The sequence below is a fragment of the Leucopleurus acutus genome (assembly GCF_964270905.1).
Source record: "Leucopleurus acutus genome assembly, chromosome: 1".
Classification (NCBI taxonomy): Eukaryota; Metazoa; Chordata; class Mammalia; order Artiodactyla; family Delphinidae; genus Leucopleurus; species Leucopleurus acutus.
The window spans coordinates 15,073,508-15,361,865 of NC_139142.1; the positions used below are offsets into that span (position 1 = coordinate 15,073,508).

The 288,358-nt window shown below is 43.4% G+C and overlaps 2 protein-coding genes across 2 annotated transcripts; one reads left to right on the plus strand and one right to left on the minus strand.

Annotated features, from left to right (window-relative positions):
• The first annotated feature begins 2,060 nt into the window (after positions 1–2,060).
• KCNK10 (potassium two pore domain channel subfamily K member 10) lies at positions 2,061–143,571 on the plus strand. The gene is made up of 7 exons (XM_082853740.1): positions 2,061–2,513; positions 69,456–69,790; positions 93,045–93,162; positions 105,600–105,760; positions 135,220–135,406; positions 139,815–139,957; positions 141,807–143,571. Exons 1-7 carry the CDS (start codon positions 2,471–2,473, stop codon positions 142,425–142,427), a joined length of 1,608 nt encoding a protein of 535 aa, XP_082709866.1. The 5' UTR covers positions 2,061–2,470; the 3' UTR covers positions 142,428–143,571.
• Positions 143,572–270,899: 127,328 nt separating this feature from the next.
• Positions 270,900–271,659, minus strand: LOC309957795 (trafficking protein particle complex subunit 2-like). Its single transcript, XM_082833268.1, is given in 2 exon segments — positions 270,900–271,448; positions 271,451–271,659. Coding segments are annotated over 2 exon segments (420 nt in total). The 5' UTR covers positions 271,599–271,659; the 3' UTR covers positions 270,900–271,176.
• Between the last annotated feature and the right edge of the window lie 16,699 nt (positions 271,660–288,358).

The window sequence follows — 288,358 nt, forward strand, 5'->3', positions numbered from 1 at the left end:
CTAAAGGATTTTCAACGCTTTGCCAAACTTAAAGGTTCTGGGAATAAGACTCGCCCATAAATAAACAGGTTATTTGAAAGCATGCATGCCTTCCACATGCCTTGAATTTTGATTCACATTAAAACCTTCCTAGAATGACATGAAAATTATTCACTATGGTGTGTAACCTTGCTGTGTTCTTGTTTTTGAATTCAGTAAAACACCATATGTGCCTGTCAACTTTGTGTGGATGTGTGAAAACACTCATTCATCCCTGAAACATGGCCTACTGGGGATGAGAAACAAATAGAACTTCTTTGACTAAGGCTAGGGCTGAGTCTAGGGGAGAAACTTGAGTGAGCGGGGATATTGCTGCCTTCTATTCCATGGATATTGGCAGAGACACTGAGTTCAACTAGAAGTTGTTGAGTTATTTTAACGACCTGCTGTGGTCAGGAAATTGTTTGCTTTTCCTTGACCCAGCTTATCTTTAACTACATCATGACATTAAACATTACCAGAAAGCAAATGACTTTAGACTCTTAAAAAAAAAAAATCAATGTCATTAAAAAAAAAAAAGATGGACGGACTTTTCTAGAATAAAATGCACTAAGTAGAAATAACATCCAAATGAAATCTTTGATTGGGTTCCCACTGGACACCGAGACTATGGTTTTTATCAAACAACTATAACTTTTATGTGTGTTTGAACATTTTCAAAATAAAAATTTGAGGGGAAAACCAAAAAAAAGTCCGGCTCCATCTCTTTAAAGAAATTACCTGGGATTATGCTTTGGCGTTAATTCAGAGAGAGGGAATCACCTTAAAACTTGTTTTATAATAAGCAGGATTCTAGCTCTGCACATTTTTGGTAAAATGTTTGGCACAATGCCTTATAGGAGCTTAAATAATATATTCTTAAAATTTAAAATAGTCCTGGGTATGTAATATACATCATGGTGACTATAGTTAACAATACTGTATTGTATATTTAAAAGTTGCTAAGAGAGATGATCTTAAAAATTCTCATCACAAGAAAAAAATTTTGTAACTATGTGTGGTGGTGGGTGTTAACTAGACTTCTTGTGGTAACCTTTTCACAATACATACCAATCAATATAGAATCATTATGTTGTGCACCTGACTAATATAATGTTATATATCAATTATATCTCAATAAAAAAAGATTTCCAAGTAGAGAAACTTACAAGGGAAGCAGAGGTAGTTCCTGGTTATGAAGTGTGTTCATCAGCCTGGTGCTTTAATTACAACTTCTCTGGAGTTCATACTATGTTGTCTTCATTAATCCGCAATCAGAGGTTTGAGTCAAATAAATCAGCAGGATTTACCCATACAGAGTTTATTATTGAGCGATATGATACATGACACCCCATTCCTTGCCCTTTAGTTGCTGATGTGTCTCCAGCTTTTCCAAGGCAAAAGCAGAGCCTAAGATTAGAGCAACATATTCTTAATGGTGTGTTTTTGCAGATGTTGGTTGGGACGTGAAGACAAATGTAGGCATGATTAAATGCTGAGAACAAAGTGGAAACTTCGCTGAGGAAAGACAACATTTCTGGTAGGAGAAGTTTAACTTTAATGCATAATCCTAGCAGTTTTACCACTGAGTCTACACAGGGTGTGTGTGTGTGTGTGCGGGAATATTTTCACAAAAATGACCTGGACATTTCTCTGCAGTTCTTTTGAGAAGAGGACTCGCAGGTGTCTTGGGACTGAGAAAGACCATACAAGATTGGGTTTTCTTCCGGACCTCAAGGCGGAATGGTGAAACCAAAGGGAAACAATCCAAGGCAGATTAACGAATTCGAAGTAGATTCTAATCAGATCTGTCCTCCTCCCGCTTCTGTTTGCCAAACCAACACGAAGCAGGATTTCCCAAGCTGCTCCATCGCTCCCTGCGATTCGCTGTCCCGGACTTTCTCCTGCCTCACCCCGATCCTGTGTTCACCTCTCCCCTGGCAGAGCTGTTCTTTGCCAGTCATTCGGAGAGGCTGACTCCCCACGTGCCAGGCAGCATCCGTCCGCCCTCACACCCACCCCGGGCTGCGGCGTGGGGAGGGGGTAAAGGAGCCACCAACTCGCGGGAAACTTTCTCTCGCGGGAAATGACTGGGGGTTTCCGGTTTCCTCAGCCCTTCCACGCCCGGCTCGACGGCACTCAATAAAGTGGTGCCACAACTATTGCAGGTTCTGAGCTGCAGATACCCGGGCGGCCCGCAGAAACGCATCCCCGGCAAGGAACGCGGCGCCCTTTACCACCGAATGCGCCCAGGACGCGGTGGCCGACAGCCCGGGGCCACTGGCGGGGCTCGGCGGGTGCAGGGAGACTTAGCGCCAGGATGCTTTGTTTTCCTGCCGCAGGAGCCCGAGGCGGTCTCTTTCCACCAGACTTAACCCTCCCGCAGCAACAGCCATGAAAGTTGCGGAGGCACAGAAGGAGAGGGAACCGCTCCGCGCGGCATCTGTTTTGGATGTTTTTTCTCTACACAGACCACTTCTTTCCTCCTTCTTGGGGTAAGTGTAATCAAGTCTGTAAGAACCAAGAGGTAGAACTGAAGGCGATGGAAGGGAATTGCGGAGCACAAAGGGTTAATGTGCTAAGACGTTTGTCTTGGGAGGGGGCTCCCCTCCCTGCCCCCTCCCTTTCCGAACATCCTCCCCCGAGCCACCCTCCCTTTCACCCATCCTCCGGCCCGAAGTCCATTCCAAATACGCAATTTAGGAGTTGGGCTTGATTTCAGGCACGTTAGGGGAGGGGGTGCTGGGATTAAGTAATTAATTAATTTTGGTAGATTTTTTTCCCCCCACAAACTCGTTTTTGTCCACATTCTGAGAAGGGAGAAAAAGTGGAGGTGAGGGAAGCCCCAGAGGTTGGGGATGGGAAAGGGGGGAGTGATTTAGCAGAGAGATGATCCTAAGAGCTGATGACTAGTGCAAGTCATCAGGAACTCCAGACCCCTGATTCTGCTCCAAATCGCCTGGCTCCCCAATAATCATCCTGCTGATGCATTTCTGGGCAAGGTTCTCCAGGGGCCAAATAACTTCTGACAAAAACCTGCAAACTGTCTTGCACACAAGGGATGCTCAATAAATGTTTCTTGATTGGCTGAATGATGTACCCTGAGCTGCATTTCATGCCATGGGAATTTGCCTTGGACAGTGAACTAATTCCCCGATGTAGACCCCAGGGCACTAAGTTAGTCCAATTCATTTTGCAAAGGAGGAGGATCTGAAGTATTAGAAAATATTGTACTCAGATCTTCATTACCCAAAAGTACCCCTGTGACTGCTTCAAGGTCAGATTCATGGGTCCAGGGACCAGATGAGCTCACTTGGGTTTGAATCTCTGTGTTGTGACCCTGGGCGTGTTCCTTTACCTCTCTGAGCCCCGCTCTTCTCATCTGCAAGATGAGGCCAGTTGGAGCTTCCTCTATGTCATATAGGGAAGATGAATGGAGAGAAGTATGAGAAGGTGAAAGGGCAGTTGATAGATGTCAGTCTTGCCTCCGCATCCTCAGAGGATTCAGGAGAGAGGGTACCTTTCTCTGTGGAGACCTCTCTCTGACTCTGATGCAGGTAATAACGTTGCGTTGCAGTGACTGGGCTGGCACCTTTCTGCCTGTGAGCAGTGGAGGAGGAGTGAGGCTCAGAAGGCTTTCGTAGGAGCTTGGAAGCAGCTTCCTTTGGGTTTTGGAGCAGAATTTACATATATACTGGTGTCTCTGGGGGCATGGCTGGAGAAGCGGTCATTCTTTGTTTTCTTTCCAGGTCTCATCCATCCTCTCAGCCTTCTAGTAGAGAGGAGCAAAGTGTGGAAACAGAGTTCCAGAGAAGGTAGCTTTGAAGCACCTAGGAAACCCGCACCTGCCTAAAGGTCCGAGTCAGAATAGTGCCATCAGATTAGTACCAGTTTTGCCTGACGGGATTTGCAGAGAACTCCCCAGCAGCCTGTAGGGTCAGTTACAAAGCACTTACCAACCCTTCTCACAGATGACAGTGGACCTCAGTGGATCTTGCCGTGTAACTCTGAAGCCTGGATGTGACAGTGGGAGATGGATGATGAGAAAGATGCTGCTGACACAGGGCTCCCCCGAAGCCTCAAGGTGCCATAGAGCGGCATGCATTCTGAGAGCAAATGCTCGCGTAGGCAGTTAGGGCCATAGAAGGCAGGCTTGGGAATAGGCTGAACAGTCACTTTCCCTTTCTTAAGTAAAGGCAACGATGATCTAACCCGACCTCATGGCACTAGACAGTAAGCCCTGTGGAGGCAAGGTCCATGTCAGTCTGGCTCTTTGCCATATCGCCAGCACCTAGCACAGGGATGGCACATAGAAGGGGTTCAAGATATACGTAAAATGGACAGTGACTGGACAGTAACTTAAACTACTTCCTGTCCAACACTGCTTCATGCAGTTCATGCGTTCATTTAGCAAGCATTTCTTGAGCATCTACTCTGTGCAGGTCTCTGTCGTTAGGTATCCGAAGTAATTTGTAAACATTATTTTTATTGGTACTTCGAGTAGCCCATTCAAGAGCATCTCACCACAACCAGGTTCTTCTGGACACTGAGGTCCCACCGCAAGCCCCTGTGCGGCTTCAGGAGCGGGCAGTGTGAGTGGGGGAAGGGGGAATGCGCCAGGTTTAGCTTCTTTCCGGGAACATGTCTGGGGTTCCTTTGCACCTGCCCCTGCCGGGCCCTCGGGCTCCCCGGGCCGCCAAGTCTTGGCAACTCCGCTGTCCTCAGGGGTGGCGGCGCCTCTCTCCAGCCTCCACCCCGGCCTCCGAGCAGAGGCCCCGGCCGGTCGGCAGGTGGTTGGGGAAGGGACCGGGCTGCGCCTGGGGAGCGAGCTTCCCGGGGCGGGGAGAGCGCGGCCGACGCGGAGCGGTCCCAGAACAAAAGGCTCATGGCTGGCACTGGCCTCCTCGGAGCGCGCTGGGGACGTGGGTTCGGGTGCTGGCGGGAGGACCAGGCGCGGGAGAGGACTGGAGTGAAAACATGAGGTGAGAAAAGCAGGTGGGGGTGCGCCCAGGGTGGAAGCGGTGACAGGAGGTCTCCCTCGAGGCAGAGGTATGCGGAGGGGCCGCCGCGGCCCTTCCTCCGCCTCCTGCAGCGCCTTCCAAGCAGCCAAGCGTGTCTCCGGCTGCAACTCCGCGGAGCGCGCCGCGGCCGCTTCCAAGCCCGCCCGCCCGCCGGCTGTTCTAGCCAGTAAGTAGCGGCGCGCTTGCCGCCGGCTCCCCGCCCCATCGCGGCTTCCGGGCCGCCGCGCCCGCCGCCTCCCGCCACCTCCAGCAGACGCGCCGGCAAGTCCACAGCCGGGCGCTAGTGGCCGAGTGCGCCTCCTTGGCGTGGCCCCTCTACCCGCTCCGCGCCCTCCCGCGTGGCGCGGCTTTTGAGGTTCGCCGCGGGGAGGGTAGTCTTCGCCGCGCGCTCCCCGGGTGCCGCGCCACCCCTACGTCCAATGGCTTTCGCTGGGTGGGGAGTTGGGGGCGTCGCTCGGGGGCGAGGAGCCGCGGCCGGGGAGGGGCTTGTGCGCTCTGCGCGGCCGAGCGAGGCTGACGTGCCCGCCCGAGCGCGCGCCCGGGCGAGTGTGTGAGAGTGTGTGTGTGTGTGTGTGTGTGCGCGCGGGAGTGTGTGAGCACACGCCTTCAGGGGCTGGAGTGACACTGCGGTGGGCTTCTCCCTCGCGCCGGCCCTCCGGCTCCTCGGCCCCCAACCTGCCGGCGCCGCATTTGGGAAGCAGCTTGGCTCTTTCATCTTCCCGAGCCTCGCTCTCCATCCACCGCTCGCTGGTCTTACTTTTCCTTTTACCCGAGGGGCTGCTGCCGGCCACCCCTCAACCGGTGCAAACACCCAAGCAGTCTCCAGTTCTCTCCTAAGCCAAATCTTTTCCACTTGTCTTTCTCTGGGGTTCCTCCACGACCCAGTCCAAGGCTCCCCCATCCTTGGAAATTGTTTTGTTGGACTGCTGTACCGAGGCGTATAAAGCTTGAGGACTTTATTATTATTTCGATCCTTTTCATTTCCTCCCCTTCTGGGCAACGGAGCAATGAAATTTCCAATCGAGACTCCAAGAAAACAGGTGAACTGGGATCCTAAAGGTTGGTATTTCTTACTTTTGACCGCCCGGGCCCTGCCTCTGTCTCCGGCGTGTGCGCGCTTCCTTGACTGGAAGCACACTTGCTCCTGGCGGCCTGTGTCCTGAGGCTGGAAAATTCGCCTGGGAACTGCAGCGCGGGTGGGAGGAGGGCGGAGGCAGCGTGGGTGCCAAGCCCAGATAGCGCCTGTCATTATCACATAATCAGTGTCCCTCCTGGATTGTTTTAAAATCTGTTTAAAGATACACCAAGCTGGGTGTTTGACTTGAAATCTCACCAAGTGTCGATATTTCCTTCTGACTTTGTGTGTGTGTATGTCCTTTGTTTCTGGTGATCTTTGTCTCTGGCAGATGGGTGGGGTGCCTCCCCCTGGACCTGGAGCTGCACCGCCTGGCAGGGTGTCCTCAGTGGGAAAGGTTTCCTGGCAGCAAGTGGGGCTTGGAGCCGCAGCAACAGCCCCTGGAGGTGGCCCTTCTCTAGGGCAAGCGGAATAATGAAGCCCACGGGGCCTTCCAAATCTTCGCTCAATCTTATTACCAAACCACGCAGCTAGGTTGGCTCAGATGGGAGTAGAAGGGGGAGGAGGGAGTGGTTTTCAAAAAGGGTGGGGCAGGTAAGGGCTCGGGGAGGGGAGCACGCCCGAGTAGTAGTGTCATTTACAAGCTTTTACGAATGTTGCACAGTGGCCCCTGGGCGCAAAAGGGAGTGATTTAGACAGATTTGTGTGTGCCTAGGGTTGTCCAGGGTGTCTGTAATTAGCATATAGATGTTAAGGCTTCTCGTGAGTGATCACTATGGGAACAGAACAAGTTGAAACCTCGTGTCCAGTTTTGACAAGAATGCTCTTGCTTTTGTCATGCTTTGACAAGCGTTTCTCTTAGCTCATCTGAAGGCTGAGTTGGGCGAGGCAACGCCTCTGTGTGAATTGGGGTTGAAATTTGTTTATTTGATGTGTATGTATCTGTGTGTGTGTGTGTGTGTGTTTAGTGTTTTTTTTATGAGTGCATTTCTTCTTTTCCCCAGACTGGAAAAGAGGAAACCCAGTCATTGTTGAATAAATGTCTTAGGAATTGACTGGGTACTGAAGACAGAGTGAAGAGACATTTCCTATTCTAACACCAGTGCTGTTAATACAACCAGGGCTGTTAAGTGCAACCCAGACCTTCTATTTTGTCTCTAGATCTCTGGAAATATGGAAGTGTGCCTGTTGTTTGTCTGTTTGTTTTCTTTTTTTGGGGGGAGAGGAATCCTTGCAAAACATATTTATTGAGTATCTACTACAAACCAAATGCTGTCCCAGGCACAGGAAATACAGTCAGAATACTACAGACAAAAGCTCTGCCTTCTTGGAATTTATAGTGAGGGATACAGACCTAAATCAGTCATTGCACAGAAGTGCATAATTACAAGTTTATACATGTTCCATGAAGAAGAGCATCAAGGCTTTAAGAAAGTGTCTGATGGAAGAGACTGACAAGAACCACGGGAGGCGGATAGTCAGGGAAGATAGTCAGATATTTGAACTGAGACCTGGAGGATATGTAGGGATTAATTGGCTAATGAAGATGGGAACTTGAAGAAGAAGGAACAGCAAGTGCAAAGGCCCTGAGGCAGAGGGAGCATGTATATTTGAGGACCTGAAAGGAAGCTTCCATGGCTGGAGCAGAGAGCAAGAGAGCATGTGTTTTGAGGTGTGGCTGGTGAATCCATAGGGTCTGATCCCAAAGCCTCGTGTTGTTGCAGGTAGGGACGGAATTGTGGATTGGGAGGTTGGAGTTGTTTCAAGCTGAGGAGCGACATGATCTCAACTGAGAGTCAAAACAAGTGCCTTGTGGCTCTTGTGGATGTGAGGGACCAGATACAATAGTAGTGTGGACCATGGTGGTGGCTGTGGAGATGGAAAAATGGATGGAGTAGGGAGCGAGGGAGGGTACAAAAATCTACAGGCTTTGTGTGAATCAAGTGTGGATGTGGAGTAGTTGGAGTGATTGGGAAGGCAGCCAGGGCAGGACTCGTCTTGAGGGAAAACTCAGGAGCTCAGCCCAGGACTTGTTGAGTGGGAGACGTCTCTGAGTCATCCAGGAGATGGGTCAAGTGGGCTGTTGTCTAAAGTATCAGATCAGTTATTTTCAAGGAGCTCTGATAGGGAGGGCTGTGGGGCCGATTTTGTGAAACTTGCCTTGGCTTTTAAAATACATTTCTATATAATCATCATTCTATCTATTTATGTCACAGTGATAAACACAGATGAATCCCACATTTTACAGCCTAAAACAGTGAAGAAGCATGCAAGTAGTGTCTATAGTCACAACTGATGATGCTAAAAATGGAAAGACCCCGATAAAAGTCACAGCATTCAGTGAGCAATCATTGCATGCCAGGTGTTTGATGTACGTAATTTCATACAGTTATTGTCATAGTACTTATCTGATGGCACAGTGTTATTGTCCCCGTTTGACCCTTGATTGCCATCAGGACACCACTGAGCTGCCTGTTAGTAGTGTGCTCAGACTTGAGGCACAATTGTTCCTGGAGGTGTGGGTGATAGTAGTCTTTCCTAGCCAGGGGGTGGAGGCAGGAAGAGAGTGGGGAGTGAGGGTACCATATCTCACACCAGCATAGAACTAGGTGCACATATATTAATGAATTAATTAAATTATTTATTAACTTATGTATTATTAATTATTCTTTAACCAGAAGATTAATTTAATGTTCTTTATTTAATCATAGACAGAAGAGATGATCCTAATTTTAGAGGTGAGGGAATCGAGGAACAGAGAGGTTGAGTAACTTATCCGAGGCCACACAGCTAGTGGGTGGTGGGGTCAGACTAAAATATGGGCCCTTAAACACTCTTCCCGTCTGTTCCTTATGTTATTGCACCTCTGGCTCCTGCCTGGTGAGGTTCCCAGAGCTCAGGGACTGGAGAAGCTTCTTTCAAGGAGGAAGAGCATAAGAGAGAGTAGGAGGAGGAGGTGGGGGAAGAGGAAGAGAAGGGTGAGGCTGTAAATCAGTCTTTCTCACTCATTCCTTTCTCCATTAACCTGTCTAACCAAATATTATCTCTGCATCTACCTCTGGGGGGCGGGTAGTCACTGGCTACTGGACAGACATTGGGTCTGTTCTTTGGAAGTTTGGGTTTACATAGACCAAATGTGTTTAGCAAGGGAAAGATGAAGGAGACCCTAGCATTATAATAGAAAAGAGGAGGGACAGTTCCTTAGAATTCTGGAATGAACAGACAGACTTGCGCCTTCAGGTGGCTGTGCTCACCGATTTTGGAAGGAAGTTGTAATTATGATGTTTTGCTTATAGCCCTATTACCTGACAATTTAATAGCACAAAATGAAGGTGGTTTGAGAACAGAGTGGTTTTGATTGCACTTGGGTGAATTAAGCAAAGCACTGTTAAGAGGTTTAGGTGCAAAAATAAGACCTAAGTGTAAAATGATTATTCTCTGGTGAGCTATGGCCTGCCTCCATATTTGTAAAGCTAAGCCTTTAACACACAGTGACTGTTTGTGGAGGACCTACACAAAAGTAGGTTGGCACTAAGTATTGGCTTTCATAGCAGGATTTATATGCGTTTTAAATCACTGGGATCACTTGTTGATGATCTTCTGCTGAAAACTGGGATTGGCTATCTGCTTTGATGTATGTTAAAAGCTTTTAAAAACCAGTAAGATCAGCAAACAATATCCCTACAGCTTGAGGCAAGCAGATCATTATAGTGTAAAAAACTCAATTTGGGGGCAAAAGAATTAGTTTCTAAAACAAGCGGTAGCAATAATTAGCTGTGTGACTTTGGGCTGCTCACTTAGCCTCTCTGGGCTTAACCTTCCTCCCATGTGCAAGGAGGCCATTGACATGGCCTCTTTGATCCTATCTCTTCAACATCCCCCTTGAGCTGACCTCTGGACCATTTGGCTTCCTTTTGTTCCTCAAATAGATCAGACGTGTTCCTGTCTCAGGGCCTTTGCACTTGCACTTTCCATTGCTTATAAATGTATGTTAGCGTGGCTGGCTCTTTTCCATCCTTTAAATCTCAGTTCAAATATCACCTTGTTAGCAAGGGCTTCCCTGTCCCATCTGAAGGCCTCACCTCTCGTTCCCCAGCCCTATCGCTTTCTCTTACATCTCCTGTTCAGTTGTCTTCCTGGTACTTGTCATGATCTGAAACCATCTTACTTGCTCATGTGTCACCTCTGATGCCAGCCTCACTTGCTAGCGCATGAGTCCAACAAGCAAGAATGTTCCCTGTCCTGTTCACTGTCTTAATCCCAGGCCCTGGCAAGTGCCTGGCACGTAGTGGATGCTCAATAACCTTTTGCTGAATGTATGTAGGATGGATCAGAGAGGATCTCTAAGGCTTCGAGCATGATGGAAATTCCAGCACTCTTTTAAGCTACAAATGGCAAAGGACAAATAAGACTGGGATAATATATCCCTAATTAATGGGGTGTTGGACAGGACACTGATATTCCCACTTCCTTGCAAGCTCCCAGCTCTCTACAGCCTCCAGCAGACTGTTTTCCTTCTGTTTGCCTTCTCACCAGGAGTGGAGGTGAGGTGGGGGCAGGTGGGTGGGCAGATGTAGCCTGACAAAGATACAGTTGGTGTCCAGTTAATAATTTGGTGCATGTTGGTCACTGGTGTGCAGCTCATTTTAGGTAGTTAAATCCACTTAAGAAAGAAGCAAAGCCTTAGAGCTGGAGCTGGATTTTTTTTTAAAGCTGCATTTTTAGTGCATAGTTGAGTGCAAAGTTCCAGAGAGGCCTATATCTTATGTGTGTATCACCTTTCAGTTTATAGAACGCTTTTTACAAATTATCTCATTTGTTCTTTATTTTTTTTTTGCGGTACGCGGACCTCTCACTGTTGTGGCCTCTCCCGTTGCGGAGCACAGGCTCCGGACGCGCAGGCTTAGCGGCCATGACTCACGGGCCCAGCCGCTCCGTGGCATGTGGGATCCTCCCGGACGGGGGCACAAACCCGCGTCCCCTGCATCGGCAGGCGGACTCTCAACCACTGCGCCACCAGGGAAGCCCTCATTTGTTCTTTAAATAACCCTATTTTTGTCAGTATTGAACTCTTAGATTTACTGATGGGAATAGAACAAGTAAATGATTTATATGAGGGCCCAAGGCTGCCAACAGGCAGTGCTGGGGCCAACCCAGGCCTTCTGATGCTTACGTCCAGGAAATTTTCCTCAAGCTTTCCTCCCTCCCAGGATTTTTGTCCATTCCACACTCTCCCATTCTTTCCTATCCAAAAATGTATTTCAGAGATTTCTCTGAGAGATTTAGAGGAAGAAGGCTTTCGGTTGATCAGTGAGCCCTTAGCTGATGTGGTTTTCTTCAAGTTGTACTTTCACTGGCCGGCGCTTTATCCCATGAGTTCATTGAAGACCCTTGGATCCCGCTTCTGCTGTCTTGGTTAAAAAGAGATTTTGCTCTCTTGTGTATATGACTCATGCTCAACCTGTAAGCTTAGTTGAGTGCTATTTTTATTAATGTGTTTCCAAACACACATTTGTATAGCTTAGATTTTCTGGAAAGAAAATAATCTTTTGATTTAATATCCAACTTTCAGGAGATCAGCTTTCCAAATGGGATTAATAATGTGCCAAAATCACCACAATTATCCTAGAAAGTAAAGAGGAAAGATGTTCCAAAGACTGTCTGGGCCAAGATTTGGCTCCGGTTCTTTTTCAGTGTCCAAGGGAGTTTCATCACCCTTTTGCCAATCCCAGCAATCACTGGGTGGAATTGAAACTGGGTAGGTCGACTTTACTATTCCACTCCATTTCTGAAACATCTGTACTTTGGCTCTCTGTGAGTCTACCCAGGCTGTCATAACAAAATATCACAGACAGAGTGGCTGAAACAACAGAAATTTATTTTCGCACAGTTTTGAAGACTAGAAGTCCAAGACCATGGTATTAGCAAGGTTGGTGTCTGGTGAGAGCTCTCTTCTTGGGTTGCAAATGGCCATCTTCTTGCCTCACATGATGGAGAGAGTGTACTCTGATGTTTCTTCCTCTTCTTAAAGGGCACCAGCCCTACTGAATGGGAACCCTACCATTATGACCTCATTTAATGTTAATTACCTCCTAAAGGCCCTATCCCTACTTCACTTATGTTTGGGGTTTAGGTTTCAACATATGAATTTTTGGGGGTGGGTATGTGGGACACAATTCAGTCCATAGCAGGCTCTATATGAGCATCATCTTAAATCAGAGGCATTAAAAAAACACAATCCAGGGCTTCCCTGGTGGCGCAGTGGTTGGGAGTCCGCCTGCCGATGCAGGGGATGCGGGTTCGTGCCCCGGTCCGGGAAGATCCCACATGCGGCAGAGCGGCTGGGCCCGTGAGCCATGGCCGCTGAGCCTGCGCGTCCGGCGCCTGTGCTCCGCAACGGGAGAGGCCACAACAGTGAGAGGCCCGCGTACTGCAAAGAAAAACAAACAAACAAACAAGAGCACAATCCACATCTTGCCCCAAATTGGGACATTTCACCACAACTGAAATACGGTGTTTAATGTAGGCACAGTGCTAGGGGCCCACTGTTGGTAAGAAAAAGTAAAATGTACCTTTTTTGAGGAAGTGGATTCATTTTACTTTTAGCCTGTGGGGGGTTAGAGAGTTTAGTGAAGAAATAGAAGGAAGCCATTTTACTGAAAGCCAATTAGGACGTTTCAGTTTGGACAGCTCCCTTGGCTGAAGCCGCAGAGTGAGTAAAAGTGACCATCTTTTGCTGTACTCAGGCTCTGTTATGAAGGGCACTTACTGGACGAGCCAGCAAGGGTTAGAGGTGGTTAGGGGCTCAGCTCTGCACGACTTGGTTATGTAATCTACCTCAACGTGGCCCCAGCACCATGTTGGTTACACCCACCTGGCAGGTTTCTCACAGGAGTCAAAGGGCTTTTGACCACTTGTGGGCTCTGGTGTTAGTGGTCCTCTCAGCAGAGACTTTACTGTATCAGGGCTCATTAATTACTGTTATCCCGGGTAATGAGAGAAAATGGAGAAACAGAAACCTCACATTGACTTCCTAGAACATTGATTTGTGGTTTGCAGACACAGTGTGAGATTTTTTTTCTCCCTTTTAAGTGTCTGGGACTGAGTACTATGAATTGAAAATGAAAGCTGACATTCTTATCTTCCTTGTAGGGTTGGACTGGGGGTTGAGGGCCAGAACCATTGGCATGGGAGGGGGTGGTCACAGGGGAGCTGTGTTCTCTTTTTCCTCTATTCCCAGAGCCAGGGAGGCAGATAGGGGTGGGCAGAAGAGGTTGTGTGGAGGGTTAGGTAGCAGGATTTCAGGGGATTCCAGTTTCTGTACTACCAATTACTTCACTTTCTTTTTCCCTAGAGGGAACTTTGAAACAAAGCGGAACGGTGGCAAAGTATAGGATTTGTAGAGTCAACCACTGCCATACACAAATCATGTGATCACAGGGAACTCACTTATTCCTCCCTCCCTTCTGTTTTTCCTTCCTTCCTTTATTCTCCCCCTTCCACCCTCCCTCCGCCCCCGATGATTTCTACAGAGTTCTGATTTCAAATGCTATCTCTTATGCAGAGGATTCTGATTTTTTTAATTCAACTACCCAATGTAGGGGCAAAGGTAGTGTTTACAGTTTAAAAAGAGATGCTTGAAGAGTCACTGCAGGTTTGCTCAAGAGATAGAGAGCCTGAAAGTCATGGTGGCCTTTGCAGAATGGGCTAAAATGCTGATATTTGTAATTCTGACATACAAACTAGCAACAATTTTACTACCAAGAAATGAGTTTCTAATGTGTAAACAGCCCTGTGGGTCCCCCAAATAACACATTAAATATTTTAGGATAAAGATAAATAGTGTAACTTACCAAATTTAATGTGATATGAGCCTGATAGGTTAAGTAGAGATGCTCAGTATCATGTGATACTGGTCAATTGAACATTCATTCCACCAGTTGAGAATATTGCTTTAGGCCAAAGGCATTCATTTCTCATGGTGGAATTTGAGGCTATATGGGAAGCAGTTTAGTAGAGTGGGTTCAGCATATACCTCCTTAAAAGAACTTGACAGGTATAAATGCATGTTATATTCATTGAACCCAGCCTCTGGGCTAGATGCCAACCTCTACATTACATTACAGGAGCTTAGGGTGGGAGGATCTAGGTGCTAGTTCCAGCTCTTCCATTCTTATGGAAAAGGAGAGAGTTGGGACATTGCTTGATAAGGCCCCTTCACGCCCTGATAGTCTTAGATCGCCTGGGTCCCAATTTGAGCTCCATCACTGATTAGTGGCTGATTTGGGCAAGTTGCTTCATTTCTCTGTGACTTGGTCTCCTCCTCTGTAAGGTGGAGATGATGACAGCCTGTACTTCCTTGATTTGTTATGTAGATCAAATGAAGTGCTATATATTATACAAAGCTCTCAGAAGAGTGCTAGATTGTCATAGGAGCCCCCTGAGTGGTACCTGCATTATGTTATTATCACGGTTGAAGGGGCCCCTGTTCTGTAGAAGTCAGGGAAGCCTCTGGCTCCCAAATGCTTCAGAAGCATCTGGTTCACTCTCCAGATCATTTGGGAGGGTGGCCTATTCCACAGAGCACCCCCCTTCCTGGCACTCTTTTAGACTCGCCATATTCTTATTCCAGGTTTAAAAAACCTAGACTGTTTTAATCAAACCAGAGGAAAAAAACAGAGAAAAAAACATGGTTTAGAATCATAATACTCAACGTGAGTTACTGTTCTACCAATTCTATTAGCTGTGTGAACCCGGGCAAGTCACTTAAGCTTTTGGAGGCTTAGTTTTCTCCTGGGTAAAATAAAGAGCACAGTAACACCTGCTTCACATTTGCTAAGATGATCAAATGAGAATAAATGTGAACAAGCTTTATAAACTGTTAGGTTATCGACCAGCATTTCCCAAGGTGTGTTCCATGAGATACAAGCTAGTCTTACCAGATGCTGTGTGAAAGAAAATGTTTTCATGGCCATGTCAGATGGCAGAATGATGCATGCTCATTCCCTCCTGGAGAGTTGATATTGCTGTGTAACAAGTGACCCCAACATTTAGTGGCTTAAACCAATGATCAGTGTTGATTATCTCACAGTTTCTGTGGATCAGGAAATCAGGAATGGCTTAGGTGTGTCATCTGTCTGGGAGTCATCCAGTGGTTATGGTCAGATGTTGGCTGGGGCTGCTGTCATCTGAGAGCTTAACTGGGGCTGCGGGATCTGCTCCTGAGATGGCTTCCTCATGTGACTTGCAAATTGCAGCTGGTTGTTGGGGAGAGACCTCATTTCCTGCCAATGTGAATCTCTCCACGGGCTGCTTGAGTGTCCTCACAACATGGCTGGCTTCCTCCAGAGTAAGCGCTTCAAGAGAGAACGAGGTGGAATTGAATGCCTTTTATAACGTAACCTCAGAAATCATACATTGTTACTGCCACCACATGCTTTGTATTTTCATCCAGGTTTACTGAGGTATAATTGACATAAAACATGGTATTAGTTTTCAGTGTACAACATAATGATTTGATATCTTTATCCATTATGAAATGATTACCACAGTAAGTTTAGTCAACATCCATCACTTCACATAGTTACAATTCTTTTATGATGAGAACCTTTAAGATCTACTCTTTTAGCAACTTTCAAATATGTAATAGAGGATTGTTAACTATAGTCACCATGCTGTACATGACATCCCTGGGACTTATTTATCTTATAGCTGGAAGTTTGTACCTTTTGATCCCCTTCACTAATTTTGCCCACTCCCCACGCTTTGCCTTTGGTAATCACCAGTCTCTTCTCTTTTTTTATGAGTTGGGTTTTTTTAGTTTCCATATATAAGTGAGATCACCCTGTATTTGTCTTTCTCTGTTTGACTTATTTCTCTTAGCATAATGTCCTCAAGGTCCATCTGTGTTGTCACAAATGGATTTGCTATCTCATTCTTTTCATTAGATGCGAGTCACTAAATTTAGTCCGCATTTGGGGAGGAGGGGTGATTAAGCTCACTTTGGAAGGAGGGAGTGTCAAAGAATTTGAGGAAATATTTAAAAATCACCATAAGCATTTCCCCTTATTTCTTATTGAATACGTACTAAGCGCCAGGCACTGTGCAAAGTACTTTAGAGTCATAATCTCATGTAGTCCTCTTTATAGTCCAAAGAAACAGGTGAAATGATTATCCCTGCTTTCTGAATGATGAGGCTGAGGCCTGCAGAGCTTAAGCAACTTGCCCAAAGTTACCTTGTAGCTCTATGACTTGATGCCGGAGGTGTGTTAACGCTGGAGCTCTCACCTGTACCTTCTACACCTCCCCTGAGAATCCTGCAGTGCAGAAACCAGGCTGATTTTGTTTAACCCTGCATTTCCCACTTACCCACAGAACCATAAGTTACTGAATTCCATTTACTGCTCTTATCACGCATTGCTCCGAACGGTATTTAGAAAGACAGCGAGTATGATGATGATTTATATAAAATATGAATATATGGTCTTATAGTAGATCACAATATACCAACCAGTCCAAGCAGATTTTTCAAATACAAAAAGCATCTATTCAGCCTCTTTTGGGTGGGCACCATTCTACATGTGGATCTGCAAAATATTCACCAAAAAATGACTGCATGATATACCCAATTTCTTTTCACTGTGATACCAGAGGTTGAGTGAGACAACTCAGGGACCCACCTCGTTTGCAGATTGCCCTTCTTTGACAGCCCTCTTCCTTTACACGTTCAGGGACTGAAAACCCAACCTCCTTGGATAAAGCCAGAAGAACAGGACATCCCTCAGGCTGGGCAGTAGAAATGTCAGGGGATGGGCGTCTGGTGTGTTTCTGCAGCAGACCTTATGTCTGTATGTGTGAGGGAGCACAATAAAATATTCACCAAAAAATGGCCACATGATATACCCAGTTTCTTTTCACTGTGAAACCAGAACGTAGCCAAGACGGCAGGGATGGTGTGCCTGGGGTGATGGGCCCAGCACATGGGGAGAAGCCACTCTCTGTTATATTTGGAGTAAACATACTTTTTTTTTTTTTAACCACCTTGTTGCTTTTTCTGCACATTCTTGAAGAGAAAATGATTTCCAGGAAGCCGAATGCATTTGATGTCTTTGAGGTTCCCACGTTTCCAAACATTGCACACCTGGATTATTCCGGAGGCGACTTTATAGTCTAAGGAAAGTTCTGAAGCTTCTGTGTCCTGGGTGGAGGAGAGTGAACACAGTGTCTTTTGAGTGCCACCATGGGCTTTGTTGAATATGTTACTTCTCCCACAAAATGGCAAAGAGAGGCCCTAGGACAGGGTGAGGGTGGGTTGAATGAGGCTGCCTGAGAGCCCTGTCACATTCCGGAGCCAACTCTCAAGGCGTCTGTAACCATAGTAACCAGGGGCTGAAAAAATTCTCAGGATGCAGCTATGCCATTGTATCCACCTTCTGGTTCCCTTGCTTTCCTCTCTATTCCTTCATCCAGGAACTACCCTCACCCTCACCCCTGAACAGTGACTGATGTTCAGGGTGATTCTACACTGGTGATTTTAACTTCTGACTGATTCTTCATTTCCTGAGCCCCCATTTGCAATTCCTGGACCTACAGCTGATTCATTGTGACCCAGACTAAGCCACACGCACATCATTTCCTCAGCGTTTCCATTTTTACTATGAAAAATTAGGCATAGTTATGTAGCGAACGTACTCTAGATTTAATTGCAGTCATGCATAATGTTGGTGGCTCATGACACATTGTTTTGAATAACACTTCTGCACTTACTGCATGGTTTAGATCTTAGATTTTGGGGGATATGTTATAAAAGAACAGAGAAAGCCAGTGAGGCACAGTAAATAGACCACTGGTCTCTGGCCAGAAAATCTGGATTCTGGTCCTGTTTAGAGTGTGAGGTGTGTCCTGGTGGCATGAGGATGGGGAGGTGGGTGGCTGCCAGATTATGCAGGGGATAGTAGGTCATATGAAGGAGCTTTTTTATTTTTTTTTCTGAGAATAATGGGAAGGTACTGAATAGTTTAAAGTAGTAGGGATGACACAATCAGATTTGTGTTTTTTTTTTTTTTTTTTTTTTTTTTTTTGTGGTATGCGGGCCTCTCACTGTTGTGGCCTCTCCGGTTGTGGAGCACAGGCTCCGGACGCGCAGGCTCAGTGGCCATGGCTCACGGGCCCAGCCGCTCCGTGGCATGTGGGATCTTCCCAGACCGGGGCATGAACCTGTGTCCCCTTTATCGGCAGGTGGACTCTCAACCACTGCGCCACCAGGGTAGCCCCAGATTTGTATTTTTAAAGATTATTTAAACCACTTATAAATGATTATAAATTGTAATCGAATGATTGATTCAGCAAATGTTTATGGAGCATACCTACTATGTGCCAGGCATGGTGCTGGATGTAGGACTTACCTGGGGGATTCCTTGTCTTGTAGGAATCGTAGGAATTTCTGAGAAACATTTGGGGAGGTTTCCTTGGCCTCTTTGCTTTATGACAACCAATTCTAAACTTCTGGTTGCGAATGGGAAGTGTATCTTTTTCTTTTATTTTTGCAGGGGGAGGTGTATCTTAAAGCAATGGCTGCCACATTTTCAATCTCTGTTAATTAATATAATCTTTTCCTTGGCTTTGTTACATGGCTTTTGATTCTGTGATAATTTCTATATTTGGAGTCAGTGAATCAGTAAACCAAAAACTATGGCGCATTCAATATTTTGTACTTCAAACACCTTTCGGAAGCATTCAGCTATCAGTTTAGCATAATGGACCTAATTAAAATTGCCAGCATCTCCTCCATACCCACTGTCACTTTGTTCCTGGAGTGTTTGGAGGCATTGTGGCATTGGGGTATTTCTCCTTTGACTATAATGGGACCTCCTGCCTGTCAAGTCCTTGTGGCCTCAGCTCTGAAGGCTTCCCTGAAGCCTGAATTAATGAGAAGCTATGAAGTGCTGGTCCCTTTCTCTGGCAGGGTGAGAACACAGCTTCTATAGGAGCATGAATGCCTGCTTATTAGGCAATAATCTTCGTATTCAGACTCAGTTCTAAAGAGAAGTGGAGCCAGCGGCACAGGGGGTGGGATTAGAGGAGCCTTCTAAGCCCCTGTCTACAAGCTGACCCACAGCACTCCTTCCCGTGACCATCGGACTGCCTAAAACCTATCAGTTACTCTGTTCGTCGGCAACCTTTCATTCATCCTTGGGGTTATTCCCTAAACATTTTGTGAGTCAGTGACAGCAGAAATGCGGCTAGACACAGAAAGATGAAAAAGATCTGAGGCTTTATACCCAGGAAAGTTACAGTCTAGCCACTGAGACAGGTGCAAGTCAATATGGATTAAAACATCATCTCCAGAACACGTCTTTTTTTTTTAACTTTTTATTTTATGTTGGAGTATAATCGATTAACAACGTTGTGATATTTTAGGTGCACAGCAAAGTGACTCAGCCATACCTGTACATGTAACCATTTACCGTCAGACTCCCCAGAACACATCTTTTTAAAATGCAAATATATCTTCTCCAGATAATTTACAGACTCTCAATTACCCACTGGTACAGCCAAGTTAATCAAGTTTCTATGAGAGACGTGAGCTGAGAGGGAATGGAACACAGAACAAAACGTATTGATGGGTTGGCGTAAAGTGGGGAAGGGAAAAGTCAGGAGCGTTGAACACAGACTTTGGGAGGAGTCGTGCAGGGAGCAGACTGGACATGGATAGAGTTGTGTGATGGGGGCAGGTGGGATGGAGGTGCCGCAGGTCCAAGCAGGGGACAGAATGTGTGGTGACGAGAGGGGAAGTCACTGAAGGCCAACCGTGACTGTGTAAAAGCCCAGTTCACATTAAACTCACTTCAGAAATCGGGAAGGGCTTTTGAGACATCGAAACTCTCTGCGGCTTCTCAAAGGAAAATGCTGAAGTCTAGAGAAGTCAAGTGACTTGCCCAGACAGCGAAGAGGGAACAAAGCACGTGTTTGCATCCTTATCTAACCTCCATGAGCAATACTGCCTCTCACAGTAATGCCAACAGGGGAGGGGCCTTTGTCTCTCTTCTCCCTTTGGAAAGAAGAATTGATGAAGATCTATGGCTCTACTGATCCTGGAACATATTGGTTCTGAGATTCCAAACTAAATCTTCCATAAGTCTATAACAAGTATGGACATGGGTGTATATTCAGCCTCTTGGAGAAGATGTTCATTCATTTATTCAGTGAATATTTACCGAGTGCCTTCCTTGTGCCCACCACTATTCCAGGCCTGGAGGTAAGAGATGAACAACACAGAGTCCCTGCCCTCCTGAAACTTACCACCCGGCCAGTGCTCTCAGCCTTTCTTACAGACACTCAGATCGATTTCCTGCGCATTTCAGAAATCTCTCTTAGGCACACATTTGACAAATAAAGGGGCTTAAAAAATTTTATAATAAGGATGAAAACGAGGCCATTCTGATGTTACATTGCTCTTTGAAAAAATGTCTAGTTTGTTAATTTTGTAGAGAATGAGTGTTGATCTTGCAGAAGGCAGCAACATTCTGTTAGAAAATGCAGTGATTTCAAAGAAGGCCTAGTTTATATTGAAATTTTATTAAGAACCTTTGTTAATTAGGACTCTGTGGCTTGTGTGTCTACCACTGGGATGGGAGGTTGAGTCTCCCTCATGATGATGACATGTAAATTAATCTCAGAGGAATTGCAAGAGGCTGAGATGTTCGGTACTTAAATACTCTCACTCTGTCTGGCAGATGGGAACTTTTTGCTACACATGATTTCCAAAGTATCTAAATTTACACGTCTTCTGAATAGGGGGAAATTGGGGCTCCAGTTGGTTTGTTATGAGTCTGGAAGTCTCTTTGCTACATCTGGGATGCTGGGGCAGACTGAGGCCAGCAGGGTCAAGGATGCCAGCCTGGGTCACGAGGCCTTAAGGAGACAGCATCTGGTTGGACTGCCTGGGGTGTCCACTATAAATCCAGCGGGCTGTGGGAGCCTTACGTGGAGTTTCAGGCAGGGATGGGGTGAAGCGGCACCACCACTGCCAGGATTCTCAGCCGAGTGGCTGGGAGAGACCTGTAGGAGCCATCCTGCTGGCAGCTAACAGGGGTTTCTGCTCTATTTTAAACCAATTCTAGTGATCGAGAGAGCCCTGCCTGTGATGCCTGGTGATGGTAGTGATGGCCACGTGCTGCTGGAGGGGAGGGGTGTGTGATGAGAAAGTGTGCAAGAGCTCAGATTTGACCCCCAGCTCCGGCACTCCCACGCTGCTGGTCTTACCTCTCTCTGCCTGTTTTTCCACTGTAGAACCAGAAGTGATCACAGCACCCATCCCTTCGATGTTGTGAAACTTAAATGAGACAATGGGCACAAAGGACAGAGCATAGTGCCAGGCACAAGGAGGCACCTAATAAATGATGGTGATGATGTGACTGGTAGCACCCATTTACTGAGGGTCTGCATCAGGTTCAGTGCTCAGGGCGTAACACACGAGACATAACATTCTTCACAGCAACCTGAGTCACTTTGCTTGTTCTTCTAGTCAAAATCCTAATGTTCAGCCACATGACCTAGATGCTCAGGTCTTCCAAAGAACCTGCACAGAGTGAGGGCTCCAGATCTGTTTTTTTTTTTTTAAACAGCTTTATTAAGATATAATTTACATAACTTAAAAATTACCCATCTAAAATGTACAATTCAGTGGTTTTTACTCTATTCATGGAGTTGTGCGACTATTACCACTGTATGATGTTAGAAGATTTTCTAAATCACTCCAAAAAGAAACCTCATCCCCATTAGCTGCCAACCCCTAATTTCCCTCATTCTCTCCCAGTCCCGGGCAACCACTAATCTCCTTTCTGTCTCCACGTACATGTCTGTCCTGGACATTTCATATGAATGGAATTGTATAACATGTGGCTTTTTGTGACTGCCTTCTTTCACTTAGTGTAATTTTTTCCTTCATGTCATAGCATCCATATCTATTTTTGAATGAATGTCAGTCATCTGAGACATGTAGTATTAGGTCCATTTTGAAGATGAAGAAACCAAAGTTGCTAATGGCCACCCAAGTTGAAAGTGCTTGAGCTGGGGTTTGCACCCAGGTCTGTGTTGGATCCAAGGCCATTCTCTTGTCATTCACTTTCTGGCCTCTGACTGGGCCTCTGCATCATGCTGTGCACTATCTCCAGGGGGAAGAGCATGGATGCCCCAGGCCTGGCCCCTCCTCATTGCTGTGGTTGTGGGAGTCCCTCCTCCCAGGACTCTGATATTCTCCATCCACCTGATTGACGGAGGAGGATATGGTTTCGTGGCTGGATACCCACAGGGTGACTTCCAGGACTTGTGTTGGCCAATCTAGTTCTTTTGTCCATTTTTCAAGGGTAATGACGTGTACTGGAAAAGTTATAGACATGAAAATGAAGGGACAGATATATTTTCTGGATTCAAAGCCCAGCAATCCAGTCACCTGCTGTAATGGAGGAAATGTTATCTTTCTTGCCTTGTCTTTAACAGCAGATTGTAATTAAACACTACGCAGTGTATGATGGCCCTCCTCTCCCGGCCCCAGGACTTTTCCTGAGGCATGTGAGATGGAGTATACATTTCTCAGCTGCTGTGGCAGCATTGGGGTGGTGGGCATAGGTGTTTGTGGAAGGAAAAGGCCTACTACCAGCTGGCTCTTGGGCAGGGATGTGTGTCTTTGTCGTATGTTCCGTGGGGACCTACCTAGTCTATGATGACGAGACAGCACATCCTATGAAGTACTAGATTCCCATGTTTTCCCAAAACTCCTTCTGTCTTACTGTTCTCTCATATCCTATTCTAGGGAAAAATGCTCCATTTGGTCATTAAAAATGCAGGTGAGTTTTCCATCTTGCTTCTACCAAAGAAGAAGGAATGTAACCTTATGTATTACCTCTAGGTTCCTTTGGAAACACCATGAAACCTTATGTTGACTTAAAACTAGTGGCACTTGATCTTTGAATTAGCAAGTTGCTGAAAGTACATTAAGACCCCAGGACTTGGTTATGCGCTTGTTTGGTAGATTTCTCGTGGAAGTGGCCCCACACCTGGTCTCAGTTCACGTGAGACGTTGAGCCTTGTGTGATGTGGCAGACGCGCCAGTGCCCATCCTTACCCCTTCAGTGCAAACTGGCTAACTTTGATGGTCAGTTCTTGCGTTTTGGGCCTTTCTCCTTAGCTGAGCCTGCTTTGGTGGTCCCATGGAAGGCAGAAAGTGCAGGGGAATTAGAACACCCCAAGAGCAGCCCTCAACCAATGACTGATGGGAGATGGTAGGTAAATACCCCGTTCCCTCAGGCCTGGGTACGATAAATCAGGAATATGTTTTGCAGTGGGAAAAATTCCGTTCTTCCATAGTGACAGCTAGCTTGATGCTGCACTTTTCTTGGTGGCCTTCTGACCCGTGTCTCTCTTTTCCATTTCCCTATTGGTGCTTTCTTCACCTCCCAAACAACTACTGTGCTCCAGTCCTTTATCTTAGGATCAGCTTCTGGGGGAACCCAAATTAAGACATATGGTAATGTTTTACCCTTCCCTTGCTTCTCTACCTCATTCCCCAGCCAGCTGGCTTTGAGTGAGCGAATAGGGTAAGGGCCCCAAGATGCTTCTCAGGCAGGCTAATGGCTCTCAGGGGATATTATCTATAGCTAATCAGCAGCTTTCTCTTTAACACAAATCCTGGTGCTGGTGAGTAATCCAAAAAGCATGAAAAGAGAGCTAAGGCTTGATGAGTCTCATCTCAGCCTCATCAAACCATTTTGTTTCCATAATTCCCTTTCTCAAGAGACGGCAAAATGAGATACAGTTGATTCTTGTTGTTTGCAGTAGTTACCTTCCATAAAGTCTCCGCGAGTACTGAATTGGTGAACACTGGACCATTGCTTCTAGGGGAAATCTAGAGGTAGGTTCCTGCAAGCCTCTGGTCACCACATTTCCATCAACTGATCTATACATAACCTTGTTCACGTGTGTTTCTGTTTAGAGATATCTTACTTAACATATATCGTTGACTCATTAACATTGAACTCTCGGCCAATGGCACTGTTACTCATGCCTGATGGAAGCTTACCTGGCACACATGTTTTCTCCGTAAGGGCAATCCCAGCCTTGCACTTAGGAACACGAGACAGCACTTAGCACTATGCTTGAGTGCAATCTTAAGCAGTGAAATGACCAACAGAAAGCACAAAAATGTGAAAAACGTGGCACTAAATAGACCACAGAAAGGACACTTGCTTACAGTATGAGAACTGACACAAAGAAGGCAGAGCATTTCCTTGTTTGACCTCAGTTGGGAACGTGTGTGTTGCAAGACTCAATTTTTTTGTTGCTCTGCACCTGTCCAGGAATGACTGTGAAAGTACCATGAGCATCGATTTGGGGGTTATAAATAAATTTTAGCAAGTAGGAGAATTTGCATATGTGGAATCTGTCAACTTTCTTTTTCATCCCAGTGCCTTAAGGCTCTACTTCAATTCAGTATATTTATTACATATGTGTGCCAGCCTCTGTGATAGATTCTGAGGTGTTAGGAGATGCTCCCCGCCCTCCGGGAGTCTCCATCCTGCTGGCACAGGGGATTAGAACTACGACACAAGACAGGGCACATACTCCAGAAGAGAGGCAAACAGTTTCATGGGAGTGTGAAGGGGGGGCGGGATTTGAGAGTACAAGTCAGGATGGACTTCACAGTAGCGGGAGAGTCTTAGATAGGTCTGAAGAGACATTTCGCATTTTGAGCATTTCCTACGTCACTGAAAAAAAAGGGAGCAACTGGGCAGAAAACATCATTTCCCCCACGCCCCCCAAGTCGGCCAGACTCCTTGCATCTGCACCTGCCATCTTGTCTTTATCCCTCTATGGATGCAGTGTGTCTGCTGTCCAAGGCCAGCCTCTCCACTTGTGCCGGGGGCCCCCATCTACGCTCTCTTGCTTCTCCTCTCTGCCCTGAGCTGCCCTCTCTCCCTCTCCACTGAAACATTCCCACTCACGTGTACACGTGCTTCAGTATCTCCCCCCATCCCCTTGACCCCCCGCATCCCCTCCAGCCGCCACCTAATTCCTATACACACTTCACAGCAAAATTGCTGGAAGGAGTTGTCTGGAGTCACGGTCTCCATCCCCTCTTCTTTCTATCCATCACCACTTCACGGGGGCTGCTCTTACCGAGGTCACCAGTGGCTGCTGCATCCTCTTTCTGTTCTTTTATCTGAAGTGTCAGTGAGGATGCTTTCAGCTGAACGTGGCAGAATGTCCCATTTAAAGAGGCTCAAACAATATGGACATTTACTGTTAAGAGAGTTATCATCTCACTGAACAAGGGGGCCCCAGGCTGGCTCAGCTGCTCTGTAATGCTACCAAGAACCCAGGCTTGTCCAGCTTCTTGCCCCGCCTCCCTTTATCACTGGGCAAAAGTTCCCTAATGGTGGTAAGAGGGCTGCAGATGCTCCAGCAGGCATTATGTTGTCTAAACACAGCATGGGAAGTGGAGTGGTCTTTTTCCTTATATTTCTTTTTTGATCATGGAGGATTTCTCCTCCTAGGAACTCCACAGCCTACTTCTCCTTACATCAACCCCTAAACCAATCACTGTCAAAGGGGAATGGTATTATCATTATTGGCTTGGACCAGTTAAGATTTATCCCCTGAGTCTGTGACTGGGGCCCACCTTTTTTGAATGTGTTGCCATTTAACCCACATTTAAGTAAAATTGGGTCTGTTAGTGAGGAAGGGGGAGGGGCTCATGTGAAAGCACATGTAGCACCTGCCACATCTTCCTTGACACCTCAAGGCCATTTTGACAATCGACCACTCCCTCCTTCTGGAAGCATTTTACTTCTGTCACTTGCTTTGGGACATTGTCTCCTCTGAGTTTACTTTTACCCTTGTGGCCACTCCTCAGCTTCCTGTTGTCCCCTTCTCCGGTACTCTCCCTCTCAATGACTGAATGCCCAGGCACTTGGACATGAGGGCCTTCTCGTCTCTGTCTGGTTCTCCCCAGGTGATGTCAGCAGTCCTTAATGCCTCCCAAGTGTGCCTCTCCAGATTTGCACAGCCACCTGCATCCTTGGTGTTTCCACTCACATGTCTTCAAAGACTGAAACAGGACTGTGGGCTTCCTATCCCAAACCTGTGCCTCTGTGATGTGTCCTCATCCCAATAAATGGCACCACCACCATACAGTTGCTGGAACAAAAATCTAGGCATGATGAGTGAGTCCTTTCTTTCCTGCCCTCTGGCATTTCACACCCCATTTATCAGCAAGTCATGTCAACTGTGACCTCTACAATATATCCAGAATCTGTTTGTTTCTGTCTAGCTCTCACCTCTCTAGTTCTAGCATCCTCAGCTGGATGGCTGACAATAGTCTTCTTATTGGCTTCCCTACTTCTATTCCTGTTCGCTATACTCCATTCCCCACAGAGCAGCCAAAATGATGCTTAAAAATGTAAATCAGATCCTATCATACCCAGAGCTTAAAATTCTTGAATAGTGTCTCTTTCCACGTTAATTCTGAGCTTCTGATGCTGGCCTGCAAAGCCCCGTGTGATGATTGTTGCTTACTTCCTCTCCAAACCTCAGCTACAGCCTAGCCCTCTTTAGACTTATTTCCATTCCTTGAATACACCGTGCGCCTCCTTATCCGAGGGCTTTTGTAGGACCCTCCTGGAATTCTCTTCCACTGGATCTTCATGTGATGGGCTCCTCTTCACTTCCGAAATCTCAGCCCAAATGCCACCTCCTCAGAGATGCTTTTCTAAACAGTCACTTGTGCAGTTCATTCTCTGTCATAGCACACTGTTATAATTCTCTGCCTTATGCCTATCACTCACTAAATGTTTTTCTTTCTATTTATTAATTTAATAAGTAAAGACTAAAAAATTAATAAACTAAGATGACTAAAATGATATCTCCATGAAGACAAGAGAGAGTTTTAAGAAAGGAAACATAATGAGCAGTGTTAAATGCTCTACAAAGACTGAAGATAATGTTAATGATGATAATAATGATAATGATAGTAACAGCTACCATTTATTGTTACTATGAACCTGGCAGAGTGCTGGGCATTTTGCATACATTATCTTATTTAATCCTGACAATGTCTCTATTTCAGGGACTGTCATCATTCCCATTTTACAGAGGAGAACATCAAGGCTTATGGAGGTCAGGCACAGTGCCTGGCACATGGTAGCTTTCAATTAATGTTTGCTGTGTTAGTGAATGAATTTTCCCGAGGTCTTGGAGTTCCAAATGGTGAAGATGAGAGTCTAACCTAGGTCTGAGTGAAACCAGAGTCCATAACCACTGGACTATATTTCCTCAGATGGCGATTGAAATACTGAAATACCCCTTAACAGATTGAGAAAGAAAAGTATAGTACAGGATAGATGATTATTTATTTATTTAAAAAGCATTATAAATGAAATTAATTTTTGGACCAAAAACCTTCTGAATTTTGGACTTCATAAAATTCTTTTGAAGGGATAATAGAGTTTTGAAAAAATTTTAGGGATGAATCCAGATTGAGTGATTTCCTTATTTTTTTTAATTGAAGTATAGTTGATGTACAATGTTATATATGTCACAGGTGTACAATATAGTGATTCACCATTTTTAAAGGTTAGACTCCATTTGTATTTATAAAATATTGACTCTATTCCCTGGGTTGTACAATATATCCTTGTAGCTTATTTTATACATAATAGCTTGTACCTCTTAATCCCCTACCCCTATCTTGCCCCTCCCCCTCCCTCTTCCCACTGGTAACCACTGGTTTGTTGTCTATATCTGTGAGTCTGCTTCTTTTTTGTTATATTCACTAGTTTGCTGTATTTTAGATTCCACATATAAGTGATGTCATACAGTATTTGTCTTTCTCTCTCTGACATTTCACTTAGCATAATACCTTCCAAGTCCATCCATTTTGTTGCAAATGTCAAAATTTCATTCTTTTTTACAGCTATTATTCCAGTGTATGTATATACCACAGCTTCTTTATTCATTCAAAGTGTTGATGGACACTTTGGTTGCTTCCATATTTGGCGGTTGTAAATAATGCTGATATGAACATTGGGGTGCATGTATCTTTTAGAATGAATGTTTTTTGGGTTTTTTTTTGGATATATACCCAGGAGTGGAATTGCTGGGTCATGTGGTAGTTCTATTTTTAGTCTTTTGAGGAACCTCCATACTGTTTTCCATGGTGCCTGCATCAATTTACATTCCCAGCAACAATGTACAAAAGTTCACTTTTCCCCACAGGGTGATTTCCTTATTTTTTTTTAGCACTTATTTATATTTATTTATTTATTTATTTTTGGCTGTGTTGGGTCTTCATTGCTGCACGCAGGCTTTTTCTAGTTGCGGTGAGCGGGGGCTACTCTTCCTTGCGCGTGTGGGCTTCTCATTGCGGTGGCTTCTCTTTGTTGCGGCATGCGGGCTCTAGGCGCATGGGCTTCAGTAGTTGTGGCTCTAGAGTGCGGGCTCAATAGTTGTGGTGCACGGGCTTAGTTGCTCCGTGGCATGTGGGATCTTCCTGGACCAGGGCTCGAACCTGTGTCCCCTGCATTGGCAGGCGGATTCTTAACCACTGCACAACCTGGGAAATCCTGATTTCCTTACTGAAATACCCCAAGGATACATTCTAACATTACACCCAGATTCATTGTGCAGGGAATTGTTAAAACTCGGTCTTTGGGATGAGTGCAGTAAGAATCCCAATTGTAGACGCTGAGCACATTCTAAACCAAGTTCATGTCTGACAAGCTAGTAGAGCACTCAGTGCTATATGTTTTCTGGATGTGTCGGCTTTTGGTTTATTACAAGACATACACTTAGTGCCTGTGGTTTGTTCAGCACTCTTGTAGGTTGACCGAGACTTCACACAACATTAAGGACATAGTCTTGGCCCTGGCTGAGTTCACAGTCTAATCAGTGTGATGAAACATACTTGTGGATGAATGCAAAGTCACACGTGAAAACCTTACTCTAATGGATGAAGAATGTGAGGTACAAGATGGATTGGAATAAGAGATGGAAGAAGCAGATGGTTCTGAACTTCCATTACACAGGGGGAAGGGATGCACGTGGACTGGTGGAGAGAAAAGGTGGGGGAGAACGTTCTAAGCACAGGCAAGATGGTGTACATTTGCAAGATTTGCCCAAGTGTAAGATTTGCCCAAGGGACAGAATGGGCGGAATCTCCCTGCAGAGGGATCAGAGGTGGGTTTGGAAGAAAGGATTAGAGAAATGAGAGCTGTCAATAGAGGAGGTGGGATGTAGCTGGTCGTGGGGAGCTACTCAGGGGTTCCTGAGACCTGATGTGACATGAAGGAATATTTGTAAGGGATTTATCTTGCAGTGGGTGTGGGACATTTGGGAGCAAACAAGATTCAAACTGGAAATACTAGTTAGGGGGCAAGATTTCTTAATTTCAGTCTTTCCTGTGCCACTTCTGATTTTTAATTTTTCTGCCATATTTAAATATCATCTGTACCACTATTTACTTAATATTTTTCTGTAAGTAGATTTCACTTTTAAAAGCTTAAATAAATTTAGCTTTGCCTTAAGCAGTAATATCTACCACTGTTTAGTTAATAGTTTTCTTTGAGACGCTCATTTAAAAATTAAATAAGTTTAGCCCTACCCCAAGCAATAGTACCTTTAAAATCATAGGTATTCTGTACTAGTTATATTTTTCCTAGTGCACATTATAGTAAACCCATGGCCATTATAAAGTTTTCTTCTGTATGTCACTTGAAGTCATCTTGTTTACCACCAATGGTTCATGTGCTGCGCTTTTGGGAACACTCAGGGCATTACAGCTCTCTACTGTGACATGATGGAATTGAATAAATGGAGTTTAGCTTACATTTTTAAATACTTACCTTGTACAAACTACTGGCTGAGGGAGATGAAAATATGAATTACATACAGTCTTTGCTCTTAATGGATTTGGAGGGAAGCAGGGAGCGAATGGCATACCAATAAGAAGGTGAGATGTAGGCTTGATGAACCCAATCCCAGCCATGTGGAGCAGCTTTTAATTATGCCATCTGATATCAACTCTGTCAACTGGGCAACACTATGGAACTAGACTGGGTGAGTGCTCCTCAAATCCATTTCACTCCAGCAAGTATTTTCCAGACGCTTCCTGATGCTTTTATGACTATGAAGGAGAGTATAGTGTTTTAGGGAGGGATAAACCAGCAACCAAAGGATGAAGTGGGAGGCAGAGTGGGCTAAGGACCATAAGAGAGATGCACTGACTGTATGCTCAGGGCTTACGAGAGGAAGGGTTCCGAGCCAGCTCTGGGGACTAGGAAAGACCTTCTAGAAGATGTGCCATTTCAGATGGACTTTAAAGCAGCGGTCCCCAACCTTTTTGGCACCAGGGACCAGTTTCGTGGAAGACAGTTTTTCCACTGGGGTGGGGGGATGGTTTTGGGACGATTCAACCGCATTGCATTTATTGTGCACTTTATTTCTAGTGTTATTACATTGCAATACATAATGAAATAATTATACAACCCACCATAATGCTGACAGGAGGCGGAGCTCAGGTGGTAATGCGAGCAGTGGGGAGTGGCTGTAAATACAGATGAAGCTTCCCTCACTTGCCCAAAGCTCACCTCCTGCTGTGCGGCCCCGTTCCTAACAGACCACAGACAGGTACCGGTCCGTGGCCCGGGGGTTGGGGACCCCTGCTTTAAAGGATGAAATGATGTAGAAGGCAGTGATGGAGGGGTTCTTGCAGAAGGAAAGGCATCAACAAGGCACCAAAGAGGAAAACTGAGGCATTTGTTTGGGAGAAGGGCAAGTCTCCGGTTGTTTTGTGGGAACTTGGGGAGATGAAGGTGGAGAAGCAGGCTGGGGTCTTGTGGGCCCCTTAGATGCTGGGCCGAGCATGGATGTATTTCTGTAGGTGATCAGGAGCCATTGAAGGCTATGACGTGTGATAAGTTGCACCTTATGAAAAATCTAAATGGATCTCAATCGGAGGGCGGAATAACAGCAAGCTGGAGACTATTAGGAAGAAACTGCAGTAATCTGGGTGAGAAACGATGAGGTCCTGAATGGTCATCATGGCAGAGGTCTGGGGTAGAGGGACCAACGGGGAAGTGAAGAAGAAAGGTCTAAATAGAGGGTCAGTACAGAGGTCTGGGGATCACCTGGCCATTGGCGTAGTGGAGTCAATCATTTCTCTTAAATTACAAGGAGAGCAGTTCATCCACTAGGTATGAGATTTTTTTTTTTTAATTTTCAGATGATGAGAGTAATATTTACTAAATACAAAACTGAGAGGACTAGACTAAAAAAGGTACTCTGTGGCCCATCTGGGCTCTGCTTCCCTGGTGACAGGTAAGATGACCTCTCTTCCTTCCAGCACAGGCTGCCCATGGGCAAAGGACTTGAATAAACATTTCTACAGAGAAAAGGCCAACAGGTATAGGAAAAGATGCTCAACATCACTAGTCATCAGAGAAATGTATGGGGAAAGAAGACAATGGTTGCAATTCTAGTACATGTGGAGGAGGGGGAGGGTGTGTCCTACAGGAAATACTTTGCTGTGAAAAGACAGAAGCAGTCCAGGCTCTGTTAATTCCTTTTATTTTGTCTTTAAGTATACACAGGAGAAAGAGCTGTGTAATTGGATTCTAGAAGCATTTAGGTCAACACTGGAAAAGGACATTATTATTATTTATTTTTTATTTTTATTTTTTGCGGTATGCGGGCCTCTCACCGCTGTGGCCTCTCCCGTTGCAGAGCACAGGCTCCGGACGCGCAGGCTCAGCGGCCATGGCTCACGGACCCAGCCGCTCCGCCGCATGTGGGATCTTCCCGGACCGGGGCACGAACCGGCAGGCGGACTCTCAACCACTGTGCCACCAGGGAAGCCCTGGAAAAGGACATTATTGCTCTTGGCCTTTATGTGGGTAGCATATCCTGGGGAACTGGCGGATCATATTCTGTGATAGGTCATTTGAGTGGCTTGCTTTTATCCGTATAGTAGTCATTTCCCCCTGCAATGTGTCTATATTTGGGGAAACTTAGGTGACAGGACTCTTCTCTTCCAACTTATTGTTTTCCACCTGAAAAGGATCTGATGTCCAGTGGCTGTGGATGCAATTCTGCCTCTACACGAAGAGGAGTCTAATATGAATACGGTTAAGCAAACAGCAGATGAAGGCTTAACAAGAGCAGGGTTTGGAATTTGACATTCTGATGCAGAGCAAGAGAAGAGTGACTCGCTGATGCTGGTGGCAACTGTCACTGGAAAATTTCCCAGAGAACCTTTTAAATTTATGAATCTCCAAAATCCATCTATTTTCATTTAGTCTTTGCCTCTATATTTCCTGTCCTTTTATCTCTTTCGTGTAATGCCTATCTATCTCTGTAGTACCCAGAATAAAACGCACCAATTTTAATTGTAATGAATAGGGTGTAGTGACTCTTGGGGGCTGCTCTGGACAGGCAGTGAAGGCTGAATCCTTCTAATGGGAACTGCATAGGGAACCTGACTCACTTGCCCTCACCCCACCACGGCGCAGGGATTGGTCGAGCTCCAGGGACTCTATAGCCAATTTAGCCGTACAAAGGAAAGGAAAAGTCACTGTTAAGTGGATCTGTATTCCCAGTTATCAAAGATGCCAATGCTATCTCCTGGCTAATAGGAGCCCAAAGTGTGCCCTGAGGATGGTGCCAGATGTTTCTGAATAGGCCTTATGTTTTATGGTCCCAGATACTGCATACTTAAAAATAGTGTCTACCTTAAAATTAGCTATTAGCTAGACACTAAACTTTTAGAATCTATTACTGTATCTAGGTCTTCATTTCCCTGAAGAGGCAACAAACTGTTTAGACTGAAGCTTGTTTATTTTTCCAATGAATTTAAGTGGAAGGTTTGGTGAAATGATGTATTTAATTTTTAGCATGAATTTCCTATTGCATCAAATTTTCCTTTTAAATGATGGAACCTCATTATAATACAGCTATTAGGAAATGCATTCATTTATTATAATGTGGCTGTTAGGAAATGCATTCATTCATGCATATATTTATTCATTCAACAAACATATATTTACTGTCTGCCAGGCTCTGTGCAGGACTCTTAAAAATATGGACAAGAACCATGTTTTGTACTTTTTAACATTTCTCCAAGAGAAGTGCTCTGTTGTACAACATTAATCCCAGGATGCATTATTTTCATTATATGTCTGAAATCAGAATGTGTCTTACTACCAAAGGTATGTAATCCTTTATTGACGATGTTAATTTTTTAGAGGTACATAAAATAATGATGCATTTGTAATTGATGGTGTATTAGATTTGATAGGAGATATTTACACAATATTATTACTGATACCATGCTTTGACCACTATTATGGGGCCATTTGGAGTTCCGTACTAATGTTAAGCCTCTAGTTTTAGGCATTGAAGTTGGTTCAGGGATGCTAGATCTCAGATGCCCAGATATCCACATCTAAGAGAGTAGAGTCAGAAGGTTTATGGAGAGCCAGGTGGCAGAGGCAGTGCAGAGGCAGTAACAGCAGGATGGAGAGAAATTCTCCAATGCCTCGTGTCTCTGCATCTTCTCCCCTTTTCTGGTCTGCTACATAAATCCAGTGCAGCATGACTCTGCCAGACAGACAGAGCAGGAGGAATGAGAAATGGCACTTAAGGCTGTAGCGTGGGAGGTGGGAACTGGCACCCAGAGAGGCTAGGGTCAGTGTGTGTACCTGATGAGGGTAAAGTGAACGAGGAAGTTACAAGGACAGCAGCAACATTTATTGAGACACTCCATTTATCAAATGCCTTATTATTGCCCATTTAAAATATGCTATTTTTTCGGTTTTACTGAGATATAGTTGACAAATCAAATCATAATATATTTAAAGTGTACAATGTGATTATTTGATATATGTATATATTGTGGAAGGATTCCCACTATTGAGTTAATTAAGACATCCCTCCTCTCACATATTTACCTTTTTTGTGTGTGGGAACACTTAAGTACTACTTTCTTAGCAAATTTCAATTATACAATAAAATATCCTCAAATATAGTCACCATGCTATACATTAGATCAAACCTTATTTATCTTATCTGCTTGTGCCCTTTTGATAGCCTCTCAGTATTTCCCCCACCCCCTGGAAACCACCATTCTTCTCTGTTCAGAGTTTTATTTTTTAAAAATTTTATTTCATCTATAAGTGATACCATGCAGTACCTTTCTATGTCTGGCTTATTTCACTTAGCGTAATGTCTTCTAGGTTCATACATCTTGTTGCAAATGGCAGGCTATCCTTCTTTTTAAAGGCTAAATGGTATATCTGTATATCACATTTTCTTTATCCATTAATCCACCGATGGACACTTAAGCTGTTTCCATACCTTGGCTACGGTGAACAAAGCTGCTGGAGCATTAAAGTCTACTCCACTTCAACATGCTGCGCGGCATCCAAAGTCTCAGAACATGAAGTTAATTTATGTCCAGTCAAGAGAAGTCCCAGAAGCCAACCAGGGTCAGAGCAGTGCATGGACAATGACATATAGTAGCATCAGAATCCAAGATTAGGGCCACTGAGCAGAATTCTAGTGATGTCTTGAGTAACTTCCCTGTGTGCTGTAGCCCAGGTGCATGGACTGGCCCAGATTGGGAGGGGACAGATGCCCCGCAGGTCCAGGGAAGTACCTGGTAGCTTGATGAGCTAAGTGCTGAGGTTTGAGAATTTTGTTACTTTACTCTAATCAAACCTCCAGAGAGCAAAAGTGCTATTGTAGCTAAGGTTCCAGAACTCTGTGATGGGTATTTTAATAAAGCCCCTGATCCCAAGAGAAGTTTGCTGTAGGGATGAGCTTACAGTCCATAGCTGAGGGCTGATTAATAAATTTAATTATGTTTCTAGTATTTGTGGAGATATTCTGCCATCATTAGATTTCTTTTAGATTTTCATTCCATGTAGATCTCGAGGAAATTTAAAATGTTTTGGTTCATTATTTAAAATCACTGTTATTTTGCTGAGAGCTATTGAATAGCCAAAAGAATTTTACATGTGATCAGAAAGAGTCCAATCTTCCAAACGCCAAGGGTAGCTGTTCAAATCTGGGAACTAGGAAGAATTTGAAGTTGTTCACCTAAGTGTATTTCTAATTTATTTTCATAGGTGTGACAGAAGAAAGTAGCTGTTTATTAATATAGAGGAAATAGCTCCACTGAATGGTCAGAGCAGTTGTCTTTCTAATGTCGCATGCAACACAAATGATACCACTCTTGTCACCACTGTCTTTGTCATCGTAAACATTTAAGTACATAAATACTCCTTGCCTTGTGCGAGGTGTCCCACAAAGAGGCTTGTTCCCTGTCTTTTAGACTTTCCAATATAAGAACAGAACAATGAGGAAACACACATAAAAATACGTTGAAAAGATTGAGAGTATTCTGAATGAGAATATTAATGAATGCATAGTGAGAAATTTATAACCTCTACAGGGTCACAGGTGACTGTATTTAAATGTTTTCTAAGGGTAGAGAACAACATTATTAATACACGAAGAGGGGAAAGTTGGGACAGTATTCTTTAAGTTGCTTATTAAGTTTAGGTGGAGAAAAAAAAGGCCAGTAATTTTTCAGGTCAGGATTTGATGCTAACCTGGCAGTGGTGATGCTGGAATTGGTGCTCTGGAGACCAATCAGAACCTCTTGTGGGATTTGCCCATGTAGCGGGTATGAGGCCATTTAGATGTCAAGATTGACTAAGACCTGAGCTTCATGGGCATAAACACAGCTGCTGGATAAGCCGATGTATCTGTTAGGATAATTTCTGTTGCAGATGACAGAGAACCTGGCCCCATGGGATCCAGCTCAAAAGGGGATTATTGAGTCTCAGAACTGAACAGTCCAGGTAGAGTTCAATCTAGGGCTCAGGACTAAATGCATCCAGCACTGAGTGTTTTTTCATTTCTTGTTTTGTCTTTTTTGCATTGCTGTGTTCTTGGGCAGGTTCCTTCTTGGTGGTTCTAAGATGGTTGCCACTGGCTCCTGGGCTTCATCCTTCCAGATTCATATCCTTCAGGAAAAAGAAAGCTAAATTCTCTAAGGCTCAAATGAAAAGCTTGCATCTGAATTTTCTTGGTCCTGACTGGCCTGTGTAGGGTCAGACTCGGAGTGGAGCCCAGAAAAGCCCAGCACAAAGACTGAGAGTTGGGCTGGAGTGGTTGCCTTAAAAAATATCAGGGTGGGGAATTGCTTGGTGGTCCAGCGGTTAGGACTCTGTGCTTTCAGTGCCAAGGGCCCAGTTTCGATCCCTGGTTGGGGAACTAAGATCCTGCAAAATGCTCTGTGTGGCCAAAAAAAAAAAAAAAAAAAAAAAAATCAGGCTGATTTTGCTACTACGTGGCCGCTCATGGATGCTGAGAGAAGGGATGAGGTGAGGAGAGAGGGCAGATGAGAATGGAAGCTGGGATACTGGTGGGGAGGTTATTGAAGTCCAGGTAAGGAATCATGGTGGCTTGGATAAAGAGAGTGGCAGTTGACATGGAGAAGGGTGGACAGGTTTGATTTATACCCTGGAGATGGAATCCACAAGATTTGCTGATGGAAGCTGTGTCGAGGGTTATAAGAAAAAGAATTAAACGTGACTCCCAGGTTTGTGGACAGAGCAGCTTGGGAGAACAGTGGTACCATTTTTTGAGATAGGAAGACTTGAGGGGTTTTGTTTTATTTTGTTATTATTAATTTTAGTCAACTGTGTTATTTTGACTCTGTGGGATTTGAAAAGCCTGTCAGATATCTGAGTGGAAATTTTAACTAGAAAGTTGGAGATAGGAGACTGGAATTTAGAGGATAGGGCTGGAAATATAAATTAATGGACATATGAATCTGTAAAACGAAGGGGGTGGCTATAGCACTTTTAATTTTTTTTAAAGCTGTGTAGTCAGTTTATGAAATGGGTTGGACTTGTCGGGAGTACAGAGAGAAAATGGCTTTATTCATCTTCAACTGCTACCTTCACTCTGTTCTGTTAGACCTACCCTGGATGATATCTCAGAAATATCCCACAGCTTTTCCAGGCACTTAAAATAAAATAAGTAAAGCAAAATAAAATAAAATAAAATACAGTAAATTATTTTCAGGCCTTCCAAAGTCCAGTTGAATATAAACTCAAACATCAGTCTCTCCATCAATTCAAAGCTCTCCTTTTCCTGCAGGTCAGGCCTGCCTGAGATAACACAAACCAGCAGTGGACAAGAATGGCCTTGTTTGCTTTCTTTTTTTCCTCGTCCAAACTCCTTCCCTGCTTGCTTTGCTGCTCTGGCTACTCCAGAGTCAGGTGGCAGGGAGAGGGGTGATGAGGAAGCAAAATGTTTTATTGATACCTGGCTGATCTGTAGCCATGGGATACATACCCTCTTTGCCCTCCAGATTGAGTGGGGTTATAATGCCCAAACCAACTGCTGGGTTGACCAGTGTGAGCTCCTCCAGAACAGGTTAGACACTGTTCAGACAAGGAGAGGAAGGAGAAGGTTATGAGGGTCTACCCAGAGTCTGCGCTGGGATGATGACATGAAACCAGAAAGTGCTCTCCCCCGCCTCCCACTCTGAGCTGTGAGGCCACCACATGTGCAGGTCCCTGGATTTTTTCCTGCTGGTGGGCAGGCTGTGTGGGGTGGCATGTGGAGTTTTACCCATCTTGTTTTCCTCCCAGGACAACTCTGTCTCCACCTGTTGGACTGCACCCTTGAGCTAAGGAGACATAACATCATTTTAGACATGTTCACAGATTGGCTAATAGAAAAAAAAAAAGGCTTGTTAAATTATGGCAGATAATTTTTCACAGAACTAGAACAAAAAATTTCACAGTTTATATGGAGACACAGAAGGTCCTGAATAGGCAAAGCAATCTTGAGAAAGAAAAACGGAGCTGGAGGGATCAGGCTCCCTGAAATCAGACCATACTACAAAGCTACAGTAATCAAGACAGTATGGTACTGGCACAGAAACAGAAATATAGATCAATGGAACAGTATAGAATGCCCAGAGATAAACCCACGCACCTATGGTCACCTTATCTTTGACAAAGGAGGCAAGAATATACAATGGAGAAAAGACAGCCTCTTCAATAAGTGGAGCTGGGAAAACTGGACAGCTACACGTAAAAGAATGATATTAGAACACTTCTAACACCATACACAAAAATAAACTCAAGATGGATTAAAGACCTAAATGTAAGGCCAGACACTATAAAACTCTCAGAGGAAAACATAGGCAGAACACTCTTTGACATACATCACAGCAAGATCTTTTTTGACCCACCTCCTAGAGAAATGGAAATAAAATAAAAAAATGGGACCTAATGAAACTTAAAAGCTTTTGCACAGCAAAGGAAGCCAGAAACAAGATGAAAAGACAGTCCTCAGAATGGGAGAAAATATTTGCAAATGAAGGAACTGACAAAGGATTAGTCTCCAAAATATACAAGCAGCTCATGCAGCTCAATATCAAAAAAACAAACAACCCAATCCAAAAATGGGCAGAAGACCTAAAAAGACATTTCTCCAAAGAAGACATACAGATTGCCAACAAACACATGAAAAGATGCTCAACATGACTAATCATTAGAGAAATGCAAATCAAAACTACAATGAGGTATCACCTCACCCCGGTCAGAATGGCCATCATCACAAAATCTGCAAACAATAAATGCTGGAGAGGGTGTGGAGAAAAGGGAACCCCCTTGCACTGTTGGTGGGAATGTAAATTGATACAGTCACTGTGGAGAACAGTATGGAGTTTCCGTAAAAAACTAAAAGGAGAACTACCATATGACCCAGCAATCACACTACTGGGCATATACCCTGAGAAAACCATAACTCAAAAAGAGACATGTACCACAATGTTCACTGCAACACTATTTACAATAGCCAGGACATGGAAGCAAGCTAAATGACCATCGACAGACAAATGGATAAAGATGTGGTACATATATACAATGGAGTATTAGCCATAAAAAGGAATGAAATTGAGTTATTTGTAATGAGGTGGATGGACCTAGAGTCTGTCATACAGAGCGAAGTAATTCAGAAAGAGAAAAACAAATACCATATGCTAACGCATACATATGGAATCTAAAAAAACATACTGATGGACCTAGTGCAGGGCAGGAATAACAACGTGGACATAGAGAGCGGACTTGAGGACACGGTGGGGAAGGGGAAGCTGGGACGAAGTAAGAGAGTAGGATTGACATATATACACTACCAAATGTAACATGGATGGCTAGTGGGAAGCTGCTTCATAGCACAGGGAGATCAGCTCAATGCTTGTGACGACCTGGAAGGGTGGGATAGGGAGGATGGGAGGGAGGCTCAAGAGGGAGGGGATATGGGGATATATGTATGCTTATAGCTGATTCACTTCGTTGTACAACAGAAGCTAACACAGTATTGTAAAGCAATTATACTCCAATAAATGTATTAAAAAATTATGGCAGATAGAGTTAGGGCGTCCATGCATTCTGACTTTTTAAGACTGTCTCCATTTTGAGTAATTATTTTTTGAGTAATGATGACTGATTAAATGCATACTGTGTGGGACTTAAATTTTGGATATTTGTAAGGCTTTTTATGTATAAAATCACAGATCAGAAAAATTCAGTGGCATATCGTGGTTGTCTTTCCTCCTTCCCTCCCTCCCTCTCTTCTACTCTCTCTCACTCTTCCTCCCTATCCCCTTCTCTCTTTCTTTCTTTCACTACCTACTGTGGGAAAGACATTGGGTTCAAAATTTGGGATACAAGGATGAATAATTACTATTCCCTGACTACCAAGGATTTGTAGTCCAGTAAAGGGATTCATTCATTTTTTCCAACAGACATTTATTGAACATCTGTGATGTAGCAGGCAATAATCTAGGTGCTGGGATGCAATGATGAACAAAACAGATCAGATCTAATACCCTAGATGGGGAGTTTATGCTTCAGTGGAGGAGATACACGATAACCAAGCAAATAAGTACAGAATACAATTTCACCTGTGAAGAAAATAAGGTCAGGCAGTGGGCTAGAGAGTGAGTGGCCCTGAGAGTGGAGAGTAGCCTTTCTGCATTGGGATGGTAGCATTGAGCAGGGCCGGAGCATTGAGAAGGAGCTGCCCTGCAAGGATCGGGGCAAGCATGTTCCATCCAGAGGGCTCAGCGACGGGGAAATCCCAGAGGTGGGAGCTAACTTGGAAAAAACTGGAGGGTGAGTGAGGCTGGAGGGTGTTGAGGAAAGAGGTGAGGTTAGAGAGAGAGGCAGGGAGGGAGGTGGTTGCTCGTTGAAGGGTAACAGGAATCCTCAGGAGGGTTCTAAGGAAGGGAGTGTTGGGGTTGAATTTGCATTTTTATTTATTTATTTAATTTAGAAATATGTACTTTTTAAAACACATTCAGTAATATCAATAAATACGTGGATGCACAGGCCAGCTGCCCATGGATGTATTGTTTGGCCTGTACACTGTTTTACAAAATTAGCTGCCAACATTAAAAATACATATAATAATTCACATTTTCACAGATTTCTCATCAATGTTCTAGTTTTCTCAACTCCTCCCTCATCATTTTTCTTCCTAGTGAAGACCAAACATACCAAGCACTTTTCTACTGTGTTGCTTGGTATTTTTTTTTTCACACACACACACACACACACACACACACACACACACACACACACTGTATTTTATTTTTACAAGAGATAAATAGGGGCTTCCCTGGTGGCGCAGTGGTTGAGAGTCCACCTGCCGATGCAGGGGACACGGGTTCGTGACCTGGTCCGGGAAGATCCCACATGCCGCGGTGCGGCTGGGCCCATGAGCCATGGCCACTGAGCCTGCGTGTCCGGAGCCTGTGCTCCGCAACGGGAGAGGCCACAACAGTGAGAGGCCCAAGTACCGCAAAAAAAAAAAAAAAAAAAAAGGTAAATAAACTGACACCAAGTATTGTAAATGGATGACCACAACAAAAGCAACAATGATTGCAATTACCAAACACGAAACACACTCATACTATGTCATAATATTGACATTCAGTCCAGGAATCCTCCACGGTAACAGCTCCTTCACTTTGCAGTGAAAATTGATTTGTATATTTTTTGCCTCTGAGTCCTTGTGGGATTTTTTTCTTTATTATTCAAACAGAAAGTCACAAAAATTATAATCGTCCTCATCAGTTCACTCAGTCCCATGTAATTAATTTTTTTTCATCTTGATCTTTTGTTAGCACTTTTATGAGTTCATCAGTTTTCCATTAGAGTTCTGAAAATGCTTATTCATTCAGTTCAGCAGTATAGTCAGTTACCAGAAACCTGTACTTGTCAGAGTCTTTTCCATGAATTCCTTGAAGATGAAACCCTTTTATAGGAACGTATTTGTAAAAGCATCAGAGTACACCCAGAACTGTCTGTAAATGACAAAAGACTTAAAAATGACCACGGTTAAAGATTTGATGAAAGTTCATAATAATGCAATTGACAAGGAAATTTAGTTATTTCTGAGATATACATATTAAAGTAATAACTAGAGTTATGACTTATAACATTATACCAGAACATATAAGATTTTTAGAAATTTCATGTAATGTCTGAAACATTTATATTAACATATTTCCATACAAATAACCTAAAGAAAGTTTAGTATTAGTTTTTTTGTTGTTGTTTGTTTGTTTATACAGCAGGTTCTTATTAGTCATCAATTTTATACACATCAGCGTATACATGTCAATCCCAATTGCCCAATTCAGCACACCACCATGAGTTTGCATCTTAGAAAGAAGTCTCCTGGGCTGTGGGCTGCGGCGTGGTGAGTGGGCAGAAGCAGGATCAGCAGAGGAAGAGGCTGGCTGGTTAGGGTGCTGTTGTGCAGCTTGGACTGGGCGGTGGGGTTGGGCTGGGGAGAAGGGGGAAATCAGGATCTTCTTGGAAGGAAGAGTTGGCTGGATTGAATAGACAGTTCAATCCACAAGTTCTGGATAAACGTCAGGGCTGGGGATGAAGATGTAGAAATCATCAGTCAGATGAACAAGGAGTGAGACAAAATGTGAGAGGTACCCATTTGACTTAAGAAGAGCATCATTTTTGCTTTAGAAAATGTGGCACCTAAATTATGTCAGTGGTGGGGAAAGGAGTAGTATTCATTGTGTTGACTATGTACCAAGCACTGTGCTAGTTGCTTCACATATAGTATTTTTCATGGCATAAGGCTTGAGAAGCATCCCTAAGTGCACTGCAGTCTGGTACCCACTCTGGAATCAGATTGCTAGATTCAAATCCCAGCCCTGGGAATTCCCTGGCGGTCCAGTGGTTAGGACTGCAAGCTTTTACTGTAGTAGGCCTGGGTTCTATCCCTGGTTGGGGAACTAAGATCCTGCAAGCTGTGTGGCCAAAACAAAACTAAACAAAACAAATCCCAGCCCTGCTTCTTATTAGTCCTTCTGTGCTTTGTTTGCTCATCTGTAAAATGGGGTAATACTAGTACTTACTTCATAGAGTAATTTTAAATGAGTTAATACATGTAAAGTATCTGGAGTGGTCCTTGGTACATAATAAGCACTCAATAAATGGTGATGATTTGAATGTTGCTATTTGCTCTGTATATGGTGCGTTCAACAGATGGAAGAGTAAATTGTGTTATATATAATAAGAGCATTATTTTAGAATCTTGTTTCAACTTGTTTATTGGCCAATGTGTAAGATGCTTGGGTTCTGTTCCTGGTTTTTGCCATGGTTCAATTTTATGAGCAATTCCTCTTCTATAGTATGAATTAAAACCACTTTCTGTTGCTATGGCTGTAGAACAAACCACCCCAACTTACTGGCATGAAACTAGCATTTTATTTTGCTCATAGACTCTGTGGTTTGGAAAATCAGGCAGGACTTCATAGGGATGGCTTGTCTCTACTCCATGATGTCTGGGGCCTCACCTGGGGAGACTCGAAGGCTATGGGTGTTAATGGTGGGGGGGGGCTGGTATCAACTGGAAGCATCTTTGCTCACGTGACTGGTAGTTGATACTGCCCCTCAGCTGGGATCTTAGCTTGGCTGTGGGCTGGAACACCTACACAGGACCACTCCGAGTGGTCTCTCCACATAGCTTGGTTTGGGCTTCCTCACAGCAGGGCAGCTGAGTTCCAACAGTGAGTGTCCCATGAGAACTGGGAAGAAGTGCTGTGATCTTTTATGACAGCTTTGGAGGTCCCATAGTGTCCCTTCTGCCTTAGTCACAAGCCTGTCCAGATTCCAGGAAAGGGGGCATAGGTTCCACCTTCACAAGGGAGGAATATCAAAGTCACATAGTGAGAAGAGTTTGTGGGATGGGAGATATTGTGGCTGGTCCTGGAGAATTACAGTCCGCCTTGAGGCTTAACCGGGAGGCCAATTATGAGGGACTGATTGGCTTAAAGGATCCAATACATTTCTACATTTGGGACATGCTCTGAAGTCAGGGTCTCCTTTATCTGTTAACGGACTTGACCTCTCTTGACCCAAGTTGTGTTGGAATTCAAAGGTTGACTTGTTAGGACTGGTAAGCTCTCTCTCATTTAAGAAACCCTGATGGAATGTTGACTTTGTGCCCTGTGTTAATTGCCATGGAGAGCAACTCAAGATACCGCAGGAAGCTAAAAGGTGAAGATGGATACTGTTGGCTTTCAATTAAGTAGTCTCTGGAGAGGGAGAAATGACAATCCCTAATGACAGTTACAGTAAAACTAGTCAAGGGCTTCCCTGGTGGCGTGGTGGTTAAGAATCCGCCTGCCAACGCAGGGGACAAGGGTTCGAGCCCTGGTCCAGGAAGATCCCACATGCCGCAGAGCAACGAAGCCCGTGCGCCACAACTACTGAGCCTGCGCTCTAGAGCCCGTGAGCCACAACTACTGAAGCCCTCCTGCCACAGCTACTGAAACCCGCGTGCCTAGAGCCCATGCTCCGAACAAAGAGAAGCCACCGCAATGAGAAGTCCACGCGCCACAATGAAGAGTAGCCACCGTTCTCAGCAATTAGAGAAAGCCCGTGCGCAGCAACAAAGACCCAATGCAGCCAAAAAAAAAAGAAAAAAAAAACCTAGTCAAAACAACACACGAAATGAGTTTAATGCAAACATATTCAGTTAGCATTACATTCAATGTTCAGGAACACATTTCTCATTCTGTAGACCTTATCTATTAATTAATTATTATTATAACCAGCAATTATTAAATACTTACTGCAGCCATTCGATATACTAAGCACCCTATGAGTATGATATCATTTATTTGCAGTGTAATCCAATGAGGCAGGTTACTTTACTGTACCCCTTTTATAGGTAAGGGAGAGAGTAGTAGAGAGGTTAAGTGACACAGGCTGGCATTTGTACCCAGGTCTTCTGCTCCCACAGTAGATGCTGAAGGTGGCCTGGTTGGTGCAAAGCTGGGACTAGAACCCAAGTTCTGGATATTCTCTTTGGTGCTCTTCCTCCAGATTCTTTCCTCCAGATTTGTGGTTTCCAATTGTGTTCCATGAATCTTCTGGGTCACAAGGAGGTCTGGGGACCCAGTGCAGGGATTGAGAGGGAGGTAAAGCTGGTATGACTCTCGTGCCCTAAATTCCAACTATTTGGTCTTCTTTGAGACACTATATTATGTTATATTATATTATGCACAATGTGATATATAATGATATAATTTAATATATCTAATATTTAATATATTCTATTAGTAATATATAATACAATATGTAATATCCAAGACCAGTGTGGAACAGATCAGAGGCGTTGAGATTTTTAGAACAAAATTCTCCCTCCGAATGGAATTCTACATCCATATCTATGTAATTTCCACCTAAAATTTGAATTTTATTAAACTCCACTGAATTTCCACTCAAAATTCAAACTTTAAGAACAAAACTCTTCCACTTGAAGGAGAGTTCAGTTTGATTTGTATCTTATGTCTCTTAGGTTTCTCTGACGCCTTCCTTCAAATGGAATTTTGTATCTATATCTATAATCTCCACTTAAAGTTTAAATTTCATTCAATTCAATTGAATTTGCACTCAAAATTCAAACTTTTAGAACAAAACCCTTTGATGGAAGAGTTTTGTTCTAAAAGTTTGAACACCTCTGATCTATTCCACATCGTCCTTGGATATTTTTAGTTTAAAGATTTGGTCTGTAAGCGGTATCACTGTCTTTAACTCCAGGCTTAAGAGCTCAGTCACTAGTTAAAACCTCTTCTGCCGGTAAAGTCTGCATTATCGTCTGCTGTAGAAAATAACCTTTAAAGTGCCCGTGCAAGCACTAATCCATAAAATCAAAAGTCATAGAAAAGGGAGAAAGTGTTTATTCTATTTTTTGAAAGTTCAGTTAGATTTAGATCATCTGTCTGTTAGATTATTCTGACTGATGTAGTATGTAAATATGTCCCAGAAAGAGTGATCATACTGTGATCTTTGTTTTCAGTGTACTTTTTCACATTGGGTTTTCTTGATGGAAAGTGATTTTAAAAATAGCCTTAAAATGTGATGATCACCCTCTTCCTTTAACAGACCGCAGAGTTTGATAGATGCATCCAGCAATCGTTCACTTGTGATAAAAGGAGATGTGAAATTTTAGGCACAAGAACATTTCTAGCTCATGTCCAGATTGTAGGGAGATCACAAACTTGACAGAGCTGAAGCTGCCTTGAGAGGCAGGGTTGCCATGCACAGCTGTGCAAGTTGTGTACTGCACTTAGTGGGCACACATCAAATGCTGGTTTGAGAGAAACTGCATTATGTGCGGTGGGGAAACGTAGCTGACGATGACATTTGAATGGAAAGAAGCTACCCCTGTACTTGTGATGCTACTTAGAGAACGCCATGAATGGGCCTCACATGGAGGTTCTCAATGAATTAAGTGGTTGTGGCACTCTTGGCTGTGCTTGAGGAAACGAGTACCTCATGACATAACCTACTTTAGCACTGTGGCTGTGGAGCATATGGCTTTGCTGAGGTCGGCACCTCGCAATTAGAGCAGCTTAAATGCATCTGGCTTGCGAGGGGCCATTAAAAATCTTTAAATAGCAGGGAACTCTTGGAAATGCCCACAAATTCCAAGACAGCTGGGCTGAGCCATTCACTATTTTAATTGGTCAGACGAATTTCTATGCCTTCCTTTCTCCTTCTAGGAGGTGGAGGAGACATAACCACAAGACTATATTTCAAATGACCTCTTCAGAGGCAATTTCAAAGCAATTAAGTACAGGCTGAACCCAAAGTGTATGTCGAATTAAATATCAGCTAGGATTTTCTATGAAGATTCTATTCCTTGGTTAAGACTGGAGAACCCAAAGGTTAGATTTAACTCTCTATGAAAATGTTTTTTTTTCCTTGTGGTTTTCCCCAAGCTTTGCCATTTGCGAGGATCTTGCATCCACAGTAAACATTCCTTTACAGGGCAAGCTGAATGCAGTACTTCCATTCTCAACTAATTTATCGAGCCCTACTGCGTGCCAGTACTCAATATCTAATTTGTGTTTGGCTCTAGGATTTTGAATAATGTCCCATGGTTCTTATAACTGGGCAGTTCCTTGAAAGGAAATGTTTTTATAGTGGCTGCTTAATTGTGACTGATTCATCACATGGCGAGTTTGCCTGGGTAACAGATTTGGGTCTGAGGGTCTGTGAGAAGGTGGTAGTGTGGAAGAGGGGCTTAACCCTTCAAAAGGATGTCAGAGCAAACTCCGTACACCCTTGCTTTATGACCTGCTTCGTGGGGAGCAGCTTATGGACCAGCATGGCAGCTTGGTAGATTGCCCTGTGATCCATACAAAGATCTGCCTGCTCTCTGAGATTTTGGACACCTTCTCTAGATCCTTGAGTGCTGGGCCTTTTCTGAATGACATGGGAGTGGAAGAGAACACCCCCCGCCCCCATTCATCCATCCTTTTACCTTGGTTAACTCCTAGGCAGCAGGGTTCTGCTCCATCACCTGTGCCCTCTGGTGCCTGAGCACAAAAGGTTTTGACAAACAGCTGTTAAATCCATTCTGTGAACATGAATTGAGCTCTTATTGTATACTGTGCATTGGGATTGGGACTGTGGACCATTCAGAGATGGAAGGGCTCATGTTCAAGGGGTCTCTGGAGGCATTTACCCTCTAGATATTTTGGGGGTGGAGTGAGATGATGGTCTAGCAGGAAGGTCCAACCTACATTTAGCAGCTCTCTGGTGTGGAAAATTCCCGTGGAAGCTGGTTTAGCCCTAGGATTTCCCTGGCAGCACTGACTCTTGCCTTCATCAGACCCCATTTGGTCCCCCCGCCCCAAACCTAGGTGTTGCTAGGTTTATTGAAGATTCCCTTCCCTACTTTTTAAAGATCTCCTCCCCCGATTTTTCAGTAAGTCTGCTGATTCCTTGAAGACTTCACTAGTTAGAGCTATTAAGAAGCTTTCAAAACACTTCTTCAGAGAACTGGATTGGTACTTTTTCTGCGTCGCTGTCTCCCCAGCCTCTTGAGGACTAATTCTTTTCCCTTTCAGGTTTCTCTCTTCCTCTCGCCCTCGCTTACTCCCAGCCTTTGAGAGCTGCATTTGCAGTAAATCACAGAAATGTTGCTGATGTCAGCAGCACTGATACTGCATTAGAGGAGCTGCTGTAGAGGAAATTATCCAGAGGGTGTTGCTGAAATGCAGAGCCATTTTGTAGGGTGTTTTGTAGAAACCGTTTTCTCCCCTTGACAGATCTCATTCATTTTTGCAACTTAGTAGGCACAGTGGAGGAAGAACCACCTAAAACAATTTTTTTCTCCATCTAAGTTTTTTGTTGGAGTTTTAGTGACAATGAATGAGCGGGGTACACTGAGCAGCTAGCTACATTGGCGAGTGAAGACGGCTGAGGCTGCTTGCAAAACAGAATGTACTGGGGCGTTGAGACTCCATCTCAAAGACCCTGGGAGAAGGGCAAAGTGAGGGCACACCTCATTCTACATAAACTGTTCTTAAAAATAGATAAGCATAAACCAAAGCCCATTTTAGAGGCACACAGAACTTGCTTTTTAAATGCTTTTTGCAAGAAATCCTTTTGGAGAGTAAATATCCATCTTGCAGAGGGATTTTCATATACAATTCCAGGTTTGTTTGTAGTGAGATACACTTGTATATCTTCAAGACATGTAACCTGACTGCCATCTCTGAGCAGGGAAGCAGGGCAGCTTGCCACGCGGCACTGAGGGCCAGCTGAGGAGGGACACTCTGGATTTAGAATGGCAGCAATCCCTGAGCCTGTTCTGTTTCCCTGGCAGCGTTCAGAAGCCTGGATGAGGACCCTATGCAGAGGAGAGGAATAATGTAGAAGGGGCTAGTTCCAGGTAGTTCCAGGAAAGGACAGGAGGGAAGGGAGTTGAGTCTGTGAGCTGAAGGGTGTAGTGTTGAACGTGGAGTCTAAGCTGAGTGGGGTAGGAAGAAAGAGGACGTGGGGAGGGCATGAGAGGGGGCAGGAGAGTAGAGGCAGGGTGTGATGGGGAGTAATTAAGCGAGAGAGCCGGAAGAATCGGATGTGCAAGTCAGCAGCAGGTTCCCTAACTGAGTACTTCTGAGGTGGGGACATTTCTCGCGATGACGCTGACGAGGTTCAGGATGTGGCCCAAGAGGAGGCAGTGGTAGTGGGTGCTGTTGGTGCCCCACGAGCTCTCCTGACGCGCTTTCCTGGCCCTGTGCACCCATCCTTCAGAGTCTGTGTCCTTTCCCCTTGTAGCGCGTGCCCACAGCCTTTTTCAGAGGACTTCCCTGGGTTTACTGGTGCCTCTTTTCAGCAGTGTTTCAGGGTGTTTGTCTCCCCTAGGGCTTTTCCGTAGCCAGTGACAGGTCACAGAAGTGAAAGCCTAGCTCCCTTGCTTTAGGGTGAGACAAACACAGGATGTAATTTATGCTGCAGAGCCCCCGCGGGCTCAGGCAGAGACCAGGGGCCTCACCTGGAATTGCACCTTTGCTTGGTTTCTTGCCCTTCGTTTTCCTGCTTCCTCGCTTCCTTGTGGGCTCTTCTGGAAGCACTGCTTAAATAAATTGCTTACAAACCAATCTTCATCTCGGGATCTGCTTCTGGGGAACCTGACCTGAGTCAGTGGTTGAAGTGGAATGGAGATGGTAATGGTGCTGAAATCAGGGAAATGGGAGGCGCGGGTATTGGGTGGGTTCTCTGTGGGACATTACAGTCATTCAGGAGGAAAGCAGGACCTGGATGGTGGAAGGCGTCGGGGAGAAGTCAGGTCTACCACTGACAGCCATAAAGCAGAGTAGGAAGTAGAGGACCCAGAGGGCTTGGGTCTCAAAGCAACAGGGGCTTTGACAGAGTGTGGAGTATTGGTTTTCTGGGACAGCCTCGTCCTGATGTTGTGGGTGAGGGAGATTGAGCAACCTCTACCTGAATGCCACCCTTAGAGGGCAGTATCCTCAGGGGAAGCCCAAGTGTCAGGGAAGAATGTGGAGGAAGTAGGGGAGGTCTTCATTTCTGCAGCAGGGGGTCCTGCGGTATCTTTGGAAAGGTTTGGAATGGGAGAGGAAGGGCAGGTTGGATCAGAGCAGAGGAAGCAGAGAGTAGAAGACAGATCAAAGCTACATGGAGGCCACACTGACCTTGCACTCCTTAAAAGAATTGATCCTTTTCAGCTTCCTGGTGGATGGTGGCTTGGCAGCCCGAACTCTGAGTGTAGAGTTTGGTACTATTCCTGGCACAAAGTTGGCATGTGTTGGCTGAATAAGTGAACGAATGACACATCAAGTTTCTAAATGCCCCTTCCTTTTTCGTTATTGTAAAACATTAGCACACTCATCACTTCAATGTATTTTATGCTCTGATAGATACGGAATTTATCCAGGTACCTGTACCCACCTCTGTCACCATCCTAGGGTGGGATGCAATGAACAGATTTCCTGAGGTTAGAGAATTAGGCAGTAGCATGGGTTATGGACTTAAGTCACAGAATCTTTCTCCCTAATGGATTAACACTATTTTTTTGGTTTTCCTTTCTGCTGTGGATCTGTAAACATAGTTGGTTAAATGAATACAACTACTCAGGATCTATGTGTTTGTGACCACTGATACCGAAGGGACTTTATTGAGGCTGGAGGAATGCCTGTGGAGGGTGAGGTAGGGCTGTCGAAGTAACACGGACCCTGAGGCCATGTAACGAGTTGTGGCATTGTAACTGCGGGGGTTTAAGAAGCAGCTAGATTGGAATTTTAGAAGGATCGCTTGGCTCCAGCCTGGTTGGGAGGGGTCCCCTGCAGAGCGCTGCAGGAGAGGTAACTAACTGCTTTTGATGTGACATCTGGGAAAGGCAAACCTAGCTCGAAGGAATGGGTCCTGACAATAGGATTTCAAACGCTTGGCCCCAGGGTAAAGGAGGTGTTTTGGGAACTGCAGCTGTTTATATTATTTTTAATCCCAAAGGGAAGGGAAAAAAAACCTTTCCTTTTAAAAGTGCTCTAGCTAATTTAAATTGTGGAGGAAAAACTTAGAGCAGGGGACAAAATATATTATTCATGAAGCATTTTGGAACAAAGGAACCCCAGCCGTGGCTGTGCACCTTTCAGCCTTGACCGTGGAGTCAAAAACAACAAATGAGTCCATCTCGCCAACATGGCAGAGTCTGGGGTCTGTTGGCAGAACCAGAAGGTAGGCAGCCCTGGATCCCGAAAGATGAGCAGACCTGCGGGAAATGCCGGAGCTGTTCTGACCAGCTCAGCACACACGAGAAATACCTCTGGCTCTTCGCTCTTTGTGCTCGTGTGCGTAAGTGAGAGTTCATTTCACTGCAGCAATAAAGGCAGCTCGCTTGCTAGCAGGAGTAACCTATAACGCCCAGGAATTCTGGAACAGAGGTCTGTTGAAGAGAGTTTCCTGGAAGCCAGGGGGAGAAAATGGTCTATGAGAAGGCCATTAATGAGCAGTAGGATAGTCCTACGAGACAGTAATCAGTTCATCAAACACACCCTGAGACCTCTAGCAGACCAGGCCTTGGGAATGATGCTGGGGGTGGAGTGGAATAAGACTGACTACCTTTGGGACTTCCATGGTGGCGCAGTGGTTAAGAATCCGCCTGCCAGTGCAGAGGACAAGGGTTCGAGCCCTGGTCTGGGAAGAGTCCACATGCTGCGGAGCAACTAAGCCCGTGTGCCACAACTACTGAGCCTGCGCTCTAGAGCCTGCGAGCCAAAACTACTGAGCCCACGTGCCACAACTACTGAAGCCCGCAGGCCTAGAGCCCATGCTCCGCAACAAAGAAAAGCCACCGCAACGAGAAGCCCGCGCACCGCAACGAAGAGCAGCCCCTGCTCGCCGCAACTAGAGAAAGCCTGCATGCAGCAACGAAGACACAACACAGCCAAAAATATAATTAATTAATTAAAAACAAAAAGGAAAAAAAAAGGATTGACCACCTTTGATGTCTAGGAAGCCACACCCTGGTGCTCCCCCTTTGCTCTCTCATTCTTTCTAGTTCTTTCTCTGTTGTCTCTTACATGTTCCTCCCTTGAGCACCATCTTTTACTCTCTTCTCATTCTGCATCTCCTTCTGGACCATTTCGTCCAGTCCTGTGGCTTCAATATCACCTATATTCTCATCACTCTCAAATCTAGGCTTCCAGCTAGATTTTGTCCCTGAGTTCCAGTCCCTTAAGTCTAATGTCTACTGGATATGGCCACCTGGATGTGCCACAGAAGCTGTAAACCCAGGCCTCTTGCCTTGTCTGTCCTGGAGAACACCACGCTCTTCCAACCAGGTGCTTGGGTGTCATCCTGGATCCTGCCCTCTCCACACTTCTCGCTTTCTGTCAATCACTAGGACCTGTGGATTTTACTTCCTTAACACCCCTTGTCTCTGACCCCCTCCTCTCCATCCCTTGTGCTACTGCTTGAGTTGAGGCCTCCATGCCAAGAGCCTCATTCTCCAGGCCCTGTCTGCTGGTGAAGACCCCTGACTTTGTGCCATGCCATTGGCTTATAAATACAACAAGAGCGTTGGGGAAGATAGGAGAAACCATCTACTTACTAGTCCTGAAAGAAGAAAGAAGTCGGTGATCATTTGAGCCCCAGATGAATCCAGCAACCTTTGTTTTCTTCTCAGGCTGGGGGTGCACTAATGGGCCAGGGCTTCAGCCTTTGGGTCCTCAAACCCAAATTGATGCTGTTTGGTCCTAGTCAGAGGAACCCCAGGAAGGTCGGCTGGAGGGAAATTCTGCCTGCTTGCTACCAGAGAGGTGATTCACCAAGGGTGATTCATTCCATCCAACGGATTTTTTTACCCCCCCCCCCAATATTTTGCACCCATGAGTAAAAGAGAACCTTCTAGCCCTTTGTGAAGAGAACAAGAAAGCTCAGAACTGAGCGTTTGGAGCCCAGTGAAGTGGGTTACAAGCTCTCCTTGGACTATTTGCTTTCTGAGAATTTTGACACCTTGACTCAGGATGTCTGTCTGTGAGAAAACAACAACCACCACTAGCACCAGATTCAGTGAACTCAGCAGTCAGACTTTCCTTTGGGCACGTGTGCAAACTTGATATCATAAATGCTGGCATAAGGCAGATTTGTGGATGGATGGATGAATGAATTCAGGAATGAGCAAATTGTACCTAGGAGCCTTCCAGCTGTAGGCACTGTGCTAAGCTCCACATTGAGATGTAGAGAAAATCTCAAGGGGAAGGGCATCTGGTTGTACTGAGGGGTGGGCAGTCAGGGAGGACTTCTTGGAGTCCTCTCACATGAAGAGAGTTTTGAAGTATGAGGAGCAGTTGGCCAGATAAAGAGTGAGAAGGAGAAAGGAATTGGGAAGCAAGACCTGTTCCTCTGGGCTCCGCATGCAGGGGCCTGGGTGTTGCTTGCCTGGGGCAAACGTTGCTTGTGGGGAGACAGCCAGGCATGAGGTCCTGGAAGGGAGTCTTGCTGCAAGCCATGGAGCCTGCATGTTCTTCTGAAGCTCTGTGGTGCCTGGAGTGGAGCTTGAGGATGAGGTGGGTGTGATCAGATCCACACCTTGGAGAGGCCCCCTGGAGGATGTGGAGGGTGCATTTAAGAGGGGCAGGACTGGAGGTTGTCCCAGCAATTCAGGTGAGAGCAGGTGAGGACAGAGCTGAGTCAAGGTGGCAGCACATTCTTACCTCCTCCTTCCTCCCCTTTCAGTCTTGCTTCCCATTGTCGTGGCTCTCTGTCCCAGAAATTTCACGATACCTTGGTCTCTTCCATCTGGAAACAAAGCCTGAAGTTTTTAAGGAGGGCTAGAAGGAGAGGGCAATGATAAAACCTAAAGGGAGAGCCTCGTCTGTGGTGGCATTTTGGGGACATGGCTTGGTTATTTCGTATGTCTAGACTGAATGTCATTGCATCTTTTTTTTTTTCTTTAAAATCTTTATTGGAGTATAGTTGATTTACAATGTTGTGTTAGTTTCTGCTGTACATCAAAGGGAATCAGGTATACATATACATATATCAACTCCTTTTTTAGCTTCTTTCCCCATACAGGTCATTACAGAGTATTGAGTATAGTTCCCTGTGCTATACAGTAGGTACTTATTAGTAATCTATTTTATATATAGAAGTGTGTATATGTCAATCCCAATCTCCCAATTTATCCCCCTCTTTACCCCCTGGTAACCGTAAGTTTGTTTTCTACATCTGTACCTCTCTTTCTGTTTTGTAGATTAGTTCATCTGTACCCTTTTTTTAGATTCCACATGTAAGCTATATCATATGATATTTGTCTTCCTGTGTCTGACTTCACTCAGTATGACAATCTCTAGGTCCATCCATGTTGCTGCAAATGGCATTATTTCATTCTTTTTTATGGCCGAGTAATATTCCATTGTATATATGTACCACATCTTCTTTATCCATTCCTCTGTTGATGGACATTTAGGGTGCTTCCATGTCCTGGCTATCGTAAACAGTGCTGCTGTGAACACTGGAGTGCTTGTATCTTTTCAAATTATGGTTTCCTCTGGATATATGCCCAGGAGTGGGATTGCTGGATCATATGGTAACTCTAATTTTAGTTTTTTAAGTAACCTCCATACTTTTCTCCACAGTGGCTGTACCAGTTTACATTCCCACCAACAGTGCAAGAGGGTTCCCTTTTCTCCACACCCTCTCCAGCATTTATTGTTTTTAGATTATTTGATGATGGCCATTCTGACTGGTGTGAGGTGATACCTCATTGTAGTTTTGGTTTGCATTTCTCTAATAATTGGATTTTAAAATAAAAGCTATAAAGTGATGGTCATTGCGTTCTTACCAGGACCAGCTTGATCATGTCTAAGGTGAACCCGTCACGTGGAAACAGGAGAAACAAGGTCTGGCTGCAAGGTATGTGGAATCAGACGGAGCACACACATTCTCTTGGCTGTTCTTAGAGGCAGATCATGGCTGAAACCAGCTGCTGTGACAACCGCAGGGTGATGGGGCTGGAATGGTCTCTTCCTCGTCTCTCCTTCCCTCTTCCCAACACCCACTCTCTGGTCCAGCCAGGGAAGGCTTTTGGGGATTCCAGGCTCAGCTTTAACCTGGGGCTCTATGGAAGCTCTGAGCTGCCTATGACCTGCCTACCACCTGGCCCTGGAACAATTCCAGACCCGGGGGGGTTGGTGGTGGTTGGTGAGGGGAGGCGAGTGTTCACTGCCTCTCACCAGCGTGTTGCAGTCACAGCTGTACTTTGCGTGGGTTGACAGGCAGAGTCATGTCTCTATGTGACAGTGGTACCTCCGAGGTGGCTGCATTTCACGTTCTCAGGATACCCCGAATCCCGTTTGATACCCAGCATCCTGAATGCCATTTGTTCCAGGTGCTGTGGAAGAGTGCGGGTACTCGGGGTTAGGGGTCTGAAGCTGGATCCAAGGATGCCACTGCTTACTAGCTTGTGATAGGCTAGTCAGTGTCACCTCCCCTGGCCTCAGTTCCTCACCTGTCCAAGGGGGATAGATAATGACCACGGCCCGCCACAGAAGGCTTTGTGAAGATAAACTAGATCTTGCATCAGATCTTTGTCAATTCTCCCACTACCTCTGAAGGCAGGGATGTGTCTTATTCATATATACATCCCCAGGGCCAAGCATGGTGCCTGGTGAACTCATGTGTTTATTGATTGAATGTATGAATGGATGATGCAGTAAAGTGTACGGGGCTTGGGAAAGCCTGAATAGTATAAAATTGAACAAATTCAAACAAGAAGAAAAAGATTTCCACATGTGCCCCCATAGCCACCCACATCTACAGAAAAAATGGAATGGGCTACTGTTTGGGAGGAAACATTGTAAAATGAAAATTATTGTCTTCCAGCATTTTCCTTCTCATCAAGTCTTGGCAGCACTTTTGCTGCCAAACCCTTTTCTGTTGGCGTTGTGAATAGGCCATTACTTTATATGCCTCATCCATTATTGACACATTTTAGATGAAAGGGCTCTTTCCACCTGGAGTTTCTTTTTTCCCTAGTTGTCTGTTCCTACGGTCCAGAGAACTGACTTTGAGGTCAGGTTATTCTAATTTTAATCCTGGCTCCACCACTTTCTGGCCACCTGACCTGGGCTTAGTCCTTTAAGCTCTCTGGGTCTCAGTTTCTTTGTCTGTGAAGTGGACATGTGTGGCGGCCGTGAGCAGGCATGCGCCACGCAGGCCTCCAACTGGAGGCAGTATAACCGAGCAAGAGCCCGGCTGCTGCTCTGGCATCCTCTGTGGTCACACTTCCTGTGGGCTGCTTCCAGCCCATGGCCGAGGGCAGCAGGGACCCTAAAGCAGGCCTCTCCTGGGAGACACAGGACTCCTCAGATGGCTGACTCTGGCTCAAGACCTCCTTGATGGCTGTGCTGAGCCTTCTTGGGCTGCAGGTGGTCTAGGACTCCCACACCCTCCCTTCCTTCCCGCTCTCCATCAGTGGAGTCAGGCTCACAGTGTGTCTGCTGGCTGTCCTCACCACCTGACTGCATTTCCCTTAATAAAATCCATACACATTTATTTTTATTTTTTTGAATTTTTGAATTTTATTTTATTTTTTTATACAGCAGGTTACTAGTTATCCATTTTATACATATTAGTGTATACATGTCAATCCCAATCTCCCAATTCATCACACCACCACCACCCCGCTGCCTCTTTCCCCCCTTGGTGTCCATACGTTTGTTCTCTACATCTGTGTCTCCATTTCTGCCCTGCACATTTAATCCCCTCTTGGCATCTGCTTCTGGGAGGACCTGGACTCACACAGGGGAGATAATACCTCATGGTGAGGACCAAATGCGACAATGTAAACAAGTGTTTTTCAGAGTCACAGGCACAAAGTGAGTGTGCAATAAGTGGCAGGAACTCTTATTATCTGCACCACCACTGTCACTATCATCTGGCCGATTCTGCTTCTTTGGTGGCTCCAGGCACAGAGAGCTCCAGTGGCAGATCCCAGGTCACAAGGCAACTTAGTATTAGAGTGAGAGCAACTGTGGTTTCTGAGCAGAAGAAATAGATTAAATAAAACATCCTTTGTAAAATAGAAATATAGATCAGTGGAACAGAATGGAAAGCCCAGAGATAAACCCACGCACATATGGTCACCTTACCTTTGATAAAGGAGGCAAGAATATACAATGGAGAAAAGACAGCCTCTTCAATAAGTGATGCTGGGGAAACTGGACAGCTACATGTAAAAGAATGAAATTAGAACACTTCCTAACACCATACACAAAAATGAACTCAAAATGGATTAAAGACCTAAATGTAAGGCCAGACACTGTAAAACTCTTAGAGGAAAACATAGGCAGAACACTCTATGACATAAATCACAGCAAGATCCTTTTTGACCCACCTCCTAGAGAAATGGAAATAAAATAAAAAAATAAACAAACGGGACCTAATGAAACTTAAAAGCTTTTGCACAGCAAAGGAAACCAGAAACAAGACGAAAAGACAGCCCTCAGAATGGGAGAAAATATTTGCAAATGAAGGAACTGACAAAGGATTAATCTCCAAAATTTGTAAGCAGCTCATGCAGCTCAATATCAAAAAAACAAACAACCCAATCCAAAAATGGGCAGAAGACCTAAATAAACATTTCTCCAAAGAAGATATACAGATGGCCAGCAAACACATGAAAGGATGCTCAACATCACTAATCATTAAAGAAATGCAAATCAAAACTGTAATGAGGTATCACCTCACACCGGTCACAATGGCCATCATCAAAAAATCTACAAACAATAAATGCTGGAGAGGGTGTGGAGAAATGGGAACCCTCTTGCACTGTTGGTGGGAATGTAAATTGATACAGCCACTATGGAGAACGGTATGGAAGTTCCTTAAAAAACTAAAAATAGAACTACCGTATGGCCCAGTAATCCCACTACTGGGCATATACCCTGAGAAAACCATAATTCAAAAAGAGACATGTACCAGAATGTTCACTGCAGCTCTATTTACAATAGCCAGGACATGCAAGCGACCTAAGTGTCCATCGACAGATGAATGGATAAAGAAGATGTGGCACATATATACAATGGAATATTACTCAGCCATAAGTAAGAAATGAAATTGAGTTATTTGTAGTGAGGTGGATGGACCAGAGACTGTCATACAGAGTGAAGTAAGTCAGAAAGAGAAAAACAAGTACTGTATGCTAACACATATATATGGAATCTACAAAAAAAAAAAAGGTTCTGAAGAACCTAGGGCCAGGACAGGAATAAAGACGCAGACATAGAGAATGGACTTCAGGATGCAGGGAGGGGGAAGGGTAAGCTGGGACGAAGTGAGAAAGTGGCATGGACATACATACACTACCAAATATAAAAGAGATAGCTAGTGGGAAGCAGCCGCACAGCACAGGGAGATCAGCTCGGTGCTTTGTGACCACCTAGAGGGGTGGGATAGGGAGGGTGGGAGGGAGATGTAAGAGGGAGGAGATATGGGGATATATGTATATGTATAGCTGATTCACTTTGTTATAAAGGAGAAACTAACACACCGTTATAAAGCAATTATTCTCCAATAAAGATGTTTAAAAATTTTTTTAAAAAAAGCATCCTTTGTAAACTTATCCAAGTTAAGGAAAAGACACAAACCAAATCCTTTTCTAGCCATTGAAATGTGCAGTCATCTTTGCTAAAGCAACTTACTCCATTTTTCATCAAACGCCAAAAGGTTTTGTAACATTCTGAGGTCCCTGCCAATACTTGTGATACGTACAAATATACTCCAATCAGTAAGTCAGGGCGGCTTGCATTTCCCAAGAACCATGAGGGGGTAAAAAAAAAAAAAAGAAAAGAAAAAAGTGGTCATTGTTATTCACGTTTGTCATATAAGGAAACAGAAACTAAGTGGCGGTTTCAAGGTCATCCAGATACTGGTGGGTTTGGGATCGGAACTCTCTGGTTTTTGTTTCTGGTGTTTTGGAACTCAGGGATTGGTGGATTCTGTTCAAACTCTGCTCCTAAGCTCAGTCTCTTAGCAAACTGGCGCCAGGAACTGGCCCGCAAAGACCTTTCTCAAGCCCAATTCTGCCCAGCCTCAGGGGTGCTAGAAGCCCTGGAATCATCCATGATGCAAATAAAGTCAGTGAAGGAAACTGATCTCCATGCTCAGGGCCATCATTTGTCACCCAGAGAGGCTTCATCCTAATGTTTTTTACCTGACGCTGTGGAGCATGTTCACTAAGTAGACTGTCAACCCTGTGAAGCTGGGAGGGACCGTGCCATATCCCCACCACAGCACAGCCCCATTTGGTGCTACATAAATGCTTGTTCTTGAGGGTGGTGGTGATTCTGATGGGGCTTCTGTTTATAGTCCGAAGGAGTCATCATCATCATCACCAACAACAGAAAACAAATATTTGCTCTTGGCCAGGCACTGTGCCAAGAAATGGGGATCCAATGATGAAAAGTCAAGCCTTCTGACTCCAAGGAGTTCAGAGTCTTGTGGGGAGACGGTCACGTCGAGTCTGCCTGGAGAGGCCAGGATGGCTTCACAGAGGAGGCAGCTTGGAGCTGAGACTCAGGAGGGCGGGAGTTCCCCAGGCAGATGGGGGTGGGGAGGGGACTCCTGGCAGAGGGAACACACGTGAAGGAGTGGAGGTGTGAACAGAGCACTGCTGTGTTAGAGGACCTGTCCAGTGTTGCTGGAATGTCAAGCTGTTTTCCATATGACCCCGCCATCCACCACTGTAGGCGCGGTTTGGAGGTGCCAACATTTCTTCCTGCCTTTCCTTTTTCATTAGAAGGTTCTTTTCATCAGCCATCAATGATTGGCTTCCCACTATGTGTCAGGCACTGGGCAGGTTACTGGGGTACAAGAGATGAGGGGGGTCGACACGGTGCCTGCCCTCCTGGAGCTCTAAGTCGAATGATGAGCAAACAGGTTCTTTCAACATCATAGTGCAGAGAGTGGGGGCCAAGGGAGACCTAATTTAGTGGGGGGGGGTGTATTAGTTTCCTGTGTCTGTTGTAACAAGTTGCCACAAACTTAGTGGCTTAAAACAACACAAATTTATTATCTTATGGTTCTGGAAGCCAGAAGTTAAAAATCTGTCTTCCTGGGCTGGAATTAAGGTCTAGGCAGGGCTGGATCCTTCTGGAGGCTCTAGGGGAGAATCTGTTCCTTGTCTTTTCCAGCTTCTAGGGACTGACTACATTCCTTGTCTTATGGCCACATCACTTGGACCTCTACTTCTGTCCTTAAATCTGTTTCTTTCTCTGACCCTCCTGTATTCCTCTTACAAGGACATTTGTGATGACACTGAGTCCACCCAGATAATCCAGGATCATCTCCCCAACTCAAGGTCCTTAACTTAATCAGATCTGCAAAGTTCCTTTTGCCATGTAAGGTAACATATTCATAGTCCCAGGGATGAGGATATGGGCATCTTTGGGGGCTGTTATTCTGCCGACCACAGAGGGTGCAGGGGGAAGGGGAGGAGGTGCTTCTAGAAGTGGTATTTAACCCCCAGACTTATGGGTCAGAAGGTGGGTGAAAGTGGAAGCAAGGAGGTCACTTATGAGGCTGTTGGATTAGACCAGGCAGGATGTGATGGTGGCCATGGTGATGGTGAGACGCGCAAGGGATTAAGATACAGCGAGGAGGGCGAAAGAATGGGAAATGAGGACAAAGTTGAAAGAAAGCAGGCCTGGGCAAGGCTAGACTTCTCTGTATCAACAAGGGCAAGTTGGAACCTGAATGTAATGCCTTTAGGGAATATTAGCAAGAACATAATGCCCAGGGTGCTAATTCTAATTCTTGAGTCAGAGATTCCAGAGAGTTCTGTGTTCATGTAGGTCAGAAGGAAATGTAACATTTACTGACTTATTTGATAGAATAATGTACAATAAAAAGCTGATATTCAACTTTGGTTCCCAAAGAGAAAATCTGATTTTGAGGTTCTACGAGGAAAGGCAGACTTTACAAACTAGATTCTTCCAGGTGTTGTCAGGGTCATTGGTGTTTGAGTGAGGACGAGTGACATTCCTACACTTTTATTTACCCTGAGTTCCCCAAGGCAGAGATAGAGCAGTTTAACTCTCACTGAGTGGGACTGTTTGCCTCACTTAGATAATTAGGTTTGTCACCTCCTAATATACATTATTTACACAACAGCCAAGCTGCACCTTGACAGAGGCCATAATAAGCATTAGTATTATAAAAGGAGAACAAAAGCGAAGGAAAATGGCCATTCATTGCGCACCAGGCCGATTTCTGAAATGTGTGATACCATTCTGTGTGTGACACTGCGCTGAACTTCCTGCCGTTCCCGAAGAGTCCCCAAATTAACATATTTATATCCAAGGTATGAAATTGCCCTTACAGAGAGCAGGGACCTTTGAGAATTCGATGTGTTCAAACCAGGGGAAGTTCCTTTTCCAATAACTTATTATTCGAGGAAAATAGAAGAAAAATTCTATCATTAATAGATCAGGAGTGATTACATGTAACTCATTGCATTTTCTATTGAGAAATACATTTAGGGTCTATTTTATTATTCTATTTTTTTCAGGAAACCAAGTTAACTGGAATATAACATCAGTCTTTGATTCCTTCCCTCATTATCACCACCTTTCTTTTTGCTTACCCTTAGTAGTTGTCAGAAACCCAAACTTTCTTTACACTGATTGATTTTTTTCAATTGAAGTATAGTGCATTTACAATATTATATTAGCTTCAGGTGTAAAACAGTGATTCAATATTTTTATAGGTTATACTACATTTAAAGTTATTACAAAAAATGGCTGTATTTCCCTGGGCTGTTCAATATATCCCTGTTGCTTATTTATTTATTTATTTATTATGTTAAGCCAATGAAAATTTTTTTCTTGATGTTTAGTTGATTTACAGTATTGTATAAGTTTTAGGTGTACAACATAGTGATTTGCAATTTTTAAAGGTTATACTCCATGTATAGTTATTATAAAATACTAGCTATATCACCTGTGCTATACAATATATCCTTGTAGCTTATTTATTTTACACATAGTAGTTTGTGCCTCTAATCCTGTACCCCTATCTTGTTCCTTCTCTCTTCCCTTGCCCCACTGGTTACCACTAGTTTGTTTTCTTTAAAATTTATTTATTTTTGGTTGTGTTGGATCTTTGTTGCTGCGTGCGGGCTTTCTCTAGTTGTGGTGAGCTGGGGCTACTCTTCATTGCGGTGTGCGGGCTCATCGTAGTGGCATCTCTTGTTGCGGAGCATGGGCTCTAGGTGCACGGGCTTCAGTAGTTGCAGCACGTGGGCTTGGTAGTTGTGGTTCGCGGGCTCCAGTGCGCAGGCTCAGTAGTTGTGGTGCATGGGCTTAGTTGCTCCGTGGCACGTGGGATCTTCCCGGACCAAGGCTGGAACCCGTGTCCACTGCACTGGCAAGCGGATTCCTAACCACTGCGCCACCAGGGAAGTGCCCACTAGTTTGTTTTTTATATCTGTGAGTCTGTTTCTCTTTTGTTGTATTTACTAGTTTGTTTTATTTTTTACATTTCACATATAAGTGATATAGAGTATTTGTCCTTCTCTGTCTGACTTATTTCACTAAGCAAAATATCCTCCAAATCCATCTGTGTTGTTGCAAATGGCAAAATTTCATTCTTTTTTATGGCTGAGTAATATTCCATTGTGTGTATACACCACATCTTCTTTATCCATTCATCTGTTGATGGACACTTCCATATCCTGGCTGTTGTAAATAATGCTGCTATGAACATTGGGGTGCATGTATCTTTTCGAAATAGTGTTTTCATTTTCTTCAGATATATACCCAACAATGGAATTGCTGGATCATATGGTAATTCTATTTTTGGTTTTTTGAGGTACTTCTATACTGTTTTTCATCGTGGCTATACCAATTTACAATCCCAACAGTGTATTAATGTTCCCTTTTCTCCACATCCTTGCCAACATTTGTTATTTGTAGACTTTTTGTTGATTTTGCCATTTTCCCATTTTGACAGGTGTGAGATGATATCTCATTGTGGTTTTGATGTGTATTTCTCTGATAATTAGTGATGTTGAGGATTTTTTAATGTGCCTGTTGGCCATCTGTATATCTTCATTGGAAAAATGTCTGTTCAGGTCTTCTGCCCATCTTTAATTGAATTTTTTGGTTTTTTGATATTGAGTTGTGTGAGCTGTTTATCTATTTTGGATATTAACCCCTTATCGATCATATCATTTGCAAATCTTTTCTCCCATTCAGTAGGTTGTCTTTTTGTTTTGTCAATGGTTTCCTTTGCTGTGCAAAACCTTTTATGTTTAATTAGGTCCCATTTGTTTATTTTTGCTTTTATTTATTTTACCTTAGGAGGCAGATCCAAAAAAATATTGCTATAGTTTAAGTCAAAGAGGGTTCTGCCTATGTTCTCTTCTAAGAGTTTTACGGTTTCAGGTCTTACATTTAGGTCTTTAATCCATTTTGAGTTTATTTTTGTATACAGTGTGAGGAAATGTTCTAATCTCATTCTTTTACATGAAGATGTCCAGTTTTCCCAGCACCATTTATTGAAGAGACTGTCTTTTCTCCAGTGTATATTCTTGTCTCCCTTGTCATAGATTAATTGACCATAAGTGTATGGGTTTACTTCTGGGCTCTCTATTCTGTTCCAATGATCCATGTGTCTGTTATTGTGCCAGTACCATGTTGTTTTGATTATTGTAGCTTTGTAGTATAGTCTAAAGTCAGGGAGCATGATACTGCTAGCTTTGTTCTTTTTTTCAAGATTGCTTTGGCAATTTGGGGTCTTTTGTGGTTCCATATAAAATTTAGGATTATTCTAGTTCTGTGAAAAATGTCCCTGGTATTTTGATAGGGATTGCATTAAATCTGTAGATTGCTTTGGGTAGTATGGACATTTTAACAATATTAATTCTTCCAATCCAAGAGCATGGGATATCTTTCCATTTCTTTGAATCATCTTCAATTTCCTTCATCAGCGTTTTATAGTTTTCATAGTATAGGTCTTTCACCTCCTCGGTTAAGTTTATCCTTAGGTATTTTTATGTGATTTTTAAATGGGATTTAAAAAAACCTTTCTTTTTCTGATATTTCATTATTAGTGTATAGAAACACAACATATTTCTGTTTATTAATCTTGTATCTTGCAACCTTGCTGAATTCATTTATCAGTTTTAATAGTTTTTGTGTGGAGACTTTAGGTTCCTCTATATAGAGTATCATGTCATCTGCAAATAGTGATAGTTTTACCTCTTCCCTTCCAATCTGAATACACTTTGTTTCTTTTTCTTGTCTGAATTCTGTGACTAGGACTTCCAATACTATGTTAAATATAAGTGGAGAGAGTGGGCATCTTTGTCTTCTTCCTGAATTTAGTGGGAAAGCTTTCAGCTTTTCACTGTTGAGTATTATGTTGGTTGTGAGTTTGTCATAAATGGCCTTTATTATGTTGAGATATGTTCCCTCTCTACACACTTTAATAAGAGTTTTTATCATGGATGGATGTTGAATTTTGTCAAATGCTTTTTCTGCTTCTGTTGAGATTATCATGTAATTTTTATCTTTCCTTTTGTTAATGTGGTGTATCACATTGATTGCTTTTCAAATGTTGAACCATCCTGTGACCCTGGAATAAAACCAACTTGATCATGTTGTATGATCCTTTTTATGTATTGTTGGATTTGATTTGCTAATATTTTGTTGAGGATTTTTGTGTCTATATTCATCAGAGATATTGGCCTGTAATCTTCTTTTTTTTTGTATCTTTATCTGGTATCAGGGTAATGGTGATCTCATAAAATGAATTTGGGAGTGTTCCATCCTCTACAATTATAGAGGGGAATATTTTGAGAAGAAAAGGTGTTAGCTCTTATTTATATGTTTGGTAGAATTCCTCTGTGAAGCCATCCCATCCTGGACTTTGGTTTGCTGAGAGATTTTTTTTATTACAATTTCAATCTTACATCTGTTCATGTTGTCTTTTGTTCCTGACTCAGTCTTGGCAGGCTGTACATTTCTAGAAATGTGTCCATTTCCTCTAGGTTGTCCAATTTGTTGGCATATGACTGTTTATAGTATTCTTTTATGATTTATTGTATCGCTGTGGTATCAGTTGTTATTTCTCCTCTTTCATTTCTTACTTTGTTTATTTGGGTCATCTCTCTTTTCTTCTTCTTTTTTTTTTTTTTTTTTTTTTGCGGTACGTGGGCCTCTCACTGTCGTGGTCTCTCCCGTTGCGGAGCACAGGCTCCGGATGCGCAGGCTCAGCAGCCGTGGCTCATGGCCCCAGCCGCTCTGCAGCACGCGGGATCCTCCCAGACTGGGACACGAACCCGCATCCCCTGCATCGGCAGGTGGACTCTCAACCACTGCGCCACCAGGGAAGCCCTCTCTTTTCTTCTTAATGAGCCTAGCTAAAGGTTTATCAATTTAGTTTACTTTTTCAAAAAACCAACTCCTGGTTTCATTGATTTTTCTATTACTTTTTGGTATCTATTTTATTTATTTCCTCTCTGATCTTTATTATTTCCTTCCTTCTGCTGACTTTGGGCTTTGTTTGTTCTGCTTTTTCTAATTTCTTTCTTTTTTTTTTTTTTTTGCGGTACACAGGCCTCTCACTGCTGTGGCCTCTCCCGTTGCGGGGCACAGGCTCCGGACATGCAGGCTCAGCGGCCATGGCCCACGGGCCCAGCCGCTCCGCGGCATGTGGAATCTTCCCGGACCAGGGCACAAACCCGCGTCCCCGGCATTGGCAGGCAGACTCTCAACCACTGCGCCACCAGGGAAGCCCTCTAATTTCTTTAGATGGAAGGTTATGTTGTTTATTTGAGATTTTTCTTGTTTCTTGAGGCCTGTATTGCTATAAACTTCCCTCTTAGAACTTTTGCTGCATCCCATAGAATTTGGAAAGTTGTGTTTTCATTTTCATTTGTTCAGGGTTTTTTTCTTATTTCCTTTTTGATTTCTTTGTTGACTCATTAGTTTTTTAGTAGCATGTTGTTTAGTCTCTGTGGATTTGTGCTTTCCCCATTTTTCTTTCTGTAGCTGATTTCTAGTTTCATACTTCTGTGGTTGGAAAAAATGCTTGATATAATTTCTATCCTCTTAAATTTGTTGAGACTTGTTTTTTGGCCTGGCATGTGACCTATCCTGGAGAACATTCTGTGTGCACTTTAAAAGAACATGTATTCTGCTGTTTTTGGATGGAATGTCCTGTATATATATATATTAAGCCCAACTGGTATTGTGTCATTTAAGACCACAGTTGCCTTGTTGATTTCCTATCTAGATGATCTGTATATAGATGTAAGTGAGGTGTTAAAGTCCCCTATGTTATTGTATTGTTGTCAATTTCTCTCTTTATGTCTGTTAATATTTGCTTTATATATTTAGGTACTCTTGTATTGGGTGCATATATGTTAATGAATGTAATATCCTCTTCTTGTATTGATCCCTTTATCAATATATAATGCCCTTCTCTGTCTTTTGTTACAGACTTTTAAAGTCTATTTTGTCTGATGTGAGTATTGCTACCTCTGCTTTCTTGTTGTTGCCATTAGCATGAAATATCTTTTTCCATGCCCTCACTTTCGGTCTGTGTGTGTATTTAGTTCTGAAGTGAGTCTCTTTGTAAGCAGCATATAGGTAAGTCTTGTTTTCTTATCCAATCAGCCACCCTATGTCTTGATTGGAACAGTTAGTCCATTGACATTTAAAGTAATTATTGATAGGTGTGTGCTTATTGTCATTTTGTTATTTGTTTTCTGGTTGTATTTATAGTTCTTCCTTGTTCTTTTCTTCTTCTTTTAGTTCCTTCACTTATTTGATGATTTTCTTTAGTGGTATGCTTGTTCCTTTCTCTCTTGTTTTTGTATATCTGTTGTAGGTTTTCACTTGTGGTTACCATGGGGTTCATATGTGTTGACCTGTATCTATTTGTTTTTGTTTGTTTGTTTGTTTTTCTGCGGTATGCGGGTCTCTCACTGTTGTGGCCTCTCCCGTTGCGGAGCACAGGCTCCAGACACGCAGGCTCAGCGGCCATGGCTCACAGGCCGAGCCGCTCCGCAGCATGTGGGATCTTCCCGGACCGGGGCACGAACCCGTGTCCCCTGCATCGGCAGGCGGGCTCTCAACCACTGCCCCACCAGGGAAGCCCATCTATTTGTTTTAAACAGGTAGTTCTTCAAGTTCAAACACATTCTAAAAGATCTACATTTTTTACTTCTCCCACATATTTTATTTTTGATGTAATATTTTTCATCTTCATGTTTATCCTTTTACTGATTATTGTAGTTATACTTGATTTTACAACTTTTTTGTCTTTTAATCTTGGTACTAGCTTATTTAAGCAGTTTATCCTCAGCCTTTACTGTATATTTTCCTTTACTAGTGGGATTTTTCCTTTCCTATAGATACTTCTTCTTGTAGCCTTTTCTTTTCCACTTAGAGAAGACCCTTTAACATTTCTTTTAGGGCTGGTTTAGTATTGATGAACTCTTTTAGTTTTTGCTTATCTGGGAAGTTCTTTATCTCTCCTTCAATTCTAATTGATAATCTTGCTGGATAGAGTGTTCTAGGTTGCAGGTTTTTCCCTTTCAGCACTTTAAATATATCATGATACCCCTTCTGCTTTTGCAAAGTTTCTGCAGAAAAATCAGCTGATAGTCATCTGGGGGATACCTTGTATATGACTCTTTGTTTTTCTCTTGCTGCCTTTAGAATTCTCTCTACCTTTTGGTGTGGGTCTGTTTGGGTTCATCTTGTTTGAGACTCTCTGTTCTTCCTGGAGTTGGATATCTGTTTCCTTCTTCAGATTTGGGAAGATTTCAGTCATAATTTCATAAAATATATCTTCAACCCCCTTCTCTCTCCTTCTGGGCCCCCTATGATGTGAATGTTGGTACACTTGATGTTATCCTAGAGATCTCTTAAACTGTTCTAATTTTTAAATTTATTTTTCTTTTTGCTGTTCTGATTGGGTGATTTCTGTTATTCTATCTTCCAGATCCCTTCTATGTTCTTCTGTGTCACCTCATCTGCTGTTAATTCCTTCTAGTGTGTTTTTCATTTCAGTTATTGTATTCTTTGGTTCTGACTGGTTCTTTATTTTACATTTTTTAGTTCCTTGTTAAAATTCTCATCTATTCTTTTACCTAATTCAGTTAGTATTCTTATTACTAATGCTTTGAATTCTTCATTTGGTAACTTGTTTATTTTGATTTCATTAATTATTTTTTCAGGGGTTTTCTCTTGCTTTTTCAATTGAGAAAATTCCTCTGTCTTCTCATTTTCCTTATCTTTCTCTGTCTCTATGAAATTAGGTAAAAGTTACCCATTGCTCCTTATGTTGGAGCATTCCTTTACAGTCTGAGTCTGCCAGTGGCTTTGGTGGGAGAGCTGGATTTGATGTGAACACAAGCCATATCTTTCCTCAGGTTGTGCTGACAGCTATTATCTTGGTAGGAGGTGGAGATGGAGATGGAGAGACTAGGGCTGGAGCAGGTGTGAGCTGAAGCTTCTGTGCTAAGTGTCCATCATCACCCTGTGGGGGAGCAGGGTCAGGTTCCAAGTTGCTAGAGCAGAAGCCGTGAGAGTTGGGCTTCCAAACCGGCTCAGTTCCCTTCATGTATGTGCTCTCCCCCTCCCAGCACTGGCACCCTCACTCCACAGTAGAACAGTACTGGAACAAGAGGAGCTAGCACCGGCACTCAGTGAGGGCTGGGGTACAGTCCGTGGCGGTCCAGCCACCATCAGAGATATGGACTGCCTCTGATGTGCCACTTGTATAAGTGAAGCAACGGCTGCCTCTGCCCTTCTCAGATGTTGCTTCAGGTTTGAGCTACCTCAGTGTCTCACGACTAAGGCCTCTCCTTGCTCATGGCAGCTTATTCCAGTGTGGAGCTGTGATGGGAGGCAAGCAAGGCTGGAATGTTCACTTGGATCAGGCTGGTGTATACACTGGGGAAGTCATGGGAAACCAGCCAGCCGCGTGCTTGATTTCAATTTGCCCTCTCGTCCCTGCTTCAGGAGCAAGCCAGCACAAGCACGCTCCTCCTGAGTGGAGTCCAGGCTTCCCACAACCCTCCTGTTAGTCCCACCAGCTCTCCAGGGGGTCGTCTTCCTTATGTAGGACCCCAGGGTTGGGGCACCCAATATGTGGCTTGAACCACTCACTTCCCAGGGAGTGTCTCCACTGAGTCTCCCTTCCCCTCTGAGTCCCCTCCCAAGGACACAGGTCTCAACCTGTAGATGTATTTTTGATGTGTTCGTGGGGGGAGGTGAATTCCATGTCCTCCTGCCTGTCTATCTTGATCTGAGTGTCACTGTGTTTGGTTTTTGACGCTTCATGATAGCAAGCTCACCCTTCTTTTGTTTTGTGACCATAGACCTGGATAAAAGAACTTTTAAACTTGCTAGATGCTCATCTCTTCTCTACTCTTGGTATTACCTAGCCCTCAGCACTTGGGCAATTCTGCTGGGTATCCTTCTCCTACCTTTTCTTCTCCAAATTGCACAATATGTCTCTTTTTAAAATATCATGGTTTGTTGTGTGTCTTACACATCACTTAACAAGGAAACTAAGGGAGAAAATGAATGAGAAATAACAGAGACATGGCTTTCAAATTTGGACCCTTGTAGAGAAATATAAACATTTCAGACTCAATTAATATTATTTTTTTGTGTGAAAACTAGAACACCTGGTGCTCACTGTTTTAGAATTCAACAGACACCTAGCAACTGATTGAATTCCCTCACTGCAGGCTCGGTGAACCAATTTTTAATCCTCACGTTTGAAAGCTGCCTTGAGAAAGACACCTGTGCTTTGTTTCCGACAAGTTTTGGGCTTTGTGTTTATAAACGAATTCTCTTCTCCCCTCTCACCCACCCCGTTTCTCAGTGGCCGTTCCTGCAGCAGCGCCCCCGGTGTGCCAGCCCAAGGGCACCACTAACGGGCATTACGCGGCCCCACGCCTCTCCATCTCCTCCCGAGCCACGGTGGTAGCCAGAATGGAAGGTGCTTCCCAGGGGGCCCTGCAGACCGTCATGAAGTGTAAAACAGTGGTTGCCATCTTCGTGGTCGTGGTGGTCTACCTCGTCACGGGCGGTCTCGTCTTCCGGGCATTGGAACAGCCCTTTGAGAGCAGCCAAAAGAACACTATTGCCATGGAGAAGGCAGAATTCCTGCGGGATCATGTCTGTGTGAGCCCACAGGAGCTGGAGACGTTGATTCAGGTGAGCGAGGAGTGAGTCAACAGCAGAATCACCTTGGGTCGGGGGGAGAGTGTGACATTGGTTTTGTCTTTCTGGCTCACTGAGCTTTGCCGTTGGTTGAGATGCTACTGATGGTCAGGGAGGTCCTCTCTGGGAGGTGACACTTGAGTGGAGACCCGTGACAATGTGGGGGAAGAGGGGTCACATGTACAACGTAGGAGCAGGCTGTGTTTTGTATCACCTGCTTTTGCATGTGGTGGCCAGAGGCAGCAGCCGGCAAAGGGCTTTGGATTTTCAGATTCAAGGCCACTTATATATGCTGATTAACTTTTAAATCTGTGTGAGATGCTGGGGTAAGAGGGTGGCCCAGAAACCAAAGAAAGAGAGAATTTTAAAGGAGCAGGGATGTATGAACCTGTCGAAGGTGGATGAGAATGGAGCAGAGAAAAGGGCACCAGCTGTGGGATGGGTAGGGTGTTAGTGACTTGAAAGAGGCTTTGGTGGATTTGTGAGGATGAAACAATAAGGATAACAGTAACAGGGATAATCAAGGTTGCTATTTTTGAACACTTACTGTGTGTCAGGCACCGTACTAAAGCCCTTCCATGCCTTGGATATGAAGGAAAAAATGTGCATAAAAAATGGAGGCAGAGAACTTTGGGCCTCCGCCTACAGAAACAAGGCAGAGGAAGGGGTGGGGCGACCTTGGCAGGGGTGATGTGAGGCTGGGAAGGGGTGTGGGAGACAGGGAGTCATCTAAGGTGGCATGACAGGAGGAAGCGAAACAGGAGGCTTGAGAAGTGAGCGAAAGGTGGAGAGGACCGAGTCCTGGGAAGAGGGAAGGGAAGTGGTTTAGAGCCCAGCAGATGGGCTTCACCTTGGAGGTGAGGCAGGATGGCGGCCTCCAATCTACATGCCCTCCTGAGCCTCGAGGAGTAGTGGTGGGGGGCGGTGACGTTTATGGAGGCAAGGGAGAGTCCCATCTTTCTGTGGGTTCTAAAGTTTGGAAGACAGAGGGATGGAAAAGACAGCTTTCACAATTCCTTCTGGCTCTGGGATTACCAGCATTAAATTCTTTTCTTTTAAAAATTAATTAATTATATTTTTGGCTGCATTGGGTCTCTATTGCTATGCACGGGCTTTCTCTAGTTGCAGCGAGGGGGGGCTACTCTTTGTTGTGGTGTGCAGGCTTCTCATTGCGGTGGCTTATCTCGTGGCGGAGCACGGGCTCTAGGCACACGGGCTTCAGTATTTGTGGCATGTGTGCTCCAGTAGTTGTGGCACCCGGGCTTAGTTGCCCTGTGGCATGTGGGATCTTCCCGGACCAGGGATTGAACCTGTGTTCCCTGCATTGGCAGGCGGATTCTTAACCACTGCACCACCAGGGAAGTCCCACCAGCATTAAATTCTAATGGCTAAAAAAAAATTCTAATGGCTACTACAAATTAGGATTCTGTAGGATTCACAAGTCTGGGCTGGCTTATTTATTTATCTATTTCCAGCCACACTGATAGGGGAGGGGAATTCTGAGGCTGCCTATGATCTGGTCCCTTCATAGTAGTTGTAGTCTTTTAAATTAGTTTCTATAATCTGACTTGACTCTTAGATTAATAGAAATATACATTTTTTTCCTGGAATACATATGGTTTCATACCTATATCCTACAGTTTTTATTAAAAAATAAAATCAGGGCTTCCCTTGTGGCGCAGTGGTTGAGAGTCCGCCTGCCAATGCAGGGGACACGGGTTCGTGCCCCGGTCCGGGAAGATCCCACATGCCGTGGAGCGGCTGGGCCCGTGAGCCATGGCCGCTGAGCCTGCGCGTCCGGAGCCTGTGCTCCGCAACGGGAGAGGCCACAAGAGTGAGAGGCCCGCGTAGCGCCAAAAAATAAATAAATAAAATAAAACCTTACAATTCTAAAGGTCAAGGGGCAGTGTTTCATATCACTCTTTCTTAGATGGCCTTGTCTTTTTTTTTTTTTCTCCTTTCATGGTAAAATACTACCAATCTGTCACTAATTTGTGCCAGGTTTAAGGCTCATAAAGGCGTAGAGAATGGAGGAAATAATTCGGGAGTAATTTTCAGTAAGGAACTTATTATACATGCTGTGGTGATATGTGGTGAGATCCTTTTTATTTAGTTGCAATACATGTAATAACCTAAAAGATGGTCTGAATTGAACTGGACTTGTGCCTGAATTTTCTTTCCTTAGACAATGAGATCTTGAGGAAAGGGATCATATCTTATTATCTTTGCATCCATGTGTAGCCTCTGCATGGCTTTACATCTAATTACTACCCAATAGAGAAATGCTTCTGGGATGAGCTATCAAACTATAACACTGGTGATGCCATGAGACATCTGAGCTTATTCATGCATTTATTTATTAATTCCGTATTTCTCTATTGTTCATTCTTTGGCCTTCTCCTTTATGAAAGAATTCAGTGGCCAGAATGAAGGACAGAATGGAGGAGGGTAGAGGTTCTACTTCTGGTGTTGCTGTTAAGACCCATCCTTTGACCTCGAAGATTTCTCTGTGAAATGAGGGTGTGTGTGTGTGTGCGCGCGCATGCCCTTGAGATCATTTTTATAACAATTAAAACATATACCCTTTAGTAGGCACCCGTTATGAGCTAGGCCTCTTCTACCCATCATCTCATTTAATCTCTCCAACAACCTTCTAAGTTGGTATAATTATACCCATTTTACAGGTAAAGAACTGATGCTAAAAGAGGTTGAGTAACTTTCCAACCACCAACATGACAGAGCTGGGATTCAAAGTGAGGTCTGCCTGGCTCTACCCTGCCTCGCCCAATGAGTCTACAGCCCTTGAAGTAGTGTTTACTTTAGCATAAGCTTAACTCTCTCTTAAACATTTGCTTTATGTTCAACACTTTCCAGAATTTTAGCAGAGTCAAAAGGCATTGGAGTTCTTTGCTCTTTAACAGAAAGCATTTCCTCTTTTTTCCCTTTATACCCATTGACTATCAATCCTGGACGTGGGATACTTTAAGATCTCCATCTACTCTGATATAAGGATTTATACTGGTGTTTACTTACAGTTTTTTGTAGGCTAAGCAATTAAAAATGCTGAACCTGTGTCAGTCAAGAATCAAATTATTATGGTTTATAAATAAGATGAAAAGACAACCCTCAAATGAGAGAAAATATTTGCAAATGAAGCAACTGATAAAGGATTAATCTCCAAAATATACAAGCAGCTCATGCAGCTCAATATCAAAAAAACAAACAAACCAATCCAAAAATGGGCAGAAGACCTAAATAGACATTTCTCCAAAGAAGATATACAGATTGCAACAAACACATGAAAGGATGCTCAACATCACTAATCATTAGAGAAATGCAAATCAAAACTACAATGAGGTATCACCTCACCCCGGTCAGAATGGCCATCATCACAAAATCTGCAAACAATAAATGCTGGAGAGGGTGTGGAGAAAAGGGAACCCCCTTGCACTGTTGGTGGGAATGTAAATTCTTACAGCCACTATGGAGAACGGTATGGAGGTTCCTTAAAAAACTAAAAAGAGAATTACCATATGACCCAGCAATCACACTACTGGGCATATACCCTGAGAAAACCATAATTCAAAAAGAGTCATGTACCACAATGTTCATTGCAGCTCTATTTACAATAGCCAGGACATGGAAGCGACCTAAGTGTCCATAGACAGATGAATGGATAAAGAAGATGTGGCACATATATACAATGGAATATTACTCAGCCATAAAAAGAAATGAAATTGAGTTATTTGTAATGAGGTGGATGGACCTAGAGTCTGTCATACAGAGTGAAGTAAGTCAGAAAGAGAAAAACAAATACCATATGCTAACACATATATATGGAATCTAAAAAAAAAAGGTTCTGAAGAACCTAGGGGCAGGACAGGAATAAAGACACAGATGTAGAGAATGGACTTGAGGACACGGGGAGGGGGAAGGGTAAGCTGGGACAAAGTGAGAGAATGGCATTGACATATACACACTACCAAATGTAAAATAGATAGCTAGTGGGAAGCAGCCGCATAGCACAGGGAGATCAGCTCGGTGCTTTGTGACCACCTAGAGGGGTGGGATAGGGAGGGTGGGAGGGAGACGCAGGAGGGAGGGGATATGGGGATATATGTATATGTATAGCTGATTCACTTTGTATACAGCAGCAACTAACACACCATTGTAAAGCAATTATACTCCAATAAAGATGTTAAAAAATTTTATTATGGTTTACCCTTCACTGATTCCTTCATAGGATGAAAGTGTCCACACTTTTGGACCGGGGGCATCCTCTCCACTCTACACCTCTCAGCAGCACTGTATGTAGTGCTCATAAGAAACACAGTGTTTGGGAGGGTTTTCAGTGTGGTGTGTCCTAAGATGGAAAAATAATATTATTGTATCTCACCGATATTTTTATTGTTGTATGTGGCTGGTCAATGGTATTTATCTGGTAGTGTCAGGACTCTTGGCTGGATTGAGTGAACCCCTCATAAAGCTAATCTGGAAGGTGTAATTCATGTTATTAATAATGAAAACAGAATACCTGGAACAGATTAACCCCTGTGAAATGCCTGGATAGCTTAAAAGGGCCATAGCTGGGGAGGGATTTTCCAAAGACTTAAACCACTTTTATGAGGTATCACAGGACTCCGGATGTGACAGATGGGTCACCAGCCCTGACCCAGATGCTGCTATGGAGGAGACTGTTTCATTCATTAATTCATCTATGCATTCTTTAAGTTGCTACGGAGCTTCTGTTACATCAGGTAACATGCTAAGTGTTGGGGATAGAAAAGATGAAGATAAAATACACCTTGAGCAAGTTGTGAACTTCTCTGTGATTCCATTTCATTATCAATAAAATGTGCCTAAAATCCCTCACCCTTAGGATATTGAGAGGATTAAGTTCTATAATTCATGAGAAGGGCTTTGAACTGCTCTTGGCACGTGGTGCGCACTTAAAAAAAAAAGATAGATATTGCTGCTGCTGTTTATAGTATTATTCAAGGAGCTCAGAATTTCAAGCAGTGATTCTTAGTGGGGAGCGGGGGTTGCTTCCAGGGGGCATCTGACAATGTCTGGAGACGTTTTCAGTTGTCACAGTTGGTGACAGATGCTACAGATGTCTAGTGGGTAGAGTCCAGGGACGCTGCTCAACATTCAACAATGCCCCGCATATCCACTCATAACAAAGAATTATCCAGTTTCACATGGCAGTAGATTGAGAAACCCTAGAGGAAGAGGCATATAAACCAATAACTAGAATTCATCGGAATGGAGCTATTTTTTCCCCAGTTTTATTGAGATATAATTGACATATATCACTGTATAGGTTTAAGGTATACAGCGTAATGGTTTGAACATTTATTGTGAAATGATTACTGCAAAGTTGAGTTTAGCATCCATCACCTCATGTAGATCCAATAAAGGGAAAAATTTGTTTTTCCTTGTGGTGAGAACTCTTAGATTTATTCTCTTAACAACTTTCACATGTAGTATACAGCAGTGTTAACTATACTCGTAAAGTTGTACATTACCTCCCGAGGACTTACTTATAAGTAAGTAAGTAAGTAAGTAAGTCCTTACTTATAAGTAAGGACTTACTTATAAGGACTTACTTATAAGTTTGTACCTTTCCACCACCTTCCTCTAACTGGCCTTTCCCCACCCCCCATCTCTGATCTTTTTTCCTATGAATTTTTTAAAAAACATTTCATGTAAGTGAAATTGTTGTGAACATGTAAGTGAAATCATACAGCATTTGTCTTTCTCCATCTGACTTATTTCACTGAGCATATCCTCAGGGTCCATCCATGTTTTTGCAAATGGCAGGATTCCTTCATTTTTTAATGGCTGAATAATATTACATCATATATATGTAAAACTCACAACTTCTTTATCCATTAATCTGTGGCCACTCAGGTTGTTTCCATGTCTCGTCTACTGTAAATGCTGCTGTGAACATGGGGGTGCAGATACCTTTTCGAGTTACTGTTTTTGTTTCCTTTGGTTGTGTTCCCAGAAGTGGAATGCTGGATCATTTGGTAGTTCTGCTTTTAATTTTTTGAGGAAACGTCATACTGTTTTCTGTAGTGGCTGCACCAGTTTCCAACCCCATCAATAGTGCATGAGGGCTCCCTTTTCTCCACGTTTTCCCCAGCGTCTGTGATCTCTTGTCTTTTCGATGATCACTGGAGTGGCACCCCAGTGAGGCAAACAGAGGTCAGGGAAGATTTCGTGGCCATTTGTCTCCTTTAGTCCCTACAACGATTCTGTGAGGATAGTCTTTTGTGCCACTCGCAGAGGAGGAAACTCAGGCAGCAGGAGGTGAAGTTACACACTCAAGGATACCTGATTAGTGAGTGGAGGATCTCAGATTCACTCCTGGGCAGTCTGACCACTGTCCTGTTCTCTTAAACACCACACATGGGAACAGAAACGTGCAATACGGAAGGATTTCATCATTCAGGACCCACCGTGAAGGGTATCGGCATGTGGCGCCCGTTGAGGGAGGTGCAGGTGATCCGTGTGCCTTGAGCTGAGAGGTGTGGGCAGGTGGTGGGAGATGAGCTTGGGACGGGGGCAGGGGCTGGATTTGAGGTGCCCAGAGAGCCTTGCCGAGCGGTTTGGGCTTTGTGCTGCGGGAAGTGAGGGAGTCACTGAAAGATTTAAGAAGGTAGGGACACGACGGAAACTTTCTTTGGAAAGGTAACTCTTTGAGCGCTGAGGATGTAGGGTTGGAGGAAGGAGAAATTGGAGGAAGTAAGACCAGTTCGGAAGCATATTGGGACCTCATCGGTGGGCCATGCTGAGACACAGTGAAGGGGCCACATTTAAGAGAGTCTGACAAAGCAAACTTGAAGACGACTCGTGTCCTGTTCAGCAAAGATGTCTGGAGTGCCTGCCCTGTGCTCCGCCTTCCTTCCTGTTCAAGCAGAGGCCATGTGGGTCGGGGGAGCCCGGCGAGTGGCACCCACACTCTGGAGTTAATCTTCCTGCGTTAAATCTTTTTTCTGCCCGTGGGCTGTGTGACCTGGGTGAGAAAGGGAGTCACCCCAGGCCTCAGCTTCCCTTCTGTAAAATGACGATTATGATAATAGTGTCACTTGTTAGGGAGGTCTGAAGATTAAACAAAAAAGCTCAGCTACTTTGAGCTATTGTGATCGCTACTATTTATTTGTTAGGGAAGGCAGGAAAAAGAAATATAGAGAACCCCTAAATTATTATTATTATTTTTTAGTGAAACAAGTAAAGTGTTTATTAGGAGGAAAAAGAGTATGTGTGGATAGACACATGGGCGGACTCAGAGAGAGTCATGCCCTCATGGTAGTTTGAATCACCTATATGGGGCATTTCTTCCAGGTTTCCTTTGGCCAGTCATCTTGCTTTGCCTGGTTCTGAGTCCGTATTTGGTATATCTCAGGGTCCTCCCAAGTGTGTGCACGCATCTCTTAGCCAAGATGGATTCTAGCGAAGAGGCCTATGGGTAGGTTGACATCACTCCCGTTTTGGCCTCCAAGGAGCCTTTCTGCACATGTGCAGTAGGGAAGGTCTCCTCGACCTCGACAATGAGAAATATGTGGTCTCTATCTTTTTTCTGGGCAGGGCTCAGCCTCTCCTATTGTTCTCCTGATAAATATTATCTTTATCTTGGAGTATCTGTCCACAGGGGACAAACTCCAGCTGCTCAGCCTGGGGCCCATCTATCTCCTGCCTCAAATCCTCCCTGAGAGACATAGACCCCGAGAACTCTTTATTGGGAAGAAGAAGGGCAAATGTCTGTCTTCTGTAGCTTCTTCAGGCTGGCACGGGGCTCATAGACCCTACCTAGTTGGGGTCACGGAGCTCTGGCCCTGTCTCATTAAGGGCCCCAGCATGACTTCTGTTGTTATTTCAGCAGGATATGCTGTGGGGAGTAGAAACCCTCTAAATTATGCGCATCCTGGGGTTCTGCTAAGGGAAAAGAGAAGAAAACTCCTGAAATGCACTTTGGGGCTTCAAATCCTAAATTTGATTTGCTTCGAGTGTTAAAGTGTAAAGTCCCCTTCGCAGAAATGACTCCCCTGAGTGCTGAGTTGGGCTGCTAACACCATTTGCTGTGTTGATGTGGCTTGAGCCCAGGGAAGTAACATAGCAGTTTTCTGTGTCATTTAGAGGACTTACCCTGCCACCTAGATAATCATCCCAGCTTTGATGGGGACGCTTGGCCTCAGATCTATTAAGCAGACACCAGGGCTGGCTCCATGATCTCTGTTCACCCTGACTGTTCTTCTGTGTGGTTTGAAACACATAGTGGAGAACCTCAGGGACCCAGAAGGCTCAGGCAGCCCCAAGGAGTGGGTCACCCAGACAATGGGATGACCAGTGACTCCAGAGTGTGAGTGAGTGAGAGGGCCTGCATCCTCCGGGCCTGTTTGCTATTTATCCCTCAGTGAGGCACGTCCATCTTCTAGTGTGGTGCCCTGGGGCAGGCTGATTAACCTGAACTGGGCTTCAGCAGTTCAGTCCACAGAGGACACAGAAGACCCATTCATCTCTGGAATCTTATCCTTGAGACTCCGAGAGAGAGTCTGCAGATGACAGTAGTAGGGAAATTTCCTGCAGAGCTGTTGTAATAATAAAAAATGGCTACCACTTTTACGTTTATGTTTATGTTTACGTTTACGTTTATGTTTACGTTCCTCTAGGCATGTTCTAAGTGCTTCAATCCTTTAATTCATCTAACCCCTGCAACAAACCTACAGGTAGGAGCTATTGTCATCATTCAATTTCATGGATGAACAAATAAATTCTAAGAAATTAAGTAATTTGCCCAAGGCCACACAGCTGATAGGTGGTTAAACTGGGATTTGAGCCTTGGGATGCCAGACTCCAGAGCCCATACGTCTAAGCACTGTGCTAGACTGCTCACTTGTGTCAACGGTCAGTACCCCCTACACTACGTCTGAGCCTTTTCTTAAAGATTTTACCCCAAGGAAAAGATTGGAGGGAGAAAGAGAAATTTTTAGGGAAATGTGGGCTGACACGGTACCATAGCACTCTAAATATGGACTGTTGTGTTTTCAAAGAAGGGAGCGTCAAGGAGGGGAAAGAGCATGGACATTGGAGTCAGATAGACTTGGTCTTTAGCACTATTAAACCTAAGGCTGCTTTTCCTATGATAGGGATGATGCAGTCCCTCTTCATTCGGAATAATGGGAGGAGGGAGTGAGTTAACCCACGTAAAGTGCTCAGCAGTGTCTGGCCTACAGTTGGCATTTAGGAAACACTATTTCCCCCTGGCCAGCTTTCGTCTCCAAACATCTTATGGAAAAATCCCAACAAACTTTTTTGGCCAAACCAATACATTGAATAGGTTTTTTGTTTTGTTTTGTTTTTTGTTTTATTTTTTGCGGTACGCGGGCCTCTCACTGTCGTGGCCTCTCCCGTTGCGGAGCACAGCCTCCGGACGCGCAGGCTCAGTGGCCATGGCTCACGGGCCCAGCCGCTCCGCGGCATGTGGGATCCTCCCGGACCGGGGCACGAACCCGTGTCCCCTGCAGTGGCAGGCGAACTCTCAACCACTGCGCCACCAGGGAAGCCCCTGAATAGGTTTATGAAGTCGCAGTTTCCATCAACTCAATTAGGCAGTCACTCCATCCCAAGAACTCCTTTACCCTCCATGCTCTCACAGGCCACAATTGCTTCCTTCCCTGCCCCCAGCGCAGTTGTTTTAGAAACTTCCCACATGACTCATCTTGGAGAAAGCAATAAAACATTCAACCTCTGTAACCGCCAAGGGACAAAATCATGAGGCTTCACTGACTGACAGGGGAGGGAAGAATGCTTCAGCCTCCGTGGATGAGGGTCTGTAGTGGTCATTTGTCAGGTTGTGACTTTTTATGTTGATGGGTAGGATCTTTGCCACTGGTTTTCACTGTATGATCACTTACGGATTTTTATCCTTTGCTAATAAGTGGTTAGAGTCTTGGATCCTTTGCTCAGTTCGGGGGCCTCAAGATGTATTTGATGGATACTGTTTGACACCACTGATTAAGTCCTGACTGTGTGCAGGCTTGGGGCCAGGCAGTTTACATGTGTTCCTGAACCTCATTTTCACTCCCCATTATTCCAAGTGGTAGCCGCTGTTACTGTCCCCGTTTACCAAGGCTAGGTGTCCTGGTTAAGTCCTCGCAACTAGCTAGTGGCAAAAGTGGGCCTGGAATCTGGATTTTCCAACTCCAGAGCCCATGGTCTCTTCATCAGGCTCTATCCCTGGCTCGACACAATGGGGCTGAAGAGTGTGTAATTGTACCAGGACAAATTCCTCCTAAGGGAAAATCCACTTAAACCACAGGATGGGAAAGCTCCTTCCTGAGAGTCAGTGCTTGCTTTCTGACACAGATTCCCGTTCTCCTTCTCCCCTGGATTTTTAACGCTCCCAGCATATGGAGAGCATCCGTGCCAGGGCCAGGTGCTGAACTGTGGGCCTCTGGTATAGTGACTCACTTCACTGCTGGCGGAGGAGTTAATTTGAGATATGGGCGGCTGCAGGAGAGGACTGGGTACCATGCTGTGGTCCTGGGCATGGACCTTTGATGTTGTCATGGTGACTGAAGCTGCTATTCTGCAGATAAAGGGAAGGCCAGAGATCTTGAGCTGTCAAGATTTCTCCCCACAAGCAGGAGATGTTGGTTAATTTGCATGACCCATGAACGTTTCCCAAGGCTGTGACATTTACCATTCTCTTCTGCCAAACCCCAAATCACTCACTCACTCACCTGCTTACTCACTCCCTCATTCATTTAGTAATTTGACAAATTTATTGATTTACTCAATGCTAAGTACTGGGGCCATGATGGTGAATAAAAGGCAGACACGGTCCCCGACCTCTTGGAGTGTTTATAGCTAGGATGGGCAAACATCCCAGCTTTTGTGGATCTGAAATATTTGTGAACAGTGGCCCTTTTCCTCTCAAACGTGGTTTGAAAGATAAATTATATGGTCACCCTACTGATTGGTAGTGGGAGAGGCAAACCTTATGCATGTAATCACAGAAATAAGTGTAAATAAAACCAGATGAATGCTGCAAAGGGATGGGGGAACTAGAGCTGTGAGGCACGTGAACAGACCTGATTAGTAGGACAGGGGTTCTGGGCGGAGGGAGCTGTCAGGCCCCTGTGGGTGGAAGGAAGCCGGGACGTCTGGGAACTTGAGAGAAGGGGAGTGTAGGTGGCCGGAGGTCCATTAACAAGGGGAGATTGGTAGGCATTTAGGTTGGAGACAGGCAGGGGCAACACCCTGCAGGGCCTGATGCTGGATTTTATCCTAAGAGCGCTGGGAAGCTCTGGCTGTTTCAAGCAGCAGGGTGACGTGATCCGATCAATCAGTCCATTGCCATTTTGGTCCCTCATAGAAGCCCAGAGTATAGCAGTGGTAGTTATGAGCTGGGTTTTAGTCATCCGTTCATCCATTCATCAGCTAAACGTTCATGGAGTGCCAACTGTGGCACTTTGCTAAGCGTTATGCTCCGGATTTCTGAACTGATTTATCCTCAGAGGTGCCAAAACTCAAGGCCTGGAAGAAGCCTTCGTGGGCCCTCCTGGTAGCATCACACACTCACATTTGTCTCTGTGCTTCTTAGACTCTATTAGCTAGTCATCATTTTCTCACCTGTCTCTTTCCCAGGATTGTGAGCTTTTTGAGATTGAGTCTGTGTCTTTTATCCTTGTATCCCTGATGCCTAGCACAGTGGCTGGCCCGTAGAAGTTGCTTACAGTTTGAGAAATGAATGAATGGTGCTTGTATATCTGTTTTGGAGACCAAGAACCCTTCGTTTATTTATTTTATTTCATTTTGGCTGCGCCTGAGGCTTGCAGGATTTTAGTTCCCTGACCAGGGATTGAACCCAGGCCAAGGCAGTGAAAGCACCGAGTCGTAACCACTGGACCACCAGGGAACTCCCCTTTCATTTAGAACCTTCACAGAAGCAAAGCAGAAAGTGATTTTGTTTCTGTGCTCTAGAAGACCTTTCCTCTCGGTCTGGTTGTCAAGAGTACTTCTTCTGTCTTCTTTATGCATGAGCAGATTCCCTTGGTGTCCATAGCCCCAAAGTTTTACTTATTTAAGAACGTAATGATTTTAAGGAAAGGATGGCGCCTGAGACATCCGTTCAGCAGCCAGTGGAAATCCTTGCTGTGAGTGCGTGCAAAGCCAGATGAGCCTTCTCCTTCCCTGCCCTGAACCCTCCCTTCCTCCAAGCAGCCTTTTGTGCAGGAAGTTTGGACCGCAGCCGAGGCAGCAGGTGACCTCTGGTGAGCGCAGGATCGGCATCTTTGTGCCCAAAGATGCAGCTCTGGCAAGTTGAAGCAACTCCCCTGGCTGTTGCCCTGAAGTCAGAGGCACTGCCCTTTCTTCAGCGAAGTGGTCATGCAGAAGATTGTTCAATGTGTGCAAGATCGGGCTTGCAGCCCCTGGCCTGTCTCTACAGGCTTACACTTCATTATTATTACTGTTTTTATCCCTGGGGTTGTTGAGTCCATCACTGTTTAGGGAAGAAGATCTAAAGCTTTTAAGCCAGAAATTGAAGAGCTAATGGCAATTGGCATGATAGATAAATGAATTTGCAAATGAGAAGTCAGTGTTCTTAAAAAACTCTCATAAAAATAAAACAAAATCCAGAAATGAATGCTACGGTGTCGGTGTCCGCATTTATCTACAAATGTGCATGTGTTTGCTCCTCATTGAAGGTGAAGCAAAAATCTCATTTAACAAGATTTATTTTTTTATTTTTAAAATTTTTATTGGAGCATAGTTGATTCACAATGTTGTGTTAGTTTCAGGTGTACAGCAAAGTGAATCAGTAATACATGTACACATAGCCACTCTTTTTTAGATTCTTTTCCCATACAGGCCATTACAGAGTATTGAGTAGAGTTCCCTGTGCTGTACAGTAGGTCCTTATTAGTTACTTATTTTATATATAGTAGTGTGTATATGTCAATCCCAATCTCCCAATTTATCCCTTCCCCCACTTTTTCCCCCTTGGTAACCATACGTTTGTTTTCTACATCTGTGACTCGTTCATTTAACAAGGTTTTGGTGGTGTGTGGCTCGTACAATTATTTTCATTACTCATAATCAGTTGTATTCATTTTAATAACTAATATTTGCTGAATGCCTGTCATGAAGCAGGTGCTGTGTTAGACCGATGATTAGAAAAATAAAATAAAAAATGATGCAAGACGTCTACTTCCTGTCCTCCAGAATCCATTGTCTCTCTAGCTCACTTACACGGTATTTACTGTGGCTAGGCACTGCTCTAAATGCTTCATGTTTATTGTTATTTAGTCTTTACAATGATCCTTCGAGGTAAGGGTAAGCAGCTGGGGAACAGAAGTTAGATAAGATTAGGTGACAGGTAGAACTGGGATCTGGACACAGGCAGCCTGGCTCCAGAACCCACGCTTTTTCACCAAGATGCTCTACTCCTGCTGGGGGAGACCGACGTGGCTTGGGTAGTTAAAGTCCAGTGCGACTGGTGCCAGAAGACAAGGAAACACTCAGGCCCTTATTCACGGAGCAGGAGTCTCTGACTCAATCTGTGGGACCCCCAGAAGGACCTTCATTCTCCTGTGAGAAGACTACAGAGAATAATAATTATCTGTTGGTTGTGCTCTAGAGGGACATGGCTTTGCATCTTCACATAAGGTGTTGAACTGGGCCAATAGATTCTATTTAAAACCACAGTACACGAGGTATCATTCAGGTCTGCAGTTGAGAGTCACTTATCCGTATCTATTGAGAACATGTATTTTCCCTTCATTCTTGATAGAAATGGGCGGAAGAGACGGAAAGCTTGTGGATGAGGGTTAGCCTTACTGAGGAAGGGAGGGTTTAACCTTTTGTTCTTTGAAAAATGAGGATCAGACGTACAAATTCCTACATCCCTATATTGTCCTTTTTCAGGTGGAAGAAAGTGACATAACAGATGAGTGTTAGAAAAAGGGTTTGCAAACTGGAGAGAGAGCTGAGGTGCTGGTAGAAGATGCTGATACATTTTCTAAGGGGCACAGGAAATGAAATATTAATTTGGGATTAATATCCAGCACTCAAAAGTAAGAAAGAGTCCAAGTGAAAAGCTACAATGAAAACAAGATAGCAGAAGCATCATCTGTTAAATTTCAAGCTCTCTCCAATGCAGTGACGATGGAAGGAATAGTCATCTTGGGTTTAGCTCACAGCAGTGAATCAGAATTCCTGGAGCTGCTTTTGTAGCCCAGTAAAAAAAAAAAATTTTCCCCAGAAATTGGATAGACTCATCTTTGATAGGAATAATCTCAAGTGCAGAGAGAGCAGTGCATACATCAAGCATTCTCCTCAGGACCAAGGTGATTTTTCATCATCACTTGGCAGATTTGGTAGAGGCTGAGTCCAACCTGAGATGAAAGGACGACAGTTAGTCACTCTGAAAGTTTATTGGTCTTATCAGAGCACACACATATATCTCTGCTTCCTTAGTGGACTTGATGCATTAAAATGTCTCTTATTTCATCCTTCCATGTAGTCAAAGAGACAGAAAAAACGAATGCTACATTGTAAGGCACAATTTGGAAGGTAGGAGGTCTCCTGCCAATGTGGCTTGGTCCCATATGACAATGTTTGGCTACATCAGTCATTAGTGTATACCCAGGTGCTAAGGAACTGAGTTTTAGAACATTTTCTCCCCAAAGAATTAACTAGTGGTAGCAAGGAAAGCTACTTCCTCAGACCATAGGCTCTGGATGTGCCATCTAGCTCACCTTGGGTTTCTCTATCTTATTCTTCAAACAAATTCTCCACTCACGCTGTCCAATCTGCAGGTGACCTTCACTCTACATTTATAACCAGGTCGTAAAGCACCCCCCGGACAGAGGAAAGGCTAATGGGGGTGGCTCCAGGTTTCCTCTCTGATGCCCTCCCACTGTTGTCTGAAGTATGTATATGATGTGGCTTTACACTTGGACGTGAAGGAGCCCCAGCCCCAGCACGGTCACTTCTGCTGCTGTGAAATATTTATATGTGAAATGCTTCTGAAGCAGGAGAAATAAAAAGCAACTGCGGTGAACAAATTAATATCATACTTCCACTTCTCACCTGAGGCCCTTCCGCAACAAATGTGTGAGACGGTGGAAGGATGCTGCTACCCTGTTGTCAGGGTTTTGAGTCATTAGGGGCATTTGTGAGTTGTGATGAATGTGGTCTGCCAGTTGCCCTTCTCTGTCTCCCAGGGGTTGTGGCTTTCCTTCTGTCCATTAATGGCTGAAAGTATGCCCGCTTTGAATGCATTTATGAAACCACTTTCCACCACGACCCCCTCCTCTTGCCTCGACCCCTGGCTAAATATCTCCTTCATAAATCCTTTTGCTGACTGTGCCCTCTCGAGATTAAGAACGTTGTAGACCTAGAGCCACCTTTGTGCCCTCAGATGAGGTCATTTCCTTTTGTTCCCGTAGTGTGAGCTGTTAGTAAAAGGATCGTACATCCTGTCTTATGCCTGTCCTGCAGTTCAAGCATAATCGTGAACAAGGCCCTTTTCCCTCTGCAAGTGTCCTGGTTTGGACAGTAAATCAAACCATCGCCATGGTTATTAGCGTCCGTGTATATGGTGCCAATCGGCTGCATTCTTCAGTCTCAGACAAGCTGAGTGATCACCTCTCCACCTTTGTCTTCCTTTTTGGTGCCATGTGAGGAAACAGAGAAACAGATTGTCTCACCAAGTACACAGATCATAGGAGAAAAGCCACAGACAGTTAGTGGTCCCCTGTGGGCCGTCATTCATCCCAGAGTAGCGCTAACACTCATGATGGTATCTTGTGCTGCCCGGAACAGTGATTTATACAACCCAGCATTGCCGCGTGGGATGACAGCACCAGGAGAATTTGGTGGGGGGATCTTCGAGGGCTCTTTATCCCCTTCTCATTTTGGGAGAGGCTGCAGTTTCTCTGTTATACCTTTCTGGTGGTCCTAATGCAGGGAAGGAAGGAGGATAGAGGAAGCAGGAAGAAAAGAGATCCTTTTATTTATTTATTTTCCAGTTTTATTGAGATATCATTGACATATAACATTGGGGAAGTTTAAGGTGTACAACGTATTGATTTGATATACTTATTTATTACAAAATGATGACCAGCATAGCATTAGCTAACATCTCCATCATGTCGTATAATTACCATTTCTTTTTTTGTGGTGAGAACATCTAAGATTTATTCTCTCAGTAACTTCAGGTATAAAATACAGTATTAGTAACTGAAATCACCATGCTATACGTTAGATCCCCAGAACGTATTCATCTTATAACTGGAAGTCTGTACCCTTTGACCAATACCTGCCCTCCCCACCCTCTAGCCCCTGGCAATCTCCATTCTACTCTCTGTGAGAAACAGATGTTTAATTTTATTTTTATTGGAGTATAGTTGATTTACAATGTTGTGTTAGTTTCAGGAGTACAGCGAAGTGAATCAGATATATATACATATATATATATATATATGTATATGTATATATATATATCCATTTTTTTTCAGATTCTTTTCCCATATCGGTTATTACAGAATGTCAAATATAGTTCTCTGTGCTATACAGTAGGTCCTTGTTAGTTTTCTATTTTATATATAGCAGTGTGTATACGTTAATCCCAATCTCCTCATTTATCTCTTTCCCCTACGTTTCCCCTTTGGTAACCATAAGTTTGATTTCGAGATCTGTGATTCTGTTTCTGTTTTGTAAGTAAGTTAGAAACAGATTCTTTTAGACCTTACCACTGTCACCAACTCTTCCTCCTCCTTCTTTATTTTTTAAAAAATAGGACAATCGTTATATTTCTTTGTGTTGGACTACTTTCTTATGTTTGTCTGTATTACAAAGAAATAATTGCTTTCCTCTCACACCTCTGGGAAGACCATGTGCCTACATTTATTACTGTCGTTTGTTCACTCATTTCTTATTTTTTTTAAAGCAATCTTTTTTTTTTAAATGTATTTATTTAATATTTTGGCTGTGTTGGGTCTTCATTGCTGCGTGTGGGCTTTTTCTAGTTGCAGTGAGCGGGGGCTACTCTTTGTTGCAGTGCGCGGGCTTCTCCTTGCGGTGGCTTCTCTTGTTGTGGAGCATGGGCTCTAGGCGCACAGGCTTCAGAAGTTGCAGAACTCAGGCTCAGTAGTTGTGGCTCGCGGGCTCTAGAGCGCAGGCATAGTAGTTGTGGCTCACGGGCTTAGTTGCTCCGCGGCATGTGGGATCTTCCCAGACCAGGGCTCGAACCCGTGTCCCCTGCATTGGCAGGCAGATTCTTAACCACTGCACCACCAGGGAAGCCCCACTCATTTCTTATTGATTGAAACATTCATTTATGAATCGTTTACTGGGTAGGAGCTGGAAGTTCTAACTGACAGGCTAAAAAGGAAATTCAAAAAGGTGTGGAATTAAATTTTCAAATGGGACCCTCTTATCTATAGTATGTTTTTCCTGAAGCTTGAAACTCTCACATGACATGTAGTTTAATTTTTTTCTTTTTGATCCTCAGAAGACCTCTCTGAACTTGGTAGTGGTTGATCTTGTAACTGAACACGTGATGCTCATTAAGTCTGAGATCGTGGCTTAAAATGATGCTGATGTTGGTTGAACCTCTACCCTATAACTGATCCTTTAAGCCAGACTGTACATGGCTCAGTTTCGTCATTTCATTATCTACGTGCTTGGACACTTCTAATGGGCTGGCTTATCTTCACTTTTGCAGCCTGAATGGAGAGAAAGAAAAACAAACAAACTTAAAAGCAAATGCATTTAATTTTAAAAGGCTTTACTTGAGTTCAAACAGTTAAGATTATTAGAAAATACTTTAGAAAATTAATAATGTTAGAAGTATGAATTCAATCAGAACTATTGAGTTAAAAATGATGCTGTTGGTTCAAGTGATAACAGTCCATTTATACTGGGTTTCCCCTGTAGGTACGTAACCTGAGTTTGTTAATTCATGTTAATTCTGCTTGTTTGCTGGAGTCTTGCTGATATATATGATCTAGATAGAATCAAACCTCATTCCTGGGGTTGGTGATCCTCTAAAGTCTTACCAAGAGGTTGGTGACTTGTGACAGGCCTTATTTTTCTCCTTCTTACTTCTGGTTTTAAATCACATTCTGGCCCACAGTGCCCATAACAATCCTTATATTTAAAACCACTTCCCCAGGGCATTTGCTTGTATAGCCCACTTTACTGAAGATTTGGGGGAACAGGAGAGGAATTTATATCACACATATGAAGCAAGTTAAAACTGGGTACTAGATGGACCTGCTTTTCAGAAGTCTTGGGCATTGCTGTAACTGAGCTCAGCTGACACTTTGTCTCTTTTGCTTTCCTTTCTTCTTTTTTGGGGGCTTTCTCTCTCTTTTCTCTGTTCCCTCCCTTTCAGGCTATAAAATCAACCTTTCTCCATTTTTATTTATTTATTTTTAATTTAAAATTTAATGCTGAGCCATTAAGCTCTCACCAGCTCCAGCAGCCAAATAAAGTTTGGTGCCCCCATGGACATGTTCAAGGAAGTAGTCTAGTTAGAAATGATCGCTTGTGAGGTCCCTTCTGTCTAAATTCTTGGATGATGACAAGACCTCTCCCTCATCTCTGTCTGGAGGTGAGCACAGGGTGGGAGAGGATGAGTGTGTTCTGGGTACCATATGCAGAGGAAAGGGCAAAACCGTGGCTTTGGGCCAGTCAAGACTTGAATTCTGGCTTGTCCACTTCCTGGCTGTGTGACCTCGGGCAAGTTCCTTAACTTTCCTGAGCCTGTTTCCTTATCTCGAAAGTAAAGTTCTTGCAAGTTGTAGAAAGGATAAAATTGAATAACACACAAGTTGTGGAAGGGATAAAATGGAAGAACACTTCTAAAACACCTGCCTCAATGTAGACACCAACAAATGTTAATTTCCTTTCCTTTCAACCGATAGACACTTTCCTTCAGGGTTACATATGTAAACATTAAATATTTATAAATTGCATAATTCAAAGAAAAGAAACTTGAAAAGGAATCTTACTTTGGATTTTTTGATGAAGCAAATAATTATCCCTGCCTGTCTGCTGCAGATCTGTATTTTTATACACAGCACTTGGTCTGCTTATGATATTTATGTGTAATTCTCAGCACAGTGAGACCTGATTGAACCCAAACTCTTTTTGCAGCTTCATAGAAGTTGTAAATATTAGGTATTGATGGTGTGATCTGTGGCTACCTAAGCGACTGGGGCCTGGAGCTGTCCCTGAGGTATTATTTCCAGGTGGACCCATCAGAGCTAAATAGACTATGAGGCTATAAACACTAGTTAAGGCCTGTGGCTTGGCCTGATGGCGCTCAAAGTATAGTGACAATGGGTATTTTACCAGCAGAAAGGACTTGGCATCTGTCTTTTCTCTAAAGCAGAGAATTGCATAACCCCCGATGAATAAGTGATCCTTGTAGATTAGGCCAATTTAAACCACAGGCAAAGATACATCCCATGCAGCTGGATCTGAAATTCTGGGGTGCCAGGGTTTATGTTAGAAACAGTGGCCAGTATAATATTTCATGTTCTTAGAGGCAGGAAAGAATAAACTAAAGACTTAAACAAAAGAGCTTTTTTCTTTTGTCCAGTAAGTTGTCTAGGGGGTTTGCAACAGAAACCATATGTAGCCCACAATTACTATCCGACCTTTTCTGGAAAAGGGTTGATCCCTGGTTTAAAGAGTTTGAAATATCTCAGATCAATGAAGGCAAAATGTTACTAACAATGATTGAGTTTTTCATTTGTAATCTAATTTATGGCAACCACTGTCTGCTTGTTGTTTTTTTTGTTTGTTTGTTTGTTTGTTTGTTTTTTGCGGTACGCGGGCCTCTCACTGTTGTGGCCTCTCCCGTTGCGGAGCACAGGCTCCAGACGCGCAGGTTCAGCGACCATGGCTCACGGGCGCAGCCGCTCCACGGCATGTGGGATCCTCCTGGACTGGGGCACGAACCCGTGTCCCCTGCAGCGGCAGGCGGACCCTCAATCACTGCGCCACCAGAGAAGCCCCTGTCTGCTTGTTTTAACAGAGATTTATGGGCATTATTTAGGATGAATATAATCCCATTGCAATATTTAATTGTGTCTGGCAATATTCACATGGGGTTATTACGATTTTGTCCAGGGAATGGAGACTCTAGAAGTAGCTCATATTTCTGTCACCTCCGTCTGAAGCCCCTACCTTCCTCACCACAGCTCACCTGATTGAAATCTCGTGCTACCCTCTCCCCTGGCCTGAAGGAGTTTGGCAGGGTGAGCTCAGGAAGGGCTGCTGAGGAATTTTCCACCTTATTCTGTGCATGCTGAGAGTAGGGAAGGATTTCCAGCAAGGGATTTCCAGCAAGGGAGTGTGTGATCAAAAGCCCGTTAAATGTATGGGTGCAGAAGCGTAAGTCCTGGGACAGAGGCATTTTGTGGAGGCTACAAGGTACAAACTGAACCTCCTGGAAGAAATGGGGCCCAGATTAGACCCTGAAAGGTGGGCACCTTTGTGGGAGGGCAAAGCAAAGTTCCAGAATTATGAGGGGATGTCTCGTAGAGTTTCCTGCCCGGGGCTGGAGGCTTTTATAGTATAGTGTGAGATGAGGTTGGAGCATCAATGTGGCCAAGGCACTGGGAATTTTAAGGTGTATGGAATTACAAATTCGGTAGCCAGTGAGGAGTCATTGTTATTTATTTTTAAAAGGAGCCGTGTGTGTGTGTGTGTGTGTGTGTGTGTGTGTGTGTGTGTGTGTGTGTGTGTGTTTGTGTGTGTGTGTTGGGGGACAGTGAAATGACAGTCACAAAATTGTCAACTATTTGTTAAATCCTGACACAGTGCTGGGCATTGGGCTCAGCGTATTACATGAATCACCTCATTTAATCCTCACAACGACTCTGTGGGGGAAGGCATTGTTATCCCCAGTTTGCAAATGAGGAAATTTGGGCTTAGAGAGGTTAAAATAACTGCCCACTCTCACTTTGTCACAGTTTACTCTTCCCCCTCCTCATATCCTGAAGTCCATATATACACTACCAAACATAAAATAGATAGCTAGTGGGAAGCAGCTGCATAGCACAGGGAGATCAGCTCGGTGCTTAGTGACCACCTAGAGGAGTGGGATAGGGAGGGTGGGAGGGAGATGCAAGAGGGAGGGGATATGGGGACATATGTATATGTATAACTGATTCACTTTGTTATAAAGCAGAAACTAACACACCATTGTAAAGCAATTATACTCCAATAAAGATGTAAAAAAAAAAAAAGACACATTAAAAAAAAAAAAAAACTTGCCCAAGTGTCTGAGGTGATTAACGAGCAGAACCATGACAGTCTGACCCAGGAGCCCAAGCTCTTAACTCCTGAAACAAGCTCAGTGTAAAACATTCCAACAAAACAGAAAAAAAGAGAGTGAAAAGGAACTGAAACCCTGCCTCCCGGGAGTGACCACTTTGGGTGCCAGTCCTTTTAGACATCTTTCTATGTATATGCACAACAAGATGTATGCGTTTTGCATAACTTCTGCCAGGACTGGGTAAATCCTATGTCTGCAGATTTTACATAAATGGCAACATACTATATATGGATTTTTCCCCCCAATTTAAAACTAATTTTCTAATTTTAACAAGTGGATGTATAGTGTTAAAAAACAAAATTCAGGGACTTCCCTGGTGATCCAGTGGTTAAGACTTGGCGTTTCCACTGCAGGGGGCGTGGGTTCCATCCCTGGTCAGGGAACTAAGATCCTGCGTGCCACACGGCGAGGCCAAAAAATTAAAACAAAAAACAAAATTCAACCGAGTAGATTTGAAGATCTAATGGGCTTTGTTCAATGATTTATGAATCAGGCACCATCCCATATAGCAGCTAGAGGAGTCCTCCCAGGGGTTGTACAAAATGGAAGGTTTTTATAGGAAGAGAGTGGGGCAAAGGAGCTATTATCAAAAGAGAAGAAAGGATTATATTTTAGGTCAGGACATCTTTGGGGGGAGAGGGGGGAAGGAATAGCAGGGGTTTTAGCATGCACATTACCTCTTTTCCTCTGGGGGATGGAACAGGTCCATGAGACAGGCTGCCTCATTGGTGCTGACCAGAAAATTCCAGACTGGTTGATTAAGATTACATTTCTGGATAGACCTAGAAAATATTATGTTTAGCGAGGTAACTCAGACAGAGAAAGACAAATACTACATGATATCATTTATATGTGGAATCTAAAGATAATACAAATGAGTCTATATACAAGACAGAAATAGACTCACAGACACAGAACACAAACTTACGGTTACCAAAGGGGAGAGAGAGGGAGGGAGGTACAAATTAGGAGTATGGGATTAACAGATACAAACTACTATACATAAAATAGAGAAGCACAAGGATTCAGCACAGGGAACTATGTTCAGTATCTTGTTATAACCTATAATGGAATATAATCTGAAAAACAATAACTAAATCACTTTGCTGTACACCTGAAACTGACACAATATTGTAAATCAACTATACTTCACTAAAAGGAAAGAATAAATAGTAAAAAAAGATTACATTTCTGGGGAAGGTCGTAACTGCAGTAAAGTCAGGTATCAAGTGCAGGTTTGATACCATGGACTTTAGCACAAGTGGTACCATTTGGGCCGTGCTTTTCTCTGTAACAATAGTATTTCATCGTATGACGGTACCCTCATCTACATAACCAGTCCTTTATAGATCATTGCAGGTTCTGGAGCAAGGAAATCTTAGTAAGCTTTTTTTTTTTTAATAAACTTATTTTAAATTGCTTTCTTCTCACACCTTTGGGAAGATCATGTGCCTACATTTATTACTTTAGTTTGTTCACTCATTTCTTACTTTTTAAAGCAATCTTTTTTAAAAAACGTATTTATTTTATTTATTTATTCTTTTTGGCTGCCTTGGGTCTTTGTTGCTGCACGCGGGCTTTCTCTAGTTGTGGCGAGCGGGGGCTACTCTGCGTTGCGGTGCGCGGGCTTCTCATTGCGGTGGCTTCTCTTGTTGCGGAGCACGGGCTCTAGGCACGTGGGCTTCAGAAGTTGCAGCACGTGGGCTTCAGTAGTTGCAGCACGCGGGCTCAGTAGTGGTGGCGCATGGGCTTAGTTGCTCCGCGGCACGTGAGATCTTCCTGGATTTATTGGCAGACGATCCTTAACCACTGCGCCACCAGGGAAGCCCCTTGGTAAGCTTTCTCACTGAACCTCATGCTTTGTCACTTTCCTTGCAGCATGCTCTTGACGCTGACAACGCAGGAGTAAGCCCCATAGGAAACTCTTCTAACAACAGCAGTCACTGGGACCTCGGAAGTGCCTTTTTCTTTGCTGGAACTGTCATCACCACCATAGGTATCAATGTATTTGCAAGTATCTTTTCCTCTGCAGGCCCTCCTGAGTAATGGCACTAAAATCAACATTTTGTCCTCATAGAATACATGGCAGCCGGAGGTTCAAAGGAGGCTGAGGAAACACTGTCAGATTAATGCAGTACTTGTGTGGTGGCTTTCAATAAAAGGCAGAGCAGAATGAAGAATTTCATTTTTCAAAATGAAAGACTAGGGAAACTTTCGTTTGAAAGGACCTCATGGAAAGGTTAGGGTAACAAATGAACCTCTGAATGATCAGTTGAACTCTGATTGCTCAGTTGAGCTCAAATTCTTTTTTAAAAAGTGTACTTTTTATTGAAGTTATACATTAAACAGCCAAACTGTGTTCCACAAAGTTTGTTATGTAAAACAGCAGTCTCTGCCCCTCTCCTCTTTTTTCACCTCCCCTGGGGCAACCCCTTTCATTTCTTTTGCATGATTATCTTGATATTCATCTCCATGTCTTTAAATGTCACATTGGTATTACACTTCCCGAATTTTATTTTAGAGGTGATTTCTTGACTTCCCGTTGTGGAAGATGAGGAATCAGTTCTCTTTTTCCTCCCCGCCCCACTGTAGAAGAGCTCTCTTCCCGTCCTCTTTCCTTCCCAGTATAGTTTGATTAGATCAAAAGTGAATGTGAGTAGTTGCATTATTTTGCTAGGTAAATGCTCCTCTTCCAACTGATTATAAGGCGAGCTATGATTACTTCCTTCCTGCACCAATTTTTGTCTTTTGTCAATTTTTGTGTGTGTCTTTTTTCTTATACTTGGGGAGTTTTGTATTTTTGCCATAGGGATTAAACGATTTGTCATAGGGGTTAACTTTATAATTATAATCGCATATAATAACCTTAGTGTTCTATTCTTTAAGTAGTATCTATTAGTTCCTTATTATGGGTGATGACATCTCTTCTCTTTCTCCACCACACAATTTTAGTTGACACCATCCTTTTAATGTTTACTTTTACATTATTAAATATGCTTAGGCTTCTATTAGAAGAATTGCCCACTTTAATAACTCTTGGCTCTCAATTATTATATATAATGCAGTCAGGGAACTTACTCAGCATCTCAACTTCTTTTCTTCTTCCACTATCAATTATTACTCATTGTATCATTCTGTAACATCAGGGTGTATATTTCACATTCTGCTATTCTGTTCTGCTACCTGGGCACTCCCATTTGTTTTAGTCATAGTTCTACAGTTAAGTATTGTCGCTGTTCATCTCTAGCCCTGGTTTTCATCATGGTTTTGCTATAGTTTTTGTCACCATCACTTGCTTGGCTGAAACTCTTCTTCAGGTAGTTGCCTTAAGAATGGCTCCAGGGAGCAATATTCCCTGGGTTCTTGTGTTGTTCAGAATGGTCTTATACTTGGAGGGCAGTTTGGCTGGAAATGAAACCCTTGACTCACATGTTCTTTTTTAAGGATCTTGTTGGATCTCCACTTTCTCCCAATGCTTATGTTGCTGTGGAGAAACCTGATGCCAGACAATTTTTTCCCTTTTACAAGTGACTTGATCTTTCTGCTCAGCTACTCAAAAGATTATTTCTTTATCTTTCATCTGATAACACTACCAGGTTTTGTCCCTTTTATTTCAGGAAAGTTTTCTTGATTGCTATTTTTAAACATTTTCTCTGCTGTATGATTTTGGTTCTGTTCTTTGGGAATTCCAGTTATGCATCTATCATCACTTCTTTGCTTGTCTTCTATGTCTAATGTTTTCCCTCTACTCCTTTTTATCTTTAAAATTTGGTTTTCAACGTGTTAGTATTATCTTCTTTTTTTTGTTATTTTTTCACAGTGCCTACTCTGCCATGTGCTTCTTCCAATTTTGTTTTCACTTTTATGAGCATTAGGGGACTTTTCTCTTTCCTACTTTTTCCCTGCATTCTGTTAGCTCGGCTCACATTTCATCTGCACTTGTCATCTCACCATTTCCTCCCTGATTTCTTGCATCTTTGTGGTTTCTCTGTGATGATTCTTAGAGGTGATTACTTCATAGTTGTTTACACTTTTCTTCTGGTTGGGGCAACATTTTTCTGCTGAGTGTCTCACATTCACTGGTAAGTTTTGCTGCTCTTTCACATTTTTAAAAAAAGGAAGCTTTATATTTATGCTGCGCCAGTTTCTTTCTTTTTAATTTTTTATTATTTTTTCGGCTGCATTGGGTCTTCGTTGCTGTGTGTGATCTTCCTCTAGTTATGGCGAGCAGGGGCTGCTCTTCGTTGCGGTGCATGGGCTTCTCATTGCGGTGGCTTCTCTTGTTGCGGAGCACAGACTGTAGGTGCACGGGCTTCAGTAGTTGTGGTGTGCAGGCTCAATAGTTGTGGTTCGTGGGCTCTAGAGTGTAGGCTCAGTAGTTGTGGTGCACAGGCTTAGTTGCTCTGTGGCATGTGGGATCTTCCCGGACCAGAGCTCAAACCCGTGTCCCCTGCATTGACAGGCAGATTCTTAACCACTGCGCCACCAGGGAAGTCCCTGGGCCAGTTTCTTTTTCACATACTTGATGCCAAATGAACTGGATATTCCTGGACCAGCTCTCTGCTGAACATTTCCATGGGCTGGGGAGAGCAGAGCAGGGAGAAGCAGGTAACCTTTCTGGTAGCACATGCCAAGACTCTCCTCTTTCCTGTTGTCAGAGAGACAGAGTGCTTCCTGCAAATATGGCCCATCTGTGTTATTCTCTGTATAGCTCTGCCTCTTCTGTTTTTCTGGATCAGATCAAGTTTAGGGGGGCTTCTGCTGCTCTCCCTCTTCACCCTACATTCCACACTTGGTACATATAGGGATATCTTTTTTGAAGTTCAAGGTGAGACACTCACTTTCATAACTGGATTTTTGCAGGGACTTTCTGAGATTTGCCACCTATGGACCCTCTCATCATTCTCTGTACTTCTTCTCTGTATTATTTTCCCATATTGCTTCTGTGCAATCTTATCTTCTTTTGGTAATCCTTACGTATATTGTGGAATCTGTAGATTGCATCCCTCTCCCAGCTCTGCTGAAAAAGAGTTTGAGAGTTATCTGCCCTCATTTACTAGTGAGGTAGTGAAGTCACACTACAATAAAAATTCTCATTCAGAAGAATGCGAGACACACAACAGTCACCGGTTCATAGCAATGTTGGACACACAGTGGGATGCTCTTCTACCCTCGAAGTGGGAGGATTCCTTCATTAACATTTGTTTATACTCTTTGGGAGGAAATCTCTCTCATAGCTCAAGTCTCTCAAATCTCATAGCTCTCTGAGGCCCAGCTCTGCCTTCTGGGAGGTTTTTCCCTCTCCCTTACTTTTTGGTGTTGGAGAGTATGCCTTTTTGGGGGGGATGCATCTTTGACGATTGACTTCCTATTGGCACAAGTTTCAGAAGCTAAGCGTTGTTTAGAGGCACAGGATTCTGTTTATGGTTGTAGACCTCCTCTTTAGGGCCTGTGTTATTTTTACATCGATGCAATCAAGAAAGTTATGTGCATTAAGAAAACTAGAGTCAGAGAGAATTGTCATTCCTTTTTATAAAGCCTCTTAATCATGTGATGTACTAGGTTCACGCTTGCAAATCTGCAAATACATGAAGATCAACTATGACAAGTAGTAGAGGTGTGCATTACACTAGTGAGTCTAGGGCCTAGAAACCTTTCAGACACTCCAGGCCAGATTAGGTCATATTTGTCCTCAATCCCACAGCATCCAACAAAGGAAGCAGGGTGATACGGCGCCATTTGGTGTAATGGCAAACAGTGCTATACACCTCAGCATCCCCCGAGGGCATCACTGTAGTAGAGCAGAGAAGACCAATGTCAGGTTAGATTGTGTTCAGTGGTCTGGTTATTAAGATGGGGAAATGTGTCATGTGTTTCAGGGGGATTTATAGTAAAATCATTGAAATTGAGAAAGTCTAGGCCACTTCAAGAAGTACATTTTGGAAAGTGCACTTCCAGTGCCCAGTATTGGACACATGAGACCTTAGTGTATATTAAACAAAAAAGAAAATTCTAATGTTCTTATTTTTATAAAATGGCTAAATCAGTGGCCTATATGATGCACTGAAAAACACCATAGCTACATTGGGATGCGTACCCATTTATCGTGTTAACTCATTAAGCTCCCAAGGGCTTGGTTTATTGAACAGCTGTGTTCACTGACCCACATGACATTATGTAACTGAGGAATGGTGGTTCCAACCGCCTAATGAGGAACATTTGACGTGTAACGTCTTCTGCCCTTTTTAATGTGCTTACACTGGAATCTTTGAGTTTGTGCAAATGACTCAGTTTCTGCTGCTTGGCACCCATTCACTTACTCACTCTTGTCCTGATAACCATTTCCCTAATGGTCCCCTTCCCCACACTTGGCCCCCAGGCCACAGGGGAAGAATCATCTTGTCTAGACTCAGAAATCCAGTGCCTTTTGTTTACAATAACCAAGACATGGAAGCAACCTAACTGTCCATTGCCAGATGAATGGATGAGGAAGACGTGGTACATATATACAACAGAATACTACTCAGCAATAAACAAGTATGAAATAATGCAGCAACGTGGATGGATCTAGAGATTGTCATACTAAGTGAAGTAAGTCTGAAAGAGAAGGACAAATACCATATGATGTCACTTACATGTGGAATCTAATACATGACACATATGAACCTTTCTACAAAACAGAAACAGACTCACAGACATAGAGAACAGACTTGTGGTTGCCAAGGGGGAAGGGGGTGGGGCAGGGATGGACTGGATATTTGGGGTTAGTAGATACAAGCTATTACATATAGAATGGATAAGCAACAAGGTCCTTCTGTATAGCATAGGGAACTACATTCAATATCCTAGATAAACAATAACGGAAAAGAATATAACAAAAAGAATGTGTGTGTGTATATATATATATATGTAACTGAATCACTTTGCTGTACAGCAGAAATTAGCACAACATTGTAAATCAACTATACTTAAATTAAAAATGTGAATTAAAATTAGATTAGAACCATAAAAATAAGAAATCCAGTGCGTTGCATGTGCGTGGCCACAGCCCTGAGTTCAGAGACAGACATGAGATCTGGATTAGGCCAATAAGCAAGTCAATTCCTGGGCTTTTGCTTGAGCTTTGGAGGAAGTGACTTCTCTTTCTTATTGGATGTAAATTGGGAAAAGGATAAGCCTGGGACCCTACCATTCATTTTTGTCCCTTGAGGGTTTTTCTGCCTAGAATTCAGCTAACAGTAAAGAAGCAGATTAACAGAAGAGGAGTGATAAGCGGGGTGCAGCTGGCATCCTTTGAGCTTGGAATGAAGCTACCCATGAAGAATTAAATAAATATTAAATATCCTGCTATTTACTGGGGTCTGTACATTTCTCGTTTTTCTTAAGCGAGTGTGCATTGGGTTTTATCTCGCCTAAGGCTGAAAAATTCTAACCAATGCACACTTATGGCTCAGAGATCACAGAGGGCCAGTAAGTATCCTCTGACCTCATAGCCAGTGCCTGACCCTGCTGGCCACTGCAGCTGCCATCTCCCACCTTCTTTGGGCTACTTGCTCTTGATTTAAAGTCTTAGAGCTTCCTATTGGGTAAGCCCCTAAGTTCATATGCTGGTATCCTGGCAACCTGGGATGCTGTTGCCTCTATAGTGAGAGGCAGGACGCTGTGTCATATCTGGGCAAAGGACAGAGACCTTTCCCAAAATATGAAAGAAGGTGGAGGCTGAACAGGAAACTACTACAAAACAAGCGTAAATCAAAAACAAACAAAAATAAAACCCAACCCAAACCACAAGTCCACTTCAGTATCATGGCTCAGTGTTAGTGTTAGAGATTGGGTCCTTTACTATTCAATGGAGAAAATGCTATTTTCTCTCTCACTTTGTCTTAATTGAAAAATAATGTGTTGTGAGTTGAACATCATTTAGCTGGCTAAATTTTGACTCCAGGGCGGAGGGTCTTTAGAGAGTCATACCATTAGAGAATTCTAAAGAAAACATAAGTACAATGTTAGTAAGAATAATGAAGTGAGGAAATAAGGTTTTATTCCCCAGTTATTTAGTGGTAAATTCATTCATCACAAGTGGTAGCAAAGCTGATAAGAAAACTAAGAGCCTGCTAATTCTTCCCTTTCTTGCTTAGAAATTTTCCATCATTTAGGACACAGGCAGTAGAGCAGCTGGAGCTGAGGAACGTTTTCATTATTTGTGAAATACGCATACATTAGCATGCTTGCTTGGTTTCACATAATGTGTGACATAATTCGGTAAACACTTTCCCATATTACTAAGGTTCTTTGAAAAACATAAGCTTTGATGGGTTCCATTGGCTCTACTCTCAATGCTGTCATCACATGTTGTTGGAGTCGTACGCAGTTTTTACTTATGTGATGGTGTAACATCACGATGAAAATCTTTCTTCATGAATGGTGATCTTCATCTCTGGCTGTTTCCTTGGAAAGATCCCCCAGGGCTTGCTGTGTCAAAGGGCCTGGACCTTTTAAAGGCTTGCCAAATTGCTCTCCAGAGTGACTCTCTTGAGTACTAAATACTATTCAGACACAGAAAAATGTGCTCATTATTTAGAATGTGTTAGAGAGATCTTAGGAATAATAGTCTTTTCCTGAAACGCAGTGATATTACTCAGTATCAGAGGTCCCTTTTATATGAAAATATCAAAGCTTCTTTTTTTTTTTTTTTTTAATAAGGTTTTCTTGTGCTCAGATATACAGGAAGATCTCCAAGTGTATGGCAAAAGGGAGAACACTCAGGCTCTTTTCCAAACCAGGAGCCATGCCAGAAGACTAGACTGCTGTCTTTGTTGAGGTCACTGTGCACCCTGTTCCCTTTCTCGGTAACTAATTCTGATGTGAGAAAGTCCCACCTGCCTCAATTGTTGACTCTGCTGGGGGGTCTCCAGCAACTAGTTTTTCTAAGCTGGAGGAATGATACTCCCGTGTGCAGATTGTTTCCCACAAACCATCACTTGTGGAAGGGCAGAAAATGATTGCGTTACCAACAGCTATGGAATGCAATTAGATTTCATCTTGGAGTCTTTTTTTTTGGTCTTGGCCACACTGTGTGGCATGTGGGATCTTATTTCCCTGATCAGGGATGGAACCCATGCCCCCTGCAGTGGAAGTGCAGAGTCTTAACTGCTGGGCTGCCAGGGAATTCTCCATTTGAGGCATTTTTGGATTAAGTCACTTGGCTCTACCCATATCCTAGAGAGCCCCTCATCAGGTCCCAGATGGTAGTCAGTAACTGTGTTCCTTGCCTGGTGGCCTCAGTTAAGAGCTGTACTGGCCAAGGTACCGAGACAGCTATTTCTACTTGACTAGCACTTGGATTGGACGTTTAGCCCATGGCTTTGGGAATAGCTGTCATGGCGGCTAACACTTACTGGGTGCTTACTAGGTGCCAGGAACTGTGCTCCACATACGTTATCTCACTTAGTTTCACGTTAACTGCATGAGGTAGGTACTCTTATTTGCCTTATTTTACTAATGAGAAGACTGAGACCCAGGGATGTCAAGTAGCTTGTTCAGTATCTCAAGGTCGGTAAGCCATGGAGTCTAGCTTTATTCACCAGGACCAGCTACCTAAGGCACAGGCCCAGTGCAAAATGAAAATTCAGTCTTTTGCTAAAATAAAAAGATTAAGAAGGACAAAATGGCAAGGGCAGAGCATTAAACCAAGCGTGGGGCCCTTCTGAGTATGGGGCTCCGTGTGACTGCACAGGCCACACGCCCATAAATGCACAGACAGTAGGCTTTGAGAACATGTGCTCTAAACCAAATACCAGAGCTGAGTAGCACATGGTTTGCCCAAGATGTGACTTTGGCATGTAAACAGCAAATGGAAGAGTTTCATGTGCACCACTCAGGCCTGAGTCCTCTTGAAACACCAGCTTTGTCTTTGGAAAGGGCTTGGGCTGTTTTCTAGCCAGGGGTGACCAGAGCTAAGCACTACCTTGGTCCTTCTCGTTCACAACAGAATGTTCTCTCTGGGCTGGTCATCTCCTGCCAAAAGTCACCAGAAGCCAGTTGGTGGAGGAGCTCCTGGAACTTCTTCTGCTTTATTTTCAATCCAGTTCTAATGTCCTGGGCTAGTTCTTCCTGACCATCTGCCTCTCACTTCCCAGCCTTTGCTGCCCCATCGATACCCACACCCCAAATCCAGCTGTGGGCCCACCCAAGCCACTGAGTCAGCCCAGCCTGGGGCACAGGCATTTTGTCTTTTGTCCTGGTGCTATAGGAGAACAATGGAGTTTCCGGAGGGAAAATAGGAACCAACCCTGTTTACTCCTGGGGCTTAGTTTTCCTGGAGACACATAGCTTAGAAACGATTCCTTCCCACAGAAAACCTGGGGCAAGATGATAACTGTGGATCCTTACTGAGGGCTTATTCTTTGCATCGTGCTTCACATGTATTTAATCTCCACAGGTTACTCATGCTTCACATGTAACTCTTTAAGCTATAAGGTAGGTGCTATTAATAGCTCCATCATTCAGTCACGGAAAGCAAGGCAGAAAGGTAGATTGCCCAAGATCTGAGAGTTCGTAAGTGGAAGAATCAGAACAGGAATCCCCGCAGTCTCGAGTTCTAGAGCCACTATTATACCTTACTTCAAAGTTCCATCAAGCCTTCTGGAAGGATGGGCAGGGAAGTCTAGCAGGCCCAGTACAAATAGAGGCAAAAATCCAGGAATGTGGCTCTCTTGTTGCCTCCTGTTTAGAGCAAAGCTCTAAAATGTAGCTTCTGGAAATTTCTCAGAGTAACAGGGTTGAGGGTCAAACTGGAGAACCGTCTTTCCATATAGTTCATCAGAGGCAGGGGACACAGATACACACACACACACACACACACACACACACACACACACAATACAGCATTACTCAAGAACAGCAATTATTTTATGTCCGATGTGAGGTGATGGCCTGAAATATAGTTAAAGACTGATTTTGTTACCAAGTCCAAGCTTGCTCCGCTTGCCGCACGACAGGCCAATAAATCAGAGATGAGGTGTTGAGGCAAGGAATAATGACTTTGACTTTGTTCAGAAAGGCAGACTGAGAAGATGGCAGACTAGTGTCTCCAATAAACCATCTTATCGGGGTTTGGATGCCAGTATAGCCTTGCAAATGTTCCCTGAAATGGCCAGCCTTAGGGTGGGGATGTTTTAATTTCTTCTTTCTTGCAGCCATCCATAGGTGGACAGGGTCTGGATGTTTCCCTGAACAAAGGCACTTGGGTTTAACATTCAGGCAGAGGGGCAGGGTTCCCTGAGGCAGGCCATTGTGTACAGACACTATCCTTTTAGTGAACAAAAGCAACAGGAAGCAAAGGTTAAAGTAAAAGAAACAGATCCAACATGTAGTCAGATTGGCTCTTCCCTGTTACAATTTGAATATTACTTCACTAGTGCCCAAGAACTTTGCTCTAATTTTATTTTAGTTTCTAGTCTGCGAAACACTGAACAAGTAAGGAGCTGATTGTAGGACTACTACTAACCCTTGGCATTGGTATAGCACTTTACAGTTCACTGGTTTTCCCCACATTGTCCTTGAACCCCTCTAATACTAGGATTGGGGAGGTGAAGCGAGCCTAAGGCCAACCAGGTAGAAGGAGGTGGTATCGGATTTGAGCCTCATCTTCCCACTTTTCTCTCATGCTCCTAAGATGACACTGGAATGTCCCCTGAGCACAGTCCTTATCCAAGTGGTGGGACAGAGCCTCTCTAAAAGCTGGAGGAAGGGGTGCAGCCCCTGTTAGGGCTAATAAGAGGCCTATTAAGCAGGTGTAAAGCCTCAGTTTGTCTGCCTGTGTCTGCAATGTGCTTCTTTCTGAGATAGTCAGACTAAAGGAAAACATATATTCCTTGACAGTAATCAGGCAATTATGAAACAGTCAAGCAAGAGTGATAAATGTTTCCACAAATTACCAGAATATTTCCAAGAGTCACCATAACTCTACATAAAGTGGAGCTATATAGGCACATTTATTCCTTTTTTAATAGGGCTATCTTAATGTAAATTGGATTATTCTAGAGGGAAATGCTTACAAAATGATTTTGTCCAAGTTCCTGAAAACACTTGAAAAAAGTTCTGAGAGCCTTTGGTTTTTTGTGTGTTTTTTTGCACAATTAAATCAAAAATCATGGTGAGTAAAAGAAATGCAAGATTAGGAAGGCTTGCCTGAACAGTCATTTAAGAAATAGAAGCTATAATTTAGATGATTTGTGATAAGATGTTTGAATGATTGTGACTGGAAAATTGAAAGGGAAAATAACCAGGTGACTCATCACCTAAAGGCAGAAAGCAACAGTGAGTTCTCCAGGCCTGTAAGAGGATGAATGATGGACCAACCATCAACATTATCTTTACTCTGTTGCATCCCCCACATGCCAGTAAGCCATGAGCCCAATAACTCGCTTCTTGCATGGGTTTAGAAATAGGCTCCACAGGAGTTGCCCTATATGGGAGAATAGTTAGGTGACTATCTAGACACTAGTTAGCATAATGTTGCAAGATTCATTGGCATGAAAGTGAGTAACAAGTAATTTAGAGTCTCATCTCTGTGTAATTTGTGCTAATGCTATAAGCCTTTTTCTTCCAGCACCACTTTCTTCAGTCCCGTCATACAGAGTAAGCCGAATGCTCACTAGACGTGAGTTACCTACGTAATTGCAGAACTCTTGAGAACGCAGGTGTTGGTGTTTTCAAAGCACTATTTGACATAACACATGAATAGACCTGGCTATAAAAGGATTCTTTTGTATTTAAACATCCATTCTACCAACAAACATTTATTTAGCACCTGATAATCCTTGGTGCAAGAAGTGGGTGGGATATCATCCACCCTGGTCAGGATGGCCATCGTCAAAAAATCTACAAACAATAAATGCTGGAGAGGGTGTGGATAAAAGGGAACCCTCTTGCACTGTTGGTGGGAATGTAAATTGATACAGCCACTATGGAGAACAGTATGGAGGTTCCTTAAAAAACTAAAAAGAGAAATACCATACGACCCAGCAATCGCACTACTGGGCATATACCCTGAGAAAACCATAATTCAAAAAGAGTCACATACCACAATGTTCACTGCAGCTCTATTTACAATAGCCAGGACATGGAAGCAACCTAAGTGTCCATAGATAGATGAATGGATAAAGAAGGTGTGGCACATATATACAATGGAATATTACTCAGTCATAAAAGGAAAAGAAATTGAGTTATTTGTAGTGAGGTGGATGGACCTAGAGTCTGTCATACAGAGTGAAGTAAGTCAGAAAGATAAAAACAAATACCATATGCTAACACATATATATGGAATCTAAAAAAAAAAAAATGGTCATGAAGAACCTAGGGGCAAGATGGGAATAAAGACGCAGACCTACTACAGAATGGACTTGAGGATATAGGGAGGGGGAAGGGTAAGCTGGGACAAAGTGAGAGAGTGGCATGGACATATATACACTACCAAACGTAAAACAGATAGCTAGTGGGAAGCAGCCGCATAGCACAGGGAGATCAGCTCTGTGCTTTGTGACCACCTAGAGGGGTGGGATAGGGAGGGTGGGCGGGAGACACAAGAGGGAGGAGATATGGGGATATATGTATATGTATAACTGATTCACTTTGTTATAAAGCAGAAACTAACACACCATTGTAAAGCAATTATACTCCAATAAAGATGTTAAAAAAAAAAAAAAAAAAGGAAGTTGGTGGGAGGAGAGGCAGGGCTCAGTTGATACGGAGTTCCCAGGAAAGAGAAAAAGAGATCCGGACAGAGCTAACCATCACTGTCAGCGTGAGTAAGAGCACAAAGTCTTCCCTCCTCCACTCTTCACTGTTTTCCCAGGGTAGGGCTGTACGATCCATGGGTCCTTTCTGAATTTGTACTAGACCACACATCCTCCTTAATGTGGAACACCCATCACCCTAAGAAGGCAAATGCTGGAGACACCCACAGCCTGTCAGGTGGAGGGGATGGCCATGGGATGAGGCTGTAAGGGAGAAGCTGTTTTTAAATCTAAAAAAGGCAATGCTGAACCCTTCTCAGGTGTTCAGCGTCCCTAAACCAGACACATCCTAGATATGTGATGTTTCTGAAATGGGTTGTACCATTTCCCGTCAGAAATGCAATTCTGGGTGACCATAGATTTCCTAAAATGTCATCTAATGAAACACAATAAGATCCTGGAAACCTGGGTCCTTTTGAAAGTATTTACAGGGAGAGAAGGAAGAGAAGCAATGGAACAATGTTCTGAATTTTATAGGGCCTTGGAAATGAAGTTCTGCTCCTAAAACTCATGCAGTGGAGGGGTGGGGGGGGAATGGAGAAACCCTTTAAGAAGTCCGGATTCTTTCATTCAGTGCTGTAATTTCTCTGGCGCCTCACCATTCTCCCTCTCTCTTTTTAATATTTCTCACCAGGGTATGGGAATATTGCTCCAAGCACTGAAGGAGGCAAAATCTTTTGCATTTTATATGCCATCTTTGGAATTCCACTTTTTGGTTTCTTATTGGCTGGAATTGGAGACCAACTGGGAACCATTTTTGGGAAGAGCATTGCAAGAGTGGAGAAGGTCTTTCGAGTGAGTACTGCCATCTATTTAAACCCTAACCTCTGTGATCCAGTTGGCTTTAGCCTGACAGGATCCAGAAGGAATTACCAGGGTGTTCTTGTATCATTATCACTTTTAATGGAATAGTTCAATGTTATGGTCGTATTTTTATTTTTGGCCCGTGGTAGTCACAGGTACTGTGCCTAAACTCTTGTCTCTTGTCGGTCTTCCTGGAATCACAACACAAGAGGGTTAAGTATAGATTTGCCAATACAGATTTTCTGAAGAGGTGAGGCATACGCAATTTCTTATGAAAGGTGGAAGATGGGTTCCTTAGTGTGTTGGCAATAAAGTAGAGAATTATAAATCCATCCATTTTGTTATTGGAGCTCCTTCACTTTATTTCCAAGCACAGCATCTTCAGGCTGGTCCTGGCTTCTAAGACCTCTTCCAGAAGCCTGCATCTTCTAGACATTGCTCTGTGCTATGTGTCTGTCTCTTCATGGCCCCCCCTCTCCTCCCACTGCTGAGCGCTCCATCAGCAGTAGTACACTAACATACTAATTCATACTAAGGTGTTGATGATTGCTATTGCCTTAATTAGGTTTTTCCTCTTGAGAATACTCACCTTTAAACAAGGGACAAAAATCTCAACTCAAGGAATTTATTTTCTACAGATGGCATTCCTGGCATCAGTGACAGGCATGTGGAGTAGAGGTGATTGGACTGGGGTTTCCAAAGCCCTTTAGCTCACACCTGTTCACATAGTTTAACAGAACATTAGTTTTACTTAGGTGTTAGGTCATTTCTGCTCTCTTTCTCAGTTTTGACATAATTCTCAAGTCTTTCGAACCTTCTTCAGGGAATTATTTCTTATGATGACTTCATATTTGAAAATGATAATTTGAGATCTCTTTCAGAATCTGGCAATGATGGGCAAAGATAGATCAGTGGTAAGTTCTAAGGCTGCGCTTGTTTTCCCCTCTGAGACAAGAAATCATGACATAAACTTCTCTTTAGAAGAATGCAAGGTAGCTCTCCCCTCGAGAGCTACCAGTTTCAGAAATTCTGGTAGAGTTGAGTGGAGGAATAAGGCACTAGAGCTGGCTTAGAGCCATCTTCTATAAGCTCAGTGATCTTGGGTAAGCTGCCTCAGTTTACTCATCAGCAAAATGGGATGGAATTTGAATTTAAGGTCTGGGTGATGATTAAATGAAATAATGTATGGAAAAGAGCTTGGTACAGGGCCAGACACAGAGTTCAGTGTTGCTGTGTGTCTGTCTCCTGAAAGAAGCACTTGTTGGCAGGCTAGCCACCCATTCAAATTTCATGAGTCGCTCGGTGACATGGGGGTTTTCCTGGAATGTTCTACAGTCTTTGCCCCAAAATGCTGGCTGGCCTCATTAGAACATGCACCTGGGCCCCTTGGTCACCATGGAAACCATCAGTGCTCAGCTTCTGTGCTTCTCAGATGCTCATCTCCCTAAACCAGATGTGGCAACCTTGTCTCCAAGAGCAGTTTTGAACTTCTCAGAGGTACCCTTTTAGCCGTGGCCTCTTGGCTTCTGATTTAGAGAAAAATGAATCTGGCGGATTAAACACTCTGAAGAACAGGAGTCAAATGGAGAAATGACTGATCTGGAATTTCTATTTTTATATAGCTTCTCTAGATCTGAGTTTATTTGTAGAAAGAAAGGATCGGACTAACAGACTTTTGAAATCCCCCTTTAGCAAAAATAAAATTTGGTCACTGTATTCTAAATGAGGGAAGAGGTTGCAATCATTTAATGTCATCTGCTACCGAAACTGGGGACTTAGTTCCCATACGAATTTTCGACTGCAAGTACAGAGAACTGTTCTTCCCCTTAAAGATGCCTCTCAAATGGATCATTCACAGGACTCTGGGACAGAGCCTTCAAAATCTCGTTTCATTTTTTTTTTTTTAAGATTTATTATTTATTTATTTATTTTATTTATTTTTGGCTGCGTCAGGTCTTAGTTGAGGCACGCGGGATCTTCGCTGAGGCACGCGGGATCTTCCGTTGCAGTGTGCGGGCTCTTCCTTGTGGCGTGCGGGCTTCTCTCTAGTTGTGCTGTGGGTTCCAAGAGCACCTGCGCTTTGTAGTTTGCGGCACGAGGGCTCTCTAGTTGTGGTGCATGGGCTTAGTTGCCCCGTGGCATGTGGGATCTTAGTTCCCCGACCAGGGATCGAACGGGTGTCCCCTGCATTGCAAGGCGGATTCTTTACCACTGGACCACCAGGGAAGCCCCTCATGTTTCATTTCTATGCTGATGGCCCACTCAGGTCCTTGCAGTGCCATCAAAGACTGGGAGTCTTTTGGGAAGGAGCGGTGGTATATTACCGAGTTGGCCGCACACGATGTATGCGTTTGCACAACATTTGGAGGGGGCTGTGGAAGGGGTGTCTGAGTTCCAGGAGGAACACGGGTGCACTTCCGGAAACTACAAACAACTGATTCTGCAGCAGTTTGCTTGCTGCATGCAGTTTTGGTGGAAAATCTCAAAGCTTTTTGCTTTTCATTTAAACTACATCTAAAAGGCCCGTTACCCTTAGGTGATTATTTGAGAACTGAAAATTGTACAAATCAACAAAGCTTGGGGTTGTGAAGTTTTAGTTCCCACGAGGAAGGTTTATTTATTTATTTACCTGCTCACTGATTAAGGCTTTCCATTCATCTGGTGTGTTTTCTCTCAGCTCTAGGACGGACAGGATTTTTAGTGGAGTAAAGATAGAATATAAAATCTAGGTGCCTATATTCTGAGGTGATATGATTTGGTTTCTTCTATACCATTCCAGGTCTGAGCCTCATTTTAAAGAATTGTGGAGACTTATTGTATTATATAGAAATGCCAAAAGCATTCCTGAATACCCGACTGTTGGGGTTTTTATGGGGTGAATAAATGAAAACTCTTTTTTCCCCTCTGGAGTTCAGAACTAATTGAGAAATAGACACAGGAGTCAGATGGAGATTAAAAGGGCAGCTTTATTGCTGATAAGCTCATCAGAGAATGTAGCTTTAGCTTTGATGCCAAAAGGACTTACTAACCATTTTCACCCTGAATTAGAAGAATTTCCCTGCAGTATTAGTTTTCTATTGCTGTGTAACAAATTAGTACAAATGTAGATGCTTAAAGCAACACTCGTTTATTATGTCATAGTTGTGTAGGTGAGACGTCTGGGCAGGCTTGGCTGGGCTCTGGATCTGGGGAAGAATCTGCTTCCACACTCATTCAGGTCTTGGCAAAGGATAGTTCCCTGTGGTTGTAGGACTGAGAGTCCTGTTTCCTTGCTGGTTGTCAGGTGGGAGCCATTCTTACCTTTGAGGTTGCCTGCATTCCTTGGCCTCCATCTTCAGAACCAGCATGGAACCCTTCTTCTATCTCTATGACTTCCCCTCTGCGCTCTCCCGTCATCTGGAGAAAGCCCTATGCTTTTAAGGGCTCATGTGATTAGATCAGACCCACGTGGACAATCTCCCTATCTTTAAGTGAACTGTGCCCTATAACATAACAGAGTCATGGGAGTAATCGCTCATCATATCACAGGTTCTGGGGATTAGGGTGGGGCATCCTCTCTGGTCATTTTAGAAAATCTGCCTCCCACTCCATCTTGGTCGTTGGTAGCACAGGCCTCCTCAGTGAGGGCAGGGTCTGCTCCACTGACCTTACTACATCATAGAGAGCGAAACAGTGCAGCTCTCCGCAGCAGATGGTTTCAAACAAGAGATGAAAGAGGCTGAGCCGAGGGAGCTCAGTCCCTTCTGCTGAGTCCACTGGGTGAGCCACTGTCTGGCTCAGCAGCGGGGGTAGAGATAGGGAGTGTTACTCTAGCTGGAGTCCTTCTACATGGAACGTGAAAATGGACATTGCCCCCAACGTCGGTTTACAGTGGATGAAGAATTTGACACTTACTTATCTCGCATAGCAGGAAGGCTAGAGGAAGATTGTTTCCGGTCTGGTGCATCAGTTTCCCAGTGACAAGTTAAGGATTCTGGTGCCAATTCCAATGTGTGGATTTTTCCGCACACCACCAAGTAATTCTCTGGCACCAGCTGGGTGTCCTACGGTTCAACTCAATTCTGACACTATCTGTCTGGAATTAGCATCAGATCCCACAGGTTAAGGGCTCAGTCCTACAAGCCTGCCCTCCCCTTTAGATGCCAATTGCAAGTTCAGCTTGTTACCCATGCTTCTGATGAATGGCTAAAAATCAGAGGTTCCCACAGCATCTTCCTTCCCTGGGTTCAATTAATTTGTTAGCGTGGCTTACAGAACTCAGGAAACCAGCTTATTCACTAGATTACTGGTTTATCACAAAGGATATTTAAAGATATGAATCAAAAGTGAGATGAAGAGATACACAGGGAGAGGTCCAAAAACCATGGAGCTTCTGTCCCCAGGGCATTTGGGGCCTGTTCACCAACCTGGACGCTCCCTGAATCTCCTCCTTTTTGAGTTTTTATGGAGGTTTCATCACACAGGGCATGATTGATTCAATCGTTGGCCATTGGTGATCAAGTCAACTTCCAGCTCCTCTCCTCTCCTGGGAAATTGGGGGTTGGAGGTGGGGTGGGGGGGGGACTGAAAGTTCCAGCCCTCTATTCCTGGTTGGTTTCCCTGGTAACCAACCCCCATCTTTAGGTGATCCCAAAGCTACCTCATTAACATAACAAAAGAACCCCTATGGCTCTCATCCCAGGAAATTCCAAGGGTTTTAGGAGCCCTGTGCCAGGAAAGACCAAGACCAAATACATATTTCTTGTTCTCAATCACAACATCCCACGCGTACACCCAGGTTTGTTCTCCTTCTGCTCTGCTGTCCTTGGCACGCTAGCTTTGCGTCTTCAGGCTTGTGACCACCTTGTTTGCAAGACGGCTGCCTCAGGACCAAATAGCATGTTTTCACTCAACCACATTTAAAAAAATGATTTATTTATATTGAGGTATAGTTGATATACAATACTGTAGGTTACAATATAGTGTACGATACAGTGATTCACAATTTTTAAAGGTTATACTCCATTTATAGTTAAAATAAAATATTGGCTATATTCCCTGTATTGTACAATTATATCCTTGTAGCTTATATATTTTATACATGATAGTTTGTACCTCTTAATCCCCCCCTCCCCCCCCCTCTTCCCACTGGTAACCACTAATTTGTTCTCTATATCTGTGAGTCTGCTTCTTTTTTGTTATATTCACTAGTTTGTTGTAGTTTTTAGATTCCACATATAAGTGATATCATATAGTATTTGATTTTCTCTGATTACTCAACCACATTTAAGGTAAGACAAAAAGGGCTCCTTTTATGGGAGAAAAGTCTTGCCCCAAATTTTCCCTGCAGACTTCCTCTTCTGTCTCATTGGCCGGAAGTGGGTCGCATGACCATTCCTACCTGCAAGGGAGCTTAGGAAGGTGAGTCACTGACAAAGGAGAATGGGGTGGATTGACTTAGACCATTGGTTCTCAGCGTGTGGTCCCTGGACCAGCAGCATTAGTAGCATCCTCTGGGAACTTGTTAGACATGGAAATTCTTAGAGAAGTTGGGGCCCAGCAATCTGTGTCTGCCAAGCTTTCCAGGTGATTCTGATGCCTGCTAAAGTTTCAGAACCCCAAGGCACAGAGGAGTCGTGTTTCATCTCCGGCTGTGATGAACAAAGTTAGAATTCTGGGAGCAAAGGAGAAGTTGGGGTAAGCAAATGACAGCATCTGCCACGAGTGTCATTCAACTGCTAGCCACACGGACCACTCACAGCGATGCCGCTCTCTCTCCCCCTTACGTATCGATAAATTCGGTGGCCTTTGGGATCCTTGACTGACGAGAGGCTAACTTATACGATACCTAACAAACCACCAGCTTACTCACCCCCGTCCCCCAGGTCTGCTGCTGCCTGGGCAATTCTCCAGACTTTAGGGTTTTTTAGGGGAAGAGAGTCAGGCATGGCATGGCTCTTCCTCCAGTCACAACCCACTGGCCTGAACAAGTCACACTGCTCTATCCAACTGCAAAGAGGGCCTGGAATGCATTGTTTGATCTCCAGGAAGGGGGGCGGGGATGGGAAAATAGGTGAGTACTAGTAACGTCATGTGCAGATTCCCTGGGACTACCTGTTGGCTCCGCTCTAGGGTGACAAGCGTCCCTAGAATTTAGATACAGGTGGCCCATGGATCACTCTTTGGGGAACACGTCTCCAGTGAAACTCGTATAGCATCCAACAAAAGTGGAGCCCCTGATTTGTTGTGACTTGCCTAAAACCACACAGTGAGTTGAGTGAGTGAGCCTGGACTTGGGATAATTTATAATTATTTATATAACATAAAGTAAAAATAATTCTTCCTAGGTTTCCAGCAGGAAATCTGGGCAGTTAGCAAGGAAGGATAATTACTTGGGATTGAGCAGGGATTACTTGGGTTCCAAAGCAGATTTTTTTTTTAAATTAATTTATTTTATTTATTTATTTTTGGCTCTGTTGGGCCTTTGTTGCTGCGCGCGGGCTTTCTCTAGCTGCAGCGAGCGGGGGCTACTCTTCGTTGTGGTGCGCAGGCTTCTCACTGCAGTGGCTTCTCTTGTTGCAGAGCATGGGCTCTAGGCACACGGGCTTCAGTAGTTGTGAAACACGGGTTCAGTAGTTGTGGCTCGCGGGCTCTAGAACGCAGGCTCAGTAGTTGTGACGCACATGCTTAGTTGCTCCACGGCATGTGGAATCTTCCCGGACCAGGGCTTGAACCCATATCCCTGCGTTGGCAGGTGGATTCTTAACCACTGTGCCACCAGGGAAGCCCCCAAAGCAGATTTTGGAAGTGGGCAGCCTCTTCTTCCCCTGGTATGGGCTGGCTCTTTTGCTGGGCTGGGCCGACTGTCACTTGATAGGATACTGTAGGAAACCTGGTCAGATTTTGGACTGGATCCCATTTTCTTGCTCTGAGCTGGACTTTGGCCTCTGGTAGGAAGCAGCTGCCTTTTTTTTATCTGGCTGATCAGCAGGCTTTCTGATATTATCTCTAAAACCAAGGGACACTTTTTTTCTTCTTTGGCCTCCCTCCCAAGGATACAGCAGAAATGTGTATTTGCCTTTGGAACGAAAGGAGCCTGGGTGTAGCTGACAAATAATAACATGTTACCCTAGGCTTATCGGTGCTGTGATAACCTGGGGACTTTAGAACCCACCAAATGCTTACAACAGGGTGATGACAATCTCAGTCTGGTAATGATGTTCCATTAGTGGGCTAATTGATCACTTTGGATTGCAGGAAGGGGCTGGTGGAGAAAGCCTAGGACTCCTGGAGTCCTCTGCCATGTGCCTGGCCTGAGTCAAAGAAAGATTTTGAAGAACACCCTTGGCAGGAGACTTGTTTCTTACAGCGTGTCTTTGAACTAGTCCCCAGCAGCAACGGGGATAACAAAATTATTATTATGTCAAGAAGATAAAAGCCCTTGTTTTCGAAACTGGGTATTATTCTCGGCTCTGTGGGTTCAACTACAATTTCCAATTCCTAGTATTAGTGTAAAAGTTCGTTGGGGTACTAGTTATGCACACCAGCATCTTGCCTAAATAGTGGGGGGCTGGGGAGGGCCAGATGGTGGGCTGAGAGCGCCCAAGGGTCTGCATGTGTTTATGTGTGTGTACGTGTGTCTTTCTGCCTCTATGACATGCCCCCACTAGTGCGTACCATATTAAACATGCCTGAGAAATAACCCAGTGGGACTAATGTTACATGAATATTGTGAGTTTATTTTGATCAGAGAGAAGACCCTGGTTTTTAATGTGAACACTGCTTTCTTACTTCCCCTAATGGGCTAGAAGAGGGTGCAAGGTAGCTGTTTTTAAATGCACAGAAGGCAAATATTTTTAAAGCTTTCTCAACCAGGTTCAGAATAACTGAATTAATTTAAGAATATTGTCCCAGGGGCTTCCCTGGTGGCGCAGTGGTTGAGAGTCCGCCTGCTGATGCAGGGGACACGGGTTCGTGCTCCGGTCCGGGAAGATCCCACATGCCGCAGAGCGGCTGGGCCCGTGAGCCATGGCTGCTGAGCCTGCGCGTCTGGAGCCTGTGCTCCACAACGGGAGAGGCCACAACAGTGAGAGGCCCGCGTACCGCAAAAAAAAACAAACAAAAACATTGTCCCAGATGTGCACTTGGGACAAACTATATAAGTGACATCCACAAAACAGTCTACACAGCATCTCTTAATCACGGCCGTGACACAGTTTGTCCATGAGGGTCCTTCGTTTCTCCCTTCCTCTGATGCAGGCTTGCTCGGCCTCAGCTCTATGGACATTTGGGCTGGATAATTGTCGTGGGACCTGTCCTGTGCATTGTAGGAAGTTTAGCAGCTTCCCTGGCCTCCATTCACTAGATGCCAGTGTCATCAGTGCTTCTGGTACGACAGCCAAAAATATCTCCAGACATGACTAAATATCCCCTTGAGGGCAAAATCATCCAGGTAAGAACCATGACTCTGCTGGGATTTAAGGGATCAATTGCCCCACAGGTCCCAAGGGGCGGACCCTGGTCCCCTGGCTGAATCTTCCACACAAGCTCTGGGGTCTTCCTCCATGGTCCTGTCCGGTTCTTCAATGCCAGTGCCGTTCCCACTCGGAATTCTCTTCTCTCAGATGGGTCCTTGAAGAGGGCTTTAGAAATTTTATACTCTGGGAATAAGATCATTTCTCACCAATAAGGGAACATGCCTGGGGACTTGATTCTGATGATATACACAAAGATAGTTGGTTCTGCTACTCTTCAGCAGGCATACCATCTCAGCACTCTCTCTAGCTGGCCCACTGGGGACTAATCTAATATATGATTCTTCCTCGTTCTTGTCTATCTTTGATAACTGGCCAGTGTCCCTTTGGTGTTTCCTGTTGCCATCTGGGATCACCATGGGAGGTTTTTGTTTGTTTGTTTTTTTATAAATTTATTTTATTTATTTATTTTTGGCTGCCTTGGGTCTTCGTTGCTGCTCGTGGGCTTTCTCTAGTTGGCAGTGAGCAGGGGCTACTGTTTGTCATGGTGCCTGGGCTTCTCACTGTGGTGGCTTCTCTTGTTGCAGAGCACGGGCTGTAGGCTCCAGTAGTTGTGGCGCGCGGGTTTCAGTAGTTGTGGCTCGCGGGCTCTGGAGCAAGGATCAGTAGTTGTGGCGCACGGGCTTAGTTGCTCCGCAGCATGTGGGATCTTCCCGGACCAGGGCTTGAACCCGTATCCCCTGCATCGGCAGGCAGATTCTTAACCACTGCACCACCAGGGAAGCCCACCATGGGAGGTTTTAATGGCCTTTAAAATGCATCTTCACTGTTTCCTATAAACAGCAAGGCTATCAAATCTGCCTAAAATATAACTACTTAAAATACTGCCTGGGGCTTCCCTGGTGGCGCAGTGGTTGAGAGTCCACCTGCCCATGCAGGGGACACAGGTTCGTGCCCCGGTCCGGGAGGATCCCACATGCCGCGGAGCGGCTGGGCCCGTGAGCCATGGCCGCTGAGCCTGCGCATCTGGAGCCTGTGCTCCACAACGGGAGAGGCCACAACAGTGAGAAGACCGCGTGTCACAAAAAAAAAAAAAAAAAAAAAAAAAAAGTACTGCCTGGATAGCATTTACCCTTTAAATAATTTTAAGGTAGCTTGAACAGAGACTCTTTATTTTTCTTTCTGGCCAGCTTTGATCACAGGTAACTTCTGGGAATCTGATTGTTACTTTAGGATGGGCATTCACTTCTAAACTTCTGTACATAGGGATCTTTGTAGGGAGACTTGGGTTTGTCATTTGTCTAGTGGGATTTGGTTGAGGCAGACTGAGTATTCTGGGACTCAGTATGGAAGTCTGGAGATAAGTTGCTCATCTGTTTGAGGATTTACTATATGTCAGACACTGGGTTGTGGGCCTTCCCTAGAGTGAGCTGTACAACAACCCTCTCAAAGGCCCATTCTTGCCTTCTTAGTTTTATGAGATTGGAAAGCTTGGACTGGTTCTGTGAAATATCCAAGGTCACCCAGCCCTTAAGTGACAGCAGAGATTCCAAACGAGATTGCCCCATCCCAATGTGCATGCACAGACTTAGTTTTTCCACTACCCTTCCTTCCTTCTTTCTCTTGTAAGGTAGGGATAGCATCTGATGGTTCAGTAGAGTCTTTCATGAAAGGTTTAGTACGACCTGAGGACAGACAATGATGGCCAGTTGAGAAAAAAGCTAATATTGGCCCTGTCTTTATCTGCTCCCAAAGTGTTTTAATTTTCCAGCTTTATCTCATCTAGGGATACTTTGAATTGGACCATTGCCTCGGATTCTTCTCTCTGCACCTGCTCTAGCTCCTTCATCTGGCTCCTCATTGGCAAACATCTTTTCTTGGTGTTCTCTTCTCCTGGAGATTAACCTAGGACTTCAGTAAATGCCCGCTTGCTCGTGTCTGCTGTGTGATTAACGTGAGGGTGGGCTTATAATGTGAAAGTGGGCTTGTACTGTCTCGATGGCTGACTGGTTTGGGCCCACCTCTGCGAGGCGGGTGGCCAGGCAGACTGTGTTCTCCACTCTTGTGTTCATTTCTCCACTGTGTACAGCCCACTCGGTGTTGACAATACGAGGAACACACAGCTCTAAGCCAAGCTTCTTGGTGAGCCGAGGCGGCTGGTCTTGTCTTCCAAAAGCATTCTTCTTTTCCTGGATTCATCAGATTGCCTCAACAGTTTTGAGAACCTGGAGTCTGAGGGCATCAACAGCAAGATTTTAATTCCCACTGGGGATTTCACTCAGTCCTAACCTCAGGGAAAGTGGTGGAAGAAGCTCTTCCTAAACTACCGTCCAAATGAGGAAGGTCTCTGGAACGTTTATATGGGTATTCCTTACCTGCCAGGTCTTGCCCATGGAAGAGTTGGTCACTTCCTAGAATCCCAGGGGATTTATTGATGAAAACATTTTATAGCTTTGCCTTTTGAAACTACTGAAAGTCCAGTGATGCCTTAGTATGTATGGTAAGCTGTTTTTAAAACTTCCAGGTACTTCTGAGTTATGAATTTAATCCAAGAATTTTATTAGTACTCACATTTTTATTAGTATCATAAAACCAGCTTAATAGGTGGATGATTTCCCATGTTCACCTTTCATCACCGGTTTTTACAGGATAGTTTGGGTCCTTTGGAGGACACTCATACAATAGAATAATAATCCTTTACCCTTTTATAGAACTCTCTACCTTTTTTATATTACATTTATCAATATTAAAAAAACTTTTTTTCTTTTACACTTAGCCTCATGCTACTTCTGTGAGCCAAATGAGTAAAAAACACTCTAGTATGTCTTCCGACAAATTAGGTTCCTAAAAATTGAGAGATGCCCTTGTTGAACCGTTGAGTCTGCCCATCTGGAGCAGGGTATGTGGTCTATGACTGGTATGTCAGTGGTCATTGATAAATTCCAAGTTGCTTTAGAACTTTTTGTTTTAGGAAAGGGGAAGTGTTTACATCATTACTGAGAGGTGTGCTGGTGTTCTGAACTTTGACCCCAAAGAAGCTGCTCCCTTGGGGGTGACAGCATGGTAGGCATGGTATGGTCACACTGCAGAGCAGACTGATGGCTTTGAGTAAGGAAGGGCTGCCCAAACTGATCGAGCCTAGGAAACGTGCATTCCTGTTAGAGGAATTACACTTTGTATTTTGGGGGAGAAAATGCTTTGTTTTTTATTTTCTGAGGAGAGCTGCATTTGTGCCTCATAGCATTTTTGACTTAATGGTTTTGCACTGTATCTTGGAAGTTTACTGCTGAGTTTTAGGCTCTTGTTAGGATAGAGCTGTGGTTCTCACCCTGTGGGTGGTGGGTCCCCAGGGGCCTGAGCTGCGATTTTAAAGGATTAGAGCATCATTTTGTGCATCAAGCATTACTGGTAGATAGAATAAATAACGTCTCCTTTATATACTTACTACCCTTTCCCAAATGTACGTAGAGGGGTAGTCATCAATAATTCACTTAAGTTCATTTAATAATATGATTCCTGGATTCATAGTAGCTTTTTTTTTTCTTTATGGGTTTGCACAATCGATGGGTACCAAACGTCCTATTATTGTGTGGGGATTGAGGATTTTTTTTAACATTCAAAAGGGATTCCCATACTCAGAAAAGTTGACTACAAAAGTACAGGGCAACCCTGGCTTTTCAAATCAGCACTGTTTCCAGGGAATGAACATTTTGGTCCTGGCCATAGTCACTGTTTCAGTGAGGGTCTCTTCATTTAAGGTGTCCCCAGGAATTTGCTGGATACTTTAGAGCCTGCTTCAGCTTTTTCTTTAGGTCTGTTTTGTTCTATTGTGGTAAAATACACATAACATAACATTTACCATGTTAACCATTTTTAAGCGCACAGCTCAGTGGCGTTAAGCACATTCACATTGCTGCGCCGCCATCGCCACCATCCACCTCTACAACTTTTTCATCTTCCCGAACCGAAGCCTCTGCCCATTAAACAGTAACCCCTCATTCCCTCCAACCTCCCAGCCCATGGCAACCTCTATCCTACTTTCTGTCCCTATGAATTTGGCTGCTCAATATACTCATATAAATGGACTCATACAGTACGTTTCCTTTCCTGACTGGTCTCTTTCACTTAACGTAACGTCTTTAAGGATTCATGCATGTTGTGGCATGTGTCAGCGTCTCCTTCCTTTTCAAGGCTGATGTGTGCCACTGTATATATATAGACCACATTTTGTTTATCTATTCATCTGTCTCTCGATGGACACTTGGGTTGCTTCACCTTTTGGCAATTGTGCGTAATGCTGCATGAACATGGATGTACGAGTATCTGTTCAAGTCCCTGCGTTAATTCCTTTGGGTATATACCCAGAAATGGGATTGCTGGATCATATGGGAATTCTGTGTTTTATTTTTTGAGAAACTGCACTATTTTACATTCCCACCAGCAATGCCCAAGGGTTCCAATTTCTCCACATCTTCACCAGCACTTGTTCTTTTCTTTTCTGTTTTTTCTTCAACTTTTATAGGCCACAAAGACAACATTTGGTAACCTGCTACCTGATTGTCCTCTGAAATCTGGGCTGCTCCAAGGCTGTCATTCTGTTCCATGGGGGGCAAAGTGGAGAGGCTGTGCTTTGGGCCCTGCCTCCCTCTTAAACTCTCTTCTCTCCTCCGCTCTCACCTCCAGCTGTGTCCCTGTGCTTATTCCCACTCTGCTTCCTTAGCTCTGGCCATGCACCAGTGCTGCTAGGAGGGAGGGTGGCTCACCACCAGGCCAACCTGGGCCTCACATGCTGTTGTTGCCTGGTTTCCACCTGGCCTTGCTGATGCTCTGAAATCCTTTCTTCACCTCATAATGATTCACTCCCCAGCTCCCCATTCGGGTTGCTCCTTTATACCTCTCCCCAGGTCGACTTCATAAGCAGTTATCAAATAACGCCTTTTGTGTTCTCAACAGGGTGGGGGCGTGGTCATAAACAAAGACAGCCCCTTCTTCCAAGGAGAAAACAGACATGTATGAAGACCAGTGTCCATAGTGAGACCAGGGCTGGGGCAGGCGGCCTCAGAAGTCACATGGCCTCAGTGCGTAAGCCCTGATCACCAGCCACGTGACCCTGGGCTGTGCCTCAGTTTCCTTACTAGAAAAATGGGGATAAAAAAATAGTAGCTACCTCTTTGGGCACTTAGTTGATGCATGAGAGCAATGCCTGGCATCCAGTTAGCACTCAGTAAATGTTATTCATTGTTATGATAAGCACATTGTTAGCTTAGGAGCCCAGGGGAGGGTCTTGTGAATTCTAGCTTGTGTATTTGACGTCACACACTTTTTCAATGACGGACCTGTTTTGTGTAGCTAATGGGTTGTTCTCTTTAAGTAACACATAAGGGCTCTGAAGCTAAGGGATACTCTGCCTTTCTTTTTCTGTACCCCTCTGGTACCTGCTCAGTGCTAAGTGCTTTAGAGGCATTCAGTAAATAAGTATTGATGGTGAATTTGTTGGAGAGGAAAGAGAAATGAACCAGATTCCTTTTCACACACCCAGGGAGTGTAGGCTCTGCATCCCCCTCCAACAAACCCGACTGAAGAAGAGGTGCTTACTGATGCAGGTTTCAGTGCTACCCTTCCTGGAATGGATGTGGAGGTGGGTGGGGCTGGAGAAATGGAGGCAAAAGGGCAGTGACAGACAGAGGGAATCCCATGGGCAGGAGGGCGTGGGCCTGGGATAGAGCTCCAATCGTCAGTCATTGCCTTGGGAGGAAAAGATGCACTGGCCGTGATTCAGCAGAGGAAGAATCCAGAAGCTCTGTTTTCCATCTGAGCAAGCGGGGAGGTTGTGCATTTCATCCTTGACTGCATTTCACTGACTGCAACTGCTTACGCAGACATGTCCATGATATTCCACCACATAGATAGATGCTGGAGAAAGGAAAGTCGAAGAACGAAAAGAATTTATTTTAGCTACATGTTGCTTGCCTCTCAGCTTGCATGTGCTCTTGCTAGGTCTTGAACACACAGACCTGTACATATTTTTCATAAAGCATCAAAGACTTCCAAGGCTTTCTTCCCCAAAGATAAATGGCTCCTGAAATATCAACGAGGGACCCCCCACCTGGAAGACGGGTTTTGCCGTGCTGGTGTTTAGATACTGCGTTCTTGCCACCATGGTTCCACTTAGACTGAACAATGTCCCTTGGGTTAGTTTTTTTCCATTCCTTGGCAGAAATGAATTTTACTGTAGAAAGCATCAACAATATTTCTACCTGAGCCTGGGGAATGGTTGAAGGGCTCATGTCAGATTATTATTGTTAATATTTGGCTGTCTCCCTATCCACACTCCCTCCCTCCCCCAGCTTCCGTCTCACTGCTGAATAGGCACAAATGAATGTGATGGGCATCTCGCATCAGTCACCAGGACAGTCCCTCCTGATTTGATCAATGCTTTGCACTTTAGTTTGAACAATTAGAAACAGGGTTCTAGAGCATGCAGTTAAAAAAAAAAAAAGCAAAGGAATTTATGTATGATTTTAAGGATAGGACACAGAAGCTTCCGTGTGAGTTTTTTCAAAATGAATTTTATCAAGGACGGTAACAGAGTTGGCACCAAAACTAACAAGAAAGCAAATATCAACATTTCAAATGCGTCCCATCTAAGTGCCATATGGTGCTCTGGCAGTGTTATTACCACTTTCTTTTTGGCTTTCATCCTTTTCCTGACGTCGCCGTTTGCTTCTTGTCTCTGCTGCTCTTGAAAAAAGTCTCAGTTGTCCTTAGCCCTTTGACTCTGTATTTCTGGTAGGTGCCTTTCTCTTCTACCTCCCCTTTGGAGGCTTGTCAACCTTTTCTCCAGGGAAGAGGGGGAAGAAGACCTGTCCAGATGGCCGGATAAACATGTGACATCTGCTTTCGGGAGCCTCTACTAGGGGTAGTTGGAAGATGGATGAGACTGCTTCCTGCCTGAAAAATGGGCATGTTGCTTTCTGTCTCTTTTCTAGTTTTTTAAAAAAATGATCACATGCCTTTAGTTTTAATAATATTTTTAGAAATGTCTTGAATTCAAATTCTCTCCCATTATTAGGGAAACAACAACAAAAAAATGAATGCACCAACCAGACTTTGTGAAAAATTCATATTGGTCGAATTTTTAAAAAATGAGTGAAATAGGTGTGGGAGATTCAGAGGTACAAAATTTTGGTTACAAAATAAATGAGTCATGGAGATGAAATGTACAGCATGGGGAACAGAGTCAATAATATTCGAATAACTTTGTATGGTGACAGGTGGTAACTAGACTTACCGTGGTGATCATTTCGTAACATATAGAAATATTGAATCACTATATTGTGCACCTGAAACTGTTATAAGTGTTGTAGGTCAACTATGCTTCAACAAAATTATTAAAAAATTTTTTTAAAGGTTTTCACAGTTAACATTCTTTCTTAGAGTAAGATCCTTGATGATCGTGTTTGGGGAGAAATCTCTGCTTTCACAGGGGAAATTCCAAGGGTCTGTGTGTTTGCACCGAAGTACCACCCTCTTTCATCTCCAGATTTTCACATGTGATATTTATGGTGCTTCAAACACTGTCCCATCTTCCTCTTGCTCTCAGCATAAACGTCAGCTCTTCAGGGAGGGTTTTCTGAGTCCTAAATAAGGTCAGCACCTTGCACTCCCATAGCACCTCACATGCCTAGGTAATGTTCATCTCCTTGAATCTGAGTTTCAGTTTGATTCTTGTCACCCCCATCAGCCCTATGAGGACAGGTTTGTCTGCCCGTTCAGCACAGTTTCCAGCGCAGGGCCCAGCACCCACACCTGGGGAAGGAGTGAGTGAGCGTGACTACAATCATACATTTTGATATAGAAAATGCCCTTGAAATCAAAAGTAGTATCGCATGCAAATAAACGTCAATGGAAAAAAAACCAAACAGCTTTAACCTTTGAGATGCAATTATTTTGATGAAAGGGCAGTCCAGTAGGGGAGCTGTCCCCGATAATGCTTTTTGCACATGGACTTTTATCTCATTGAGAGACACCTGTAAGTGTGATCTTACAGACTTCTCAAGTCAACCTCAGATACAATGTACAGTTAACTTTCTTAGTGGTTCTCATCCCTGTAATACCCAACAACCCCTTTTAGAGCAACTATTACTGCCCCTTTACTACACAGAAACAAATTTTATAGGTAGTACAACTTACCTACACACCATTTTCTAGCTGCAAGATGAAGGAGGAATAAAAGGAAGGTAATTTATCATAAAATAATCATGTTTTTGTAACAGGTGCTTGGTCATGAATCCCCAGAAGTACTGAAGTAGTGAGACCCTCGCATCTACATGTAGGATGCAGAGGCCGGTCCAGGTGTGTGGTGTCAGTGACTAAGCTGCCACAGGGGACTTTCCTGCCAGTGATGGGGTTTTCCAAGATGGAGAACAGCTCTTGGCAAGGTTCCAACTCATCAAAATTCAGCCTTCTTGCAATTTATGTTGGAGTCACAGTCTTATAAAATTCAGCCTATATTGAAACTGTGCAAAAAATTGTGTGTGTGTGTGTGTGTGTGTGTGTGTGTGTACCTAAAAGGGAGTTGCATTCTCAGCTCAGGTAATTATACATACACATACATTTTTCTCAGTGGGTTGTTCAAAACTCACAGTAAATTTGGGCTAATCCTCTGCTTTGTGATACTCACTTTTGTATTATAGGATGTCTAAACATTCTTGTCCTCACCTACTATGTGCCAGGAGAGCACAAACACCCTCACAGATTTACCAGTCACCTCCTCAGGTGTTATAAACCAAACGGGGTTATAAAAAAACTTCCAGGAAGCTCCTGTGTAACTTTCAGGACTATACATGTATAATTTCCTGTAAATGGCCATGTTCAGATGTCAAGACTCTCACCTTGAGGCAGTTCCTGTGCTGTCAATATTCAATTCAATTCAACAGAAACATCCTGTGTGCATGCGTGTGTATGTCCATTGCCTGGGCCTGTCATATATACTCTTATGAGCAACTTACATTAGGAACTCCTGACACTTTATCTCTTGCTGGATGAATAGTTTTAGTTCCTTCATAGAACAGTTTACCTTAAACAGTTGCTCTCATATTTTCCCCAGGTGCCAAGAAAGAGGGAGCAAGTGTAGAAAAACACACGGTGCAGGGCACCTGGGATGCAAAGGTAGGGAGACACACATTCAGGAAGACAGCAGTTCGGGGTGAATTGCAAGGAATAAAGACGGCAGGGAAGAGGACACGGTAACTGACAAGGCAGAGGCTTCCTGCAGGGGGTAATGTCGGAATTGTGTTTTGAGGAATGAACAGGAGTTTTCCAAGCGTAAAAAATGAAAGAACATCCTAGCAGATGGAACGACCTTGAAGAAGACACAGAAGCATAGATTGGTGCAGTGTTTGGGCACCAGTAAAGGATCCAGTCCCTTTAGAGAGTAAGATGCAAAAATACCTGGAGTTATAGATGAGATGGGATGGCACACGCTTGCCAACAGTGGGACTCCTCCACAGCTTTGCTCAGGAAGGGGGTTGCCGCATTCTGGAGGGAGGGGAGGTGGCGTGGGCAGCAGGCAGGATGCAATTACTGAATTGGAACAAGGCCACGTCCTCACAGCTTCCACTGCCACCTCTGGCAACCGTCCCTGGGATTCTGAAGCCTCAGACAAGGCCCATCTCTCTTACTTTACCACAGGGAGTAGCTACTTTTCCTTCTCTCTCTAGTTTTCCCTCAAAGGCATGGTTGTCAACCCCTTCCCAAAAGAAAGAAAGACAAACTGCACAGTTTTCCAGGGCTTCGTGTTATTTCTCTGGGGAAATATTGCAGTGTTTGTGAGCACGGTCGACACTTTCTGTCTTTCCCTTTTCTCCTCCTCTCGCTCTCCCTCTCGTTCTCTCCACCTCTCCTCCTTTTCTTTCATTGTAAAGGTTACAAAAGGAATAGATGGTCGTTGTAGAGACTTTGGAAACACAGAAGGTACAAAGGAGAAAAAAAATCACATGAAAATCCGTTGCCCAAAGAGATCCACCGTTAAGACGCTGATAATTGTACTTTTGAGTCTTTTCTCTTTGCATCTGTATGTAGCCTTAATGCCTGTTGCTCCACTGGCACCCCAGCAGGCCCCTCCCAGCTGTCTTTTCTTCTAGTACTTGCAGCGGGTATCACTCATGTGTGCCCACATCTGTCCTGACCACAGCCTGTGTCCTCCCCCATCAACTCCTCCAGATTACCAATCTTGCCTCTAACCACGGACCCCTCTTGGCAATGCTCCTGGCCCCCTCCTGCAGGTGGCAGACCCCTCTGCCTTGGCTGGTACTTGCTCCTGCCCTGCTGGCCTGGAAGGAGGCTGGGCCTCCACTCTCCCTATAACCCTTCATCCCAGGGATGGATATAGCCTCTTCTATACCACAGCCGAATCTAGCTGCAATTTTTAAAGAGACTTTTCTGAAGATTAGGAATGTCAGAGAGATATTACCCAAAGCAGTTAGATCACATCTGGTTATCTTGGAGTCCAGATGTCTGGCGGTGGCAGGGGACTCTGTGGGGCTATGTCCCTGACCCACCTCCAAGTGGCTGAAGCCAGTTTTACCCTCACCTCTAGGAGTGGCAGTTTAGCTGAATCAAGAGAAACCAACTATGGCTAAGTTAAGCAAAAAAGAAAAAAATTTAAATGCTGTTGTGTAACTATCACATCCCTGAGGTGGATGGAGACCTATACTTGGAAGGTACCCAGCCAAGAACAACTACCCATAGAGCTAGACCTGAAAGAAGTCACTGCTATGTCTGCCTGGCACAGACAGCAGCCAGCCCTGCTGACCCCACTGATTCTGGGCCCTGGATGCTGCTACTGACCACCATTGGGGCTACCAGTCCCGGAACGGAGTCCACATGGTCCATGCTTCTTTCTGCAGCACCACTGGTGTGCTCACTGCTGCCTGCCCCCTCCCACTCCCCCCCCCCCCAGCACCTCGGAAGCTCCCATCTGGTCCTACTCAATTCCACCTTGATCAGGGGCCAGTTTCTCCCCTCCGCATCTCTACCCCACTCAGTGTCCAAGTCCCTCAGTCTTTGTTGAAGAGACTTAGGAGGATCCAGGACTCATGAGAGGTGGGCTGTGCACAGGTGGTGAAGCTGGGGGCGCCCACCCTAGGAGAGAGCTCTACAATGAATCCCTTCCTCTCTGCCTCTGGTCCTGCACACTGGGGGTTGTGCTTGGAAGACCCTAGGAAGACTCAGTCCCTTCCTCCCTCCTCCCTTTCCAGGCTGAGTGGCCATTCTGCCCGCTCTCTGTCTCCATCCCTAGCCAAGTCTTATCTAGTCTCTGGGAGATGAAGAAGTGGTTCTGTAAGATGCCTCTGAGAATCATCACCCCTCATTTAGGAATGGCCTTTGGGATGCCAGAGAGAGAAAAGAGAGGGAGAAAAACACAGAAAACCTTCAGATGAACACTTCATGATCCACTCTGCCACATCTGCCCAGTAGTGCCTTGTTCAAAGTCTGACTTACGTCTCTCTGGTTGGGGGAGCCTGGGTTGCATGCTTGTGTCCTTGTAGTAGGGAGGCTGGGAAAGTGAGTAGCTGGCATTCTTCAGCTTCTGTGCTGGGAGGAGGTCTCTGTCTTTCACCAAACAAAAGAAGGGGGTTCAGATGATGGGTGGACAAAAAGGAATGACTGGGGTCCTCTAAAGCGGTCATGACCTGTGATCTAATTCTATCACAGCATGATAATAGGGTGGTTAGTTGGCCTTCAACAGCATCACGATGGTCATGAACAGCACACTGCAGGCTGTGTGTTACCAGGGTGGGTCCAAGTCCATTTTCTAGTCTTTTTTCAACATGAGGAGAACATCAGAAAGCCTGGATGTCTTTTTACAAAATTGTCTTTGAGGTCTCCGCTTTTGGTCTTCTGTGGAGAACGGTTCAAATAAAGCATGCGTCTCTGCTAAACACTTGGCAGGATTGAAGTCATCTAAAACTAGATGAGAATACTTCTAGTTTAAAGAGAATACTTTTCTAAAGAAATTATTACCTGCAGAGACACAACTCCTACCTAAGAGTGGACCACTGTTTACTATTTTATCTTATAGAGCATGTGATGTCCATGCCTGCTATCATTTGCATAGCTAAACAGCCCAGTCATTTCATGAAAGATGAAGGTATACTTTAGTCATTTACATTAAGCTCCATTAAAGGGTTTGTATATAACTTAATTCTCTTAAAAGAAAAAAAAATATGCCAATTAACTAACAACTGGGACATTTATTGTGTGTGTTCATTTAGTAATACCAATAGGCTTCTGTCTGGTCATGTCTAATCAAATCCACATTCTAATGAAATCCATTCTAATCAAATTAAAGACAATGCTACTCTTTAATAATCGTGGAAGAATGATAGATGAATAAACATAGATGAATTATGGATTTATTTGCTCACACTGCATACACACTTGGAACTTGGAATGTCCTTGAGGGATTTGTATAAAACTTGAGTAAGATACAAAGAGGACAAGTCTATCAGGATGTTGAGATACCCACTTTGGACGACTCTGCCATGAGGCTATCAATGAAAATTCTGCCAGGAGCAGGAACCAACCAAAAAAGTACATTAAGTCTGAGTTCCTTCACCTCCTTGGCCTCCTTGCAGGCTTGTTTCTCTCCAGCACCAGTCTCCTGCCTTGAATCATTTGCAGTAACCCCCTTTACTACCATGGGTGAATCTTGAGGTATTACATATATATGGGCCATATATATGGGAGAACAGGACAGGCAAGCAGTGTCATCAGTTCTTCCTGTTATACTCTCTCTTTCAGTGAATTCTTTCCCCTTCATGGCATTTCTCTCAAGCTGTGCTGATACACTTGCTTGTGTGATTATTTAATGTTTGTCTGGCCCCGACTAGCTCTGTGAGGCTGGGGGCCATTCTGTTTCTTCTCACCCGTGGATTTAGCCCTGTAACTGATGGAGAGTCGTGCCTGATAAATGTTTATTGAATGAAAGAATAGAGAAGTTATAGGATTCAGCTTCACTCACAGCTTGGGAAATATTCTGCTCGAGAAAATCTCTCTGTTCTTGATGCTTCTGTCAAGTTCCCTCAGTGCAGGGCTTCCCAGTGTAAGATTTATTTCTGGGTGACTTTCTATGAAGCTGTGTTCCATTCTTATTTAAACTTCTCTGTTTCCAGTCTAACTCGAAAGTTCAAGCATATCTCTTTCTCTTCTGTTTTCTTTGTTTCTCAAACAGAGAGGTACAAGCCCAGCTGAAAGCCTTCTAATACCTCCAAAAAAAAATTTTTTTTAAATAAATTTATTTATTTTTGGCTGTGTTGGGTCTTCATTGCGGTGCGCGGGCTTTCCCTAGTTGCGGTGATCGGGTGCGGGGGGGCTACTCTTCGTTGTGGTGTGCGGGCGTCTCATTGCGGGGGCTGCTCTTGCTGCGGGGCATGGGCTCTAGGCGCGCGGGCTTCAGTAGTTTTGGCACACGGGCTCTAGAGCACAGGCTCAGTAGTTACGGTGCATGGGCTTAGTTGCTCCGCGGCATGTGGGATCTTCCCAGACCAGGGCTTGAACCCGTGTCCCCTGCATTGGCAGGCGGAGTCTTAACCACTGCGCCACCAGGGAAGCCCCTCAAAGGCTTTCTTAATTTTTCTTGCTTCTCATTGCCTTTTTTTTCTCTTGTAGTTCACACATCTTTTCCCTATATGAGTTCTTAATGCTTATTATTCTTTATAGTTTTATGTGGATGAGCATCCCTATGGGCTTTCATTAAAAATATCTGTCTAAAAAGAAAGAAAGAAGGAAAGAAAGGGTGTAACCATTGGGAAAGGGTTTGCTCTCCACTTCCCCAATAAAACTCGGGAATTTTTACAGAGATTGACTCAATAATATCCAGGTGCTTTTTTAGCTGCTGACCTAAATCTGGCTGATCTTGGGGGCTTTCTTCAAACCTTCCAACAGGCAAGATAAATAAGACCACAGAAAATACATGCTTGTTTGTCACTTATCTTGATTCTTGGACATATAGACAGTCATTCCAGGAAGCCCACCAGAAGCTCACAGATGCCTTCTCTCTGGGCTACTCATACCCAAGGTGAGGGCATTTGAAGGCTTTCTTCTCTCCCATACTTCCTGGGTGCTCTTAGATGCTGGTTCCAGTCAACAGTGACATGGCTAAGAGATGCCAGGAAGGACGAGAAAGAGTGAAGAGCTGCTTGATAAGCCACAGTGGGGCAAGTGAGCATTTTACTTACCTCGTGTGTTAGGCAGCTGCATTATGATCATTGCTCCCCAACTCCACCCCCACCAAAGCCCCTCCCCCTGCTCCCCCCGCCAGACCCTGGGCAAGGTTCTTGTCTCTCCTAGACAGCTCCAGCCAGGACTTGTCTTTCCCAATTCCTTATCTTCTTTTAGGAGAGCATTCTTAGCAGGAGGCCCACTCTTTCTTTTCCCCCTTTGTTACATGTGTTCCTTCCTGGTGAGGGGCCACAATCTAAAGAAGAGAATTTACCTTCCTTTGAAAAGAACTTGCACCACAGTATGTGGTCTGACTTCCTTCCCCCTTCATAGTGGAGTAATTACTGAGCTATTGCCAAAAGTTTTAAAACAAACATGGTAACAGAGTTGAGATGATTGGGGTCTTTGAAAGAACCAAATAAACAGCATCCCCTCTTTCCCACTCAAGATATGTACCAACTGAGAAATAAGACAAAGGAGATGATGATCCCAACCTAATGTTACTATGTCCCCTCAACACTGGAGAATTTGGCTTATATTTGTGGAAAAACGGGTTTCCTAGTACAACCTGAGAATTAGACAGGAGATCACAAGGGGGTACTTTTTTTTTTTTTTTGCGGTATGCGGGCCTCTCACTGTTGTGGCCTCTCCCGTTGCAGAGCACAGGCTCCGGACGCGCAGGCTCAGTGGCCATGGCTCACGGGCCCAGCCGCTCCGCGGCATGTGGGATCTTCCCGGACCGGGGCACGAACCCATGTCCCCTGCATCGGCAGGCAGACTCTCAACCACTGCACCACCAGGGAAGCCCCACAAGGGGGTACTTCTTGAGGGCAGGTTGTTCCCAAAAGGAAGAAGAGAGGAAGAGGCTGAGTTCTCAGTTCTTGCATCAGAGTCAGAGGCTGGAGAGAGGCCTGTGTGTTACAGCGTGTGGAGCCCCATGAAGAAGGGAAAAAGCAGCAGGGATGGGAAGGAACACTTTTTCTATTCGGGGACTCTTGTGTCTTGACTACTGTGGACTGTTTGGCCAATGAACTATGACCTTGAACCCTCGTTAGCAAAGGGAAGGAGAAGAGTGAGTCTACCTTTCAGCTGTCTGTAGCCTAGTTACTGTAGTATTATCATTATATGCTTGTGTGTATGGTGGTGGAGAGGGCATTTTTGGGTGGGAACATTGTTCATGTTGCTGCTGAAATCTGGGTAAAATACATTTAGCATTTGGATAGGTGAGCAGCTGGGTGTGGCATCTGTCAGGATTGCCAGGAGTTATTCTGTTGATGTGGCTCATCAGGAGGTGTCCCCAACCTCCTCTCCTTACCATGGGCCTGCCTTTCATACCTCAATTAAAGAGAAGGATCATTCCTCAGCCACGGTTACAGCTGGGTGTTTCCTCCATTGGTGTGATCACTTATGTGTTGTTCTGACTTCTGGGACATAGTTTCTGAGTGCTTAGCTAACAAAGATCCAAACATCTTCTGTTACAGGTGGCACACTTTTGTATTCCACTTACAATAGCTACAAGAATATTCCTTTCTTCTCTATCAGGTGATATTTTTAATCACTGGGACGTCATTAGGTAATAACTTTGCCTTCAATGGTCAGACCAGGGCTGGGCACCATGGACAGCGCCACAAAGACTTTTTTGGCCAAAGACTCAGATGTTCCCACCCCGCCCCAGCCAACTAGACTTTGTGTGCATGAGGAAGGAACTTTCTCTCTCTCTTTTTAACTCCTGTGTCCCTTGCAACTAGAACAACCCCTGACATGTAAAAGGTTCTTAATAATTATGTGCTGAATGAATTACCTGGTTGAATTTTAAGTGCAAAAAAATCTTGTGTTCCAATAGAGAATTATCTTCAAATGTTAAAAGCCACGGAATTTTTGAACAGAAAACTTTCAAAGATTTTAATTAAACTGTTCCCGGAGTGGAACAGCTGAGAATTATGATTATTTCTGGATTTTAATTTTTCTTCATCCCAGATGCACCTATGTTGGCATTTCAGTGATAAAAACAACTTAATTGTATACACCAAAAGCTTTTTCAAAAACTTTGCATGGCCATACCAGCAAAGCACTGAACTGGCCAAAAATCTGTTGGATGCTGCAACGTGGCTCAGAGTCAGATATAATTTTTCTTTCTTTCTTTTTTTTTTTTTGGTATAGATACTATCCTGCTTTTGAGTAGGACATTTTCAGTAGGCTCCACGGAGATTTTACTGCACGATTCTTACTAATGTGTGTTTATAGTTTCTCTGCCATGGAGATTATAGACAAATGGTGTTTAACAGCTCTCCTCACAGTTCATAGAATTGCTGGTACTACATGGCTATTCGTTGTGATGTTGAAACCACTCGTTAGAATTGGACTTTTAAAAAAGAAATCTTTGTGAAAAACATAATAGTATCAGAAAATAAAGTCAACTCTTTTGTGAGGCAGCTCCTATTATCTTTCCATTTTGAGAAATCATTCTCAGTTCAGTTGTATTACCATGGTGATGTGTTTGCATTTCAACAAAACAAAACTGAACCATAAACTAGAGCTCTGCATGTCTAGCTTCTGTCCTAGGGCTTTTATGACGGTGTCTTTATTATTGAATAAAATCCCCAATGTCCTGGCTAAAAATCACAGCAAATAAACAGTTTCTCAGCCATACACAACAATCTGGATTGCTAACCTCAGAATTCTAAGACATCTCATAAAAGTGAAAAGAAGAATAGCTATTAGAGAGGGGTAAAAAATCAAAAAAGAAATAGCCCACAAATGAATAGAAATATACTTGTTCTCTAACATAAGGTTGTGGAAGTAAACAAACAGGGGAAGACCACTATCCTTGATGAGAATTGGATGTGTGGCTTAGCCCTCTGAGGTCTGAAACAAGTAAACACTACCCGAATGGTCAGCACATGCCTCCTCTCTCAAAGGAGAGCTCTTAGAGCTGGCTCCCCTGCCTCCTATTTATGAAATGTATTTTGCTCTTTGGAACAATTGCACATAATTTTGATGACTAAAAGAACTGTACAGGAGGTGTGGTTTGAGTTCCTCAAAAATTCCTACAGTTAGTGCCAGTCGGACGTGGGAAATAGTATTGCATGATACCATCTGCATAAGGAGAAGGAAAACCCACATCATCTATTCTAATCCAAAGAGTGTGAAAACAAGATTTGGACAGATATATACAACTATTCTATCACTTCTGCCCAAATATTGTATCAAACCATCTCTTCCCAGATAACAATTTTGTTAGCCTAAAAACACATTAGCTCAGTCAGATCTGGGCTCTCACAAAGCTTTTTGCTAGCTGCTCTGCCTACTGGTAAATAAGCAATGGGATTTTGCCTAGCAACCCCACCATGGAAACACAGCTTGACTCCCTAAGTGGTGGGGGAGTTAGGGGGGCAGTTCAAGGAACCCAAAGGCTGTGCCTTTCAGGGACCCTCTGCAGCTGGTTCCTGACACCGCAACCATTAACGGCATTCTTGTCAGTTTCAGAAGGATGATGAAAAACTTGGGGGAAATTAATTAAAAGGCAAATAAAAAAGCTTCCAAGATTGTGAGCTGAGACTGTCTGAGAGCTCAGTCCAGAGTCAGCACAAAAGAACCAAGGGAGAATGAGGACTTTTTTCTTATTGAAAAGGAGATAATTATAGGAGATAATGTATCCAGGAAGGGAAAACCAGCAGTGACCACCTGAAGTTAAACAAAGATTATCTTAAGCCAGATGTGAGGGAACATTTCCTCAATAGCAAAGGGCAACATTAAATCCGGGAATGTCCACATTTAAGGAAAGCCTTGAACTTTTACATCAAAAATGATTGCTAACAGTCATCAAGCATTTAGCAGGCACTGTGCTGAGCTTTTAGACACTTATTTAATCTTCCAGACAATCCTATGAGGTGGATTTTCTTACCTCCATTTTTAGAGGAAGAAACTGATGCCAGAAAAATTGAGAAACTTGCCCAAGGTCACTCAGTCATTTAGCAGCGGGGATGGGATATGTCTCAAGCAGACTGCCCCTAGACGCCAAGTTCTTAAAACACCATTTTACCATACTAGTGAATGGGTGCAGAGCTAATGAGAATAAGAAGCCCAGAGATCACTGGATGACATGTTTGTGGTTCCAGCTTGAAAGCTACAGTTTAAAATGTTCAATTAAGGCAACTGTTCTTTTTTTTTAAGTGTCTAGAGGGCAGCAAAAACATGAGTATTCAGAATAACAGATATTGCCAAAATCTTACACCCATATCTCTTCCTTATATGGTGAAGTATGGGTATACGCAATTTCATACACCTACACACACACGTGCATGCAAGACACTTGATTTCGTAAGTCCCTAAAATACTCCAATGACTAAATTCTCCAAGGATTCTCTGAGCATCACCCTAGGATGTCTGGAGGAAGCAGCCCAGGGACATGTTGGTTGGCTTGGGCAGTGAGTAGTGGTGAAATGTTTACCTTGCAGATAAACTCTCCAACAGATAATGCAATTAAGAGTCCACCATCTAGCCTTTGTTACACACCTTCCTCTCCTCTACAAGACGAATGCTGTCCAGTGCCATCTTCCCTTCTGCCCACCTCCTGGAGCCTGGGAATGTCTCCAGCTTCCTCCGTACGTGCTGCTCTCTTTTGCCAATCTCAACCTCATTTGGATTGCAGTTGCATTCGCATCCTAATTTCTGACTTAACTAGTGTCTCACAAACATTTAATTCACTTTAATTTCATTATGCATTTGAGGAGACGATTTACCGAGGGGGAAAATGATGTTCCCATTGCCGGCAATTAGATTAACTGAATGATCTATGGTAAAAATCTCCTTTTGGGCTTTGGAGTTTTGTACATGTTTACAAACAAAACTAGGCTAATAATAACTAATTTTCTGGATTCTCAGAGGGGCCTTAACGGCCCCCTCAAAGTTCTATAATATCCTATTTGGAAATTCATGAAATGGGTAAAACATTCCTTGTGGTTCTCAGGTAATTTATCTTGTCACAGTACTTTCATTTGTGGAAAAATGGTATTTTCATATGCAGTTTCAAAAATATCAATAAATTATCTTTTTTTTTTTCTGATGGCTTTTCTGAGGAGATGGGGAGGGAACTATATAAAAGCTTGGATCAATTTATTTTTTCCTGTTCCCACTTTATATACTGAGTACTCTTTTAGGAGTTAGAGAACTTGACTCCTTTTTATAAAGGATTGTATGTCTTTAGCTTTTCCTACAAATATTTAGGGGAATATACTGATCCAGGAACTGGAGTGTAAATAATGCTGATTGAGATTTGTGCAAATAAATATTCTCCACTCTTCCTATCATTTACCCGCCCATTCCATTCTGCCGTATTGAACATACCTGGGACTCAGGACCCCAGGCAGGTGGGATGGATGGTTTTGAGGCATGATTACAGAGAAGAGCAGCCTCTCCACTCCTTTTCCAGCTCTTTTGTCCCTTGGCGTTTTCCAGGGAAGAGGTGGTACTGATGTTTGTCTCCGTAAGTCAAGGAGGAAGAGGCGAATGAGAGGAAGGGAAACAGAATCATCATCAACCTTCCTATCTTGGAGACCTAGTCATTGCCTTGGCTAGCGTTTCCTGGTCAAGCCGAGTGGTTGATCGTAGAAGAATCTCTCTTGACCATTTCTGTCCTGGGAAACCTGGCGGACATGACCCTGCTGTGATGAAAGTTTAGGAATTCCTGGACACTGACAAGGTCACTCAGTGACAAGTTTTTTGTTTTTTTTTTGCGGTACGCGGGCCTCTCACTGTTGTGACCTCTCCCGTTGCGGAGCCCAGGCTCCGGACGCGCAGGCTCAGCGGCCATGGCTCACGGGCCCAGCCGCTCCGCGGCATGTGGGATCTTCCTGGACCGGGGCACGAACCCGTGTCCCCTGCATCGGCAGGCGGACTCTCAACCACTGCGCCATCAGGGAAGCCCTCAGTGACAAGTTTTTATTCTCAGTCTTCCTTCCGAGAGGGGAAACAGGAAGGCCTATTCTTCACGGATGTTAGTCTGGTTTCTGTCCTTGGAGGAGCACTCTGGCAACTTTGAATTGGTGAATCCTTGAGTAACTTGAAAGTCGGTTTCCATCGCTGCGCACCGGACTGAGATCATGCCAGAATTTGCATCTTGGCTCTGCCCCTAATTAGCAACATTTTATGCAAGTTCCTTACCCTTGTTGGCTTCTTTCTGCATCTGTAAAATGAGGTGTATGAATGCAAAGTTCTCTCTGTACTCTGGAGGTTCTCTGCTAAGTTACCGGAAGGCAATAACTAGAAAATAGATCACATGGTGAGGATTTCCATGACGTAAATGTGTACTTTTGCAGAAACTCAATCTAAGCAATGTACAAAGGTCCAGGCGCTCTGGTGTTAAATATATATTTATGATAGCATGTGGCTTTGGTTGAGTAATGGTGCTAGGGTCCCCTGATGACAGTCTGTAAATTATTCAGTTTAGTTGCCATGCCAGTGTTGTCTTGAGTGCCATTCAATGGGACACCAGTGTGCCTCCCGTCTATCTCTGGACTCCATGGGCATGGTTCTTTTGCTAAACCCCAAGCTAAGTGGGGTTTCTTGCCCAAGGACCCCTAGACCCCCTGAAAACTTCTGAATGTGCATTTCTCTAGGAGAGGGTCCACAGCTTTCGTCAGATTCTCCCAAAGCTGCCCATGCCAAAGAGAGGTTCAAAGCCACTGATGTTTTTTTCTCTACCTCTGTCTTCCGAATCCAGGGTGATGGAGCTGACTTGCCTCTCCTTCTTTCTCTTTTGCTGTTCTTTAGAAAAAGCAAGTGAGTCAGACCAAGATCCGGGTCATCTCGACCATCCTGTTCATCTTGGCCGGCTGTGTTGTGTTTGTGACAATCCCCGCTGTCATTTTCAAATACATTGAGGGGTGGACGGCCCTGGAGTCCATTTACTTTGTGGTGGTCACTCTCACCACGGTTGGCTTTGGTGATTTTGTGGCAGGTAAGCACCCTGGGCATCCCAGTTACCAGGGCCCTGGTGGGGAAAATATTCTGCCGGCAGTGCTTTTCCGAACCATGCGAAAAGATGTGGGAGAAGCAAATGAAAAAGGCTCAGCATCACTGCTGCTGTGCACAGGCTTGTTTCAAGCCCATGGTCCTATGCGATGTAGACAGCAGCGGGCTGCTGCCTTGAAAGGAAGCCAGCCTCTCCCTCCCCAGGTTGCAGAGTGTCCTTATCACCATATGAATTATGAGTGAAATGAATTTCTCTTTGGATTTTGGACTTCTGAATTGCATTAAGGCTGCTTAAATCAATTGATAAAGGCTATATTAGCAAGTGGCAAATATGAAACTCTGGAGAAATTAGCATAGAGTATAGTCTGCGGTGATCTGCAGATTAAGCTGCTTGATGCTGAGGTGAGAGCCACTGTCCCTGCAGAAGTTGTCCTGGGCATGTCCGGATGCAAGACTTAAGACTCAGGTGACCTACCAGGAGCTGAAAACTGCCCCGAGGGAATATAATATTATAATGGCTTCTGCATGAGTGTATATGGGAGAAATAGCCTTCATTGTAAAAATAAATGCCAATGAACTGTGCTTAAGGAAGCAAAAGAAAACCACCATCAAATGCATCTAGGGACTGCGAGCTTGAAAATTGAGATGAGATCTGACATCTTACGTGGACCACTTTCCGAGCGTGGTAGGAAGGCAGGAATAGAAGGAGGAGGCCATCCTTCTCTTTCCTAATGGAATAGTTCTAGGTGGTCAGAGAGTTGGTCATTTTCTGCTTCAAGAAGTGAACACTCTGACCAAGCAACTCTATCATAAGTTATACATTTATAGAGGACAGGGATCTCCTCTCCCGGAATCTGGAAAACAGCAAATTCTGGAGAGGGTGTGAAGGCTGGTCAGCAGGTGCATGGGTGTCTCCAGGTTAATTCTGGAGTGATTTTGTAGCTATTCCAACTGGGAAGAGGAAGACTGAAGTCCACTTTGTAGAAATAGCAGTTTTAACTTTTTCTTCCTTTTTATTGGCTAAGGACTAAGAACTGCAAAGTCAAAGTGATTAAAAATTGTTGACAAAGAGCCCGAGGCCTGGGACCCCACCAGTCTTTCCTTATGCACAGTGCTCAACCATTGTGCAGATCCTCAGCTTGGGCAAGAGGTCATTGATGCCATTTGATGAGAGGCCTGAAGCTCTGGAAAGACACCACACAGAGAAATGAGGAAAGTAAGACGAACAACTGTCTGGTTAATTCCTTAGCATCACCCATAGCTGCACTGTGGGAAAACTCAGCTGAGGTTCCAGTCCCACGTAAACACATGGAACGGCAGCTGCAGTTTAGAGCTATTTCACCAGCATCTTTTTATTTTTTTTTTTGTGGTACGCGGGCCTCTCACTGTTGTGGCCTCTCCCGTTGCGGAGCACAGGCTCCGGACGCGCAGGCTCAGTGGCCATGGCTCACGGGCCCAGCCGCTCCGCGACATGTGGGATCCTCCCGGACCGGGGCATGAACCCACGTCCCCTGCATCGGCAGGTGGACTCCCAAGCATTGCGCCACCAGGGAAGCCCTTCACCAGCATCTTTAAGCTCCCCAGAGCCTCATTTGCACTCTGTTGTGCTGCAGAGCCCCCTGTGCTAACACTGGCCTGTCTGGAGGACTGTCTTCTGGAGGGCACTTATGGTAAACCCTGCTTTCTAACCAAGTGCTCAGTTCCATCTGTCAACCTGTTAATCTGGGGCACAAATAGCACAGCCTTGGGAGTATGAGATTTAAAAAGTTACTTGTGATTTAAATGTATTATTTATCCTTATGAGCCACCATGGGCTGTGACTACAGTAGCACACACCAGCACTTGAGCTGATGTTTACTTACCTGGTAAGGTTGTGACTGCCACTAGCACTGTTTTTTTTAATGATCTTTAACAATGGAAGATTTTAATGGAGCAAATGGGCAAATCTACAGAAAAACACATAGAATTGTTAGAATGTTTTAAAGTCTGTTTTTGTTGTAACTGAGTGAGAGAAAATGGACGTGTTTTCCCCATGGGTTTTTGATAACGGTGGTTGTACATGTAAATATGTGTCCCACAGAGTACCTCCCTTTTTTTTTTTCTTTTACTTTTTATTTTATATTGGAGCAGAGATGATCAACAATGTTGTGTTAGTTTCAGGTGTACAGCAAAGTGATTCAGTTATACGTATACATGTATCTATTCTTTTTCAAATTCTTTTCCCACTTAGGTTATTACAGAATATTGAGCAGGGTCCCCTGTATAGCACTGTTTTAACTCCCTTACTCACCGCAGATTACAGAGCAATATTTCCTTTGTCCTGAAGTCTCCGCAGACTCGGGTCTTCTATAATTCACGGTGCTGACTGAAATTGGACCAGGCCCTTCTAAACTGCAGTTTCCAGGGCTAACATAGACCAATCTGAAGAATGCATGCCTTAGAACACTGGAAGTATGTCACAACCTTTTGGCAATACTTTTAAGAGCAAAAGGGAAGGATGCCCGTCATTTTTTTTTTTGTGGTACGTGGGCCTCTCACTGTTTTGGCCTCTCCCGTTGCAGAGCACAGGCTCTGGACGCGAACGCTCAGCGACCATGGCTCATGGGCCCAGCCACTCTGCGGCATGTGGGATCTTCCTGGACCGGGGCACGAACCCGTGTCCCCTGCATTGGCAGGCGGACTCTCAACCACTGCGCCACCAGGGAAGCCCGCCCATCATTTTAAAAGATAACATTAACAAGAGTTGCTGGTTGCTGTGATTTGACAGGGCGTCATTTCAGAAATATCGGTCAGAACATCAGTCACCATGCAGGATCAAGTGCTGGTTTATTTTGTAGCTGACTCACTTTAGGACAGTCTAACAACATTACAAGCATTTTGGACCCTGACTGGGAGCACATACTGAGTTCTGCATTCCAGGCTAGCCGCTGATAAAGGAACAGGCAGCCTTGTTCACTAGCGCGCCCTAGTGACAGTCTTTTTGGGTGATGGTGACTTGTGAAGGTAAATATTTATTTTTAGATAGCTCCAAGGAGAAAGCTGCAGAGATCTCTAGCCTAGCGCAGAGATGAAATGAACCTTGAAACACACTTAATGTTGCAGAAACTCCAACTGTATCCTAGAGAAAGCTGAGCGGGGAGAGTTGCCTGAAAGGGCAAAACAAGGCAGCTACACCAAACCGAGGGGGGTTTAACCACAGAGCCCTTTAGCAAAATTTGGAATTCTAATTTTAAGAAGTGGCTGTAGCTATGGAAACCTCGTGGGGCGGCGTTGCAAAGTGGGTTTGGTCACCCCGAAAAGAGCCACAAGCCACAGTGCCTGCCCAGCTGCCTTTGGGAGGTATTCTTGATACCATAAGAGCTCAGTATGGATTCAAGGATGCTAGATGAGGTTACAAACATGCCCCAGTGGGAAAGTCCAGTGATCACTCACCATGTGGTACCATAATTACCAATCCATGGTTCAAGTTGGTTGCCTTAGAAATGGCCACCTGCCTGCTTCAGGGGGCAGCGACATCTCACAGAGTGAGAGCAAGGCTGTGAGTTATTTCGTGGAGCTTCCTTACTTCTTTAGGAGAAGGGCGCTGGGCTTGGAATCTCTTTTGCACGGCTACCTTAGGCAGTGCCTGTAGGAGGCCTAGAATAGATAGGCTAATTACTTGGAATAATGACTGCTCCTTTCAGTGGGACAGCAGTCAATGCAGTCAGGCAACTAGTCCATTTGGTCTGATGGATTTTTACTGTAATCCCTATTTGTAAAGGGGTTGAACTAGCCCGCCTTGGAGGTCCCTTTTCGTTCTACCACGGTGATTCTAATTGCTCAGTCTAACTGACCCTACGGATTAGCATCATGTGAACACCATCCCTTGGTGAGCACTATTGCTTGGGTCCGAGTCTCGGGAATACCATTAAGTCTAATATTACTTCCGTGCACCTACTCATCTCTTGGTTCATGCATGTGCGCTTAAGAAGGACATGGTTCCAAGAGTTCCCAACCATTCGGGATTATTTAATGATATTTTATTTTTATTAAATTTAAGGCAATTTAAGAAAAACTTGATAACTGGGCCTGCTCTGTTGTCCTCTAATTCAAGTCATTCATCGTCAAGCTCAGGTTTAGACTAGGTGGATCACGTTGGCCACTGGATATTTTTTGTTACGGGTATTATGGTGAGCGGTCAAGATTCAGAGGAAGTTAAGCCACAGGTCAGGCTACTTTAGGGAAGAGACACATCTTTTCCTGGCCATCCCACCGATGTCACATTATGGATTACAGCAAGCCTAGTAGCTGTTAGATGGTGATGGACAACATTTCTGCTACACAGACTGGGATATGTTTGCTCTGCGAAGACTATATGCTAGATCCTGGTTAAAGTAACATTTGGTTGTTTTCAGGGGGAAACGCTGGCATCAATTACCGGGAGTGGTATAAGCCCCTAGTGTGGTTTTGGATCCTTGTTGGCCTTGCCTACTTTGCAGCTGTCCTCAGTATGATCGGAGATTGGCTACGGGTTCTGTCCAAAAAGACAAAAGAAGAGGTAGGACCCCTTTCCAGATTCTATGAATGTTCCTGAGATCAGATAGGCTCGTGTTAAGCATTACCTATCTCTATTCTATGGGCTAGACTGTGTCCTACTAAATGGAGGGCTTCTAGGCTTCCTTGTTTTGAATCCTTGAATTGTTTTAAACGCCAGGCTAAATGGAATAGCAGTTATTTCTGGATCCTTTTTTGGCAGGTGCGAAAATCTGATGACCCACCAGCCCACAGCTCCTGGAAAGACTAGTAAACAACAACTTATTTTTAAAAAAAGAAATGAAAAGAAAAACAAACAAACATAGCAGAGGTAGATTACATTTGAGGGAGGTGTTCAGTTGTCCCCAATCAGCAAATATGTGAATTTTTCTCAATTCCATATGAGACTGAAGTTATTGAACTGTGGCTGGCCGTGGGGAAGTGAACTCAAGGGGTCCCTTTCACTTATGCCCCCTCTTGGTTATCAGATCTGTAGAAACAAGTATATCTCTGTAGCCAGGGGCACACAGTCTTTCCTTCCTCAAATAAATGTGCATGGAAACCTACACAGAGGCAAGAAAAGGAAGGCATAAGGAGGAAAGGTAGATTTTGTTTTTTCAAAAAAATGTCCATGTAGTTCATCTGGAAAGAGAGGAAAAGAAATAAGAAAGAGGGAGGGCAAAGTAAAGAGAAGGAATGTGCTAAAGAAAGGAAAGGAGATAAAACCCAAAGAAACACAAAGAGGGGCAGCCTCTTTAAGGGTGACTGTTCCCTTCCCAGAACGCGGTCATTTGATGTAGAAGGCCCCAGGAGAGCGTTGTTGAATGGAGACGTCTCCCAGATCACTCCTGGGGGCAATGCTTTAATTTTCCTGGCTTGCATAAGCCATGTCAATGCACTCTCCAGTCCGATTCCCCAGATAGCTAACTGGCCTGCTGAAAATCAGCTATAACGAAAGAGAAAGCCACAACATAAATACTGACGTTCCTCAATCCAAAAGTCCGAGTTACTCATCTGTACAGGAAAGCATGAGACTTTAACTAGTAGCCCTGCTGAAAAAGAGCCCAGAGATTTGGGATTGATCCTCATGCAAAACTTCACTCTAAGGAAGTGTGTTCTGTGGGCTTTGGCAGAACACGCCCCCTTCCTGCACCTTGACCCTGGAAGTTTGGTTACCATGTGCCCTGGAGGGTCTTCTTAAACCAGGGTTAGCACAAGGCCATAGCACGGCCCAGATATAGGGTGATCACCTTGACCAGTGTGCCCAGGACTGAGGACTTTCCCTTTTAAAAGCGCGACATTCCCAGGCTAACTGGGACAGGTGGGTCACCTTTCCCAGGTAGAGATGGATCTTGGAGGGACAGGGAAGGGCAAAGGACCTGCTGAACACCTGCTTTGTGTCTGCTGAACGTGCTAGATGCATGCCTGCCTCACGTAACAGGAAAAACCCCGTGAGCTAGGCACGACCGCCCCGGAGTTATGCTGGAGGAACGAGGCCAGACGATTAAAAAGGGGGCGGAAACAACGGGAACTCGGGCCTGTCCGACTCCAAACATTGATCTCTGCCCCAGAATGCCAAACGCCTCTCCTCCTTCAGTCACGGTCTCCAGATCTCAAGCTTCCATCGGGTTCCCCAGCAGGTGTGCCTTCCCGAGCCACGTTAGACCCGAGCCATTCGGAGGTGGGTGTCTAGGCGGCAGGAAGGGCGAGGGCAGAGGTAGCATCCCGGCCCTCCCGCTGGGCGATGCGGGGGGGGGGGGGGCCCGCCGCGGCCTCCTTCCCGCGGGGACACCCGAGGGCTGCGCGCCTGGGGCGGAACGCCGAGGCGGAGGAGGATGCTTCAGCGCGTGGCTGTTTTCCCGTCTCTCCGCCAGGTGGGGGAAATCAAGGCGCACGCGGCCGAGTGGAAGGCCAACGTGACGGCGGAGTTCCGGGAGACGCGGCGGCGGCTGAGCGTGGAGATCCACGACAAGCTGCAGCGGGCGGCCACCCTCCGCAGCATGGAGCGCCGGCGCCTGGGCCTGGACCAGAGGGCACACTCGCTTGACATGCTCTCCCCCGAGAAGCGCTCCGTCTTCGCCGCGCTGGACGCGGGCCGCTTCAAGGCCTCGTCCCAGGACAGCATCAACAACCGGCCCAACAACCTACGCCTGCAGGGGTCCGAGCAGCTCAACAAACACGGGCAGGGAGCCTCTGAGGACAACATAATCAACAAGTTCGGGTCCGCCTCCAGGCTCACCAAGAGGAAGAACAAGGACATCAGAAAGACCTTGCCCGAGGATGTTCAGAAGATCTACAGGACCTTCCGGAATTACTCCCTGGATGAGGAGAAGAGAGAGGAGGCGGCGGAAAAGGTGTGTAACCCGGACCACTCGAGCACGGCCGTGTTGACTGACTGCATCCAGCCGCAGGCCGAGATGGAGAATGGCGTGGCCCCCACGGACACCAAAGACCAGGAGCGCGAGAACAACGCGTTACTTGAAGGCAGAAACTAAACGGTAAGGACATTGGACTTGACCCAGCGTTGTGGGTTTTGTTTGTTTTTTAATTCACCCTGAGACACGTGCCTTAAACAAGACTTCTCGTTAGTCCGAAATTACATAGCATCGAAGAATATATTTCACTGTGCCATAAACGACTGAGAAAGCTTGCTCTGCCCAAAGGAATCAAAGAACGAGGACTTCACTTTCCATCTCGACCGCAGGACACCCAGGGAGCCTTCGCAGGCATAGGAGGTCACGGCCGCAGAGGTCAAGGGCACGTCCAGGCGATGCTGTGCCCCAGTGAAGCGCCGCCCCGCTCTGGCGGGTAGAAAAGGGCAGCTATTCCTTAGACCAGCCGTCTGAAAGGAACAGGTGTGTCTTTTAAATGGAGTCATTTCCTGAACCTACCGTTAGCGATATGTGCGCACACAGAAGGGGACTGGATTGGGGGGTGAAGTGGTACTTGTAACTTGGGTTAGAGTGGACATTTCAGAATGTTGCTCTGAGCTCCAATTTTGATACAAACGGTTCAGTGCATACCTAGCCTTTCTAAGCTCCAAATGAATGTCCTTGGGACCGGAGAGCACCTGGAATTTGTTGGAAGCAGATCAGAGCGCACATATTAAAAGGTGCAATTGCTTTCCTCATTACAAAAGAAAAAAAAATCACAAACATATCACACTGTGGATATTACCTTAACCAATGGCAGAAGCCTACTGAATTTTGTCTTTCTCACAGGGGCAGGTAGTCCCAAAGAACTTGCAAGCATTGGTGAAAACCCAGCCTCAGCCGCTGCATGGTTACAGGCAAAAATCATGCATTTTCCTCAGTGGGTGCAACGGTGAAAATAAACTGGCTTTTGAAATGTTCATGTTCACTTTTCCAGTGGAACTTCTGTTACAATTTGTTTTGATAAGAGGGGGAAAAATACCAAAACTATTGCCTTGCACGATGCCGGTGGCTTGCTCTTCTGCCTAGCTGATCCTAAATTTTTATAGACATCCTGCATGTCTGAGACACACCAAGGAGGACCATGGCATCATTCCATCTCAGGGCTTCTTGTCCCTTTGGGTGTCTTAGGGTAGACATAGTGACCCGAGGCCCAATCTTGCTATCTGCAAACAAAAGGAAAATTAATCCCTCAACCAACCCTTGTACAAGGAGATTGAATTGTTTTCATTGCTTGCAGCTTAAGTGCCATTATTGCCATTTAAAAAAAATAATACTTAAAAGAAGTATTTGAAAGATTTCACTTTCCTGTGTGGGTGTTCCTTTATTCCGAAAGCATCACTTATTTTCCTTTGCTCCTTTCTCTCCTCACTCCTGCTAGTCACTAAAATTGGAACACCACTGGGATTGATTGTTTCTAGGCAAAGAGTAACCAATAAGTGGTGATAATTATGATTGTTCCATGCGGTTAGAACATCCAGTGAAGGAAAGGGGGGAGTGGCTAGTCATAGGTTTGGAGAGGAAGATTCTAAGTGAATTTTTATCAGAAAGGGAAAAACACGTACTAGGCCACCCATCCTGTGTGCGCCTCAGCCTTTTTCAGAGTTGGCTGGCCGTTATGCAGGTTCAAACTTAGTTATTTGTGCCACACACTTAAGCATTTGGACCTGGCAACACTGGGAAGTTGCTGGTTATGGACCTCCCAGGCTCGGTGCCACTGTTTGCAGATGTCACATAACTAATACAGAGAGGAGATTTATCACAAGATCACAGGACTAGCAGAGACTTCCAGAAACCATCTAATGCTTTCTGGGCTTTCAGGGAAAATTATACCCACCACATCCTTGACTACTGGAACCATGGCAGACCTCTTCCTGCCCATTTCCCCCAAATGCACAGCTCTCCCTTGTCTAGGGCACATGTAGCCCTCCGGCCCCCGCCCCCCAATTTTAGGCTCTACTTAAAAGTTTTGTCATTGCTTTTGGAAAGGAGCCAAAAAAGAATCACGTTTGATGAGACCCCTCCTGTCCGAGGTCGGTTTCGGTTAACGCCTCCACGGGGCTGTGGCTCACTGGTGACATCCTGTGTCCACATAGTAATAAATAGACACTTGGAAAACAATGTATATGCGGGTGTGGGTGTTGGTTCTTCCTATGGGAATCATTCCAGCCGGACATAAAATGTGTTTTAAGAAATTGGTAGATAACTGGGACTTTTCTTATTCTGTCAAGTTAAAAGCTTCCTGATTAAACTGTCCAAGGATCCCATTCATTTGGGTTTCCACCCTCTGTTACTTGGTACCTTCTTTATAATAGTGGGTTAAAATTCTAGACCCTATAGGCAGATCTGGCCAAGCGGCTTCCCTGTCTTGTATCCAGTGGCTTCCATGGGCCAGGCTCTAGATGAGGTTCTTTATGGGCGTGGGCTCACTGAAACCTCCCAGCAATACTCTCCGGGAAGTGTTTGGAAACCCATTATACAGTTGAAGACACAGAGGCTCAGGGAAGCTAAGTGAGTAACTTACCTAAGATCACACAGCAAGAAGGTGGTGGAGCTGGTATTCAAAGTCTATCTGACCAAAGTCTGCTTTTGACTTTGCTACAGCGTCCGTGTCATGCACCCTTGTGAGTGTGAGTGTGCGTGTGATTGTGTGTGTGCGTGTGTGTGTGAATGTGTGTCTTTCTAGTTTCAAGGACACAGCATACAGAGGTGGGGAGAAGATCTTTACTGCCAAGACGGTATGAGGTCTTTGTGTAAACATGGCCTAACGAGTTGCCCTTGCAGACGCTGATTGGACATTATTTTGGTTTTAGTTTTGGGAATGCTCTAGGTGGCATCCTTTCTGTATTGTTAAAAATGCCCTTTGAAAGCACACTTTTGCACTTTACTTGCTTATCCTGCAGGAACTCGGCCTACAGCTGGAATAGAACAGTTCAAAGCTCTAAGCTGCACACTTTACCAAACAGAACAGGCGTTGGTGTGTGTGTAAATGCTCGTCCAGATGAGTCAGATCCCAGTAATATGGAGGGATCGAAAATAGCCCTTGCCTGGGAGTTCTGCAAGTACAGATGGGCCGAGGCCCTGATGAATAAAGTCGAAGAAGAGCCCACCCTTTGTGGAGATTGACCCATTAGCTCTGTGGACAGAGTGTTTGACAAGCTATAACGTACTCTCCAGAGGAGAAGCTGAGACTTCACTTCGTGTGTACACGCTAAGATTTGGGGGGAGGCCAGTTGTTTTGGAGTTGCTTGAAAGTTACCTTTTTCAGATGGGACCAAGTAACACGTAGAATTTGCGTGGATAAGGCAAAGCTGCTACAAATTCTACATACGCATCGGCACAGCCCCGTCCTTCCAACCTGCATTCCCCACCCCACCGTCAACCTGGAGAAAACGTTTTGATTTTGCACGTGGATAGAGCACAGGGGCAGTAACTTCAGTGCGCGGTGTCCGTTGTTTCTCCTGGTAATTGGGTATTGAATTTCTCCTCCACATGGATGTGGTGAGAACCAAGGGACAATTTGGAGAGACTTCAGCTCAACACTCAGTCCTAATCCAATAGTGACTCTAGGACTTTATCACTTTTGGGGAAGGGCCTTACATGTGTGTAGGTACGGGTGTCCCCGACCTACAGCTAAGGTGACTGGGACTGTTTGTCTGTGCTCCCCAGTCCCAGACTGTGATCTTGGGCCCCTCAGGCCCCTTGCCTATATCTCTGTTACCTCATCAGCACATCAAGGGAGTGCAACACAGCTAAGCGTTAAGGTCCCTTTTAGTTCTGCAGTTCTCTGACCAAACACTCCCTGGTCCATGAGTTAATGACATTGATTAAGAACATTACTGCCTGGGTTTGTAAACACTGACTAACGGGCCCCACTCATTTTAGGCGAAGATGAGAGCTTAGTCTCTTGCCCTCTGGGATTTGTTTTCTTGGTGATTGATGGAGACCAGATGTATTTGGGAGCCTGGTATCCACATGAGGTCCGTGCCCTGTGTAGACTCACTCTGTCACCTTACAAGCACACTGTCACCTAGGGGACTCATGCCATGTGGGCATTTTTTGCATGGTGTTAAGACTAAAGAATTTTAAGCTGTTTTTATTTGCAGTCAGTTGTAGTAAAGTTTACCTTTGATTACTTTATGAATTCATATACTATAGACACATTTCTTAACTCAGACGCCTACACGCACACACACACACACACACACACACACACACACACACAGAGGAAATGGCTGCTTTGGGTTCTGTGAGGACTGTTCCATGTTGAAAGTCCTAGTTGTACTAGATGTTAGCAAACCACCCTTGCCTCCCTCTGAGATGACGCTTCTTGACTGAGTCGATTGTCGATGCTGCTCATATATTTGTATGCTTAGTTTTGGGGGTTAGTGAGAATGTGGCCAGAATTGGGGTAGGGCAGATTTTTACTCACTGTATTGGGTAAGAATGTCGACCATTCCAATGGGTACTGTGGTTTCTGAACCATAGGAAAGGCATAGGAAAACAAACAAACATGCAGAGGCTCTCTAAAAAAAAAAAACATAAGAAAAGCCAGTACTGCATTTCATGTCTCTGCTTCCTGCATCCCGCTGATGTCTTAAGGGGGGAGGGTGATATACTTTCTCACAGTTATGACGCAACTGTGTGCAGACAGTGGCTGCGTGAGCAGAGGGAACTCTTGGTGGTAGAGTGTAAGAGCTAGTAATGGCCTTGGAAAATACAGATGGCAACTCTGTGAAACACAGGTGACTTTAATTTGGCTTTGTGGGTGCTGTGAATTCTGCGTATGGAAACACTGGAATAGCATGCTGATTCCAGGGCTGTAAATAAAGTCCCAGCCTCTGTCCTTGCATGAAGAACCAGCTGCTTTGTACTTACTTCACCACCCCACCCACAGGCCATGGAAACCTCAGTCCTCCCAGGGCGGTCCCCAAGTCATGTGACATCGGTGCAGTGGCAATGAGGAGAAATAAGAGGTGTCTCTGATTTTACCGAACGTGATCGTTTTCACAGGTGCCTAAGAGATTTGGAATCTTTCTGTTCTCAGTTCTTAAGTGAAAAATCTCAAATAGTTCCCTGTGCATTACGAAAAAACCAAAAAACTCCTTGACAGCATTCCCACTCCATCTCTACAGCGGTCTTGCGCTGTCCAGGACAACCGGGAAGCCTCCACTCTGCCATCAGGGCTTGAGGTGAGAACGTGCAGGGGTGCCTAGAAGCGATATGCAAACCCACCCACATGCCAGCCTCTGGTCTCTCACCCATCCCAGAGTCATAGGCAGGGGACCCCGTGACAACGATGAACCCACGTGTGGAGGTGTTTTACCTAATTTTCTCTCTGTAGGATTTCATGGTGCTTTAAAAAAAAAAAAAAAAAAGGCATTTTACAGAAAATAATGCAGGGTGGGGGGAGGAGGGAATTTCATAATGTTCTTAGGAAAAGTACAAAAGCAACTTTGCTTGTAACATTTCAATAAGCTGTGCTGCTATTGTCTTTATTTGATGATGTAATTTTTTTTTTCAATGATGGAGAAAACTGCAACAAAGACCTTCTGGAAGATCCAATCCGATGTCTCTCCTGTTTTCCTTTCTTTTGTGGGCCAAACGTGGTTCAGAGTGGCTGGGTTGGGAGCTATACTCAGGACTGCAGGGCGTCTGGGGCATGCCTGGCTGGCATTCATCGGGGCAGAGCTGATGGAAACTCGCTGTCTGGCAGGCAGGGGAGCTCACAGCAACCCAAGAAGAGGAATCTTAACCCAGTATGGTTACTGCACATTAACTTTCACCTCCCTCTTTTTATCTGGTCCTGATTGCATGTTGCTGGGGGTCAGACAGCATGTCACATTTTCTAGGTGAAACACTGAATTTGGACCTTGTGACAAGTCTGCCAGTATAAAATGGACAACTCCTTGGGTGCCAACGCTTCAAGCTGTATCTGATTTTTCCCTTGCTATGTGTCCACCAAGCATGGGCTTGTCATGATGGGTAGAGATAAAATGCCCACCACTTCTGAGCACCTGTTACCTACCACGTACTCTGCTAGGCAGTTTACAAACATGCCATTGGGTCTTCCAAACGACACAAGTTGGGTTTCTTCATTTTGTAGATGCAGACTTTGAGGCTCAGAGAGAATAAGACACTTCGAACCCAAGTGAGTCAGCTCCAAACCTGAGTTTCTTTCACCAGATCACGAAGCTGCGAGGGACATGTGCTTTGAGCACTTTTCCAGTAAAGGTGATGTGGCTCTTTCTGACTTGTCTGCAATGTCTCTCATCCTGTTTGTGAGAGAGGTGTGCCATGAGGCCAAAGGTGAGTTCCCAGCTGCAGGACTAAGCAAGGCCAAGTGGCTGCCACAGTAACCAAAGCCAAGAACTGCACCAGGCTAACCCAATGCGACAACTGGTCACGGGTGGGCGGGGACAGATCCGTTTCATATTTTTATTGTTTTCATGGGCTTCATTTTCATGGGCCTGGGGCATGGTGCATGGTGCGTAGTAGGAATTCAAAATGATCTTTCCAAAATACAAATTGGTCTGTGGCTCTCCTTGGCCCTCAGGATAAAACCCCAAAGCTCTGGTCTATCCCAGGCCCTACGTGTATTTCTGCCTCTTTGCACACCAGTCTCTGCCACCACAATTTTGGATGACTTGCAAGCTCCCCAATGGTCCATGCTTTCTTCTTCTGTTGCCAGGTCTTCGCACGTGCTGTCCCTTTTGGAAGTCCTCCTCACTTATGTGCCACCTTCCCCGTCCCACCACCACCTGACTCCTTCAAGTCTTTCAGTACTGAGCTGAAGAGGTACCTGTGGAGAATCTTCCCTCACTCGTCCCCTTCCCCTCAGAGTGAGTTAGCTGCCTTCAACACAGTGGGCTCCCCTCAACTCGAGCATCTGCTATACTGGATTTAACAGCTGGTTTCCTTGTCTGTCTGGTGCAGATGATAAGCTCCTCAGGACAGGAACTCAGCCTCTCATTTTCATTCCCAGCACTGAGCACTACCTGATACAATAGAGACACTCGAATTATTGGTGGAATAATTTTAGTACCCTTCATGATAGCACATTTGCATCCTTCAAGGCAGATTTAATTTTTTCGTGAATTGGAAATCATTTGGAGCCAAGACTGGTGGAATAAGTGATTTATCCAATTCTTGAGTATCGTCTTGGTCAAAATCAAGTTTGCCGGGCTTCCCTGGTGGCGCAGTGGTTGGGAGTCCGCCTGCCGATGCAGGGGACACAGGTTCGTACCCCGGTCTGGGAGGATCCCGCATGCCGCGGAGCGGCTGGGCCCGTGAGCCATGGCCGCTGGGCCTGCGCGTCCGGAGCCTGTGCTCCGCAGCGGGAGAGGCCACAACAGTGAGAGGCCCGCGTACCGCAAAAAAAAAAACCCAAAACAAACCAAACAACAACAACAAATCAAGTTTGCCTACAAAGTAATGAATTTGATTTGTATTTGGGGTTTACAAAGAGCTCCAAAATTTTAATCACAGTGATATTAAAATAACTAGACTCTAAAGGTGACTGCTTTGATGGATAGCTCTCATATAGATGTACCGATGATGGAATATTTATTTAAAAACCAATCTTATTACTAGAGATACAGTTTGAATGTCTATGACCTTAGGAAATAGGAAATTATGTTTTGTGGGGATGTCAAATATGTGACAAATGTGCCGCCACTCCTTACACCTATGCCCAAGGCAGGTACTTTCATCAATTGTAGAATACCTTCCCTATTAATCCACGTGCATTCTCAGAATCCATGTTAAGACCTTACTCAAGGTTAGCAGTTCTCAAAGTATTGTCCAGTGACCTTCTTACATCCCTGAGATTCTCTCATGGTATCCATGAGGCCAGAACTATTTTCAGAATAATACTAAGGCATCATTCACCCACACTGTCTCATGAGGGTACAGCATTTAGAATTGAGTAGCATTAGTCACTCTGAGAACAGGGGCAGGATAACTAGATACCTTTGTTGAAGATTAAGAATTTTCCAAAATGATAGTAAATGGACTTGCATTTCTTAGAGAACCCCAAAGTACCTAGATATGATATTTTTATTGGAAAGGGCTTCCTGCTTGGCCACATAGGAATGGATCATAGCAATAGCCATAAAACAGTATTCCTCTGGCCCTGCCCTGCTGCCTGGTGGGGCTCCAGCCCCTCAAATTCCTCTCCAGTTAGCCCTGAGAATCCCAGAGAGGCCTCATGGTTGCTCTATTTCTTGGCCACTGTGCTGTGGGGATCAGTTTTCTGGAAAACTCCTTGCGCCTCCAGGACTGGACTACATGGCCTTCCAGTGATTCCCTGGTATCAACCGTCACCCCATTTGTGTCATTGTCTATCTTCCCCACATCGAGGGCTCCTAGAGGGAGACCTCTCTCCCTCTTTGTTTTCATGGGCCCATCACAGTGCCAGGAACGCGGTAGGAGATCAAAAGATATTTGTTGGATAAACAGCAAATCCAAAACCATGGTGTTGCGTAAGGGCCTCTGAGGAGGATAGGAGCAGAGGAGCGGAGCCCAAATCTGGGGTGAGCTGGAGGGGAGGTTGGAAGGATGCAGTGTGTGAGGGGAGCCCAGGGCAGAGGGTAGTGGTCCAGGTAAATGGAAAGTATCTGGGAAGACATCTAGAGACAGAATACTGACCCCCAATGGCAACTTTTATCTTGTCACTTCTATGAATTTACATCAACCTCAGGAATAAGAGTGGTGCGCACACACCCTGAACACAAAACTATTCAGTCTTAAGATGCCAGTGCATACACGGCTGTGTGGATTTGAGATGGCACACAAGCCAACACCATTTGCCTTTATGTATTGCCTTTATGTATGACTTGTTCTAGGAAATAAATTTAAAAATACATTACAAGAATCTAAAACTAAAAAAAAATTTTTTGAAATGTCTTGCATAACCCATTTGAAAGAGTTAACGTTTAGTAAATGAATTTTAAACGTCATTTAAGGATTCATCACTTGGAATCATTCAGGATAAATACAGATTTTTTTTCCTCACTTGGAATACGATAACTTTAAAATGTTTTCCAGTATCTGTTATCTACAAACTGCCTATATGAATGACTCAAAATTGAATCATTTACAGACACCTGAGGCAAAGAACAAGTGCAAAGCCTCAGTAAGACAGAAATTTGTTTTGAAATGGAGAACCTCGGAGAACTCCAACATTCTGGAATCAACAGCATAAGCTGCAAATGTATGAAATAGATATACACATAATGCTAGCATAATCTATGGTTCTGAGTTTCAACATTTTATGTAGAACAGTAATCTGTGCCGTAAACAACACTCTGTAGTTGTCTGATTCCACAGAGAGAAGAAAAGTAATGGGACATTCCTTTCTTTCCATGAGTGAATGTGAATTTGAAACAATTTCTCCAATGAATTATTGCTGAGAGGGGAAAAAAAAAGAAGAAATAGCTAATGGTGATGGTAATTGGTTAAGACTGTACAAGCCATCCATCCATCCATCCATTCATCCATTCATTTAACAAATACTTATGGAGCCCCACTCTGTGTGAGGGCCTGGGAGAGTGACAGGGCATGGCAAAGCCTTGATCCCTGCCCTCAAGGATCTCATGTTGTGGTTAGGTAGTGCTGTGCAATGTGCACTGGAGCAGTAAAATCCTGCAATCTGGTTGGAGGAAGAACCGTAATAGGACTGTATGTGATTCTGTTCAAAAATACAAGAAATTATCACAAAAATGCTAGGAATTCAGAGAGCGTGAGCATTGGTATGCACCGTGACAATCAAAGCAGGCTTCCTGTAAGAGTTGGCATCTTAAAGAAGGCATACATAGTAGGACTGGTTAGGGAACAGGGGAACATGAATGACTCCCAGTCAGAATTCTGCATAATAATATTTGAGATTGATCCATTTGTCCTGAGGATATCACAAATGAATCTTCACTTGGGATTACTTGGCTGTAAGATATTTTCTGAAATAAATCACAAACTCTAAACCAAACTTAAAAGATGAACAGAAGATAAGCTCTACCCTTCACTGATCGCAACAGGAATTGTAACTCCTTCTGAAAGCAAGTGTGACTGAGGAAGACACAGTATAGCAGCTTCTCTCTCTCCTCCCTGTGTTTCCCCCTTCCTCTTGTCTCACATCAAGCAGCTCCCAGGTTCTGGCTTCATTTCCTCAAGGGAGGAATACAATGGCAACAGGATTCCTTGCTTCTTTGTTTCAAAAGCTGGGCACACAGGAGGATTTCTTTTAACAGGAAGCACAGTGACTCGGAACACAGGGCTGGGAAAGAGGCTTCCCCACGGCAGAAGGCATTTCCTTACGATGGGGACAGAGCAGAGAGAAGTCTGGGGTCCCACACAGAGGGCATGGACATGGCACGATGGGCTTCAGCAGAGGAGCCCCGGGGCAGCCCTGCGGGAAGGGCCGGGGGCGCTCTGGGCAGGTGCAGGGTCCCAGGATCCCAGCCCAAACCATCACCCCAAGTAGAAATTTCCTATATTCCTGGTAGGATGGATGTTGAAATCGAAATGATAATGATTTACAGAAAATAAAGGGCTTCACTATTTCATGCACACCTAAACATTTTTTCCTGTCCTAAATGAATCTCCTTGTTTTGAACCTGTATCATCTCGTTTCTAAGGCAGGAACAGAAGAGTTGTGGAAGATTCCGATGCTAGAAACACTTTGTATCTGGGCAGTGCCTCAGACTGGATAATCCCTTTTTTGAGAATAGGATGGGGAAGGCTGTTTCCTGTAACTAGAGGCAAAGAACACCCTCAGCTGAGCTCCTGTTTTCTATCCCCTTCCGGCCTCGGTGGGTAGGAGGGTGGTGCTGAGCAGAGTTTGTCTCCCCCCTCAGGGAAAAAGGAGGGGCGACGGGGACTGAAATGGGGGTCCCCTGTGGGGAGAGAGGGGTCCAGACAACCCTATGGCAAAACCAGGTCACAGAACTGAACTCCAGACATACTCAGGCGCACGTATTCTACCCATCCACCCAGCATACTCTATACCCGCCCCTGGGCTGTCTCTCTTTACCAGCTCAGCACGGTGGGATCTGGGACCCAGGACCAATTTCCAGCTAACTTGAGGGAGGACTTATTCCAGAAAATAGGCATGTGTGTGTGTCGAGGGGAGCAGTGGGACCTTCGCCACCTCCCCCTCCCCTCTCCCCCTCTCCTTCCCAGGCCTTAAGGAGCTCCTAGAGGGAAGAACTTTATCCCCCAAAGTTGACTGCAGGTTATGAATGAGGCTGGATGATTATTCTGCCGTATAAACATTTTTCTCTCTCCTTAAATTTTCCTCTTTCCTTTCTTCAGTCTGCCCTCTGCATACGCCACCCCCTGCACCTCCTGCCCCAATTCAGGCAAGAGAAGGATGTGACTGGATGGAAAGCAGAAAGAGCCTAGCATTTCTCTGCCTTTTTTATTTTCTCACAAGTCTGAATCCTTAGGGGATAACTAACAGAATAATGAAAACTGGTAAAGAGGGAAAGGTATGGAGACCCAGGCAAAAATGTGTCCCAGAAGCAAAGAGACAAAATAATTTTTTTCATTCTGGAAAAAACACTCCTGCGGCCTGGGGAGAGAAGAGTGAAAAAAGGAAAAAGGAGAGTGGCAAGACCTGGAGGGGGGTGCTTGCAAAGTGTACCTGGGCTGTGGGACCAGAGCTCTGCTTCCCAGCGGGGGGGGGGGGGTGGGTTCTGCACGGGGTGGGACAAAGGGAGACATTCCAGGGTGTCTAGGTAGAGGGTGAGGGGTGAGAACCAACCTTCCTGGGGGAGAGGGGTTCCCCACCCTGTCCGAGGTACAGAGGCAGGTCGAGGATCTGAAGGTAGCCTCAGGCTGGAGGGGGGCCAGACACTGAGCCGGTGAGACGTTTTGGAAAAATAATCTCAGAAAAGGTCTAGAGGAAGAAGAGGTGGCCCGAGGCCATAAAAAGGACCCAAAGGGTAGCAAACTGAAGGGACGAGGGAGGGCCCTTTCAGATGGGGTGGGTGGAGGGCCGGGCCCTGGGAGATGGTTTCTCCCAGGATTTCTGCACCTGCCCCTGTGCTGTGCTCCAGGACAGGGGAAGAGGTTTCATGGGACCGGCTGCTCCGAGGGCCCTCAACCGTGTGCTCAAGACAGAACAACTCATACACCCGTGTCTGAAAACACGTGCCAAGCGCACTTGTCTGCGACCAGGGGATCTTTGGAAATTTGAGGCCAGACACCGAGAGTGCTTGGCTGCCTCTGAGGACAGCATGAGACCCTCAGGGGTCTTTCGGCACTGACTTGTACACCAAGCCCAAGCAGTGTGTCCGGGTTTGTGCCTTTGCACAAACAGCTCCATCTGTTGAAGGGAGGCAAATGATTTTGTTGATGGCTACAGTATAGGTAAACCCACGTATGGAAGCATCAGGGGACTTTACTAAGCAGGTCTAGTGCCCTTTTATCTCCCTGTGGGCTGGTTTAGCGTAGAGAACTCGCAGACAGACGGAGCAGGGAAGTGTACAACGTGAGTCCTCATTAAATGAAAGCAGTTTTCTGTGCTCATGGCCGTGGGGATCGCCCCCATTTCTGTGTCTTTAAGCCCAGGCTTCTGGGCCTTTTCGGACAAGGGACCCAGAAGATGTCCCAAAGGCGATTAGAACAAAGCACGAGGTGGCCTCTTACAAAAGATTAAAAGAAAAAAAAAATCAAGAGATTAGAATTTTCTGGGTTAGAATACCCCAGGGCTACTGTATCCAGAATAGAACTGATTCCGTGGAAAAAATGTCCGACCCAGTGTTTGGGTCTTGGCGAGTCTTTTTCTTCTGGAGTGTGTTTCCCCTTTTCAACTTCTCTTTTCCTTTTTATTTATGTTTTAGCTCTAAGAGAAATTGAAGAGTCTTTCAATAGTTGCTGGCTTGTCAGGCCCTTTGAGAAGTTCAAGCTTGACAGTCTCTCTTGTCTATAATAACAGAAACGTAACTCCTGTTTGCCGTGGCGGGGGGACTTGCCCAACGTCACAGCCACACTGGTGGGTGACAGGCCGGGGATGTAAAGTCAAGATGTGCGTAGCTCCAGGTCCCACTTTCTCCTGGGCTCCTCCCTGCAGGGAAGCTTCTAATCCAAACTTGAAAGCCACAGCCTAGTAGAGGCAACCGCCCCCTGGAGATGCCGCCTCTTTGTCATCAAAGGCACCGGATGGGCCAGGGCACCTCATCTCTTCCCACGGTCACTTGGATGAGTTTCATAAGGTGAGGCTACCAAACCCTGGGAATTAGGGGACCGGTCCTCCCCCTGGGCTGGAAGATGAGCAGCAAATCACAGGGGCGCCATCTGCCGCTGAGACCTCCTCCTCAGACCCCCCCATTTCCCTGTGTTTCAGCTAAAGCACTGAATTAGTAAAGGCTCCAAGAGTGATACACCAAAGCGCCCTCCCCGCCCCTTCCATCCCCCTCCAGTCTCTGGGGAGGGAGAAGAGTGAGAGCTCAGGTCGGGGGCTGGCTGTGACACCACCAGGGAAAGTCAGAAAATTCCCTACTTGTCAGAAAACGTGTTAGGCCATCCAGCAGAGGTACAAGTACAGAATGGAAGACACCAGGTAGTGTCTTCACCTTCCTCTTTTTCTGTCTCCGTCTCTTGTTCCATCCTTTCAGAAGCCGCTGAGCGCAGTTCCATCTGGTGGGTAAATCATCACAGGGACATTTGGGACATCACCCAAAGGCCACAGCTGCCCTCCATCCTGGACCATCGGCTCTTGAGAAAGAAAATGCAAGTGAGCAGCTGCCCCTCCCCGCCCCCTCCTGCCTGGTTCTCCTCCCTTGGGTATTCTGCTGGCGCTGTGTGATTAGTCTCCTGCCGGCTGGCTAGCTTCAGCAAGAAGTTCCTCTTGCAGTTCGGGAGGGTTTGGCTGTGGTCGATACCGTTGTATCTATCTATCCACTTCCTCTGTTTCCTCTGGATTCGGATTTCAAGTCCTAGATGATCCTATTCAAAAATACCTCTTGGCGTTTAGAGGTCATTTCACAGTGGAAAAGCCCTCTTCCCTTTGGCCTTCGGAGGCCAGGAAAACTGGTGTGGGGAAGGTTAGGTAGCTGGGGGTGTTAATCGTGTTTGCGTGCTTTGGAGTTGAGTCTCTGCTCTGCGGAAGGTTCCAGTTTTGTTTTGTTTTTTATGAAAAGGTCCGTCCCGTGAGAGGGGTTAGTCTGGGAGTGTGGGTGGTGGCGCTAGTGCAGAAATGGGCGCCATGTGGGATGCGGCTCCAGCAGGGCCCGTGCCCTGTTTAGGCAGGGCTGTGACACGCAGCGGTATTGCATCCCATTGCCCTAGCTTGCACACAGCCTGCCTCCCACCCCCTGGGACCCCCAGGCCTGGCAGAGTACTCAGAAGCGCCATATTCTGGGCCAGCAAAAGCTTCCCTGCCGGTCACTGGATAGTTACAAGGAAAGGCGGTTTTGCCTTCTCTTGCCCCCGTGGTCGTCCTCCCTCCCTTCACTGCTGTCGGGCAGCAGGTTCCCCTCCACTCTCCCGGTCCCCCAGCCGGGCTTCTGCTCCACGCCACCATCCAGGGTGCCTTCCTGGGTCTGGAGTCGGAGTCATCACTTCTCTTTACTCCCAAACTTGCCCCCAGGAGTCATCTCAGTCCAGTGGTTCCAAATGCAACCAAACTCTGGGAAACCACCCATTTCCCTGGGGGCTAGACTAGCAGGAACAGCCACACAGCAGCATTCCTCGGGCCCCGTCCTTCCCCCACAGCTGCCCTGAGGGGCTCCAGCCCCTCAAGTGTCTCTTAAATCGTCCCCAGAGTCCCTGAGAGTGACTCTCTCACGCAGTACTCATCCTTTTCCTCTTTGGCCGAGGGATCTGGGCTTGTGCCAATATTCAAACTGGCAGGTAAGCTGTGGAAGACGCCAGAAGGTCCTGGGGCTGACACTTAAGCTCGTACATCACGTGAAGGCCCCGGGGCACTTGTGCTAAAGGCGCCGAAAGCGTCGCTGTTGTTGCCATCGAGCCTGTTGCTGCCAGCACTGTCCCGAGTAAGCAGGGAGCAGTTACTGTGGCATTTTGGTAACTGCCTTTCTCTGTAACCCTAATATTCACTTTCCTTTTCATAGGCTGGACCTTGAAAGAACCCAGGGGAGGAGAAGACCCCGCCTTCCCTCCGATGGGGTCAGGCCAAGGAGCCCTCCCCTCCCCACCCTGCAGTCTCCCTCCTGGGGTAGGAAGGGGAAGGCGGATGGGACAGTAGGTCGAAATCACAGCCCCAGTCAAAAATGCGCTGTAGTCTCCCCAAACTGCCCTCAGATACTGACACCTGCAAATACAGGGAAAGTTGAGTTCACGTATTGCAACTGTCCCGCAGAGCCCGTGTCCCCTCTGTAGTAATCCTGACAGAGGACCCCCCCCCCAGTGGCTATTTGCCCACTTCCAGCATGAGTGGGGAGGGGTCCAGACTGGAATACAGTATTCCTGATATGGATACTAGAAAAATCTTACATGCCAAGGCTTTCCTTGGTTCACTCAAAATAGGAAACACTGTCTTCCAGCACACACTTTGAGTCCCTCGGAATAGATTTCAGGAAGGTCTCTGTCTCCTGATGCCCCCAGCTGACCCAGGCCATCGCTGGGAGTTGATGCCTTCTGCTTGTGTCACGACTGCCAGACTTCCAGCCTTGTAAACTGCTTGGCATCTGGGAGCTGGCATGCCATTAAAGTGACAAAGGGGAATAAGGGAGAAATGAGAGAGGGTACGAGGAGAAAGAGGCACAAAATATGCACCTACTGAGAAGACGGAGGGAGGGAGTGACAAAGAGAGTGGTTTCAAACTTACTTTTCAGTCTTCTCAAGGACATCTGGGTTTCAAGTGCAGGGAGAAGATGATCGTTCATTCATTCATCCCTTCACCCAACAAACATTGATCGAATGCCTACTGTGTGCCGGGCCTGGGGCTCTAAGGTGGAGATCCAGTGATAGAAGTGAGATGGTGTTTCTGCCCAAAGGACCTCACCGTCTAGTGCGGGTGAAACCCACAAAGCCGATGAGTGTCACAGAATGTGGCCACTGCGATGAAAGAGTCACTCCCAGAAGCAGGGGTCCCACCTGACACCTGGCAGCGGGGTCGTGGCGGGTTCCAGGAAGAGGCCTGAGTGAGTGGTGGTTGGCCTGGGGGTGGGGGTAGGTGAGTGTTCCAGGCAGAGCAGAACCATGAGCAAAAGCACAGAAATGGGCAGGTCAGGGCGGGTTCAAGGATGGATGAGTGCTGTTAGAATGGAAGGACCAAATGGGGGTGTGGGGGGAGCATTGAAGGTTTGTGAGGAAGAGCCCAGCCTAAGAAAACGGTCCAGTTAAAACGTCTAGGAACACAAACCCAGAACCACATGAGCGAACGGTACTACAGATTTATAAAGGACTTCCGGTCCTTTGAGGTTAGGAAAAGCAAGAGTTCACACATCAGACAATCTGGTTAAAGGGACTTCTTCACCCAGCTAGAAAATGACAGCACTGAGACCTGAAACTAGTTATTGAGAAATTTGATTCAGTGTCTTCATTCTCAGAAATGAATTCAACAGAAAGTTCTCGGTTTTTTAGCTCTGGACTTGAGACGGGGGCTGCTTTAAATTTCAGTGTTTGTTTCATCTGTATCTGTATTTTGCCCTTCCTTCCTTCCCTCCTTCCTTCCTTCCTCCCTCCCTCCCTTCCTCCATCCCTCCCTCCCTTCATTCTTCCCATCTTTCCTCCCTCCTTTCTCCCTTGCTCTCTCTCTCCAACCCCTCCTTCCTTCTTTCCTTCTATACGGATTGACTGCCATTCGTAAGTGCAGGCCAAAACTCACATTAGTAATTCTTCCCACCATGGCCTGTGTGTTAAGGCGCAGAGCAGTTTCCCTAAATCATCCATCCTTAGGAAAGGCCAACCAGGCTAAGCTCCTTCATTAGTAAGAACAGAAGGGAGTGGAATGAAGAGTGGGAATTTGCCTGAAGTCAGGAGCTACCCCTCCTCTTAGGATATGGAGGGCTCCAGTGTGGGGAAAATGTGGAATGGAGTTCTGCAGTGTACCCATCAATCAAATGGGTCATCAGGACCACGGTTTCTGTACTGTGGCTCTTCTCCCAACGCAGTATCTGCTGCCATCAATGGGCAGAATGGTCTTTCTTGGAGAAAACATTAGTTTGGTCAGCAATCCGGGGAGTCCCCCAGGCTGGAACAGGGAGATTACTTCCCAAGGTCAAGCTTTTGCTTCTACCTCTTTCTATCCTTCAAAATGCAGTTTCATCCTTCTCTGTTTTGCCAGGTGTGTCAGAGGGATTTGCCTGAAATAAGAGATCCTGAAAGGCAGAGTCCCACAATGTCAGAGCTGGAAAGGGCTTTAGAACTGAGCTTCACGTTCATTCAACATGGTTTTTAGGAACACCTGTCTGCCTGTTTGCCAGGCTCTGTGGTCACTTCTGGCCCTGACCCTCAGGGGAACAAAGAATAGGGGACACTGTCTCTGTCCCCATCCTCAGGCTTTCTTGTCTTGGCCACGAGAGAAAATTTGGACCTCTTCTCCGTTGAGCTGAGCCCGCTGAAGTTTTCAGAAATTCCAGAGGATTGTCTGGGTCTTTCAGCTGTCTACTTGAGACTGGTCCTGCTGCTTATTTTAAGTTCTTGTCTCACTTGTGTCTGTATGTAGGCTTTCCAGTTGTCTTGCCTTCTCTCCTTCCTCCCCCCTTCCTCCCTTCCTTCCATTCTTCCATATTCATTGGCTTCCTACTATGTGCCAGGCTTGGGCTGGGGCTCTGAGATAAGTTTAGTGGCTTATAATCAAGTGGGAGAGGAACAAGAAAATGAATAGTGACTATGGAAGAAGAGTCACATGTTCACTTGGAATATGAGAGCAGTCAGAGTCTGAAGCTCCTCCCACCTCCCCCAACCCCCATCCCACCAAAGGCCCTCCTCCCGATACTGGAGGGTTGCTGTGGCATCTTGCCTTCGCCAAGGTTCCGTTCAGTTAAACTGCCCTGTGGTCTGCTCCTCTCCACACTTGCAGCTCTTCAGAGACACAGCACAGTCTTCTTTCTGTGTGTGTCTGACGACACCTTGAATCTCAAGGTTAAGATCCAATTTATTCAACTCTCATCATTTTTTCTCCTTCTACATGTGGTTTTTATGGGGTTTGGTCCATTCTTCAGTATGATTTTCATGATGACTTGGGGCCAAAAATTTTCCAGGAGAACAGGTAGACTTCTCTCTAATACAAGCTCAAGGGGAAAGCTCCTCTGAGGAGTTGGCACAAATGTGGATGGATTTTTCTAGGCAACCTGTGGCTGAACAAAGCCTGGAGGGGTACAAGGACCATTGTTCTTGCACTGTATGTCACCAAAATTTTGAGTCTAATTGGATGCATTCATTAGACAAACAGAAAAACATTAGGACATCAACATAGTGTCCTTTCGTTAAATAATTTTTGGATGACTCTTGCACTGCAAAGGTGTTTATTGAACACCTAACTGAAGCTAAATTTAGAAGTCAAACTCAAATAGTTGGACTAATGTTGGGATTTTGATACCATTGGTCAAGATCATTTTCCCTTTCTCACTATAATCTTTAGAGAGAGCGCCTGACTTCTTAGTTTTTAATTCCCCGGGGGTGGCGGGTAGGTAACCTTGCAAGAGAAGTGGTTTTCAATAGTCATGACCTCAGAGGCAATGCCCTCAGCCCACCCTCAATACATAAATGTCTCACATGCACATCACATACACCCACCAACCATCCAACGTAGTTCTTGCTGATCTTCACAATATTTCCAAAGCTAAGCAAAAGAGGGAGGGGTCACTCTCTTGGCTGATAGGAAATTGTAGTAAGTTTAGAGAAAAAGCCAAGGAAATAATGCAGATTTCTTACTCCATCTTCCCCTTCCACCCTCCCACAAGAGCCCAATCAAATTATACAAATGGTTAAAATTTTTTATTTTAAAAAAGTCAGTGATGAGGGTGAAAGGCAGTGACAAAGATTAAGCCTCAGGAAAATATATCCGGGCTCCCAGGGAGTTATCTATTGTGAATGTTGAATGCCCAGGGTGCCAAGACCTAAAGCAAATTGGAGTGTACAAAATTTCTTCATCCCCATAGGTGATGGAGGAGGAAAGACAAGATTGGAGGAGGAAAGGCAAAAGTCAGCAGATAAACTCACGCAGCTCAATCACATCACTAATCATTAGAGAAATGCAAATCAAAACTACAATGAGGTATCACCTCACACCGGTCAGAACGGCCATCATCAAAAAATCTACACACAATAAATGCTGGAGAGGGTGTGGAGAAAAGGGAACCCTCTTGCACTGTTGGTGGGAATGTAAATTGATACAGCCACTATGGAGAACAGTATGGAGGTTCTTTAAAAAACTAAACATAGAACTACCGTATGACCCAGCAATCCCACTACTGGGCATATACCCAGAGAAAACCATAATTCAAAAAGAGTCATGTACCACAATGTTCACTGCAGCACTATTCACAATAGCCAGGACATGGAAGCAACCTAAATGTCCATCGACAGATGAATGGATAAGGAAGATGTGAATATCACTCAGCCATAAAAAGAAACAAAACTGAGTTATTTGTAGTGAGGTGCATGGACCTAGAGTCTGTCATACAGAGTGAAGTAAGTCAGAAAGATAAAAACAAATACCGTATGTTAACATATATATATGGAATCTTAAAAAAAATGAAAAAAAAAATGGTCAGAAGAACCTAGGGGCAAGACGGGAATAAAGATGCAGACCTACTAGAGAATGGACTTGAGGATACAGGGAGGGGGAAGGGTAAGCTGGGACAAAGTGAGAGAGTGGCATGGACATATATACACTACCAAACGTAAAATAGATAGCTAGTGGGAAGCAGTCGCATAGCACAGGGAGATCACCTTGGTGCTTTGTGACCACCTAGAGGGGTGGGATAGGGAGGGTGGTAGGGAGGGAGATGCAAGAGGGAGGGGATATGGGGACATATGTATATGTATAACTGATTCACTTTGTTATAAAGCAGAAACTAACACACCATTGTAAAGCAACTATACTCCAATAAAGATGTTAAAATAATAATAATAATAAAATTTTAAAAAAAGTCAGCAGATGAAGCCACAAAGCATCTCTGTTCCCTCTCTTTTCCACTCAAAATTCAATATAAGAAGAAAAGACCACAAATGAGATTTAACACATTTAAAAAAAATCAGTTGGAAGGGAAATACTATTGAGCTTGATGACTATTGGACTTTTTGGAGAAAAGGAGATTGGGCAATGGGAAGACATAGGGAAATATTCTCCCAGGCTTTTGAGTTTATTCAATTTTGTGACATCCTTTTTTTCTTTCTATTTCTATTCATATTCAGAAGGTTGTCAGACTTCTCATATTTCTTTCTCTCCCAGAGCCTTGTTTTATCTCTCTCATGCCTTAGGAACAATGACTTTGCAGAGACCTGGTTTCAGTTTGAGTCTTAACTTTGGCACTTAACTAGCTCTGTGACCTTGGGCAAATTAATGAACCTCATTTGGCGTGTATTTCCTCTTCTATAAAACAGGAATGATATTCCCTATCTCATAAGGTTATTATGAGTAGGAAACGGAGCCAAATGCTTAGTCCTTGCTGGCATCTACGGTTGGCACTCAATAAATACTAAGTTCTCTTCCTCAGAGGAACAACTGTTATTTCCAAAGCTAAGCCCTCTACTTGTGCCCTCAATAATCCCCTTCTTTCCTGATTTTGTGGAGACCTTCCTCCTCTCTCTTGCATCTCCAACCTTTCTCGCTTAGTGAGACCCTTTCCTCTATGAAGGCACCCGCATTTAGTCGGTCTCTCTTTGTACTTGGAAATTGTGGGAAAGGAAGAATCAGTCAGGAGATGAGGTACCTGTGGGTTCTTTAGAAAACTCGGACCAGGAGATGGTTAGAAAAGGACTTGGTTATTCTGGGTCCACTCGTCCATCCAGGAGACAAGGCCATGAGAGTGGGGAAGAGCCCTCTACTAAGCACGTGGAGGGAAAAGCCTAGAATGGTGGCACATGCCAAGGGTAGAAGCGAAACCAACAGAAGTTAGTAAAGCAGGAGTGGGGGGAGAGAAACAGAAAAGGAGGATCCCAGGGAGCCAGAGCCTGGGCTAGGGCGGGGCAAGGGAGAAAGGAGTAGTAGGGCGTTCACATACGATAAGGTCTGTAAGGAGTCCACCGAGCCTCGTTTTGTTATTTAGGAGGTGCCTGCAAGTTTTGCCAGAACATTTTCAATGGTGCAGCGGTGGGAAGCGCAGTTGCGGTGAGCTAAAGGAGGTAGTGAAGGGGGCAAGCATAGCAGATTTATTTGACGAGCTTGGCAAGGAAGATAGAGCAGTTGCAAGAGAAGAGGAAAGATCAGTGGAGACCTTTGCTTCTTCCACAAGTATGGCATGCACTGGGGCACCTTTAAAGCTGTACAGAAGGAGCCTGATGACAGAGGTTGAGAATACAAGGGCGATTGGGGAAGCACCAGGGAGGGCCTTGGGCCAGGAAGAGGGGAGAGAGGGGATGCATGCAGGGCATTGGTGGTGGAACTGCCTTGGACATAAGAATAGATAATGTTCTCTGAAGGCGATGGAGTGAGGAGGGATGAATGCAGATTTGGATACATTCATAGGCAGAAAGGAGCTTGCCTGACTCTTTGGAGGGTTTATTTTCCTCCGGGAAGTAGGAGGCAAGCGGATCTGCTAAGGCAGTAAGTTGGGAATGCAATGGGGACTTGGTAAGAGTGGTGAAGCTTTGGAATAGCTGTGGTGGGATATGGGAGAGGGTTGTTATGAGACACTGAGATCCCAGGCGAGGCTGCAGACCTTGTGAAGTGACTTTGTCAAGCAGTGCTCAGCAGCACAGAGGTAGAAGCGCAGTCGGGGGAGAATGTTTGGACCGATCCAAGGTTGGCAATAGGGCAGATGGGGCTGGAAGAGAAGGGGCTAGGACATTGAGGATGTCTGAAGGGGTCGGGAAAGGATTCACTATGAGTCTCACTGTGAGTTCTCCCAGAACAGGAAGAGAAGCCATGAAGAGGGGATTGGCTGGGAGGGAAGGAGGGGAGCACAGGATCAATGAGGCTGAAGAGCTGATATCAGGCCACTTCCCCAAGAAACCTTTTGATGGTGGAGGTAAGGGCATCTCAAACAATTTTTCTTTCCCTAGCGTTTGGGGATTCTGAGTATGAGCCCCTTTGTCTTTCTTCTCTTCCTTTTATGACATTGAGTAGCTTTTCAAAAAGGTCACCCTGACAATTACAGGCAGTTATAGACCTTACATATCTGACAATACACCCCTCTACCTTAAATCTTAGCTTCTTGCCCAGCTTGTCAGGTCCAAGTTTTTGTTTTTGGTGATGGTAATCTGGGACAATGAAAATAATTTCCTTCAAGTGGAAGCACAGTCTTTCACGCAGGAGCCAGGGGTCCACCCCTTACCTGCCATGGGGACCTGTTGTTCGGTCCTGGGTTTGGTCTCCCATCCGGTCCCCAGGACTGTGACTCAGAGCTGGATTCTGTTTCTGCACCTCTTTCAGGAATCTACTATTTTCTATAAGCAGTCACAGCAGGGGCAGTATACATTTTTGTGAAAATTTCCCTCTTTGGCCTTTTGCTCTTTCCTTAAAGCTTGCAAGTTGGAAATGCAAAGGAATTATGAGCTCTGAATTTGGGCCATGGGGGATCCATACATCCAGACTGTATGGGGCTTCTGTGATTCTTCCATAAATGACTCCCCTTTCCTGATCTGGTAGAATATTCCTTCAACTGGAAGTTGGACTTGGACAAGTCATTGTGGGCCTCAGAAATGTCTGTGAATCTGAGAGTCCGGGTATACAATCCCTTCTACCTTTGATGCACTATGGTATGGGGGTTATCTGAGCACACCTGTACACTCTTATCCACTTTATGTAAATGGAAATCACTGCACAATGGGCAACTTTGATAGACTCAGAGAAAGAGCAGGTGCAAATGCTTCACTAGGAAGGAAGTAAATGGATCCTTCCCAGGCATACTTAATTCATGTACATCCCATAAGTCACAAAATATTGGAAATTAGGAATGAAGGAGTCTCATTACCATAACCGATTCAGTTAATCTGCCCTGTAGTTCATTTGGTTGTCCAGTTGCATTTCTAGTGTTGAATGCAGAAAGAGCCTCATTATTGGTTTCCTAATGCCTTCAGCAGGCATAAGTCACCGACAGAGGCACAGGCAATGTGATCCCCTCTTCTTCTCTTCTTGAAAATCCTTCCATTTTGGATTCCAAGAGGAAATAGTTAAGAAAATCAGCAGAACCAGATTTGTTCTGGTTCTATTTCTGGAGTTGGTTTGGTACCTTTTTTTTTTTTTTTGGTCTGATAAAGAATGTACTGTGCCACTTTTTAAAACCCTTTTAGCTTCTGGAGGCACCATGGATATGTCCTCCACTCTATGTCACTTCCTGTCTCTCTCATGCCATCCTCCCTTTTCCTCCCGCATTTTGCCAAATGTTCAGGGCACAAAGATACTGGACTTCCTTCATAATATTCCCTGGTCAGGGGTGAGCCCTTTACTCCAGATTAAATTTTGATTATATTGGGTCACTGTCACGCAAAGTTGATTTTAATGAGTTATCTCAACCAAAGGGATCCAGAAGTGCCAAGGTTGGAAAGGTCAAGGTCCTTGCTGCCCAAAGTATGGGTTGTGGACCAGTCATATCATGAGCATCATCTGAGAGCTTGTTAGAAATCCCAGATCCCAGGCCCCAACCCAGACCTAAGGATCTGCATTTTACCAAGATCTCCAGGTGATTTCATACACACATTAAAGTTTGAAAAGCACTGGTTGAGATGGCATATTAAGAGAAGCCAGTTGGGGCTTCTTTGGTGTCTCAGTGGTTGAGAGTCCGCCTGCCGATGCAGAGGACACGGGTTCGTACCCCGGTCCGGGAAGATCCCACATGCCGCAGAGCGGCTGGGCCTGTGAGCCATGGCCGCTGAGCCTGTGCGTCCGGAGCCTGTGCTCCGCAATGGGAGAGGCCACAACAGTGAGAGGCCTGCGCAAGGAAAAAAAAAAAAAAAAAAAAGAGAAGCCAATTGGCTCAAATACTGTTTTAACCTTCACCTTATCTGATTGAGGGTTAGGCTATCTCAGAGGCTGCTTGGTTTTTGTTTTTGTTCTTTTAATTCAGAGAGGGAGAGAAATGGAGACCATTAGGAGTCTGGGATATTGAACGTATTTGCCATTATGGACATTTGTCCCCTCTGTTTGGCCTCCCAGTCTGTCATGCTGCTGCCAAGCTCTTGTGAGCTTAGATGGCACTGCATTCCAAGAAAACAAAACCATGCTGTAGATAGAGAACACGTATGATAGCTCTAGTTTCCGTTCTAAGACTTACAGAGGCAAAATGAAGCCCAATAATGGTAATTACCAATAGGTTTTCAGGATGAGTAGTAAGGAAGAAGCAGAAACCTGTTCTGATAAATCCTGTTACATATTAGCAGATTCATTTTGGACAACAGTGTAAGGAAACCCTTAAGAGAAATAATATTAGTGTGTTTTGTGGCATTTGGGCTGCAGGCAGGACATTGTCTGTGGTCTCCTGTTGAGTGCTTGTGTAAGTGATGTCTAGCATGGAAATAGAGCTGCCTTTCACGAAGAAGCCCTTCTCTTCTGCATTGCATAGCAGTGTGGTGAGATAGGGTCTGTAGGTGATGCTGAAAGTTTGGGACTGTATGAATGTTAGGATATGGCAGAGAATCTTCCAGGAACACAGTTGCTCTCATGAATCTGCCCCCGATGAGTGACTGCTAGCTTCTCATTGGAGAAACTTCAAAGTCCTTGGCCCTGCACGTCGTGTCCCCACCCTAACCTGTCTACTTTGATTCCATGGTGCGTATTTCATAGCGCTTGCCTACATTAATCTTGCATGCAAATGGGTCCATTCACATCCAGAGACTAGCTCCTCTGGCTCTGCAGAAATGCTTAGCAGGCTTCCTCCTCCGATAGCAGCCTCCTGGTTTTTTCCTCCCCTTGTAAATCCCACCCACTCTTACTCAAGACTCAGTTCCTCCATGCGGCCTTGCAGTCCTCCAGACTTCCTAGCTCCTGGCGCTTTCTGACACAGATGGGCGTCTCTCAGTTGGTATTTCTCATATACTTTAGTCACCTGATTATGTGTTTATGTACACATACTTGGTTATATGCCAATGTGTACGGACACATCCCTGCTTAAAGCAATAACCCTTTTCCATGTACAAGTCAGGTTTCCCATAAGTTGACAAAGAAGATATATTTCTTTTGCCTTCATTTCATAGAAGCCACCCTAATGTCCCACAAATCACTTTGACGTCATCAAGATGGGAATAGGTTTTCAACCTTTTGAATCAGCCATGACTGGCCACAGAATGAATTAGGATCTCTGTGTTTTCTTTGCCATGTCCTCAAAATGAATTTTACCTTCCCCTGAACTATAATCTCCAATAACAATGAAGATGCAATAACAGGATGCACATTAGGTTGACAGAAAGTGAATTATTTGCCAAAGCTAGAAGTAATGTGAGCTGATGAAGGAAGAGTCCAGACGATTCAGAAACATGGGGCTGAAAGCAAAAGTCCCCCCTTTCCCACGCCTCCCTCCTTCCTCTAGCTCCTTGGTTTGCATCTGTGCTCAAGACTACTTTGTGTCTACTTGAGAAAGGCATAATTTTAACATCTCTTAGATGGTAGCCAGTGCCTTTAGGAACCATTTGTGTAAGGGGCAATTTGCCCATGAGTATCTCATAACCTGGGGAACATCTGTAGAGCTAAACTGTGAGACCCTAATAAAGAGGGCCCTGATGTTTATTTCCTGTTGTCCCTGATAGCACCTGGGGCTAAGTCCTTATACATAGAAGCTGCCCAATGCCATGGATTGAAGCATCTGGAACAATAGGATATGAGGGTCTCTGTTTCCAGTACACTGCCAGTGGTATAGATATACCTATAAGTCCTGCCAGACACAAAATTACATAAGATCACACATTTCCATAAGGAGTTTCTGCCTTCTTTGGGGAAGGTGGGCATAGGGGAAACTCAGTGGGAGACCCTTGCCAGCAAAGGCTCCATTATAGCAACAGGAACATAGGGCCAAGCCCCCTTGGCAACCTTGCTGAGCTGAGTCTTGTGGTAGTGCTGGTTGTAGTGCAGTGGGGGGAATAGCCCTGACAAGATGGATGGATGAGTCAAATGTGGATGGATTGCTAGGGCCTCCTTAATTCTGAAAAGGGGGTGGGGAGGAATTAATGGTGAGAGGACAGAAAATTCACTATAGATAGTAGAGGAAGAGAGGAACCAGAGGCCCATCCTAGAAACCCAGGGACCCTTTGGGTTTAGGGAGAGGGAAATTCTTTCCTGTCTTCCAGGTGTTAACAACCTCACATTCTCCGCCTCTTGTCTGCATCAATATTCCACTTTTAAGTGAACTTGGGGGGCAAAGAAATTGACATCTGCATTTGGGGTGCTCCCTACCTTCTATACCCAGGCCCCCCAGGCAGCCTGCCCCTCCAGCAGAAGACTCGGATTTCTCTCTCTTTCCAGCATCCCCCTGGCAATGCCATTTCTTAGCAGAAAGCACTTTCCAATAAGAACTATTTCTGTGAATTTGAAATCACTCTCTAGCTCCACTTTTCCCCACACAAATGCAGATAGATAATAAACTTTGGAAATAAAAGAGAGCTTCCTATTTCTCTGGTCCACTTTCCTGATCTTAGCTATGTTCAGTGACTCCTTGGGGTCACACACGCCAGAGGCCAGGTCAGGCCTCTCTGCCCACTGCATGCACACACTGAGTCAAGAGTCTTCTCAGTGGATTTCTTTGGACTCATACTGAACCGAAGTACAGGTAGATGGTACCTTGACAGTATGGGCATCACCTGAATTATTCAGATGTTAGTTTCACCACATTATTTGGAACACTCTCCAGTCAAAGCTTTAGACGGAGGGCGTATCATACACCCACCCTCCCATCCTCTCTAGCAAGTCTTCCAGGTTAAGAATGGTCACCAAAATAGACCCCTCCCCCGCCCCCACCCATGCTTTCTGAAGATCACAGTAACCGTGTCACAGAGCAGAGAATCTCCGGGCATTTATTTGTTCACCAGCTTTCCTTTTCTGAAGTGTGAACCTTACAGATGGGAGAGTGGTACTCAGTTGTCCCTCAGCTCACTTCTCACACTGCTGCTAAAGCGGTAAGCAGTGGTGCTAACCCCTCTTTCGTTTTCGGTTTCCAGCCACTTACGGGATCAAGTCTCTGGTCCTGCCCGGTGGCCCCAGACCCCTGTGCTCCTGCTGCTTCCCTTGAAGCTCCCAGGCTTCAGCTCTACCAATGTCCTTCCATTTTTCAAATGGGTCCTGCTCTTTCACCTGCTGGGAACTTGCACTTGCTTTCCTTTAGCCTAAAATGACCTGCCCAAGTTTCTGTCCACTAGAAAACTCCTTTTCCTTTTTTATGGGTGGACGTTCCTTCTTCTGGAACGTCCTTTCTGAATTTTGTTTTCTGCTACTTGATATATTCAGTTCTGTTGCTATCAGTATTTGCTTATGTGTTTGTTTCCCCGAAGAGCCTAGGAACTCCATGAGGATAGGGATCTTGTTTGATTCATGTTTATGTCCCTCCTCTCCTCACCAGGATCCAGGAAAAAAAGGTGCTCAATAAACACTTTTCGAATTGACCCATATAAGTTCCCTGCATGGAGCCTTTCTTTTTAGCTGGGTTGATGTTAACTTGTGACATGTTTGCCTAAGAAAAACCTAGTCCAGGATTCCCCATTATGTGATTGGTTGATTCCATGAACAACTTCACTCTCCCAATTTTAATGACTTCTCAAGGGCTTCACAGAGGTCTAAACTTGTTGTACTCTGCTTATCTGAAGGTATGCTGTCAAAGGATTAAAGAAAGGACTTGTTTTGGTTAACCTGGTCTCCTTCCAGGAGGAGGTAATGATCCAGCTCAGCTGACACAGACAAAGCATCATGGTGGCTTGAAGCCCAGGAGCTCTGATGACATTAGAAGCTCACTGGAAACCCAGGCACTCCCGAAAGTGTTGCTAGTAGAGGATAAGCTTCCATCTTATTTGAAGATAAGCTCATTTGTCCACTGTCAGGCATTTGAAGGTTTAAGGACATCTCCTTACCTTCGTATCCAAGGACGGAGTTGAATATGACATTTTGGAGATGAAGAGAAAAAGGCAAAGCTGATTCCCAACCACTGTCTCCCCCAGATTAGGAAATGATCCTTGTGTCAAAGGAGAAAGGGGTGGGTGCAGCCTGGACAGCTGAGAAGAGGGAGGGAGGTGGAGAGAAGGACAGTCACCTTCACTAAGGATCCACTCTTTGCTTGACACTTAGCTCGGTACTTGACATACATGATATAAGGTAATTCTTCTAAGAACTTTGCCAGGTAGAATAACTATTTCCATTTTACAGATGCAGAAACTGACCCTCTGAGAAAATAGACAGACTTGCCTGAGGTAAACATGGCTACTGAGCGGCAGAGTCCCAGTCTAGCTGGAACCAGAAAGGAGGGGTAGTTTTGCACACTCTTATGTGGCTTCTGTGTCCTGACTAGGAGGTAAAAATAGCATGCCAGGTTGTGGGACTGAGGGAAGCGAAAGGGCATTTTGCAGAATCAGATTTTCGGTAGAGATTTATGGGGCTTTCCAGTTTTTCCTGACATCTGTTACCATGTTTTCTGCCCTACTCCTGGGGGGTCTGTCCTGCCTAGATGGATCAGAATATTTAGAAATGACAGCCTTAGGGAACTAATTCCGGACATAGCTGTGGTAGGCTGGTAAAAAATATGTAACAAGACTTTGGAAATAAAAGTAGTATATACTTCCTGCTGCAAAGTAATAAAAGTTGCCTTGAATTGGTGACTCTTGACGTCCGCCAGTCTGCAGCCCGACTGTCCAATATTCAGGGGACAGAGCTTTAGAATGACAGAGATGGGTGCCTGTTTTGGGAACGCCCCCTCACAAACTCTAAAAGAAAGTCAGCATTAGACATTTTGTGACTGATCTTCTGTGTTTTCACCACTTGATAAATCTGGGGGAAGATAAGATGTCTGTGACGATGAAAGTCTTTATAACTGAATCACATTGGACAGGACAGCTGTAAAAGGGCATGAGGAGGGGGGCTGTTTCTCTGCTCTGGTTCTGATGAGTTATTAGGAGAGCGGAATGACGGAAGGAAGGGAAGAAGAGGGAATATTGTCCACATGAACCCGAGAGTCAAGCACAGAATCTTGATGTGTGTGCTCCATAGAAGTAAGAACGTCTGGACAAAATAAGATACAAGGGCAAGTGCTAGTGATGGCGAGAGAGACCACCTGAGTTAGAAAAATGGAATAAACAGAGCAGGCTTCTGGCGGAGCTTGAGGGTAACTGACTCCAGTGAGGCCGACGAGGGGACAGGAGGATGGCTGAGAAGATCTGGGGTGAGACGGGCAGCGAGAAAGCTATGAGTCAACTCCCCTCCTTCTGCAATGTGGGCCCCCTGTCTTCCTGTCTCCCCAGAATAGGGCTCTCTCCTTTAGTAACCAAATTGCCAGGGTGGAGTCCTGAGAGACTCTGAGAGATCTAGTGTTCTCCCAAATACATCCAAGGATTTTCTTGGATTTCTTTGGTTCTTTCCTGTCTCCATTTTCCTGATCCTACTGAATTCCCTCTTTCACTCTTCCTGGCCTCTTATAACTTTTTTTTTGCCCTTGTAGGGCAAAAATGAATGGATGAATGAAATATAGGGTGAATGAAATATAGCTACTTCTCTTTGTATATCTGAAGGTTTGAGGTTAGTGGAAGAGATTTTAGCACTGCCTAGAATAGGAAACAAAATTCACTAGGTATCCCAGGCTTTGGGGGCTTTTCCGCAGGCCCCTTTTCTCCCTAATCCCAGCCCCCGCCATTGCTGCGAACTACACTACATCCCCATTTCTCCCCAGATCCCAGCCCCCTCCCTGGTGGTGTCTGCAGTTGGCCCCATAGCTCTGGTTGCTTTATTAAGCAAAGCGATTTAGCTCTCCTTGGCTCACTCTGCACACATGTAGACTAGCCCAGTGGCCTCACTCCTCATATCCCAAGAGGCCCATCAACCTGACAGCTCAACAGAAAAATCAGCTACAAGGAGGTGGATCATGCCACTTCCTTAGAAGGCAGAAGGTGCAACCCCTGATTGTTTTAAATAGAAATATTTTCCTTCCTCCAATGTTGAGAGTGGTTATGACAGAGTCAAAGGATATGGGGGCTGGAGGAGTGAGCGCAGCCTGCTCCCAGCTCTGCCAATAAGGGAGGAGCCTGTGAGTTGCTTATGTTGGGTTTTCTACTGGATTTGCTTCCTACCTGTGTCCTGGGAGAGGCAAGTGACTTGGTGGTGGTGTGCTACTTATTGCAGGGAAAACTTGGGTAACTTTGTGGAAGTGGTGATTCAGGACTTCGGTCCAACATGACCTTGGGCAAGTCCTTGACAAATAGGAAAAGGGACTTGGAAACACAGCGGCCTCCCCTTCATAATTACTACTCTGTTTACAGGAGGCTCCCCTCGTTCTTGGCCTGCACAACCCTGACCCTGCTGCCTCTCTGCTTCCTCTGTCACTCGCTGTACGGCGTCGTTAGGGGCCCAAATGTGTTCTCACATAGAGTGTGTGCCCTGTGCGGACAGGGCCTCAGTGACAATCTCCTCTTAAGAGAATAAAGGAAAGAATGAGGGGCTGCTTCTGAGTTTTGGATTTGCTTTGCTTCTTTGTGGCCATGTCCGCCTCTGTATCTCTGGCTGGCCTCCCTCTGGAATAGCCTTGCTTTTTTCACTATTCATGACTCAAAGCCAGGTCCTCCACTCCTGTCCACCCTCCTTGGGAGAACAGACTGCTTAACCCGCCACCCAAACAGAATTCAGTTTACTAAGATGTCCAGTTCGTAGAGCCAATGATAACCACTGCTGGAAATGACCAGGAAGGGCCCAAATCAAGAGTGGCCATGATTGTCATTTCATGATGCATAATTAACAGAGCCTCTGAGAGGGGACAGAATTTTGGTTGACCCAATTCCATCTGCAGTACAAATGGATAAAAAAATAAAATCTAGGGCTAAGTTAGAGATTTCCCTCCACTCTTGCGGCAAATATCACGCATGCTATTTGTTTAATATCAGTTCATTGAACTCTACACATTTTCCTTTCCTGAGAAACAAATGCACGGATTGAGTTGCTGCCTCCTCACAGATTAGACTGTTTGTTTTAAGGGCATCAGCATACTGCCTCTTTATTCTTCACAGCCCCTTTCAAAACCTCCAATTCCTATCAAAACCCCTATTTCATTCACACTGCACACACTGTCCCACAGCGTTCTTACTCGGGAGGAGTTTAGTAGTTGTTTGCTGATTTTACGGGGACAAACACAGATATTCAGGTTTAGAAAGAGTAAAGGAAATCATCGCATATCAGGGACTGGCAAAAGGCTGCTGGGATTTCTAATGGTCTCTGGGTGAAGAAGGGCTCTGTCATCTCTGAGAGGGCTCTTGGTTTTTTGGTGCCCCAGATTTCCCACCCATAACATGCTGGAACACTAAGGCATTGGTTCAAGTCTCTAAGTTGGGATTCAGAAGAAGTTTTCAGAATTCATGCTTCAACACACTTGGGTGCCCACTGGGGCTGTGAAAGGTCCAGAGGCTGCTGGGGTTGTGGCTGTCCTCATTTTGCACAAGTTGAAACTGAGCCCCTGAGGTTCAGTGACTCGGATTCGCACAGCCAGATCCCAGCCTCATGTCCTGGGATTCTAGATGTTTGCCCCTCGCTCCCTTTCTGCCTTCCTAACAAAACGACAAAGGGGATTGTGCACGACTCTCCTGCTGAGTGAAAGGTGAGCAATGTCAGCCTCATGGTCTAAAGGCCAAGACATAATCAGCTCTGCAGGCTCTATTTACATAGATCTTTGCCACCTTCTTTCTATAAACCCCCAGAGTGCCAGTGTTTACTGCAGTGGAGTAAAGAGTCAGGATGTGTATGTTCCTATTCTCTCTTTCCCCTGATGGAAAGGTGTGCTGGAGACGGGGAAGGAAGACACCTAGAAACTGCTCTTCTGATCTGTGCTCTTCCTGGTGGAAGTAGGTTCCAAAGTTGGCCATGATGTTCATGAAGACAGATACTTCCCCAGTGATGAACTCTGGGACCCCAAGCTGGGTCACCACAACATGTGGGCAGTGAATGGGGACTAGGTGAGTTAGGCATGGCCGTATCCAGGGAGAGATGGGGTACATGCCTGGGGAAAGAGGTTGACAGAACTGGAAGCTATGGGATTATGGTTTTGGTTATCTCAAAAGGCTCTTGCCGGGAGTTTTCCAGGCTTGGCACAGGAACATGGCATATTTTCCATTTTGAACCAGAGGGTGACTCCTACTTGACTGGAATATACCTTACAGCAATGGAGTTTAACATCACTTGGGTCATGGATTCCTGTGAGAGTTGATGAAAGTCATATTTGCAGAAGGAAAAAAGAAAAACATTACACACCATTTCAGTGTGTTTATGGATCCCTTGACGACAGACCCCCAGATCCTGATTTGAAAGCCACTACCTTTTTCTATTTTTCTTTTTGCACACCAGAGGGTGTATAGGAATTCTGTAAGGTATTGGCCAGGCTCCAAAGTGAAGATGGGAATATTGGGATGTGACTGAGCTTACGTCAAAAGAGATGTTCTGGGTGGAGGAATGCAGTGAGCTGTGTGATCTTCCCATTCATGGGAAGACTGCGTTTTTTTGTCTGTAGGACACGTAGCAAGATTCTATTTTTTCCCCAGAATATGTCCATCTGTACACTGTGCTGTGGCTGGAAGACAATGCATGGATAGGGATGGATAGATGCCTTTAATAGCTACTCAGAAACTGATACCTATTGGATGTTAGGGTTGGAGATGTGCTAGCTGTGTGGTGAATGCAGATTGGAGAATTTCTAGGGGGTAGTGCCTGGTGCAAACTTAGCAGCAGGGTGAGCCCCTGACAAAATGGACAGAAGGTGGATCACCTCTTACTTACCCCTGAGCAGCTGCAAAAATTAAGGAAGACGGCAGAGCTGACTGGAGCACCTCCAAAAATAAAGGGTTACACTCAGATGATAAAAGTATCAAATTCATAACTAAGAAAGATGGCCTGTGAAAACACAGATAATGCCAAGATCAAGGACTTTGATAAGCATTCCATAAAGGAAGAGCCAAGGGAGTCTCACCCTTCTGAAGTGCTCTTAGACTCCTGGGGTGCCCGGGAGACCCAGTTCGGAAACTCTGTGGATACATTCTATTAGAGAGTCTAGTACGTCACACTTGCAATGACTTGATCCCAACTGATCAAAACGAGGCTCTTAGTGCCTCTAGAAGGCAGCCCCAAGCCCCATAGGAGTTGTCAGTGACTACAGTTTTTCAACACCCAGAGTCTCCCCCAGTTTCCTGCCTCATTGGGTAAGACTTGTCCCATGATATAACCCTCTGCCTGCCTTCTGCAGGTGTGGGTGCTTTCTAGAATCTTCTGCTTTCATACCCTCCCCACTCCTGCCAGAGTGTGGGTGTTGTCTACAGATGCTCTGAGGAGTCTCAGAAAAGCTTGAGAAGCTCCCTTCTGATCTATCTAGTGAAAGGGCTACACACTTAGTATCCAGGACATGCAGTTTGGATGAGGAAGTGTTGAAATATTGTTTGTTCAACTGGACTGAATATCTGAAATCAGGACTGTTCTGAAAAGCCCAGAATGGTGTGTATGTGTGTGTCCCAAACCCTGGTCCTGGTGCCCTTCCAAATCTCCCCCCAGTGGATTGGGCTCTCCTGAACTAAGTCCCCCGATTATTTATCTGTTTACACTCATGAGGTGCTGGGGCAAACTACGCACGAGACTCCAAAGCCTGCCCACTGTCATGGTTAAATGCAGGTTCTCTAAGTGTTGATGTTCAGTGAATTTTGAAAGGTTTTGGCACCTGTTATTTGGATAAATTATAAAATGCCTCTCCTTGCTCTTCCTCTCTTCTTCCATAGGCTGTGAACTTTGTGGTTTCTGAAACGAGTCAGTTGTTGTTGGAATATTATTTAAGGAGACAGGCGTCAATGCCATTGTAAAAATGGTAACATTTTAAACCATCACTTAAAAGCGTGGTGAGTTGCAGAACAGAATTTTAGTGTGGCCAGACACTGGCTTTCTGTGAGATCTGGTCAAAGTAAGGAGTGGTCAGGAGGGCTGGGTGGCTCTAGACACCCTACCACCGACATCACCATAGGTTGGGGTAGACTCTGGGCCACTGAGCCCAGCAACAGATCCCCACTGTTGAGGTTCAGCTAGGTGGGCAGAGCTGCTCAGCTTTCTGGCAGGTCCAGCGAGCTCTCATCACGAAGCTGGACCAGGTCATGGAAATGTGGGGGATGCAGAGAAGTCCAGGTGGGCTGGCTATTCCTGATAAGAAAGCTCATTTTCTCATTCATCCATCCAAAATTCTTCCAGTTGGCAAGTATTTTGTTTTTTCTCTGTGCTAGGCACCGTATTTGCCCTAAGGTTATATAGAAATGGTCAAAACTTCATCTCTGTCTTCAAGGTCACAGCTACTAGACAAGGCAGTCAAGTTGAAGTGGAATTACAACGGAATGCAAAAGCACTATGCTAGAGATAAGTTACAGGGGGACTCTGAAACCTAAGGGTGAGGCCCTTCACCTTGCTGGGGGGAGTCAGGAAAGGCATCCAAAGAAGGGGGTTTCTGCTCTAGATCTGGATCCTGCCCAAGGAGGGCTGGAGAATGGAGTGGAGATCAACTTTCCAGCAGAGGGCACCCACTGCTGGGTAGAGAGTCCTGACTTGGTTGTGAATAGGGCTGGGGCTTTAATCTGTTGGGGAATTGGAAAATCAGAACAGTGGACCTCGAGCACCACGTTGGAGGATCAAGAACAGGACTTGGAACACGGGGTACAAGGCAGAAACCCAGTCCTCTGACCTTGGGCACATGGAGATTATCTGGGTTTGGGAACACCAGGATGCAGGAGCCCTGATTGCCCTACGACTAGAATGGAGATAGTGAACTGCTCTCAGGGATGTATGCAAGCTCGGGCATCAGTCCTAGGGCTCAGAGGTCAGGATGAGAGCCAGGGAGGGTCCAGGCGCAGAGCTGTAACCTAGCTACCTAGCCCTCATGGTTGGGCACCACTCCCCTCTCAGTCTGCAGGCAGGAGACCTAAAGCTAAACCCTGCCAGATGGGCAGTGGGGTAGGAAGGGAAGGGCCGGGGGGTGGTGGGGAGAACGGAAGCGACTCCACCATTTCCTTCCTCGTGCCTGGATTGGTTTGGGTCTAGACTGGGGTGAGGTGCCAGCCTTGGACAGGCCTGGCTGTGGCAGGGAGATGGAGAGCTGGGGGTAGCGATGTGGACGCGCTGAGAGATTCGGTACACTAATGTTCTGCAGAGCTGGGCGGCTTTCTGGCTGAGAGTTGGGTTGCACGAAAACTGTCACATGCAAATGGATGCTTAATGTTGTGGAGATAGATGATAGAGTTGACTTGTCAGGGGTTAGCCAATCAAACTTGGACCAGTGGCAAACCCTCGGTCCTTCTGACACCAGGATGTCCCTGACCCTTGTTGCACGCCTCTGTGAAGGACGTCTCCTAGCAAGGGTATTTATGCTAATTTCAACCTCCTGGGAGGTTATGGAAGCTAATAGGCTGTCTTTGGATCCACAGCTGTCTGCCCCTCTATCTTGATTCCCTCCAGCCCACCCCATTCAGGGAATACATTTCTACCTGTACCTTGTGCAGCTTGCAATCTGGCCTGGGACCTAATCTGGAGTCTTGACTTAAGAGAACCAAGCCTTTGAATCCTAGTTTTTGATCCTGACGGCTCTTTGATCCACCTCTATATTCCTGTCCCTACAAGGCACTTGGTCCTGGACCCCAGCTTGGTCAAATCTGTCTCTGATCCAAATTGTGCTCTTGGTTATAGCTTCATCAATGGCACATTTCAAAGCCAAAGTTAAATCTCTGCCAGAGGAACATGTGAATATTCAGAGCACAATCTTGTATACCTGGCCTACATGACTGACTTAGGAGTAACAGAAAGCTTTAAGAGTAGTAACTGCCTTTTGGGTGAGATTTAAAACTTAGGGCCAGAGCATTTTCTTATAAAACCGTGGATATGTTTCCTACGTGTAGAAGCACAGACAGCTAGTTAAGAGCTGTACCAGGTTCTTGAAATCTGCATAAAATTTGGCCCATTATTGAGTCAAACAAAACTTGTATGAATTGGCATTTCTCTTCATATTCTGAGACTCCAGCGGCAGTTGGCTTCTTTCTTGTTTATTGCCCTGAGTGGCCATTTCCCTGCTAGCCTCAGCTTATGTACTTAGGTGTTTTCTAAAAAAAATTTGAAACTGTGCCCAATACTCTTGTCATGCGATTGTTCATCCACTTATTCTTTAATGTGACAGCTTTCCTCTTCTTATACCCCAGAGAAGTCCACAAAATGCTAAATTAAATGAGAAAGGCCCTCAGTCTCTGATATATAGCCCTAGTAATAAATTTCTCTCCTTTGGCAGTCATTGGCATTTTGGGTTATTTGACTACTTTGACTAAATATATATGTGTATATATATACACATATACATATATATTTCAGTCCAAAACAGAGGTTTATAACTGCAGTTTTGCAACTAATTTCAATGTCCTGATTTAAATGCATTTTGCTATACCAATTCAATGGTAAAAAATAATTCAAGAAATTCATGAATTTTTTTTTTTTGGAAAGAGGAGAAATTAGTGATTTTTAACTATGCTAAATCCAGACGAGCAGCTGTGGGAGGCTGATGAGCTAATATAGCCGGGGCTTCTCCTCAATGAATACCTTGTGATGCCAAGGGCTGTTGGGACGATCCTTGTCTTTCACTGGCAGCCCCAGAGAATGTGAGAAATAGATAGCACATCTATATTTAAATTATATTTGGGGTATATTTAGCCAGTAACAGAGACACTGTAGAGACTGAGTAGAAGAAGAGCCTTCCCTGGCAATGAATTGCTAGCTGGTGTTCATGATACTTTGGGCTCCCAAACGCCTCTGGGTGCGCTTTTATTTCCAGGAAATGGCTGGTGTCTTAATCATGAATTCTTACTTTGCCTGCTAAAATAGAATGTATATTTGCGCATCTTTATGTGATGTGGTTTCTCCCTCAGATGCCAATCAGTCTACTTTATTTGGAGAGGAAGAAGACAGCTGGTGCAATCTCGTTGGGGCAGTAACGGAGGAGAGTTTGTGAGAGCTAGTTTTATTTCTTCCTGTCCCCTGAAGGTAGAAGAAGCCCTACTTCAGAGTGACGGGTTTCCTGGGAATTTCCTAGTAGTTCAGTGTTTGATGACAACAGGGAAAGTGCTTGTCCTTTGGAAGGGAAGTTATTTCAGAAAAATACACTTGTTGAAATTTCCATGTGAGGAGATGTTTATTTATAGGGGGATATTACCTAAGTAAAAACCTCAACGACCCCCCAAGCCCTCCAAAAAACCTCCCAGTATAGGCATGACACCTTTTGTTCCCTCATAGCCAGGCTTTCCCCTCTGTGAATGATGCAATCAGTCAAGCTAGCTCTAATTGTAGACAGTCTTGAGGTTCTTGAAGAACACACAGGCTAACAATGGAAGAAAAACCATGGGCCTTAAACACAGGCCTAAGTTTCTTCATCCTCACTTTGGGATCCTTATTCAGGAGGTGCCCACCAGCCCTTCCGTGCTGATTGTTTACTGTTGGAATCCGCTCTGATTGGTTGGTGCCCGTACCATATACCGGTTGTTAAATATTTTGAACATCAGGTCCATCTAGCTTAGAATAGAGCTGGGAAGGGAATCGCAGTTTAAAGGATGTGAATGGGTCAGAGGTGACACCCTCAGATGGGAATAGTCCTAGTTGTGACAGCAGTCACTGGGAGGGAGGATAGGATGGTGAGGGGGGAATTGACTGGACCACCCAAGGTAGGCATCGGTAAATCTGAGCCTTTCAAAGCCTTTCTTACAAAGTCTAAAGGTGGAAGACAACATTTACCTGTGAAACCCAGGAAATAGGAGTGGATTGGAAAGAGAGGTGGGGCCAGGAGGGTACCCGAGAGAGCACGAGGGACAGAGCTGGAGTGTGAATGGCTTGCCTCTATTCGTCCCTAGTCTGATGGCCGGTGAAGCTGGCTACCCCTGAGGCACTGGGTGAGGGCAGACATAGCCTGAGTGCCCTGCCCTCTCAGCTGCTCTCCCCCCTCCTTTCTAGCACCAATACTGGGGAGCTGGCCCAGAGTGGATGGAACATGTCCTAGGGGTGTACCCTGGCTGAGGCCCAGCCTCTTCCCTCCTGCTCAGCACATCATTTTCATGGCCCCCATTACTCTTCTGAGCGTTCAGAGTGGACCCCAGTTGGCAATTCATTCGTGCACTTGTTTTCTCAGTGCTGGGAACTCTGAAGGAGGAAAGGTGGAACCTGCCTTATACTATGGTCATGGTATATCCCTGTCACTCTAACTTTCCACAGCTTTGATGTGTAAAAAGATTCAAACCTGTGCACGCTTTGGCTTTTCCTTCCAGTTCACTATGTTACTTGCAGGCAGTTTAATGTTAACAGAATTTCTGGAAACAATTTGCATTTGACTTTAGGATGTACTATATCGCTTCTTCCCTGAGCAAAATTAACTGTCTACTTGTCTTTTGGGGAGGGATATTAAGTTAGATTTTATTCTGCAATGTCATAGTAACACAAGTGGTAGATGAGCCAGGCAGAAACTGAGCCTGGATAAGATGAACATTTTCCTCTCAATAAATCACAAAGGGGTAACTGAAAGCGGATGCTAGTCATAAAGTTCCACATTATCACTTATCTTTGGGTGTGACTTAGGTTGACTACTTCTGATGATGTCATTTGGGGTTAGAAGAAACACTTTGTGTTCCATGAGCCAACATATGCTGCCGGTTAAATGATTTCAATTTTTCATGTGTAAGTAGCCAGGTTTCACAATACGATGCTTCAGTGCCTTATGGAAGTAAAGGCTGAAGACGCACCCAGGTGTCCGAAGCCCCCTTGAAAATTGGTTAGTGTGCCTTTTGGAGAAGGATACCTAACCTCCTGAACAGGGATCAAAGTTCATAGTACTGGGGCTAGACCTGTGACTTTGAGTGGAGGGTCAGTGCTGAGGACTCCTTGGCATAGCCAAAGAGAAGCCCAGGAGCGATGGGGAGATGACTGTTTGAAGTGGACACCTCACTGTGTCACCTCATCTTGTGATTTTTCTTTTATCCTGGTAGAGGTAGACCTCATTTACAAAGAGGCAGAATCCATGAAATGGCCTATGAAAAGAGGCTTTTCGCTCTGCACTGGAGTCTCAGCTAAAGCCTTAACATTGAGGGCAATGGGCTAAATAAATAAATAGCTCCACATTCATTCAGAATTTACCAAAGAGGAACCAGAGTTGTTCTTTGAACACCTGCACCCATCAACCAGGTCCATCTTATTGGAGGATTGCCATTTATTGGGTGAATTATTTTGAAGGGTATTTGAAGGAGTAAAGCCAGCTATGGGTCTTCTCCTCAGGGAAGGGAAAAGAGGAGAGGAGAGGGTGTTGCTACTTTTTGCTCTCATTCATTAGCCAAATGAAGAAGACCTAATAAAACCACCAGAACTTCTCAGACTTTGGTGTTTTCTGTTAGAAGGGTGACCATGTCACATTCCCTGGCTGAATACCAGTTGGGGTTCAGAAACTCATTAGCTTGCCTGTTTGAGCACAGAGTTCTCTAGAAAGATTGACAGGTGTCCCCTGGAGAAGTCTAAAGGGGGGAGGTTGGCTGGGGCAGCTCACAGGAGCAAGTTCAGTGGCTAAGCAAGATGCACTTCACTGCTTTGAGGGGCAAGAATGTATCCCCAAGGCATCAGGCAGATATGTAAACAGATCTGGGCGCAAGTTGTCTTGAAAAGATCCTGTCTAAGAAGCCTGTTTTCTTGAGTAAGCAGACTCCAGAGATACGCTGCCAGGGCAGGAACTGACGGAGCTGGGGTCCTAGAGGCTCAGCCAGGGGAAGAATCGCTTGCCACAAGGAGGAGCCCTAAATGGTCTTCAACACACCCTTAACTGCTGCCCACAAAATAAAGCCAGTACTTATATGACAGAGGCACATCGAGGCACCGAAACAGCACCAATTAAGTAAAAATTCCTCTGGTCTCTTCCTTCTCATCCCTTTGGTACCTGGAGAACCAAACAGCAGACACTGGGTAGATTGAGCTGGGGTAGGAGGTATTGCTGAGAGAGAAGGCCAACGACCCCTCCAAAGATGCCGATTCCCAAAACGTGAAATCAAGCCTGAGTTGGGTGGAGAAAGAAGCTGTAATTGAACACAAGTTTACAGTTTTGATTCAGAAAGTTTTGATTCTGGACTGGATCTTTGAATTCCTGAATATGAGGCTGTTTTTTAACAGCTGAAATTGACTTGAAAGTGATGGAATCTGACCCAGGCATTGGGGGGAGAAAAAAGAATCTCCCACTTATATCATACCCAGTTAAACCCTATATAAACCTGATAAAAAATCTGTATTCCAGGTGTGCTAATGCAGCTTGCTACATTAGCTTGCTGTTAGCTACACTGGCTTTATTTCATACACCTACCAAGATCGTGGTAGTTTCAGGCACAAAAGGTATATCTCCACTCTGGTTATTTAAGGGCTGGCAAGATTTCGCCCAAGGGGAACAGAGCACAGTGCTTTCCAAGGCAAGAATATAACAGGGAAGACCCACCCCAGACCATCCTATCCTCTCTAGAGCCAGGAGAAGACTCTTTGGGCTCTGGTTGGATTTTTTCCAAGGTAGTTTTCAGCCCTTCTCCGTGGACTCACATGGCTTCCCCGTCCCCCAATTAGGATGAAAAGTCCAATGTTTGCCGAAGCTGTTTTCTCCATAGGAAGGACTCGCTTTGAAGGGTCAAAAGGATCAAACTGAGCTCCTGTGGACAGCCAAAAGCCAGTGATGCCTTTGGGAACTTTTCTGACACCTTCCACTGAAAACCCCCAAGAAGAATCCGGAAACTCTCTTTTATTATCTGTATTCATACTAAGAAGCAAAAGCAGGCAAGGGGTTGTCTCATCTTCTCCAAGGGCATTTTCTTTCTTCTCAGAGCTCACTTTAGGAGCCTCACGATTAAGCACACACAAACAAGAAATACGGAAGCCTCAACAATACGGAAGCTTCCTTTGTGAACGGCAGATTAATAAGCATTTATGCTAATGGTCCTGGCTGGGTCGCTTTCTTTTCCGTATATTGCTCTTCTTGAGCATATCTCAACCTGAAGACCATTTTCTTTGCTGTGTGCTGGCAGCACCATGTTAAAGACTCAAGAGGATATTTTCCAAAGAATAGTAAGGCATTCCTAAGGTCCTCAAGGACTGATTGGAGCTGTTTTTCTATAGTCCTTTCTTCCGTTGATGCCAACGCATTGTTTGAGTCATACTTCCTCTTTGCAGAGGCAGAGGCAGAGACAGGAGAAACAGATGAGTACGGTTTCAGAAGTGAGGGATCCTGGGTTCTCTTTCCAACGCTGCCATGGACTTCCAACAAAACCTGAGGCTCAAAGTCAAATATATTGTTAAGCAATTTAAAGCCAGAGGGAGCTGTTACACAGAGGGTATTAGAGCCTTTCTGGAAGCTATGTTTATGTTGCCTTTTGTTTTGGGAGAAGACAGGTCCTAACACCCAAATTCTAGTTCATAAGGTCTTTTCCTTAATTTCAAACTCAACCACTAAAATCTGGCTTTTGTTCATTTTATTTTTTTTCTCTGGAGCTGGACAGATTTCTCATTACGAACACAATATTTTAAATTGCTTTTAGACTGAGCTGAACTTTTTTTCTGATAGTATGAGAAAAGCATGGGAGACATGCTCCAGGCTCCCAAGAGCAGAAAAAGTTAGCAGTTGGAGGAACCACAGCAATGTGTACCCAGTAAAGACAGTAGATGAGGCTCAGTGGGTGTCTTGGATGGAAGTCCCTGGTTTTGTAGGAAATGTAGGACAAAAATTGTAAAATCTTTTTATTTTTTGTAGGAAATGTAGGACAAAAATTGTAAAATCTTTTTATTTTTTGTAGCTTGAATTTCTTACTGAGGATTCAGTTCTGCTTTTCTGTCATCCTGGAGAAAACTCAGACATGGTTTTAAGACGCTAGGTTGGCCAGATTATACCTAGTTTTGACTTCAGTTGATATCAAAAACTTCTATAGCAATTGTCTCCTGTTTGTCCCAAATTAATAAATCTCCTTTACTTTTTTTTAATAACAATTTTATTTATTTATTTATTTATTTATTAATGGCTGGGATGGGTCTTTGTTGCTGTGCACAGGCTTTCTCTAGTTGCGGTAGAGAAAGAATAATGGGGGCTATTCTTCATTGCGGTGCGTGCACTTCTCACTGCGGTGGCTTCTCTTGTTGTGGAGCATGGGCTCTAGGCATGTGGGCTCAGCAGTTGCGGCACGCGGGCCCTAGAGCGCAGGCTAAGCAGTTGTGGCACAGGGTCTTAGTTCCTCTGCGGAATAGTGGGATCTTTCTGGACCAGGGCTCGAACCCGTGTCCCCTGCATTAGCAGGCGGATTCTTAACCACTGCACCACCTGGGCAGTCCCTCCTTAACTTCTAAAGGCAGGGAGTCTGGACTGTTATTTTCGTTTTAAGCAACTAACAATGAGGGGGAAGTCAAAACACATGGCCTTGATGTGGTCTTTTGAACAGAGATTCTCAAATGGCTAAGAAACAAGGGCAAAGGTCACTGAAGACTGACGTCGACCTGGATTCAAGATGAGCTCCCCTGATCTCCTTGCTGGGATCAGAATCTTGCCCCAACCCCATAGTTGCTTGGCCAGATGATAAATTTATTAGAAATTTTTACTCTTCCAGAAGGATAGACCCTGATTGGTTTATCCTTAAATGCTCACTGGAGTAGTCTACTTCAAACAATAGACTACCTAGATTCACTGCTCTGCTGGCTTTCTGAGTTTCAATTGTCATGCTCTCTGGGAACTTCTTCCCAACAGGTCTGACAGCTTTCAGTGTTTAATGCTGGTTGAAACCAGCTGGATTCATCATGTTCCTCTAGGGGCTGTGTCTTGGCTGCTGGCTGTGGCTTCTCTTCTCTTGTTAGGGGTCTCTTGATGAAACCAGTTCCTCCCATTCTCACAGTGATGGCCTCTTCTCTGCCCTCACTGACCCATGGTTGAAGTATACAGTATGCCTCAATGTCGCTTCCATCAGAGTAGTGATACATCAGGGACATGTCCAGATGGAAATATTTTGTGATCAGTAATTTTTGAGAGCTCAGAAATTTTTCTATCAGATGGTCCTTACCACCAGGAATCATAAGAAGTCTGTGCAGAGGCAGAATCTCAGCTCTTTTGGTTATGTACTTTTGAGACTGTCTTACACAATTCTGAAACAACTGGTCAGTACAATTAACCACTCTTTTGGCAGGAAGCACACAAACATAATCATGCCTTAAATAGTCCAGTTATAGTGTCATTTGTTTTCTGTCAGTGAAGAGGAGGGATTCAGTGACATCTGATTCTCAAAGACACACAAACATAGGAAGCTGGAAGATACTAGAGCAATGGCTACAAAATTCTGGAGGAAACCAAAATTTCCAATCAAGAATTTTATACCCAAACATGGTATTAATGCACGTGTGGCTAGAATAAAGAAATTTTCAGACATGGGAAGTGCCCCAAATTTTACCTCTCTATAATGCTTCTCAGGAAGTTATTGGAGGATGTGATCCATTAAAAAAAAAAAAATAAAGCACCAAGTAATCAGAAGACATGGTGTGTTAGTCAGTGCTCTGTATTCCCCAGACCATTTCTTCTTCCCAGCACACAGGAAGACTACATATCCCAGGATCCCTTGCAGTTATATTGAAGCCATGTGAACGAATCCTGGACAATGGAATGTGGGAAGAAGTGATGTAACTCCTTTATCAGGTCTGGATATAAAAATATCCAGAATGATCTTCTGGTCTCCTTCATTTCCATGGTCACTTTGAGGCCTTGAGTTCCAGATGGCTTTCTATGAGATGGAGAGCCACCTGATCTGCCCTGGACTGTGACATGAGTGAGAAAAAATATTATGTTGAACCAATGAGATTTGGGTTTTGTCTATTGTAGCAACTAGTGTTGCTTTCTCACACTGAGAGAAAGTGGGTGCTGATGTAACAGAAACTTAAACTATGAGATGTGGGAGCCAGCAGCCCAAGGAGAACTGGTTACAAAGAATTAGTGTCGATGTGTGTTGGCCATTCTGGGATTCATTTGGCAAGTTGTTACAAGAAAGAGATGGCCTTAGGAAATAATTGGGAAGTTGAATTATAGATAAGAACACAGAAACTAAGGGGTGGAAGGAAGATAATAATTACCTCCAGGAAAAAGCAGATGGGTTTCAGAAAAGAAAAAAAAGACATGTTATAGTTTGCCACATGTCTTATTCATAAATAGCATATAGATTCATAATTTTAGAAGCACTGATGTAACATGTTGAGCAAGAGGAGATGAGGATGGAGGATGTGCACGTGTTGGTGGGGGAAGGGGAAGAGAGGAGGAGACTAATATCAGGAGACTGATATTATCATATCAGGAAGCCAATACATTGCCTAAAACCAAAAGAAAAATAAAAAAAGCAATAATAGCATGTTCTTCAGAGATATGCACATTTTCATACTGAAAGACTCAATTCAAAACAATACTTTCTGATGTATTGTCATGTCAGAGAAGGAGAAAGAATTTTAAACCAAACCATTTTCAGTGGTGAATTTCCTGTGATAGTTACCCTGATGGTAGCCATTCTTCAGTCAAGCTAATAAGAGAAACGAGCCTAGTTGTGATAGAGGTATTAAAAAGTCCTGACAATCAAACCTAAAAAGTCCTGACAATCAAACCTAAAAAGTCCTGACAATCAAACCTAAAAAGTCCTGACAATCATTACCCTATTTATCTACCTTGTCTTGTTTTCCTTCTGCAACCTCTGACCTTCACAGTTGGCTCAGAACATGATGTTCCTATCAACCATTTCTTCTCAGATAAACTGCAAATCACAACTGTTATTCTTTCCTTTCTCTTTGGACAATGATGCAAAACTAGTACTTGTGTATCAGCACACGCAACGTAATCATTGCTATGGAAAATTTACTCCCTGGTTTTCTTTCTTTTTCTACTTTTATTAAGTAACGGGTCAAGAATTTATGGTCCATGGGTCAAATCTGGCCCATGACCTCTTTTTGTGTGGTCTGTGGGGTAAGAATTGATTCATACTTACCTCTCCTCAATTCATACGTACATAAAGCAAAAAAAGTGGTAGTGAGACCGGAATCAGAGAGATTTTTTTTTTTACATCTTTATTGGAGTATAATTGCGTTACAATGGTGTGTTAGTTTCTGCTTTATAACAAAGTGAATCAGTTATACATATACATATGTTCCCATATCTCTTCCCTTTTGTGTCTCCCTCCCTCCCACCCTCCCTATCCCACCCCTCCAGGCGGTCACGAAGCACCGAGCTGATCTCCCTGTGCTATGCGGCTGCTTCCCACTAGCTATCTACCTTATGTTTGGTAGTGTATATATGTCCATGCCTCTCTCTCGCTTTGTCACAGCTTACCCTTCCCCCTCTCCATATCCTAAAGTCCATTCTCTAGTAGGTCTGTGTCTTTATACCTGTCTTACCCCTAGGTTCTTTATGACATTTTCTTTTCTTAAATTCCATATATATGTGTTAGCAGACGGTATTTGTCTTTCTCCTTCTGACTTACTTCACTCTGTATGACAGACTCTAGGTCTATCCACCTCATTACAAACAGCTCAATTTCGTTTCTTTTTATGGCTGAGTAATATTCCATTGTATATATGTGCCACATCTTCTTTATCCATTCATCTGTTGATGGACACTTAGGTTGTTTCCATTTCCAGGCTATTGTAAATAGAGCTGCAATGAACATTTTGGTACATGACTCTTTTTGAATTATGGTTTTCTCAGGGTATATGCCCAGTAGTGGGATTGCTGGGTCATATGGTAGTTCTATTTGTAGTTTAAGGAACCTCCATACTGTTCTCCACAGTGGTTGCATCAATTTACATTCCCACCAAAGGTGCAAGAGGGTTCTCTTTTCTCCACACCCTCTCCAGCATTTATTGTTTCTAGATTTTTTGATGATGGCTGTTCTGACTGGTGTGAGATGATATCTCATTGTAGTTTTGATTTGCATTTCTCTAAGGATTAATGAAGTTGAGCATTTTTTCATGTGTTTGTTGGCAGTCTGTATATCTTCTTTGGAGAAATGTCTATTTAGGTCTTCTGCCCATTTTTGGATTGGGTTGTTTGTTTTTTTGTTATTGAGCTGCATGAGCTGCTTATAAATTTTGGAGATTAATCCTTTGTCAGTTGCTTCATTTGCAAATATTTTCTCCCATTCTGAGGGTTGTCTTTTGGTCTTGTTTATGGTTTCCTTTGCTGTGCAAAAGCTTTGAAGTTTCATGAGGTCCCATTTGTTTATTTTTGGTTTTATTTCCATTTCTCTGCGAGGTGGGTCAGAAAGGATCTTGCTGTGATTTATGTCATAGAGTGTTCTGCCTATGTTTTCCTCTAAGAACTTGATAGTTTCTGGCCTTACATTTAGGTCTTTAATCCATTTTGAGCTTATTTTTGTGTATGGTGTTAGGGAGTGATCTAATCTCATACTTTTACATGTAGCTGTCCAGTTTTCCCAGCACCACTTATTGAAGAGGCTGTCCTTTCTCCACTGTACATTCCTGCCTCCTTTATCAAAGATAAGGTGACCATATGTGCGTGGGTTTATCTCTGGGCTTTATATCCTGTTCCATTGATCTATCTTTCTGTTTTTGTGCCAGTACCATACTGTCTTGATTACTGTAGCTTTGTAGTATAGTCTGAAGTCAGGGAGCCTGATTCCTCCAGCTCCGTTTTTCTTTCTCAAGATTGCTTTGGCTATTCGGGGTCTTTTGTCTTTCCATACAAATTGTGAAATTTTTTATTCTAGTTCTGTGAAAAATACCAGTGGTAGTTTGATAGGGGTTGCATTGAATCTATAGATTGCTTTGGGTAGTAGAGTCATTTTCACAATGTTGATTCTTCCAATCCAAGAACATGGTATATCTCTCCATCTATTTGTATCATCTTTAATTTCTTTCATCAGTGTCTTATAATTTTCTGCATACAGGTCTTTTGTCTCCTTAGGTAGGTTTATTCCTAGATATTTTATTCTTTTTGTTGCAATGGTAAATGGGAGTGTTGTCTTGATTTTACTTTCAGATTTTTCATCCTTAGTGTATAGGAATGCCAGAGATTTCTGTGCATTAATTTTGTATCCTGCTACTTTCCCAAATTCATTGATTAGATCTAGTAGCTTTCTGGTAGCATCTTTAGGATTCTCTATGTATAGTACCATGTCATCTGCAAACAGTGACAGCTTTACTTCTTTTCTGATTTGGATTCCTTTTATTTCCTTTTCTTCTCTGACTGCTGTGGCTAGAACTTCCAACACTATGTTGAATAAGAGTGGTGAGAGTGGGTAAACTTGTCTTGTTCCTGATCTTAGTGGAAATGCTTTCACTTTTTCACCATTGAGGATGATGTTGGCTGTGGGTTTGTCATATATGGCCTTTATTTTGTTGAGGAAAGTTCCCTCAATGCCTACTTTCTGCAGGGTTTTTATCATAAATGGGTGTTGAATTTTGTTGAAAGCTTTCTCTGCATCTATTGAGATGATCATATGGTTTTTCTCCTTCAATTTGTTAATATGGTTTATCACACTGATTGTTTTGCGTATATTGAAGAATCCTTGCATTCCTGGAATAAACCCCACTTGATCATGGTGTATGATCCATTTAATGTGCTGTTGGACAATGTTTGCTAGTATTTTGTTGGGGATTTTTGCATCTATGTTCATCAGTGATATTGGCCTGTAGTTTTCTTTCTTTGTGACATCCTTGTCTGGTTTTGGTATCAAGGTGATAGTGGCCTCGTAGAATGAGTTTGGGAGTGTTCCTCCCTCTCCTATATTTTGGAATAGTTTGAGAAGGGTAGGCTTTAGCTCTTCTCTAAATGTTTGATAGAATTCGCCTGTGAAGGCGTCTGGTCCTGGGCTTTTTTTTGTTGGAAGATTTTTAATCACAGTTTCAATTTCAGTGCTTGTGATTGGTCTGTTCATATTTTCTATTTCTTCCTGATTCAGTCTTGGCAGGTTGTGCATTTCTAAGAATTTGTCCATTTCTTCCAGGTTGTCCATTTTATTGGCATAGAGTTGCTTGCAGTAATCTCTCATGATCCTTCTGCAGTGTCAGTTGTTACTTCTCCTTTTTCATTTCTAATTCTATTGATTTGAATCTTCTCCCTTTATTTCCTAATGAGTCTGGCTAATGGCTTACCAATTTTGTTTATCTTCTCAAAGAACAAGCTTTTAGTTTTATTGATTTTTGGTATCATTTCCTTCATTTCTTTTTCATTGATTTCTGATCTGATTTTTACGATTTCTTTCCTTCTGCTAACTTTGGGGATTTTTGTTCTTCTTTCTCTAATTGCTTGAGGTGCAAGGTTAGGTTGTTTATTCGAGATGTTTCCTGTTTCTTAAGGTAGGATTGTATTGCTATAAACTTCCCTCTTAGAACTGCTTTTGCTGCATCCCATAGATTTTTGGTCGTCATGTCTCCATTGTCATTTGTTTCTAGGTATTTTTTGATTTCCACTTTGATTTCTTCAGTGATTACTTCGTTATTAAGTAGTGCATTGTTTAGCCTCCATGTGCTTGTATTTTTTACAGATCTTTTCTTGTAATTGATATCTAGTCTCATAGCCTTGTGGTCGGAAAAGATACTTGATATGATTTCAATTTTCTTAAATTTACCAAGGCTTGACTTGTGACCCAAGATATGATCGATCCTGGAGAATGTTCCATGAGCACTTGAGAAAAATGTGTATTCTGTTGTTTTTGGATGGAATGTCCTATAAATATCAATTAAGTCCATCTTGTTTAATGTATCATTTAAAGCTTGTGTTTCCTTATTTATTTTCATTTTGGATGATCTGTCCATGGGTGAAAGTGGGGTGTTTAAGTCCCCTACTATGAATGTGTTACTGTCGATTTCCCCTTTTATGGCTGTTAGTATTTGCCTTATGTATTGAGGTGCTCCTATGTTGGGTGCATAAATATTTACAATTGTTATATCTTCTTCTTGGATCGATCCCTTGATCATTATGTAGTGTCCTTCTTTGTCTCTTCTAATAGTCTTTATTTTAAAGTCTATTTTGTCTGATATGAGAATTGCTACTCCAGCTTTCTTTTGGTTTCCATTTGCATGAAATATATTTTTCCATCCCCTTACTTTCAGTCTGTATGTGTCTCTAGATCTGAAGTGGGTCTCTTGTAGACAGCAAATATATGGGTCTTGTTTTTGTATCCATTCAGCCAATCTGTGTCTTTTGGAGGGAGCATTTAGTCCATTTACATTTAAGGTAATTATCAATATGTATGTTCCTATTCCCATTTTCTTAATTGTTTTGGGTTCGTTGTTGTAGGTCTTTTCCTTCTCTTGTGTTTCTGGCCTAGAGAAGTTCCTTTAGCATTTGTTGTAAAGCTGGTTTGTGGTGCTGAACTCTCTCAGCTTTTGCTTGTCTGTAAAGGTTTTAATTTCTCCAACAAATCTGAATGAGGTCCTTGATGGGTAGAGTAATCTTAGTTGCAGGTTTTTCTCCTTCATCACTTTAAATATGTCCTGCCAGTCCCTTCTGGCTTGCAGAGTTTCTGCTGAAAGATCAGCTGTTAACCTTATGGGGATTCCCTTGTGTGTTATTTGTTGTTTTTCCCTTGCTGCTTTTAATATGTTTTCTTTGTATTTAATTTTTGACAGTTTGATTAATATGTGTCTTGGTGTATTTCTCCTTGGATTTATCCTGTATGGGACTCTCTGTGCTTCTGGACTTGGTTAACTATTTCCTTTCCCATATTAGGGAAATTTTCAACTATAATCTCTTCAAATATTTTCTCAGTCCCTTTCTTTTTCTCTTCTTCTTCTGGAACCCCTATAATTCGAATATTGGTGCGTTTAATGTTGTCCCAGAGGTCTCTGAGACTGTCTTCAGCTCTTTTCATTCTTTTTTCTTTATTCTGCTCTGCAGTAGTTATTTCCACTATTTTATCTTCCAGGTCACTTATCCATTCTTCTGCCTCAGTTATTCTACTATTGATCCCATCTAGACTATTTTTAATTTCATTTATTGTGTTGTTCATCATTATTTGTTTCATCTTTAGTTCTTCTAGGACCTTGTTAAATGTTTCTTGCATTTTGTCCATTCTATTTCCAAGACTTTGGATCATCTTTACTATCATTATTCTGAATTCTTTTTCAGGTTGACTGCCTATTTCCTCTTCATTTGTTAGGTCTGGTTGGTTTTTATCTTGCTCCTTCATCTGCTGTGTTTTTCTGTCTTCTCATTTTGCTTTACTTACTGTGTTTGGGGTCTCCTTTTTGCAGGCTGCAGGTTCGTAGTTCCCGTTGTTTTTGGTGTCTGTCCCCAGTGGCTAAGGTTGGTTCAGTGGGTTGTGTAGGCTTCCTGGTGGAGGGGACTAGTGCCTGTGTTCTGATGGATGAGACTAGATCTTGTCTTTCTGGTGGGCAGGTCCAGGTCTGGTGGTGTGTTTTGGGGTGTCTGTGGACTTATTATGATTTTAGGCAGCCTCTCTGCTAATGTGTGGGGTTGTGTTCCTGTCTTGCTAGTTGTTTGGCATAGGATGTCCACTGTAGCTTGCTGGTTGTTGAGTGAAGCTGGGTGCTGGCGTTGAGATGGATATCTCTGGGAGATTTTCGCCGTTTGATATTATGTGGAGCTGGGAGGTCTCTTGTGGACCAGTGTCCTGAAGTTGGCTCTCCCACCTCAGGGGCACAGCCCTGACTCCTGGCTGCAGCACCAAGAGCCTTTCATCCACACGGCTCAGAATAAAAGGGAGAAAAAGTAAAAGGAAAGAATTAGTAGAAGTAGAAAGAAAGAAAGAAAGAAAGAAAGGAGGGAGGGAGGGAGGGAGGGAGGAAGGAAGGAAAGAAGGAGGGAAGGAAGGAAAGAAAGAAAGAAGATAAAGTAAAATAAAGTAAGATAAAATATAATAAAGTTATTTAAATTATTAAGAAAAAAAAACAAACAAAAAAGCAGACGGATAGAACCCTAGGACAAATGGTGGAAGCAAAGCTATACAGACAAAATCTCACACAGAAACATACACATACACACTCACAAAAAGAGGAAAAGGGGAAAAAAATCATAAATCTTGCTCTCAAAGTCCACCTCCTCAATTTGGGATGATTCGTTGTCTATTCATGTATTCCACAGAGGCAGGGTACATCAAGTTGATTGTGGAGCTTTAATCTGCTGCTTCTGAGGCTGCTGGGAGAAATTTCCCTTTCTCTTCTTTGTTCGCACAGCTCCCGGGGTTCAGCTTTGGATTTGGCCCCGCCTCTGCGTGTAGGTCGCCGGAGGGCGTCTAGTTTTCGCTCAGACAGGACGGGGTTAAAGGAGCCACTGATTCGGGGGCTCTGGCTCACTCAGGCTGGGGGGGAGGGAGGGGCACGGAGGGAGGGGCGAGCCTGCGGCGTCAGAGGCCCGCGTGACATTGCACCAGCCTGAGGCGCGCCGTGTGTTCTCCCGGGGAAGTTGTCCCTGGATCCCGGGACCCTGGCAGTGGCGGGCTGCACAGGCTCTGGGAGGGGAGGTGGGGATAGTGACCTGTGCTCACACACAGGCTTCTTGGTGGTGGCAGAAACAGCCTTAGCGTCTCATGCCCGTCTCTGGGGTCTGCGCTTTTAGCCGCGGCTCGCGCCCGTCTCTGGAGCTCCTTTACGCAGCGTTCTTAATCCCCTCTCCTCGTGCACCAGGAAACAAAGAGGGAAGAAAAAGTCTCTTGCCTGTTCGGCAGGTCCAGACTTTTCTCCGGACTCCCTCCGGGCCAGCCGTGGCACACTAACCCCCCTGCAGGCTGTGTTCACGCCACCAACCCCAGTCCTCTCCCGGCGCTCCGACCGAAGCCCGAGCCTCAACTCCCTGCCCCGCCCGCCCCGGCGGGTGATCAGACAAGCCTCTCGAGCTGGTGAGTGCTGGTCGGCCCTGATCCTGTGTGGAAATCTCTCTGCTTTGCCCTCCGCACCCCTGTTGCTGTGCTCCCCTCCGCGGCTCCGAAGCTTTCCCCCTTCACCACCCGCAGTCTCCGCCTGTGAAGGGGCTTCCAGTGTGTGGAAACCTTTCCTCCTTCACAGCTCCCTCCCACTGGTGCAGGTCTTTTTTCTTTTGCCCTACCCAGGTACGTGGGGGGTTTCCTGCCTTTTGGGAGGTCTGAGGTCTTCTGCCAGCGTTCAGTAGGTGTTCTGTAGGAGTTGTTCCACGTGTAGATGTATTTCTGGTGTATATGTGGGGAGGAAGGTGATCTCCGTGTCTTACTCTTCCGCCATCTTTCCAGAAGCTCTCTATTACAAGTTATTGAATATAGTTCCCTGTGCTATACAGTAGGTCCTTGTTGTTCATCTATTTTATGTATAGTAGTGTGAATCTGTTAATCCCAAACCCCTAATTTATCCCTCCCCCTTCCCCTTTGGTAACCATAAATTTGTTTTCTATGTCTGTAAGTCAATTTCTGTTTTGTAAATAAGTTCATTTCTATCATTTTTTTACATTCCACATATAAGTGGTATCATATGATATTTGTCTTTCTCTGACTTACTTCACTTAATATGATAATCTCTAGGTCCATCCGTGTTGCTGCCAATGGTGTTATTTCATTCTTTCTTATGTCTGAGTAGTATTGCACTGTATATTTGTACCACATCTTCTTTATCTATCTGTTGATGGACATTTAGAACTACATAGTCTTTTGTGGTTTGTAACTTTATCTGCATAAAACATATTTGATCACAAAGTCTAATGAAATTAATGGTGCTATTTCTTAACCTCCTACATTATTCTTATTTAACTTTTCCTGTAATGTGTTTTCTGTATTATTTGAGAATATTTAGCTCTTTTATAAAAGGCAAGACAACAAATGGGATAGACAAGACTCGTAAGAAGTGTTAAGCATAGTTAAGAAAGCTAGTAACTTACGAGATATAGGCAAAATCGATAGGACATACCTGGGATAAATAATGGGCAAACAAAGAGCTTGCAGAATACATAAGTGTTATAGATAGTAAGTAACCTGTGAGACAGGTTGAAGATAGAATAAATGGGATGTGTGGTGGAACAAAAAAAGAGTGTTAGTTATAGGTACAAAGACTTAGAAAAACCAAATCATAAAGTGAGATGATGCCACTTCTGGGCTTCCTTAAATTGACCAGCCATTGGAGGCTCCCGCTATGGTCTTATTCTGGCCCCACTCGTGTGCCGCCTAAGAAGCTCAGTGAAGACCCAGAGCTATTGAGCAGACTAATTGCCAAGCTGTCGCCATGCCCAGGCATCCTTGTCCTGAGTCTCTTGGATGAAGCTAGTGTTTGTGTTGCCTCCGGGCACTTTCTGTCTGCAAAGCCCTGTGTTCAAATTTCAGTCATCAGTGGGGAATATTGATGCAGGAAAGACAAGATGCAAACACTGTGTGACCCAAGATTTGGGTAGTGTAGTCTTTCCATCCTGGACTGCAAGATGTCTGTCCCTCACCCTGAGCACTTGAATCTTCCTTCCTGGGTCCCTTCTTCCAACAAGAAATATTAAAAATTGTATTTACTACTGTATTGGTATAAAGATGAGTATAATCCAGGCTGGATGACATATTTTCTTCAATTGTAAAAGAAATTAAAACCGCTTTGTGGGCTCCTAAAAGTGCCATGGGCCCTAGGCACTGAGTCTGTAATTCTTGATGAAGAATTTGTGCTGGTTCCATCTGCTTGTATCCTAAGTGTGTTAGCCTACTTCATCTCTTTCCCTGTCTTCTTACTGTGCTTTAAATTGATTAAATAACCTGTGTGATTCAGGTATTTTGATTTGGTTGGTGAATCTTTGTGACCTTTGAGAAATCTTGCCTGAGAGCATAGTTGGAAGCTACCATTGCATCAAGGTAATTTTCGTCACAACATCACCCAAACATCTGCATTAATACACACACACACACACACACACACACACACACACACACACACACACACACAGCTGACAGAATAGAACCGTCTTTCACCCTAGGCCCCCCTTCACAAAAAATGCATAATTTTAACCATACATTAAATTTTATACCATAATGAGTTAAATAATGAAAAACAGCAAATAGCTTTATGGTTGATTTCATAACTTACAAAAATCCATAAGTTTATGATATTAGATCTGTGTCATTTAATTTTGACAACTTTTTGTAATTTATTTTACAGTATTGTAAACTTATCACTCTGATTTGTGTCTTTCTTAGTGGATTTTATAATTAATGCATTACTTTGGGTAAAGTCAGAGGTTTTTGTTTTTCCTGACAGTAAATCAGATTGATTGACTTGATGAAAGGGGACTAGCTTTGCTAACTAGGTTATGTGCTGGATATTTTTCATAAATTGAATGAACTAAATATGAAGCTCCAAGGTTTTGCTATATAAATACATATATCTATATATTCTAAATGTATATTTATATGTAATAAGAAAAAGTATATTGAAATCAACAAATTTATTTTCATAGTATTTTCCGGTACATTGGATTAAACAAGATAATTACAAAAATAATAAATCCCACATGAAAGTAGCATAATCTTGGTCTAAAATGCCTCCTTCTCTGCACTTGGCCATGACCCAGGTTCAGTGTCTTCTGTGGTAGGCAGAATGGCCCTCCAAGATGTCCATGCCCTAATCCCTGGAATCTGTGAATATGTTACATTACATGGTAAAAGGGATTTTGCAGATGTAATTAAGGTAACAGGCCTTAAAATAATGAGGGTATCCTGGATTATTCAGGTGGGCCGGATCTAATCACACAAGCCTTTAAAAGCAGCGAACTTTTTTCAGCTGGAGACAGAGGAATGTGGCAGAAGGAGAACACAGAGGGATTTGAAGCACAGGGAGCATTTTACTACCTGTCGGTGGCTTTAAAAATGGAGAGAACCATGATTAAGGCTCTAGAAGCTGAGACAACCTCTGGCTGAGAGCCCCCAAGGATACAGGGGCCTCAGTTCTCCAGTGAAAAGGCACTGAATTCTGCCAACAACCTGAATGGGCCTGGAAGCAGATTCTCTCCAGAGCCTCTGCAGAAGAGCTGAGGCTGGTCAACACTTCTATTTTGGCCTTGAGACCCAGGAGGAGAGAAATCAGGTGAGCCCATCCTACCTACAGAAATGTGACACAAATTTTTGTTGCTTTAAGTCACTAAATTGGTGGTCAGTTTTCATGGCAACAATAAAAAATGAATATATACCCTCCTAGCGTTCAGGACAGTGCCACACCTGCAGCTGACTTTTTTGATTGTTAATTTTTGATTTTCTTCCCTCTGGAAGAGTAGTCCTTACAGCAAAAAAACGTGACTACTGTGTGTGTCAGTCACACTGTCTTATACATGCATACTTTCGGGATATTGCAGGTTTAGTTCCAGATCACCGCAATAAAGTGAATATTGCAATAAGGTGAGTCACACGAAGTTTTTGGTTTCCCAGTGCATATAAAATTTATGATTACACTATGCTGTAGTTTATTAAGAGTGCAATAGCACTACATCTAAAAAAATATGCATACCTTAATTTAAAAATATTTTATTGCTAAAAAATGCTATCATCCGAGACTTCAGCAAGTCCTAATCTTTTTGCTGGTGGAGGGTTTTGCCTCCTTGTTGACTGCTGACTGATCAGAGTAGACGTGGCTGTGACAACTTCCTAAAAGACGATAATGCAGTTTGCCTCATTGACTGACTCTTGTTTTCGCAAATGATTTCTTGGTAGGGTGCAATGCTGTTTGATAGTATTTTACCCGCAGTAGAACTTCTTTCAAACTTGGAGTCAATCCTTTCAACCTTGCCTGCTGCTTTATCAACTAAGTTGATGTAATATTCTAAATCCTCTGTTATTTCAACAATCTTCACAGCATCTTCACTAGGAGTAGAGTCCATCTCAAGAAACCACTTTCTTTGCTCATCCATAATAAGCAACTCCTCATCCATTAAAGTTTTGTTTTGTTTTGTTTTGTTTTTTGTTTTGTGGTACGCGGGCCTCTCACTGTTGTGGCCCCTCCGTTGCGGAGCACAGGCTCCGGACACGCAGGCTCAGCGGCCACGGCTCACGGGCCCAGCTGCTCCGCGGCATGTGGGATCCTCCCGGACCGGGGCACGAACCCGTGTCCCCTGCATCAGCAGGCGGACCCTCAACTACTGCGCCACCAGGGAAGCCCTCATTAAAGTTTTATCATGAAATGGCAGCATTTCAGTCACATCTTCAGGCTCCACTTGTATTCTTGCTATTTCTAACACATCTGCAGTTACTTCCTCTCAAAGTCATCCATGAAGGTTGGAATCAACTTCTTCCAAATTCCTATTAATGTTCATATTTTGACTTCTTCCCATGAATCACAAATATTTTTAATATTATCTAGACTGGTGAATCCTTTCCAGAAGGTTTTCAATTTGTTTTGCCCAGATCCATCAGAGGAATCACTATCTATGGCAGCTATAGGTGTACGAAATGTATTTCTTAATAAGACTTGAAAGTTGCAGATCCATGGGTTGCAGAATGGATGTTGTGTTAATGGGCATGAAAACATTAATCTCATGCATCTCCATTATAGCTCTTGGGTGACGAGATGCATTGTCAATGAGCAGTAATATTTTGAAAACAATCTTTTTTCCCTGAGCATTAGGTCTCAATAGTGGGCTTGAACTATTCAGTGAACCATGTTGTAAACAGATGTGCTGTGATCCAGGTTTCGTTGCTCCATTTACAGAACACAGGCAGAGTAGACTTAGCATAATTCTTAAGGGCCCTAGGATTCTCAGAATGGTAAATAAATGGCTTCAACTTAAAATCACCAGCTGCATTACCCCGTATCAAGAGAGTCAGCCTGTCCTTTGAAGCTTTGAAGTCAGGCATTGACTTATCCTCTCCAGCTATGAAAGTCCTAGAATGCATCTTCTTCCGGTATAAGGCTGTTTCATCTACATAGAAAAATCTGTTGTTTAGTGTAGCTACCTCCATTAATTATCTTAGCTAGATCTTCTGGTTAGTTTGCTGCAGCTTCTATATCAGCACTTACTGCTTCAACCTTGCACTTTTATGTTATGGAGACAGCTTCTTTCCTTAAACCTCATGAACCAACCTCTGCTAGCTTCAAACTTTCCTTCTGCAGCTTCCTCATTTCTTTCAGCCCTCATAGAATCGAAGAGAGTTAGGGCCTTGCTCTGGATTAGGCTTTGGCTTAAGGGAATGTTATGGCTGCTTTGATCTTCTATCAAGACCACTGAAACTTTCTCCATATCAGCAATAAGGCTGTTTTGCTTTCTTATCATTCGCATGTTCACTGGAGCAGCACTTTTAATTTCCTTCAAGAGCTCTTCCTTTGCATTCACAACTTCGCTAACTACTTGGCATAAGAGGCCTAGCTTTCAGCCTATCTTGGCTTTTGACATGCCTTCCTCGCTAAGCTTAATCATTTCTAGGTTTTGATTTAAAGTAAGAGATGTGCGACTCCTCATTTCACTTGAACTCTTAGAGGCCATTGTAGGCTTATTAATTGGCCTAATTTAAATATTGCTGTATCTCAGGAAATAGGCTGGAGGAGAGGAAGAGTGATGGGGGAATGGCCAGTTTGTAGAACAGTCAGAACACATACAACATTTGCTGATTAAGTTCTCTGTCTTACATGGGTGCAGTTCATGGTGCCCCTCAAACAATTAGAGTAGTAACATTGAAGATCACTGATCACAGATCGCTGTAACAAATATAATAATAATGAAAAAGTTTGAAATATTGCTAGAATTACCAAAATGTGACACAGAAACGTGAAGTGAACAAATGCTGTTGGAAAAATGGTGCCAATAGACTTGCTTGATGCTGGGCTGCCACAAACCTTCTATTTGTAAAAAAATGCAGTATCTGTGAAGTACAATAAAGCAACACACAATAAACCGAGGTGTGTCTGTGCTGACTATAGTAGTGTTCATTTGAAATAAAACCTCATTCGAAGAGATTAGTTTAAAAAATCCCTTATCTATCTATCTATCCACCTATCTGCCATCTATTTAAGTGAGCCAGGTGATTCATGGGAGAATCATGGAGAAGCTGCCTTTATAGGAGATCAGTGGCTACAGTGGTGGGAAATGACTCCATTGACCTTAACTACCTTGAATCCAGAGGCTATATCTACAGGTACTTCAGTGAGACCCCTGTCCTCATTTATTACTGTGGCACTCAAGTCCCCTGAAAACAGAATGTGTGTGTGTGCCCACGCACATGTGTGAACATGCACTTAATGTTGGGCAGTCAAGGTGTGGAGTGTATGAGACATTTTTTGGGTTTACTGTCTTATTCGCGAATATTTGTTTTATGCTGGGAACAGCCCTTGATACATTCATTGCAGTTCGTTTCTCAATAGCTGCACTTGTACTAAATAATGCTGTCCCTTTAGCTACAACTGAGTGATTCAGGGATGGGTGCCTGACCTATGTCAAGCCAATTTGAATGCTTCCCTATTATCTTTCTGACTGGATTAAAAAAAAAAAAGCTTTCTTTTATGGGAGAAGGAGGCATGATGAAATGAGATAGGAACTGTTGGATGTCCTCTTTTCTGCCATGTGGAAGAAGTCATCTAATTTGGAAGGAAATAAAGTCAACCTACAAGAAGCAGAGGCAAGACCCAGAGTCCAGGAAATGCTCAATTTCAATTGCTCTTGAATTCCAGCTGAATCTCTGTCTTTGCCATTGGATTGTTCAATCCCTTAATAATGTAAGTTACCTCAGTATTCTTTCAATAAATTGTTTTTGGTCAAAGCTTGCTTGGGTTGGATTTCTAACGGAATCCTGACCAATACAGTTGACACAGCTGATAGTCCAAATTAATTGTTCCATACATAGTGCAAATTACAGTAAGAATTAAATGATAGGAAGTCAGAATCTAGAGAGATCCTTAGGAACAGGGCGGTAAGATGAAACACTTGACTAAAGCTTTGACTTAGATGGATGGGGAGGAATCTTTGATTGTAGAATATTCCAGGCAAGGAGAACAGCATGTGCAAAAGGGTGATGGTCCCAATTCCAAAGACAAATTTGTGAGACAAAGAGTAGTTGGAGACAAGAGTGTGTGTAGGAAGAGACAAGGTTGAAGAAGAACTTCACCGCTGAGGACTTTGGATGCCAAGCTAAGAAGTTTGTGCTTTATTGTAATAGAGAGCCATTAAAGTTTTTCAACATGAAAGTGGTATTATAAAAGCTGTGTTTTAGAAATTTTGACCTGGTAATATGCAAGGTGAGCTGAAGGAAATAGGAAGTGGTGTTAGATGTATGATTTAGAAGACAACTGCAGTCATCCTGACATGAGTGACAAGAACCTGGACCAGAGTGTTAGAAATGGAAATGGAAAGAGAAGGAGGAGTGTCTTATTCATCTCTGTATCCTTCACATTACTTAGCAGAGTGACTAGCATCTTGTAGGCATTCAACAAATTCTTGTTAATAAGTAAGGAATTCAAGTCAAGTAATGTTTTATTCACATCATCAACATGTTATAATATTTTAGTATTTTAGATTACAATTTGAAAATAAACTATTGTGTTGAATTATTGAGACACTTAGTCTGAATATTTTAGTTGTCATTGAATTCCAGTATAACCTCATGAAAATCAGAGAAATACATACGTTTTTTGTTGTGACTAATGGTTCCCTTTAAATCACAGAAAGAAATCTGTTGCTGGAGAAAGGTTTGTTCATGTGTTTATTAGAAACTTAATTCCTTACATCTTTAAAATCTATTTAGACTATTTAATATTTGTCATTTCATAAGAAAATGCAATATCTTCAGCCACTTCAAGTGTTAATTGGTATTCTACAGATGAAGAATACTGTTTATTAGCCTGATGAAAATACATGAAATTTTCTTTTTTCTTATAACTTGGCTTTAGAGAAAATGGCCAGCAAAGACCATTAGTAATCATGCAAGAAAATAGAACATTAAGACACCTTATACAGTCAGTGGATCTCATATCTTGAGTACTATGTTTTTGATACTTTATTATTCTATCTCCTTTTATTAGTAGAACACCATGCCACCTCCTACTATGCATCTCTTCATAACTTTGCATTCAGTGGTGTCATATTGGTAGCTTGAAATCCTGGTGGGAGTGGTGGAAGTATTTACATACCAGAAATTGGTAAACAGTATAAAGTCTTTTGTTTATTTTGTTGATTGTCTAGACCAGAGGTATGGCCTGTGGGCCTGTGATCTATTTTTGTAAATTAGATCTTACTAGAATACATCCAGTTATTTGCGTATTGTTTATGGCTGCTTTCATGCTACAGTGGGAGGGTTGAGTACTTGCAACAGAAACTGTATGACCCACAAGCCTAAAATATGTGCTATGTGTCCCTTTAAGAAAAAGTTTGCTGACCCCTGGTCTAGACTTAAAAAGTGATGGAGAAAATGTTAATAATCAAGATTAAACTTAAAAGTGTGTTGTGTTTATGACTGTTACATTGTCAATGGCATAAAATGTTGAGAAAATACTCTTTTGGCATTTATGCTATTCAGCAAAGAAGTTGCTCATATCCTTGATGAATGAAGTTCTGATGTATGTCTCCACTGTTTCACACTTTACTCGTGAATATAAATGAAAATATCATTACCACATTGGAACTACATTCAATCATCATTTGCAACTGATGGCTGTCTATGGAGACAAGAGGTTAGCAAAACTCAAGGAAAGCATTCTATGAGAATCCATTGCTCATTTGGAATTCATGATAAAAACTATAGTCAGTCACATCAACCATATATTGTTAGTTTCCATTTATGTGAAATGTTAAGAATAGGCAAATTCATAGAGACAGAAAGTAGATTATCTGTATAAATCTTTTCAGTTTGGTGGTTTTTTAGTATATTTACCTAGTTGTGCAGCCATCACCACAATCTAATTTTAGAACATTTTCAATGCCTCCAAAAGAAACCCCATACATATTAGCTGTTATTCCCCATTCCCACTCCCCACTCCCTCCACCCAAGATCCAGGCAGCCAGTGGTGTTTTTAGTGTATTCACAGTGCTGTGTGAAGCTCTAAAAATATTATACACTTTACTATTACTTGTAAAATGTGGTATACTTATCATTTATAATAAAGGTACAATGTATAAGATACATATTTCTTCTATCTTTTTTTTTTTAAAAAAGCTCATTGTTGATACTACCAAGCTACAGCAATCAAAACAGCATGGTATTGGCACAAAAGCAGACATATGGATCCATGGAACAGAATAGAGAGCCAGAACTAAACCCACACACCTACGGTCAATTAATCTTTGACAGAGGAGGCAAGAATATACAATGGGGAAAAAACAGTCTCTTCAGCAAGTGGTGTTAGGAAAGTTGGAAAGCATCATGTAAATCAATGAAGTTAGAAGACACTCTCTCACCATACACAAAAATAAACTCAAAATGGCTTAAAGACTTAAACATAAGACATGACATAAAACTCCTAGAAGAGAACATAAGCAAAATATTCTCCGACATAAATCGTACCAATGTCTTCTTAGTCAGTCTCCCAAGGCAATACAAGTAAAAGCAAAAATTAACAAATGGGACTTAATCAAACTTACAAGCTTCTGCACAGCAAAGGAAACAATAAATAAAACAAAAAGAAAACCTGAGGACTGGGCAAAAATATTTGCAAATGATGTGACTGACAAGGGCTTAATTTCCAAAATATACAGACAGCTCATACAACTGAATAACAAAAAGACAACTCAATTGAAAAATGGACAGGGGACCTAAATAGACATTTCTCTAAATAAGACACACAGATGGCCAACAGACACATGAAAAGATGCTCAACATCGTTAATTAGAGAAATGCAAACCAAAACTACAATGAGATATCACCTCATACCAGTCAGAATGGCCATCTGTGGGACTTCCCTCGTGGAGCAGTGGTTAAGAATCCGCCTGCCAGTGCAGGGGACGTGGTTTCGAGCCCTGGTCTGGGAAGATCCCACATGCCGCGGAGCAACTAAGCCCGTGTGCCACAACTACTGAGCCTGTGCTCTAGAGCCTGTGAGCCACAACTGCTGAAGCCCGTGCACCTAGAGCCTGTGCCCTGCAACAAGAGAAGCCACTGCAATGAAAAGCCGGCGCACCGCAAAGAAGAGGAGCCCCCGCTTGCCGCAACTAGAGAAAGCCCGTGCATAGCAACAAAGACCCAATGCAGCCAAAAATAAATTTATTTTTAAAAAAAGTCCACAAATAGCAAATGCTGGAGAGAGCGTGAAGAAAAAGGAACCCTCCTACACTGTTGGTGGGAATGTAAATTGGTGCAGCCACTATGGAAAACAGTATGGAGGGTCCTCAAAGAACTAAAAATAGAGCTGCCATAGAATCCAGCAATCCCATTCCTGGGCAGGTATCTGGACAAAACCATAATTCAAAAAGATACATGCACCCCAATGTTCATAGCCGCACTATTCACAATAGCCAAGACATGGAAACAACCTGTGGTGATGGCAGTTATCCTGGGGTTTCTCCACTGGTGAAGGGGGAGCTGGGGATAAGTAGTGCCCTGCTCTGTCAGTGTGGCCTTGATCCGGTGTCTTGCGAATGATGGTCTATGTGGCTCTGAGATCACCTCTCCCTATCTTCCTCATTGGGATTGCTGCACTTTCAGGCTGGTGAAAACCCCATGCTTAATCTTTATGGCACTAATTGTTCACTGTGCCGTGGTGCTAGTGGCTGGGGGCCCTGGAGGGATGGTAATAACTTATGATGGGAAGCACCATGTGGAAATAGAAAAAAGAGAAGCTCCATTTTTTAGTCCAGAAGTGAATGAGAATGAACCAAATGCCTACGTACTCTGTTTCACTTCTTTTATATCATTCGCTAAATGGACACCTGTTGGTAATATGCAATAAATACCAGTGGAATGTAGAACCTGAATGGAGGCTACTTCGGATGCTTTAATGTGCCTGGCCTGTGAACGTGTCAAAGGCCTATGTCCTTTTAAATTGTTCTCATGGCATCAAAACACAGACTATCTCCTCCAATTTATGACTAATAGTAGCTTTCATTATTCATGGACTAGCAAAGTCCCTAATCCTGAAAAAGATTACAGAACAGGGTACACATCAATTCTGCTGCATTTGGAGCCCGAGAAAATGATTGACAGGCAGGCAGGCAGGCTGGCTGCTCTAGGCTGTCACTCCTGAAGCCTAATCTTTCCGTATGAATACTGAACAGGCCTTGTGCAATCTGAGTGAGGCTCCCATTGAATGTTTTTTTTTTAAGAATAATCAAATTTTGAGAATGTGCTGCAGGAAAGAGCTGTCATGTTGCATTAAGTTAGCACTGTGAGTTTCATGGAAATTATCAGGTAATTCGATTGCTACTGCCCAATCATTCGCAGGCATAATTTAGTTCCCTTAGAGTTAAGAGAATGAATAAGTAATAAAATTTCCTATTTGGGATTGTTGAAGGCAAGCAAAAAACTGTGGTGCATCATGTGGTTCACAGGAACTGGGGCCTGGCTGCTAGGATTAGAATGGGCATCCAAAGCCTGTAATGCCAGACGAATGCCCGTGATTAATGTAAGTTACACAATGCCCTATAGTCCACAAAGCACTCTCACTTATAGTCGTCTGATTCTTAGGGAGATTTTAGAAGATAGTTATTATTATCTCCATTTATAAATGAAGATACTAATGAACAGAGGAAATACCTCATTCAAGGTCACTTGCGATAGAGTGGGACAAGAAGCTGAAATTAAACTCCCATTATGGGTTGAATTGTGTCCCTTCATCCTGCCCACCCCCTTCCCCCCAGAAGAAAAGATATGTTCAAGTCTTAACTCCTAGTACCTCAGAATGTGACCTTATTTGGAAATAGGTTTGTTACAGATGTAATTCAGGTGAGGTCGTGTTGGAGTAGGGTGGGTCCTTAATCCAGTATGACTGGTGTCCTTATAAGAAGAGGAGAGAGACACAGAGACACAGGGAGAAGATCATGTGATGATGCAGGCAGAGATTGGAGGGATGCGTCTACAAGCCAAGGGATGCCAAGGATTGCTGGCCACCACCAGAAGCCAGGGGAGGCATGGAACACATTCTCTCTCACAGCCCGCAGAGGGAACCAATCCCTCCAACGACTTGATTTTGGACTTCCAAGTCTCCAGAATGGTGAGAAATAAATTTCTGCCATTTTAAGCCACCTCATTTGTGAAGCTTTGTTACAGCAGCCCTAGGAAACCAATATAGCTCCTACGAATAATAAGAGTTTCCATTTACAGTGCTCTGACTGTGGGCTGGGTACTTTACACATGCTCTCATGAAATCTTTAGGAACCCTTCAAGGTACATTATTATCAACGACCTTTTCATGACTTACCTAGGTCAAATAACAAATAGAGGGTGGAGCTGGGATTCCAGCCCTGGGCCTGAATTTTTCCTTGTCTATTATGCCTCTGAGCCATGATGGTATCCAAAATATTTATGGCAGTGTTAGGAGAGACAACCCTCAACCCTTTTAAATTGTTCCTTTAGTCTAGTTCTTTTGGGCAACTACTAACTCAATTTGAACTCCACCATGCTAACTTGTATGCATTTATTATGAATAACCACAAAATGGTGCCTGACATACAGGAAAAAGCTCAGTATTTGTTCAATGAACAGTAATAAGAACTCCTTAACCTGTTATGATGCTTCAAATTTACAAAGCATTTTCACACATTCTTTTTTTTAATTAATTTTTATTGGAGTATAGTTGACTTACAATGTTGTATTAGTTTCTGTTGTACAACAAAGTGAATCAGTTATACATATACTTATATCCACTCTTTTTTAGATTCTTTTCCCATGTAGGTCATTACAGAGTTTGAGTAGAGTCCCCTAGTCTATACACTAGGTCCTATTGGTTATCTATTTTGTATATAGTAGTATGTATATGTCAATCCCAGTCTCCCAAATTATCTCTCCACCCACCCACCCACCCCCCTCGCTGCTTTCCTCCTTGGTAACCATAAGTTTGTTTTCTACTTCTGTGACTCTATTTCTGTTTTATAAATACATTTGTACCATTTTTTTTAGATTCCACATATAAGCGATATCATATGATATTTGTCTTTCTCTGTCTGACTTACTTCATTCAGTATGACAATCTCTACGTCCATCCATGTCGCTGCAAATGGCATTATTTTGTTCTTTTTTATGGCTGAGTAATATTCCATTGTATACATGTATCACATCTTCTTTATCTGCTCATCTGTCGATGGACATTTAGATTGCTTCCATGTCTGGCTACTGTAAATAGTGCTGCAATGAACACTGGGGTGCACGTGTCTTTTTGAATTATGGTTTTCTCCAGATGTATGCCCAGGAGTGGGATTGCTGGATCATATGGTAACTCTGTTCTCTAACACCATATGCAAGAAATGAACTCAAAATGGGTTAAAGACCTAAATGTAAGACCAGATACTATAAAACTCTTAGAGGAAAACATAGGCAGAACACTCTCTGACATAAATTGCAGCAATATCTTTTTTGATCCACCTCCTACAGTAATGAAAATAAAAACAAAAATAAACAAATGGGACCTAATTAAACTTAAAAGCTTTTGCACAGCAGAAGAACCCATAAGCAAAACAAAAGGACAACCCACAGAATGGGAGAAAATATTTGCAAATAAAGTGACTGACAAGGGACAATCTCCAAAATATACAAACAGCTCATGAAGCTCAATATCAAAAAAAAAAACCCAATCAAAAAATGGGCAGAAAACCTAAATAGACATTTCTCCAAAGAAGGCATACAGATGGCAAAGAGGTACATGAAAAGGTGCTCAACATCACTAATTATTAGAGAAATGCAAATCAAAACTGCAATGAGGTATCACCTCACACCAGTTAGAATGGCCTTCATCAGAAAATCTACAAACAACAAATGCTGGAGAGGGTGTGGAGAAGAGGAAGCCCTCTTGCACTGTTGGTGGGAATGTAAGTTGGTGCAGCCACTATGGAGAATAGCGTGGAGGTTCCTTAACATTTCATTAGGCTATTTAAAAAATAATTTGAAGGCTGCTTTAAACATATTCCTGTCTTTTTTCTTTCTAATTTAAAAAAAGATTTTGTTATGTTTTCTTCAACCAGATAGTAAGATTCTAGAAGGTGATGAATGTTTTCTTTTTTTCTCCTTGAGTGATCCCAGTTCTTCACTGGATTTCACTGGAGGTAGACATACGGTCTTGCAATGGTCACACATATCATTCTGAAAATGGTTATAAAGAATGAATTGGATAATCTTTAGACAAAAAGCAAAAACAGAACTCTTGATTTTTATCTTGCGAATCATAGAGTTCATTGCTAATGTTCCTGAGTGTTGCTGTGAATCATTCTTTCTCTCTTCTCATAGACTGTGAGGTGAGCACCAATACCATCCTCCCCTTTGCTTTATCAGATCCAGGGGTAGGGAGGGATCAGCCACCTTCAGCTCTTCATAGGTCTTGGGGTCCAGGAAGATGAGGGAGTCCTCCCCGGAACATTCACATAGGCTAGGACTGCCTTTCCACTCTCCACAATGTGCCATAGCCATGTTCTCATCTATTGTGGTGCTTGGTTTTCTTGGGTGATCATGAAATTCCTTACCAGTTTTAATAGGTTATGATTCATTTTTGTTTTTTCCAGTATAGTTTTCAAGATGTTTTTGCCTTATGTAGATTCCTTTGGCAGCTTATTCAAAGCTGAGATAGGCAAACCTAAATCGACATGCTCGGAGTTTTAGTGATATGGGGAGTATCCAGGATAAAACCACTAAGTAAAAATGAGCAAATAAAAATATGTGCAGTGTGATTCCACTTCTCTACCTATTTTTTTTCTGCTACTTTTAGAGGTGTGTCCTTGGGTGAGTTACTTATCCTCTGTGAGCCTGTTTCCTTAAATGTGCACAATAATGTGTACATTGCAAGGATAATGTGAGGGTTAAGGGTGATGCATTTGACGGTCTTTTACAAATTTTGATGAGTTACACCTTGTATTAGTTTGCTAGCACAGCCGTCACAAAGTACCACAGACTGAGTCGCTTAAAGAACAGAAATTTATCTCCTCACAATTCTGGAGGCTGGAAGTCTGAGATCAAGGTGTTGGCAGGGTTGGTTTCTCCTGAGGCCTCTCTCCTTGGCTTGTAGATGGTTTGTCTTCTCCCTGTGTCTTCACATGCTCTTCTTTCTGTGCGTGTCTGTGTCCAAAGTTCCTCTTATAAGGACACCTGTCATATATTGGATTAGAGCCCTCCCTAATGACCTCATTTTAGCTTGATTGCCTCTTTAAAGACCCTGTCTCCAAATACAGTCATATTCTGAGGTACTGGGAGTTAGGACTTCAACATATGAATTTTGGGAGACACAATTCAACCCATAAACATACCTGCTGTACAGCCTACAGCCCATTCCCACTGGGCTCTGTATTGTTCATCCAACATCCATGGAAATTCGTCCCCTCTCCTGGAATGTCAAATAGGCCTCCTTGGCAGGTCCAGCCCTTCCTCCTTCCTGAAGTTCAGCTCAAATGTAGGAATATTTAGGAAGAGTTTTGATTCTAACCGTAAGGTATTCGTCTTTTCCTCTAGGTCCCTGGGCTTTTTGCTTGCATCTGTAACAGAGCAACAATTTTAGTTTCATTTAATTCTGCATCCCCACAGGCCTAGGACAGGATCTAGCACATAGCAGGTATTCAAGAAATAACCTGGAGAACTGCACTGAAAGGCAGTGAATTAAACCAACGCTTTCCCTTTTTCTGACTCAGTTGAGAAATACTTTCATTTGACTGTTGACAGAGCAGTCTGAGGGCAACGGAGATGGGAGGAATGAACATGATCTCAACAATCCATTAAGACAGAATAAATAAATTTGTTTATCTTCCTTCCTGTATATTTTATGTTTAAGAAACCTATTTTAGGATATATTTGAGGCAGCCTAACATTTATGGATGTTAACACGAATGTGAAACGACTTTCCTGATTTATAGATATCCTTTGAATTTTTTTTTGAAATCTTTTTATTTATTTATGGCTGTGTTGAATCTTCGTTTCTGTGTGAGGGCTTTCTCTAGTTGTGGCAAGCAGGGGGCCACTCTTCATGGCGGTGCGCGGGCCTCTCACTGTCGCGGCCTCTCTTGTTGCGGAGCACAGGCTCCAGACGCGCAAGCTCAGTAATTGTGGCTCACGGGCCCAGTTGCTCCACGGCATGTGGGATCTTCCCAGACCAGGGCTCGAACCCGTGTCCCCTGCATTGGCAGACAGATTCTCAACCACTGCGCCACCAGGGAATCCCCTCCTTTGAATTTTTAATCAACATGAGAAAACCTATTCTACTCAGGAAGTCTGGAATATCACGTGGGCTGATTATTTAAACTGCTTGTGTAAGAGGATAAACAGTACAAAAAGAAAGTCTGCTGCAAAATGTGCAGAGATTATTTAAACAAGGCTATGTTTCAAAATGTGTGGAATGTACATACACATATTTTATTTTGTTCCAACAGTTTAGTTTAAAATGGACTTCCTAAGGATATTTGGGATTATGGCACAACTAAATGAGTGTTTATGTGGAATCATCCTCACTTTAGGGACTTTCTCCTTCTCACAGCACCTCAATTCCAAACAAGTGGGCTTTGATGAAACCTTCCAACTCAAAGCGTGCCTCACACACTTTCTTTTTCAGGCTCGCTGCCTGTGCAAACCTGGAGTAACACCACGCTAGGTGAGAGATGCCCTTCTGCTGATAGCTCAAGCCATGGAGGGTCCAAAACATCTGTGCTTAGTCTAGAGAGTTCTGTACTTTACTGTTGTTACAGTTGAGATGCCCATCTTTTTTTTTTTTAACTTACTCTGTTGTTAATGTATAACTTAAAAAAAATAATTTGTTACTTATACTTAACGCAAGTTCAGTACAGGGTTTTTAAATGGATGAACAAATGAACTGAAAACCGAAATCTTTTCCAGCAAACTTCCAAGTCCTTTAAGATGTTTGGAAGTAATTTAATTTCTCCTATCTTTCTTCTTAAATGATGTCGCCATCCACCTAGTCTTCAAGCAAAGGCACCTGGGGGGAGCAATTGACACCTCTTTCTCTCATGTCTCCTTCATCCTTTGAGTAAGTCCAACAGCTTCTCTCAAATCTGTTATCTCTGTTCCATTCCCTCTGCCCCCAGTTAGACCATCTCCTTTCAACTAGGCAGCAGCATCTCATGGAATTTTTACAATATAGGTTTGACTGCATGTGACGGAGACCTAAAGTAACAGTGGCTTAAAACATAAGAGAGAAGTGATTTTCTCTGTCACATAACAATCCAGGCTGGTCTGAAGCCTCTTCCTCTGCAGGAGCTCAGATCCCTTCTAGGCACTTCACCTTCTTCAGGTGCTGCTCTCATCTGCGTGGTCTAAGGTGGCTCACCACCATCCCTGAATTCCAGGAAGAAAGAAGGGAGATATGAGAAATGAGAGGATTTTTTTTTAACCTTTCCTTTAAGTAGGAACCCAGAGTTTCACATGTAATATAAACTCACATCCCATTGGACAGGATTAGTCACATGGCCTCACCTCACTGCAAGGAGATAACTGGGAAATATAATCTTCATTCTGGACAGCCTTATGTCCAGGTAAAAATTTTATCCCTGTGTAGGAAGGGAGAATGGATATTGGATTGATATTGGTGGACAGCTTGCAGTCTTGACCTCCTCTCCTAACTGGCTTTCCTGCTTCCTGCCTCGTCAAATTGCTCCTTTTCCTCAACTCATACCAAAAGCAATCTGGCCACACCTCTCTCTGCTCAAAAGTGTTCAACAAACCCTTCACTGCCTGCACATAAACTATTAGTTCTCAGCATGGACTGAACAGTCTTCATGTTCTGGTTCCTGTCACCTCACCTCCTATTTCTGTCCTCTTTGCACCTTATTCTCTAACATTGAACTCTGTTATTTTTCCATGAATAACATGGTGTTTCATGCCTCAGTGCCTTTGCACGTGCTATTTCTTTGAAAACCAAGCTCAAGAGTCACTTCCCTCAGGAAATATTTTCTATTAATCTCTCCTCTTCCAGCCTTAATCAAGAGAATTCATTGGTCACTCTTTACACCTCATACCTGTACTTACCTGTTCCATTTTTCCCTTAATATATTATGTAGTCATTTATATCCTCTTCTCACTATGAGCATGATTAGATTCACCTTTATATCTCCAGAATTCAGTGCAATGCTTGCCACAGAGCAGATAATAACTGTGTATTTACTCTTTTTTTAAAAAATATTTATTTATTTATTTTTGGCTACATTGGGTCTTCGTTGCTATGGGCGGGCTTTCTCTAGTTGTGGTGAGTGAGGGCTACACTTCATTGTGGTGTGCAGGCTTCTCATTGCGGTGGTTTCTCTTGTTGCGGAGTGTGGGCCCTAGGCGTGTGGGCTTCAGTAGTTGTGGAACATGGGCTCAGTAGTTGCAGTGTGCAGGCTCAGTAGTTGTGGCTCAGGGGGCTCTAGAGTGCGGGCTCAGTAGTTGTGGCGCACGGGCTTAGTTGCTCCGTGGCATGTGGGATCTTCCTGGACCATGGCTTGAACCCGTGTCCCCTGCACTGGCAGGCAGATTCTTAGTCACTGTGCCACCAGAGAAGTCCCCTGTGTATTTACTCTTGATTGAATGAATCAATGAATGAATGAATAAGTGACAGAGTGATTATATGACATTGGTCCTTGCTTAGAAATTTTAACCTTTTACATGGTGTCCTCTTTTTTTTTTTTTTTTGTGGTATGCGGGCCTCTCACTGTTGTGGCCTCTCCCATTGTGGAGCACAGGCTGCGGACACGTAGGCTCAGCGGCCATGGCTCATGGGCCCAGCCACTCCGCGGCATGTGGGATCTTCCCGGACCTGGGAACGAACCCATGTCCCCTGCATTGGCAGGCGGACTCTCAACCACTGCACCACCAGGGAAGCCCGGTGTCCTCTTTTAATAAAAACTCCTTGTGAGCCCTTATTCTGTTTGAGGTACATTTACTTTGTTTGTGTTAGAGTATTAGCATAGTTATCTAACTTAATCTTTATGGATAGCCCTGTGATTCAGGCATTATGAATCTCATTATACAGATGGGAAAGTGAGGCATGGAGAAGTTAATTTAAGTAACCCACCTCCTTTCTTTCTTAATTGTATTGACTGTAGGGAAAGTGCAGGGTGGAAGAGAGTGGAGGGGAGTTTTGCCTGGTATGGTATTCTGGAAAACATATTGAACTGGTAGTTATTGGGCTCTTGTCCAATTCTCTAATTTATTAGCTTGAGTGGCCAGCTTTTCTTTCCTTCTCTGGGCTTCAGTTTTCTCATCTGTAATAGGTAGGGTTGCCTCAAAGATCTCTAAGTTTCCTTCCAGATCTAAAAGTCAGTGATTTTCTTACTTCTCTAACACAGCAAATTGAAATGTAACCCTCCTCCACACCAATATGCTACATTCACATGATGCGCTTTTGCTAAAAATGGCCACTTTCTAAATGTTAAAACAGGACATGGTAGAGAATAGTCAGTCTAGATCCAAACACCCCCACTCTGCTAAAGAATTAACACGAAAGCTCTGGATCCCACTCAACAGAAAATCTTCCCAGGATGGAGGATGTATAATGGCATTGCTTTCACTGGAGCTTTTTTAAAGATTACATCCAGACATATTTAGCCACCAAACACATTTTGGATCTAGGAGTAGTGCAATTGAAATGTAGCCAGAAATGCACCCTGGATTCTCTCCATGCCATGGGTCCACAACGTATGGAATTCTATGTGACTCCCGTGTGTGTTGACACATTCTGTGCAGGTCTTTTCCTCATTAAGTTATACTGGAAATCTGAAGGGTCTATAAAACTATCACCCTTCTTCCCCACCAGGGTTCTGAAACAATTGAAAATAAGGCAAAGTTGTTCAGCAGGTGAAGATAAATATATCACCTCTGTGGTGGTAACAATGATATTGGAGAATATGGCTTCTACTGGTGGCCAAGGCAACTTTCTAATCCTGAACTGTAGAATCAGGCAGACATCCACCCAGCCCTGCTAGATGAGGAGGGGTCTTTTCCCCAACAAGTGTATGAATTGAGCCTTCTGTTTCTCCTTACAAACTCACTACGGCAGAGTCTGCTAGTTATCCCCTAAATCTCTTCTCCCTTTCCCCTACAGTAATACAACCCCCATTTTTCAGTGGGGCCTGGTGGCTCCTCAGAAGAAAGACTACATTCCCCAATCTCTCTTGCAACTAGGTGTGGCCATGTGACTTTGTTCAAGGGGATGGGAGTGAAAGGAAGGTTGTGCTCTGTTTCTACGATGAATGAGGATGTGCATTTCTCTCCCTAGTTTTCCTCTTCCCTTCTGGCAAGAATAAGGAGCTGGTGTCCCTTTGTGCCATGAAGTGGAAACTGAATTTTGAGGATGGCAAACCAACTAGCCTGGGACCCTGGAGACATCATACTAAGCCTGGACTGCTTACTTCAGACTTTATGGGAGAGAGATGACCTTTATCTTGTTTAAGCCATTATTATTTTGAGTTTCCTGTCACTTAAGGCTGAGCCCAATTCTAGCTGATGTACTCTCCAATCAGATAAGTCATTCCATCCCCTCAGGCCCTGAGTGAGGAAAGGAGTGGTCAAGAGGTGGGGAGCAGCCTGGAGTGTTACACTAATTGGTGTCCCTCCACATGGAAGGGAGTGTTAGGGAATAGAGAAGAAGAGTTCCCCTTCGGACAAGTTATTCATTCAAGTGATTATAGACCACTTGCTATGTGCCGAGCACTGCTCTAAGCACTTTACAATTATTAATTTATTTAAGCCCCATAACAACCCTACAAGATAAGTAATAATAATATACCCATAATAAAATCCCCCACAGGTAAGGGAACAGAGGTACAGAGAGGTCAGGTAACTTGCTCCGGGTCACATTGCTTGGGAGTGCTGGAGTTTGGATGCAAACCCAGGCAGTCTAGCTCTAGTGCTCCTGCCTTCCATCACTACAGTAGGTGGTTTCTTATGTGGGACAAGAACAGAGACACTCTTATGTTATCTCATAAGAGTAATGGGTGTTTATAACATAAGTAATGGGTAATATAAGTAATATAAGTAATATCATAAGTAATGGGTGTTTGTCTTTGGGATAGATTGAGAGGCCAGAAAAATAACAAATATCTCAGTGGTCACCTGAGATGTCCTGGCGTCTGGTTATCCCTTCAGCAGGATTGAATCCATTGCTCCTAGATTATTGTTCCATCACTGTGGGGACTCAGTTACTATGTGTCACTACTTCTCATGCTTCTGCCCTCCTATTGCACTCAGCCACTAGCTATTTCTACTCAGTTTCTTTCTTCTTATGACATCTTCTTATACATGTCCTCTACTGCCTGTGGCTTCCGCATTTTGCCCTCTTTATATATACACATTTCTGCCTACCCTATTGTCCACCAACAATATTGTCTTCTCCATACCAAGGATTAATGGGTTCAGCCAGTTATCCTCCAGGACTGAATGCCCAGTTGGGAAAGGCTTTTGCACCAGTCACCATCTTTGGATGGTCAGAGCCCCCTGGCTCAGCTGCCCATTCCCCCTCCCCAGCTCAGGTCACCAAGAGTGCTGCAGACTATGACACACCCTTCAAGAACTCTCTGCCATACAGTTCCTCGTTCAGTTTCTTCAAGCAGGAGACATGCCCAGCAAGGGAGTTTGTCCTTGTTATTTTCTCTTTGTTATTCTTTATCTTTATATCCTGTGAATGAAGCCAAAGACATAAACAGAATATTCAACTTTTGCTATTTCTTTTCCTGTATCTTATCAAAATAACATGGAATGAGCTTTGGACATGCACCAAAGATACCATCCAACTCTCACTACTCCTACTAGCCCAACTGCCTACTCCATGTAGTCCAGCTGCTGCATCTGGCTTCTTTATAGATTATTGGCCAGACTATCAATGGTGGTCTTTGAATCAGTGACCACCCTGGTTCAATCTGCTGTGATCAGAATAGTTGGTTATAAAGAATTATGGGGACTTTAGTCCTGGCCGTCTCTTCAGGCACCATAGACTCTTTACTAAGAATAGTAGCAGAAGATAAGCATGACTGAGATACCCTCATCCACCAGAGGGCAGACAGCAGAAGCAAGAAGAACTACAATCCTGCAGCCTGTGAAACAAAACCCACATTCACAGAAAGATAGACAAGATGAAAAGGCAGAGAGCTATGTATCAGAGGAAGGAACGAGATAAAACCCCAGAAAAACAACTAAATGAAGTGGAGATAAGCAATCTTCTGGAAAAGGAATTCAGAATAATGATAGTGAAGATGATCCAGGACCTCGGAAAAAGAATGGAGTCAAATATTGAGAAGATGCAAGAAATGTTTAACAAAGACCCAGAAGAATTAAAGAACAAATAAACAGAGATGAACAATACAATACCTGAAATGAAAACTACACTAGAAGGAATCAATAGCAGAATAACTGAGGCAGAAGAACGGATAAGTGACCTGGAAAACAGAATGGTGGAATTCACTGCTGCAGAATAGAATAAAGAAAAAAGAATGAAAAGAAATGAAGACAGCTTAAGAGACCTCTGGGACGACATTAAATGCAACAACATTCGCATTATAGGGGTACCAGAAGGAGAAGAGGGAGAGAAAGGACCCGAGAAAATACTTGAAAAGATTATAGTCGAAAACTTCCCTAACATGGGAAAGGAAATAGCCACCCAAGTCCAGGAAGCACACAGAGTCCCATACAGGATAAACCCAAGGAGAAACACGCCTAGACACATAGTTATCAAACTGGCAAAAATTAAAGACAAAGAAAAATTATTGAAAGCAGCAAGGGAAAAATGACAAATGACATACAAGGGAACTCCCATAAGGTTAACAGCTGATTTCTCAGCAGAAACTCTACAAGCCAGAAGGGAGTGGCATGATATACTTAAAGTGATGAAAAGGAAGAACCTACAACCAAAGTTACTCTACCCGGCAAGGATCTCATTCATGTTCGATGGAGAAATCAAAAGCTTTACAGACAAGCAAAAGCTAAGAGAATTCAGCACCACCAAACCAGCTCTACAACAAATGCTAAAGGAACTTCTCTAAGTGGGAAACACAAGAGAAGAAAAGGACCTACAAAAACAAACCCAAAACAATTAAGAAAATGGTCATAGGGACATACATATAAATAATTACCTTAAACGTGAATGGATTAAATGCTCCAACCAAAAGACACAGGCTTGCTGAATGGATACAAAAACAAGACCCATCTATATGCTGTCTACAAGAGACCTACTTCAGATCTAGGAACACATACAGACTGAAAGTGAGGGGATGGAAAAAGATATTCCATGCAAATGGAAATCAAATGTAAGCTGGAGTAGCAATACTCATATCAGAAAAAATAGACTTTAAAATAAAGAATGGTACAAGAGGCAAGGAAGGACACTACATAATGATGAAGGGATCAATCCAAGAAGAAGATATAACAATTATAAATATATATGCACCCAACATAGGAGCACCACAATACATAAGGCAACTGCTAACAGCTATAAAAGAGGAAATCGGCAGTAACACAATAATAGTGGGGGACTTTAACACCTCAGTTACACCAATGGACAGATCACCCAAAATGAAAATAAATAAGGAAACAGAAGCTTTAAATGACACAACAGACCAGATAGATTTAGTTGATATTTATAGGGCATTCCATCCAAAAACAGCAGATTACACTTTCTTCTCAAGTGCACATGGAACATTCTCCAGGATAGATCACATCTTGGGTCGCAAATCAAGCCGCAGTAAATTTAAGAAAATTGAAATCATATCAAGCATCTTTTCTGACCACAACACTATGAGATTAGAAATGAATTACAGGGAAACAATGTAAAAAACACAAACACATGGAGGCTAAACAATACGTTACTAAATAACCAAGAGATCACTGAATAAATCAACAAGGAAATCAAAAAATACCTAGAGATATGGGCTTCCCTGGTGGTGCAGTGGTTGAGAGTCTGCCTGCCAATGCAGGGGACATTGGTTCATGCCCCGGTCTGGGAAGATCCCACATGCCATGGAGTGGCTAGGCCCATGAGCCATGGCTGCTGAGCCTGCACGTCCGGAGCATGTGCTCCACAATGGGAGAGGCCACAATAGTGAGAGGCCTGCATAATGCAAAAAAACAAAGCAAAACAAAAAACCTAGAGATAAATGACAATGAAAACGTGATGACCCAAAACCTATGGGATGCAGCAAAAGCAGTTCTAAGAGGGAGGTTTATAGCTATACTAGCCTACCTCAAGAAACAAGAAAAAATCTCAAATAAACAATCTAACCTTACACCTAAAGGAACTAGAGGAAAAAGAACAAACAAAACCCAGAGTTAGCAGAAGGAAAGAAATCATAAAGATCAGAGCAGAAATAACTGAAATAGAAATGAAGAAAACAATAGCAAAGATCAATAAAACTAAAAGCTGGTTCTTTGAGAAGATAAACAAAATTGATAAACCATTAGCCAGACTCATCAAGAAAAGGAGGGAGAGGACTCAAATCAATAAAATTAGAAATGAAAAAGGAGAAGTTACAACAGACACCGCAGATATACAAAACATCCTAAGAGACTACTACAAGCAACTTTGCCAATAAAATGGACAACCTGGGAGAAATGGACAAATTCTTAGAAAGGTATAACCTTCCAAGACTGAACCAGTAGGAAATAGAAAATATGAACAGACCAGTCACAAGTAATGAAATTGAAATTGTTATTAAAAATCTTCCAACAAACAAAAGTCCAGGACCAGACGGCTTCACAGGTGAATTCTATCAAACATTTAGAGAAGACCTAACACCCATCCTTCTCAAACTCTTCCAAAAAATTGCAGAGGAAGGAACACTCCTAAACTCATTCTATGAGGCCACCATCACCCTGATACCAAAACCAGACAAAGATACAACAAAAAAAGAAAATTACAGACCAATATCACTGATGAATATAGATGCAAAAATCCTCAACAAAATACTAGCAAACAGAATCCAATAACACATTAAAAGAATCATACACCATGATCAAGTGGGATTTATCCCAGGGATGCAAAGATTCTTCAGTATACGTAAATCAATCAATGTGATACACCATATTAATAAATTAAAGAAAAAAACCCATATGATCATCTCAATAGATGCAGAGAAAGCTTTTGACAAAATTCAGCACCCATTTATGATAAAAACTCTCCAGAAAGTGGGCATAGAGGGAACCTACCTCAACATGATGAAGGCCATATACAACAAACCCACAGCCAACATCATTCTCAATGGTGAAAAACTGAAAGCATTTCCTCTAAGATCAGGAACAAGACAAGGAAGTCCACTCTCACCACTATTATTCAAGATAGTTTTGGAAGTCCTAGCCATGGCAATCAGAGAAGGAAAAGAAATAAAAGGAATACAAATTGGAAAAGAAGAAGTAAAACTGTCACTGTTTGCAGATGACATGATACTATACATAGAGAATCCTAAAGATGGCACCAGAAAACTACTAGAGCTAATCAATGAATCTGGTAAAGTTGCAGCATACAAAATTAATGCACAGAAATCTCTTGCATTCCTATACACTAATGATGAAAAATCGAAAGAGAAATTAAGGAAACACTCCCATTTACCATTGCAACAAGAAGAATAAAATACATAGGAATAAATTTACCTAGGGAGACAAAAAACCTGTATGCAGAAAACTATAAGACACTGATGAAAGAAATTAAAGATGACACCAACAGATGGAGAGATATACCATGTTCTTGGATTGGAAGAATCAATATTGTGAAAATGACTATACTACCCAAAGCAATCTACACATTCAGTGCAATCCCTATCAAATTACCAATGGCATTTTTTACGGAAGTAGAACAAAAAATCCTAAAGTTTGTATGGAGACACAAAAGACCCCGAATAGCCAAAGCAATCTTGAGGGAAAAAAACGGAGCTGGAGGAATCAGACTCCCTGACTTCACACTATACCACAAAGCTACAATAATCAAGACAGTATGGTAATGGCACAAAAACAGAAACATATATAAATGGAACAAGATAGAAAGCCCAGAGATAAACCCACGCACCTATGGTCAACTAATCTATGACAGAGGAGACAAGGATGTACAATGGAGAAAAGACAGCCTCTTCAATAAGTGGTGCTGGGAAAACTGGACAGCTACATGTAAAAGAATGAAATTATATCACTCCCTAACACTATACACAAAAATAAATTCCAAATGGATTAGAGACCTAAATGTAAGACCAGACACTATAAAACTTTTAGAGGAAAACATAGGAAGAACAGTCTTTGACATAAATCACAGCAAGATCTTTATTTTTTTTCCGGTATGCGAGCCTCTCACCGCTGTGGCCTCTCCCATTGTGGAGCAGAGGCCCCAGACGTGCAGGCTCAGCGGCCATGGCCCACAGGCTCAGCCGCTTCGCGGCACGTGGGATCCTCCCGGACCAGGACACAAACCCGTGTCCCCTGCATCGGCAGGCGGACTCTCAGCCACTGCACCACCAGGGAAGCCCAGCACAATCTTTTTTGATCCACATCCTAGAATAATGGAAATAAAAACAAAAATAAACAAATGGGACCTAATGAAACTTCAAAACTTTTGCCCAGCAAAGGAAACCATAAAGAAGACGAAAAGACAACACAGAGAATGGGAGAAAATATTTGCAAATGAATCAACGGACAAAGGATTAATCTCCAAAATATATAAACAGCTCATGCAGCTCAATATTAAAAAAACAAACAACCCAATCCAAAAATGGGCAGAAGACCTAAATAGACATTTCTCCAAAGAAGACATACAGATGGCCAAGTAGCACATGAAAAGCTGCTCAACGTCACTAATTATTAGAGAAATACCAATCAAAACTACAATGAGGTATCACCTCACACCAGTTAGAATGGGCATCATCAGAAAATCTACAAACAACAAATGCTGGAGAGGGTGTGGAGAAAAGGGAAACCTCTTGCACTGTTGGTGGGAATGTAAGTTGGTGCAGCCATTATGGAGAACAGTACGGAGGTTCCTTAAAAAACTAAAAATAGAATTACCATATGATCCAGCAATCCCACTACTGGGCATGTACCCAGAGAAAACCATAATTCAAAAAGACATATGCACCCCAATGTTCATTGCAGCAGTATTTACAATAGCCAGGTCATGGAAGCAACCTAAATGCCCATCGACAGATGAATGGATAAAGAAGATGTGGTACATATATACAATGGAATATTACTCAGCCATAAAAAGGAACTATATTGGGTCATTTGTTGAGACATGGATGGATGTCTAGAGACTGCCCTACAGAGTGAAGTAAGTCAGAAAGAGAAAAACATATATCGTATATTAATGCATATATGTGGAACCTAGAAAAATAGTACAGATGAACCAGTTTGCAGGGCAGACATTGAGACACAGTAGTAGAGAACAAATATATGGACACCAAGGGGGGAAAGCGGCAGTGGGGTGGGGTGGTGGTGTGTTGAAGTGGGTGATTGGGATTGACATGTATACACTGATGTGTATAAAATTGATGACTAATAAGGACCTGCTGTATAAAAAAATAAATAAAATAAAATCCAAAAATTAAAAAAAAGAAGATAAGCTTAACTTAGGAAGGGTTGGCATGAGGAAAGATGGGTAGATCCATTCAAGGTTTCATAGGTTGAATAGAATTTAATATAACCACTGTCTTCTGAACACTTCTTAGGGACTGTAGATGTTCAGGATTTGAATTGGGAATGGAAACAAGCACTGGACTGGAAAGTCTAATCTGAGCTCCTTGCCCAAGGAAGAGAGCAGGTCCCAGGCTTCCTGTCCTTTTCTCCTTTTCCTCCTCCCACTTCATTTTTATTGCAGATGTACAGAAATTGGTTAATTATAATCCTTGGTTCATGACATATTCTTATCATTAATTGCAAAAATTCTATAGGTCAGGAATCTGGGCATAACTTAGCTGTGTCCTCTGCTCTGGGTCCTACAAGGCTTAAATCATAGGGTTGGACAGGCTGTGATCTCATCTGGAAGGTTGACTAGGGAAGCTTCTTTGGGTTGTTGGCTGAATCCATTTCCTCGAGGCTATAGAATTCATGGAGGCTTGCTTCTTCAAAGTCAGCAATGGAGAGAAAATCGCTGCTGCTTTGAGTCTCTGACCTCTAAATATTCCTTGAATGGCTTACCTGATTAAGTAAGGTCCACCCAGGATATCCCTTTTGATTACTTTAAAGTCATTTGTTACAGGCTTTAATTACATCTTCAGAATCGTTCACCTTTGCAATGTAACATAACTTGATCACAATTGTGATATACCATCACTTTTGCTATGCTGTATTGAATAGAAGTAAGTTACAGATCCCACTCATACTTAAAGGGAGGGGATCATACAATGGGGGAGGGTCATTGGAGGTCATTTTAGAATTCTGGCTACTATACTACCTATGTGGAAACTTTTCCTATATCCCATGTACCTGGCTCTCTCCCTCTCAAATCTATTTGTCCTTCCCTTGTTTTTTTTTTGTTTGATTTTTTCTGTAGGTTTATATACATTTTGAGACTTGCTTTTCCTGTCACTTTGTATTATATTCCTAAGATTTATACACGTTGGTGTGTATTTTTATAATCCATTCATTTTAACTGCTATATAATATTCCATTAAGTGAAATGTTTTTATATATTATATTTATTCACTGTCATGTGAATAAATGGCATTTGGGTTATTTTTAGATTTTTTGCTATTGTGAACAATGCTGATATAAATATTTTTATACATGTCTCCAGTTATAGATGTACAAGAATGTCTCTTGAGAATATACATAAGAGTGGAATTTCTGGGTCTCAGGACATATGAACATTCAACTTTAGTAGATAATGTCAAACTTTTCTAAATTCACATTTCCATCAGCAGTGTATAAGAAATCCTATGACTCTATTTGTCTCCAATACTTATCATAGGTAGATTTTTACACTTTTGCCCATCAAAAGCATGGACATTGTTACCCCACTCTGGCCTAGGCAGTTTTCTATCAAATTGTTTGCATTACTTTAGTATTTATTTGTATGCATTCTGTATATATGCATACTAAATGTACACTAAAAATTAGATAATCACTTGTTTTGGGTAATATAAGCCTGATAATTGGTAAATAGGGAAACATTCAACTTTGAATTGAAGGGCAGTATAGTGTGGTGATGAAGCACAGACTTTTGCATCAGATTTCCTGGGTCCCAAACTGGTAGTTAATAACAGTGTGTCCATAGGTGACTTATTTAACTTCTGTGCCTCAGTTCTCTTATGTATCAGTTGAGGATAGTGATAGTGTCTACCTCATAGGGATTTTTTAAGGAGTAAATGAATTAAATATAGACAACACTGAGAACAGTGTCCAGCACATAATAAACACTATGTTAGTATTTGCTTAGACTGTTATTTGACTGGGATTTCCAGGACCTGCTGGACGCTAAGGCAGTGTTCTGCTAATCAACTTTGAGAGTGTCACTTCTACCCATCCTCATATGTGTATATCCTTTTATCTTGACTCATTTCTGACCAGTCAAAATGGATTATTTTTTTCCTTCATAGATAACTTTTTCTTGAGTAGTGAATTAGTGGCTGATCGAAAAATATTAACTCAGTTAATATACACTGAAATATACATATAATAATATAATACAAATAATACATATATCATATAATAATAATATATCATACAATGCATAATCTATCTCTAAGCTCTCCCCCAGCTTTAATAGCCTGTGATTCTATAAGGGTTGCTGAATTACTTATTGCAGGCTGCCTGAAGATGGGCAGGTAAGGGATGGATCCATTGAGAGGACAAAACTCTTCTTTCCTGACTTCTAAGTAAGAACACCTGTATACATGTTATTCTCAGGAGGCCCTGTCAGCTGATACAAACCTATTTCTCTCAGGTTAGGCCCCCAAATGAGTCTTAACATGGCCATTGGAAGGTATTCTGGTTATCTTCTGCTGTGTAACCAACCACTCCAAAACTTACTGGCTTAAAACAACAATTTATCATTATATGTCATAGTTCTGTGAGCTGACAAAGCTTAGCTTGACAACCCTGGCTTGGGGTCTCTCGTGCACGTGCAGTTAGGTAGCTACCAGGGCAGGAGTCATCAGAAGGCTCATGTGGGCTGGACACCCAGGATGGTACCCTCACTCACAGGTCTGGGGCCCCGGTGCTCTTCCACCTGGCCTCTCTCTCCAGCTGAGCAGCCTGGACATGGCAGCTCAGGGCTCCAAGAAAGAGGAAGGTGCCCTAGTATAGCATCACTTCTGCCACATTCTATTGGTAAAAGCCATTAAAGGCCAACTCAAACTCAAGAGGATGGAATGACGTGTGGGTACAAAGAAGGGAGGAACTGATGGTGTCATCTTTGGAGATACGCTACTACGTACAGCAAGTCTCACCTCTTGGGATGTCTCCCAGAAAACCTACTTATTGGAGAGGCAGAGATCTTCAGTGCTAGGCCTGCAGAGATCCCTTCCTAGTTATCTACTTTTCATCCTTTAGCTCTCAGCTGAAACATCACTCTCCCAGGATGCCTTTCTAAGGCCCCATCATTAAACTAGGTTCTACTCTGCTTTTCCTACACAGCATTACCGTAGTCTGTTAACTGCATTATTTCTGTGATTACTGATTTAATGTATGTCTCCAACATGGGACTGAAAACTCCACAAGGCAGGCAGGCCTGTCTGGATTATCTCTCTCGACTCCCTGGGCCTGTCATAGTGCTGACTCTCAGTAGCAGCTCAGGAAACAGTTAGAGGATGAAGGAATGGATGAGAGGTGAACACATCTGATCTTTCCATTTTGTTCCAGTGGTTCACATGGAGGTTTTCATAAAGGGGAGTCAGGGTACACTTTCTTTAGTTTATGATGTTTGAAAACCAGTATTTACTGAGCACCAAGCAGATGCTAGACACCACACTAGACCACAGGATAGAACCGAGGACAGGAAGGCAGAAGTGAACTCTGCCTTCACAGAGTCTACAGTCTGTGGGGGAAGGCAGACAAGTAAACACACTACTACAGTCCAAGCAGAAAGTGCTAGAATGGGTAGTGCAGGTTGCCAGGGTGCATTGTGTGCAACTCATTCCCTCTGTCTCCTACTCTCTCTCTCTCTCTCACACACACATGGAATTTCATATATAGTTTCAGGGCCCCATGGATTCTACACTGATTACTCCTGGTTTAGATGCTGTAGCATAAAACATACTTCGTTCATATTAGCAGTTGTATTATTTTGGGCTTATTAAGAATGACTGAAGAATGTCCTTCTTTAATGAGAAAAATAAACTTGTAACATATTAGATGTTCATCATAATGGAAAGCCAGAGTTGGTGGCTTTTTCAACAAGGAGTTGAAAAGTTCATAAAATATTTTCAAGGTCAGAACCAGAGGTTAAGGTTTTTCACTTTTGGACCAGCTTGCATTTCAGATCATGCAAACCAGACTTACCTTTGAGCCTGCTCTGTACATATTTCACACAAGTATTTATCTAAATGTAAATAAAATACAGAGCAGTTGCAAAATCCCCCAGCAATGCTGAAGTTTTATTGTTTCAGGTCAGCTGTCCATCACGTTCTGAGAACAAAAGAGAGATCTTCTAATACAGCAGTGAAAGAAGTATGAACTTTGTTCTAAACAGGAATTGATTGGAAGGTTTGGGGTGGGAGAGAGGCACGATCATTTCTACATTTTAAAGAAACATTCCAGCTTCAGAATGGAGTTTATTTGGACTACAGGAGTTTAGAAATGAAGCAGGAAGACCAGTCAAGAAGTTTCTGTAATTGGCCAGGCTCAGAGCAAAGGGTAACAACAGAGGCTGGAGATGAGTGACTAGAGTTATGAAGGGATTTAAAAATCATGTCATATTTGTATTTTAAAAAAGCTAGGAGAGGCTTGGATGCTTCAGTTGGGAATATAAGAGATGCCTTCAAATATGAGATGGGCTGTCAGGTAAAAGATGCATTCAAATTCTTCTGTGTCTCAAACGGAAGACCCATGGATGGAGAATACAGGGCATGAGATTTGTGCTCAGAATGAAGAAGCGTCTTCTCTCAGAGCTGTGCCAAGACGGAAGGGGCTGCCTGGGGAGTGAGTCCTCATCCTTGATTCTGGATGAGCAGGCGCTGGAAGACCCGTGGAAGGAGATGCGGAGAATCTCGGAAGGAATTTGGGGACCAGAACATGTAGAATCCTCACCCTGAGATTCCCTGATTTTGGAAACTCATAAATGTAGCAGGACTGAGAGTTGTGGATATTTTCATTTTCGTGTAACGCCACTGGGATGAAGAAAATTCATAATTATAGTATCCGTCTTGGGGATATTTAGAGAACTCCCCATTATCTGGCACACAATACATCCAACGTGGGTGGAGCTGCTGCTGACCTATTTAGTAGAAGTTTGTGAGCTATCCTTCCCACTTCTTGGCTACGTTTCTCAGAATATTTCTCTTTAATCTTCTTTAGAGAGATGGTGTAGGAGAAGAGTGTAGGCTCTGGGTTAGGCAAATGTAGCTTGAACTTCTCTGCCACACTTGCTAATTGCGTGGGTGTAGACAACTTACTTAATATCTGTGAGCCTCATTTACTCACCTATTAAATGGGAATCATATTACCTATTTTCTATGGTTGTTTTAAGAGATAATCTGTGCAAAGTTCCAAGCACCTGGGAGGATTTTAATACGTGGGAATGATGCCCAGGAAGAAATGAAAACAAAATATTTTTTCTTGTGCAAAGAAATGGAGCCTAGTTATTATGTATGGGAATTGTGTAGTCATGGTGATTGAAGAGTCAACCAACAAAAGGAAATGCTCACTGATTGAATTGATGGAGTCCTAACTCCAGGATATTATTCATTTTATCCCCTCTAATTTGATGCATCTTTAAAGATAACCATTTACACGAGTTCTTAAAACACTGAGGGATTAGCGACAGTTCAGAGTCAATGATGTATCATGTTTGGTGCTTTCTTGAGACTGGTGCTGGGAAGCTAGAGAGACTAATGGAGCCTCTTCGATGAGTGCACTTCTTCCTGTGAATACTGGGTGGGGTGGGGGGAGGGTAATTTGTCTTCAAATAAATATAATTCATGGTTTCATGGAAAAACTGCAAACTCCCCCATGAACATTGAATAGCAAGTCAGTTCATTATACTGTAGTTATTGATATTGCAATCTGCTCCCAATGAATGCAATTACAGATCCATTTAGGAAGGAGCATGATCGGGGATTTTGTTGGCTTTCTTTTACCCTTTAGGTACCTGAATGGTTTTGCAAATGAGACCTGCCCCCCCCTTTCACTACCCTTGGGTCCCGATCACTTCTACACCTGCAGCACCCGTCACAGTGCCCGCCACGCTGATGGTTCTTGCTAGTATTTACCGGCTGATTGGAAAATGCCCTTATTATGTGTCTCTAGTGTGCTTTTCTTACTCAACACAGGAATGGTCGGAATCTGATTATAAACTTACCGTCACGTGTGCATTCACCGTGCATGCCCCACGACCCTGGCAGCTAATGCCAACCTTGACACACAGCTTCTACTTCTCTTTCTATGTATGGTGAATGATCCATGGGTGATCAATAGGGGTGCACAACCTGCTTATGCATGAGACTTTCTCTGTTTTCTCAGGGTATCTTATAAAGCCCCAAAGCTGAGGAGAGCAGACAAGCTCCCGCATGTTTTCAAGAGAGTGACAGGGAGCTGGCAGACCTACCCTTTACGGCTTTGGGAGATAATCTGTCTGCTGCTATCACCACCTGCTCCCCCCCTCCACACTCCAACCATCCTACATAAAGTAAAAATGCGACTTTAGAAGGGGGCTGACCCAGTGGTTCACTGAGGTGGGGGATTTAGGCCGTGTGGGGAATGCTGCAGCAGTCTCATCTCCAGATTCAAGTAGCAAGGTTCCCAGGAAACTGTCAAAGGGTTTTGGGGTGGATGCTTCTAGAAAGGGAGGCTGGCGTCTCTCTCCCTAGCTGGATTTTGGCTGAGCTCAGAAGCATGGCAGTTATCCCAGCCTGCCTCCAGGGAGGAGGGGAGAGAGTTCTTGGAGGGGTTGACTCCTTGATGCTGGAGATGTGGTGGCTTCCTGAATATGAAAAATGGGCTTAATTACAACCTGGAGCATTCTGGAGGTATGAGAGTGGATGGTACAGCCTGCAGTGGCTGGGAGGAGAAAAAGGAAGAGAGGGTCAAACACATTTGGCCTGCGTTTCCCTCACCCACAGAAGGTGGTCAGGCTTAAGCCATTGTCTTAGTCAGCTTGGGCTGATTATAACAGAATACCATAGAAGGGGTGGCTTACCCAGCACAAATTTACTTCCTACAGTTCTGGAGGCTAAGAAGTCCAAGATCAGGGTGCCACCATGGTCAGGTTCTGGTGAGATCTCTCTTTTAGGCTTGCAAATGGCTGTTTTCTCACTATGTCCTCACATGGCAGACACTAGAGAGAGGAAGCAATCTCTCTCCTATCTCTTTTTAGAAGGGCACTAATCCTATCATGAAGGCTCCATCCTCATGACCTCATCACCTCCCAAAGGCCCCATCTCCAAATACCATCACATTGAGTATTAGGCCTCCAATATATGAATTTGGGGGAAACACAAATATACAGTCTGTGACAGTCATCTAGAAAGAATCTTCCCAAGAGGGCAGCATGCATGGCCAGGGAGACTCAGTTGTGGGAGGTCCTGTAGTGGGCAGGAGCTCAGAAGTGGTCCAAAAAGAGCAACTAGAGAGCACACTACCCCCTCAGAAACAGAGCAGTACAGTGTTTCCCACTGTGACTCTGAAGAACCCACGTGTGTGTCCCCCATAAAGTCAGCATTTAAAAGGGGGCGGCACAGAGGTGGCCACCTGGTGTCAGCCAAGGGAGAACATACAAGTGACCAGAGAGGGAGAAAAGACTTTTGACTCTTCCTCTAATCTACATTTTCCATGCACTGACCTTAAAAGTGCAGAAGAGATGGAAGAAGAAGGAGGCAAAGGTCATGTTCCGTGTCTACTGCAAGTCCCCCAGGTAAGGTCAGGCCTGATTGGGAAGGAGTGGGGGGCAGTAGAGGCAGGTAGTGGGGAAATAGGAGAGGGACAGAGCTTGGAATTAGACAGGAGGCTCAAGTTTTGTTTTAGATTGGACAGGACTTTATAGTGTCTGAAAATGAATCTTTATAACTAGAGGGAGATTGTTTATGAAACCAAAGAAGGTCATGGGACCTTCCAGGATGCCCTTAAAAGGTAGAGAAAGGAGATCCATCAGAACATGCTGGAAGCAGTGGAAGGAGAAAAATAAACCTGTTCCTGTTTGTATCCACACTGAGTCCAGACTATTCATTAAATTGCTTCCATGTGCAATGTAGACATTACTGAGGGATTCACAGGTGAAATGGAGGCGAGTACTTACACTGCACATAGCAGACTGCCCCAAGCATCCTCATGAGATGTGATTTTCCTTTCTGAATATCCTCCAACAACTGTGCAGCCCTACTGGTCCTGCTCTCTTACATGGAGCTCATTCTCTTTTCCCTGGATGGAAACTTGCATTTCCTTCCCCAAAGGCACTTTAGCGATCCCCCACGGGAAGGGCATGACGTCAAGGTCAGTGTGCATGGGAAGGAGCAGACACTTGCAGACTCACCCTAGACTTTACAAGAATGAAGTCTGAAGGCAGGTTTGTAGGTTGATCTCAATCTAGTACAATGAGCTTCCATTTAGGTTAAATAAAGCAGGTATTGTGCCCAGAAAGGAAATCAAAGATAATTTTTTGAGGTTATCTTGGATTCTCATTGAAAAATTCAGTGAGGTGTCTTGGTTGTTAGATGTGAAAGGCTCACAATGACATTTCATATGTGCTTTTATAACTTCTTTCCAAGCTTCAGGCAAATTTCCTATTTTGGGACATTGTCTCCACTTAGTTGAAAATTGCTGAGCTCTAACAGTTTTATCCAGATGGCTTTATAAAATGATTTTGAGTTCTCATTTGCTCTTAATAGATGAGTTTATTTGGAAAAGAAAATTAAGAAAACAACATTAACCATCAAAAATGACAGTGATGGGCCTTTCTGTGGAAATCACAACAGGATGGTACGTGATTGGATGGAGTTAAAAGCATCTTTTGAGAGGGTCTCTCCATAGGAGGATTGTGGTAGAAGCTGGAGGGTGATAGCGTGTAATATTTTAAAATTGCGATGGCCTTTTCACAGTCTCTTCTTCTGTAATCTGTCCAACTCTGCAATAGTTGAAGGCAGGGACATTTAATCTACCAGTGATCTTTTGATTATCGCCAAACTGTATTTTTCAATAAATTCTTTTCTCTCCACCTCCAGTGTGATCACATTAGTGTGGGCACTAACAGGTCACTTCACTTCTAATTTGCCTTCCTTGAACTATTCCCCACACAGTAGCTGATGTGATTGTAAAAAACAATTGGATTAAGATGGTGAATGGAATTCACAGGATTTCTCTTCTCCAATACCCAGTAAATGAGAGCAAGGGTGTACAAACCAGCGACAATCTAGTTGATTAAACTTAAAAAAAATTCATTTTGCTTGCATCTCTCCAGATTTGGGAGTACTGGTGAGAAAGTCCAGCCTTTCGCTGGCTCACCAGAATGGCTTCTGGGGCTTGGGTAGTGGCTGAGGAGCAGGCTGGGCTATAATCCTTCCCTTTTCTGGTGGATAGAAAGATTCCTGTCTGTGGTTCCATGAGAATGTGCCCTTCAGTTTCCCAACCATAGGGACTGAGGCCTCCAGGTGCTTGGCTCTGAAATCTGTTACTGTGTTTGCACCAAAGCCGGGTTTGCCACGGGCTGCTCCCAGGCACTGGCTGTGCATGGCAGAGATATTAAACAGGTCCATTCCTGAGAGACGTAGGTCTCCTCTGATGGGCAACTTTGGCTCGAAGACTCCCCCTGGCCTTGCCCAACTTTCCTTAAGCTGCATGGCTATCTAGGACGTGTCCACCCGAACTTGTTTCCTTCCTGTTGTCTTTCCTTCACTCAGAGTCGACCTGCATCATGATCTGAGGGCATTCTCAGCTTTTCCTGGCACCCTCCCAATTTTCTTTCATAAATGTTTCCCCTTATAAATTTCTTGCACATTTAATCCTTTCATGGTGCCTGCTTCTTGGAAGACCCAGAATAACACACTGGCACATAGGAGATGCTTGATAAATTTATTCAGAAAGTGAATGAAAACACAAATTAAAAAGAGTTTTCCTTTAACTTTTCAGAAAATAATCTCCAGTGTCCTTGGGGGAACTATGGGAAGAAAAATCAGATTTTTTCCCCTCCCTGTTCTGTTTCTGACTCTTTATTCTCTGTGCCTGATTCTTCGTTATAAAATAGTTTTATCCAAAGAGAAGCTCTGAGTCATCTTGCTCTTTTTCTAGATGACTTTGGCACCTGGAATGGTTTATAAGATGGTGGGATCATAAAATCGTATGTGAATTCACTAAAAATGTTTTTCATGGTGTCCCTGTGAGGACTAAATGAGATAACCCAAGTAAAGAGTTTAGCATAGATCCTGACACATTATAAATAGATAAAACATGGTGGACACACAGCACAGGGTCCTGTGCCTCCATCTGAAACAGCACAGTGAATGTATGCACATCAACAAAGATGAATCATAGATCACATGTGTTGACTGAAGGGAGGGCCTCTGGTCAGGTTTAATGTTTATATTTGCTTGGAGAATTTTGAGTGCTTATGGTAGGCCCAGAAGCCTCTTGGTCTAAGGGCTCTTATTCCTCATGATGTTTGACTGTGAAAAGATTTTTGCAGTTCGGAATCATAGTAACAGCTGATACTTTTAAAGCACTTCTTTGTTCCAGAATGTTCAGTAACTTGCCTCAGATCACACAGCTAGTATAGGAAAAGGTGGGCTTGTCCAGGGTGATGGGGCTGGCATGGATGTAAAGATGAGAAATGAGGTAGAGAGGAAGCTAGAGAGAACTGGAGCTCTCAGGGTACCGTGTTACCTTGAACACCAGTGGGGATGCAGGGCTGCCATGGCAAGACTGGAGATTCTTTCTCTTCAGCACCTGGAGGCAGCATCCAGTGAGACAAGCACGGGCTGAGTCCAGAAACTGAGCTGCAATGTGGCTTCGACACTGAGTAGTGTGGAATCTCAGGGAAATTACTTGATTTAATATGCTATGATTTCCTTTTCTGTAAAATGGAAGCATGCTACCTACTTCAGAGGGTTGTGTGCAAATCACGCGAGACAACATGTGTGTTCCAGTTTGTGCGGTAACAAAGCTTACCGATTGCAGTGGCTTAAAACAACTCGCAACCCCTGAGTCAGGAATTCGGGCCGGGCTGTGTTTGGTGATTATTCTGCTCCATCTGGCATTGACGGGGGTCACGCTGGTATTCAGCTCGTGGCTGGCTTTCACTGGAGGGTTCAAGCAGACTTCACTCACACGTCTGGGTCCTTGGTGGGGATGGCTGAGGCTGGACTCAGGTGAGCCATTCTTCCCCTCTACGTAGTCTTGAAATTCTGCGCATGGTCTGTCCATCGGGGTAGTCTGATTTCTTACAGGCAGACTCAGTTCTCAGAATGAGTCATTACAGCAAGAGGAAATGGAAGCTACCAGTCTCTTAAGATCTGGGCCAGGAAACTGGTACAACCTCACTAACTCCATATTCTATTAGATAATCACAGAGCCAATCCAGATTTAAGAGGAGAGGGCATAGAATCCACCTCTTGTTGGAAGGAGTGAGTATCAAAGCATTTGCAGCCATCTTAACCTGCCATGGTAAGTAGTGCAGATTACCCATCAGGAGCTTAAACTCTCGAGACAGAGAGCATGTTGGTTTCACCGTTTACCACCTGCCTAGCAGACACATTACTTATGCTAATCCTACAGCTCAGTTTCCTCGTCTGAAAAATGGGATAAAAATGGACTGTACATTCTAATGCTAAAAGAAACTCTCACTGCTTTTCCTTTTCAAATTAATTACAAAAACCTTGAAGACATCAGATTCCAGAAATGGGAGAACAGAAAAAACCCAACTTGCCATATAGTACAAAGTACTGAGAGTCCATTGTGTTCTTCATACCAGGCCAATTGTTATATGCATGTTTCCTCATTAATCTTCCCAGTAACTCTAAAAGGCACTGATTGTCTCCATTTTTTTAAATGAGGTTCTGAGACATTAAAGCTAGTCTAGTATTGCACAGGTAGCAAGAGGTAGGGTCGGAACTGTGCCAACCAGAAATGTCTTCCTGACTTTGGGTTCTATTTATGCGACAGCTACAGCTTATCCCCAAGACTTATTTTCCCTGCTGTATATAATGAAGGATTTCAAAGGCTGTCACCTCTATCAGCCAATAGCCAATTGTCTGAGCTGAAAAAAGCAGGTATTGCAATGAAAAGGAAAGTATTTTTTCCCCATATTTCAACATATCACAAATTTTTAAAGGCTGCACATTTATCTTGATGATTACTTTTATTTTAGGCCCGTGATTCCTGATCTTTTAAGAATTTTGATATTTTTTTATTTCATAGGAAATGCAGCCTGGGAAACTCACAAAATTGGGAAAGTAAATGTCTACTGACACTCAGACACAAAAGAATTATTTTTACCACCCATTTATGGCAAGTGATACTGGTTTCCTATTTGCATTAGTGATATAAAGGTTGCTTTTAAAGAAATGTATATGAAAATGTGAGTTGATTTAAAGAAAACAAACAAAATAATAGTAAGTTGGCAGGTGCATGTGGCACAGATTGGGAATTGTGAACTACTGAAATTTGGGAAATACTGGGGCAGTGGATAGAGATACCTACTAGATATTGGGTATTAGTGTAAATATTAAGATCTAGCTCTAGATGGATATAGATGTAGAGACATCATATGTGGATAGTCACGTGTAGCCCTGACGGCCCTGATTAGTTGTCTGATTTTTGACTAACTTACATAACATCCATATGGACCTCAGTCTTCTCATTTGCAAAATTAAGAATTGATTTAATTTATTCTGAGAATTCTTTTTTTTTACACTAAGAATTTGTGAGATCGCACCTCTTTTTCCAACAAGCCACTCATTTATTCAGAAATTAAAAAACCAAATTTGGTTTATATTTCATATGTATCTGAAGCAAGTGAAGATGATAAGGTTTTTAATTCAGCCCCTTCTCCTAAGAAAAACTATTTTAATACTATCTAGAGTAGGGCTGGTGTCTGTGGACTTCATTTTTCTTCACTGACTTTCGAATACATTTCTGTCAGCATCATTAATTCCTCATTACAATTACATCTGCAAGCCAAGATCATACAGCATGAACACTATTATTATCCATTGAAATACACCATCAAAGATTGTCCCAATCCTCCATAATTACACTACCAGTAATACTGCTGTGTATATCACATTCAGAAAATTTTATGAAAATTCAAAAAAGATACATATTCTATATATCAACTTCAGAAAAATTCATGGAAATTGATCCGAAGGAAGCATCCTAAATGCAGAGACAATTCCTGTTGCAGCCAGGCAGTCACTGAGGTGCCCAGTCAATGTTTTTTTTTTTTTTTTAACATCTTTATTGGGGTATAATTGCTTTACAATGGTGTGTTAGTTTCTGCTTTATAACAAAGTGAATCAGTCATACATAAACATATGTTCCCATATGTCTTCCCTGTTGCGTCTCCCTCCCTCCCACCCTCCCTATCCCACCCCTCCAGGCTGTCACAAAGCACCAAGCCAATATCCCTGTGCCATGCGGCTGCTTCCCACTAGCTATCTACCTTACTACGTTTGTTAGTGTGTATATGCCCATGACTCTCTCTCGCCCTGTCACAGCTCACCCTTCCCCCTCCCCATAACCTCAAGTCCGTTCTCTAGGAGGTCTGCGTCTTTATTCTTGCTTTACCCCTAGGTTCTTCATGACATTTTGTTTTCTTAAATTCCATATATATGTGTTAGCATACGGTATTTGTCTTTTTCTTTCTGACTTACTTCACTCTGTATGACAGACTCTAGGTCTATCCACCTCATTACAAATAGCTCAATTTCGTTTCTTTTTATGGCTGAGTAATATTCCATTGTATATATGTGCCACATCTTCTTTATCCATTCATCCGATGACGGGCACTTAGGTTGTTTCCATCTCCGGGCTATTGTAAATAGAGCTGCAATGAACATTTTGGTACATGACTCTTTTTGAATTTTGGTTTTCTCAGGGTATATGCCCAGTAGTGGGATTGCTGGGTCATATGGTAGTTCTATTTGTAGTTTTTTAAGGAACCTCCATACTGTTCTCCATAGTGGCTGAACCAATTGACATTCCCACCAGCAGTGCAAGAGTGTTCCCTTTTCTCCACACCCTCTCCAGCATTTATTGTTTCTAGATTTTTTGATGATGGCCATTCTGACTGGTGTGAGATGATATCTCATTGTAGTTTTGATTTGCATTTCTCTAATGATTAATGATGTTGAGCATTCTTTCATGTGTTTGTTGGCAGTCTGTATATCTTCTTTGGAGAAATGTCTATTTAGGTCTTCTGCCCATTTTTGGATTGGGTTGTTTGTTTTCTTGTTATTGAGCTGCATGAGCTGCTTGTAAATTTTGGAGATTAATCCTTTGTCGGTTGCTTCATTTGCAAATATTTTCTCCCATTCTGAGGGTTGTCTTTTGGTCCTGTTTATGGTTTCCTTTGCTGTGCAAAAGCTTTGAAGTTTCATTAGGTCCCATTTGTTTATTTTTGTTTTTATTTCCATTACTCTAGGAGGTGGGTCAGAAAGGATCTTGCTGTGATTTATGTCATAGAGTGTTCTGCCTATGTTTTCCTCTAAGAGTTTGATAGTTTCTGGCCTTACATTTAGGTCTTTAATCCATTTTGAGCTTATTTTTGTGTATGGTGTTAGGGAGTGATCTAATCTCATACTTTTACATGTAGCTGTCCAGTTTTCCCAGCACCACTTATTGAAGAGGCTGTCCTTTCTCCATTGTACATTACTGCCACCTTTATCAAAGATAAGGTGTCCATATGTGCATGGGTTTATCTCTGGGCTTTCTATCCTGTTCCATTGATCTATCTTTCTGTTTTTGTGCCAGTACCATACCATCTTGATAACTGTAGCTTTGTAGTATAGTCTGAAGTCAGGGAGCCTGATTCCTCCAGTTCCTTCTTTCGTTCTCAAGATTGCTTTGGCTATTCGGGGTCTTTTGTGTTTCCATACAAATTGTGAAATTTTTTATTCTAGTTCTGTGAAAAATGCCAGTGGTAGTTTGATAGGGATTGCATTGAATCTATAGATTGCTTTGGGTAGTAGAGTCATTTTCACAATGTTGATTCTTCCAATCCAAGAACATGGTATATCTCTCCATCTATTTGTATCATCTTTAATTTCTTTCATCAGTGTCTTATAATTTTCTGCATACAGGTCTTTTGTCTCCTTAGGTAGGTTTATTCCTAGATATTTTATTCTTTTTGTTGCAATGGTAAATGGGAGTGTTTTCTTGATTTCACTTTCAGATTTTTCATCCTTAGTGTATAGGAATGCCAGAGATTTCTGTGTATTAATTTTGTATCCTGCCACTTTACCAAATTCATTGATTAGCTCTAGTAGTTTTCTGGTAGCATCTTTAGGGTTCTCTATGTATAGGATCATGTCATCTGCAAACAGTGACAGCTTTACTTCTTCTTTTCCGATTTGGATTCCTTTTATTTCCTTTTCTTCTCTGATTGCTGTGGCTAAAACTTCCAAAACAATGTTGAATAATAGTGGTGAGAGTGGGCAACCTTGTCTTGTTCCTGATCTTAGTGGAAATGCTTTCAGTTTTTCACCATTGAGGATGATGTTTGCTGTGGGTTTGTCAAATATGGCCTTTATTATGTTCAGGTAGTTTTCCTATATGCCCACTTTCTGGAGAGTTTTTATCATAAATGGGTGTTGAATTTTGTCAAAAGCTTTCTCTGCATCTATTGAGATGATCATATGGTTTTTCTCCTTCAATTTGTTAATATGGTTTATCACATTGATAGATTTGCGTATATTGAAGAATCCTTGCATTCCTGGAATAAACCCCACTTGATCATGGTGTATGATCCTTTTAATGTGCTGTTGGATTCTGTTTGCTAGTATTTTGTTGAGGATTTTTGCATCTATGTTCATCAGTGATATTGGCCTGTAGTTTTCTTTCTTTGTGACATCCTTGTCTGGTTTTGGTATCAAGGTGATGGTGGCCTCGTAGAAGGAGTTTGGGAGTGGTCCTCCCTCTGCTATATTTTGGAAGAGTTTGAGAAGGATAGGTGTTAGCTCTTCTCTAAATGTTTGATAGAATTCGCCTGTAAAGCCATCTGGTCCTGGGTTTTTCTTTGTTGGAAGGTTTTTAATCACAGTTTCAATTTCAGTGCTTGTGATTGGTCTGTTCATATTTTCTATTTCTTCCTGATTCAGTCTTGGCAGGTTGTGCATTTCTAAGAATTTGTCCATTTCTTCCAGATTGTCCATTTTATTGGCATAGAGTTGCTTGTAGTAATCTCTCATGATCTCTTTTATCTCTGCAGTGTCAGTTGTTACCTCTCCTTTTTCATTTCTAATTCTATTGATTTGAGTCTTCTCCCTTTTTTTCTTGATGAGTCTGGCTAGTGGTTTATCTATTTTGTTTATCTTCTCAAAGAACCAGCTTTTAGTTTTATTGATCTTTGCTATTGTTTCCTTCATTTCTTTTTCATTTATTTCTGATCTGATTTTTATGATTTCTTTCCTTCTGCTAGCTTTGGGGTTTTTTGTTCTTCTTTCTCTAATTGCTTGAGGTGCAAGGTTAGGTTGTTTATTTGAGATGTTTCCTGCTTCTTAAGGTGGGCTTGTATTGCTATAAACTTCCCCCTTAGAACTGCTTTTGCTGCATCCCACAGGTTTTGGGTCGTTGTGTCTCCATTGTCATTTGTTTCTAGGTATTTTTTGATTTCCTCTTTGATTTCTTCAGTGATATCTTCATTATTAAGTAGTGTATTGTTTAGCCTCCATGTGTTTGTATTTTTTACAGATCTTTTCCTGTAATTGATATCTAGTCTCATGGCGTTGTGGTCAGAAAAGATACTTGATACAATTTCAATTTTCTTAAATTTACCAAGGCTTGATTTGTGACCTAAGATATGATCTATCCTGGAGAATGTTCCATGAGCACTTGAGAAAAATGTGTATTCTGTTGTTTTTGGATGGAGTGTCCTATAAATATCAATTAAGTCCATCTTGTTTAATGTATCATTTAAAGCTTGTGTTTCCTTATTTATTTTCATTTTGGATGATCTGTCCATGGGTGAAAGTGGGGTGTTTAAGTCCCCTACTATGAATGTGTTACTGTCGATTTCCCCTTTTATGGCTGTTAGTATTTGCCTTATGTATTGAGGTGCTCCTATGTTGGGTGCATAAATATTTACAATTGTTATATCTTCTTCTTGGATCGATCCCTTGATCATTATGTAGTGTCCTTCTTTGTCTCTTTTAATAGTCCTTATTTTAAAGTCTATTTTGTCTGATATGAGAATTGCTACTCCAGCTTTCTTTTGGCTTCCATTTGCATGGAATATCTTTTTCCATCCCCTTACTTTCAGTCTGTATGTGTCTCTAGGTCTGAAGTGGGTCTCTTGTAGACAGCATATATAAGGGTCTTGTTTTTGTATCCATTCAGCTAATCTGTGTCTTTTGGTGGGAGCATTTAGTCCATTTACATTTAAGGTAATTATCGATATGTATGTTCCTATTCCCATTTTCTAAATTGTTTTGGGTTCATTATTATAGGTCTTTTCCTTCTCTTGTGTTTCTTGCCTAGAAAAGATCCTTTAGCATTTGTTGTAAAGCTGGTTTGGTGGTGCTGAACTCTCTCAGCTTTTGCTTGTCTGTAAAGGTTTTAATTTCTCTATCAAATCTGAATGAGATCCTTGCTGGGTAGCGTAGTCTTGGCTGCATGTTTTTCTCCTTCATCACTTTCAGTATGTCCTGCCACTCCCTTCTGGCTTGTAGGGTTTCTGCTGAGAGATCAGCTGTTAACCTTATGGGGATTCCCTTATGTGTTATTTGTTGTTTTTCCCTTGCTGCTTTTAATATGCTTTCTTTGTATTTAATTTTTGACAGTTTGATTAATATGTGTCTTGGCGTATTTCTCCTTGTATTTATCTTGTATGGGACTCTCTGTGCTTCCTGGACTTGATTAACTATTTCCTTTCCCATGTTAGGGAAGTTTTCAACTATAATCTCTTCAAATATTTTCTCAGTCCCTTTCTTTTTCTCTTCTTCTTCTGGAACCCCTATAATTCGAATGTTGGTGCGTTTAATGTTGTCGTAGAGGTCTCTGAGACTGTCCTCAGTTCTTTTCATTCTTTTTTCTTTATTCTGCTCTGCAGTAGTTATTTCCACTATTTTATCTTCCAGGTCACTTATCCGTTCTTCTGCCTCAGTTATTCTGCTATTGATCCCATCTAGAGTACTTTTAATTTCATTTATTGTGTTGTTCATCATTGCTTGTTTCATCTTTAGTTCTTCTAGGTCCTTGTTAACTGATTCTTGCATTTTGTCCAATCTATTGTCCATTCTATCTCCAAGATTTCGGATCAACCTTACTATCATTATTCTGAATTCTCTTTCAGGTAGACTGCCTATTTCCTCTTCATTTGTTAGGTCTGGTGCATTTTTATCTTGCTCCTTTATCTGCTGTGTGTTTTTCTGTCTTCTCATTTTGCTTATCTTACTGTGTTTGGGGTCTCCTTTTTGCAGGCTGCAGGTTCGTAGTTCCTCCTGTTTTTGATGTCTGTCTCCAGTGGCTAAGGTTGGTTCAGTGGGTTGTGTAGGCTTCCTAGTGGAGGGGACTAGTGCCTGTGTTGTGGTGGATGAGGCTGGATCTTGTCTCTCTAGTGGGCAGGTCCACGTCTGGTGGTGTGTTTGGGGGTGTCTGTGGCCTTATTATGATTTTAGGCAGCCTCTCTGCTAATGGGTGAGGTTGTGTTCCTGTTTTGCTAGTTGTTTGGCATAGGTTTTCCAGCACTGTGGCTTGCTGGTCGTTGAGTGAAGCTGGGTGCTGGTGTTAAGATGGAGGTCTCTGGGCGATTTTCGCTGTTTGATATTATGTGGAGCTGGGAGGTCTCTTGTTGATCAGTGTCCTGAAGTTGGCTCTCCTACCTCAGAGGCAGAGCCCTGCCTCCTGGCTGGAGCACCAAAAGCTTTTCATCCACACGGCTCAGGATAAAAGGGAGAAAAAGTAGAGGGAATTAGTAGAAGTATGAGGAAAGAAAGAAGGAAAGGAGGGTAGGAAGGAAGGAAGAAAGAAAGAAAGAAGCAAAGAAGGAAAGAAGGCAAGAAGGAAAGAAAGGAGGGAGGGAGGGAGGGAGGAAGGAAGGAAGGAGGGAAAGAAGGAAAAAAGACAGAAAGGAAGAAGATACAGTAAAAATAAAATAAAGTATAATAAAGTTATTGAATTAAAAAATTCTTATTTAGAAAAAAAAAAAAAGGGACAGAAAGAACCTTAGGACAAATGTTGGAAGCAAAGCTATACAGACAAAATCTTACACAGAAGCGTACACATACACCCTCACTAAAAGAGGTAAATGGGGAAAAATCCTAAATCTTGCTGTCAGAGACCACCTCCTCAATTTGGGATGATTCGTTGTCTAAAGGAGGGAAGGAAGGACGGAAAGAAAGAACGAAGGTAAAGTATAATATTGTTATTAAAATTAATTATTAAGAAAAAAAAAAACATGGACGGATAGAACCCTAGGACAAATGGTGGAAGCAAGACTATACAGACAAGATCTCACACAGAAGCATACACAGACACATTCACAAAAAGAGGAAAAGGGGAAAAAATCATAGATCTTGCTCCTAAAGTCCACTTCCTTAATTTGGGATGATTGGTTGTCTATTCAGGTATTCCACAGATGCAGGGTGCATCAAGTTGATTGTGGAGCTTTAATCCGCTGCTCCTGAGGCTGCTGGGAGAGATTTCCCTTTCTCTTCTTTGTTCTTACAGCTCCCAGGGCTAAACTTTGGATTTGGCCCCGCCTCTGCGTGTAGGTCGCTGGAGGGCGTCTGTTTTTTGCTCAGACAGGATGGGGTTAAAAGAGCCGCTGATTGGGGGCTCTGGCGCACTCAGGCCGGCGGGGACGGAGGGGCACAGAGTGCGGGGCGGGCCTGCGGTGGCAAAGGCCGGCGTGACTTTGCACCAGCCTGAGGCGCGCTGTGCGCTGTCCCGGGGAAGTTGTCCCTGGATCCCGGGAACCTGGCAGTGGCGGGCTGCACAGGCTCCGCGGAAGAGGGGTGTGGAGAGTGACCTGTGCTCGCACACAGGCCCCTCGGTGGCGGCAGCAGCAGCCTTAACGTCTCCCGCCCGCCTCTGGGGTCCGCGCTTTTAGCCGCGGCTTGCGCCCGTCTCTGGATTCTGCGCTTTCAGCCGCGGCTCGCGCCCGTCTCTGGATTCCGCGCTTTCAGCCGCGGCTCGCGCCCGTCTCTGGGGTTCGCGCTTTTAGCCGCGGCTCGCGCCCGTCTCTGGAGTTCCTTTAAGCAGCGTTCTTAAACCCCTCTCCTCACGCCCCAGGAAACAAAGAGGGAAGGAAAAGTCTCCTGCCTCTTCGGCAGGTGCAGGCTTTTCCCCGGACTCCCTCCCGGCTAGCTGTGGTGCACTAACCCCTTCAGGCTATGTTCAAGCCGCCAACCCCAGTCCTCTCCCTGCGCTCCGGCCTCAGCTCGCAGCCCCGCCCGCCCCGGCGGGTGAGCAGACAAGCCTCTCGGGCTGGTGAGTGCCGGTCGGCACCGATCCTCTGTGCGGGAATCTCCCCGCTTTGCCCTCCGCACCCGTTGCTGCGCTCTCCTCCGCAGCTTCGAAGCTCCCCCCTCCGCCTCCCGCAGTCTCCGCCCGCGAAGGGGCTTCCTAGTGTGTGGAAACTTTTCCTCCTTCACAGCTCCCTCCCACTGGTGCAGGTGCCATCCCTATTCTTTTGTCTCTGTTTTTTCTTTTGCCCTACCCATGTACGTGGGGAGTTTCTTGCCTTCTGGGAGGTCTGAGGTCTTCTGCCAGCCTTCAGTAGGTGTTCTGTAGGAGTTGTTCCACGTGTATATGTATTTCTGGTGTATCTGTGGGGAGGAAGGTGATCTCCGCGTCTTACTCTTCCGCCATCTTCCGCCTTCCCCCCCAGTCAATGTTAAAGTAGCATCTCTCATCAGTCGGTGACTTTGAAGTTGATGTTTTCCAAAGTGAACAGGCTCCAAGTTGTCAGAGGCTTTCACTCAACCTGGAGGAGGAGACAAAAGACCCGAAGAAAGGAATGCCACCACCCTCAGACATAGGATGGTCTCCCGGCCATAGTACTAGTCTTGGAGACTGCAGCTATGACACTTAGAGGCAGTTCAATTGTAGGCTTTTAGCTCAAGGTCACAGGGCGACGTAGCAGCAAAGTTAGGACCAGAGCCCAAGTTATGCCACTCCTGTTAGACCAATGCTTTCCAAAACTTACTCCAAGCTTTAAGGAGGGATAGGGTCCTAGGAAGATACATGTCATCCCAGGTTCCTTTGCCTTCCAGCCTGACTGGAACACAACCAGTGTTGCATGGCCAGCAGTCAGTCCCAGAGATTCCCTGATACTTTGGTCTATACAGCTGATCACTGATGTTACCACCGCTTTACTTCCTTGAGTTTTTAGAGGAGCAATTGTATCCATGCTCAGAATGACTGATGGATATAAATATGGGGCCAATCTGGGCTCCAGCCATCATGTCTGCTGAAACTACAGAGATCGTTCAGACAATACACCTGGCTAGTGTCCCTCAGGCTTAGCAGCTCAGACTTCCCTCCTTGACCTGCACAATGCACTCGCCTTTCTAGCAACTATGACAGAAAGGGGGCTCTTGGGGTAAGCTGGGGAGATGTTTTCCCAGACTTTTTCTAAGAGTTTTCTACAACTGCCATTTATTTTACAAAGACTAGCTGAGTACTCACTCACTTATTGACCTATTACCCATTCATGCATTTATCTATACATTCAAGAAATGTTTATTGAGCAACTAATAGATGCCAGCATTATGATCACCACTAGGTATACTTCAGTTAATCAGACATAGTCATTTCCTTCAAGGGGCTCACAGTCAATATCCATGTAATGAAGGGCCATGCATGCTACAATAGAGGAAGAATTTTGATTGGCCTAACTTAAGCTCATTTCTGGACAAATGATTGTAGTCAAGGAAATGTTCTATTATGACTGGCTAGGCTTGGATCACACGTCCATCCATTTGGCTAGGAGACTGACAGCTCTCATCAGAACCACATGTTTGTTGTAGAAAAGAAAAAACTCTCCAAAGATATGAGGGATGGATGTGTGTGGAGGGTGAATATTGCTATCAGAAGAAGGGGGACAATTGGTCATGAGCAGGCAAAAAGAAAGAATATACCCTAATCCCTTTCCATAAGCATTTCCCACCCTACTTCGATAAAAGCAGGTATGCTTTTATTAGGGGAAAATACTTGCAAATATAGAATACATACTTTCAAATGGCAGTATAGTGAGAATTAAAAAATGCCTACAAACTTAAGAAAAGATGGATGTTTTGGGCTTCCCTGGTGGCGCAGTGGTTGAGAGTCCGCCTGCCGATGCAGGGGACACGGATTTGTGCCCCAGTCCGGGAAGATTCCACATGCCACGGAGCAGCTGGGCCCGTGAGCCATGACTGCTGAGCCTGCGCGTCCGGAGCCTGTGCTCCGCAACGGGAGAGGCCACAACAGTGAGAGGCCCACGTACCGCAAAAAAAGAAAAGAAAAGATGGATGTTTTGAGAGCCATGGTAACAAGTAGCTACCAGGGTCAGTTTTAAACCTGTTCCCATAGATCAAGGCAGCTCCCCTCAGTGAACATGCGGTCAGTGCTGAGTAAACTAACCAGTCAGTGTTAGTATCTTGTTTGTAAAAGTCAGTCTATCAGTGATGGACTCTGGTAAATACACCAGGACTACTAACCAAACAAGAGTCTCACGCAAGTCTCAACCATGCTTCTACAGATGAAGTCAACCCCTTATGCCTCTGAAAGTCTCTCAATTCCTTGAACTCTGTGCTTTCCCAAAGTTGGTAAAACATCAATACTCTGTTCTACTCAGAGAGACTGTGTCAGACCAGCTTACCTCTCCCTTACTGTAGTGAGCAATAAATTCATTTTTTTTTTCTGGCTTCATGTGGGTTACTTGAACATTTTTGGAATTCTGTTTTTATTGATAGCTTCTTTGAGTGTATATCTTTGTACAGTTTTTTTGTGGTTAGTCTAGGTATTAGATACATAACTTATCAAAGTCTACTGGTATCAACATTTTACCAGTTCGAGTGAAGTGTAAAAATCTTACTTCCCTTTACATCTCTTCACCCTCCCTCATTAATAATTTAAGTGTCTTAAATATTTCCTCTACCTACATTGAGAATCACATTAGACAGTTTTTTTTTTTTTCTCTTCCTCTGGGACTTGTTATAGTCCCAATATCTCTGAGGTTTTCTTCATTTTTTTCAATCTATTTTCTCTCTGTTGTTCAAATTAGGTACCTTCAAGTTCACTGATTCTTTCCTCTGTCCCTTCCATTCTTCTGTTGAGCCCATTCACTGACTTTTTAATTTTAATTTTGGCTTTTGTAATTTTTAGTTCCAAAATCTGCATCTTGCTCTTCTTTGTATTGCCTATTTCTTTTCTAAGACTTTCTATTTTTTCATTTGTCTCAAGTGTTTTCATAATTGCTTATTAATTAATTAATTTATTTTTCCTGTGTTGAGTCTTCGTTTCTGTGCGAGGGCTTTCTCTAGTTGTGGCAAGCGGGGGCCACTCTTCACCGCGGTGCGCGGGCCTCTCACTATCGCGGCCTCTCTTGTTGCGGAGCACAGGCTCCAGACGTGCAGGCTCAGTAGGTGTGGCTCACGGGCCTAGTTGCTGCGTGGCATGTGGGATCCTCCCAGACCAGGGCTCGAACCCGTGTCCCCTGCATTAGCAGGCAGATTCTCAACCACGGCGCCACCAGGGAAGCCCCATAATTGCTTATTAAAGCATTTTTGTGATGACTGATTTATAATCCTTGTCAGTTAACTCTACTGTCTATGTCATCATGGTGTTGGTATCTGTTGATTGTCTTTTCTCATTCAGTCTGAGATGTTCCTAGTTCTTGGTGTAAGTGATTTTTGATTGAAACCTGGACACTTGGGTTTTTATGTTATAAGAATGTGAATCTTGTTTATTTATTTATTTATATGAAAATAATTATGGCTGGTTTTCTTTATTTGCTTACCAATTCTTTTTTTTAATTGGAGTATACTTGCTTTACAGTGGTGTGTTAGTTTCTACTGTACACTGAAGTGAATCAGCTACATGTGTACATATATCCCCTCCCTCTTTGTCCTCCCTCGCCCCCCCCCGCCATCCCAACCATCTAGTTCACCACAGAGCACTGAGCTGAGCTCCCTGTGCTATACTGCAGGTTCCCACTAGCTATCTATTTTACACATGGTGGTATATTTATGTCAAATCTAATCTCCCAATTCATCCCACACTCCCCTTCCCCCACTGTGTCCTCACGTCCATTCTCTATGTCTGCATCTTTGTTCCTGCCCTGGAACTAAGTTCATCTGTACCATGTTTCTAGATTCCACATACATGTGTTAATGTATGATATTTGTTTTTCTCTTTCTGACTTACTTCACTCTGTATGACAGACTCTAGGTCCATCCACATCTCTGCAAAGGAACCAATTTTGTTCCTTTTTATGGATGAGTAATATTTCATTGTATATATACCACATCTTCTTTATCCATTCATCTGTCTGTGGACACTTAGGTTATTTCCATGTCCTAGCTATGGTAAATAGTGCTGCAAAGCTTTTGCACAGCAAAGGAAACCACAAATAAGAAGAAAAGACAACGCTCAGAATGGGAGAAAATATTTGCAAACGAAGCAGCTTGGATATTTTGGATTAATCTCCAAAATATACAAACAGCACCTGCAGCTCAATATCAAAAAAAATAACAACCCAATCCAAAAATGGGCAGAAGACCTAAATAGATATTTCTCCAAAGAAGATATACAGATTGCCAACAGACACATAAAGGGATGCTCAACGTCACTAATCATTAGAGAAATGCAAATCAAAACTACAATGAGGTATCACCTCACGCCAGTCAGAATGGCCATCATCGCAAAATCTACAAACAATAAATGCCGCAGAGGGTGTGGAGAAAAGGGGACCCTCTTATTTAAATCTTGTGTTTTAACTGGCTTCCTCACTGATCTGATCTGCTTCATCACTGCCAGATGGAGGTGGGAGCTCAGGTTCTTCCCTTCTTCTCTTTTGACAGCCAGGGGGAGGGGATTTTTGTTACTTTGTTACTGCAGAAGTGACAGTGAGGGACTTCCAAGTTTGGGTTAGAAAGGCCACCCAGCTTCTATGAAGCCCTCAAGGTAACCGCAGTCCCATCACCACCTAATTACAACTGTATGAGAGACCTCAAATGAGAACTGCCTAACTCGGGGTTTCTCAACTTCAGACTGGATAGTTCCTTTCTGTGGGGGCTGTCCTGTGTATTATAGCATATCTGGCACCATCCCTGGCCTCTACTCACTAGATGTCAGTAGCAACTTCCCAGTTGTGACAACTAAAAATGTCTCCAGACATTTATAAATGTCCCTTGGGGAAAAATCACCCCTAGCTGGTTAGCTGATCTCAGTCAACCCCAGATTCATGAGCAAAATAAATGATTGTTATTAAAATATTCTTTAGGGGTGATTTGTTATAGAGCAATAGATAATCAGAGGGGTGTCAGGGAGGCTAGGATGCAGAGCATCTTTACCTCCTCCCCAGCTCACCTGATGCTAGCTGAAGAGCTGGACTCTGTCAGAGGCATGATGCTTCTACCAGACAGTCTGCTTCTCCCACCCTGGAATTTTTATGGTGGGCTATCTATGGCATCTAGATATGTATTAATTTATCATGCATAGGTAAATGATCCTCCTATAGATAGGATTTGTAGTGACATAATAAAAAAACATGCCCATATGCTATAGAAACTTATGCTTTTTATATACATATACACAAGGCAGGTAAATAAAAATAAAAGGAAAAATTGGAATCATTCAGGAGAATGGGAAGATAATTGTTTTAGGAAGAAGAAAATGGTTGATGATTCCATTTTCTTTTTGTCTTTCTAAAAAACTGAGAGAAACACATTGGAGTTTTATTATAAACTAATTTGTGAGTGTTATAAGTTTTTGAGTCCCTAAATCCTAAGAGGAATTTACAACATGGATTCTTACTTGAAGGACACTGAAAAAGTCACCAACACAGTTTTACTTTTATAAAAGCTGCAGAAAAAATTCTCCCTATGGCCAAGGACCTCACACTAAACCATAACTCAAAGGAGGTATTTCTGTCAGAATGAAGCTGATGTTGCCCAGAGGTTTTTGATGATTTAGCAAGACACCAGGATAGCAGTTAGAGAAAGCAATAAACCAAGGACTATAACTTGAATAGTGGCCAGCTGATCAGCAACGCAATTTCTGGCAAACACTATCTCATGGGATCATCTGTTACTTTACAACCTACCTATTTAAGACCCATAGTTCTTAAAAAACATAGTATACATATAGGAAGGAATGCTTGTTTTTTTTTGTTTTTTGGGATGTGGCAAATCCATGAATGGGATCAAGTTATTAATCAGTAATTTAAAAAGAAAAAAGGGATGGGAGTATTCAAAACAGTCTCTGGATTTCCATGACTATCTTCTTACATGCTTGAGGTTCCATCCAAAGATTTTGACTCTTGCAATTGGGATTATGGCACAAGATCTTTATTAGCATTCCTAATGGCTCAGGATAGGTCAGTGCAGACCCTAAAAATCTTATATTGTTCAAGGTGGTTTTCCCCTCAAGGTAAGGAATGTAACTCTAGATTGTGGTAGAAGAGTCTGGGCTAAACTTGTTTGCTCTAGAGGAAGAGGTGTTTAGAATGCCCTTTGGACCATTTCTTCTTAAATACAGGCCCATGGTGCTTTTAGCGGTACTGTGAAGTGGACGGATTCTGGGGTGTTGTTAGAAGACAATCCATTCACTTAAGATCCTGGGCCCCCATGCAGCCCCAGACAAGATTTACCTCACTTCTGCCTGAGAACCACCAGAGTAGGATCTGTGGGAACACGTGGTATTATTTTGGGGTCATGCTTGAATAATTTAGAGTATTAGCATCGAATCTGTCATGCATGAATCCTAGCTTGTCGATTAGTGGAACAGATTCAATGTTAGAAAGCCTTTGCTGGATTCTAACTTCTGCCTTGTGAAGTAAACCACAATGAGTAACTTGAGAATCTCTTCGTTTCTCTAGTTGCTCAATGGGAAGCAGATCTGATCACCCCATGAATATAAAATGATGGTTATTAAAGATGAAGAACTTTGTTACCTCTCACTGGGTTGAGAGGCAGATGAGTTTGCTCTCCAGGCAGGCAGACTACACCATCTTGTAGCTCACTGTGGGTGGCAATACACTGCTTTCTTGAGAACAAACATCCCTCAAAACCCATGCAAGTCTTGAGGCGGCTTTTGCTGTTGCTTTTAAAGTAAACAGACACCTCTGATTTTAATGGGTCGTTGTTTTTTATGGGACCTGTCCTCTGCAGCAAGTGGCTTCCACGGCGTGGGCAAGCTTTGTTTGGAGGTCATCTGCCATACGACTCAAAAAAATCATCAGAGGTCCTTGAGTGGAAGAATGCAGGGCTACTGTTGTGCTAAGAATGGCAGGCAGGCCCAGGAAGGGTAAATTACCAAGTATGAAGCATAGAGTCACTACCGCAAGATCAAGCTGAATTGAGGATCTTTATTATGAAGACACAGCCGTGATGTACCTTGTGCCTCCACTTCTTCAGAGTTTTATTTCAGTTTTCGACAATCGAACTGGATACAGCTTTTGGTATTTGCATGTCAGACAGACTAAGATGGACTTAGGAGATCATGGTACCCGATAAAGTCCGCTTCTTGGTTCGTACCAACTGCAGAGTCACATTTGATCCCCAGCTCAGCCCAGGGTCACAGGGTAGTGCAGATTACTTGCAAGTCCATACTGTGAGAGTGAACCCTGACTTTGTTTTTGGAAAAGCATACATTTTGAGTCTGTGGTTTTGACTCCATGTGATGGCTTTCACAGTCTGACAGGGAGGCAACTTATCTGTAAATCACAGTGATTAAGAATGAGGTCTCCATGTGCCCCCTGGAGAGGTTGATTCTTAGAACAGTTTATTTAGATGTCACTTTTAGAAGGGACTTTCATCTTCATGTCCAGAACTCAGTAATACATTGAATTGCTTTTGTCCAGCCTGATTTCAGCCACTTTGGAACTTAAAGGCTTGAGTCCACATGGAAAGGGAACTACTTGGATGAATCATTCTTTCAAATTACAATACATTAATTAATCATGGATTTAAATCTCAATTTCCCACATAGTAACTGAGTGATATGGTGCAAGATTTTAACCTCTTTAAATTCATAGTTCCCTTTTTTTTGTAAGGTGAGGATAATAATTGTACTTTCCTCTTTGGGTTGTCACCTGAATTAAATGAAATAATGTAAAGTTCAAAGCTCAGTTCCTGGAGAACAAGCTGCCCTTAGAAAATATTACCTAATATAATGATTGCAAAAAATAATGGGGGACGGAGAATCTATCAAAGTCAGTTTCTTATAGTTCAAAGAGCTGGTAAAACAATTCTGTTTTCTTACTGTAATTGTAGATAGTAAGAATGTTTTGGGATAATGCATGACTTTAACTTGGAAGATTCAGTGGACTATTTTGTAATATAAAAACATAAAAAATAAGAAAAGATCAAATTTTAATTTTTCTGAGAATGAGTCCAATGTTGGCATAAATTATTGATTAAGTACAATTTTCTAAGGGTAGAATATAAAAAGAATTTATTATATAGACACATACGCCACTTTTAGGCATTCGTTAGAAAATAGTAAATTTTAATATGTCTAGGATGTCCATTTTTCTCTAGACATCCTAACTCTCAGCAGAACTTCTCCCTCCCATACCCTACGGTTGAAACTGAGTCACTGGTTCTGTTTTGGCGTAAGCAGAATCCCACACTTCATTCTTGCTATGAAGTGAGAGAGTGACTCAGGTCTTCTTGTTCCTTAAAATTACTGTCTCAGGGTTAGATTTCCTGTAAACGTTGCTGGTTTGGGCTGAGTGGTAGTCTTCTTTGCAGTTCCTGTGAAGGATGATGTTTTATTACCTGGAGAAGTATTAATCTCCCAGATACACAGTCCCACCTAGAGCAATCTCAGTGATTAAGAGAAGCCTGTAGTCTAGTGAAAAGAGCAAGGTCTCTAGAGTCAGCCAGGTCTGAGTTCTTTTTCTTTTTTTTTATTGAAGTACAGTTGATTTACAATTGTATATTAGTTTCAGGTATGCAGCATAGTGATTCAGTATTTTTACAGATTATACTCCATTAAAAGTTATTATAAGATATGGCTATAATTCCCTGTGCTGTATAATACATGCTTGTTGCTATTTTATACACAGTAGTTTGTATCTCTTAATCCCTCATCCCTAACTTACCCCTTTCCCCTTTCCTCCCCTCACTGGTAACCACTTGTTTGTTTTCTAGGCCTGTGAGTCTGTTTCTGTTTTGCTATACACCTTCATTTGATTTATTTTTTTAGATTCCACATATAAGCGATGTCATACAGTATTTGTCTTGCTCTTTCTGGCTTATTTCACTGAGCATACTATTCTCTAGGTCCATCCATGTTGCTGCAAATGGCAGAATTTCATTCTCTTTTATAGGTTGAGTAATATTCCATTGTGTATCCATTTACCACATCTTCTTTATCCATTCGTTTGTTGATGGACATTTGGGTTCAGGTTGGGGTTCTGATCCAGATTCCACATTGTCCAGGCTGTGTGGTCACGAGCAAATCTCTGCTCTTTCTGAACCTATTTCTTCACCCCTGACATGGGAAGATACTATATACGTGGGAAGATACTATACCCCTGACGTGGGAAGATACATGTATGTAGTGATACATGTAAAGCTCCCGAAGGCTCCCCATTTTATAGTAAAAGCTCAACATATGTTGTCTCTTCTTATTAGGATAATTATGCCTCTGGTTATTGTAATCCAGTAAGTTCATTGAGACAACACTGTGCTGCAATAATATGTACAAAGCAACTAGCACAGTACATAGCTGCAGAGCAGGCACTTGATAAACGACAACTCTCAATATTATCAATAATCTACTCCTTGCTCATAGACATTTTAAGCATTGTACTAAGTGTGTGAGGAAAGAGGAGGATGGAGTAATCCTAATATGTCGATGTCACCTGTCTTAGGACTTTGAACAAAGTCAAACTCAGTTCCCCTGCAAGAGACTGACGATGGCGATGATCATGGATGACGGTGCTACTGATGCTAGCTGGCATTTACCGAGCACGTCCTCTGGGACAGAGGGGAAGCTCAGCACATTCTCTCACTTGTCCCTCCCGACGAACCTGTGAGGTGAGTACTAGCATTACCCTCACACTTTAGCTTGGGTCTCCCCAGTTCACACCTTGAGACAAGGAATTTGCATGGGAGGTAGTCTCAGGAGCATGGTGGGGAACTGGCAAATGACACAGGGAAGGCAGGAGGCCAGGAAAGGGTGAAATAAGGAGGTAAGGAGTGAGTCTGCTGTGGGTAACTGGGGTCTAGAAGCACAGATTTCCCATTGGTCACTGGATATTACAGTAAACAAGGCCCCTTGAAAGTCTATTCCTTGGTGCCCAGACCCACGTGTTCTAACTACTGGGGACACAGTGCCATGTAATGCTCGTTGATTTGGGGAGCATAGTAAAATCTGGAGGATGGCACTCACCCTTGCAGGGTACCATCTCCAATCTGCTGCCTCAGCCGTGCATTCAAAAGGCTGTTCCATTGCCCTGATGGTGTGGGACGAGTGATCCCAGCTCAAGTGCTCACGGCTAATAGCCTTTGCTGTAAAATGGTTTCACTGATCCGAAGTGAGAACATTTTCCTAACAAAGCCCCTCTGCCCTTTTTGAGTCCAGGTTAGGGACAAGCATCACATTGCGTATCCCTATCATCTATTGTCAGAACTCCCAAAGGACAGTTTTCCTTTGCAAGACCGAAGCAGCAGGCAGGTATTAGGAAACAATTGCACAGGTGCCTCTGGTGGGAAAGGATATGAATGCAAACGAGAGTGAGCTGGGCAGAGGGATGGGCACAGGGTCCTTGGCCAAGAGGGAGGGTGCTTGATGCTGTTGGTAGAGGCTCCCAACATAAGGTGTCCAGAGGAGGAACATTAATTGGAAAAGAACAAATCCCGATACCCAGGAATTCAATTAAAAGAATTATTATAACCAGCACTACTCTTGAGCCAAAGCTAAAGCAAAAAAGAAAGTAAAATTCTGGAATTTATTCTAGAATTTTGTTGCAGAAAGGGATTCAGTTTTTCCACTTTATTGTATAAATGAGAAACACGGGGTTGGGAAGATGGACCCACAGTCAAAGCAGAGCCTGTTTCAGGTACTTGGGAGAAGGCTGGGGTAGGAGGAATTTGTGTGGACATGAAATCATCAGCTCGAGAGGTTTCCTGAGTCAGGGGACGAGGTTCACAGAACACAGGACAAGGACTGAGCAAAGCCCAGCACTGGGGGAGGCCATGGCAACCCAGAATAAAGAATGCTTGGGACACCGAACGGCAAATACAGATTATCATCACCACACCCTTCTCCCTGCTTTGTGCACTTGCAAAACTTTCAATAATAAGTAGACAAACATGCAGGGCAGATTTGGTGGGTGAGGTTGAGGTTGGCCCCGGAAGGTCTGTGTACCTGTGAAGTTGAGAGCCTTGTGTCTCGGGTTTCTCAGTGAGCATGAACATTGCAGGCTTGTGTTTGAAAGCACTGCTTGGTAACTGGCTTCTCTCAGAACCATATGATTCAAAAATGAATGTTGGCCTGGAAGCAGAGGGACCCTCAATTTGGCCCTGACGTGTACAACTGAAGTGACTTAGGGAAGACCCCCCAGAAAACACGTGTCTGGTCCTTGAGCCTGGCACTCCACCATTGCAACTTCAGCCTTTTCAGTGAAGAAGAGATCCCTTATTAAAAAGGTTAATATGCCTGGGAAGGGCAACAGATAGTAACTGTTATCAGTCCTCAGTTCCTTGGGGCTCATTAATGCATTCACTGATTAGTTATTAAGCAGTTACTGTGGGCTAAACACTAGGTGCTAAAAGGAATAACTACAAAAGAATAATGGTAACACTTTACATTCAACAGGGCCTGTACTAAAGGACTCTGTATGCTTATCTAATCATTGTTAAAATATTAGATATTTGGGAATACAAGGATATATAAGAACCAATTCATAGATATCATGGCCAAGTAGGAGAAACCTATGTCTAACTAAAATGAGGATGCAGTGTAGTTTGGCTACCACACAGATATGCCCAGGGCATTAGGGGAGCCCAGCAGAAGGACATCTAATGCAGCCTGTGGGCAGAGGGGTGGAGGTCAGCCTTTCCAGAGGTGGTCAGGATAGGGGTGTGTCTTGAAAGACAGCAGTGAAGGAGCAAAAAGAGCCTGGCTGTGGAGTCAGCCAGACCCAGCTTCAAACCTCTGCCCCAACAGTAACCTGGTATAAGGTATGAACTTTTGAGCCTCATTTCTAAAAAGAGTTCTAACACCTTCCTTATATCGTTCAGATGAGGGAGCTGGTGCAAAGACGCCAATTGTGGCTGATAGTGTGAGAGACTCCCTCAGCACCCATTCCAACCGCTCTGTAGTATGCCTCCCTGGAAAACCAGGGACTACATTTCCCAAGCTCCCTTGCAGCCTGGTTCAACCTGTGACCCAGGTTCAGTCAAGCATTCGTACCTTCTTAAGAGTAGGAGGCAGAAGTGAGCAGTGTGGCCTGCCATTGGGAGAGGGGAAGTAGCCTCTTGTGGCAATCAAATGGGGAGGCATCCGGCTCTTCTGGGGTAAAGGCTGTTGTTGTCTCACAGGAGCCAAGCAAAAAGCAGCAGTGTTTCTGCTCCCACAGCACCATGGAATGGCTGGGCATTACTCTGGGCTACCTTGTTCCTGGCTGAGAGCCTTCCAACCTGGGTTTTCTAGCCCTCCCAAAGATTGTGTTGCCTCCTAATATCTTATTAACAAACCGCATTCTGCTTAACCAGAAAAGAGGATTTGGTTTCTACTGCTAAGAACCCAGGTGGATGCCATCCTTCTTCCCCTGCACCTCCAAATCCAATCTATCACCAAGTCCTGTTGATGCAATCTTTTCCATCTGCCACTTCTCTTCTTTCCCTCTACTTCTTCCCTGGTTCAGAAACTACCATCTCTTGTCCAGATCCCATCCAGAGCCTCCTGCTGGCTCTCTCTGACCCCTGTATCACCCCACTCGAATTCATTCTTCTCACTGACACCAGCGTCATCTCCCTAAGATGCCAATGTGCTCATGACACTTGCCAGTGCAAATTACCTGCCCCCCCAATCTAGGCTTCCACCATAGGGGGTCACTTTCTATTACTAGTGTGTACAGGTGATCCTCTTATCACCAGACTTGTGTGAATTTACCCTTTCTACCTAGAACGCTCTTCTCTCCAATTACCAGGTGGAATTTTACTCATCTTCCAGGTCTTAGGTAAAGTGTTCTCTGCTTCAGGAAGCATTTCCTGACTTCTCAAGTTCAAGTTAGGGACCTTTGTACTTCTACAGCATCCCAAAACATATTTGACTTGCTGTTTATTTATCAGGATTCCCTACTACACAAAAAGGGCTGGGAATCTTTTGTTTAGTTGATAAGCATGCCTCCAAAATCTGGCACACAGCCTGAAACATGTGAACACTCAATAAAAGCTAATTAAATGAAGAATGGTGTCGAATGTCTTAGAAAGGACTAAAGTATAAGAATTGACCATCATCCATGAGTTCTGACAACTTAGAGGCTCCTGATGACCTCAGTAGGGGCAGTTTCTGTAGAGAAGTGGCAGCTGAAACCAGGTCCCATGGGGGCGAGGATGAAGTGGTTACAGGAAGTCCACTGGTTTATCACATCGTTCCCCACTCCATAACTTGCCAAGATGTTCTGATGAGATCGGGGGGCAGGACAGGCCATGGAAGCAGGAAGGTACTAGATGCCCAGGATATGTGTGTGAAAAAAACAGCAAAGGAGCTAAAGCACCAACTTAGGCTGAATTCTCTACTAGGCACAGGAAGCAGTGTCTAGGACACCCACTACTTTTAGGGGCCCACAGAATTGTTTTAATTTCATTTTTAATAAGAAGAACAAAACCTGGTGATGTAAATGTGCTTCTAATCATCATGAATCTGTTCTAGTGAACCCAGTTTGGTTTATATTCCTCTTTATACCAACACAATCATAAAATATAATTTTTTATATTATTTAATGGGAGAAGGGGACCCCATAGATAAAAGTGCCTGCAGCCCACTGCAGTTGTGATGCAGCCCTGAGCAACTTTGTTGACCTCACAGTATAGTCTTGTCTCTGAGATTCATTTGTCATGAATTGGGTCACCCCCTTTCTTCTTTCTCTCAGCCTCTGGCTCTCACCCTGGCTTTGGCTCTCCTACACTTGCTTCCTGCATTGACCTGATGGGTGCAACCATATCCTCTGATATCTCAGGGGCTGTGGTTTGGAAAGGTCTTGTCAAAGATCAAAGGACGATACTGTTTTTCATGATTTTCAAGCAGATATAGGGTTCAGCATTTGGGCGTGTCTGTTTCTTTATTTCTGTTTCCGCTCAGTGTAAGCATAGTCTGCAAGTAAGATACCATCTTCCCTGAACTGAAGAGAGAGAGAGAAGACCAGTCAAATTGCCAACACAGCACAGGATCTGGAGAGAAGTGCTGACTTTGTTGGATGAAACAATTAGCAACTAGTGTACATGACCAGATAGATGAAGAAACCCTGGCAAAGTAACAGGGGACCCTGGTCAATGATTATTTCTCTCAACAAGGACAAAGAAAGCTTATCAGAAAACATTTTAACTTGCAGATGCCTTTCCCAACAAGGTAGCCTTTCTTCTAAAGAGAGGTCTAATTTGCTGTAGATAAATTGGGGAAGTTCTCAACTTTATAAGAATCTCCACCTCTTAGAGGAGGTAAAGTTTCTCTGTAGCCCTTGGTATATGGGGCTGGGAGAGGGGTTGCAAGCAGAGGCCATAAAAAGGACTTTGTCTCTTAAGGCTTTTCTTTGGGAACCACCTGCAGCCAATGCACAAGGCCTCAGTTTGTGGGAGATGGAACTAAGGCATGTGTGCCCCAGCCACCCCATTTCATGGCTGTAGAGCAAATGCTCTGTCTGATCAGAAGTTCTGCAGGTAGAGTTTATCAAATTAAGTCATTAATCCATTCATCCTCTTAAGCTTCTTCAAAGCTCCAAATGCTGGTGATGTAAATGTGCATAAAACTCCATCCCTGCCTGCTTTGCTGGCACTTATCTTTGTAACCTGATGTTTTATACATTTACTTGTTTACTCTCTCTCCCTCCACCCTCTATCCCACAAGACTGTAATCTCCATGAGACTGGGGACTTGGCTCTTTTGTTCACTACTCTAAATTTAGTGCCTAGAACAGTGACTAACATTGCTAGATGAATATTTGTTGCACGATTTTTGATGAATGAATGAATGAAATTATTTTATGATAATTCTTAATCCTGAACAAAGAAAAAGAAAAGTCCATGAGCTGCATTCAAAGTAGTTTTGATTACCATTTTCCAAAAATTTGATTTTGAAAACATTTATAAAGACATGGTAAAATTAACATGGAAACACCAACACTTTTCTTTAATACAAACTTGATATACGTATGTAACAGGGCACTACCAAGCTCTACCTAAACTTATTAGAAGTTATTCACTTTGAGGAATTTGAACTTCACTTGAACTAGCAATTGTCTTTAGTAACTTCTAAATACAGCATTCACCAGCTCAGTAATACAATTCACCTTTTAGTTGTTTGAAATTGTTCGTTGACACAAGTCTAGATCCCTTACTAGGAAAGATTAATCTGTTCGCAATGATCTCTGCACATGTTCAAAGCCTGGTTGGCCTGTTTTGACATTTAAAAAGAAAACAGACTCGTGCTATGAACCAAATCAAACAACTCTCCAAGACTGAGCCATACGGCTTTGTAAAATAATCTGGTAGACAGAATTCGGCCTTAAGAGCATCAGGTATAGAAAGTCATATGCAATGATTGTCTCTTGAGTTCCACTCTTAAAGGGTCAATCTTTTGGGTCTCAAAAAGCTTCTTAATCTTTGCGTTTTCCCCTATAAATTTGGGAGAACTAAATACTTTAAGCCAGCATGTCTTGAGCAACCAGACAAAATTATGAATTTGTGAAGTAGGGGGATACATGACAACAGGGAGTTGGTGGGTGGTGGGGTGGGGAAAGTGAACTATAGATGCTTATGCCTCCCGATTTCTGTCCAGCAGTGACTTTAGACTTTATATTTAGAAGGATGACCATCTAACTGGGGCTGGGGATGGGATGGAGTCAAGGGTACTGGTGCTCGAAGCTAAGTTTGCATGGGAGTCTACATAAAATAAACACAGCATCCTTTGCTCCTGTCAAAGCAGGGGGGGACAAAGTACAGATGGAAATTATATGGGAAGAATAACTGAAGTTCTCCAAAGACCCACCTTGAAGCTATTCCTGTCTCAAGTCCATTGCTTCCCTGTGAAAATTGGGCCCAGTATTGTCAGAGCAGTTGCATTTTCTAAAGAAGCTGAAAACCCCAACTTTTCTGGGAAATGTCCTGGTGCTTGTGGTAAATGTTTAGATCAGGTAGTCAGAAAAATCCTGATTGATAAGGTGATATCTGAGTAAAGTCTTGAAGAAACTGAGAAAGAGTGAACCACGAGATAACAAGGGATGAGGAAAAGAGTGCACAGCCCTTCAGCAGCAGTGTGCTTGTGAGTCAGCGAGTGGCCATTGTGTCTGGAATAAAACAAGTGGGGAGAAGAGTGGCTGGAGATGAGGGCAGAGGAGCAGGGGGAGAAGAACATGGAAGTGCAGACAGGTCTAGTGAGGGCTTTGATGAGACCATGATGGGAGTAGCATGGGAACCCCCTGGAATGCTTTGATCACAAGAGTAGCATGAGCCAACCTGGTATTATTCTGGCTGATGCTGTGGGAGAATAGTTTATAAAGGAGCAGAAGCAGGGGAAAAAATCAGAAGGCATATTGTCTTGAATGAAGTTCAGCAGGGACAGTGTTCTCCAAATAAGAGAGGCTTTAAGTAGAAGTTAGTTTCTCTCTCATTCATAAGTTCAGAGGTCTGAATCTAGAGGTAGATGGCAGCTTCATTTACCAAGTCCTCAGGGATTCAAGAACCTTCCAACTCATTGCTCTAAGGACTTACATAGGGCATGAGTGCTGAGAGGAAAGAGTAAACTTAAGGCTGCCACCTGTCTGTGGGTTAAAGAGTTATCTATGTAGCAGGAAGCAGGATGAGAAAAAGATGAAAAGGAAGCTACAAAAGGTACCTTACGACTATCTCTTAAGGAACGTTCCTAGAAGTTCCACAGACATTTCTGCTTACATCCCCTTGGCTACACCAAGCTGCAAAAAATGTTAGGAAATCTAAATTCTGGAAGACCAGGTACCCAGTTAAAAATTCTATCAGTCTAGAAGGAGGGAATAGAGATATTGAGAGGAAATAAGCAGTTTTGACCACAGGATACTATCTTAGTAATCCAGTGAGAGATGATGGTGATGGAGGTGGTGAGAAGGTGTCAGATTCTGGATATAGTTTGAGGTAGAGGCAAGAGATTATGTTGATGCACTGGTTGTAGAGTGTTAGGGAAAGAGAATAGTCAAGGAGGATGAAGGTTTTGGCTTAAGCAACTCAAATATGGAGCTACTTTTATTGAGCAGGCTTAAGGATAATCATGAGTTTGATTTTGGGGAAAGTTAATTTTGATACCCAAGTGAAGATGTCAGGAAGGCAGTTGGATATACAAGCCTGGGGTTAAAGAGAAACATCTAGCTTAGAAACAGAAATTTGGGATCCGCCTGCATAAATATGGTCTCAAAAGCTATGAAACTTGACAAGATCCTCTAGAGAATGTGTGTACATAGGAAAGAGTAAACATAAGATACTGAGCCTGAGGCATTCCAACATTAGAGGCTGGGGAGATGGAAAAGTGACCAGTCAGGAGGGCAAAGAACCAAGAGAGAAGGGTCCCTGGAAGCCAAGAGGTTCAAGTATTTCAAAAAGGAATGATAGACTGTATTAAATGCTGCTAACAGGTTGAGTAACATGTAGATTAATAATTGACCATTGGGTTTGGCAACATGAAGGTCATCAAAGATCATGATATCAGCTGCTTCAATGAAATGGTGAGAAAGAAACCCTGTTTGGAGTGGGTTCAAGAGAGAATGAAATTAGAGAAAGAGTGAATATAGACAGTTTTTTTTTGAAAGATATATAAAAACTAGCAAAGAAATGAGATAATACTTGAAAGAGGGTGTGGAGTCAAGTTTTTTGTTTTTTAAAATGAGATATATTGCAGCATGTTTTGTGTGTTGATGGGAAAGATCCAGTTTAGAGGGAAAATTTGATGAGCAGGAGAGAAAGGAGAGAGTTGTTTGGAGTAAGACCCTTGAGTAGATAAGAGGAAATGGTGCCCAGTGCACATATGAAGATTTTGGCTTTAGAAAGGAGCACAGACAATTCACCCAGGAGGGAAGACAAATTACATGAGAACAGATGAAGGTAGGCAGTAGAGGCCTGGTGGGAGCTAGTGGAAATTCTCCCCTGATTGCTTCTGCTTTCTTACTGAAAAAGAATTCAAACTCCTCAGCCGAGAGGGAGGAGGAGGGTCGAGGACCTGGCGATTTGTGGAGGGAGAAGGGAATATGAACTAGTTCTGTAGGAGACTGGATGAGCGAATGAACTATGGAAATGTAATGAGATTGCTGGGCACCACTACGGACCTATTTTACTTCAGCGGTCATGAATTTAAAGTTTGTGAGTATGGGAGTAGGTAGACAGTTGGGTGTAAGCAGAGCAGGGGATAAGGAGAAAGAGAGAGAGAGAGAGAGAGAAAGAGAGAGAGAGAGAGAGAGCAGTGGTGGGAGAGGGAGAGAAGAGATTCAGAGTGGATTTTTCAAGGGAATCGTAAGAAATAAAAAGAGACCATGCAATCTAATCTCATCCTGAAGGGATGGATGGTGATGAGGGACAGTGTAAAGGTCTTGGATTCAATGGACCAGCTATAGCCTTTCTCGGAAAAATTGACAAATTGTGCAAAAATAGACACTACTACTTTTTAGCATGATGTGTTAGAGAATGTTAGGCTGCAGTTAAAATAAAATCCAAATATCAGTAGCTTAAAACTCAAAAAGCCACTACGATAGCATCTGAGTGGAAGGCACCTCTCTTCCACACAGCTGTTTAAGAACCCAGGTTGACAGTGGCCCTGCCAACTTCAACATGTGATCTCTGGGAGTCATCCAAAACCTTGCCATGTCAGTCAGCCAGTAGGGAGAAAGGGCATAGAGGGACAAGAGTGAGAGGCTTTTATGGGCCATTCTTGGAAGTGGCATGTATCACTTTAATAATATTCCACTGAAGAGAACTTAGTCACTTCTCTTCTGGGGTTGTTGAGAAGCGAAGTCTAGCTGTGTGCCCGGAAAGAAGGGGAGAATGGATTTTGGTAGACCTCTAGTAATCTCTATCACAATTAGCCCTTTTGGTCACCATCATCCCTTACATAAAACATGCATACTCTTTAGGGGAGAAAACCCAAATTTTCATCCAGTTATTATATCTGTCTCAAAGTCTAGGATCTCCAGGTGATGCTCAGACCACTCCTTCAGATCCAGATATGGTCCCTCAAGGTCAGGCACCCTCTGTACCAAAAGATAAGTTACCTGTGCTCTATCTGCTCACTTAACATACAAAAGTGGACAGGATAACCATAATAAAAACCCTCAAAGCAGTCCACAGCAATGATGGTCCATAGCTGGTCCACAGCAATGATGGTCCACAGCTGGTCCACAGCAATGATAGAATCCTGTTTGAGGGGGAGGTATTGTAAAGAACCCCAACCCTTAGAAGGAAATGTCTTTTAGACTCTGCGTCTGTCCTTTGCAAGGAGCTTTCTTGTCCTTGTTCTTGGTGGCCCTAGTTTTTGCCTGCCTGGAGAATATTCTTGTCCACTGTGCTCACGGTCACCTATGGGGTGGATATCGAGGAGTATGTTATAAGCTGTACATCTTTCAAAGCCCACTTTCTGCTACTGTATGAGGGTAATTTTACAGACCCAAGCTTGTAGTTTCTGGGTAGTACAGTTTGCTCAAAAACATGACAGGCTTCTGACCTACTTGCTTCCAGTCAGTTTCATGTAGAAGTAAATAAGCTCCAAATTCTTTTCTAGATCTGTTCTAAAGTCTGTTTTTTTGTTTTTTTGTTGTTTTTTGCTCAGCCCATCCACTTTGCCCTCATGGAATCTACACTGACCTCTGAAACAATCGTCTTAGGTGGTAAGGCAACATCCTTGATATCATCTTTGCCACTGGGCTGGGTCTCCCCCCTTTTTTTATGACATACAAATCTTATCTTCTAGTATTTGAGGTACAGAAACCATCAGTTTTCTCAGCCCTAGGAAACCCTGAAGTTTAAAAGTCTTGTTATTTATTTCCACTTCAGCTGTCAAACTAGACAATTTTTGCCTGAGTTCATCTCTTTCTTGTAATACTTTGCTAAAAGTGATAAATAGGAGCCAACACACAATAATATTCTTGCTTTTCCAATTGCTTTCCCTTGAGCTACAGGCTTAACAGGCTCTCGGTCTGCCTTCCAAGTCATCATAGATGATAATTTTATTAAGTTTTTTCCCCCATGGATAACACGGGGCTCTAGCTTTCCAGTCTTTGATACCCATTTTCTTCCTTCCTTCGTTCTGAACATTCAGCTAATTCCATACATTTTAGGTGTTTACTATGGCGCTCACTTTCAGGTAATGATTTCAGGAAATTGATTAGGGAGTATGGTAAACAAATAAACCCTTAAAGTTCAGTGGATTAAATAGAAATGTGTTCCTCTCTCACTGAGGGAGTTTAAGTCAGCGGCAGCAGTGGCATAGTTTCTCAGGGATCCAGGTGTGATGGTGAGTCTGCCGTTCTCCACACATGGCCACCAAGGCTTCCTATGGTCACCTTCCCAGTCACCCAGAAAGAGGAAAGCACGCGGAGGAGCACGAGTGGGGGGGGGGGGTTCATGAGCCCTGGAGGGTGCATATTATTGCTGTTCACATTCCAACGGTGAGAACCGAGTCACCTAAAACAACTGCGAAGGAAATCGGGAAATCTACTCCAGCCATGGGTCCAGGAAGGAGGACAGAATGGATTTAGGTGGCCAGCTTGTGGTATCTGTTACACACAATAATAAGAGTGAGAACAAATAAATGGGACTAATTCTTCCTATAGAACGCCTTAATGTCTTTGAAGTGTCATGACTTCATGGGAAGAATTAGAAGAGGTTATAAGATTTCTAGAAGAAACCAAGGGTTAAATGAAGGGATTTTTTAAAAAATCAATGACAGGAATTCATTAAAACAAGTGCCTAATAAAGATAAAACTTTTTGATTTGATCTGGTTTGCAGCAAGAGATAGATGGGAAAACTATCTTTTGAAAGTGGTTGGTTTTTCCATTTCTAGAAGTTGAGATTTCCTTTGTTTTGAAAAAAACCCTAAGAGAAGATTTGAGAATAAAAACCGCAGCAAGGTAGCTCATTTTAAAGGAGAAAACAGGGCACCATACACCTCAATTATATTTCAGAATAAAATGACAATGCTTTGCTTATGACATGAATTAAGGTCAGCCTTAAACAGAGTATGCTTTGAACAGCTAAAGAAATGATTTTTTGAGACTTCCCTGGTGGTCCAATGGTTAAGACTTTGCTTTCCAATGCAGGGGGTGTAGGTTCTATCCCCCGTGGGATAGCTAAGTGGGAGAGCTAAGACCTCACATGCCTCGAGGCCAAAAAACTGAAACATAAAACAGAAGCAACATTGTGACAAATTTAACAAAGACTTTAAAAGTGGTCCACATCAAAAAAATCTTAAAACAAAAAAAGATTTTTCTTTTAACTGTATAACTGGACTCAAATGGTGGCATCCCCCATGTGGTGTTATTTTTATTGAATAACCCAGACTTTGAGAAATATACTAACAGTCATTATAATTCCTTTGCTGCCCTGAGGTCAGGTTACACCCTGTGAGTGGAGGTGAGAGAGCTTATGAAAGGAAACTGATGTTTCCACTGCCAGTCATTCTGGGGATAAGGATGAATGAATAGACTGGGGAAGGGTCTTATTGATGTGAAAGGGTGGGGAGAAGGTTAAAGAGGCTTACTACATATTTGGCCTCGTTGGATTTGAACTAGTTTGCTCCCCTGAAACCCAGCAGGAGCTAGACAGGAATGCAAAGGTTAGATTTTGGCTTGTGATCCTCCAAAGTGATGAGTTTTAGGAACACTTAGTCATATTTTGAAAGCCTATCCCCTAAGCAACCAATAAAGATAAAAAAATTTTTTTCATTGTTAAATGAAAACTTAGACACAAAAAACTCCATGCTACAAAATTATACTTTAATGAATTATTAAAAGACAAATAACTCTTGTAACCACTGCCAAGTCAAGAAATAGAACTTTGTCAGCTACCTCAGAAGCCCTCCACATACTGGATCCCTCTTCCCTAAAAGTAACCACTCTCTTGATTTTTATGGTAATCACTTTCCTTTTTTAAGAGATCATTTTTCTTTTCACCCAATCTTGCAGCCATCAATGCTATAGTTTATTCTTTTCTATTTTTAGATTTGTTTTTTAATCTAATGTTTCTCCCCAATTCCCACTTTATCCCTTGTAAAGCATTTGTTGAAGAATCTAGGTTGTTTGGCCTGTAGAGACTCCCATAAGATGATTATGTCATCATGGTGTAGTTTAAGAGGTTCTTCTGTCCTCTGTATTTCCTATAAATTGATAATTGCATCAGATTTGGGTTTGTTTGTTTGTTTACTTGTTTTGGCAAGAGTATAGGGGTTTTGTGTCCTTTCATCAGGGGGCACAGATTGTCTGGTTTCGTCTCTTTTTGTGAAATTAGCAGCTATTTCTGATCAATGCCTAGATCAGTGAATTAAGTAGGGGCTGCAAAAGGGGAATTTCATTTCTTCTTAATTTATTGACTGGAATCTTCCTTTGAAGAGTCACTTCTCCTGATCTACTATTTAGGTACAGAGATACAATTCATATAGGAAAGACAGGATGAGTGCTTGAGGCTTTCCCCTTGATTAGTTTTCAAGATAATAAGTTGGTTTCCCAAATCCTTCTCTAAGTATGACTAACCCTAAAAACTCATATATTTATTTAAGCACATTTGATATGTACTAATCTATTGTAGTTAATATCTTTATTAAAACTCAAATAGCCCCATATTTGGCCTTGAGGAGCTTCTTCAAGTTGGTTCCATTTAACATGACCCTTATGGGCTAAGAACATGGTCCAGGATCATCTTGTGTATTTCCTGCCACTGTCCTGAAATTAGTCACATCTCTAAGAAACCCTCATTTCAAATCATATTGTGGGTGTTATGGAGGCTCAGTGCTACTGGGTTGTGTCCTTGTTTCCAGAAATTTTCAGTGGGCAGATTTAGGACCAGCCCATTGACACAGAGCATCCTTTGCACCCAGACCATGATCTTGAAATGAGAGCTTCTTAAATATATATATATATACATACATACATACATACATACATATATATTCATAAATATAAATTTGAATTCTACTAATATACACTCATTCAATTCAAATTCAGGACAATTGAGTTTTTACTTACTCTCTTCTAGCTTACATCTGTCTCTTCTTTTTTCCATACTAAGAATCCTGGTTCTCCAGAACAGAGGGAATAATAGAATTAGAATAGGTCGTAATTACTAATTTGTTTTATCCTATGTCATACACAGTGTTGTCCCATAATACTGATATTAATACTATCCATCAGAGGGTTATGAAAACAATTAAAAGCTTTTTTGTGATGCTCCCCCCAGGCATTTTTTAGTTAGACTGTGATTACATCATCAAAACATATAACTATTACACACTATAATCTTGTCTTTATACTCTCATTTCAACCTAGTTCTATAAATAACTACATGCCAGTATTTATGACAAAGTCCTAGACATGTTGTGTGTCTGAAGGTTGATCTCTGGTAGATTCAGGAAAGGGTTAAGTATTGAATATTTAGATGTTGATACTAAGTTTAGAGCTTTTGATATTGAAAGTCAATTTGGCTGGTTACACAACCCTTAGAACACATTCTTTTTCTTTGTCTTCTGGAGCGTTGTTTTTGAAAATCTGATGACAAATTTTCTTTCTGTTATAAGTCACTCGATCATCTCCTCTAGGTGCTCACAAATAAGTTTTGTTAAATAGTTTGGGAATTATGAGAGGGGATCATGTCCAAGCTTAGAGGAACCTGATAAGGATGTGGAATGCTCTATGAGGTGGTGAGAGGGGCTGTGCCTGGCTTTGGAGAAGCAGTGGTTCAGAGCATGGGCTGCAGGAACAAGTGGATGACTCCACCAACAGAGAACCATTTATGTAGATACATTCCTTAGAGCTTCTCCAAAATCTATTGGAAAGTGAAACCCTGGAGAAAAATAGATTTCTGGTAGTCCATGCAATAGGCCTAGTACTCTTTGTATCTTGAATACCAAAGAAAAGAAAATATTATTTTGCAGTCACAGACTGCTGACTCTGATAATATGCTGGATACATTTTAAAGAGCTTAGCAAAGTGATTAGAACTGAATGCAGGTATGCCTCCTATATACCAGTTTTAACTAGCAAGAATAGATAATAAAAGAGATCTCATTTTACAATAGTAAGCAAAACAAAAAAATTTTTTATAAGTTTATTTTATTTATTTTTGGCTGCTTTGGGTCTTCGTTGCTGTGCTCAGGCTTTTCTCTGGTTGCTGCGTCTTTGTTGCGGTGCACGGGCTTCCCACTGCAAGTTGCTTCTCTTGTTGCGGAGCACGGGCTCTAGGCGTGCAAGCTTCAGTAGTTGTGCAGCGCGCAGGCTTTAGCTGTGTGACACGCTGGCTTAGTTGTTCTGTGGCATGTGGGATCTTCCCAGACCAGGGCTCGAACCCGTGTCCCGTGCAGTGGCAGGTGGATTCTTAACCACTGCACTACCAGCGAAGCCCAGCAAAAAAAATTTTTAAAGGACTAATCCAAGACTTCTGATTTTAGAAAGCTGGTGGATCACATTAATACAAAAACTTGCATAACATGTAGAAATTCAGGATACTATATATAATATATAGAAATTTTTAAAAAGTGTGCTTCCCAGTTTCACATGATAGAAAGAAAATCTGCAGAAGTGAGAAATAAATAAGGAATGAAAAAACAAGCATAGGTCCAGATGATGTTATAGGCAAATTCCAACAGTTCTTCCAAAACCAATTCTTATCTTATACAAACTGGTCTAGAAACTAGAAAAAGAGGGAAAATATTCCATCTCATTTTATGATGTATGGTAATCTCTGCAAATTCAGAGAAAGCATTTATAATGCTAATACTAATTTATAATACGAACTTATAACAAATTTTTTAACCTGAGAAAGGAAATCACAAAGAAAGCCAAGAGCAAATATTACACTTAATAGTAAAATCTGACAAGGATGTCTGTTATGCCAGTTTTAATCAACATTATTATGAAAGACCTAGTTAGCAGAATAATATATGAAAATAGATAAAAGTTAAAATGATAGGTAAAGAAAAATCAAATTGTCATTATTTGTGAGCAAAATATTAATTTCTACATAGGGAACTAAAGGAATTGAAAGGCAAAAACTAGAGCTACTAAGAGACTTCATCAAAGTTGCTAGATACTCGATTACCTTATGAAAAATGAATTCATTCTTGTGCATCAACCACAAACCACAACCAATGAAAGGATACATTGTTAAAAATGCCATTTGCAGTATCAAAAACTTGTAATAAAATCTAGAAGTGACCTAGCAATAAATCTAATATAGATGTCTAAGATCTTTATGGAGAATATTATAAAACTTTATTGAAAGCCATAAAAGATTTACACAAAATAGAAACATATACTAACTTCCTGGATGAGAAGTCATAAATATGTAAAATGTCCCAAAATATACCTGTAAAATTCAATGCAATTCTAACGAGCATTTCAACAGAGTCTCCTCACAGAACTTGATAAATTGGTCCAAAAAGCCCAATGGAAGTGTAATGGGCCAAGAACAGAAAAATTCTTGAAGAACAATTAGTCAGGAGGGGGAGAGTCTCCTTACCAGATATAAAGATTTATTATAAAACTATATGGTAATTAACGCAGTGTGGTGATGGTATAAAAATAGGCACAAAAGTTCAGTAAAAGAGGAGAGAGTGTAGATACAGACTTAGGTTCACACCAGAATTAAGAAATATGGGAAAAGTGGCGTTGTGTCGTACAGGAGGGATGGCCATTCAATTAACAGTGCCAAAAAATCGGCTCCCCATGTGAAAAAAATAAAGGTATTTTAACTTTTATACACACACTACTCATTGAACTAACGTTTCAGATAGGCTTCTAAGTAATAATCATAGACTCCGCAACCTAAGAAAGTGGCATCCTTATCCAACTACGTGATGATTTATAACTGGGAACATGAAGAAATGGAGCAAAGATGGTCCCAGGCTGAAGGACCAGCATTTGCCCTGATGCAGAAAGGAGCAAGGCGAAAAGCAGGAGGCCGGTGCGATGGAAGCTTGAGGAAAGGGGATAAGTGGCCAGAGTTGAGATCTGATATATCGTTAGGACTGTGTCAGACCACAAAGCTCTTGTGGACCATGTTATGCGTTTTAGAATCTGCCCTAAGAGCAGTAAAAGCCAAGAGAGTTTTCAGTGGGATGAGTCCCGATCAGACTTCTTAGAAGATCCCTCTAGCTGCTGTATGAAGAATGGATGAGAAGACGCAGGAAAGACCACGCTGGAGGTTCTACCAGTTGTCCAGGGGCTTGAACTATGGAGGGGGCAGTATTACGAGAGAGGCATTTTAGAAGGATATACCTAAAATGGGAAAAAGGTCACATGAACAAAAATGTATTCTGTTACAGTTCTTCCCATAATTTCACACAGGGAGTCTAAAGCCGCAAATGAAATGAACCTTTCAAACACTGCTAAGGTCAACAAAAATGTCCTGCTTCTCTATGTTTAGAGCTGAAGGACCAAAGAAGGAGAGAGGCCTCATGTTTGGGTGGGGGAGTGGAGAGATGGAGAGAATGTTAGAATCACATGGAGAGCTTTGTTCAAGTTATATACATCCTGGCCACGCCAACCTTCCAATTCAGACATCAGAAATTCTAATAGGGAGACACAATTAGGTGAATCATTGAGAATTTAATATGACAGCATATGAAAATTCAAACATATTGTTGTCTTACTACTTCTAAGGAAAGTTATGCTGACCATTCTTGGGCGATGGGACAGAGGTTGTTGCTCTAGTACAGACTGAGCTTTTCACAACCCTCAGAAAAATATTTGCTCCACTGTGAGAGCTCCAGTAGTCCACGAGGAAGTAAAGGGCAGAGGGAAAGAAGGTATCAATATAAACTTCAAGTCAGGGACAGCTGCAAGGGTGCAAGAGAGGACTAAGCAGACGTGGAGACACACATCCCTGGACACCACAGCTGAGCACAGGAGCATCATGGCTGGACACTCATGTGAGTGGATAGCAACATCGCCTGGAGACTCAGGGCCTGGGCCCCTCAGCCTTTTCCCAGCGTCGTGTAACCTTCAACAGAGTAAGAAAAGGAGCTCCAGGGCCACAGAGAATAACGGCTGTAAAACTTCTGGAGCCTCATTGTTAAGAAGGGGTCTTTCCTAAGGAGGGCCCTTTTTGTACATTCCAAGTCCTCCAAGGTTTTCTCCAGTCACTTTGGAATGGCTTACATTTATTTTCGTGCAGTTATCCAGATACGCCTAGATTCAAACTGGAAGAGACCTGCAAGAGCATCTAAGCCCCACTTTACAGATGAGACAACTAGGCATCTGGCCAAGGTCACATAGCAAGAGTATGTATCACTGGGACAAGAATTCAGGTCTCTTGCCTCCCACTCCAAAGCTACATCATCACACTCTCTCCACTTCAGTAAAGGTAACTTGACCCAGAAGCACAAGCTGTTTCTAACCTCCCGCTCATAAATGTGAACTGCTTCTTGGTTTGTGGTCGACTTGTGGAGTCACATCATGAACGTACGATAGGAAAAAATTCAGCGGGATGAATTCGTTACTTTCGGGCTCCCTACTGTTCTCACATATATTACTTCAGCTCTCAACAGGGAGTTGCCGTTTCAAGGAGTCAGTGAAATAACTATGCAGAACCATTACATCATGTACAACCAATGGGGGGTAAGCATCCGTGGAATACACAATGCCTCGTGCAGGATAACAGCTTGTTTTTTGTTTTGTTTTGTTATTTTTTCCTTGGACAAACATGTTTATTTAGAATATCAAATAAATATGGTAAAAAATTATGCTAACAGCTTCACACAAAGATACAAGACCAAACTTAGAATTACTTGCTCAGGTTACTCAGAATGGAACAAACTTCTTTCTGTGCTTGCAATTAGCACAGAAAATACCCAGTTATATTACTTGCTTTTCAATGGACATTTACCGGTTTACTGTAAGATCCCACGCTGTTACAGTACAAAAGAAGTCACTCCCGCCCCCTCCGGTATGATATACAGCCTAAACAGCCAAGAGCGCAAGGGTTAATGTGATGCAAGCTTTTCTTTGCTTACAATTCTAAAACTGCCGTACGACTTTTTCCTAGTACAGCTATCAACGGGTTCACTTCATCTTTAGTTTACTGTCTGAGGAAAGGAAACATAAGAACATAACCTGTCACTTTGGTCCTAGCCTCCCACTTGACAAACATGGATCCAGGATTCTAGGATTACAGGAGGATCGCCGTTCCCAGTCTCCGACAGGGGCAGGCCTGTGGCATTTGGCACCGCAAAGCTGTCTGCTCTGGCTTCTTGGCTTCTTAGTGTACGTATACTACTTCTATGTATTCTACCTATACGTTTTCATAACATCTCAGATGTATAGATGAGCCCCTGTATGTGCTATCAACTTCATCCCCTACTGCAGAAGCTTTTGGGTTTAAATCTGCCTACCAAATCTTGACCATGACATTTGGAACAAGATCAAGCTATCTGAATGAGGAAATTCAAAAGCTTATTCTCAATTTTTAAAAAAGAAAGATTTCAAGATTACCGATAAAGAACTCTTTGTAAATAACACTGTTCACAAGCAAATATCAATCTGTTGATAATCGTAAGAAACTGAATATACTGTTTAAATATGAAAGCAATTGCATTAGGTTTCGATAAATTGAGACTACAACTAAAACTTTTCCATGCTGTTTAATCAAGTTACTTACAATGTACACATTCCTGAGTATACCCTATTGTAATGACACTGTTTACTTCCGAATTTTTTGCATTCAGCATAAAAGTTGTTTCTTCCCAAGAAACTGAACTTTTCTGTCAAATGCGCTTGACCAAATAGGAGAATTGGGTTCATAAAATGGATTCATTTCAAGCTTTATGTATAAATCATAGACATCGATAAAGGAGTTCTTTATTCCGGCTTCTTGCCTGACGTCATGCAACATAATAAATCTCATATGACCCGCAGTGACGAATGCTGAAACAAACCATTCACTGAACTCGTCCCCCGTCTTCAGGTACATGTTGTTTGACAGCCACATGTTCTGTCTACGAGGTCGATAGCAGTGTGAGCTACGAACTCGTTCAGATGGCGGTGATCGTCTTTGGATTCTGCTTTTCCAGCTGGCAGAAACTCCATTTCAAAAACTGGATTATCATGGTGACCAACAATGACAACGTAGAAGCTTCCAGACATTGTCTTCAATAGATAGGCCCTGCGGCGAGACACCAGTAACGGAAATGCCCAGTGAATTCCCGTGGCCTAACAGTTTGTTTTGATGAAGGCTTATTTCTAGAAAAAGGAAAAACAACTTACTTTTGTTTCTGATTTAAAAAGAAGGCAAATTTAAAATGTACAAGTGCATGTACTTATATCTTTTTGTCTCTGTTCATTTCTTGCAAAAACATCTATTTGTCATCAGTCATTCATACATAGGCCTGTAGGAATGTTTCCCAAAATGACTCTCAGGGAATTGGGGTCTTTGAGGTATTTCATGAGAACATGCAGGAGAGCTGCAGTCTTGTTTCCCCTCTTGGACCCTCACCAGGCTCATTTAGCAAACTAAAGGCTTTGGAAGACCTTTCATTTAGCCCTTCTGACCGACGTCTTTGATCAGGAAACCTTGTATATTTTTTTCATTTAACGTCCGTAGAACTCCAGTTCCACAGAACACCCTTTGGGAGGTGCTGGTTCATGATTACTCTCAAGAGCTTAGCACGCTGGAGGGGCATTTTTGGTCCCACTGGCTCTCTGTGGAGCCTCATAAGTGTAGCACTAGCTGTGGGCCCATCACCAAGGTGATCTCCTGACATCAGCAGGTTCTTTTCTGTCACAATGGGACAGACAGCATCTTTCAACTTCTTTTTGCAACTCCTGAATGTCTAAAATTACTCTCAGTGAATATTAGCTATTATCACATTGAGACATAGACCTTGGGAGAGACATTCCTGACCATTCAGCTCCTGTTTTCATACTGACCATGTCACCTGGGCAGAAACCTTAACACTTACTATGTCAACAAGGTGTCCTAATCCCAAGCGCTGGGAGCTGAGTCGTGGAAGATCTGGAGGCTCACAGCAGGCTACTTGGTGCTTTATTCTTTCCTATCCCTCTTCTTTACATTCTCTTTCCCAGTCCCGCAAAGGCCATCCAATTCCTCTCCTTGTCATATGCCTGCGATTTTTGGAAACAGTTTTGTTTTGAACATGCCCTTGGGAGCACTCACCTTTTACCCCAAGCATCAAATATACGTATTTCTACCAAACTGTTGGCATGTTCCTTCAAGAAGAAATCTGATTACTCGTTCCCACATCACTGTTATTGAAACTGCATATATATAAAAAGGGAAGATGCCAATGGTAGTGCTTGCTCAATGAATGTAAGTCACCCTCCACCCTCCCCTCTCTGTTGGTCTGGAAGTGCTGTCATCAACCCTGGCTGCACATGACAACCATGCGAGGAGCTTTTAAAAACACAGGTATCTGGGCCCCGCTTTCAGACATTCTGATTTAAATGATGGAGTCCATACATGCATTGATTTTTTTTAAGCACTGAGGCAATTCAGTTGTACACATCAGGGTAGAGTTTCACTGATTTAGAGCATGGAATCAATGAAGGTGGAAAATGCCATCAGTTACCGAATCATCAGAAAGAAGAAATGCTGAAATATTTCACAGGGAACGAAGACACCTGAGCACCCACAGTACCTATTCAGCTATCCCCCTGATCACCAACAGCTTTCCTTCCATATGTTCAGAAAAGTGTGACAACATAGTAATTTATCCCACTGCACTCCCAGCTTGTGAGAATGGGAAAATGACTCTAGAACATTTAGGCACTTTCTTTACAGCTGTCACTGGTGTGATGTCACAGTTAAAATTCTGCAACCTGGATGAATATTCGACCAACTCTGATGCACCCAGTACAGGGTAATAGTAACTACCACTAGTAATCTAATTTGAAAATCCCATTCTTATGGTTTGATTTCTAGGGTCACTCCTGATGCCAAGCATTTAGCCTGGGCTCCCTTGGAAGCACAGCTTAAAGGCTTGAGAATAATCCCAGAGATCAGGGCGAGGGGAAAGTAGATGTAAGGAGAGCCAACGTGAGGATTCGCTAGCAAGCAGGCTGCCACTAGGTGAGACTGATCGCTCAATTCTGTGTGTCCATCCCCTGAGAAGACATAAAATCTGCATCTTAGACCTCTCCGTTAGTCAAGGGAGAGATAGGACATTACTCAGTAAGAAAGTGATGAACAGCAAGCTTGGTTACCTGTTTTGTATGGATGATTGATTGGCCTTGCATCTGGAAGGAAAAGGACTGGAAAACCAGGGACAAGCAAGTCTGGGGAAGAGGTATGTAGACTCACCTATAGGAATGGGCACAAAGTATGCAGATATTACTGTCCCCCAGGGAACATCCACGACCAGTGGGGAAGGATGATTCTGTGCTGCACAAAAGGCGCAAGAACAGAGTGGGCGTGTGGCAGAGGCTTGATGGGTCCCCACTGATCTAGCTAATGCTGCTCTTGAATGCCCAGCCTGCCAGCAGTGGAGACCAAGGAGAGCAGCCAGCCTTTTGGTAGCAGGTTGTTTACAACAGACATCTTCCACTCTGGGGAGACAGAAATTTGTCCTTACAGGAATTGATGTTTCATTTGAATATGGGTTTTCTGTATGTAGAGTCTAAACATAGCTGTATTGCAATATCTATGGCCCAACAAAGGCAAGGAAAACAAGGGCTCAGCTTCCTCAGAGGTGAAGGTCAGTGTCACTGCACCAGCACACCAACCCAGACCAGTGTCCTCCGGGACCTGGAGTCAAGAGTAATCATCTTCCTAAAGCACAAATTTGATCGTGTCATTCACTGGCTTAAAAATTTTAATAGCTACTTATTGACCTTAATAGAAAAGTCCAAATTATTTAACGGAGCTACGAGACTCTCAAGATTTAGCTTCTGCTTCTTTCCATTCTTTATCTTTTGCCACTTCCTCCCTCACAGTGCCAACAACGCTGAACTACTTTCATTTCCTTAAAATGGAGCCAGGCTTTTGTCTGTGTTGCACCTCAGCCTGAAACACCCTCCTCCAGCTTGATTAAGGCCTACTCAGCCGTTAGATCTCAAAGGAGACAGCAAGTGTTCTTGGACGTTTTCCTAGACCCTCTGAGACTGAGTCAGTTGTGGTCATGCCCACTCACCCTTCTTACTTAACTCTTACTGTAATACTCACTATATTACATTGCTTGTCCCTGGATCCCCTATTAGACTAGAAGTTTCCCAGTACTCCTGGAACCCAGCAAAAATTAAGCACTTGACAAAAATTCATTAAAAGAATTAATAAATGAGTTGAGTGTTTTTCTTTTCTTTCTATTAAATTGTTCACTATCTCTTATATCATTTAAAAAGATGAGTGTGCATTTTTTTCTCATATACCTCTCCAATGTGCTTAAGAAGTAAAAAGAAATGGAATGTGAACAGCATGAAATTGATGGGGAAATTCAGCAAGGTAAAGTTTATATCATTGGGCTTAACCTCTTATAGCCGTCATTTAGGAAAAATAGATTAAGTTGCATATATAGATTCTCAGTCACTGAGCATTCTCCTACATTTTTTATATTAAAAAAAATCTTGGGCTTCCCTTGTGGCGCAGTGGTTGAGAGTCCGCCTGCCGATGCAGGGGACACGGGTTCGTGCCCCGGTCCGGGAAGATCCCACATGCCGCGGAGCGGCTGGGCCCGTGAGCCATGGCTGCTGAGCCTGCGCGTCCGGAGCCTGTGCTCCGCAACGGGAGAGGCCACAACAGTGAGAGGCCCGCGTACCGCAAAAAAAAAAAAATCCTGTGTTATGTTTTTACCACAATAGTATATTGCAAAGCTGAGCACTCTGGCTTTTGACCATTTGTCTTGCAGATGGCCTTGAATTGTGATATCGCAATAATTAGAATCTAGACTTCATGGTGACTAACAGAGAACAGCAACTCAATACAGCTATTCCCTTCTCAGCTGTTAACATAGGGTCCTCAGGGGATAGTGGCTGTCCCTTTCCCAAAAAAGTATCAGCAATGTATGTGCAATGAGTACATAAGTGTCTTCTGAAATGAGAAGAATAAAACTCCCTCTGCATCTTGACCCAAGTAAGACCCATTCTTCTATGAGGATCAATCGGATTTTACTATAAGAGAGAAAGAACAACATGGAAACAGATAGGCTGTAAAGTATGGTGGTTAGGGTCACAGGCTTTGGACTCAGACATTTGGATTCAAATTCTTCTGCTGTAAGCCTCTCTAAGCTTCAGTCCTTTCACATACAATGGAGATAATAACACCTACTTCATATGATATTGGGGAGATTAAGTAAAATATTGGATGTAGAGTTCTTAACACATAGTATACTCTCAGTGCACCCCTGGAAGCTGTCACTGATGAGTTCTCATGAAACTGGGACAATAAGGGAATCTGATCAAAAGAGTCTTAGGAACCAGGATATTCATAGAGGGATGGGGGTTAAGAAGAAAGGGGGGAGGTAAGAGGGGATGAGGGGAGTGTTTCCATTTTCTCCAAAGTAGTTTTTATCAAACCACAGCTTCCAATCTGGGGTTTGAAAATCTAGGCAATTGTCCTAGGAGCCAGCAGTGCAGAAATACATTGTGATAAGCCTAGTTATATTATGGAAAATATCCTCAGCAAACTGCAGGGGAGAGTTAGCAGGAAGATCCATGGCTAATGTACAGTTTTTAAAGGACTCGCAGAACTCACTGGGACGCAAGGATGTTTTGTGCCTTTGTCTACTCATAAACAGATAATAAGCACAGTGACTCACTTGTCAGGCAGAAAACTTGATTAACCTTTTTTATTTTTCCCCCAACAATAAGCAGAATCACAGTAAATCATCTCCTCAATGCAATCCTGGAGTAAACTGGAGGTTAATTCCTCATTAATTCATTTCAAATTTCACATGGTTAAAACATACTGCCACATACAGAATGCATCAAATGCACTTTAGAACTTTTCCTGATGTAAGAATTACCAAACTGCATAGCCATAAATAAAACATATTATATTACCTACGCTCACATACAAAGGCTGAAATGATCAATATGAAATTAGTACTTTGTCATTCCCCATACACTTTTTTTTTTTTTTTTTTTTTTTGCGGTACGCGCGCCCCTCACTGCTGTGGCCTCTCCCGTTGCGGAGCACAGGCTCCGGACGCACAGGCTCAGCGGCCATGGCTCACGGGCCCAGCCACTCCGCGGCATTTGGGATCTGTGGGATCTTCCCGGACCGGGGCACGAACCCATGTCCCCTGCATCGGCAGGCGGACTCTCAACCACTGCGCCACCAGGGAAGCCCTCCCCATACACTTTTATATCTAATATTTCATTTGTACTGAATGACAGATACCATCAGATGGGCAAGGGAAATATTATCTTCATATTGAAGATGAGGAAACTCCGTCTCTGAGAGATTATCTGGCTTTTTCAAGGCCACAAAGCTAGCAAACAAAGGAACAAACACTCGAGCAAGTCTTATGACCCCAAACCAAAATGAAGCCCCAGTGGGCCTCACTGTTGCTGTTGTCATGTATGTTCACAATCCCACGTTTCAAAGGATTTCAATTATAGATGTTTAGCGGGCAATGCTGCAGTATAGGAATTAAGACAAGGGCATACAGTCAGACATCTCATGGCCCATGAATAGAGTGCAAACGTAACTGAGAAACTGAATACTGTCTGTTCCTCCTCTGGACCCAATCTTGATCCTTGTCTGTCCAGCATTGTGCTCTGAGAGGCTGACCTTATGATCCACAATGATGAGATTCCTGCTTCTGGCCTCCTGATGTGTCACCCAATAGAGACTTTCTACAGAAAATTGGATGGAGGGAGGAGGGGAAGGTTTGGGAATTTGTTGTTTCCCCAGGTCCCATTCTGAGGCTGTATCCTCACTAAAGATCACAGCTTCAGTCCAGCTGCCCTCTCCAAACAGTCCTCTGTGCCTCCTAGTTTAGGGGTCACCCCCTCCTCTTGCCCCTTCAGGGCCAGGGGTATCAGGGAACCCAGACGTTACTACCCCCCAGGTACTGCACCATCTCTGTACCTCCCCTACACCCTTTGCTTTTGTAAATATCTCTTTATTAAACTCTCTTAGATTATCTGAATTGGAGTGAGCCCCTGTTGCCTGCCAGGATCCTTCCTGACATTACCTTCCAGAGTGAACGTTGTGCAAGGTGTCTATTCTCTATGAAAAGAAGGCCATTTTCTCCCCTTTCATAAGATTAAATAAACTAACCTTCCTTTCAATTGAGAATAATACAAGGTGTGTGTCTGGTGTCACAGGTGTATCTGGACCACACAGCCTAGAAGGATGCTGTCATAGAAACAGACTCTTTTCCCTCCTCCTTTTGGTAACAATATTCTGATTTTCCGTTAAGAAGCCACTCTCTCTTCTCCTTTCAGTCTCTGAGCTTAGGGTGTGACTCTCTTATACTCCAGGAGCATGTGTCATCTATGAGAGAAATTCTAACCACAGCGACTGGTTTAAAGCAGTGAACAAAGGCAGGGGAACCAGCATCTCGAGTCAGGAAAGAGACTCTCTCTTCCCACTGGATTTTCTAAGTTGTGGAACCCCAGCCTGGAGGTGCCAGTAGCCATCTTTGACATGATATAAAAGCCAAAATAGCAAAAGGTGGAAAGGAATGATGGTGAAATATGTCTTCCTGGCAAACTGAGTTGAGCATTTGAATTCAGCCATACCCGAAATTGCCCCTGGACTTTACTTCTTGGGCCAATAATTTTTTTTTCCCCTCTGACAGTTTGATTTGTTGCCTGCATCCAGAGGAGTCTGCAGTAAAGGAAAAACCTGACCTGGGAGGCTTGAAAATTATTCCAGTCTCTGTCATTTAGGAGTTGTGTAAATTATTTTACCTCTGTGAGCTCAGGTTCCTCATCCACAATAGGAGGATTTTGTTCTAGATGTTCTTCAAATGCCTCTCTAGAGCAGAATATGGAGAAGGAGAAAAAGAGGCCAACCTTCCAACTCAGTTGGAACTAAGAGGAAAGTCATGTCTCAAAGCGAGCTCATTCTCTGTTCCCAGCACATCTAGGACAGCAGACAGGTAGCCCTGCTCTCCATCCAATAGCAGCTACTACAAGTATAACCATACCCAGCCCTTGTCAGCTCCATGGATATTTCTAGGAGCTCTCATCTTGTCTTCCCTTCTTTAAATCAACCAAGTACACCACGTAATTTTCATGATATCTCTCTTCAAATCTAATTAGCACATCGAATGACCAAATAAATATTCAATGCCTACTGTAAGTAAGCTGAGGTGCTAGGTATTGTGGTTATTAGCATTCTATCTTTGTGTGTATCCTCCTTGGGAGGGGCAATTCATTTCAACAGATGAATGCCGGGGCGGGGGGGGGAATGAGTTTTGAAGTAAAGAGGAAGGAAACTTTTGAAGAGTAGGTCATCCTCCTTATTATCTATCCATCCAATCTTGCCACACACAGTGTCCCGGATACTGTTTCTGGGCTGTTCCCAGTAGCTCCATTTTCTGCTATTATTTTCCAGTGGAAGAAACTTTAGCTTAAATAAACTAGGCTTATACAAAATGAATGTAACAGCAAAATCCTACATACTTTGTCACATTTTTGTTGAGTTTCAAGGACACATTTTTACATGGACATTTGGATGTGGAGAAGAAACTATTATTATCTTCTTTCTTCCCCCATTCCCACCGAAGGTGGGAAAAAAACTGAAATTTGCACATTGAGGGTATTTCAGGCTCTGCTGCTTAAACAGTCTTTTAGAGATTTGTTTAGTATCTTTTGGATAAATACTCAAAGTCAAGATTCCTGTTTCCTCTTAGGACTCGCCTTAGATATCCACAAGATGACTCCTGGGTGGAAGGGAAGCTTAGCTGTCCTCTTTCTGGTGAGGAAAGGGGTAATGTCCACCTACAGGTCCTGATGCTGTCTCCTGGTCCCCTCTAGCCTTTGAGATGATGTCCTGTCCATCCACTGGGGATCCTCCTGGTAGAAACTGCTGACAGTGCAGTCAGCATGACTTGCGATGTGGTGGCCTACTGGGGTCCAGGGTTTCTCCGTCATATTGGTCCTCACTAAAGCTGCAGATTCTCTGGGTCTCAGCCACCTCCCTCCATCCTGGGTCTATGGTTTTCCACCATATAGCTTCTGCCACAGGGTCAGTTTCCCCCTGTTCTTCCCACCGCCCTCCTCACTCTTCCACACCTTTCCACCTCTGGGAGCATGTCAGAGTGTTTGGATACCTTCCCTGCCCCACATGAGCTGACCGTTCCCAGATACATTTTTTTTGCATCCTCATGGCATACTACCATGTCTATTTTTCTCTTCTGTTGCCATTTTCTCTTTTTATTTTTTGCAGGAGTTCTCTGAAGGTGGTCTCCTCCTCAGGCCCCAAACAGGAACGCCCCCTCTGCTTCTGCCTTTCCTCCTTGACCTCTCTTGATTTGACCCCAGGGGCATGTCCTCTCTCTTGCTCTAGCTTTCTCTACCTCATGGCTTCCTCCTAGAATCAGAAGGTATATCTGCTTCAGCTTTCTACCCAGTGGGACATCACTTAGTAATATCTTCTTTCATGAACTATGACTCTTTGATACCTCCCTCTTTTTTCCTGGGCAGTAAACTGAGCTTTAATGATGGATGGGCTTTGAGAGAACATCAGTCATATGAGAATAGAAAGTGTAGCTGTTTAATATCTTCTAAATATGATTCCTGTTACATCTAGAATGTGCAAAACTTTATGTTCATTTCTAGCAAGGGAGCTGAGCACGGGCTTGGAAGAGATACAGAGGTGAATAAAATGTGGTTTCTACTCTCCAACAGCTTCTGACCTGGTGGAAGAGATACAGGAGATCACTATTGGCAAAACAACCAAATGTAGCCTCCACTTCAGTGCCATGAGACCAGAGAGGTGAAAGGCTATATAGGCCCTTAAAACCCGGCAGCTTTCAGTCTAATTGCTTCTGTTCAATTCTGCGAGTTAGAAACCACAGCCAGAAACCTACCTGGACACAGTTTTTGAAACGTAATGATTTCTGTCTCTTAGTAAACTGCAGGTAGGGACTGGCCTTGGGAGTGGGAGGGACCCACAGATATACTCCCTGCCTGCAGACTGTATACATTTGTACCTTCACTGTGGGAGAGGCAGTACTTTTTCTCTGGTAGGTGGTAATTGACAAAGAAGATCCTGGGAGAGAGTGGCATGAGATTAGAGCTGGGGTCTCAGTGTGTAGCTCGCCCACATCAGGGTTACTGGGAAACTTGTCAGAAATGCAAATTCTCAGACCCCACCCTAGCCCTACTGGATCCGAATCTCTGGGAATTGGGGCTTTAAAGAAAAAACATACCCAGTTTTTCCTTTACTATGTGTGTTCCATGTGTCTTCTTTAGCACTCACACAAAACACCACTTCTGACACTTCTGGTCACCAAATGTGTGGAGGTTTTTCCCCACACCAAGCAAATCCCAGCAACACCAGCTGGGTGTCCTCCAGTTTAACTCAATTCTGATACTATCTACATGGAGAGGGAGTCAGATCCCACACGTTAAGGGGTCAGTCCCAGAAGACTGCTCCTGCCTCACTTCAGAGGCCAGTCACAAGTAGCAGGAGCCCAGGTTACCCACAGCTTCTGTCCAGTTGGACTTCAGATCAGAGGTTCCTATAACCCTCCTTCAGGTTTGATTAATTTGCTAGAGTGGCTCACAGAACTCAGGGTAACACTTAGGTTTACCAGTTTACTAAAGGATATGAAGAAGGATACAGATGAACACAGGTGAAGAGACACACAGGGCGAGGTCTGGGAGGGTCCTGAGCGCAAGAGCTTCTGTCCCTGTGGAGTAGGGGTGTGTCACCCTCCTGACATGGATGTGTTGCCCAACTTGGAAGCTCCACACCCCATACTTTGGGGATTTTTATGGAGGCTTCCTCATGTAGGCATGATGAACTATGAACCCCATTTTCAGCCCTTCTCCCTTCTCAAGAGAAAGGAGGGTGGGGTTGAAATTTCCAAGCTTCTAATCATGGCTTGTTCTTTCAGGTGACCAACCTTCATCCAGGAGCCATTCAGGAGCCCACCCAGTCACCTCAGTAAAATTCCTATCACCAAGGAAATTTCAAGGGTTTCAGGAGCCCTGGTTCCGGGATGGGGTCAAACGCCAAATATTAGAACACGAGATGCTCCTGGTGCTCTTGTCACTTAGGAAATTACAAGAGTTTTAGGAGCTCTGTGCTAGAAACGAGGATGAAGACCAGATATTTCTTACTATAAATCACAATACCACAGGGGCCCAGCACTCTGTTTCAACAAGCCCTCAGGGTGGTTCTGTTGCACATGAAAGTCCGAGAGCCACTTTCTCGACTCTAAAACTGTGCAACTCAACACCCGGACCCAGGGCCTGGCAGCATTGGCATTACCTAGGAATTTGTTAGAAATGCAGTATCTCAGAGTCCACCTAAGATTTACTGAATAAAAATCTTTTAAACCAAGATTCCCAGGTGATTCTTATAAACATGAAAGTTTGAGAACCATTGCACTTGTGATTGGACCTGTAGTCAACCTGGCTTGTAGGTCACAGGTAGACAGGATTATTTTAAAGAAAGGTATGTTCTCCTCTCTCTCTGTTCCAGTGGGCCCCCTTTAGTCAAAACCTGGGCATCTGAGAGACAATGATCACGCTGGTCTGAATCACCAATTTGCTGGATAGCAGGGAGCAAAAAATTATTTTCCTTGTGGATTAAAGATATATCCACTTCTTCCTGCTTAAACTGTCTCATTGGGTTAACTCAGTTACTTTGGGGTAGATGTTCAATCTTTCAAATATACTCCACCTCTCCTAGCTCCTCCCATGAAGGCTGTGTGAAATGGAAGATGCTTATATAATCTTGTGGTGCCAGGGGAAAGGCAGGGTTAAGCTACTCACATGGCATTCTGTGCAAATTAGAAAAAGATGAGTCTTCCTTAAGACACTCTCCTTCCAGTGTTGGGACATTGTCACACTGATTTTGTTAGAACTTGTTGCTGCCATATGCTCTAAAACTGCCATAATAAATGTATGAATCTATGATGTCTGTGAAATGAGTGTTGCCCTACAGACATGGATTTCTTGTGCAGTGCTCAACCTGCACAACTGTAGGCTAATCTCTAGTTTTGTACCACATTGCTGTGTATCAGGATGCATACGGGACTTCTCCCAGAGACTTGCAGCTCCCTGCAGGGAAAGCGGATTATTAGCATTGACTATTCTCCCCTACACACTCTGAAGTTTCTGCTGCTCCTCAGGCCATGAGGTTCCACATTTGCCTCTGATGTCCTCATTGTAATTTTTACTACCTCCTCCCTACAGTTCACTGGAGTCAGACGACCAGGCTTTTCCATTTTCTTGCAAAACAGGAACTTTTGTTTACATCATGACTGCATCATCACTTCCCTTGGCTTAAAGAAAAATCCAAATTTAAATCATCCAGGCCTGGTTCTTGGTATTAAATGGGAGCCCAAGGGATTTTAAAAATTCTTTTCTTTCTCCATAATGTCTAGCTTTTGAGACTCTGCTCTCGAGTGACTCACAATTAATATTAGCTTCCTTTTTCTAGCTAAAATTCCCCCTTTTCCTGAAGCATGAAAACATATTGCTCCAGGGGATAGGCCCCTCGGGCAGCAATATTTTCTAGATTTGAAAATATATCAGGAAAGGTCTCACAAAAAATTGTATTATTGTACCTTTCTCTTGTGGGACCTTATTGAGGGCTATAAAAAGAAGCCCAAAGACTCCAATGTCTTGAGTTTTTCCTAACAATTCCCTAATGGGAGAGCCTTGGTAGGCATTTTCTGAGTCCCAGGACATAGCAGAAAACAGTTGATGAAGCAGTTATTTTGCTACCATTTAGTAACAAGCGCTGCCAACATCGTTCTCAATGGTGAAAAATTGAAATCATTTCCAGTAAGATCAGGAACAAGACAAGGTTGCCCTCTCTCACCACTTTTATTCAACATAGTTTTGGAAGTTTTAGCCACAGCAATCAGAGAAGAAAAAGAAATGAAAGGAATCCAAATCGGAAAAGAAGAAGTAAAACTGTCACTGTTTGCAGATGACATGATACTATACATAGAGAATCCTAAAGATGCTACCAGAAAACTGCTAGAGCTAATCAGTGAATTTGGCAAAGTAGCAGGATACAAAAGTAATGCACAGAAATCTCTTGCATTCTTATACACTAACGATGAAAAATCTGAAAGTGAAATTAAGAAAACATTCCCATTTACCACTGCAACAGAAAGAATAAAATACCTAGGAATAAACCTACCTAAGGAGACACAAGACCTGTATGCAGAAACTTATAAGACACTGATGAAAGAAATTAAAGATGATACAAATAGATGGAGAGATATACAGTGATCTTGGATTGGAAGAATCAACACTGTGAAAATGACTATACTACCCAAAGCAACCTGCAAATTCAATGCAATCCCTATCAAACTACCAACAAACTAGTTCTGTTTGTTCTACAGAACTAGGACAAACAATTTCACAATTTGTATGGAAACACAAAAGACCCCGAATAGCCAAAACAATCTTGAGAAAGAAAAATGGAGCTGGAAGAATCAGGCCCCTGGACTTCAGACTATACTACAAAGCTACAGTAATTAAGACAGCATGGTACTGGCACAAAAGTAGATATATAGATCAATGGAACAGGATAGAAAGCCCAGAGATAAACCCACACACATATGGTCAACCTTATCTTTGACAATGGAGGCGAGAATGTACAATGGAGAAAAGACAGCCTCTTCAGTGAGTGGTGCTGGGAAAACTGCAGAGCTACAATGTAAAGAATGAAATTAGAACACTCCCTAACACCATACACAACAATAAACTCAAAATGGATTAAAGACCTAACTGTAAGGCCAAACACTATAAAACTCTTAGAGGAAAACATAGGCAGAACACTCCATGACATAAATTACAGCGAGATCCTTTTTGACTCACCTCCTAGAGAAATGGACATAAAAACAAAAATAAACAAATGGGACCTAATGAAACTTAAAAGCTTTTGCACAGCAAAAGAAACCATAAACAAGATGAAAAGACAACCCTCAGAATGGGAGAAAGTATTTACAAATGAAACAACTGACAAATGATTAATCTCCAAAATATACAAGCAGCTCATGGAGCTCAATATCAAAAAACAAACCACCCTATCCAAAAATGGGCAGAAGACCTAAATAGACTTTTCTCCAAAGAAGATATACAGATTGCCAACAAACACATGAAAGGATGCTCAACATCCCTAATAATTAGAGATATGCAAATCAAAACTACAATGAGGTATCACCTCACACCAGTCAGAATGGCCATCATCAAAAAATCTACAAACAATAAATGCTGGAGAGGGTGTGGAGAAAAGGAACCCTCTTGCACTGTTTGTGGGAATGTAAATTGATACAGCCACTGTGGAGAATAGTATGGAGGTTCCTTAGAAAACTAAAAATAGAAGTACCATACGACCCAGCAATTCCACTACTGGGCATATACCCTGAGAAAACCATAATTCAAAAAGAGTCATGTACCAAAATGTTCATTGCAGCTCTATTTACAATAGCCAGGACATGGAAGCCACCTAAGTGTCCATCGACAGGTGAATGGATAAAGAAGATGTGGCACATATATACAATGGAATATTACTCAGCCATAAAAAGAAATGAAATTGAGTTATTTGTAGTGAGGTGGATGGACCTAGAGTCTGTCATACAGAGTGAAGTAAGTCAGAAAGAGAAAAACAAATACCGTATGCTAACACATATATATGGAATCTTCAAAAAACAAAAAATGGTTCTGAAGTAGCTAGGGGCAGGACAGGAATAAAGACGCAGACATAGAGAATGGACTTGAGGACACAGGGAGGGGGAAGGGTAAGCTGGGATGAAGTGAGAGAGTGGCATGGATATATATACACTACCAAATGTAAAATACATAGCTAGTGGGAAGCAGCTGCATAGCACAGGGAGATCAGCTTGGTGTTTTGTGTCCACCTAGAGGGGTGGGATAGGGAGGGTGGGAGGGAGATGCAAGGAGGAGATGTGAGGATGTATGTGTATGTATAGCTGATTCACTTTGTTATACAGCAGAAATTAACACACCATTGTAAAGCAATTATACTCCAATAAAGGATGTTTAAAAAAAGTAACAAGGGCTGCTAATTTCATAAGCTAGAGCTGTCCCCATTGTCCTTTCCTTCAGACCTCTTCAGCCCTATTTCTTCAACAATCTTAGTCTGTAACTTACATCACCTTCACCTTCACTTCCATGTGCACTTCCACATTCCATTAGGACCCTAATGGAACCCTTTGGGGTTCAAGAAAGGAAAAAAAATCTGACTCAGACTGATTTACAGAATAAGGAGGCTGATGTGGTTCACATAACTGCCATGTGCAGAGAATCATTGTCTCAGAAGACCCAGCTCCAGTGCTCTGATTCCCTGAGTTCTTTCTTCCGTGTGTTGGCTATTTCATGACCACAAAATGGCCACGGAGATTCCAGGAAGCTCATCGTCATTTCACATCATCCAGAGTGAAACAAAGAGCCTTTGTCCCTGCATTCTAAGCAGGTTAAGCCACCTGGACACCACTGAACCAATCATAGTTCCAGGGAATTGGTCTATTTTGATTGGCTTAACTTAAGTACATGCTCCACTCCTAAGAAACCATGTGGATTTTGAATAGAATGTCGACCTGATGCACAGGACTCTGGGTCATTAGCTGGCTTCTAGTCAGTCTTGTCAATGAGCCCTGGCCCCAGGATAATCAGGGAGGCAGCAAAGAATAACTGAGTTTCAAAGAACCACTGAAAGCTTAGATAATGTCATTGTCAACTGTGATCGTTAGAGACTGGAAATCAAAGGTCCTTCCTCCATTTTCTTAACATCATGTAAACCTCCCTGATTCTGGTGTGAACCTGAAAAAGGACAGCCCAGTAATGACTGAGATGGAATTTCCTATAGCTTGGTGGTATGTGGGCTGGGAGTTATATTTTTTTTTTGTAGCACTGAGTCAGTGAATAGAGGCAGTCATGTCATTGTATAGTCTGCAACAAAATTTAGTCCATATATGAACAGCTGACTAAAAATTTAAGGGAAGAACAACCTAAAAAACAATTTTCATGAGCACAGAATGATAGATGTTAATCAATATAATACCTATTTTTACCAATTTAAAATGAATGTCATTGAAAATATTTGTTTCTATTTTACTTTAACAAATGTAAGAAATATTAATAAAATCTTTCTTAAAACTATTTCTCCATAACCTCATTTTCCCATATAATCTTAAAGTTTTTCAACTGGAAGTACAAATAGTTCCAAGGGTTTCAGAAACTGAACTCTGGGGTTAGGACAAAGGGTGAAATTGTACCATTTTTAGTTCATTCCGTTAAAGAACTTTATTCACTTAACAAACAATTCCGATTACCAGTGAGAACACCCTTAATAATAGTCCTTTTAGGAGTCAGAACAAGATTTGCAGAGCAAGAATCTCTGCTTATTCCAGACCCTGATTTGGCTTGGCAATTCTTTCATCCAAGGGGAACTGGATGAGTTTTGAAAAGCATTAGGTCTTTCTGTCCCATAGTCTTTTTTTCTTTTTTCAAAAAATAAATTTATTTAATTTTGGCTGCGTTGGGTCTTTGCTGCTGCGCGTGGGCTTTCTCCAGTTGTCTCGAGTGGGGGCTACTCTTTGTTGCAGTGCGTGGGCTCTAGGCCACTGGCTCAGCAGTTGTGGCTCGCGGGCTCTACAGCGCAGGCTCAGCAGTGTGGCACACAGGCTCAGTTGCTCCGCGGCATGTGGGATCTTCCCGGACCAGGACTCGAACCCATGTCCCCTGCATTGGCAGGTGGATTCTTAACCACTGCGCCACCAGGGAAGTCCCTGTCCCATAGTCTTTTTGAACATAGGGTGTCACATGCTCCTTTCTTGGGTGAACTGCCGGAGAAGCACAGAAGGCATTGCCCCAAAGATTCAAAACAGATTTCCTTAGCATCACGAGTGTCACTTCCATGAATGGGTGAGTGGTATGATAGAGGATTTTTTTTTGTTATTTTTATATATATATATATACATATATATATATATATGTATATATATATATAAACATCTTTATTGGAGTATAATTGCTTTACAATGGTGTGTTAGTTTCTGCTTTATAACAAAGTGAATCAGCTATACATATATCCCTGGATCTCCTCCCTCTTGTGTCTCCGTCCCACCTTCCCTGTCCCACCCCTGTTATATATATTTTTAAAACACTAATAAAGCTTAACAGAGCTGGCACTTATCATGCACACGCTTCTAAGGTTGCCGGTATGCCGCTCTGTGGCATTCCTACAGAGGCACTTTTTAGTCCATTATCTCAATTCTTTGATTTGATCCATTTAACTATCAAAAGAAAACAGGGTTTCCAAGTTAATCTATTTGTTAGTAAGTGTCAGTAGTCTTAGAAGCAAGATCAGAAATTTTACAATAATTTTGAAAAGGATTCTTTTAGAAGGATGTTTACAAGTTCAATCACATTTCCAAGAAGGATTGATGAAATGCTGAGAACTGAAGTTAATATTTTTCATATCATGGGGAAGTCCAGTCATTGCAGAACAAGATTTCTTGATTGTATTTGATTTTGAAATTAACTGAACACACATTTCCTAGATAATGAAATTTGTATTTTTATTTAAAAGTTTGCACTGAACAATGACATGCAGACTTCCCTAGCCCATTTTTGTATTGGCTTGCTTTTTGAACACCTAATTACAACATTATTTGAGGAATCATAACCTATTTTTTAAATGTGTAAAAACCCACTGGTGCTTCATAAAGAGCTTAAGAAAATTATAGGCAGAAGAAAAGTAGATTATAGCCCATTAATGTGTT

What these genes read in the sequence shown, in the direction of transcription:
- KCNK10 (XM_082853740.1), top strand. Translation starts at nt 2,471, where the DNA reads ATGTTTTTTCTCTACACAGACCACTTCTTTCCTCCTTCTTGGG. An exon ending in AACTGTCATCACCACCATAG is followed by an intron (nt 93,163 to 105,599) that starts GTATCAATGTAT and finishes ATTTCTCACCAG; the next exon opens with GGTATGGGAATATTGCTCCA. An exon ending in CCAAAAAGACAAAAGAAGAG is followed by an intron (nt 139,958 to 141,806) that starts GTAGGACCCCTT and finishes TCTCTCCGCCAG; the next exon opens with GTGGGGGAAATCAAGGCGCA.